This window comes from Atractosteus spatula, chromosome 20 (genome assembly GCF_055471065.1).
Source record: "Atractosteus spatula isolate fAtrSpa1 chromosome 20, fAtrSpa1.hap1, whole genome shotgun sequence".
Classification (NCBI taxonomy): Eukaryota; Metazoa; Chordata; class Actinopteri; order Semionotiformes; family Lepisosteidae; genus Atractosteus; species Atractosteus spatula.
In genome coordinates, this window is record NC_142725.1 from 16,239,272 (window position 1) to 16,473,923 (window position 234,652).

The 234,652-nt window shown below is 43.7% G+C and overlaps 8 protein-coding genes across 15 annotated transcripts; 2 read left to right on the forward strand and 6 right to left on the reverse strand.

Moving 5' to 3' along the window:
* Window positions 1–34,689: 34,689 nt before the first annotated feature.
* On the reverse strand, window positions 34,690–48,394 carry ciroz (ciliated left-right organizer protein containing ZP-N domains). Its single transcript, XM_088938160.1, has 12 exons — window positions 48,333–48,394; window positions 46,373–46,548; window positions 45,817–45,896; window positions 45,370–45,471; window positions 44,570–44,694; window positions 43,639–43,782; window positions 43,237–43,275; window positions 42,919–43,056; window positions 42,443–42,527; window positions 41,537–41,733; window positions 41,148–41,271; window positions 34,690–39,199 (listed from the first exon to the last, which is right to left on the reverse strand). Exons 2-12 carry the CDS (start codon window positions 46,408–46,410, stop codon window positions 37,827–37,829), a joined length of 2,445 nt encoding a protein of 814 aa, XP_088794286.1. The 5' UTR covers window positions 46,411–46,548; window positions 48,333–48,394; the 3' UTR covers window positions 34,690–37,826.
* Window positions 48,381–54,565, forward strand: tardbpa (TAR DNA binding protein a). 4 transcript variants are annotated; one of them, XR_016094595.1, is made up of 7 exons: window positions 48,382–49,112; window positions 49,914–50,077; window positions 50,641–50,781; window positions 51,335–51,505; window positions 51,622–51,706; window positions 52,660–52,803; window positions 53,643–54,565. XR_016094595.1 is itself a non-coding variant. In XM_088938158.1 (6 exons), exons 1-6 carry the CDS (start codon window positions 48,872–48,874, stop codon window positions 52,749–52,751), a joined length of 894 nt encoding a protein of 297 aa, XP_088794284.1. In that variant the 5' UTR covers window positions 48,382–48,871; the 3' UTR covers window positions 52,752–53,565. The 4 variants fall into 4 exon arrangements, 2 of the variants coding, with proteins under 2 accessions (XP_088794283.1, XP_088794284.1); XR_016094594.1 differs by having other exon boundaries at window positions 48,381–49,112; window positions 51,622–52,803; XM_088938158.1 differs by lacking the exon at window positions 53,643–54,565 and having other exon boundaries at window positions 52,660–53,565.
* Window positions 54,566–58,797: 4,232 nt separating this feature from the next.
* On the reverse strand, window positions 58,798–68,423 carry cenps (centromere protein S). Its single transcript, XM_088938147.1, has 5 exons — window positions 68,287–68,423; window positions 68,049–68,172; window positions 64,931–64,964; window positions 64,056–64,122; window positions 58,798–62,444 (listed from the first exon to the last, which is right to left on the reverse strand). The coding sequence occupies exons 1-5, from the start codon at window positions 68,326–68,328 to the stop codon at window positions 62,289–62,291; spliced, it is 423 nt and encodes a 140-aa protein (XP_088794273.1). The 5' UTR covers window positions 68,329–68,423; the 3' UTR covers window positions 58,798–62,288.
* Window positions 58,881–59,791, reverse strand: LOC148817647 (somatostatin-2-like). Its single transcript, XM_088938148.1, has 2 exons — window positions 59,687–59,791; window positions 58,881–59,087 (listed from the first exon to the last, which is right to left on the reverse strand). The coding sequence occupies exons 1-2, from the start codon at window positions 59,789–59,791 to the stop codon at window positions 58,881–58,883; spliced, it is 312 nt and encodes a 103-aa protein (XP_088794274.1).
* An 844-nt stretch (window positions 68,424–69,267) lies between the features above and the next one.
* LOC148817648 (uncharacterized) lies at window positions 69,268–73,675 on the forward strand. The gene is made up of 9 exons (XM_088938146.1): window positions 69,268–69,330; window positions 69,491–69,533; window positions 69,847–69,954; window positions 70,033–70,140; window positions 70,394–70,570; window positions 71,553–71,645; window positions 71,786–71,811; window positions 72,976–73,231; window positions 73,398–73,675. The coding sequence occupies exons 1-9, from the start codon at window positions 69,268–69,270 to the stop codon at window positions 73,673–73,675; spliced, it is 1,152 nt and encodes a 383-aa protein (XP_088794272.1).
* A 1,151-nt stretch (window positions 73,676–74,826) lies between these two features.
* On the reverse strand, window positions 74,827–89,835 carry pgd (phosphogluconate dehydrogenase). 2 transcript variants are annotated; one of them, XM_088937935.1, is made up of 13 exons: window positions 89,439–89,835; window positions 85,878–85,953; window positions 84,799–84,978; window positions 84,238–84,303; window positions 83,498–83,616; window positions 83,089–83,158; window positions 82,526–82,660; window positions 81,839–82,028; window positions 79,330–79,460; window positions 78,776–78,909; window positions 77,861–77,960; window positions 76,973–77,095; window positions 74,827–75,580 (listed from the first exon to the last, which is right to left on the reverse strand). In XM_088937935.1, exons 1-13 carry the CDS (start codon window positions 89,444–89,446, stop codon window positions 75,461–75,463), a joined length of 1,452 nt encoding a protein of 483 aa, XP_088794061.1. In that variant the 5' UTR covers window positions 89,447–89,835; the 3' UTR covers window positions 74,827–75,460. The 2 variants fall into 2 exon arrangements, with proteins under 2 accessions (XP_088794061.1, XP_088794062.1); XM_088937936.1 differs by lacking the exon at window positions 89,439–89,835 and adding an exon at window positions 87,434–87,580.
* A 2,414-nt stretch (window positions 89,836–92,249) lies between these two features.
* Window positions 92,250–185,853, reverse strand: kif1b (kinesin family member 1B). Of its 3 annotated transcripts, XM_088938161.1 has the most exons (49): window positions 185,486–185,853; window positions 182,194–182,360; window positions 159,889–159,965; window positions 158,613–158,792; window positions 157,208–157,273; window positions 156,300–156,478; window positions 153,262–153,373; window positions 152,278–152,355; window positions 151,673–151,738; window positions 151,544–151,561; window positions 151,207–151,282; window positions 149,523–149,601; window positions 148,968–149,110; window positions 148,019–148,060; window positions 145,184–145,395; window positions 140,205–140,284; window positions 139,597–139,672; window positions 137,610–137,689; window positions 136,560–136,666; window positions 136,196–136,279; window positions 135,155–135,335; window positions 134,230–134,302; window positions 123,825–123,924; window positions 123,141–123,289; window positions 121,188–121,366; window positions 120,963–121,100; window positions 118,991–119,242; window positions 117,105–117,223; window positions 116,401–116,486; window positions 114,408–114,537; window positions 113,621–113,780; window positions 113,148–113,238; window positions 112,141–112,259; window positions 111,725–111,780; window positions 108,361–108,469; window positions 107,566–107,632; window positions 106,971–107,055; window positions 105,517–105,622; window positions 102,381–102,495; window positions 101,482–101,615; window positions 101,329–101,390; window positions 100,525–100,670; window positions 99,543–99,782; window positions 99,202–99,273; window positions 98,476–98,597; window positions 97,928–98,080; window positions 97,323–97,515; window positions 96,809–96,927; window positions 92,250–96,471 (listed from the first exon to the last, which is right to left on the reverse strand). In XM_088938161.1, exons 2-49 carry the CDS (start codon window positions 182,297–182,299, stop codon window positions 96,429–96,431), a joined length of 5,460 nt encoding a protein of 1,819 aa, XP_088794287.1. In that variant the 5' UTR covers window positions 182,300–182,360; window positions 185,486–185,853; the 3' UTR covers window positions 92,250–96,428. The 3 variants fall into 3 exon arrangements, with proteins under 3 accessions (XP_088794287.1, XP_088794288.1, XP_088794289.1); XM_088938162.1 differs by lacking the exons at window positions 148,019–148,060; window positions 151,544–151,561 and having other exon boundaries at window positions 145,184–145,317; XM_088938163.1 differs by lacking the exons at window positions 118,991–119,242; window positions 148,019–148,060; window positions 151,544–151,561 and having other exon boundaries at window positions 145,184–145,317.
* Window positions 185,854–189,235: 3,382 nt separating this feature from the next.
* ube4b (ubiquitination factor E4B, UFD2 homolog (S. cerevisiae)) lies at window positions 189,236–230,878 on the reverse strand. Of its 2 annotated transcripts, XM_088938330.1 has the most exons (29): window positions 230,577–230,878; window positions 221,429–221,648; window positions 217,375–217,510; window positions 216,559–216,646; window positions 214,543–214,687; window positions 213,904–214,129; window positions 213,093–213,500; window positions 211,376–211,489; window positions 208,623–208,764; window positions 208,111–208,211; window positions 207,200–207,314; window positions 204,885–204,968; window positions 203,295–203,351; window positions 202,877–202,993; window positions 202,665–202,763; window positions 201,932–202,045; window positions 201,411–201,609; window positions 200,753–200,891; window positions 198,481–198,580; window positions 197,524–197,651; window positions 197,064–197,162; window positions 196,231–196,466; window positions 195,288–195,414; window positions 194,825–194,969; window positions 194,249–194,383; window positions 193,424–193,615; window positions 191,950–192,124; window positions 191,081–191,227; window positions 189,242–190,509 (listed from the first exon to the last, which is right to left on the reverse strand). In XM_088938330.1, the coding sequence occupies exons 1-29, from the start codon at window positions 230,598–230,600 to the stop codon at window positions 190,439–190,441; spliced, it is 4,083 nt and encodes a 1,360-aa protein (XP_088794456.1). In that variant the 5' UTR covers window positions 230,601–230,878; the 3' UTR covers window positions 189,242–190,438. The 2 variants fall into 2 exon arrangements, with proteins under 2 accessions (XP_088794455.1, XP_088794456.1); XM_088938329.1 differs by lacking the exons at window positions 211,376–211,489; window positions 213,093–213,500 and having other exon boundaries at window positions 189,236–190,509.
* Between the last annotated feature and the right edge of the window lie 3,774 nt (window positions 230,879–234,652).

A 234,652-nucleotide genomic window follows, 5' to 3' on the forward strand; every position in this document is an offset into this window, starting at 1 on the left:
AGGGGCTGCGTGGAACTGAGAGGAGGAAAGGAGTATAAAAAAAACGGGCGGAAAAAAAAGACATTCCAGTTAAAATCATTGTTACGAGTGTGGTAATGAGTTTTAAAAATGACGGTCTTAAAAGTAGTCCCCCCCCAACAACAAAAAAAATCGGCTCTCAGAGCCCGTATCTGTCGTGGAGCAAGTAGTAAATGAGAGAAACCGGAAAAGGTCAAAATGGAAAGTTGTGACGCTTACCTGAGGGGTGCTGTTGTTTGTCTGGGGGGGTGGGGGGGACGGAAGCAGGCCGGGTCTCTATAACCTGCACAGGGGGAAGTCCTGTCAGCCCGTCAATTAACTTTGATAATATGTCAGTGCAGACACGAATACACAAACATTTGAGAGGGTTTATAAAAAAAACCGCAAATCACAAAAATACGTTTGGAACACACCAAAGATAAATCCATAGATGCGTTAACCTCACACTGCGGACATAGTCCTGGCGGGGCTCTGGCTAACAGCTATAGTATTCCAGGCTGGGGTACAGGAGACCTGCTCAGTCTCACTAACGTGTCGTGGGGTTGGTCAGCTTCCTTACTCCATGGAGACCTCAGGTGTGGGTGCTTGGAACTGAGATTAAGAGAAATCGCGTTTAGGATTAAAAATAAGGGAGGAATGCATGTTTTCCCCAGGGGAGTCATGGGTGTTTTGGATGGAACAAAGAAGCCCAACCAGGAGTGCTGGAATGTGCGCTCTGGGTGTCCTCATGAAATGGTAGGATGAAATTCTGGGGGCAAATCAGCTGCTTGCAACCAAAGGAACAAGGCAAATCGAGACACCCCCCTCAGCAGTGTAATTATTTCCTATGTTATTCTGGATGGATTGTCAAGAGGGTGTTTAGCCAGGCCTGCAGAGCGTCTCCTGAAGTTCATCTTGTCACGAGGTCCCTGTTAAATTTGAGCATGCTATGAAAAAAACGATATGTCTCACCCCACTCACTGCTGCTAAATCTGCTGTAGTTTGGTTTGTATACATCATTGGCATTGCTGTTAATGAGCGCAAGGTACATAGATTAGCCCCAGTTTAATAACCTTGGCACGTCTTCGCTGAGAGTAACATGCATGTTCCCTTTCTACGGAGTAAGTAATGAGCCTCTATCATGCTGGAGGTTTGGCAACAGTCACATGCACTTTCATTTGTGTTGCAGGACTTGACTGAGTCTGATAAAACCAAAGTGACACTGGATCCCAGTGCAGCCAATGGCATCATATTTGATGCATTGTTAATAGAAAGAGGAGAACTTGCTATTTCATCTCGTCACTCGTGGGGCTGTTGTAAAGAGGCCGCGGTTTTTATTCTCCTGGCGAAACGTGTTTTTTTTTTTCATTTTCATCCCGATTTTGAAATATTCATTTTTAATCTTTTCTTTGTCCCTGTCCGCATGGCTGTGTGCTCGCTCTCTGGGAGAATGAATCCTTCTTTCGTGCTGAAGCATCATGTTACTAGGGTGTAAGGAACCCCTTGCCCTCCATCGCCGAAATTTTTTATTTTACAAGAAAATAACATGGGCAGGGCCTCCAAGAGAGAAGCTGGCATTTAGACTCCAAGCTTCAGGGACCTGGAAACAAAAGGCAGTGTGCACCCCAGCGGACATCTTCATGCACTCTGTGAATCCACAGAAAGCTCAGCAGTTGAGGTTCTTCAGTATTATTGTGACACATCACTTCTGACTGACAAGGGCCTATACAGAGGGAGTCTATGTTGGTGTAACAAGTAGGTGCTTAACAGTCCTCTTGACTGGTTTGACAGCTTTCCTTTTCCTTTTGTTTAAGAGCTTTGCGGGATGACAGCCTGCTTCTGCAGGCAGGATTCTCACTCTGTGATACTGCAGGTGCCTCTTAAATTGAGGAGGCCAGGTTGCACAACACACAGGAGCCATCCACAGTGGCCTGTTCCGATCTTGTACCGCAATGGACCACAGAGGGAAAAAAGAGACACCTGGGCTTTGTCTGCATTACTGATCAGCCCATCAAGCTGTTACCTGATTTGTTAACTCGCCCTCAGTGCCAGTTCAAGCTCCAGTTTTGCTGACATTTCCATACTGGACCCAGTGCTTCCTGGAGTGCTTTTTAAAAATTTCCATTAGCCTTCTGGTGATAAGCACAACCACCCTCAATGCACCCTTCCAACAAGCCTAGCAGCACTGCATACGTTGGCATGATCTCAAAGCACCCCTGTGCTTTACTCCTCTATGAGTCAAATATACCTGAGCATCACTTAGTCTCAATAAAGGATCTTAAGGGTTTCGCTCTATGGTGAGACAAGCTCAAAAGGGTGTCGTTGGGGGATCAGAAAAACACACCACAGTTTGCATGACTGTACAGAAGTAGAAGCACTCAACCCACATCTGCTAATGTGGATAATACAGCAATGCACAGTTTAGCGGAGCTCGCAGAGACTATGTCATGCTATTCTGTGAACCCAAGCATTCAGATCTGAGATTACATATTCCATTTTCTATGTGAAAACAGAAATATGTATCTCAAATCACTTCCGTTCTTGTCCTTGGACAAAATGACCCGATGATGCAGGTCTGTCTCTTCCCGAAGTTGTTCAGATGAAGCCTCAGTTGCTTGTTTAACTTGACACATAATTACGCTGGAAATGTTTGTGTATTTTGTCTGACTGCCATGGCCTGTAATGCGATGACTGCCAAGAGTTTTACAGCCTCTGCTGCCACCTCTTCTAGCGAGGATCTCTGATTAAAACAAGATGGCTTCAATCCCACAGAGGCTCAGCAGAAATGAGCACAGTTGGCCTCTTCCTCAGCAAACATTATTAACAGAGCATCTGAGGGGAAAGTAACAGTATTCTGCACTGAGAAATAGTACAGAGCTCCTTTCGGACCTTTGCAAGTGTTGATTCCATTCTTTATCTTACAGAGCTAATCGAGGCATTGTCTGAGGATTCTGGGACAATTAAATACTCAAAGCAAAGAAAAAGACTTTAAGGAAAGGACTAATGTGGGCAGCACAATTGGACAGTGGTGGTGCAATGGGTTCAATTCCCAGGTGCTGTCTGTGTGGAGTTTGTGTGGGTTTCCTCCAGGTGCTCTGGTTTCCTCCCACAGTGCAAAAATATCCTGGTAGGTTAATCGGCTTCTGGGAAGATTTGCCCCTGTGTCTGTCCAACAATGGACTGGTGTCCCATCTACAGTGTATCCTGTTGCTTGCTGGGATAGGCTCCTAAAGCAGAAAATGGATGGATGGGTCAAATATTATTGATTGATTTTGCTCTGACAGGTCACTGGCTCCCACAATTCAAAAAGGAAGGAGTGTGAGATGAGACAGTCCCTCCAAAAAAGTCAGATTAATCCATTGTCATACAATGTAGGAACAGAGAAAAGAACAGTAATTTAAATTCTAACTCATTGACAAATAATTGTAGCAAGGAGAAAGAGGTGTGAAAGTCTCATGCCTAAACACATTGTGGCACGCTCCTATGGCTCAAGTGACACAGTTCATCAGAACGTTAACAAGGCCATAGAATATAATCATTCCTGGCTTGCCTTCATTCCAATTGTAAGACATCAATCTTGGAGAAAAATCATTGCTCACTTTATTGGATATTGCTATTTTGATTTATTTATTGTAATCCTAGACCTTTACAAATAATCTTCCATTATAAAGTCTTCAGAACGTGTCCTGCTTGTATTTTCTATGTATTAAATTCTGTTTAATTAGCTGAAGAAAGATGCCTTGAAATTGGGAAAATAGGATTTTTGTTATTAGAGTACGACTAAGATCACACTGTCAGTTCCCTTAATTTGAAAACAAGTTCTACATTGGTTATACAATGGTTTGCACTAGTTAAGACAGCTCTAAAGACATCGCATAGAAAGAGTTCATACATTCTTTTTCTTGAAATAATTAACTGCCATCTTTACACATTGTTTAATCTCATAAAATTTGTCTACAATGGTTCTGCTAAGGCAATTTATAGACAATGGTTCAAAATCACCATGCAGAATTATACAGACAATTGTTGCAAAAATGGTTTTGGCAGAATTATATAGAATAGCATCCTCCATTTAGAAGACCTGTTGGACCTTTGACCTTGACCTGTCACCTATATGAGCAGAATGTTACTATTATCATATCTGTTGGGGCCTGTATCCTATTTTTGCAAAGTCAAACCTGTAGATATCTTCAGAATAACACAAATTAAAGAGCACAAATGTAAACTAAATGGCAGTGCATTTGATGAGATACGTCTTTATGCAAAGGGTTGTGGGAGTCTGGAACAAGCTATCCAGCCATGTTGACAAAGCTGATACTCTGTTGGATGGATGAGACCTTGGATCTTATGCTTTTATGGCCCAGATCTGGAGTAATTGGCATGTGGCTCTTTAAGTTCACTTCATTAGAGTACTTTAGTACAGGCGATACCTTCGCTGTTAAATTGATCTTTCTGATAATCAATTAGATGTTTAAAGAGGTTCCCTTCCTTAATTAGTTTGTGGGCTAAATCCATAGCAAATTAATGAAATGGGTAATCTGCCCAGGAATTTAAAAGCTGTATTGTTATTCATCCTATGCTTGCTCTAAAAAAAACAAAATAATATCTCAGTTGCCAGCTTCACTGTTCTTTAAACATCTATGCGTTTCTAGTCTTAAAAATGGAAAAAATGTATAATTAAAAACATTAGTATAATATGAGGTAAACAAAACCCACTTGCCCTAAATCCATGCTAAGCTGAAAACTCTCCTACAAATGAACCTACAAAGCACTGATGAGTCTTGCGATAATTGCTCGTAATTTGTATATGACTAAGCTGGGGGTTGCCTGTGTATAGGCAGCAATTATATATCATTTAGCATCATCATGGGTTTGCCTTGTGGAAAAGGGCGTGCTTACAAGCGGTTAAAACTCTCATCAGGGAGACTCTTGGAACCCAGCTTATGAGGTCTGCAGCTGAAATCCGCGTACGTCAAGAACATTCGTTTTCTCTGAAACCGGAACTTTAGTTTTAATCCATGTTCCATTTGACAAGGGAAGGGTCTTGTCTAGTGTGCAAGTAAGATAATTACAAATTACCACAGCAATTGTTTTTGCAAGTGAAGACCATTAATGGTCTTTAGTGCCAGTCATTTTTTTTTCCACGCAGAGTAATTAGTAATTCAAAAATCATCTCTGAATGAGTTTGAAATCACTGCACGGCATTAAGTTTCCAAAGAGATGCAACTGCAACAGCACATATCCTGTGACTCCAGGATTCACCCTCCCGAGTGTTGTGAACAGCTTTAACCATAAAAAGACAAAAATGAACAAAACAGGAGTAGTATTTCCTTTTTTTTTGGTTGAAATTTTTAATTTAACCTTGATTTAAGTAGTAAATCTAATTGACCTTGAGGTCCTTTCACAAGGAACACTTGAGAGAGGGACTGGGGCTAAGAAGCAGTTGTTAACTCAGAGGGTGACGCTGTTAAGAACATAATACCATCCCCCCAACCAGAGGCCATTCAGACTTTCCAACTCTTTTGGTTTCTAGTAGCTAATTGATCAGAGGATCTCATCCAGCTGCTTCCTGAAAGAAGCCAAGGTGTCGGCTCACAGATCGTGGCTGGGTAATTTACTCCAGACTCCCACAACTCTTTGTGTAAAAAGTCTCACCTTTTCTCAGGTGTCAACACTTCCCAGTAGTTTCTGCTTGTGTCCCCCGATTCCCTTTTCCCCGTCGATTCTGAAGTAGTCCAGAAGGGTCCTGAATATTTGAATCATGTCCTCTCTGTGTTCTTCTCTGTTGAAGACAAAAGAGCTTCAGTGTCTTCCACCTGTCACTGAATTATTCATCTGACCTTCAGAATAAAATGTCACTTTTCACTGGGTTGTATCCAGAGCAGCAATATCTTTTTCTTGTGGTACAGTATTCTTAAATGAAGTCATGCTAGTGCAAATGGTTTTGTTACTGTTTCTGCTAATCATGACGACAGGATTATGACTCCTGGTTTTTCAAAACAACACTGTAGATCCATCGTGCATTGACCCTCACTCAGAAAGTCACAAGGATCTGTCTACAAGGTCTCCAGATCTGGTTAAATCAGAGATCAAGTTGGAATAGCTTTTAAGAATTTTACAGAATCCCTTTTAAAAAAAATATTGTCTTCTTATACATAATCCTATTGCATAACACACTGCCAAACATCCAGTGTACATGTTCTAAAAAAGGTGTATTCACATTTTTCTGATCATGCAAAATGCAGCTGGCTTGCTTTGGGTCAAAAACATTGCCTCTCATGCCTAGGAACAGTTTCTTCAAGATCAACGACCAGTATTTCAACTACATGGTTGCTTTTCTGTAAAACGGTATAATGTCTGAGTAACAAGTGTCATTCAAAGAACTCTAGGAAGTACTGGGAGTAAATAAAATCACCAGATTTGCCTTGTTGCACCTGTTACATGATTTAACAGCCCTGTTAAAGACGTTCTGGGAAACCAATTAATTTTATCTGACCTGATGAAATAGGAAGGGTTTGCACTGGTCAGCATTTACGAACAGCATCCCACACAACTTTTAACATTTCTTTGCACTGTGTCCTACAGGAAACCCTCAGTCAAATAAAACAAGTGGAGTGCATCGATGCTCTGTCTTGTTCTATATGCTGGCTTGAAATAAATGAACTTTTAAATGGAGCCTTGGCAGAGATACTGGATATTGATTGATAGGTGCACGGGCTAAAGTTTAAGGGCACAGCTTCCTGGGTCTGACTGTAACAGTAGTAATGAAATTGATTGGGCCGGGGAGCGTGACAAGCAGGCAGAGTCAAGCCCTTGATGTAAGGAAACAAGAGTGACTTCTAATAGGGGTGTAATACAGGTCTTCAGAGGACATTAACCATGCTGAGGGGAAAGGGACGGACCTGTGGGTGAATCCTACGCCAATCTCGGCAGATAAGCTCTTAAAAGCAGTTTGAAATAAAACATAAGAGAACACATCCGGGAAATGCAAGCTGTTCATTAAGCTCCCACAGGATTTATCTGTGGGTCTGGGAACTACAGGTTTGGAGAAGTAATCCCACACAAAGCACCCTGTTGTCCTGAAGGTACCAATCCTGACCTGGGCTGATGTGTTTAAAATGTGCCTGTAAAAATAAAACCACCGAAGCACAGATTTCCATTTTCCTTCATAGACTAGGGAAGGGAATCTACTTTTACTTAAACATGTTTTACGACCCAAGTGCTTGGGACACACAAAACACAATAGTGCAGCCAGAGCCACAAGGAAGGAGTGATTGTGACGGAGCTCAGGACAGCACAGGAGGAGAATCCCAGGGCGAGCGGCTCTCCCACGCCTCTCCTGCGGTGTTGCCAGTGCAACATGTTGCATTTTACAACTGCAAGTGCTGCGACTAACATGCTGCAACTGGACACAGCCCCTTGAAAACAGAGCATGGTAACTGCTGTGTGAAGCGCAGTGAGATCATGGCAAAATCCAGTAAAGCAGAGAGAAATGTGGTTACAAATTGTGTGCTTGGTTGTCTTTCAAAAGGGTTTTGGGTGGTTTGGCTATTAGTGTTACTGTCTTGGGTCAGGGTGTTGATTCCAGACCGGAAAGCCTCCTGTGTGGAATCTGCATGATCTCCCCTGTGGTCATGTGGGGTTCATGTGGGGTTCATGTGGGTGCTCAGGTTTCCTCCCTTCCTTTCTACCCAAAGACATGCTGAATTAGGTAAGTCTTGTCCCTGTGCGTGTGGGTAGGTGTCTGATCCAAGGCGTGGTCCTTGAGCCATACACTTTCAGGATAGGTTTTGGGTTTCCAGAAATGGGAATCCTTAGAATTCTTGGATTCTCACCTTGGATATGTGGGTTCCAGATAATGGATGGATAAGGAATTGCTTTTCTTAAATACTATATTTAAAACAGCAACAACAAAATAAGTGATCAGACTGAGGAACAGCTCACCAACAGTTCAAGGACAGTACCAAAACAAATTTCCTTACAAACACTGCTGAGGAATTATTTAGTATTTCAAGAGCATGTGTGTTCCTTTATTTGAACAGGTTAAAAGCCACCCAAGCTCTCTCGTCCTAAAGTGTGGAATCAAAGGATTACAAGACAGTGAACAAAAAAAAGCTCTGCAACGTTAACTTTCTGGAATGCAAAAATACCAGCAGGCTTTGTTAAGAACTTAAATTTTTTTTTAAAAAATCAACCAACCTTTCCTTTTATTTGAAATTCAATGCAAATACCTCTTTGTATGGAGACTTAGACTGACAGATCGCTGTGGTGAAAATGAGAAACAGTGAAGAGCCACCTGCTCTATTTTCTGAAGCATTTTACAGTATTATACCAACATGCTATCAAGTGTGACTTTTTCATCTCAGGTACAGTTTTACCACGTGTTTTTTTTTCCAATGTGATTTAATTTTGAACTTATTAAGGTTAATTTGATTAATCTCAAGCTCATACGAACCTAATTAGTGGGAGCTTAATTAAGTGAGATTCAATAACTGCATACCCCAAGTTGGAAACAAGGGCTGGAGAGGTGTGCACGAACACAGGAAGTTCTATCCCAGCACGTGATTTCTCCAGCCACCTGAGGAGAGCAGTCACCACTCCTATATAAATTTAGACAGGAGACTGTCTCCTCTATAAATTTAGACCCAACAGTTGTAAGAATGTGTGGAAATAATTATGCAGTATCTTCTCTATGTACTGTACACTTGTGCACAAGAGACACCATCTCTTCCTGCCGGATGTGTTAGCAACAAGGATGGGAGCAGGATTTCCAGAGGTTCAGACAGGCAAGGACTGAAACACGCAGCTTGAGCTGTGCTCCCAGCAGACCCGAAGCCGCCTGAGCAGGCCCACGATCCCAACAGGTTCATTCACACATTTTTGCAAATGATCGTGACTTTCGAAAGAAAAGGACCGATGTTTGAGTACACGTACGTGTCGACGCCTCCTCTGGTTCGTGTCATCAATCAGTCTGTTCATCCCTTCATCCAGAGAGCAGGATCAGTCTCAGAATAAAAACCTGCACTTGGCAAATCCAGCCACTCGTTAACCAGGCCTTCAAACGAGTCAGCCTGAAGCTGCAGGCAGAGCAGGCACTTAGTGCTGAGCTGTCAGAGATCACCTCTGATTTTCAGTCAGAGGACACAATGGGAGTGGGGGGGATAATTAAAAAGGCATTACAAACCTATATTTCATCTTTCAGGCTTTTGTTGAAACCCTCACTTTTCCAGGGGTTAAAAAGCTCAATATGTGTTTCTAATATATTTAAGCAGGGGGGCTGTGGTACCGCAGAGACACCTCGCTGAGATCCATTGACCTTGCCCTATCAGGCCTTCACTGCCTGTTAGACACTTATCAATCACAGCTGGGTTTGTCCCTGCTGCTTCCTCCTCCACTTTACTTAGCCTGGAAAATAATGGCTGAAATCCATTTATCTGCCATTTCTAACAAGTGTGTGACATTAACGAATCATCTGCTTTCTCTAAGTGTGGACACGGTACCCTCCATAGGTTTCCTTTATTTAACCGGCCAAGGTCTCTTCCTTAAAAGGCCTGTTTAGATGGAAGCATTCGGAGCTTTTTCTTTCAGGTAATTAAAAATGCATGTACTTTCTACACTCGCGGGTTTAATTTGTAAGTGTGGTATGGCTAAAGTTTCGGATTCCAGCTATTTCCCTTGTTTTCTTAGGATTCTTTCATGTCCGTTTTTGCTGATCCAGGTGGCAAATTAATTTAATTATGGCTTTGGAGGATATTGACTTGTTGTGAAAGCTGCTTCTTCCAGTAGAAGCACTGAAAGCACAGGGTTTAGTCTGGACAGACCCCTGCATACATCTGCAAGGAACAGGCACCACACACAGCACAGAGAGTGTAAACGCTTACAAATAAAACAATTCAAGGCAGTACTGTTATTGACACATACTGGGGTGGTTAGTGCATGTGCTTTCTCTATTGTTTTTTGCAAAGATGACTCAAAACACTGCTCCGAGTAAGATGATGCATGTATTTTTCTAAACATTGACTTCCCACCATCTTGGGAACATATATTTCTGATTGTAGGCAACAAATTTAAAAAAAATCTATTAAAAACTAATCCTGATTTCAATAGCAAACCAAGAGAAGAAATGACCATTTTCAAATGTTCCAGGGAGGTATACATAAAGAAGATTGGAAATCACTCCATTTGTCTCATTATCCATGCCCATGTCTACCCACACAATTAAAATATTAAGAAAATGCCACATGAAACCAGAAAACAATTCTGCTACCTTTACCTGATTTCTTACCTAAGCAGTCATTGAAACACAATGGTTGGGCGTGTCCCTTTATTAAGACTGCAAAATCATTTGTTTAGTTTCAGTTGTGTAACCTGCTATCAAACAGTCCAGCTCTTGTGAATGTAGGGTTGAAACAATGCGAACTGTCCAGTATACCTCAGTGGTTCATGACACCTACTTTGTGTCCAGTTAGAGCAGGAGGCTGGGGAGTCCCACTGTGGCGTTAATGGGATAATCTGAGCAAAGGAGCATCCTTGTCATGAACACAGGAAGCTGTGTTTTACCTTGGTCAGCTATGGTGTGTCATCTTGCATTTGCACCGGGTTGGAGTTTTATCTCTGAGCTCCAGACCTGTGCAAAACAAGAGCAGAACAACCCTGTTTTTCTTCTTCTGTATAGCAAAGCCTGCACATTTAGGCATTTTTAACACACGTAATTTTAAATATTCCATTGCATTCCATGTACTTGATTTCTATTTAAAATGTTCATGATTATTTTATTTTGTAACATTAATGGAAGTACATTTTGGGGGGCATGTCGGGCATTTGCAATTCATATTTGTCTACATGATTACATTAGGAGTGTGTTCTGTCATATTTGATTAATGTTGCTTGTTTTCTTTAAAACCAGATTAAAATATGAAAACTGACAGAAATGAGGCTATTACAAAGAATTATCAATTTTTAATACTCTACTCAAGGAAAAAAAAGAACTGGTGTACAAATGAACCGCTCAGAAATTCAGTAATGAGGGTTTTGCAACTACACTAGCAATCAGAGTTTGGCTTCAAGACAGAGCTCTCCCTGCCTGTTACAGACATACAGACACATCTAACACGACAGGCGTCTGTACCGAGTGCATTAAAGTCACAGGCCCAAACAAATAATGTTATTGGCTGCATGAACATTCATATTTGCATTATTGTGTGCTTGTGATGCATGTCTGGGTGAGCTTGTGCTTACACCTTCACAGAAAATAACACAAAAAATAGCCATTTTGGTTGGCTATGGGGCAGTTTTCTGGGGACTTCACTCCAGAAGCTACCCAGTGGTCATGAAGGTCATTCACTCACCATTCACCTTATCTGCAGTTGTAATTGCTTCCTATATCTCCTATATGGAATGATAATGTACAGTGCTATTACTTTATATAGACAACAGATATATAGTGGGATTATAAGCCCTGCACTACATATCCATAATTCATGTTTCAACAAACCGCATTAACGAGCAATTTCCTGTTCAGCTGATCTTAAAAATCATGAGCTGTAATGCTTTCGCATTTGGCTTTAGGACATTTAAGACCTTCCATGAATAATCTGTCTTTATGCAAATCTAGGAAAATAAATACAGGTAGTAGACCTACTAAATGCTGCTGGAGATGTGGTTGGAGTCAAATCATGTTTCATAGGATTCTGGGTTCACTTTCTTTTATTTGCTTGATACGTATTGATGTTATAATATGCTACTGAAAGTCTAGAATCATAGAGAAGCTTTCTGGGGGAATTCACAGAATGAAACTTCAGAATTCCTGACTGGAAGGTACTGTACATTTCAGAAGGACACTCCAGGAGGTGAGTGTGTGTGTCTGGGGATAAGGTATTCTCTAGAAGATGTCAACTAGGGCTGAACTTCAATTCTATAAGCAGAGGCCAAGTGTGACCATTAATGAATACAAATTAAAAGGGGGCCTTTATGTTTGACCCTGGTGCTCAGAGGCTGAAGCCATATGTTATTAAGACAGACATCAATCTGAGCTCTCAGTGCTTGGCCATCTTAATGTTCATCACTGGGGATGCAATCAACACAGGCAGGTTCAGATGCCAAAATCAAATTGAACCGCGTTCATGGAAAAAAAACGTTTTTGGATATCCTGATGAAAACTGTAACATTTCAAACTCCACCTCTAAATTTAGCTCCCATCTACACACTATTAAAACAGTTTTCCTTGCAATGTCTGCAAATTCTCTATTAGTACTGTACTATATAGATCACCTTTTAAAAAACATGTCATGGAATACCTGTGACTCCCAATACGTTTTTAAAGTAGAATTTTAGAGTCACTCCTCTTACATTCTGTTCTGTTTGTTTTCTGAAGGCACAACAGCACATAAAAAAAAGCTTTTGCTTTGCTCAAAAATGTATACTGTGCTTTCCTAAATCACATCCACGTGTTCGAGAAGATGACACTGGGACGCCTATCGCGGTCTCTGAAACGCCAAGTCTTTGCAGTGGAGAGGGAGTTTTTTGAGGTTGGATAACATAACAACAAAGTACTGCTCAGTAATGAGCTCCATCTGCCCCACAATGGCGCTTTTAATGTGCTGGAGGGAAGCGTCCAAAAAGCTCGGCGTATTCTTGGAAAGTGTGAAACCAAACTGAAATGTGGTTTGTCAGTGGCTTTAAATGAATAGCCTGGCAGGCTGCTCTGTTCAGACAGCCGAGCTGGTTACGTTCTTGGTTTGCGCCCAGGGATCTGGTTTCTGAGTCTCACTGCTCTGGCAAGGGGCTTCATCTCACAAGCATTTCCTCCGCACGCGTTTTGATCATGAACGCAAACACCCCATGGAAAAAACATCTCTCGGACAGATGTTCGATTCAAATCCGAGCACTGTTCTATTTCACGCTGGACTTCCTATCTGCTTCCCCCTTTTAAGTCGATACCACAGTCACTCCATTGTCTGTGTCTAAATTATTAATACAGAAATCACGGGGGGTTTCCCTACTTGTCCAAGGTGCCACAGCCCAAGAACAGAAAGACTGATCCAAGAGCTCGGATCAAAATCTTTTGTAACGCTGCCTTTCAGCAATGTCCCTGATTACACTTAACTCTGTCTTGAAAAGAAGCTCTTTAATTTTGCCTTTATTTGAAAAAACAGAGTAAATGGCATCTAATGCTACTGTATCTACTAACAGATGGAGCCACTGTTTTTATCACTCATCAGGTGCCTTTTAATATGAAAACATTTGGCAAAATGAAGTGTTATTACAGGTTAAGGGGTGAATGATGTTGGAAATTAAAATGTCCAACTAAGGTGGAGACCAGGAGTCTTGCTCTCCTTTCTCACAGGGCTACGGTCTCTTCTGCTTTTCAAACCTACTGGAGGTCATGGTGTAGTGCTATAACCAGTGCTCTCCTCTGTCTCCCTTCCAAACATGCTTCATGCGGCTTCAGTAAGATTTTAATAAAGTGCGTGTTGCCGTTGTTTTATGGCTAATGACTTAAAAGGCTGCTGATTTGAGAAACGACATCAACAGAACGTTTTGGAGTCTGATGTATTAAATTCATCCAATTAGCCAGCTAATTCCATCAAACAGCCGAGAGCCGAGAGTGTGAAGGGTGTCTTCAGACAGCGAGCGAGAGCATTCTGCACAGTCTGGGTTTCGAATGGGTGACGTCACTGACCTCTTTCCCACCTGGCAAGAACAAACCTCCCTATGGTCTTCCTGCTGGGTGTCACAACTCTGGTTTCGTGAGTAAGAACAACACCCAGGAATAAAATGAACGGAAGCACGTTTGAGTGTTAATCTGTAGTGAATTCTGTTGAGGCCGCTCCACAGGACACGGAGGCTGGGTCTCCCTGCAGAGCGAGGAGTGCCCAACGGGCAGCTGCACAGGTAGCGAAGGAGTAGAGGAGGGAGCCAAAAAAATCTGAAGCAGAAAAGGCTTATGTAAAGTACTCAAAAACCTAGGAAATGATGTCAGGAACGATTCCAATTTAGGGCAGCTGAGGTGTGTTGACTTGGCAGCTGCTATCCCTCCCACACTTTTGTGATAAACTCCCTGTCGATTTAAAATATTATTGGAAAGATCAGACATTTCACTAACAGATGTCTCTCGACTTAGTCGAGATCTGGCCTGACCTCCTGATCTCAGGCGTCTTGTCTACCGCTTCTGTACCAAATAGAGGAAACAGGAGAGGAGAACTGTGAAATGTAAGTTTGGGATCTGTTCAGACAAAATTTGCGTTTTTTTAACCACCACACTGGGAAAGTTCATTCTATTAAACTAATTTGAAAGATAGAGAAATAAAAATTAAGGTCTCTGTTGTGTTTTTTTTTTTCATTTAACCCCACAGTAAATGTATCACTGGGCAGATCTGGAAAACACTGGGTTTTAATTTACTTCAAAGGAAATGAACTAACCATCATCTGTTGCTGTATTGTAAACAGCTTTTAGCGATTTCTGTATTTCTGTTGGGAAAAAGGAGGAAGGCAAAAAAAATCACATAAAATGATAGTATGTGGATAATTGAGAAGTTTAAAAACAGGAATCTAATTGTGCAGGTCCCACTGGGGGCTGATATTGAACTATCTTTTGAAAGGCCCTGTGTATCCCTCTGATGATTTATTGCTAAATCCCAGTATTTTTCAATACATTATAGTTTTTAAATTGTGTTTAAATTGAGTGTAGAAGAGCAGAGGCCATTAGGAGATGCAGAAATGAAGATTATATTTAAATATTCATGCACCCGGTACCTTATTATTGAATCTGAACACTAACAAAATCAATATTAAGTGCAGTTTGACATAAATTTATTTATGAATTTCGACTTTCTAAGTACTGTATTTTTTCGCTCAAAAATTGTGAGTATAATGTAGTAATGATATCAAAACAAAGTGTCAGAGTGCATTAGCTAGGTAGCTTATGAACCTCCAGATAAAACAACCCCAGCGCCTCCACAGGGAAGACAAAAGCGCTTACTCCACAGAAACGTCTCTTTTTACAAACATCACTCATTTTATGGTCCTGTATGGCAGTCCCCCACATGCTGCGTGTGATAGTTTGAAAACGACTGGGCTGTCTTTGTTGGAGTGCTAACTCTGAGGTCATCCTGAACCTCTCCTGTGTGGTTCAGGGCTCCAGTGAGGTGCTGTGCACCAGTCTGTCAGCAAACCAAACACCTTTCTTCCTCCGTCTCCCGACATCTGTCCCTAATCTTTCTGATTTTCTTCTTCCTAAAGATACAAAACCAATGCTGTCCTCCTAACGATATTAAAAGAGGAGAATGCCCATCTTATTTTAATACATTGGCTATTGATTTATTAAAATCCACATCTGTCTGTTTTACCATAGAAATGTTAACATAATTAAATATATATGCAACAATGGGGTGTAATCCATATTTTATACATTAAATTAATGTGCATGCTTTTTTAAAGGTTATTGTGTTTTATGAAGACTACTAATACAGTTTGTGACATCTGGCGGTAAACATTTAAACAGAAGCACACATACAGTATACAGTACCACATCCGTTTATATAGCTCAGTACTCTGACAAAAATTCAAGAGAACACATAAATAAATAGACCTACGCCAGTGTATCTTATTTTTGTTGCTTCTTACCCTGTTTCTCGTGGGACATTGATTGTGAACAGTATCTTTACTAGCACATAATCATGTCTCAGGCAGAAACCAGTAAGAGTTAAGACAACTTACATTGGAGTGTGCTCATTCTGTTTGGGCCTGAGACATAAAAGGTTTATGGGTCACGAAGATCAAGCATAAGAAAAGAGGATATTTTATTTTCGCATGGGGAGGACGGAGCTGGAGACAAACACTGAGGTTCCACAACTCAAACGGGATTCTGTCCATTTCAAAACCATCCCTGTGGCTGCGGGAGTCCTCCCAGATTTCTTACCGTTCCGCACATTTTTAACTGCGGTTTCATGTGTACCCTCCCTGTGCAGCTGGGTCCTGACTTCAGTCCTCTCTCCACCTGGCACCTTCAAGCTCCTGGCACGTCCAGCCCAGGAAAACAGTGTGCGAAACCCAAGGTGCCAGAAGACTGGCCCCTTCCTGCTGACCACGGGAGTCCTGGAAAGAGATGATGTTCCACTTACACCAGCCCTGCAGAGGAGTAGAAATAAAGGCTAGATTTAGGACGCTCACAGGAAGCAGGCCTTCAGCAAGGCCACCAGTAACAGGAATCTTGGAGTGGCAGATCCACTCATGACTCATCCACTCAACGCAAGAGAGAGCTGTCCCGTCCCTTAAATTGTTTTGCTGTGGTAAGACCACGATAAAAGCAGTGTAGCAAAACAATGGCAAAGCACGCAGAGCGATGTGGGGATATGGTAGAATTCTGCGAAAAAAACAAAAGCACAGTGAAGCCACATGAAAACCTGCCAGCACATTTGCTGACTTCCTTAAGGGACTGCCTCGTGGTGTCACTGGGTGTACACTGTGCATGCCTCACCCAATCATCAGGAAACAGTTCTCCGTTGATTTGTGTTAGGATGGCACAGTGGTGTGATGGTCAGTGCTGCTGTGGGGTTTGTGGGGTGCTGGATCTAGCTCCTGACTGGGGTACCTTCTACGTGGAGTTTACATCTGCTGCCCATGTCTGTGTGGATTTTCTCTGGGCGTTTCTACAGTCCAAAGGCATGCATGCTGTCCAGGCTGCTTGTATGTGCACACCTGTGTGACAGAGCGCAGTCCCCAGTGTTGTGTGCTTCTGAGATACATTCTGGGCTGCTACCCCTTTTACCAAGAATAAGCCATTTTCTGCTAATGGATGAATTTTAGATGCTGCATGTTGGTTTTTTTGTCATTCCTCTATCTATTCTTTCTCACTTGTCTTTCCAATGGTGAACAGATCCCCATTTTGTACGAACAAAAATAAGCACTTAAGTGTTGGATTCAGGATGTTCATTCCTCAAATGATGCAGGCCACCCTAACCTACCTTCAGAGACTTACTGCACACTGCAGTCACACTGGCCAGATGATGTGAGCTCCCTTGTCATATTGGAAAGCATTGAACAAAGTGAGAGAGACAGGCCCAGCACTGTTTATAAAAACAGGAGCATCCAAGAGACAGGACCATAGAACCACCCACACAAACAGTCCTCACCTTTTCACTTCCTCAGGACCCCCACTCCCACTGTTCTTGTGAATAAGCAAAGGCATTCTGAGCGTTTGTGTTCTCACAGTAGTGTGCTTCCTGGATGAGTAACGGTGTTGTAGACTTCTAAAACTAAAGGTTTCAAATGTATCAGTGGGGTGTGCAGAGGTGGCCAGGCCGCATTAGTAACTTTTCTCCAAAATATACTTAAACTCCTGCTTTGTAAAATGAATAATGTTGTATATTTCGACACATTAGAAGTGGAGGCGTGATTCCTCCTGAAGGTCAGCACAAACAAGCTCTCACTGCACTCTGACTTGGGATGTTATCTGAAACAGCACCCAGGTCAGAACTGATGCTTACTGAAAGTGACACGAGCTGAATACTCACAACGGTTCTTATTCCTGTAGGCAGAGCTTTTCTATTCACTTAAAAAAAAACACACCAAGAAAGGATGAAACCTTCTATGCAACATCATGCATTCCAAATCAGTGCTGGACTAAAACCCTCTTTTCTTATTTTTAAAGCCTTTAGCCTGTTTCATACACATACAGTACATAGAAATTCCCTTTACTGGCAGCTATCACCCCTCCCTGATGCTGCAGCTCCTCCCCCTGTTTTTTCTTCAAAAAGACACTTAAAAGAGACAGAAAGAAACCACAATCTGTCAATCTGGTAATCTGAGATAAAAGTCTTTAAAAGCCAAAGGTCTCTATAGACAAAGTCTTTATCAAGATGTAGTCTTTAAGGCTGGTTCCACTGTATTAGCAATAAAAAAGAACCATATATTATTCTCAGAAGAGCTTAGTGAGCAGAAACTGGGCCTCTAAACATAAGTCAATTTATATTAGAATTTCTACACATGCATTTTCCTGTTACTGTCAGTATGCAAAAATGGTGCTTACTAACAAATAATGCATAATGTACTGTAGAGAGAGCATCAATAACCGCATTTGAGCTTTAAAGGAAAATGCAAAAAGGAAGCATAAAGATGGGCCATATAAAATATACAACACATTAAACACAAAAATGTCAAAAATATGAAGCTGGCTCCTCAGCTGATCGCATTCATCTTGGGGTGAGCGAGGCAGCCGAGAAAATAAATAGAACTCCGTTGGCCTCACTATTGCATTTAGAAGAATGAAGTCTACTTTGCGGGAAAAAAATGCAAGCCAGGAAAATTTCAATTAAGGCAGAAAAGGAGCCCCTGAATGGACAGAGTCTCAGACAGGCGAGAGATAAAAGCTGGACTGGTGAGAGGAATCCGTCTGCAGACAGACATGGGAAATACAGCCAATCCATTCTATGGGACTTTTTACACCCGGCAAAGGGTGCAGGGATAAATGAACAAAAAATGCATTTTTATAGCTCAAGGTTCTCCTCTGCACATGTCCTATTGTTTGCTAACGTTCAGAAAATCCTCTGCTAGGATATTCCAGGGAATCAGGGAAGAGAGCAGAGCATCTAATTTCACATGCAGCTGTGTGCTTAATTTTACCTGTGGGTGCATCTAAACACTTTCTGCAAGGTCACAGATAAGGAAAGGTCCATTCTGTGGCCTTTAGTCTTCCAGTCATGCCCACAAAACTAGACAGCCTCAGTAACTGGCTACAAGTACTACGTTCCAGAATTAATGGTATGTGCACGTCCTTGTGGCTCGTGTTTGGAAAGTCTACAATCCCTCCTTGTCTCTGGTCTTTAGATGTCTAAGGTGTCACAGGAGGGGAACCAATATCAACAGCACGCGGGCTCAGTGCAAGTACAGCAACTGAGAAACACATTATTGCTGTAGAGAAATGGCTCCGAATTGCTAATTGCACTCTTCAACAATGTTAAAAACTCCATCAACATTACTTTCCTTAACATGAAACCCCGTTAAAATACATGCATATGTTTATGCACACATTAATCATGAGGAACAGCTGCTGTATTGCATACTGTGGTATGATACAGCACACGTTCGATTTATTGGCATTTATTCACACAAAATCTGACCTTCAAATCTCGTAATTATGCATGAACAGAAAGCAATATTCCCTCCACTCAAGCCCACAAATGATACTTAATTTTATTTGGCGCATGTGCATAATCATATTTTTCTACTAATTATTACTTATTAAAGAAGAGGGGGCTTCTAACGTTATAAATGATCCTCTGATTGCAAATTTCTGAAATCAAAACTTAGTAAACTCAACGTGGCTTGGGATTGGAAAGAGACACCTGCAGTAATGGAATTGTCTATTTGATGCAGGGTGGAAATCTGTCATTTTAGCTAATTTAAAGCGATTTGTATGGATTCCAGCTTGTACTCCATCAAACAGATACTGTGGTGCATTCGACTGTCATTGATCCAGCCGTGTTATACCAGGTGGCTGGATCACAAAACTCCTCATTAGATTAGATCTCCTCATACAGTAGATTCAGCATTGCTAACCAACTAACACTTACAGTATGTAGTTTTGCTGCCTTAGGATAGACTACATACATATCATATATTTACATATATGTTACAGATATAATTGTAAGTCTTGAATTCCAAGTAGGAACCCACAGAAATTCCACCACAGATGATACTAGACTGTAACCAACAAACAGCTGGGCTAAACAACAGCTCTGGGCTGCAAAAGATGTGGTTCCCTATGCACAGCTCTAGGTAATCAACAATGGACTATTAAATCATGGACACATTGATAACAACAAACTAGACTGTTGCAGGTACGTTTCATGGGTCCCAGGAATCCTCATCCCTCAACGGACCGCCTGCTTCCCGGGCAGAGTGAACCAAATCCCGCTCAAGAAAAAATCGAACTACCTGGGACTGCTGTACTTTTCTACTCTCCTGATATGCCTCTGTGATGTTTGGGAATCACAACATACCTTACATAATTTCACCTGGCGTGCGAAAGCAAGAAATAGGAAGACTGGATCTCTGCATATTAGTCATTAATAATTAATAATAATTGCTTACACTTATATAGCACTTTTCTGGACACTCCACTCAAAGCGCTTTACAGGTAATGGGGATCCCCTTCACCACCACCAGTGTGCAGCCCCACCTGGACAGATATTGACAGCAGAGCCACCACCTGGGATGTACTGGATCAAGGAACTCCAAAGTTCTACATGGTGTTGGTAAGTAGACCAGCAGGTGGTGCTCCACACTCTGGACCAGAATTACCAAATGTGTGTTAATTGCATGTTAGAGTGTCAGAAAAGCGCAATGCAAAACTTCACAAATAATAAATTAACTAATTAACTAAATTAACTTAATAATAAATGTACTACAGAGGTTAGTGCTGATGCTTTGGAGTTCTAGGGTCCTGGATTTCAACCCTGCCTTTGGTTCCTGTCTGTGGGGAGTTTGCACATTCCTATGGATTAATTGCCTGGTCCTCTGCTTTAATCCCTCCTCCCAAAGCCACAAAGGTTAGATCTCATTAGCTACTAAATTATACCCCCTGGATTTTTCCCAAATATGCAGGCAGATAGTCTCCCCTCTTCACTACCTCTCTCTCTTCCTTGCACCCCATCCCCTCTGTATCAAACCATGCTGACAGACACATTTAATTATTTTCCTTATCTGTCACTTATTGTTGAGTTATTGTTGGGTTTTTTAAGATGAAGGTGGATTAGGAAAAGTGTCCCTGCCAAAGACGTTTCTTTCTGTATTCTGCTACTTCATCTTGGGCCTGTTAGCCAGGAGACGTGCTTCCTTAAATAAACTTTTCAATTAGCCAAAATCTTTTCTCTTAATTCAAATGATTTTGGCACTTTTCAGGAAGGCACATGTAATATTTAAATTACTTCCACCCTTTTGGTACGTTTTTTCCTTCCTAGTCCTTCCCAGGTGGCTCTCTGCACTCTGAAATGTTCTAATTTACCACACAAGCCATGTCAGATATAATTTTGGTGCAAAGTTAGTAATTATAAGTAGCATCAATCTGATGTGAAAAACACTGAAAAATTTAGTAACAGGAGACAAATGGAAAAATGCGTTCTGGAACAAGGAAAAGTGGCAACTACATTCATTGTTTTTCAATTAATAATGAAGATTTTTTTTTCCTCAGACTCAAGACCCTGTCTGAACATTTTGTGTCATTCTCCATTTTGATATTTTTGGAGATTTGCAAAAAGGGAAGTCCTGTTTCTATTGTAGTTGGAGGGAAACTGTTGTTAATATGGATGTGAAGGAATAAAAAAATAAAATGAAAACTGTATCAGGCTCTCATTGTCATTTGTGCCACAGCCCTATGCTGAGAATTACTGCTGCACTGTAGCTCTCTCAAATTTGTTTGGTTTTCAATACAGGGACAAGGGACTCCTTAAACATCACACGTTTCAGCATCACAGTCCGGTACAGATCCAATATCGTACTGGGTGAGGTCTCAGTTTTAGGTCATTCTTTATTTTGTATTTTATTATACTATGGAACAAGGAAAGGTTTATTCCATGCTGAAAAGAGAAGAAAAGAAACACAACGTTTCAGCTGTGGAACCTTCTTCGGGCGTGAGAGCTCCACAGCCGAAACGTGGAACAAATTCTTAAAAAACAAACATGCCCTGTACTAAAATACACCTTTTAGCCCATTTGGTGGTGCTTTATTTTAAGGCTGCGCTTCGTAGGCTACTTAACAGCTCTTTGGGCCACATAACACAACGCAAAAAACACCTCTTTATAATCACATTTTCGAACGGGACAACATGCGCATGGGTGCCCATGAGTCATGTTTCAGATAAGCCTCAACGGGAAGTTCTGTTCAGGCTGAGGGTGAGAGCAGCTGCTTCGGTGCTCTACTGACCTCCGACCCTCACTAGGAGCCTCACTCCCAATGGCCGAGCTCTCGCCCTGATTTTACAGCATTCCTGAATGTGCTTCCTGCGCTGTAATTACCCTGTAATTCATTATGTGTTGTAAAGAATATTGACCCTGTGTAAACCTATATTTACTGTGGTTTAGTTAATGAATTATTTTTAATTAGCTCCCCCAGTAAGGAACTTCTGAATGATTTTCTTTCCTTTATTTTGGCTAAAAACAACATGTCTGTAGTCTTCAGTCATTTCCATATCTCATTATGTCATCTGGGTTTTACACCATGCTAAGCTTAGAGTGCCACAGTGTTGGAAGTGTTGTCAATAAGAACTTTCTCCTTACCAGTTTTGAGTGGAAAGGTGATACAAAATAACATTCCACATGTATCAGAGAAACTCAAAGTGTAGACGTACCTCTGTACAGTAGGAAGATTGGCAGGAAAAGTGAACCTCTAAATAATAGGCTCCAAACAAAATGAAATAAAAGAGAATAAATTAATGTGGTAACTTAAAATAAGATTAGATGAACGTGAAAGAAGAATCAGCAACAGCAGCTTTTTAAATCGAAATGTGGATGGTGTCTACCGGATTTAAAAAACACAACTCTTGATGAAAATGACACAGAAGGGATTTCAACAGATTTTGGATCTTAACATATTACAATAGCAGAAAATATAAATCAAACTAAACAAAATAAAAAAACAAACAATACGTTCCAATTCCTAGATGTTACCCTGTTAAATCTGTCAGTTTTCCTGTAAGCCTTTGTAAGTATTAGAAGCTCTTGTTTTCTTAAAGCTCAGTTGTTTCAGTTTCATTTACAAATCTTTAATTTTTTTTTTCCTCCACCTTCCTAATTAATTGCAAGTCTCTGTGCCATTTTACAGTTTACAAAATGTAGTACGTTTATATCAGATTGAACCTTCCGAGAGCAGCTCTAGTTTCAGGGCCACAAGTCATTGCAATGCACCGCCGCCAATAACTGGAAACATCCGCAGAGCGAGCAGAACAATCCACCTTTGAAAGGGCGTTATCGCTTGTATGGGTAAATCATTTCTTCCAGATACTTGCACTTGTTAATTTGACCACATCCTGTTATGTTATTTGTGTTATAAGTTGTTTACTTCTTTCACTGCCTCGCGTTCTGGTGTCAGTATCTGCGCATGGCCGTCTTTACCAAGTGAGAATTTGTTCTCAGCTGGTTTTATCTGCTTAAATAAAGGGTGACATAAAAACTCAGGTTTCACAAAGCCCTTACTTTGTCACTGCCGAGCAAAACAAAGCAGTTGTTTTTGCGTAATTGCTTAGTTTTTTCGGCGGATGTGATTACTGCATTAGGCGTATTAGCTTAGCAAAAAATAAATGTGTAATAAAGTTTAAAAAAAGGGTTGTGTGAAAAGCCACTGAACGTGATAGATTAATGGTAGGTTTTGCCTCAGGGGCTGTTCGGAAAAAAGGGGACCCCCAATGAGTTCATTTTTTACGGCTTTGGTTATGCATTCAACATACTAATTGAATTTCAGTGTAAGTTTTACAAAATCTTTATTACACCGGCTCTTGATGTAAATTGCATGTGATTTGCCAAGGGATAGTCACCCATTAAGCCATTTTAATTGTGACATGCACTTCTTACACACCTGTTGATTTCTGTCTTATTATTATACATTTAATTTTCTTTCTCATCTTTCTTTTCTGCAGTTGAGATCAGCTGAGGTTGTGATTATGTTACAGTAGCAAATCGCCCCCCCCATCCTCTCAGTCTTGTGACGACCGTAATATTGTATTTATTTCATGTACACATTTCAAGTACTGTGTACTTTGTGTTGTAAACCACGCAAACGCGTAATTATTTATGAGGAACAACGCAAGATGTAAATGGACAAAGATAAAAAATATCCATCAATTTAAGCTCCAAGCTGTAAAATACAAGAAATGCTGGAGCGTTTTTGAGCATGTTATTATTTAAACCCTGCCGTAGAAGGAGAACAGGCCTCGAGTTGTCAGCGCTAATTAAGAAATGGAGCTCCTACTTGATGGGGACAAACTACAGTAAAGCTTGTGAGCTGAAGAGGAAGGAGTCTGACTGTTCGCGAACGAAGCAGAAGCGGATTTGAATTTTCTTTTTGCTCACAAACCGAGCAGGAGATGGAACTAGCCTCACAAACCGGCTGCCCCGCTGTTCCGCGGGGGGTTTCACAGAATTTAGGGGACACAAGTGAGAGACGTCAAATGAGACTGTTAATACGAGTGACACCAGCACACTGCTCATGACCTCGGACAGAGGGGAGAGCATACTGTAGCAATGCAAATCCTACTCAATACAAACACCTGGACATGCGTGATATTCGCAAAGGTACTGTAAATGATTCCATTAATCCACTAGGTCACCTGTAATACCAGCGATGCTTTTAAATGGAATCTTTGGCTGAATGGATCATCCTGTACACAAAACATCTATTAGAAATCACTTACTGCTTAATCTGTATATCTCCGCGAACTGTTTAATTTGGCTCACTGGACACCAAACAGTTTTTAAAGCTTTTCGTTTCCTTTTTTGGTTGATGGTCTTATGGATGTTGCAAAACTGAGGTGGCTTAGACACTAAGAAAAACACAAAGTAGAAGTTCCCAGAACACCATTTCACATCTGCGAATTTCTGCACTGTTAACCGCTGCCCATCCCGAGATGAATGGTACTGTAAGGCTTCCCTTTGTCTCCACCTAGTGTTCAATTGTTGTTATGACAGCGTTTAAGACCCGGAAACCGAGACGGACCGTCAGTCCGGATCTTTCAATTTTGATGGAATAGACATAACCTGCTACAGCCATTTACAAGATCGTATACATTTTAGCAATAACGGTTTGTTTCCTTCGATTATCTCACATCTCCCTAGCCTCGTATAGGTCTTCATCTAAGCAGTGAATAATTACACAAGAGAAATCATACTGCTATATCCTGCACACCGCTATAGGAGAGGTCTCCAAACATGGCCCTTAGCCCACACACCAGTAGCTTGTAGCTGTAATATGTCAACACTGAACAGAGGAAAAGATGCCATCTATTTAAAATCCTCAAAGGCACTCGCAGAGTCATCCCAGCAGGCTTCTTCTGAATGAGCAGGGAAATGTGACCCATAGGACACATGTGGAAACTGTGAATAAATGCATTTAAAACTGAGAACAGGGGGCACTTCTTTACCCACAGGGTTGTGGGAGTCTGGAACAAGCTACCCAGCCTGGTTTGATTCAAGAACACTGCATGCGATCCTTGGATCAATTAACTACTGATTCCCAAATGGGTTAGAGGGGCCTCCTCTCGTTCGAAACTGTACTGGTGACTCATCTTCTTCGCACTGTAAGACCTGTGGCAGAGAGCATCACTGTGACACTTCCATCTCACACCCAGAATACTGCCCAGTCAGACAAACGGCTTCTCTGACCCCTGTGGGGGGACTGGGGGTGTACCTCACTGGTGTACTTTTCCAGGCTCATCGACTGGTCTTTACGCTGCGCTCTAGCATGCTAGTGGAGGAAACCTAAGAAGAAATTGCACTTGTGTCATGCACTAGGAAAAACTTTGCTTTTGTCGATGTCTTATTTGTTGCCGTCCCACATGACAGAACCTGCAATCGCTTCAGGAAACACACCCCCTTCTAAAAGTCACATGAATTCTGATGACCAAGCACGCACGGGGACCTTACGAGGCTCAGTTACCCCCTTTCCCCTCACTGGCCGATTCCTATCGGCACTGCTGACCTCTCGACAGCCAGCCAGGTGAGTGTGTGGGTGGGCACCAACCACAGAGTCATACATTACCTCCAAAGCCAAGCTGAGCATAACGCTGACTTAGTTTTCAGAAGTCTCAGGCAACAAGCCACAACTCAATGCATTTTTGTTGTCATGCACAATAATTATAATAGTGTGGCAGAGTTGTTAGGGCTCAGTCCTGAATGATCTTTCATTCCAATATACCAACACTTACAATGTGTTAACACTTAGGTCAACAAACATCGATGCATTTTATTTCTGCATTGTCACACAATGTCACAAAGGAAAGGTAGCAAAAGCACACCCTGCCCTACAGAGCTGACACACTCCCCCCGCTGGCAGCCAGTCTTCAGATCAGTTCATTCCCCAGCAAAACTGTTCATTTACTCTAGAATTATTCATTCCAAATAGGGCAGGTCCCACACCCTTCTCTTCCTCAATATGCTTTTCCAGGCAGTGCGGGGAGGACTGTCTTTCACAAGGTCACTGAGCAGGTCGAAATACAGGGACGAGATTTGACTTCATCAGCAAACATCCTCAGCAGCTGCGGCAGCTCTTAACCTGCCTTCTAGCGGCAGTGACAGGATAGCTTTTGGCAACCAAAGGCCGTCCGACACAAATATCATATATCCGCAACGAAGGCCAAATGCTTGTTTTTCCTGCCGGTAGGTTTGGGGGTAAATCCGGGGGTGTGAAGTGTGTTTATCACAGTGTTCTGTACCAAGGCCGTTCTCGAGTCACAGTCACGGGGGTGTGTGTGTGTGTGCGTGCGTGTGATCTGTGGGACACAGGCTGTGTTTGCGTGACACAATACAATACCAGGGTGGTCCTTGCTCGGATCTTCTCCAGGTCTGCGATCCATATGAGAATCTAGGAAAAGCCTGAATCTCAGCAATACCGTGCTTGGGCCTTTCGATCGGATTGTTTCTGAATGCGAACCCCTCTACCTCGCCCCGCTAACCCAGCGCTAATTACACCCAGGACGAAGACACACACGGAAAGCCCTTGAAAATAAAGCTTTGGCACATCAGCTTCTGTTCAGCTGGAGGGGTCTCTGCCTTCCTCAGACAACCTTACCCCCCACCCCCGAGCCCTCCTAAACTCTGTAGCTGAAAGTGAGCACTATTCCTCTCTCTCATTAACCGCAAGAGTCAGATTTTTCAGATGATGAGCAATTAAGACAGAAATTAACACGCACAATCAGGCCAGCTCCTCGTTGCTACTGCCGCTGCTGTTGTTGTTGTTAAGCAGGGCTTTTATTTATTTTTTCCCCGCCACCTTTCTGCTAACTAGTACTTCTGTAATGCGCTCGTATCTCTCCTGCAGCACTCTGCCAGCTCTTAACAAAGCCTAACTGCTCAGTGTAAGGCAACAAATGGAAGATAATAGGGCACGTCGAATGTTAACAATTAGATCTTAATCAAAGCCAGCTCACGAAGACTGCTCTTTTATCCCTGGAATTCAGAGGAACGCAAACAAAGCAGCATAAACTGCCAAGATAAAATACTACTTCTGAATAATCATGTCACTCTGTTTAAAAGCCAAGTAATCTCCGTACTATTAAACCTGCTTGCCGAGATGATGCGCTAAAAGACCCACATGTTCGGTAAGACGCCCGCCATCTTTATAAGAGACATCTCCCTAGGCGTTCTGTGGATAATTCTGCGATACAGATGAATAGTGAGGAACTGGAAAGAGCCTGACTGCTCTCCCATGGGTCCGGTCTCCGGGTGCCAGCCCAGCAGTGAAACCCCCACAGACACTGGCAAGCCCATCAGGTCTGGAGGGGGGAAAGGCGATGACGGGTCAGGAGGACATTAACTGCCTTCTGAGAAGGGAAAATGTGGGCAAAGGCCAGCGTGTTTGAAAAAGAAAAGATCTGTGGTTTTTCAAAGCATGAGAGAAATTGTATTTCTCTGGATGGCACAAGATAAGCTAGTGAGCCACAGCAGGTTTTCCCTGCCTTGCTTTAACATTGTAACATGCAAGCCATTTGGAAAGAACACACAGACAGACCAGTTGTCTTCTTGTCTGGTGGCTTGCTCCCTTTATACACCCATTGACAGGGTTGGATCTACAGCACAGACTAACACAGTCTATGGAACCATAGCAAAGACCATTATTCTCACGCTTGACCAGACCTGAAATGTATGATTACTAGGATCAAACTGCATCAACGACCAACTCAGCTACTTAAAAATCATAATGTAGTCTTCATATTGATTGTTGAGGAATGCTCACCTATTCTTCAATGGCACAACTGTCATATTATACAAATGGGTGCAAAACACCTTAACTTTAAAAGCATCAGTGATGGCTACATTTGAGATCCATCTACTGCCTCAGCCAGATCTCGACTCGACAATTAGATTTAGGACTTGAAGGATTTTGAGCACAACAAGAAAACTCGCAGTTTTCTTTTTAAGGAGGCCAACATTTTCCATCTCCTGTGTAATACATTGTTCTCTGAAGCATACAACATGTTCACAGCAACAGGCTCTTTTCACACTGTGACCAAATACACTGTATATGCTTTACAGATGAAGAGCAGGCTGCCAGGAAAAAATGCACAGGCTGATCGGAACCTATTTTTTTTTTCTTGAGAGAGTAAAGAAAAAAAAGGTAAAACATCCGATTTCCTCTACTCCATGGAAAGAGCTATGTCTGCCCTGTTTTGAAACAAAATTTCCCTCAAAAGCCCTTTCTGAAAACTAAACAAAATTGACAGTCTCTGGATTTATGGACCTCTCCTCCTTTGTTTCAGCCTGCAGTGTTTCAGAGTTTGCCATGGAAACTCGGTGATTATTTACTCTCCTGCTATTCTACAATAACCTTCCCTTTCCTGAACAAACAACGAAGGAAATGGCAGGTCAAGCCTTTTTTTCCCTTTTTATTATCTGGCAAATTCAGATTCCAAATATTTTTAGGATATTTTGCGTCTGTTTCCAGAGGCATGGGGTCGGTATTTTAAAATTGAATTCGAATTTGTTTTTCTACCCTGGAGCTCCCAAACAACTCAATACTGACTTGGAATGAATCATAACAAACAGATGCACACAGGTCGGAGTGCGAGACGTTCATTTCTTTCTTCTTCATAATCAATTATTATTGTGAAGCCTTCACTGCCTTCTCTGCTTAGATGTCAGCTCATTAAGGACACCAAACCATCAAACAAAAAGAATTAGAGAGGCCTTGAACAGAGCAGACTAGTATCTCCAAAGCAATTCGTCACGGAAGCCAGCATTAAACTGGAGGACAGGCCATGCTGCAGCCATCTTTAGATCAGTGGATCTGGTATCAATAGTCAATACTGTATTTGCAACAGAGGGATTACTGTCCAGTGACACAGTGTCTAGCAGACTGACAAATATCCCTTTTCATCAAATTCTAGTCATCTTCGGCTTCATCTCAGCGCTCTCGATGTCAAAATGTCTAAAGTTTTTCGTACGATGTCAAGTTCTCACAGAAAAGCTGGATATGTAGAAGGGTGACAACTCTCATTCAGGACCTTGTGGTTTTCATGTCTGCGGGGTCTGACTGAAGCTATTGAGCTTGAAGAAGAAGAAACAAACCTGGTTCAGCCCTTTATGATGCAGAACTGAGCATTCCCAGTGAGGAAAAAGGTGAAACACACACTTCAGAAAAGTGAAAAGAAGCATTTTGCCATGATCTGAATGAATAAAAGGATGAGGTATAAACAGATAGGTATCTGGTAGCTTGACTCCGTGCTCTAGGCAGGGCCTGGTGCAGACACTTGGGTCAAAGACCAGTATTTATGCAATGGTGATGGGACTGTTGGTGGAAAACTGGCCAATATATTCAGGGGTGCCCATTTTAATATGACATGGCTCAGTAGTTATGATAACGATAGCCGCTGTGGGTATCTGCAGAAACACGCGCAGGACAAATTCATTCCGCTCTAATAAAAATGCCTTAAAAAACAAGGTGCTGTCACACATATGAGAGTCCTTTTCTCAATAGTGATATGCTGTTTGTAGAGTCATGTTGAAACACATCTGGGCAATAATACACAACACAATTTAAACTCTGAAAAAGAAATAGCCTGGCTTCTCTAAATATGTCATGAGCTCTTTGTGGTTTCATACATAATTAAGGAACATTCTGCTAGTTTGTGAACTCACTACACACATTGCCTTAAGGTGTCTGCCCCTTAATATTAACTTAAATATGAAGTAACAGTTTAGAAACTCATGTTTAACTTCTATTATTAGGGTTTTCACTTATTTTAGTGGGGATTTGCAACCTAGCCCCTTGTTGAAAAGTCAGATCCTTGTAATGCAACATCTCAGATCTTCTGCCAGTTCTATAATTCACTAATCCACCCATTCAAGATGTTTGGCTTTTTTAAACTAGCCGTTAAATATTCTGACTTCCATTCAGTGGAACATTTTTGAAGTCTCACAGACATGGGTGTCTAAGAATTTCACAATGAATTTATTTACTAAAAATGTTTTCCACTATGTGTATTTAAGATTAAGTTTTTTTCCTACATAAAGTTTTCAAACACTAAGACATGTTATTAAGTACTGAGAATACTACATGCTCTTTGCAGATAAAATCTTGATTTTATTCATTGATATCACACAAGTGCATGACTTGCATGAAAAATTTGACGGCATTTACAGCAATTCAAACAATAGCAGCCATATCACCCTGCAACTCACAGCTGGCAGCCCACTGAAGCTCAGCAGTGTGAGCCTGGCCAGTACCTCCTGGGAAAAACTAGGGTTGCTGCAGGGGGCGCTCACCCTGCAGTCAGTGTGGGTCCTAATGCCCCAACATAGTGACGGGGACACCATGTCATGATTGTAGTCCCTCCCCCTTAAGGGCGCTCCGTCTCTTTCACATTTGAGTTGATCTTGTGCACCTGCTCCCGGTTCCTGCCTCCCTACCTAAGCCAGACGCTCACTCTGTTCCGGGCTCTGCATTGGTTTCCAGTACCAGCCAAGTCCTGGAGCGCCTGGTCCCGTTCCCCCTTTATCTCCCCGACCCTCCACCGGATCCCGCTCCGGTTTTTAACTTTGTCTCGTCTGTCTACGACCCCTCGCCAGATCCCGCTCCGGTTTTTAACTCTGTTTGTCTTCGTCTTGGATGGACCACCCAGCTCTGGACATTTGCCTTGTCAAGGATTTCCCTATGGACACTCTTTGGACTGTTTGCCTTGGACTCACCCCCCAGAACACCAGCGCACCATGGACACGCCCCCTGCTTTCCTTCCAGCCCCCTTGCATGCTTTTTTTCCTGTGTTTTCCTCACTCTTCCCCGGATTGTGTTGTCTGCATAGGGTCCTGAAAGAACGCTTCATTACACACCATACTGTAACAAGGCGATGTCCTTCGGATGAGATGTAAAACCAAGGTCCTGACTCTCTGTGGTCATTAAAAATCTCAAGGCGTTTCTCAGAAAGAGTAGGAGTGTTACACTGGCATCCTGGCCAAATTTCCCCCTGGCCTTTACCAGTCATGGCCTCCTAATAATCCCCATCTCTGAACTGGCTTCATCACTCTCCCCACTGAGAGCTGCACACTGGTGATGGTGGAGGGGAATAAGTGTAAGGAATTATTATTAATATTCTTTCAAGTACACAACTTGTCATGTATACGTCAAGGCCCAACATGGAGGCAGAGAAAGAACATGAGCCCAATCCTTTTCACTGGGAAGTATTCTCATTAGCTCACCAGGCAACGATGGAGGAAAAGAGGGTGACAGGAGCCAATGACTGTGGAGGAGAAGCAGGTGCTATTAAATCAGAAAAGACCGAGGAGCGCCGTTCAGAAACATGCATCGTTCCCTCCCGATGTATTTTAATACTGCTCCTGCTCCTTTTCTCAGGAACACATGGGAACACTTAAGGCAGAGAGCTGGCAAGTGTCCTTAGCAACCCGCCGCATCTGTTTGCGTTTACCTTAACACTCTGACGCAATGTGCCCCTGTGCATCTGCTACTGTGCGGCGCGCGCGGTTACGCATGGCTGCTCTCTCGCTTCGGATCTGGCCGGGACCGGGAAGCTGAGGGGCGCTCCGACAGCCGACATCCCCTCTGCTGTCAGCCTAGAGACAGCTGATGGGGGGAGGGGCGTCAGGGAGGAGCAGCCGATGCAGGACGTGCGTGGCGTCTCCCTCGCCCCGGGTCCACCGGGACTGCGCCAGGAGGCCACTCAGCTGTTCGGTCAAGACGTCCAGCAGCTGTAGGCCGTGACTACACTGTTGATTATAGAACGGTCACAGTGGCCATTTTTCATTTGATACCCATCCAACCTGGGATCTGATGCCAACTGGAGGAGCAGTGCAGGCTCCTGTGCAGCCGGGCACATGTTGTGCCGCTAATTTCAGTCACACTGGGCTGGTTACTGTGGCTCAGACTCCGAATGCCTGCATCATAGAGCTCAGCCTGCACTCTTAAGAAGCCCTCCTGGGGCACTGACCCCTCTGGGAGGCCTCTGAATTTCCTGATTTTGACTGAATGGTCAAGATCGGTCACTCAGAAATTTAAGAAGCACCCTCTGCACAGTAATACCACACTCTGCAGTGTAAAAGTGACATGAGCAGAGCAGTCCATGACTGAAGAGGCCGCCCTGCATTACAAGACTAGCAAACACTGTTGCTGAAAATGGAAAAAAAAACTTTTATACATATGAGTAATGCTTTAGGTTTTAATTTGCATTTTCTTTATTACAGGCTGAAGGATTCTTTATCTGCTTACTTGTTGCCTTTTGCCTCAGGTGATGTGTATTGCAAATAGCCTAATCAGTAACAACTATGATGCAGAGCCCTGGCAATCAGTGCGCAGTGCTTCTCCAGATTCAGTGCCAAAAACTGGAGGCGGATACAATCCTCAATCACTTCTGCGAATCTCAGGGCAGACAGGGCAGCTTTGGCTCATTTTGCACATAGTAAAATATTCTGAAGATTACGTTTTGCTGTAGAACAATATAAGAAGTTAAAGTCCTGAACAAGGGAAACACTTCTGGGACCCAAATCGTAGGTACCAGCCTCACAATACACAGCAGCAAAGATGACCCCCATCTTTTCCCGACAATAATGAACGAGACACAGCAGGTCTTCTAGCCATGGGTGACTTTCCGCAGCCACACTGCCCTCTTTACACTCAAGCCGCTGGATAAATGTCAACACACCTGAATATGTACTGAAGACAGAGCCAACGACAATCCACCACTTCATCGGTACTCCAGACTCAGGGCTCTTCTGGTTTCGAAGTGCTGGAGAAGATCCTGAACGAGTCGGGTTGACTGGGCTCCATAATAGATGTTAGCTGGTGGGGGTGTGATTGGCAGCATCTCACCCTGATGAATGGAGGCAAAGGCAATCTTAGTGAACTGTCTACAAGTCAATCTAGAAATCTAGACATCTGAACAGTGTCTGCAGGTGCACTTTAACCCATGTCTGTGGAACTTCATGTGCAACCATCTCAAACATAATCACTCAAACTAATTTAAATGTAGAAAGAAGGATATCAGAGGCTGTGATGTGTTTGTGTGTGATGTCAGAGGAGTCGTGCGTGTGTGAGTTGTCAGGGGAGCAGTGCAGTGTGTGTGTGTGTGTGTGTGTGTGTGTGTGTGTGTTTGAGTTGTGAGAGGAGCAGTGTAGTGTGTGTGAGTTGTGAGAGGAGCAGTGCAGTGTGTGTGTGAGTGTGTGTGTTTGAGTTGTGAGAGGAGCCGTGCAGTGTGTGTGTGTGTGTGTGTGTGTGTGTGTGTGTGTGTGTGTGTGTGTGAGTTGTGAGCGGAGCCGTGCTGTACATGGACTGCTCCTACATGTGGAACATCTACCAGATGTGCAACCCACATGCTTTGACCAAAATTAAAAAACAAACACATGAAAGGGATTTTTTCCCTTTGTAAAAAAAAAACTGACAGTTGTCAGATAATATAATGGATGAGAAGAACCACATGAAACAAAGGAGGAGGATGTTGGTGCACTTTTGTGGTTCTATTGTGTTTCCTGTTCAGGAGTTCAGGGCCCATATGTCACCGAGGGGCTCAGAGAGGTTTTGTTCATGCAGATTTCTCACCCCCCGATCTTCTCCTGCACAATGTCATCAGTGTGTGTGCTCTTAAATTTAATGGCCATATTTAAAGACATCAAACCACAAAAAACTAGCTTTAAATGTTAATTTCCTTTTAATCTGTTTGCCATTCCTAGTGTTTTTAAAGGATGTATATACATATTTAAATAATAAAGCAACCTTCAGTACAATCTATGCTCCACATTATTGAGTTGGTCACGATGTTTTATTGACCATACAGTAGAATACCAAAAGCTATATGGAACATGCTGCTTCATTACCCTTGGAAACTGCTTTAGATGTACTAGTATGACTAATACTGTACCGTTTTAGCTAGTAATAATTTTTAAAAAGGGAATTTTAATAGGTGTTGTCAATGGGATTCGATTCATTCAAAGCAGTTTACAGCTGCTCTGTGGTAAGGATCACGCAAAGATTTCAACCACTAGTAAAGGTTACTTTGAACCAACCTGGCCTCTAATTATACCAACTCAAACACCAGCAAACAACCGATTTAAAAAAAGACCCTTTAAACACAAAGTTTCTATGACTTGGATTGTAGGAAAACGGCAGCCACTATCTGATTACATTTAGTCAAGCACAGGAAAACGCACATCAAGTGGAAAATCACCAGTACCTACCTTTCAACATGGAAATAAAAAATTCATGATTTTTTAATAAGCTGCTGTTTTTGAAATGTGAATGAATTGCAAATGCCAGCATGTAAACCACATTCTGTATATGAAGTAGCAGGCTACCAGTTACACCAACACTTCTGGGACTAAAGACAGTAAAAACGAAATGTTAGCTTTTTTTAGAGAGCACTGTGACTTTACTGGGATGGGAAAGAATAGCAGTTTTTACAAAAAATAGTACAAAGCAATTATATTTCAGCAGCAGGTATATTGGGCTTTTTCCTAATTATGATGTGTAAAGCATGTTACAGGAACTCAGTTACCAATTAAGGTCATTTTACACTTCTGAGAAGACAGCTTTTTTTAATCACTCTTTCCTGGAAAGCATAAGGATGTCATTTTGACAGCAATATCACACCAGCATCCCACCTAAACTTAGGTGTCAAACACCACTCTTGCACTTGAATTGACTCAGAGCTCTTTGCCTTTCGATGAGGCCAGCCTGGGCCGGGATTAAACAGCTGCACCCTCCAGTGGTCCATCAGCTTTCCAGCAGACAGTTCATGTTATGAGACTGGTTAGCACCCTCAGTTCCCCCATCGGATTAAAGCAGGAGGCTATAGCCCCAGTCCAGGTTTACATCACATCACTTCCAGTACCACTTATCCAGTACATAGTCCTTGAAATCCAGGATCAAGTCTATCCCGAGAAGCATTGGGCAGAAGGCAGGCTACACTCTGGATGGGACGCCAGTCCATCACTGAGCAGACAGACACAGACACTCACAACAGGGCCAATTTTCCCAGAAGCCACTTAACCTTCCAGCACATCTTTGGACTGTGGAAGGAAACCAGAGCACCTGGGGGAAACCCATGTAAACATCGAGAGAACATACAAACTCCACACAGATCCCTTTAAGAGTTGAGCCCATGGTTCCTGTGCTGTGAGGCAGTGTTGCTAACAGCTGCCCAAAGCACCAACTGCAATCCGTAAAACAACTAACCTTCCCCAACACCGCTTATAGGATACCTGTAACTAGCTAACCTGCAGGATCTAGGCTCTCCAAGACCAGGATTTGAGATTCAACTATAACCAACTATAGGGTTATGCTCAGTGCTCAATGACCAGCTTCTAGTATTTAAAACTAAAGCTTCTGTGAAGCCTGCAGCTTCTACTTCCTCTCTGGCAGGAAACTCTAACAGTGTTCTATCAGTTTGATAAAAATGTAATGTTTTTTTTCTTCTTGTATCTCATTTTCAAAACAACCAACCCACACAGTTCTCACAGTCAGCGATTCTTTATAACACAATACTAGGTATTCCAAACCACTCCAATTGTAAAACAAAGGGCCTGAAAGTGTAAAAGGAAAACAGCAAATCAGGTCAGGAATTTGCTTCATTTTTAAATTTAGATCCTTTAGAACAATCGTTTAAGAAAAAGAGATGCACAGAGTGACAAAAACACCTACTTCAGAACATCTGAATTACATTTATCAGAAGCAAAAATGACAAACACTGGTTTCCTGTCAGAGATCGCGCCGATAGCGGAGAGCTTCACTCTCGCATCTCACCCAACACCCGCAATGCGCAGCGCCCTCTGCTGTCTAAAAAAAAAAGATCGCAATCCAATGCTACCAAAATAGCTATTTCTTGTTCGATTTTAAGTTTGTTTTTTTTAATGTAGGTTAAAAAGGTAATCAAACTCATTTTCATTTTGTATGTTTTCTGTTTTACAAGTCGTCGTAGTATATTTTTTACTATTGTTCTTGTATACCAGGTGAGAAAAACTCCAGGTGTGTTTAATCAAACCGTGTTGATCACAAACATGAAATCAGAGGACAAGGCTGAGCACTGTCACGAGCACATACCTTCAAGGTTATCACCCTTTTCTGTTATCAATTTTACCGGATAACGACCAGATAAGAATAACGACTGAGAATTTTAACAGATGAAACAAAGCAGCACTGTAAAAAATCACCCTGCTCCTAAAACTAAAATAAAAAAGGGTACAGAACACTATGTAATTAAAAAAAATCACAAAAATATTTTAACCTGTATAAAATTATTCTTGCTTGCACATGCAAATTCAAAGAAGCTCTGACTCAGTAAGTATTTGTCGGTAGTGGTGGTGTTAGTTCAATCTGAAAATGTTGTACATGGCTGGGATACATTTCCTAAAGTATTCTTAATAAGAATGAGAAAAAAAGGTTAAAAAATGAAATATTTCCCCTGTCACAGCAATTCTTTAATGACCGTTTTTTAGATCTTCACCTCGTTGTACAAAGGATAATGAGCAGAAATACAAACCCAGGTGTTTTTAATTGTCTTTGCTCTTTTACAGGGTACGAGCACCTGAACAGCTGCTGCTAGAGAACAGTCCCTGGAGCCCCACCTGTCCCCCAGCTGTCCCCCAGCTGCTGAGACCCTGCCGGTGGGTCTGTTAGGCGAGGGCCTTGCCGAGAGACGGGAGGATCAGTCTGCCCGGCGCGGGGGGCTCTGCTGGCACTGATACACACCACGCTGGCAGAGAAGACTGCAGATTACCCCCTCCGCTGGGATGAGCGTCTGAGGTTTTTGATCGGCCTCCCGCCTCGCTCCTGGGACAGCAGCTTCCCCAGCTGCAGTTTCCAAAAGAGTTTCACCTAGCGTGTGCTTTTTGTCTCCAGCTTTTAAAAAATAAAAATCTAGCTTTCATCTAAGAGAAAGAAAACAGAAAAGGCTGTTTCTATTTTCTAGTAAAAATACTGTCAGTGACATTGTCCCATTTCATAGAAAGCATGCTTCACACAAGCTTGAATAATGAGAAGAAAGCAGGTAATTAATGGCTTAGCAGATTAAGACCCAGTCTTTTGTAATATTCACAGCCTGGTGAATATAATTTTGCTGGGCATCCTTTAAAACTTCTACCACGGTTAAGTTCAATATTTTTTAATCATATTTTCTATCATAGAATGCAGTAATATATATGATATATTATATCACAGTGCACATTGAGGCTGAGGAGGTAGACATTTCTGGATGAAACAGAGAAGCAGCCTGGCTCACTGTCGTCACTGAGCTCACATTTGCTTTCTGTGCTTTATTAAGCTGTACAGTGTGACTTCTGTCAGGACAGGAGCTGTCAGCTGGTCTCAGGAACAACAAGGCCACTATCTTGTTGACATTACAAGGCTCTGCTGCACCTGTCATTGCTGATGGGTGGGAAAGAGACTGGAACTTTCCTGGAAAAACACCATCATATGACGCATTGGTTCATGGAGATATATATATATCAATATCTAATCCTACATTTTTTCATTATCCCCCATGTCCCATCTCTGGTTTCTGCAGTTGTGCAAGTAGAAATGGCATAAGAAATGACATTAGAACAAAATGATCCCTGTAGCAGATGGGATCAACTTCCGCTGTTACCGTTCGAGACGCTCTGGTATCTATCAGCTCAGACCCCGGAGACTCAGTCCCATGATTCCAAGCTAGCATTGGAAGCCAGGCCGAGCCGGCCTTCTTGACTGACACCAGCTGTCACATTCTGGGGCAGCGGCGAGCCATCCAGCGCACTGCGGGTGTTATTCTCCGGCAGGGCCGCAGGGCTGTCCGGAAATAACCTCACCTCATCGAGCGTTATCGAGCGTGAAGCTGTCCGGTGTGCAGACATATTTTCTGCAGACGTCGGGGCCGGCAGGTTAGAAGAGATCTGCCCCCAGGGGGCTCCTGGCAGTGGGACGCTTGCCTGCGTCTGCTTGCTGTCAGCACTGCCGTCTGCTGCTGTGCGGTCGGACGGTTGCCCTGAAGGTGTTCTGCCCACTTGTGCCTTTTCAGCAGCGGGCTGGCGCAGCAGGGAGGGCCCAACCGCCCTTGTCGGAGCATCAGGAGCCCCTTGCAGGGCATCGCTGTAGGCGGCAGAGGAGGCTAGCGCTACGTGTGCTGTGACCCGGCTGCTGTCCTCTCCGGTTTCTTCCTCAGCTCCCAGGAAAGACGCAGAGGACGCTAGCTCCGGGTGGTCAATCAGAGCCACGCCACGTGCTTCCGGGACTTTGCCGACGTGAACTCCTTCACGTTCCTCCGCTGCCGTGCCTGGAATTCCTCTGGGTGGTGGAGGCCCTTTGGAGAGCGCCTCATCATTCTCAAGCCCACCTGTAGGAGGCGCTGCCCGCCAGCCACTTCCCCTGGTGTCTTCCTGTGGGCTCCCCGAGACCTGTGCTGAGGCTGTAGGGGTGAAAGCTTTACCCAGCATGCCTTGCAGCCCCGTCTCTTGCCCGAACGTTGAGGTGGCGCTCGCCGAGGGGAGAGGGCCTGCACTGCTCCCGCCTCCAGCCACCTGAGCAGAAGCCGAGGTCGGGAGCGATGGACTGACGAACGGCGCTGGGGACGACTCGGGAGAGGGGGATTCAGGCTGGGGCGCTGGGTAAAGACGGGAAAGGCTGCCCTCAGCACCTGCGGGCGTCACTTTGTCTCCCACTGTGGTCATCTGTGACAGGGCTGTGGCCAGTGGTCTAGCACCGTCCCGGACAGATGTGGAACTGGAAGCTTCGAACGGAACTGGAACTGAAAGGCTCGTCCAAGTGGGGGCGGCTGTGGGGTTTGTCCCTGTTCCCTCCGGGTCAACACCCATGCCAGTCTGCATGCGGGGCGCCAAGGAGTCTGTGCCAGGGACCGGCTGCCTGGCGCCAGCGTTTCCCGTCGGCTGCTCAGAGTCAGTCAGCGCTTGATCCGAAGTGGGATAGGGCCAGGAAGCGAAGGACTCGGTGGGAAAGGCGTCGGGGGGAATTGTTGTAGAGCTCCCCAGCGCTATGCTGCCTGCCGGAGACGGGTCTACAGATGGAAATTCTGTTATAAAAATGAATACATTGTGTTAATTATGAAAAAGAAAGCCCCCGCGAGACATGCAAATAGAAAAACAACAGGCCGACAGCTGCATTCACGCTCTCGCTGTGGATCTGACGAGAACTAATTGAATCTGTTAGATATATAAAAAGAGAAAAGCAGGGCTTGTGCCCTTGAATTACAGCATTTCCACCTCCCCCCCCCCTTCTTTTCTCTGTCAGCTCTATCAGAAAACGTCCCTAATCCCACTAATTTAGCATGGGAGGCTTCACACTGGGAATTCACAGCTTGGCTCCGTGCTCAGGTGCCGTCAGCAGAAACCCCAAACCTCGCAGCCACCTCTGTTCCTCCAGCAGGCAGGATAAAACCAGGATTCCATTACAGATGAGCAGGCAGCAGGCCATCCCGGCTGCCTCCCTGGCCCGTTCCTGCAGACGGCAGCATCCCGTAAACACTTCAGGGCACAAGACTCGCCAACAGACTGGAACACGGGTGAGAGAACATACTGTCCGTGTGCACTGTAAACACACACATTGCAGTGCGTCCCGCTCATGTCGCCCAGACAGACAGAGACCTTTACTGCGGTATGTCATAGTAAAAAAGGTGGAGGGTAGTAAAAGCACAACAGTGGAATCATGGTTCTCCTTGGGAGGTAAAAGCAGGATAAGGACTTGAGGAACAAGTGGAAAAGGGGGATCAGCATCCAGTTTGGGATAGAAATGTAGCCTATGAATACCAGATTTGATTCTGAGCTTTACGCTTTCCCCTGCAGCCAAAAGCATGTAATAAAATATCTGGCATTAACTCTTTTATTGAAGAGCCCATTAATGTATCCTTTTATGTATAATATTGATTTGATTGTGCACAAATATTGACTTCTTCCGAGGGGAACCGGAGGTTATGTTTAAACTCTTGAAATTGCATTACATGGAGCTCCCAAGGGCGATCCAATAATTCCGAGTAGGAAAAATAAATGAATTCCATGGGAAAGCAAATATTTGTGTCATTATATTGCTTAATCACATCCAAGTTCAATTAATTCTTTCAGGCAATCCAAAGGAGCAAGAGGGAATCAATTAGAGCCGCGTTCTCGAGGATGAGGTGAGGACCAGCAGGCCGGAGCACCATGTCCAGCAGGCTGGAGCGCCGAGGACCAGCAGGCCGGAGCGCCGAGGACCAGGAGGCTGGGCATCACCTCAGCCTGGCGAAGAAGGATTCTTTGCACCACACAAACAAAGGTACAGGTACCCAGCTGAGCTGTTGAAATCGATACCCTGGTTTCTCTGAAGAAAAGACTGGGTGAGATCCTGGGATTAAATTCAATTACCTACTTCCAAAAGGCCCAAATATCATCTCATTCCCTTGGGTGTTAAAATCTAGGTCTTGGAGGACACTTTGGAATTAGAAACGCAGAAATAATAACAGAACTCTCAATTTACACTACATGACGTACATGACATCATCCTGCAAACACTGGGCGATATGGAAAGCATGAGGCTAAAAGTTGAGATGCTGAGCCTTTTGTCATCCAAGTTGCTCTGTGCACAGAGTACTAGATCACATTGTTTAAGTATCCATCAGCAGAGATAAAAACACCTTCTCTTTTGTATAATCAACTTAACTTGACTAGGTTTTCCAATTATTTTTTTCTGAGATTGATAAAATGTGTATTGTTCATCTGAGAATTCCAGCATTTAATGCAACATTCTGGATGGTTTGAAGGGTTTTTCAAGTAATGAATGAACTGTAATTTCAGGATTGAAAAATCATAAACTCTTTGAAGAGTGAGAAATCCTTTTCAGATAGCCTTTTTTATAGATGTGAAACTAACAGAAGGTACAGGCTTAAACTATGGTCTATTTATTCTTCACTGTATTTAATAAGCTTAATTGCAACTAAATTGTATTAATTTAGTTGCTACTGTATGTGACAATACAAAAAGAATACTTACCACTACATGGAAAAACATTTTCCATACTCCAGTACACTCTGTATGGCATTTCTCTGAAAGTCAGAATGACATCCACTCTAAAGAATAGCTGCAGAAGTGATTCACTTGCAGAACTCGTGCAACTCTGTAAGAGTTATAGGAATGAATAAATACTTGTCTTCTTTATCACCAAGCAGAGGACAATACGTTATTCCTGGCATTTATGTTCAAGAAAAAGAAATGGGGTTTATTATTAATGGAACACAATAATAAATAAAGATAAGACTGTCACACAAAAAAAGCTGTGTGTAGCAAAACTGATGGTTATCTGTTCCCACACACTAAATGTAAGGGCAAAAAGTATCCTGAGTTCTGCACATGGTGTTAGTTGGCTAAGCAGACAAACTCACCTTCCTCTGGAGAATGTGACCTGTGGGGACTGTAAGCTGGAGAAAGTCGTGGTTTTCAGACACTGAATAAACGTCTGTTTGTTTTACGATTACAGAGAGTAGGTTCAGGCTCTCCCTGTCGTAGCCAGCCCTCTTGATTAAGCCCATCCTGCGCTTGGAGATGTGCAATACAGTCTCATCTGCTGGGGAGCTGGACACTGCAGGATGAGAAACAGTCACAGGGCTGTCCATGCACGGAGTGACTCCTAGTGCCCGGGGGACTGCTGCCATGCAGTAAGCCCCAGTGCTTGTTTGTGATACAGGCCCAGAGGATCTGGAGCCACACCTCCAAGGCTTCAGAGGAAGAGGAGGCACGATCCCCGTCTCTTCTGTTGCCACGACAGCTGAGAGGCAAGACCGAGCTGATGAAGAGATTCCACACTGGGATGGGATGAAGGATTGGGAACGCTCGGAGAGAAGAGTAGCGCTCCAGGCTGGGGCTCGGCCCCAGTCGAACTGAGACCTGAACTGCACAGAGTCCAGAGGAAGTGTGGCGCTACTGCTTCTTTACTGACTTTAACCCCCCCCAGCAGATGGGATAGGATGGGATGGAGGGGAGATTCATGCCCTGAAGTTACTGCACTCATCCTCCCACACACTTCCAGCCCTATGGTTTTCCTTGCTAAACATCCAGTGGGGAAACAGCCACTGCTACAGTATTCTCCTGCTGGACTTCATGAACTAATCTGGGTGGCGTGTTAATTACTGTAAAACACATCAGATATTTGTAAGGAAGCTGCTGCAATTGCACTGTATGTGTGGAAACATGTTATAGCATATAGGCCATGTTCAGCTGTGCATTTAATATTTAGCAGTATTATACTAGATTGATTAAAGCTTTGTGTACTATGATTAGGTGATACGTACCATTAGGGCAGTTAGCTTCCATGCTGTAGGCATAGTACCCACTGACTAACCAGAGAGGCAAGACGTCAATTGCTCTTCCCATCACCTGTAAAATATGGTATCAATTCATTTTCTATGCTACTAATAGGGTTAGAAAGTTATAAAGGCCCACAGATCGCCCGGTTCTGTTTGGTTCTGCTCTCCAGCTACGCTAGATTAGGAAATGTAACTCTCATGCTGCCCAGCCTGCAAAATGTCAAAGGGTGCGGCAGCAATACTGAACAAGTTAAGAGACGTGAGCTGGAATAGACTCTCCGCCGGCCAAGATTTCCGCTGCAGTTCTTCAAGGCCACACGAGATGGCAGTGTGATCCTACCCGAAACACCCTACTTCGACTGCACGCAGTAGCGAATTAGTCCCGTCTCCACACTGAGCGTCGGTTTAGAAAAAGTACATTCAATGTTATTGGTAAAGAATATAAAAAGGAGGTTCCTTACCTCCACTGAGTCCATTATTTCCTTTCTCTGGCCCTGCACAGTAATGTTGGAGCCTCTGGTTTCAGCGCTCAACTGGATCAGGCTGGAGTCTTCTAGCGCCGCTACCAGCTCTCCTCTCAAAGACAGGGACCAGCGCAGCTACAGCACACACAGGTAGATTATCCTTGTACACTTCTTGTCATAGTTTCCATTTTTATAATGTTATTTGAAAGAGAGGGGGAGTAACACGGCGACTTTTTTAATTAAAAAAGGGAATATTAATATAGAAAACCCTCAATGTAAAAACTCATGAATCTGGTTCTGTGCAAAATACTCTACCTCATTGTTCCAGCTGTCCCGGTGAAGCGGTCTGGTTACCTGTGGAAATTATATAACAAAAACTAATTCACTTCATTCTACTCATCAAGAATTTTAAGCATTTCCCTTCATAAACCAAAAAGCCATTTGCACAGGCTGAAAACGCAAGGTCCTTAATGAAATACAGTTTGTCTCATTCAACTACTTTGTTTTTTAAACTGCTCATTTGAAAGCTGCAATTGTCCCACTATGTGCCTTATTATTAGGAGCTCAAGATGCATTGAACCACCGTAAGACCAAACGATTCCATCTGTTCTGACGCGGCTATGACTTCTGCCTTATGCAAACAGCTGCAGACGTCATGCTTCGGTAATCAGCATTGCTCAAGTCCCAGAAGAAATAAAAACCAGCATCTTGGCTCACTTGAACATAGTCAGGATCGCAGTGAATGTGAACTCCACCAGGTGGCGCTGTCACCAGCGGACATTTCATGACAAGTCTGTTACTTCTCCCACCGAACCTTCCAGGTCTTTTCATCAGGTTCAGTACCAGGATGTAGTTGCCGTGCTGGAAAAAAAAAATAAACCCAATCATATTGGTAGGTTAATTGGCTTCTGGGAAAACTGGCCCTGGTGTGAGTGTGTGTGTCTGTTTTTGTGTGTGTGCCCCACAATGGACTGGTGTCCCAACCAGGGTGTATCCTGCCTCAAACTTGCTGCTTACTGCTTGCTGGGTTCGACTACTGCTCTCCTGCAACCCTGTATTGGCTATTGGTCTCCATCAATTGGTAAGAAAATTGATGGAGACCAATAGCAAGTCACGTCCCTGCAATAACTTCATACTGAGGTCCCATCTGAAGTCATAAACTTTGCAGAAGCCTGGAAGGCCACTCAGCCTGTCTGACTCGTATGTTAACTGATCCGAGGACTTCATCCAGCTGTTGCTTGAAAGCAGCGGGTGGATTTGATACAAAGGTTCAAATTCCTGCAGTAAAACAAGTTTCAAGCAGTGAAACTGAAACAGGAGCACATAATGCTCGTGTAACTTATCGGGAAGTGTTTCAGGACATAGAACTGGCAGCACTTTTTAACAGGGGTGTCTGAAAAAAAGCTAGCACACCCTGCTACTGAAGCCTGGTCACTGGGACTCCCCGGGAAATGCCTGGCTGAGGTCCTTGGATCAATAAGAGATGAACCTCTTGATTGGCGCATCCCTGTGTCCTTATTTTCCACATGTATCGCTAGCTCGATTTTGAGCTGGAAATGCGTTTTTTTTTTAACTGCCGACTGGCATCTGGGTGCCGAAGGTCCCGAACTGACTCGATCCAGGCGCCGCTACATTCGAGGAAACATACTTCCAGCTGAACGGAGCAGCCGCTGTACATCACTCTGAAACTGTAGTGCCGGTCTGCGTCTCTGTGGAGCGAGTACCCGCAGGCAGACAGCCGCCAGTTCAGGTCCTCCGGCGACGTCAGGCTGACTGAGTTTCACAGGAAAGACAAAAGGTGACCAAGGTCGCGTCGGCTTGACAAGACGAGAAACACTGCCAAACCTTATTTTTTTATGCCTATGAGGCCCAAGGTAATTTGAGTCAAAAGATGTAAAATCCAAAAGGGTCACATTATTTAAATAACTGCCAAATATTGGAAATCTTACAATGCGCATAGCATTTTTTTCCATCTTAGTTCACATTAGGCAATGCATTATTGCAATGCATTTCATATTACAGTGAAAACAAAGACCCTGAGAAGGACACCCAACGAAAGAAACCATGATTGTTTTTTTTCCTGGAGCTTGCTGACGACCTTTTTATACAACCATGCGTCCCGGGCGCGACTCGCGAACTGCAAAATGAAGCTGTTTTGCAAGCGCCGTGGGTGGCTTCTGTAATGTTTGGTGTTCGATGTCCTCGCTTACACGAGAGTTCATACAATACTGGAGCGTTAAGAATGTTTTACAGTCAATGCACAGTATTAGCCCCGTATTTCATCCGAGTTTGCTGCGATTTGGCGCTGCTAACTTCTCACTGGAGAAGGACACCGGTCAGTGTAGCGTTGTCTGCTGGGGCTCACACCGCCGCTATTGCTCTAACGGTTTCTGGAGATACCGACAAAAAAAAAATCCGGAATCCCTCTGGAACGGAAGATTTATGTACCTGGAACTCTAAGCGCTCCGGACAGCCAGAGTCTCAAACCTTCAGCCCTGCTCCTGTGCACCCACAGATCCATGTACTCTGTGAAGCACTCCACATCGCCCTCTGAAAACACAGCACACTTCAGACAGCAGCTCCGGGGAGACCAGGAGATCTCGGCTCAAAGCAGACAAAAAACACAGCCCCACAAGCTATTAGAGACAGACAGCCTCGTTTTTTTACAGTATGTCCAACTTGTAAGAGGCAATTAAAAACGCATCCAACGGCTGGTCCAGATGTTATAATCGAATTCCCAGGCTGATTAAAGGTGCGTTTTACACTGTGAAGTACGCGTCCTTGAGCACTTACCAAACCAGTTCATTATTATTATTTTTACATTTAACTAAACCAGAGCAGATTTTCCGGGATGGGATGCACGCTTCTCCAACCCAGAACAGTAAGGCTCCATACCTGCGCTTTGAGCTGCATCGCCAAACCCGTCTCTCGGTAGAACCTGAAACGGGCGCCCTCTAGTGGACATTGGCCAGAATCTGGAGAAAGTTCACAAGATAACGTACTACATTATTCTCTTTCAAGAAATCTAATGACACTTAATATAGTTTCACCAATTTTATTTAAATGAAATACAATATAGTAAATTATATCATTTATGCAGTAGTACTGAACATCTCTACGACATCACACAAGTCTTCACAAAATCATTTCAGACTAGATGTATGAGGAACATACAACTACCCGTATCTTCTGTGCACTTAAATAGACAGAGATGTGTGTGCATTTGTTTTTATGCATCACATGCATGTAACGTCAGTATCAAATCGTAAGACTCGTGTGCTTTATTTTCATCAGGGCCAGATCCTTGAATCTCACAGCAAAACGGGGGAGCCACGCTCTTTAGTTCACAGTAACGTCCAGGCAATGGGAAAACAGTTTCCTCCGATAAAGCCCCTGCAACTAACAGCACGGGAACGAAGCGTCTCCCCCAGCTCACGGCACGGATACTTACAAGCTCACGATAACGATACACGCCGCTGTCCGGTCCATGGCGAAGCCCGAGAGGCGATGTGTGAGGCCCCCTTTACAGTGCCTGGGTATTTATCAGCACCGCAGGTGAGTCGCGGTTGTGTACACACACCCCACGCCCAGGACTGAGGAAGGGAAGGCAGGACACCGAAGAGTGACCTGTGAAAACCAACAGGAAGATGAGGAGGGATCAGAAGAGAGGCCGCTTCAGCCGCAATTAAGATGTAAATTGCGTGGTCAGTCTCGAAGTTAAAACATTACAAGTCACTTTGCCAAGGAGAATAAATCTGGAGCACTCTTCCCCTTTAACCAGATTTTCGCATTATTAGATCAAATTCCAGTCTTCTTACAGAGGTTTTTAGAAATATGCGCGAAGCTTAAGAACTGTTTGCAATAAGGATTGTTTTTATTTTTCAGTTTGTCACAGCACAGTTACGAAAAAACATTGTGCAAATTCACCAGAGGACTAAAGCATTCCTCGATTGAAGCAAATGAAGAAACCTGTGTTAAAAACAAAAATGCTTTTTTAGCTGCAAGCGGCAGTTGTTTCACGAAACACAATTTGTGTTAAACAAGTCAGTGTAAACAATTTGCAAAAACGCTCATGTGCTCTGAACGAATTGCGTGGTGTGCGTTTTAAAATCCGCAACAATGTCAGGTCCACTTTCTTTAATATAATACAGCAGAAAGTGAGAAGTCTTGCTCGTGAAGAAAGAGAAGTGAAATACACCATAACTAATTATATCAGATCCTTCCCACATCCTCAACTCTGAATATCAACTTCTTCCTTCCGGCAAACGTTTTAGGGTGCCCAAATGTAAGTCATCCGTTAAAGCTGTCAACGCAAATGTCAAGGATAAACACAATTTTGACTCTTACAACCCACTTGAGTGCAGTATGTTTTGTGATGTGTTGTTATGTGTTATACTGCACATGTGCAATAGAATGATGTGCAATGTTTTTCTTATTTTTTGTAATAGTATAATGTGCAATGTATAATGTGGGTTTTTTTGCATTCTATTTAAATGTACAGGAGTGCTGGGTGTCCATAAAAAAATTCCCTCAGGGTACAATAAAAATCTTATCTAATAATAATAATTACTTGCACTTATATAGCACTTTTCTGGACACTCCACTCAAAGCGCTTTACAGGTAATGGGGATCCCCTCCTCCACCACCAGTGTGCAGCCCCACCTGGATGATGCGACGGCAGCCATAGTGCGCCAGAACGCTCCCCACACACCAGCTCTCAGTGGGGAGGAGAGCAGAGTAATGAAGCCAGTTCAGAGATGGGGATTATTAGGAGGCCATGATTGGTAAGGGCCAGTGGGGAAATTTGGCCAGGACACCGGGGTTACACCCCTACTCTTTTTGAGAAACACCCTGGGATTTTTAATGACCACAAAGAGTCAGGACCTCGGTTTTACATCTCATCCAAATGATGGCGCCTGTTTACAGTCCAGTGTCCTGGGGCATTAGGACCCACATGGACCGCAGGGTGAGCGCCCCCTGCTGGCCCCACTAACACCTCTTCCAATTAAGATAAGATAGACTTGACAGTAACCAGGCAATATTTATCATTGACACTGGAGGACAGCCCATGACGTGTAAGTACATGAAGGAAGAATTCCGCTAAATACAGGAGCAACGAAATCTGACCGACATCAATGTACCATCACACAGCCTTGCGTTTGATGCCGTACCAAGCTAAGACGCGATACTGTGACGTCATGCCGTTTTAAGTGGAACGTACCAAGTACGAAAACGGGTTAGGGGTGAAAAAGAGCGAAACTGCGGTTAAAAAACGTTAAACCTTCTAATTTCGAGTGCGGCTGTAAAATATACTAGTAAATTAGACCCATAATCGATAACGAAAGTTGTTAACTGTGGTCGCGCTTTTCGACCCTGTAATTCTCCTTCATTTGTAGAAATAATGAGCCCACCCAAAACGATGATGCAATTCCCTCCATGAGAGAAAGGCGGCCATTTTGTTTTGAAGTTTGGGAAGAAAGGAGCGAGAAAGCGAGACTGTTGTGCGTGTTTTTCCATTCGGGAGGAAAATAAGGAAGACGTAGACCTTCAGGCAGAACATTCGTCGCGATACCGCATTGTACAAGGGCACCCCTTTGCATCGGATCGGCGTGGGCTGTATTTGCTATACGTTGCGTACCGAAGAGCGCGAAAAATAAGTTGCCATTCATTTTGCAAGGAGTGTTGGTTTGGGCCTAATACGGCCGTCGGCTCCAGGTGCTGTGTTTTTTTTTTGTTAAAGCAGTGTTAGAATCGCTAAACTCTTTATAGCGGTGATCTCGCTCCTTTTCATCTAGGTCAGTATTTTTTGTTGTTTGTTTTTTTTTAAAAAAAATCCACGACTCCCTGCAGTAAGGAGGGATCTTTTAGCAAGGAAGCGCCGGAGGGGTCCGAGTATTTTGGCGTCCCGTGTAGAGAGAGAAGGGTTCCAGAGCGCACGAAGCGTGAAGACATGGCCGAGCTGTATATCCGGGTGGCTGAGGATGAAAACGAGGAGCCCATGGAGATCCCCTCGGAGGACGATGGCACGGTGCTGCTCTCCACCGTGGCGGCGCAGTTTCCGGGAGCCTGCGGCCTGCGCTACCGGAGCCCCGTGTCGCAGTGCATGCGTGGGGTCCGCCTGGTGGAGGGCATCCTGCACTCCCCCGAGACCGGCTGGGGCAACCTGGTCTACGTGGTCAACTACCCTAAAGGTATCGATAGGTGTCGATGCTCTTCATTGCGCGGCGCTCAGGCTGGCAGCGGTCGGGTGGGTCGCTGCCCGTGGCGGCGGTGCGGATGGGCCCTCGTGGCCTCCTGAAGGGGAGCTGGGACAAAGCGTCTCGCCCCCCGCCCACGCAGCGAGAAGTCCCGGGGCATGAGAGTTGCAGAGATCGGAGCCACGTTTGCAAACGGTGCAGCAACAACCACAAAAACGGGGACTAAAACACCTTCAAATGCGCTGTTTAAACATGCATTTTGTTTTTTAAAAAAGTTGGGAGAAAACCTGCCGTCTTAAACATGCTCGCTCGCTCTTCGGCGCTCTGATAATGTGAACCGCTAAGCGGGTGTAATTAGTTGACTTGATCAGCCCTTAATTGCAGCCCACTTGTAGTTAAAGCCAGAGACCAACAGATGCTGTTGATAACTCTGAAAAGCTAATAACGTGCCCCTGGCTCTTAAAAATCATTCCTGGGACTGCTTACCCGTTTTACTGATATTCTTCAGTAAAAGAGGTTAAATGTGATCTGTGGTAAAAAAACATGGCAGATTAATTATCCTCTTTAATGCATTATATGGAAGAGTTTTGTCAGAGGTAATATATACTGCTTTTATTGTTTGGAATAAGTAATTTGGAGACCATTGCAGTTTGTCACACTTAAAAGTGAGTCTACTTGGCACAGGTGTTGCATTCAGAATAGATCTCAGGGTCTAGCAGGGGCTGTGCTTTGGGTCTTTGCGTTGGCTGGGCCATTCCTACCCTCCTTATCTTGAATCTGCTTCCCCCCCCCCAGATAACAAGAGGAAGATGGACGAGATTGATGCCTCCTCCGCGGTGAAGATCAAGAGGGGAGTGCAGAAGACGTCGGACCTGATTGTCCTGGGTCTGCCTTGGAAGACGTCGGAGCAGGACCTCAAAGACTACTTCAGCACGTTCGGGGAAGTGTTGATGGTGCAGGTAAATCGCCACTGAGGCTTGCTCTGTTGTTCTGCAGCCTCCCCTAACACTCCCACTACATGCATGATAGGGCTCTTGGTGCAGAACCCCGTTTGCTTGATGTAACGTTTTGGAGGATCAAGGTCAGGCACCTGAAGAAAGCCCCACAGTGGAAATGTGTTTTCTTCTCATTTTTGCAGGGAATAAACCTTTACTTGCTCCTTGGCTGCTGGCGCAGCTCCCTACTTGAATTTCATAACATTTTAAAGTTGGTTTTAAGGTACCAGTGAAAAGTACAATCAAGGAACAGATAAAAGTTTATTCCCTGCTGAAAAGAAATGCACCGTTTTGGCTGTGGAGCCTTCTTCGGGTGTCAGTACGGTCAGCTTAATTTGTAACAGTTTTAAAAATATAAACTGGATCTCTGAGTCGTATTTACTGTCCAATCAGTCATCCTAGTGGGGGGAAGCAAAGCTTGGCCAGCTTGGGATGAGAGGTGCTGGATTGTCCCATAAATACTGTCCTGCAGCCACAGTGTGTCTTGGGCCTGGTATGCTTACACAGCACTTGATGTTTCCCTTTAGGTTAAACGAGATGTGAAAACGGGAAATTCCAAGGGGTTTGGATTTGTAAGGTTTACGGATTACGAGACGCAGGTGAAGGTGATGTCTCAGAGGCACATGATCGATGGGAGGTGGTGCGACTGCAAGCTGCCCAACTCGAAGGTAACGCCTGGTCTTTAAAATGGGTTGTGAAATATCAGTTCCCTTCAGTGCTGCATGCTTGTAGCATTCAGCAGTATTTTTATCTGAAACCATCGCATAATTAACACATTTTAAATATGATACCCTGCTCTTTAATTAGGACTTGTTATTTTTTTGAGTTTGCTGCTAAAATGTTAGCGATCGGCTCAATTGGTTCCTAGCCTAAACTTGCTTCATTGTTATCCTAGGGATAAGGATCAATCATCATAGCCGTAAGTGAGACCTCTGATCATTCACTGGCTTTACACATTACTAAAGTTATTTAAAGAGGTTTTTAATGTTAAAAAGGTTGGGGGTTGTTGGTAACGAAGCCTCACCTATGTTAAGATCTCCTGCAAGTACAGGAACAGGTAGCAACCCTGTGCTATTGAAAATGACCGTCTTTGTGCTGTACTAGTTTGTCCTACTGGTTATTGCTTTTAGTTGGGTTTGGAGGCCCCCAGGTGTGCTTATGGTTTTACTGCGAGCGTTCTTTTTAAAACGCCTTTCCTTCTCGCCCGATCCCGGAAAACAGCAAAGCCCGGACGAGCCCCTGCGCAGCAGGAAGGTGTTTGTGGGCCGCTGCACCGAGGACATGACTGCGGAAGAGCTGCGGCAGTTCTTCATGCAGTACGGAGAGGTCACGGATGTTTTCATCCCCAAACCTTTCCGGGCTTTTGCATTCGTCACTTTTGCGGACGACCAGGTGAGTTGTTTCTTGCGAGAGAGCTCTTCTGTTGGCCTGCCTCTGCACATGGGGGGGTTCTGGCTCCTCGGCTGCGCTCACTCACTTTTCCTGACCTCCTGTTTTTCCTCCCGCAGGTTGCTCAGTCGCTTTGCGGAGAGGACCTGATTATTAAGGGAGTCAGCGTGCACATCTCGAACGCCGAGCCTAAGCACAATAATAGTAGGCAAATGATGGAGAGGGGGGGTAGATTTGGGAACGGAGGGTTCGGGGGCCAAGGGTTTGGCAATAGTCGGGGCGGGCTGGGCAACAGCCCCAACAATAACATGGGCAGTGGCATGAATTTTGGAGCCTTTAGTATTAACCCAGCCATGATGGCTGCTGCTCAGGCTGCTTTGCAGAGTAGCTGGGGGATGATGGGCATGTTAGCAAGCCAGCAGGGGCAGTCGGGGGCCTCAGGTACGACTCCCACAGGGCAGACCAACGTCTCCCGGGAGCAGAACCAGAGCTTCAGCTCTGGAAACAACAACTATGGCTCCAGTTCAGCAAGTTTAGGGTGGGGCACTGGCTCAAATTCTGGCCCGGGCACTGGGTTCAATTCAGGGTTTGGCTCCAGTATGGAGTCAAAATCGTCAGGGTGGGGAATGTAGGAAACTGATTTGAAGCATTTCGCATTTCTAGAGTAAAATGGTAAGTATTTTGAAAGCTATAATTTTTCCAGCTCCATTTCTTAATATGTCCTGGGTATTTAAATGACATACTATTTTTGCCTTTCTTTTTGTAAAAGAAGAAACCTGAATGTTTTTGTACATTTGGCTAAATCTGCAAAAGATTGATGTACAGAGCAGGTGAAAGTGAATCCCAGTTTGCCAGTATGGTGAACTACAACACTACTTGTAGTGTAGTTTTTTTTCCCTTCCCCCCCTGGTAAAATTCAGTTTGTGGCAAACCAGATTCTCTATGCATGAATTGTAAATATTGGTATTTTGAGAACAAATGCATGACATTCTTCATTCTTTTTAATTGCATACCTTGTGAAAATCCCCCACCCCCAACAAACACACATTATGGTTTTTCCATTTATCTTGTATTGGGAGGATCTGGTTTTAAGTTTTGTTTTGCAGTTTTCTTTTTTAAAGTTTTACGGAAAAGCCTTCATTGAAATCTCTCTGCAGTTCATCTCTTTTCCAATTTCCCTGGAAGAAGCCCTTCATTGGCAGCAATGTTCGAGCGATCTCAGTATCAGTACCCTTCTTCCCATGTGTAAATGCTTTGTCATCAAAGAGCGCAGCTTCACTCTGCATATACTGTGTTCGACGGTGGGTGTTGCATTTTTAACAACTATTTAACGGAGTCTGTTTTTTTCCTCTCTGCGCTGTAACGCAAGTTTGTGATGTGGAAACGGGCGAGCTTTTTATGGAGCGCTTTAAGAACACTTGAGTGGGATGGATTGTTGGTGCCACGAGTGAAAGGCTGAGTATGAGCGAGCAGAGAGAGGGGAGGAAAAAAAAAGCACGTGTGGAAAGGACTGGTTGTGCTTTGGAACGAGAGCCCTTACTGACTTTGCGAGAGATGGCACGATCCTGTGGCTTTGGTGAGCGAGTGTGAACGGAGCAGCAGTTGCAAGAAAAGTACGAGTGTTTCTTTTCTACCACCACGAGGACACCCATTAACCTGTCATGAGATCCTAGGGATGTTTTTTTTCCTTTAATGAACAAGCGTTAAAAGTAGTTCTAAATGTAGTGGAATGTTTAGTGATCTGAAATGAATCTTTGTATCTTTTCTGGCTGTATTATCTGACGTGAATGCCGTATGGTGTGTGCTTTTTTTTGTTTGTTTCTCCTTGTTATTGACCTGTAAGTGTGAATATGTGACCTGATGCTGGTGGAGCCTGTGATGAGGACACTGAGTGAGCTTGTGTTGAGTGGCCGTGATAAGCAAGTGAGCTCAGTGTGTCTCAAGGGAGGGTGGTGAACGTCTGTAAGAATTCCTTTAGAAAGTTTGCTTTTGTTAAGTGTTCGGATGCATTTTATATGACTTGTCATTGAAGGGAATTCTCAAATAAAATTAATTTGAATAGGTATTGGTCTTTTAATATGGCTTTTTTTAAACTTATTGTGATTGAGCCAAATGCAAAAACCTTATTTCACGTATTTAGGGACCATGGATAAGGAGTTACCCCATTCTTCACCGCTGATGCAGGTCTGCTCTTGGATAAGGAAGAGGTCTTTTTTTTTTTCAGAAGGCTGAAGACCCAGGCTCATTGGAGTTTTGTATGGTCCCAAAACTTGATAATAGTGGGACAGCAGCCATTGCTTCAAACCTGAAAAACAGGGGCTGTCTTCACTTTACAAGAAAATGGGAACCCATCTTTCTTGACTAATTTCAAGGACAATTTTTAAAAGAGATGCGATTATGCATAGCCGTGAACATTTTTTTTAAAATGTAGGTAAGTACTGCTGCAAGGCCTTAATGTGGGTAAGAAAAAGACAAAAGTCCCTTCACATTGGCGTGCAAGAGTTAAGATCCTCCTGCATCTCCTCCCCACCTTTACGTGGAAAGCAACTGGTTTCTGAAAAAGGGTTTTGTCCTATTTTATTTAAATTTTCAACAGTTTGAACACCTCAGAATGTGAAAAATAACTATCTGCTTTACGGGGGATGCATTTTGTGTTAAGTACTGTGATCCTCAATGATTAATGTAACAGTTTTGTTTCATTGTAATTAAACGCTAACCTTTTTTTTTTTAAAGTCTGACTTTTTTTGAAGTGGTATGATAGAGTTCTAAGCGTGTCCAGATTAACCTTTTCCAGTGCTGGCCAAAATGGTACTAAAATTTGAATCTGACAATTTCCATTATTCATACATATCGACAGGTATTAAATTGTACGTGAAACGAAGAGGGGTATTTGTTCTGGGTGTAGTTTAAAGTAAGGCTTCAGAGGGTACTGCCCTCTATGAAGTGGTTGGTACACAAACCTGTGCATTCTACATAGAATGTAAAGCCCTAATGTATTTGAAACACTGTCTAGTATTTTTCTGATCCTAACAAATGTGAAATAAATTGTTACATTTTCTACCATTTTTTTTGTTTCCTTCAGTACATTTGGTGGGGTAACTATAAGCTTTGTATTAACTACTAAATATATATTGAAATTATATAAATGCACTCAAAGGAAAGACATCACTTTAGTTTTGCATTTTAGACAAGTCCAGATTTTGTAAGTTATGCACAAAGTCGTAGGTTTTACAATTTCTGCAATGGTTCAATGAACAACATTAAAATGGCAAAAATGCACAACTTGTAAAGAATTTGTTTTAAAAAAGTTAGATGCTTGAACTGTGATTTTAAATCTTGATATTTAATGAGTCAAACCTTTTTTCTTAAATTAGGGGAATTACAGTTCTAAAAGATGTGGCCTTCTTCCAAGATAAAAAATGGTCAACATGATTGCAAGCATGATATTGTTTTAAAGTGGGTTAGTGAGAAGTGGTTTGCTTAATTCTCTTGATTTTCTAGCATTAAGGTTTTTAATAAGGGATCATTTAAATATTTGTCAAGCTAGTATGATTAGCAACCATTCAGTCTAGAGCTAGTGTAATTCACAGTTCTTGATTCTACAACTAGTATGATGACAATGAATGTTAATAGAACCCTTCTATTAACATACAGTTGTGTGCAAACGTTAAGGCACACCTGGTTAAGTTGTTTGGACAAATCTCTTAAGTGAACAAATGTGGTACAGAGTTAAACCCAACATTGTTCTTGAGATTATAATGCAAAATTACTATTCAGTTGCTGATTATAAGATTGGAAAAATGTGGCATGTGCAAAAGTGAGCAACTTTACACTTGATTTCTTGCTACTTTTTTAATTTGTTTTTTAAAGGCCCCAAAATTTGAACGTTTTACAGGGATGTGATTGTTCTTTTGCCTACTTTCAACAACCCTTGCCTCCTCTAAACAACTGTCTGAGGACTTGACAAAGATAATTCACTTACAGAGCAGGAGAAAACTGAAAAGATTCTTGCGATTTTAACTGTCACAAACATTAAAAAGGGGAACTTGAAGTAAAGGCAAGGTCTAAAAGACCTAGAAAAATCAGATCTGCAAAAACAACTCTCAGCTCACTGGAAAGGACCGACACTGGAGTACTTGTCCACAGTGCAGTTTCTGACACAAAAGTTAGCTGCATTGGAGAGTTGTCAGAAGGAAACCTTTCCTACGACCTCATCTCTAAACTTGGTGTCAAAACAAAGCCTTCATAAGCAGGAAACTTTTTGGAACATGGTGCTGTGAACTGATGAAAGGAAAATGTAACTTTTTGCCCAAACCACATAAGATATATTTGGAGAAAAATAGGTTTGAAGAAAATAATACCTTGTCAACCATTAAGCTTGTTGCGTTGGGGTTGTGTAGTAGCTAGTGGTACAGGAAATATTTTGTGGGTGGAAGGAAGAATGGATTTGCCTATGAACAAATCCTTGGAGCTAATGTCCCAGAGTGAGTGAAGAAATTGAAGCTGAAAAGAGGTTGGATGGTTCAGCAAGACAAATCACACCTCAACTAGAGCCACGGCTTTGTAATCTTACAAGAACAAAAGATTAAGAAATTGGAATGAACCTTCACAGTCCCCAAAATTATAAATCTCTGGATATTTTCAGATTTGATCTCTGCCAATACTGACTGACAGAGTGCTCAAGCCTTTGCACATGCCACATTCAGAGTTGTATTAATTTGAGTATCTACAAAACTAATTTTGTATGAAGGTTTGCAGAAAGATGCCATGTTTGAAGCATACAGACATTATGCCAGCTTCTTTTCACTTAGAAATTCACTGCAACATGCAGTTTGACCAAGGGCACCTACACTGTTGCACACAGCTGTACTTTCTGAATACATATAATTGTTTACCAGTAAAGTGTTGTCCTCTAGCTATTGTTAAAACTCATTAACAATACATATCATTCCATGATGTGATGAAGGCTAAAAAAAAGTGACCCTGAAGAAGGAATTCATGTATAATAACCAAAAGCTTCATTATTCGTTCTCAGTTACATCATTTGTGGTAGGGAAACCACAGCTTTGAAGATCTTTTAAGATAACTGACATGCTGTATTATAATTTTAATGCTTTATGACTCAATATGTTCTTATTCAAAAACACCCATTATGAAAAGAAACCAAAATTAAAATAATTCCAACAGCAGTTAAACCAAGACTGTTTTTTTGCTCCATAAAGCCTACTGTATAAAAGTAGTAGTAAGAGCATGTAATGGAAAAATGAGAATGTCAAGTATCCACTTAATCTGAAAAAATGTGCACCTTTTAAAATATGCATCAGGGTATTGCACAATTATTTCAGGGACCTCATTTAATTAGACTCTTTGAAGAGAAATAACTTGGGTCCAAATAAACTTGTAGGCCAAAGTACAGTTATCCGCTGTAACTGGAAACCGAGATATGAGTAATTTATTATACTAAAATGCCTCCTCAAAAATAGCAGTGTGGGTTTAGTGCACATTGGGCCTTATGAAGTTTGCCCCACTGGCAGTAAATGGAATTTCCCTGGCACATTGGGTGGAGCCATGTGATTTAGTGACTAGTCAGTTCTCTGACAGATTGAGGCTCAACAAGAAACAAGAATGTGCTTCTCCACACCTCACACATCCTCACAAGGATTGTAAGCATTGTGGCTGCAGTCAGTGTATCTGCCAGAGGAAGTGTCTTTCCATTTCCAGTATGACTCCACTGCATAAGCAAGAAGTTGTACGTTCATTTTCTAGCAAATACAGAGCATGTTCTCCTGTATGAATATCCCTATATAACCACGTTTTTAAATCAAAACACATGAGAAATTAGCAGCAAAAGATTATCTCATGTGCGAGGCTTGGTGAAATAAATGCTGCAGAAAACATTTAACACTTAAGAGGGCTCTTTTCCATTTGGCACACGAGTTACTGTAAAGCCCGAAATAAAAGGATGAGCACACGAGAGCTGTTATGTGCATGGGTTCATCCTTTGTCTTCAACCTGTGTAAAAGTATCAACACTTCTGCAGCGATCCACGTTAAGCAAGGGACAGGTTTCAAATGGCTGTCAAATCATTACTGGACTATGAAAGTATATAATTAGCAGGGTAAAAAAGAAAAAAACAACAGGATGCTGTAGCTAATGGAAAGAACAAGCATTTAAGCAAATTACAGCTTTATTTAATATCTGTAATTATCGGCATTAGTCATTTCCCCTGGATAATTTTCCAATACTAAACCTTCCATTTTTCCTAATAAGGACCTTGTTTCATTGGGTATTTCAAATGTGCAATTCAGATTAATTTCTACAGATTTTGATCAATATTTTTATGGATATAAATATTTTTTCTCGTGTCAACTATGTACCTTACTGGTGAGAAGAAACATAAAACTAAATCAAAAGTGACTCTAGTCAGATACAGCTCCTTTAGCAATTTTTAAAATACCAGTATACCCGTTTCTCCAAGTCTAACACACTTCAATGTAAAATCTGCATTATTTTACATTTACTGAAATGAAGCTGGTACAAGTCTCATCAATTCTCTGATTACACTCACAGATATTTCATAAAAGATCTTACAGACTTATTTTAAGTTATAGAAATTCGTATTAAAAAAAGAATTAAGAAAAGGTAATGTACGTAAAGTAAACTGAGGTAGTTCTAGTAGGGAGCTGCGTCAGCATGCATAGGCTGCAAAGGAACAATGTTTCCATTGGAGAAAAAACAGGAATATGGTCATCTGAAAATGCTTGTGTTTCGAGTTTTATGACACATCCTTGGTTTACTTTAAAGGAACAAGTAAAGGTTTATTTCATGCTGAAAAGAAACAACGTTTTGGCCGCTTCACTTTCAACATGGAATAAACCTTTACTTGTTCCTTTAAAGTAAACCAAGGATGTGTCATAAAACTCGAAACACAAGCATTTTCAGATGACCATATTCCTGTTTTTTCTCCAATGGAAACACTACAAAGACCAACTGACGTTCAGCTCACTTTCACTTTTTATAATGCAAAAGATTTTGTTTTACTTAGCTTTTTAAACACCCACTCTGTAAAAACATCTTGTTTCAAGTGGTATTGGGAAAGATATCCTAGTTGGGACACATAAAAGAAAATCTGTTCTATATAATCTTTTAAAAACAGTAAGAATGTTCAAGCTCAAGCCCACTGTATGTTGAGCAATGATTTGTTTTATTAAGCAGATATTTGGTAAACCTCCGCTTGCTTTGAATTGGCATGAAACTGGCACAAATAGACAACAAACACAACCACAGGTCCCATCTTTGCATTTTATTGGTAAGTCTTGCATGCCACAGAACGCCAACTCGAAAAGCGTTTCTACGTCAGACAGCTTCAGCACTCCCCCTAGCACGAGGAGAAAGTCTTCCAGAAGAAGTTTTTACAGGGGGTTCGCTCTCGGGGCACGGACGGGCCAAAGATAGATCTCTCTCCCATCAGCGAGGACTTCAGCTGCTCCGAATCCACAGCGGACTGCTCCTTCCTCAGCAGGTTAGAATCCAACAGCCCCGACAAAACTTTCAGAAGCAAGTCTTTCCCTTCTTTAGCAAAACCCTGAAACAGGAAGATACCGTGCAATTTCCCCTCCAGCTTGTGAATGTATTTCATTTCATGCTGAGCCAAAATGAATAGAGTGGTTACTTTAGCTGGAAGAGCTAAAGCACAGCTCTGGTGATGAACAGATCTCACAGCAGCAGTTAAAGTCAGTGCAATAAAATCTGCTTATCTGAAGCCTGGAATGTATGCTTCAGCTCCAAAGTCACTCTATCACAGCAAGAATTCACTGTTCAGCCTCAGAGGAAGCAGAATTCTAACACTGTCCTTAGCTGTGGTGAAAATATTTCCCATAGTGTTACAGAGCATTTCTATGAGACACTATTATCATAAAAAAAGTGCAAATATAAGTCAAGCAGGAGTTAATATGAACATGGTCTTGAGGGAGAGGGTTACACAAGATCTAGCAAATGTAAATATTAGTATTCCAGCACTACAACACACAACTCGAAAAGCGTTTCTACGTCAGACAGCTTCAGCGCTCCCCCAAACACAGTGGTTTTAATTTTAAGTCCAGATTTGTTTTTCCGTATGAAATTTGCTTGCACGTGCATACTCAGAAACTGCTTTACGGGAGGACTGTGTTCATTTTCACTCACCCCATTGCTCTGCAGCGCTCGTCTCTCTTCGCTAGGCGCTGCCACAGCACACTTGAGGCTCCACACGAGGAGAGCCAGAGGCACCAGGCTCGACAGCAGGTGCATGATGGCTCAGGATGCGGCCGCAGCTTACAACGCCTTTGAGCTCCAGCACAGTTTTACCACTTTTATACCTCGCCATGCATGAGGCTCTGACGCACTCCGGAGAAGACTTAATTAACCAAATTAAGCATTTTACTGTTAACCACTTAATGCTAGAGCTGGATATTTTTAAACATGCAATTTAAATATGATGCACTGCATTTCTAACGCGCTACACTGCAAAAACATCACCTGCCTCATCTGCACGTTAAGAGTTGCTTTTTAGCCTGTCATTGAGGTAGCAGAATTTAAACATCTACAACATGAAAGGATGTACTAGTCTAAGACAAATTAGACTGAGGTCTTTTTTGACTGCACTGGTTGCATTTAATTAACATTAATGAACACTGAACTCATTAACTCTGGCAAAAAGCAACAACAGGAACTCAAATCTGAAGAGGAATGCAGAAAAAGTATTTTTTTTTTCTACTGAAATAACTGATAAACTAGAAGAGAATGGGACTGTATATGTAATGCCCAGGGAAAGCACCCAAAGAGACACTTTTCTGCTAGGCAAAGCATGAACATGACATATTTCTTCACTGGCAAAACCCCCATTTAAAATAAATTAGCCTCAGAGCAGGCAGTCCACACACAGGGAAACTAAAGACAGAGTATCGATCATTAACTAGAAGTTTACTCATGAAGGAACATTCTGACACTGCAGGTCTGCAGAATGAAGGACCTAAGGATCTACACGCATTACCAGAGGGTTGTAGGTTCAAATCCAGAGGGACACTGCTGCCAGGTCTCTGGGTAAGAGGCTTTACCCAGGCTGCCCCAGCAAACCTAACTCTATAAGCAGGTATAGGCAGACACACGTTGCAGAAAAAAACCTCTGAATTTCACAACCTAAAGCAAATTGTGCTCGATCAGTGGAAACACACGGTGAAACACCAGCTGACAACACAAAGAAGTCTGGAAGGCTAAACATGGACGCAAGCAGAACAAATGACAAATTCCTTCAGAAAACCGATCATGCATATAGTGATCCACTAAAAGGTATTACAAAGGTACTTCAGGTGGAGAGCTGCGTCAGCATGCGTAGGCAGCAAAGGAACAAGTAACAGGTTTATTCCACGCTGAAAAAAAGAAGAAAGAAAACACAACGTTTCGGCCGTGGAGCCTTCTTAAGCTGGTAAGGCTCCTGAAGAAGGCCCCACGGCCGAAACGTTGTGTTTTCTTTCTTCTTTTTTTTCCAGCAGGGAATAAACCTATTACTTGTTCCTTTACAAAGGTATTGCTTGATTGAAAACCTAAACTAAACTGGGCTACACAGTAGGAAACAGAAGTTCTTACTGACTGAGACTTCTTTGCACACTGTAACTTTGGAGGTCAGTGCCATTTCCTACACTGCCCATCTGCCAAATCACCATGAAACACCGGAGTAACTATATGACCCTGTTTCAGGTTCTTCAGAGAAATGAATACACCATAATACATTTAATGCGACTTCAGGATACTAATAATTGTGATAAATAGAATGCATTTTCCTGCCTGAAATAGCTTTTAATTGCATGCATGTGTTTTTTTTTCTTTTAGTCATTAAACTGTTTGCATGAAAAGAACTCCAGAGCAAAAGTAACATTTATTTACAAAAAGAAAAAGCATTAACAACAACAAAAAACTACCACCATCATGCTAATTGCATTCAGTAGATTTTCGTCCCCACAGCCGATCACTTTGAGCTGGTAATATAACTACCAGTTTGTTATTAAGGAGCTAGCTTTTTTTTTAAAATGGCATAATTGCTGTATTTTCATACTTGAGTGCAATTAGTTCTTCTATGTCACTGTTAGGACTTTTCAGGTCAGACCTGGGGAAAAGTATGCAATCTTAAAAATCCCCCAAAACAAAAAGGCCCTTTGAAATGAAAGGACAGAAATATGAAGCAACTGTTGATCTTTACTGTGGGAAATATACCGTAAGTTAGTAATATAACACTAAGCACAGGCTTTGTGGCTTGTGTATCTACACAAATTTAAATCATACATACGATACACCAGGGCTTTGTTCTCCTAGTGTTTGTGACCTCAGTCTCCTGCTGCTTTTCACTTTACTTGAGTCACTCCTTAATTAATCCACAAGTTGAACTATGCTTAATTAATGAATGTTTGCCAGAATGTTACTAAAATACAGCACATTTTTTTACCGACAGAATTTAATAGTTTAATCTAGAAATCTGTCAAGATCTGAAAACAATACACCAGCTAATTCATCAAATGATTAGTTCAATAAATACTAGAATTATTTAGTAGTGGAGTGAAAAGCAGTAGACACCCAGGTCACCAGGACCAGGGCAGGAAGCCCTGCTGTACGTATTTATTTTATTCATAGTATTCATGAGGAACAGCGCAAAGGCAGGAGAGACCACCTCAGCTTGAGAATCGGAAACTTCAGAACGGTTGAGCATGTTGGCTAAACACTGGCTTGTACAGCACCCGCGGGGCTGGAGACCTTCCTATCCCATGTTTGAGTCCTCGCTTCCAGCCACCACGTCCTCCGCTGGAGGCGCGCTGCCCTTCTTGCCCTTTCCAGCGCTCTTCTTCCTCTTGTCCTTCTGCTGCTGCTGGTTGCTGGACATCAGCTCCTCGCTCCTCCTCGTGATGTACTTGTGCTGCAAAGGCAAGGCGGCGCTCATTGCCCGGGACGTGGAAAACCCCCCGAGAACGGGCGGGGAGCTTCGGATCGGTGGCGAGCCGTCGAAACCCATATGCCCCCCCACCCCCCCCGCCCCCCGGCCCCCCGACCCCAGAGCGACAAGACGTCAAAGGCTTCCGCTGGCTCTCGATTGATGGCCTAATCACAGTGGCGCGCGAGAAAGCAGGCACTTAGCCGAAGACAGGGCGTGATAATGAGGGCTCCTAATTGAGGTTCATTCTCTCTCCCTGCTCGGTGTTGCAGGCAGCTGCATAGCCTTTACGTACGGAGAATGAGCCTTTGTGCTCATCACTGCACCCGTATAAGGAATCTCCCACGTGCTGGTGTGCGCTCTGACGTCTTCTAATCACCATATAACACCAAAGAAAATCAGTGCTTTCGGACTGGGACAAGTATTTCAGAAGACCATGTGAAAGTCCTGAAAGAGGAAATGCAAGTGGGGCACACCTACATTCATTCCCTTTGAAGCCAGCCTACAGTAACCAAGAAAGATAAAAATTACTCAAAATCCTAAAAAATATGGCCTTGAGAAAATTCTGAGTCTGGCGTGAAGAAATGCAGGCCACTTTTACTCAAAGAGTTTCCAATGATCAGGCATTTTCCTTGGGGAGGATAAGAGTGTGTGGTGTGATGACGCATTCAATGCGTTTCAACGCTGGGCACCATTTTGTGTTTGATATGATCTCGCCTGATGTTTTAAGACTCAGCCTTAACAACTATGGCTCATCACAGCACAGTGGGATGGAGGGCCTGCAGATATGCCTCTCTTGAACACAGCAACATATATTAGATTTAAAAGCTGCTCACTTATGTCATTCTCCCATTATGTCTCCAGTGATTCAATGTTTCAACTAAAGCAGGCTAATGCCCTCCCACCCATGCCAGCACTCTCACAATCGTGTGCCTCTGCTTCCTAATCACAGGTGGGCGAGTGAACCACAGGCCTCGGCCTCTGCTCTAAGCGAGAGCTGTTGCTGGTTGGTATGCTCAAAGTTTAATACAATTATCAGTCACAAAGAAAATGCTACGCACACAGAACTGCCGCACGTGGCTGTGGATTCGGGAGCAGAACGCAATGATTGCAAGGCAATGGGGGATGGGTGATTGACCCTCCTGTGCCACAGCCTGCAGAGCAAGACAGCGAGCACGCAGCTCTGCCAAGCACAATTCAACAGCTTCAGCAGCTTCAGCAGCTTCAGCAGCTTCAGCCCATTAAGATCAGCCAGAGAGAAAAAGGATCTTATTAAAAAACCGACTCATCGGCTTCAGCCCTCCGCTGTTATTTATCTACAGCGGGCAGCACAGTGAACTGACACCAGGCATGGGGGTTTCAAAACAAGAAGGAAAAAGTGGCACAAAAACCACAAACAATTAAAAAAATAAGAAAAAACAGCATCTCTATGTTATGGTGAAACTTCTGCCAAGTGTAGTTTTCTCTTTTTTCCCCCCCAACAAAAAATGTTTTCATTCAGCAAAACTTTGCTCTTTCGACCAGCAGCAGTGAAGCGAGAAAAGGAAAAACTAACCTTGGTTTACTGAAGATAAGATTTAAAGAAGATAATCTCACCAGGGCTGTGCTTCGTCGTGCTAGAAGTTTGACATCTTCTGCATTCACCGTGGTTCTCTTCGCATGCCTGAGATGAAACACAAACATTCAGAAAGCATTTGATAAATTGCATGCATTCATGGCAATAAAGACAATACTATGTGGAAAAAAGGGACAGCAGCAAGTGGAATAATGACAACAGTGAAGGAGAACAGACTTTTTTTCTAAACAACATTAAAATATTAAAATATACAATGATGATAACTGTGATCATCAGTCCACACTAGGGAAGTGTGGACAAATGGATGATGATAATGATGATGATGAAGATGATAGCGTTTATACAGTACTTTTATGTATAGGAGGAAACCCATTTAGTTCACCACTGAAGTGTAGCACCTATTTGGGTAACACACAGCACCTGTGCTGAACCAGCTGCCCCATGATGCAGCACATCAAGATGGAGACAACGAGAAGAAAACTACCTTGGCGTTCACAAACACCACTCACAGAAGGAACCTGGGTTTCCCTGTACTGCTCCCACCCTAGTACTGACCAAGCCCAAACTCACTTAGCTCCCGAGATCTCATGAGATCAGGTTGGTGGCAAAGCCTAGGTTCAAATCCCAGCTGCTGCAACCTTGAATAAGATACTCCTCCAGCAAGCTCTGCTAAATACATGGCTTCCAAAAACATATGGAAAACAAACTAACTGCTGTATGTCACTTTGGATCAACGTGACAACCACATTATTAAAGTAGAAGTAGCAGGAATCCCCTGCAGTGCACTTCAGAAGGGGTCACTGTGTTCCTAACAAATGTTCTTTTTGCACAATGGGGATTCCTGAACCCATATTACAAGACAAGAGAGAGACTCAGCAAAAAAAGTAAACTTTACCTTGCAAATGCCTCAAGATCCTTTGCAAAAGTATCTGAAATTAAAATGAAATGAAGATTTTAGTCAATCTTACACTTATATACCCTGCCTTTTTGACACCCAACCCTTCCCCACAAAAAACTAGACTGTACATAATGTAGTGTACTGCACTACATGTACTGCACACTGTCCAATAATGTCAAACACAGCACAGCAGTCAAGTACTGAATTCAATGCAGATATCACGATTAAGTGAAACCAATTGAAAACCTCTCAAAAATACACTTAACCCAGCACACGCACTCTGATTCTAACACAATGAATGAACCAGCGATGTGCAATATCACCAGAATAAAACTGTCCACAATGCATTTAAAAGTAAGAACAGGAGGCACTTCTTTATGTAAAGGTTTGTGCGAGTTTGGAACAAGCTGGTTGTTGAAGCCCAGAAACAGCTGGATGAAATCCTAGATACTAACTACCAATACTGCTACTTACTACTATCTGGGGCAAATCTCTCTCAGTTGAAACCTGTTAGGTTGCAAAGTTTGTGTAGATGCCAGATGTATTAACTACTGAATATTTGTGGTTTATTCAGATTTTAGATACCTTACATTTAACTTTGTATCTAAAGTACAATTCCCTACGACTATCCATAGTGCTTGCATTACTATTTTTGCATTTCACACAGTTTTGAAGACAAAAGAGTATTTTTACTTTTACAACTCTTTGCCCTCTTTTGTAACAAGACCACAATTTTGTCTCCGTTAAATGATAATATAAGTTGTGCATGCCCCAAAACCATAGTGGAACTCAAAACAGCAGACGATAACATTCTTAAAATATGATTGTTTTGCATTCCACAAACCTGATGTAATTACTGCAAAGACAAAAGAACAACAGTGAGATCTTAAGATATTGTAGCTTCATGACTTCTTTATATGCTTATCTTCAAAGAGAAAAAAAATACTACATCCTGCCTTAGGAAAAAATGGGCGAAACCAACACCAGCAACACTGTTTTCTAGTTAAAGTACATGACAAGTAACACCTTTTATCACCCTCTTCTCTGTAATTTTCTCATAACTGAGGACGGAAAAAGGATATGCTCACTATCTGTATGTTTTTAAAGTGTAATTGTATTGGGCTTAATGTGTCAAATGAGACCCTGTTATCTTTTAAAAGAATTTACTTTTGAACCTTTGGGAGTTTAACAGTTAAATATCATGGTGTGCGACTTCCTATTTGCTTGATAAGGTTACCTATTTTCCATTTTATTTTGCAAACAGAAAAGAAAGATGAAAAACAATACCTTTTTATAGCTCTTGTAGTTAAATAAAAAAACATCTGCCACAACAAAGGCATTTTCAGACTAAGTGACAACTCTGTCATGGCTTAGTTTGATAAAGATTATGAAAAACAACTGCTATTCCAGATATGAAGGAAGCCAGAGAATAATTTAAAAATCTACAGACTTGGTTTGTTTTAAACAATAACACTTAGATTTTTTTTCTTTCATCTAACAGGTAAGCTTTTCATTCTGTTCTAGCTCTTGTACTATAACACTCATGTGTGATTAGAATGACTTAATCTCATTCTATTAAAATAGGATGTCACTCATTCTCCAATCAACTCCGCTGGTCGTCAAAGAGGTGCTACCAGAAGAATATATTGGCATTCGCATTACAGACATAAGCAAAAAACAAGTCATATACTTTGAAAATGTGAAGAGCTAAATGCTTAGTGAAGAGCTAAATGCCAGTAAATACTGGGGTGGAGGCTGGATAACAGGAAGAGCAGCAGAGAGCTCCAGTTAATGCGACATAATCTGAAGATGAGGTGTCAGAAAAGACTATTTCTGCTAGACCGGGAAGAAAAGAGACACAGCGGTGAAACTAGCAGACACTAGTGGACACAGCCCATGTGGGTTTGATCTTTTTGGAAGCAGGGAAAAAAGAAAGCAATCAAAACCAAGCTGCTGGTCTCTCATGGGGGGTCTCTCAAGATCATGCCGTACGGCTGGGGTCTCAAACCCAGCTCCTAGACAAGGACACTGTCTTTTCTGGATTTAGTACCAGCCTGAATAGTCAATTAGATAATTAACTGTATTCTTAGATATGTTTCTTAGAAAAGAAAGGATTTTTCTTAAATGTGTTTTACAGTTGACTACTCAGAACACGCAGTTCTTTAAAGGCATCTCAGAGCTGGACTAGAAGTGTTACAATTTCAAAGTTAATGAAGTAATAAACATCAGCAGAATTCTTAGTATTCTGTGATAGGTATCATATTACCCAACTCTCAGTGAATCTGAAAGTTTCTGTTAATGAGCTCAGCTAAATGGAGGAAAGAGGAGCTTGAGAAAAAGAAATCAAACCTTAATCCAGCTCCACTGCTCTTCCAACAACCAAAGAGTTCTGCATTAGCAGCAATGAGTTCCTAGAAGCAGCTAAATGTAAAACGACCCATACCAAACCAACCGAAAGTGTCAGTGATCTCTTTCTCTTCATCCTACAATCCCACAGTCAAACCAATTACTCGATCAATAAATGAGTTCACAATAAAAGAGTAATGGTTCATGTGCAAGAGTGAACGGGTGGTGTGTAATCATATGGGCTGAGTGTAATTGTGGGGGGTAAGTTTCCAGGGTTCTGGCGTGGATTCCTGTAGGAATGTTGTGAGGACATGTCTGTTACGTAATGGTATATACTTGTAGTGCAATGTTTACTTGTTTGTATGTTTTGGAAGTCTTTGCGTGCATAAAACATGGCTGCCTTGATGCATACAAACTTCTGAGAATTCGGGCTTAACGACGGTAAAGACGGTAAAGATAATACCGTTATCTCGCAGGCGATAATGACAGTACTTGTCTAAAGCAGTGCTGTCCTGAGGAGATAAGATAAGATCACTTTATTAGCCCTATACAATTTATCGCATTAGGAATTTGTCTTTTCGCGTACCCCAGTTTGCCCTCCATGAGACACACAGACAGGGAGAGAAGCAGGGGGTCAAAGCACTGGGACAGCCCCTGGAGCAGCTGGGGTTAAGGGCCTTGCTCAGGGGCCCGACTGAATAGGAAGGGGAAGGGGATGCATATCGCTTGTGAAAGGAAGCGACGCCTGATAGCATGACCCGACACTCACCACTCTGCCTGAATGTGGTCTCCGCAAGGGCAGCAATGCTCTGCCTGCTGAACTGCACGTCGCTCTGCTCTCCCACCTCTCTGCAGAGCAGCCCGACGGTGTAGTGGACGGCAGCTCTCAGCCTCTGCAAACAGCAAGGCAGGAAAATCAGGCAAAAGTGCAAGCGCACAGGATCGGAGACACCACGGCCTTTCAGTCCAAACATCGTTTTGGCCGTGAACTCTTCCAATTTACTCACCTGGGTTTGCATGAAACGGCTTTGTTCGGCCTCATCGTTCATCGCACCTACTGTTTACTTTAGTGTAAGAGAATGAATAAATGTTTAAAACATGCCAATCTTTTCACAAATGCCTGTTGAATTTTCCCGCAATGTACGGAACCCGGAGAAGGCCAAAAAGGTCGGCGTTTTCGCGAACCAGTCGCGAAAAGCGTATCATTTCAGGGCTTGGGGCTCCTCCTATATTTCACACAGGTTAGAATAAGAAACCGATTTCAAGCAACGTGTTTTGTATTAATATTAAATTTACGAAGACAAAGCATTAATGGGCATCTGATATGTAACGATTCCAAGTTTTGAAGTTTTAAGAAATCAGTAGGGTTTTTAATCAGGAGATGATGTTTGCATTGTAACACACGTTGGGTGTATGAAGTGTCCTATTAATGTGCACGACTTCTGTCAGATGTAGTTTATGGGATCATGTAAAGATATACGACGCATAGAACATATTCTAATACTGTATACGGTTCAAACTAAATGTTACTAGTAGTGTATAGGCTACAGTAGGTATATAAATCATTTTACAAAACAGTACTTGAGTTTTTAATAGTTTGTTTTAAAAAATCCCGAAGGTTCAGATATTATCTTATGATGCACATTTTCACATTTTGTTTCTGTGTTACTAGACGCGGCTACCTACCCACACCTGCAGACAAACAGGAGTTTGATGTTCCGCAAGTTACAGATAAGTGTTATCTACAGCGTAAACATTGCGGACCGGTAATGAGCCGACAGCGAGGCGAAGAAAAAAAAAAGTCACTTTTAAAATGTCAGTCTATGGTAATGTGTGGTTCGGGTTCTGACATCAATTTCAGATCTGTTCTCTCTATATCGGGAGCAATGCGCTTGCTCTTACACAACGCGTATTCCTTCTGTCATATGCTTCACTTGCACAGTGATTAGAATCCTGACGTCATATAGCTTCCAAAAATTCAGTTTGAAATGTTAGGAAAAACTAAGACGTTTTTGTTACTAGGCTTAATCATCTTTTTGGTCCTAATTTGGGTAAGTAGGCTGTGTACCTAATTACAAAACCGTAATTGCTCGGGTTTGAAAGAATCTCGAAAAGTGATGTAGGATTGGTAGAATTTTACTCATGTACCTAGACTAAGGATACTAATCAAGCAAGCAAGGGAAAATGGAACACCTTTATTTTGTTTTAAAGGGGTCATTTGGACAGAAGAGATGTTCAAATACTTGTCCTGCTGGTAAGAAACTTGGTTTCTAATTTTATTCATTTATTCCTTATTCACAAAAATTATTTTAACACTAGTAGTAAAGTGCATCTATGTAGTAAAATATTAGTGTCACTACCTTTTAAGTGAAATATTTTCAGTTTATTAGGCTGAATGTTTCTTGTTTTTTTTCACACTTCCATGTAATTTATTGTCATTTTATTTTGTTCACTAAATTGTGTGTTTGCAAACTGTGATTCTAAGCGAAATTATTTTGAAATATACTGCTGGTGTCCGCCTCTTCGTCTTTCGGTTGACTCTGTTTTTAATGTGTTTTCTTGCCAAGGAGAATTTCAGTATAGAAACTGCACCTGCGGTAAATGCCCAGGAGGTACTTTCTCCAGCTCTGAAAACCACCTGAAGGAATGCCAGAGGTGCCACTCTCAATGTGAAGGTCCGTATGGAGTAACGGTGCAGGGGATTACCTTGTGCTTATCGATTAGCGCACTGAGATTTATTTATCGGATTGCAGGGGATAAGGAAGAAGCTGAGCCGTGCGCTGCCCGTTCCAACCGAAAATGCAGATGCAAGACGGGATTCTATTGCTCCATTTTTGAAAAGGATGGAAGTTGTTCCGACTGTGAGTAAAATGAGCCCGTCACTTTTAATTCGAACACTTCACATTCTGCGGCTGCAGCTGCAGTAGCTGAACCAGGTACAGTATGGATGCGTACCTCATGGGACTGTGCTGAAAAAGACCCCTACCTTTGTTTTGCCCGTCAGGAGCTCAGGCTTAACCCTGCACATTAATGGTCTCCTGATTTCAGTACATCTTTAGGAACAGCTAAATCTTGCAGCTGCTTAATGAATTGATTGATTGATTGGATATGCAGGCAGCGTGGCGGGACACACACCATGCTCTGACTCTTCCAATGGGAAGTATCGATGCAAACCAGGGTTTTCCACTGAGAAGGTCACGGTGGATGGGATGCATATCACCAAAGTGAAAAATGGACCTATCCCTACTAATTCCACCTCTACAGCACCTTCTGCTGTTGGACCAGAACCAGGTACAGTATGAATTGATGACCTGCATGTCCTGCAAGCCTGTATATTTATTATATATGCGATAGTCTGTAGAGTGACTTTGATAGATGCATGGATAAAATCACAGTGCACTATTGAGAAATTACTCATGTACCTGTTAATAAAAAAGTTTTTTATTCAGTGCAATAAACTAATGTTGCCCACATATTGCTCATTTCAGTTACAGTAAAGATCAGTCATGAAATGATTCTAAAACGGGGACTTCCTTAAAGGTTCTCCCCTCTACAATCTGCTGAGAAAAGGTGAAGGAAGTAGGGACCTGATGCTCCCGAAGGAAGCAGAGCAGCACCAGTGCTGGGTTTGTGTGGCCATTCACCAGTGCCTGTCTTTCAGCACAAGATAGTCCCCTGGTTAAAAACTAAAAAAGCATCATCTTATCTGAAATGTTATGGTATTTATCACAAACCTCACAGTCCCCGTGCTCAAATAATTTGGAGTTTGCATTCACCTATCAATACTGAATCTTTTAAAAGTTGCCCTTTCTTTCATCTTGTAAGAATGAAGATGAAGAATTAGAGCTTTGAAGAGGGTGCAATGTGTAATCAGAGATTATTAGGTTTTGAATCGTCTCTCTGATTTTAATTTCAGAGTGAATTATATTATTAGTTAAGTAAATATAGTAGTCTTAATAGCAGAAATTAGTTAATTATAATCTTGCAGTCTATTATTGACTTGATTTTTCAAGTTTTTTGAGGATGTTAATCAAAAAGTTACTGGAACAAGTTTTACATGACTTTATCCATATTAGTCAGCAGTAAAACCAAAACAAAACTTAAAATATATAGTGGAAAAATTCTACTCCATGAAAACTGGTATGAAAAGCATTCCATTTGTAGACTATTCAAAATCTAAAGAAATCTGTGGTATTGTATTTTAAGTAATTGTAACATACCTTTCCTATCTGTTCTTAAAAAAAAAGTCTTGTTTTTTTGTTTGCTTTTACAGCTCCATGTAAAAATCAAAGGGTAATATTTGCATTAGGGGTCAGCCTCATTGTATTGATCACACTTCACTGCCTGTGGTCCCTTTGCAATAAAGGTAAGTAACTTCCTGGCTGCCACCCTCTCTCTATCCTAATTAAGACCTCTACTGTTTCCTAGGCTTTGTCTTTTATTTACATACCAAAATAGAAGCAAATACAAAGAGAGGTCATAATTGTGTTTGTTTTTTTCTTTCAGGAACAAACCTTTCATCTTATACACAGGTATTCACTCCTTATTCATTGATTCAAATGAGATAAACTTAGTCTGAAGACATTCAGTACAGATTAGGATCAAAGATAAAATGAGACACGCAGCAGATGCAAATGACTCGTAATCTTGATTTGAGAAGTTCCGTGCACGTTATTTTTCCTTACCCTCGGAAATGAACATTTCAAATGACTATGGTCTGCGTCTGAATGCCTCTGTACTTTGTCAAGGTGCGTTTCCTTTGACCTCCATTGCACGATAAATGTAAACTATTCATTATAACAGGGAAAATGCGAGTAAGAGTAAGGAAAGTGAGGAATTCTATATGCACATTCCGGAGTGGCTGACAGGGAAGTGTACGAACTCAGCGGGCACGTGTTTGTAATTGCAATGATGAACTAATGGCGCTGGACTGGCACAGGGACTTGGGTTCAGACTGAGTAGACTCTTCATTCCCACACATTTCTCAGCTGGTACCAGGAACATCCAATTTGCTCACAGCCATTTCAGTAGGGGATGAACACTGGCGTTTCTTCTTACGCGATTATGTCATTTTTAAATACCAAGGCGTTTCACAGGGTTTTTTTTTTAAGTTTTGGAGGAGGAGGGGTAGGAGAGTATCCTCACACGCAAAAATCGAAACTTTTGCGATGCCCTAGGTAAAGTCCCCCAGAAATGGAGCCAAAAGACATTCTCATCAGATGATAATCTTAACACAGAACTAATTCACCTACAGGAGGGAGACATGAAACTACCTTCCTTCTTTGAAGCGCAGGATCTAAATTAGAGAACAACCTTGTTTTTTTTTTGGTTCCCCCGAAGTTTTGGGTAACGCAGCACAAAATCACGATGCAGCATGATTTTGATACATTTTATATTCTCGTTTAAAATGAAGGCGCATATTTGATCCAGCAGTTCCACATCCCCACCAATGGAGTTGTAATCCTCTCCCCTGGTTCGGTAAATGCTAGGCTAGGGTTCTCATTTATATTTTTGTATGGCTTTAGGAAAAAAAATCTCCCCAGTTCATCTGGAAGGTGTTTGTTGATTGTTGAACCCATGTGTTTCGTATTCACAAAAGGCTGTACAAGGATTTCTTTCGTTGTAGGATTCGTTTGGGGGACAAATGTCCCCAAATGGGACAATAAAGCTTGAATTGAATTGAATTCTTTATGAAGGGCCTGTGCTATAAGCCGGAGAAAGACTGTGGCCCACCTGGAGACGGTTCGGGGATGGAGAGGGGAACAGACTCTGGGACAGGAGAGGAGAAACTGTCCGACGTGTCTGACGCATCGGAGACCACGACAGCACCGCCCAGTCACAGCCAAGGAAGCAGTGTGTGTCCAGGCCACGCCATCACCTTGGGGTACACCAGCGAGGGCACAGCCCCGCGGGGGAAAGGGCTACCCGAGATGGAGATGCTGCTCCTTACCGGTAAGAGCTGTTAACAACAGGAAGTCCGACACAGCCGATCAGTACGACGCTAGGTTTCAGCTGAACGCGCTGTCGAGGTTGATTGTGGTTCACCCAGGAATGTCACCGCCTGTTTTCTAACGTGCAAACGATCTGTCTTGACCTCTCTCTCTGTCCGATTGCCCAGGTGAGCACTTCCCCCTCCCTGTGCAGGAGAACTGCGCCAGCTACTGCTTCGGTCACCCAGTAGAAGAGGTCACCCCTGCTGCCCCGGTTGACATACTTCACACCCCGGAGTCAGAATATTTCTGTGAGAGCAAAATAGGCCCGCTGGTTTCAGACACCCAGTTTCTATGTGCGTTTTCAGGGACGAGCAATTCCGAAAGTGGCATGGTGAGAGCAGGGGAGAAACCTACAAACACAAGCATTACGATAGAAATGGCCCACACTGCCTTTCCATATTGAGATAATGAAAATAAAAAAGACACGCCCTGCATCTGGTTGCTAGCACTTTTCCTTTAAAAGATGAAGAAGGTAATATGACAACATCATTAATGTAACCCTTTTTAAAACCAAAACTATTGGGATGGATGTAAATCCATTAATTTTCCGTCCACTTTATCCCATTCAGGGTTGTGGGAAGTCAGTGCTTATCCTGACAGAAACTGGCGCAAGGTGGGGCACACCCTAGATGGGACCCGAGTCCATCACAGGGCACCACAGACACACACTCGCACACACTCGCACCAGGGCCAATTTCCCAGAAGCCATTGAACCTAGAAGCATGTCTTTGGACTGTGGGAGGAAACCAGAGTGCTCAGGGGAAACCCATACAAACTCCACACAGACACCACCCCACGTTTGGAGTTGAACACAGGTCCCCTGTGCTGCAAGGCAGCAAAGCTAACCACTGTGCCTCCCACGCTGAGCCACTTCATTTAAGAGTTAGTAAATATGTAAATAGTGTGGAGAGACCAATTGCTGTACAGGTTCCCTGAAATGTATTTATGTATACTGTATATGCATCAATTGTAACTTAATTCATTAGGTTTATATATTCGTTTTATTTTTCTGATACAGTATGTCGTCAGCTAAATCTACAATGCATCTGATGTTTATGACTCACTCTGTTAAACTGTAAATGTCCCTATTAAATAAACAGACACAAATGAACATTAATTTGGCATTTACTGGGCATTTTAGACACGTGTTAGCATTGTTTTTTTTATTGTAAGCTGTCTTCCTTGATGTTCTCTCAACTAAAATAGAAAAATACCTGTTCATTTCAAAGTGATAGCACCTGTTTGATAAAATAGACATTAAACCTCTCGTGTCTGAGAGAAAAGAATGACAAGCCCTGGCCTGATACTTGAGAACAAGAAACATTGCTTTGGTGCATGTATTGCAATGTCTAATGTTTCTCATTTTTAAATAAATACAGTAACATATCAAGTGTAAACATATAATTATGCTTTACAAGATGGACAGCAAATTTGAGAAACTGCTGGCCAAGACCCTTGAGTCAATAAATTATGATCAGCCAAATGAATAAAATTAGTTACCTTTCATAATTCAGTAATGAAGACAAAATCAGAAAAGCCAACACCAAAAACAAGTGGAGAAAAAAAGATTTAATGAACAACTAGCAATGAATACAAACCTTTCTTTCCTTTTAGAGATCTGCTGTTGGACCTTGAATTCTAACAAGATTTCAGTCTTTATTTAGCCTAATCCAATGCAAATTTACTAGTTACCTAAATGTACTCCATTATTTATACTGTGAAAGATGCTAAAACATGATTCAAAAAAGCAAAGCAACCTCCTCCCCTATGTAACCGTCGTTACCAGACCTACCTAAACGATCAACCATGTGAGGAGAAATACATTTTACAAGTACTATGATTTTCCTTTCTCCTGGATAAATAATACAGTATATGCTCTTACCATGCCTTTACGAAACTTCTAATCTTACCATCTTAGACAAACATTTCTTTATAAATTATTTTTTTTACAAAAGGAATGTGTTGGTCTGTTTCCGTCCAATCCTCTCAGTGCTCTCAGCTGCCTATTTTGTAGGTGTTTGGTGAGTCTGTGTCTATGGGTCTCTGTATGTCCGTCTCCGTTTGTGTAAATGTGTCTCTGTGTCTCTGTTGTGTCTCACTGTGCCTCTTTGTGTCTCTGTGTTCGTCAACCTGTCTCTGCACGTGTCTCTCAGTGTCGCTGTGGGCATCAGTGCGCCTGTGGGCATCCTTAGGCGTTGTAGGAAGAAGAGGAAACGTTGCCCCCGTGTCCAGTCCAGTTTGTGTGGATGAACTCCCCAGGCTTGGACAGGAGCTCATAGGTGTGAGCACCGAAGTAGTCTCTCTGAGCCTGGGAAAAACAAAAACAACCAACACATATTACACTGGAGTTCTAACTGAGGGTCTGCAGGACTACGGAACTATCACTCTCCATGTCCTCCGTTTGAGGAAGTTCAAACAGGTGTAACAAACACCCTTAACTCAGGCTTCACGACTTCACCTTCCTATCAGCTTCTTGACTCACTGCACCAAATGGGGGAGGGTCTTTGATGTCCTTGTACTTCGGGACAAGCCACCTTCTCGTACCCCAGAGCCAAGGGGGTAAAAGCCAAGTCTGCATCTCGAACTGCACACCCAGTACCACTCCGTACTACTGGTCTGCTACAGTGTATCTATTCTATTGTGAAACTAAGAAAGGTAACGGTGTCCCTGTGAAATAAACACCAAAACACAGAGCTGTGCAAGTGTCAAATTTCAAACTGTGAAGAAGTCTGCAAGCTGTAGCCCAGGTAGCACAAAACCCTTTCAACTCAACTCGTAGAAAACAATGTGAAAAAAGGGCACTACCCTTGAGTGCAAATTTAAAATGCATTAACACTGCAGTAAAGTGCAACCCCATTAATAACATAGTCCCACAGAAATTAACACCATCTCAATTGGAATGTACGCGTTTCAAAAATGAAATGTAGCATGCCTTTGATAAGACTAATGATAACAGCAACATTTCCTTAAGTGCAAAGCAGCTCGAACAAGTGCCTACTGCAATGGTGAAACTGCAAGCACTAGTAAAAGGCTAGAACACTGTGTTGTGACCAAAGTAAGAAACAGAAGAGATGTTATCAATACCATCAGCTTAGCACACTGCTACCTTCAACTGATGCTGTAACAGGTTCCAGAGGGGATGATACAGCCAGTGTGCCAGGAGATATGCCCTGCCTAATTCATCAGTTGCGAGGAGAAAACAGAGCATGTCTCTTGTGTGTAATATGTGAAAAAAACAAGAACCATCATGTGACAGCACCATTTACCACCTTATGGTCTGACCTCTTCATACTGCCTTGTCTAAGCAAGACTGGGTCAGCTCAGGAATGAGGTGGGAGATTGTCAGAGTAAATCCGGTTGCTGTTGCAAGTATTGCTCATGGAGCAGTAGGTGGCACTGTTTACACAAGAACCGAACACCCAAACCAACATTATAAACAGGGCCACTGTGCTGTATGTAGAAGGTGCCATCCTCTGGGGGGTGTATGAAGTGGGTCTGCTCCAATGTGTAAAGAGCTCTAGGACCTTAGAAAAGAACTACTTAAATGCCATTAATTACTGAAGGTCTTCTAAGGAATGCACTGGGAGCAAAATATATTACATGCAAAAATGCTGACGCATACTTTCCTTCAAGTCGACCTTGTCCTGAAAGAGGGAAGGGCACAGCCACAGGCCCGGGAGGCTGGCGCAGTGAGACTCACCTGGAGCAGGTTGGCAGGAAGCATATTGTGCCGGTAGCCATCGTAGAACGACAGTGCCGTGCTGAAGCAGGGCATCGGGATGCCCAGCTGGACCCCAGTGCTGACCACACGCCGCCAGGACACCTGGGAGAAACAGGCGACAGGATTGTCACAAAACTCTCAGAACTGTGCCGTGCAGATGTGGCCAAGGGCATGGCACTGCACCAGAACAGCTCTCTGGAAAATCAGTTTAGTTTTTGTTGTCTGTGCTGGATTTCATTTAAATATTTAAGTAACAATGTATACTAATTTATTTTAACAAATTTTAAGTGTAATATTTTTTAAAATTATTTTTTGCTGTATTCCTTTTCTTCTCAGAAAACGATGCCTCATAAATATTGTTCTAAATATTATCACTACTAACAATAACTACATCAATACTAAACGAGGTGTATCCAAGAAATGCTAAAAAAAATTAAGAATAAATTTATCATCTGTATGACTAAATGTTGTAAAATGTAAATCAAAAGATGTCTTTTCAGAAGACTTAAATAAACTTTCTTAATGTTTAACAAGCATATCTAAACGCTCCGAACTCTTAGAAGCTCTCAAATACCACAGGCGAGTGGGAACAGTCCCTCCAAACATTTCATTATTCACTTACATGGTGCAAAAGCCATGTGGCAGCCTTTCAGTTGATTGATCGCAATGCAAACCGAAAGGCACATTTTATTAAAACACATGAAAATGAATATTTCTGCTTTAGCTCCACAGTGAAATTTAGCTCCCTTTTCAACAATGAGAGATGATCTTTAATGTTTTAACAACTTTTTGAAAGAAAAGAGTAGTGAATATATATATACTGGTCTGCTATTAAGCTTCTCCTCTCAGGCTTGGCTGTTATCATACCTGACTGTCCTGCATAGCGCTGCTGAAGAAGCTGTCCAGCAGCAGGCTTTGTAGGTTTGAGTCCCGGTCAAATGCTTCCTTAATCTTCCCCAAGAAAACACTGCCAAGGGGTGAGAAAGAGCACAATTCTGAGTTAAAAAAGAACTGGAAGACAACAAGGGCCCTTGCTTATTTTTAATAACTCCTAGTGTATCTCCCATTCGATGCATAAAGCATTCTGCCATAGAGGCACGAAGCTAAGCAGTGTGTTAACATTCACGCAGCTGTCTTTTCCAAAGGCAAGACCAGCTCCTTATTTAGCAACATCTGCTCAAAGAAGGCACTAGTCATTCATTCACTTTGCCTGGCGAGCTAATGTAATCCTCCTCTCAGTTTCACAACTGAGATTTCTCTACTTACAGTATGAATTGCAAAATCTTGCAAAGGTCATACTCAAGTCATCTCCATTTAAAACAAAGCTACCAAAATGAAGAGCAGAAAATTTTTTGTAAAACTATCAAAGACAGACGTATTAAACAGGAGACCTTTTCCTGCTTTTGCACATTAACAGTGCAAACATGCAATGACAGGTATTCTCCACAAGAGGAGGCTTTAACAGCTCAGACAGGACCGATCATTAGTCTGCGCCTTCACCCCAGAAGCTTCTAGTTTTTAACAATGTTAACTTAATCTGCAATAATGCTTCTTATAATTGCACAACAGATGCCAACAGCACTCGATTACAATAACTGTGCTGCACATGCTATAACGGCTGCAAGAAAAACAGATCTTCCCGATCTGCAGCTGTCACAGGAAAGGAGGGAAAGAACCTTAACAATAAATCTAGGCTTTTCCTAGCGCTAACGGAGACCTAGAGCACACGTATAATGCCTAAAAGGCAAACGCACGAGGATGGGCGCACAAAGAGTCTCGTACCTGCGGATTATACAGCCGCCCCTCCACATCAGGGCAATGGCGCCGTAGTTCAGAGTCCAGCCAAACTCCTTGGCTGCCTGCCGCAGAAGCATGAAGCCCTGGGCATAGGAGATGATCTTGGAGGCGTAAAGAGCCTAGTTCAGACACAGAAATAAAAACAGACAGACTTCCAGTGACTGTGGAGACATGAACCAAGGAGGCTCCTCGATCTGCCTGGGAGACCCCCTTTTCAAGAAATCCTGATCAGTAAGGTCATTGGAATAATACCGTACATAACGCTGCAATTAATCGCACAATATGAAAACCCCAGTTGCAGGCCAAGGGATCTACTTTAAGTGCTGTTGGAACACATGCAGTTTGTTCAATTATTGACTCTATACTGTGGTACAGGACTTGGGGTGAATCCCTCTGCTTCCAGGGACCCCCAAACAGTCTTCAGAGATCACCTGAAATCCTGTCTGAAAATCCACAACACAAAACACGCAAACGCGTTCTCCTCGTTTCTCTGTGGTGGACCTCAGCCTTCACCGGAAAGATCAAAGGCAAAGACCCACCTTCCTGATATCTTCGAGGAATTCAGTCTTGTTCCCCTCAAATTTGGCCCCCTGGGGTCCCGTGAGAGTTTTGCTGGCCTGCACCCGTTCATCTTTCAGGGAGGAGAGACATCTGGCGAAGACAGCCTCACCTGTCAGACAGCAAGATGGCCAGGAGACACATGAGCAGCCAGCGAGAGCATGGGGGAGCTGTCTGTCTCCTACTGCTCTGGTGTGCAGACAAACTCCGCTTACAGACACTGAACTATATTTGTCATCATTTATACACAGCTTTGTGCCCAGCAGATCCTGAGAACAGAGTTTTCCCATCTCATGTGCTCTATCGGTCTTTTGAACTTTTGCCTTCAGGAAGACGTTTTCACTGCCCAAGGGGAAAGCCAAATGAAAGGAAATTTAGCTTCATTCCAGAAGCCAACAGGCTTGCAAACAATGACTATGTATCGATACGATGTCTATTGGACAGAGCACCCTCTACAAACCTGCATGTACTTTAATACCTTTTCAAACACGACACACTATTACTTTGAATCACTTCTATGGCCGTTTTTATTAATGTATATACCTTTTTTACTTAGCAAGGTTGTTTTTTATTGTTATGTGTTGTCTATTGCACTGCTTGCTCCTTAAATTGGCCCCCAGGTGACTAATAAAGTATTTTGAATTGAACAGAAATCAAACATCAGGGAGGCTAGCAAGATTCTAGGATCACTACAACACATCAAGTGTGGCTTACATATCTGTTTGAATCAGGAGCTGCATCAATGTGAAGACTGCACTGTGGAAATAACCTCCTTGCTTATCAAGCCCAAATAACTTTAAAAACAGTTGCAATGTATCCATTCACAGCACTTCATTTGTCTTCAAGATAAAAAATGCTGATCTGTGCGCGTTGCATATCTTGGCTTGATTCCCAAGAGCGGTGTCTACTTTTGCAAACCAAAACTAACAGCACAAATCCTACTTTAGATCAGTGCCGATCTAAAAAAGGGCTTGCCCACGGTTATACAGTAAGTCAGTCTGGTGTTTCTTTTCAACCTGGCCTTGCTCAAACAAAGGCTTGGTTAATTCACTCCAGAGGAGCAGAGAGGGAAGTAACTGGAGGAAAACGGAAAGAAACACTAAGTAAGCATGACATGGCAGATGTGGCTCCGCAAAGCGATGCAACAATCGCCAGTCAGAATGAGTAAGAAACTAACACCACCCCCACCGCCACACAGAACAATACTGTTTCACTCTGACTCTTCCTTAAAGGCAAGTCCAGGGGAAAAATATTTCCTGCTAACGACAGTATCTTTCAACTTACAGGAACAAAGGTTTCTTTTGTGTTTTTATTATTGCAAAATCTCCCACATTCCTGGTTAAAGGAGGATAAAATCTGAATATAGGCCATACAGAAAATCAAGAACTGGGGGAATCTTCCACATTAAATCATATCATCCACACTAGTCACACACATGGCAACATTTAGCACATCAATTATTTTCCTCCTTAAGAGTATACTCATTCCAAATGATCCTACAGGAAATAGCTACAAAGGAAAGCAAACCTTTTTTGTAGCTATTGCTCAATTAACTACTACATCAAGAAATTCATTTTTTAATTCTATCTACGTATAGAAAATAGTATTACTCCCACAATTTAAAGCAATCCGACACAAAGAGAAGTTTCCAAAACCACAGTGACTGTAATCAGTGATGTGATCAAATAAAGCTCATGTTGTTAATGTATAGTCTAGTTAATCATGTGCTGAACTGTGAAACAGGGCCGTGACAAAAGTTTACAACAATCTGGCAGCTCTTCTATCTGTGTGTGGGGGCTTAGCATTCCTCTTCCTTGACGAATGCAGAGTGTTTCAGTTTTCTGTACATTCTGGTCTCACAGTAAGCAAAGGAAAATATCAAAACAGAGTAAAACTGGTAAACCGTCATGTATTACCAGCCCTCACGAATGCAGCGTGAGACATACACAGCTACTTTAACAGCCCTTCCTCACAGAAAAGTGCTGCAAACAGCAGTGTAAACAGGCAAAAGAGGACTCGTTGCAAAGGATTTGGCCTGAAGCCTATGTGTGCTCACTTTGTGATCCGTGGTCTGCTGGCATCCCAGAGACAGCCGTGTCCTGGACTGACCAATGTCCGCTGGCTCTGAACAGCAAGGCCACAGGGAAGGCCAAAGAACAGGGAAGGATTATGCCTGGTAATGTAATCTCAGGGCATGGTGTGACTGAGGCAAAATCTTTATTAATGCTTGCATGTGATGAGGGTCATTTGTACCTTCTTTCCTAACTGCTCTACCAACCAAAGCTAGAAACAATCCATTCAAAAAGGAGCAAAATATTTCTGTTCAAAAAAACATTTTCATTGCTGTCCCCCAAGGCATTTGCTCCCAGAAATGATTAAGAGTGTTTAGATTAGGCCTTAGTTTCAGACTGCTGAATTAAATCCTTTCCCGTGATTAAGTGTCCCCTTTCATAACAAACAGGGGGCCAGGGATCTGTGATGGATGCATACCTATTAGAGTGACCGGCGTGCCGTACTCCAGGGCGGAGATAGCGGTCCACTTCCCAGTGCCTTTCTGACCGGCTGTGTCCCTTATTTTGGGTAGCAAGTGCTTCCCGTCGGAGTCCCTGAACTTCAGGATGTTAGCTGTGATTTCAATCAGGAACGAGTCCAGTTCCGTCTTGTTCCACTCTTCAAACACCTTGACAAAGGAGAAAAGCAAGAAATCACTCTGTCCCCAAACTGGATGCCCCCACACACTGATAAACCCCAGAAATGTGCATGTCGCCTGTAAATAAATCTTTATCTTTAAAAATCTTCCAGACGCTTAAAATAAAGTTAAGCTCCAATGTTCATCTAGCAGGGGAGGGGCACAACAGCTGTACTCTTCACCACGTTGCTGCACTCAAATTCCTCTGCACATGCCCGGCTGCACAAATCTGTGCTGTCCAGGCCACTGCTGCAGAATGGATTCTCAATTGACCTGTCCAGTTAACGAAAGCAATAAAAGAATAAATACATTACAACTACAGCAACTGCACGTTTATCTGTCTCACCCACAAGTTTAAGAGAGCCTGGCTCTCTTACTAATCAAGTACTCTTCCCGGAACAATATGCTAGCGAATTCGGACACGAGCGCTGCGTTGTCTCAAGTGTTACCAGCGCACTGAGCGGGCAAGAGGGCTGTGCGAGGCTAACCTTGGCCATGTCATCATGGTCCATCTTCAGGACATCCTTCATCAGGTGGTAGGCCTCGCAGATGAGCTGCATGTCTCCATACTCAATCCCATTGTGCACCATCTTCACAAAGTGACCTGCACCCTCATCGCCCACCTGCAGGACAGCAGCCACCACAGAGACCCTCAGGCACAGCAGTGCAGTGCAGAGGACGACACCCACCTCACCAGCCACACTGCCATTTCCTTCAGTGTGATCAATAACTAGCCAATTGGTACACTTTAACTTGTACTATATATTATAGAATGAGAATAACCGTGCAAAGACAAAACAGAACAGGAAAGAGAAGACTATCGCATAAGAAGTTAAAAATCAAATGCACCACAGCACAGTACATGATACAGTTATGTATTGCTATAGCACTCCAGGATATACAAAATATGTGAGCTAAATACAAATGTCATTCAATTAATTATTGTAATGCTCTATGTGGACAGCATTCCAGTGGTTACTGCACACTTTAAAAAATCCCACACTCTTTGTTCATATTTTCTTATTTCATATTGCATATTTTTTCAGCTTACCCAGTCACAACAAGGTTCTCCTGTCCCAACCTTAGCAGCTATGCTCTGGAAAATGTCCTTTATATGTGGCCTGAGGAAGTAAATATCTGTAAGAAACTGCAATCTGCAATCTCTACGTTTTTTTATTTTAAGATTACAGATTATAAAAGTTTGTGAGAAACTGGACTGAATTTGCTTTAGAGCCATCCATCAATTCAACATGGACGTCAGAATAATTAACTCACATTCGAAACAAAAAACTGTCAAGCATCTATTAAAAAAAACGTGTTGTGGTTAATTTTGCAAGTCCAAGCAAGACCCAATGGCGAAATTCTGAAGGCCATTTGCAGGATTGAAGAATCATTTATTTCTGCATCCGTGCTTGCCAAGCGCCAACGGAGCTCGCTGCAGACGCATCACCCAGACTCACCAGGCCTCCTTGTGGCCCCCGGGCATCAGCGAGGGCCCGTAGCGCGCCCCATCCTCCCCCCCGCTCACGCCGCTGCCCACGAAGAGCAGCTTCTTCTCCTTCAGGCTCCTGCAGCGACGCTGCAAGACAAAGCACATGGGGCCGTAGTCTCCGGCATTCCCCGGGCTACCAGCTGCAAGGCCAGCTCAGAAAATCAACCTGCGTTTCTCTTCACACAGGCATCTCAAAGTACACTGAAGCTTAGGGGACCCTACAGGTGGTTCCAGTTCAAGCGGACGTGGAGAAAAAAAATCACTTCCATTATTACAGCTTCTTATTTCTCTTACAACCACACAGTCAGTTAAGTTCATGCAAGTTTCCCTGCTTTTCAAAGCGTGGCGTTGAATCATCTACTGTACACCAGTGTCTGCTGGTTTATGTTTCAACTGATCTCTAAAGCACTCTAAATCACTGCTGATGCCCTTACTGGGTCTCCTTGGTTGTTTAGGCTTTTGGGTAACTTTCCTGCACTCAGTCCCAAGACGCATATACACCCCACTTCAACTGTGGGGTTTTCAACACCTCTCAGGACCCTGGGGATGCAAGACAATGATGCTAGTTTCCACGTCACTGTGCCACCAACATAATGAGGGATGATGATATGTCTTGTATATCACAGAGTCAAGGAAAAAACATGCAGTAAACCCTTTGAGCTACCAATTTCACTAAAAAAAATCTTGCCTCCAGGATCAGGTACTTACTGTTGTGTCTCTGTACTCTGAGTTTCCTCCGTCGATGATGATGTCCCCTGGTTCAAGCAGTGGAACCTGGTTAATGCAAAAAAAAAAAGAAGTGACATACTTAAAAAAAAGCAACCATTGGGAAAATGTTTTTGAACTAATTCCAATCACATCCCCGTTTCCCCATCACACAAAGACACTCAAAGTAAACAAATATATGCCACTGTAGCAGCGTGAAATGGAACTACAATATTTTAAGATTTGGGATCAATGCTGCCTACTGTCAAGGACAGTTAAAGCCATTTTACAGACCCAGATACCGAATAGCTGGCACAGAGCATGCAAAGGGCTTCCTCTCCTGTGGCAAACAACTGCTCCATGGAACACCACACACATGAGTCAGCATTGCTTTCCACTGTGCACACTCACAGCTCCCTGGTGTACGAAGAGAAACAATAAGCAAGAAGGCGCTGTGATACTGGTGAATGCACCGCAGTCACACGGCCACCCCGAGCGCCGGGACAAGCCCCAGGGTCACCCTGAGCGCCGAACGTGCACCGGGACGTCCAGCAGCTCACTCACCAGCTTGTCGATGAAGTCGTCCACGGCCTGGCCAGCCTTCACCAGCAGGATGATGCGCCGCGGCTTCTTCAGCTTGGAAACCATGTCCTCCAGGGACTGCGCGCCAACCACCTTCGTCCCTTTGGCTTCGTTCTGCAAGAAGTCCTGGACCTTGGACACTGTTCTGTTGAAGGCGCACACCTGCAGAGTGCAAGACATCAGCGCATCAACATACAGAAAACCTGGAAGTCCAAACCACATAACTACGTGAAGGAACAAATAAAAAAATCTCGACTGCAGATGTTCGGGACTTTGTATCAGTACGACGTGAAGCACTGACTCTGTGTGCACTTCAGAAGCGGACGGTATTTTCTATTATGACCTATGAGTCTGAGAGTTAGGATTTCACTCCTTTGCAAAGAACTGGACGGAGTCTAAACACACCCAGCTCATGCAGGGTCATTTAATCAAAGGAGAACTTGCTATCAATTAAAAGGAGATGACAAAGCAGTGCCCATGTGTGCAGTTTAAAAGCTCTCTTTCCAGTCAGTGAAAAAAATTAACAACTTAAAGGAAACAGTCATCAACATCTAGATCAGGATCCTCCCGATTCACCAGTGGAATAAAAATAAAATATTGTAGGGGTGGCAGCTTCCTCTCCGGATGTTCGGCTGGGAGACACACCGGGGACAGGGCTATTTCTTTCAGGGGGACGCGGGGAGAAGTGTGAGCTCCCCAGGACAGTGAAGTGAGACTGAAGGTAACACTGTGAAGTGTATGCGTTCGCGCCAGAACTGACTGGCAGCTCAAGAGACTGCCCTGCACTCTTGCCTTTATTTTTAAGTTATCAGGTCTGGGCATAGCCCTCTCTGTACCTACAAGGGGCATTAAAAGGTCTTTCTCTATATACTGTATATCCCAGTGTCGACTATTATCACCCTATCATATTTTAAAAAAAAAACAAGATCTGAGGTGGAAGATATCTCCACCATACCTCTCACAGGTATTTCAAAGAAACTAGTCCATTTGAACACATTTTAACAGAGGGGCAGGTGGATTCTACACCAGGACGGCACCGTTCTGTTTCCCTCTAGACTTACCACAAAACCATGGTCGTTCATGTTCAAGATCAGGTTCTGGCCCATCACAGCCAAACCAATCAGGGCAATGTCCGCTCTGCGGGAACACAGCAAGATACTGCACGTGGGCACTGGTTGCAAAGCAATTACAAAATACACAGGAAGGGCTTAAGCCCATACGATAAGCAAGTCACACATTGGCATGTATAAGCATACTGTATATAACAAGCCTTGCAATGCTAATTCTGCACTCGATACCAGGTTAGTACTGGAGGTCTGGGCTACTTTCTGTGCCCATCAGTTATGTTGATTTAAGAGTTTTGCAACATCTAAAACGTTTACAGGAAGCTCTGCAATAGTTGTAAAGGAGGCTCTTTTTTTACTTTCCCTTCCTATAAGAGCGCATTCCAAGAAAGTATACAGCTACCATATATAGACTATAATTGCATTTTCTTCCTAGTGAGAGAGCATGTAACAAAACAAAAACAACTTCAGCTAAACTGTAGCTAAGAACTGGGTACCCAGCTTTTTTACAGCTGTACTCTAGTACTTGGACTTGATGAAAGAAACCACTTACAATAAACCCACACATATATGTAAGAAAAGCATGAAAACACACACACAACATTTCTCTCTTTTTAATCAGCTCTATGCGAAAAGAAAAAGTTCACTTCGCATACCGAAATAGAATGAGGGACATTGATTATTCTTTTGAGAGTTGTGTAACTGTGATTTGTAAAGAAAAGTGGTAAACTGATGTACACATACTTACAAAACTTTGTAAAAAGGGGAATCAATGTCTATCAGTCTACTGGGAATAAGGAACTGCGAGGCAGAGAGCGTTGTAAAACATTTTGTGATGAAATACACGCTTGGCGTGATAAGTCTCCGGCTCCCCCACCTGTAGAGACCCTTAACTCTATGAAGCGCTTAGAAAATGTTTCGATGGATAAAATGTCGTTTAGGAGTAAACAACTATTTAGAAAGAAACATATTAATAGACCAAAAAATATCTAAATCTTTAATCACGACTGTGGAGTGGAAACAACCATCATAGTCTTGTCTTACTGCTTTAACTAATAAACGCACTATAACTGTGGCACGCTGAATTAATTTTGTGGGTATTCTAGAGCTTGTCTCTCCAAAAGAGAGAGTTTCGACAGAGCAGTTGGGCCCACTCACAGGGAACAGCCAATGAAAGACTGAATTAGCACTTTCTGCAGATCACAGAAAAACGCTACCGAAAAAATAACAATGCCTTTCATTATTAGCTGCGAAGCGAAATACAGCCGTTAAAAAATATTTTAAAAAAAACTCTTTAAGACGCTTATAGACGTAATACTATTACTCGGATTACTAGGACTCTCCATTCGAAACGCAATGCTACACTTTTCTAAAAGCTTTTCCAATTAACTTCTAGCTCTCCAATCAGCCCTTAATCCTCGTAAGTACTCTGCAGGAGGCAGCGCTAGCGCAGGGTACCGTGTGCCCAGTATTTCCAAGCTCATTAAAAATAAACGAGACTAACTTTGCACGTTCATAGCAATGGTAAACATCATGGGACAAGAGGTACTCACTGTGCCATGGCCGTGTGCTTTTTATTCTCCCTCTACACTAGACTGTCAGATTGCAAAGACACACTTATTTCCTCGTTAGGCAGGTTTATAAGTGCAGTACCGATCCCCACTGGGGTTTCCACCTGATTCACCGTGACAGAGCTGTCTGCTAGCTGGGTGACGTCACCAGCACCCAACCCTGCCCCCTGCCGAGTTTCATTGGTCCGCAAAATCTGAGCAGAGCCAGTTCGGATTTCGATTGGTTCATCGGACGCGTCACTCTACAATCTGGTGTTGCCCACCCACTCCCAAAGAAGGAAACTAAATCGAGCCGAAACATCGATGAAGCACTAACTAAGCGATTGAGCGAGCCTTAATTGCAAACCTTTATTTTTTAAAACAAGTTTTTATTTAAACACCAGAAATACAAAAAAGGAGACAGAATAATGAAATAGATACAGAAATAGACATTGTCTTTCAACTTGGAACACATTACAGTACAATTTACATAACAAAACAGCACAACGTGGAGGTCAGCAATAAAACCAATTTTGTCTTACGGCTAAATTGATCTGTGTTTTTAAGAGGGGAAAAAACATTTACAATTATTTGTTCATTGTTGCGATATGCTCCATCACAATTATATCGGCGTTCATTTAATCGTACAGCAGATCACCAGATAATCGAGGGTCCAGCTCGGGTCAGAAGTTTTCACATTAAATAAACTCGGCACTGACGTGGAGGAAGGTTTGGTTACGAGTTTCGGGTGGTTTCCTGCAGTGATACGCTGTTAAAACTGACCAGCCGTTTCATCGCAAGTGGACGCAGATGTCTGTAACATCTCCGAAAATCTGGTCTGTGCACTCATGGCTCAAACTAGCAAATACTCACCATGCATCTGTGCATTGTCCTTGACCTTTAAGAAGCGTGGAAATAAACACACAAACTAAAGTCTAAGGTTTCTGTTTTGTGCGAATTTTAGTTATCTCCTTATCCACCTTAGGTTAACGCAATGATTAGGTTTTGTCCGGTTGTTGTTCCTTAAAACTTTACGTTCTGCCTGGAGAAAGGTGTAGCTGTCATGAAAAACAGTCATAAGAAAATAGTGTTAGGATGGCAACATTAAGTTGGAGAAGTGTAACGAATGTCAAACAGTGTGATTTATGAATGAATGAGGAATACAGTGTGTCATTTTGGGTCTTAAGCAGAAATACACTATTTCTGTATTAATGTGTTGTGTTCTGATGTGTTCAGCTTAATAGGAATTGTTAGAAGGGAGTGAGCTTTAGCTAACATCGGAAGTCGATCTGAATCTTTGATAATTACTCTAAACTTCTTAAAAATATTTTGGAATGGTTGCTTGAAATCAGGCCTTCTACTCCAGACGTGGTAAAACCAAGGCAGTACGTGTCAAATTGTGAGAACGGCTATACACGGCAATAGTATTAAAGGCTGGTCTTATTGTATCATAAAGTCATGCTGTCATCCCATGTTGAAACCCTTTCACTCACACGCAGAGCTGGATTATTAAATTTTAAAATAACTGGTTTATATTTTTAGAACTATACTGTGTACTATGCAAACATAACTGTAAACACCCTCCGTCTCCAACAATGCTGTTCAGTAGTGTGGTAGGTGATGTAAATTATCTACACAGATGTGATGTATTTCAAAGAAACTAGTAATAGGTTTATTCCATGCTGAAAAGAGAAGAAAGAAAACACAACGTTCCGTCTGTGGGAGATAGGGTGACATTTTGGAGAGTACATTTAAAATGTCTTGCTGCTCAAGCAAGAAGATAGTTAAACAATTTGCACACTTTTTCTCATAATAATTCATTTGCAAAGTAGTGATACATCAAAACAAAGGGAACTTGCACCAGAGTGGCTTCTAATTGCAAGTAACGTGTTGGTAAGAGCTTGTCGTCCGTGTTGTCTCTCTCCATAGGACGCAGCATGAGATTAAATAAGTAAAAGAACAAATGCAAAAAGGGACTTGCCTATATTATTAGAATATGCAAACTTACTGTGCCATTATTAAAGATGCTTTTCTCTTTCCTCTGTGTGGTCAAGTCGGATATAAACTGTACTTCGTCCTCCTCGCCCGTGACTTGTGTCCAGACAGTGTGTGACGTACTGTACTGTGCATCACTTCCAAGATGAGCCCCAAGCTTCACGGCGTCCGTGTTGGCTCAAAAAGCTTCCGGGATTTTACATCACTTTGAGAAATCAGTGCTCGTTTCGTTTAGCTTCACTGTGCAGAAGTGAAACTGGACCGGTATAGTCCGAGACCTTCATTTCAGACAGCAAGATAGCCCCGCGAACAAAATGCATTAGTCATAAAAAGGTGCGTGTTAAATTAAGAATGCGGAGGTTTGTTTAAATGCGAATGTTAATCTAAAAGCCCGTTAAGACAGCCTATCGACAGGGAACAGAAGTGTACTTTTATTTTGTGAATGATACGGCTGCGTCCGGAAATCACTCCTTCCCACAACTCCCTCCGCCAGCAAGGACGGAAGAAGAGCAGCAACAGCTGGTCTGCTTGTTGTTCTGCTATAGAAAGCTTTTGCCAGTGGGGGCACCTGAATGTTTGAGGCAAAACATGCCCCGTACCCCTGGTGCTTTCGACATATCGCCATTCACACGCGGCAGGGTAGTTGGGCAGTCAGACTGCGGCCACAGCGAGAGGCAGATAGCGAGAAGTCTGGGACTTGCAAACGGCACAGTGCACAACATCATTGTCAAGTACCGCCAGTCCAACGAAAGAGCGGTTAACCATCGGCCGGGCCGCCCGTCAATGCTTACAGAAGGAACCAAAAAGGCTCTGGTCCGGGTGGTGAGTGCCAATCCGCGCACCAAGCTCGTAGACATCGCCAGCACTGTGAATCTGTCACAGCGCACGGCTCAGCGCTACTTGCACAAGCTGGGCTACAACGGGAGTTTGTCTCGCCCGAAGCCCCTGCTCACCAAGGCCAACGTGAAGCGCCGGCTGGCGTGGTCGCAGGAAATGAAGGACAAGCCCGCAGCCTTCTGGAGATCCGTGGTCTTCACGGACCAGTCGCAGTTCCAGCAGTTCGCCTCCAGCGGACGCACATGGGCGTGGAGGAAAGCCGGCCAGGCGTTTCAGGAGGACTGCGTGCAGCCCACGGCTCAGGACGACGGCTTCAGCGTCATGGTGTGGGCAGCGGTCTGGGACACCGGAAAGACTGAGCTGGTGTTCACAGAGGGACCCCTGGATTCGTCTGGTTACGTATCAGTGCTGGAGAATCACCTCCTGCCCCTTTTCCGACAAGGGGCTCTACAGTTCAGCACGCATCTGCTGCAGGAGGATTGCGCACCCTGTCACACCTCCAAGACCACCACCCACTGGAAGAGCGAGAGGGGCCTGCAGGTCGTGCCCTGGCCCCCCCGCAGCCCCGACATGAACCCGATCACACACATCTGGGAGCACCTGGACCGGCAGCTGCAGCAGACGAAGCCACGGCCGCCGTCCGTGGCCGCGCTGCGGGAGAGGCTGAGCGAGCTGTGGCGCGGCCTGGATCAGGCTGTCGTGCAGATGCTCATCGCTGGCCTGCAGCAGCGCGTGCTGGCCCTCCACGAGGCACGAGGAAGGGCCACCAGGTTCTAACCCACAGGGGGTGTGCAGAGGGTCAACAACAACAACAACAACAAAACATCTTCTGTTTTCCTTGTCTCCCATTCAACCTCTTTAAGTCTTGAGGCACGTCTTTGTGGAACTGCAGTGCAGCCGAATCACGAGATGAAGAGGAAGCTGGAGTAAAAGTGTCTTCTGCATTCATTTGAGAGAGAAAATGCAGCATCTGCTCCTTGTTTAATGTTTTTCTTGCTTTGTGAAGCAAAATACACTTTGAAAAAGGAATACGCATTAATATACTTGAAAATGTCCAATATGTACCCCCATAAACAACTGTTGTGGTTTGTATTATATAAAGCCTTTGTTAAGTGCAAAAGCTGATGTTTTACGGTGAATTTTAAACTTTGCTATCCTACTAAACTCTAACTTGTGCACTGTTAATTTTTACAGTGATTGTTTCTAGTGGAAGTTACTTTGAATTAGATACATTACACTACCAAAATGCATTTAATCTTTCATAGTGTAACAACCCTTTTTATGTTGGAATATGATATGCTTCACACAAATACAGCACTGCTGGTTAAATGCAAAATGAAGCTAACTGCACGTGAATAAACGGAACATTAAACACCACATGCGTAGTTCCCAAGGAAAGGCTAATGACAAAGTTCCATTTTTAATTTAGGAAATTTTAGGACTGCACAATTGTAGCATTTCTGCCTCAGAGCTGCACCCCAGGGTTCTATTTTGGACTGGGGCGCTATCCTTGTGGGGTTATAAGAGGGATGTATCCTTTTATCATTCTTACCAATTGTAGCTGTGTCCCTCGCAGTAGCACACCTGCATTGCAGAAGGCAGATTTACTGGGGGGTATCAATATACTGGAGTTACCCAGTAGGTTCATTGTGTTGATGGAACTGTTGTGCATTTGTGTGAAATGCAGAAATGTAAACCTTTTGTCAAAATGTGTTTTAACAGCTGCATTATTAATAGGACTTCTCCGATTGTAACTTCTCGCAGCAAGACCCCTGGAGTTATACTGTAATTTCTGAAAATAAACTTTCCTTGAATGACGCCCTGCTTTGGTCTTTGAGGAAAAATACTACACAAAACACAAGGGATTATTGGGATAAATTTTACAATGCTTGCAGTCTAACCAACCCCCTGTTGTCCCCATCACTGTTACTACTAACCATAAAGAGATGATTATACAAACTGCAGTCAAGAAACAGGACACACAATTATGCTAATGCACTGGTTGTACCTTTATTTGTTACCTTGTTCACTAAACAGTTCAATGGTGCAAGGTTACCATACACAGAATTAGATATATCTGCATTACACGTCTATGCTATACAGCAAATGGGTTATAATTAGTACAAATACATGAAATATATTTACATTTTAGTTCAAGCTCCATACAACATATATATTTACAAAATAAGTATGAAAATGAAGCAAATCTGACAATTAATATACAGTGTTAATGGTTTCTTAAAAGTGTTAGAGGGAATGTCAACCTTCAGTTTCAAAGAAAAGTCTTCTTCTAGGGGAAATTGTTTAATATACTGTGTTTTTTGGGTTGTTTAAGAACAACGTTGTTTACTTTCTTTAATGGATGAAAAGCTTTAAGATGAGTGTTAATGTATAAATGCCCTGAAAATGTGAAAATGAACTGTTTCTTGTAGGCCTGAGCCATGTGCAGTTTGAAATATTTTAAGTTACTACCTGCTATTAAAAAACCTAATATAGGCCCACTTTCAACATCATAATCCTATAGTATAGAACTAGGCTATCGCAAAACACATCATATAAGTTCTTCTAATAAATGACCTCTTAAAAGAAATCAAGTTGTTTGAAACTAGTTGACCTTTTCCTTGTAAATGGAAGCACAACAATAAACCAGCTCCAGATGGAAAAGTAATCCTGGACTACAATAATGCTGTCCTTTTTAAACAATGGAAAAACAATGCATATGGGCAACATGTTACTTATTGACAGTACATTCAACATTCTCTCACAGCAGCATATACTGTAGTGCCTGTCCCAAAACACGTAAGCCTATTCCCTTTATCAATTCCACTGACCCATCCTGTATGTATCAAGACTGCTTCATTTTGTTCAAGTATCATTGACAAGCAGAGTTTGTGGAATGACCATTATTGATAAAATGCCAAAACTTGACCACACGTCTGGTATCGTTTTATGTTGTGCAAAAAGCTGCAGACTAATATATACACGTTGCAATTGAAAATAAATACAGTTAAAGTCCATTTGCTCCTCTATAGGTTAGGAACCCAGCAACTCAAAAATGAAGGTTTGAAAATCTTTGCTCTTTTAAACCAGCTCGAGTCTCGTTCAGAAACCTGGGTATTGTGGGAAGAGAAATTAGAATATTCCCAACATTATTAAGAGTGCATAGAATGCAAACCCACTGTAAAATACAAGTGATGATTATTTATTTTGGTCAAATGCACTTCTATTTTTAAAATTATTTCCAGCATGAAGTCTTTGCACTAGAACAGCCAGCAAGGCATGAGTGTTATGCTTCAAGACACGCTATGCTTCACTTTTCCAGAGGCTTCCTGGCCCCAGAATCACAGCAGCTTTTTCATCGCTTTCACACACCTTCTGTGAGTGAAAACAGAAAACATGGTCTTCAGTGCTTCGATCCCAAGTCTGAACGAGTTAGAAACACACCTTCAAGGATCAGTCGCTTGTTGTAGCTGGAACTAGTGCAAAAAGAAAGTGCACAAATGCACTGGGCTTTACTGCTCCTGCTCTTCCTATCTGTCTGTAGCCACTGGGCGATACGCACTCTTAACAGCAGGTACTGCTAGTTGGCTGGCCAGAGCCCTGCTAAGTTCGCACTCTCAGTGACACAAACCCCCAGCACCATAATGTTAAAGAACAGGAGCACCAGGCTCAATACAATGGCCCTTGCATGCCATGTTCTGTTAAAGGACAGTTAATCAGTAATGAAAGTCAAGGAGCTAAGACAACTATTACATAAACACCATATTAAATAAATATCATACTTCAGAATGAGTTTTGGCCCCAGGGATCTGTTGACTTTACATCTGTCATTTAAAGAGAGCAAAGCCTTTCATGCTGGTGTCCATCAATAATAAGAAAAGAATAAGAAGAATACAAAAATAACAATTTGAATCAGAGCAGTTTAGATTTTTCCCTTCATTTTCTGTGATGGATCTTGTATGCTCCGAAGAATCCAGCAGTACACAATCTGAACATCACGCTTCTTCCTTATCATTCTACCTCGGTACCGACCAAATGATCCTAACATCAGTGCTTGTACTGTAAGTACTAAGCAGATTCTTCATCAACTGACTGTGCTGGACTTTCTCTGAACGCTCCAGCAGCAGGCCCTGATCACCCCCTTTCTGTCCTACACGTCGTACTGGCATTGTAAAATGTGCAATAAATCTTAAAACACGAAAGAGAGGGGAAATCATCTCTTCATTGTGGGACACAAAAAAAACAAGTGGATGCTTTGTAATTAGCACAGCTGCAGAACCCCCCCCAAAAAATGCACTCTTGTGTTCCTTCATTGTGAATTTCCTAACTCTAACCCTGTTTGCTTCTTAAGAGGGCCATCAAAAACAAAGAGGCCAAATAAAAAGAACAGGCTGAAAATAATGTAAGCCAGGTTAAATCGCAAAGGACATACTTTAAAGGGTGCAAAATCTTATCATCACTATTACTGGTTACTGGATTTCAATGTCTGATTGCATATTACTAGAAATGCAAAAGAAAAGCAAGCCTGAGACTCAGGGTACTGATATCCTGGGCATTTCATAAGCCTGAAGGGACATGATAAAATTAACAATACTAAAATCCAGTTTCTTAAAAAAGGCGCCCCAGTCATACGGATGTGGTTGTAGGGTCCAAGATATTAGCCGATCAGACTTCATTGCTCCAGGTATCGAGAGCCTCCTAGTGTGTCTGCAGTTTCAGAGGCAGGAAAAGACTCTGAATGTAAGCGTCCCTTTGGCCACCTCAAACAAGAGCAGAACCATAAACCAAACCTCTCGGGAATATCGAAAAAGAAAAATAACTTGCAATCAAAGCAGGAAATTCTCGCAAACAGGTGCTGTAGAATTACTATATAAACACTGGTACAAACATTAAATCTGAAGCTTACATATACAAAGGACATTCTTGCATTGTATACACAGCCTGTATGGCTACTACCCTCCCAAATCCCCCTGCTACCACTTGCAGGAAGTGTGGAGTTACTGCCCAGTAACTGGAAGGTCCAAGAACTTAGTCATGGGCACAGCAGTGAGTAACACAGAGACTCTGGGTACTTCAGGGTATGTGGAATAATGCAGCATGGAGATTCTGTGGCCTGTGGAGGATGCAGCAGCCCCTCTCTCCAGTACCCCAGCAAGAAAAGCGGAGAGCTATTTTCTGTCAGCCATTTTGTTTTCACGTTGAATTCGTACCTGCCACCCTCGAGGGGGCCTAAGAAAATCTAGTCCCTCGTCTCTTTCTGCTGTTTTAATTCCAGCACCAGGTTAACACACAAGCTGTCAAATTACTTCTATGTTTGAATGCGTTTGCTGTAGCTGTTCACTTGCTGATCTGCAACTGGTCTGACCGTTACAGTGTCCCACTGGCCCGCGACCGGACACAGCTGGGTCCTGTACCAGCGGAGAGCAGCTCCTGCAGTCTGGCCTCAACTTGTGCTGTCCTGTCTACCGACAATACTGTTCCTCCAGCGTGGAAACAAATCAGAGCTGACAACAAGAATCGGCTTAGTCCTCGTCATGATTCCTTGTATCTTTATCCGCTTTGGATAGTTTTTAACCAGAGAGGCATTTTCCTTCCTTGAAGGCTTTAGCAGGAGAATTGAAGCCACCCCTATGGTTATCTGTTAAAAATACACTTGATGTATAGAATACAGAGGTACATTAGATCCCTGCACTGCTGGCATAAGGAAAGTACACAATAAACGGTCTCTTTCTTTAGTTTCTTTCCATGATCAGTTCTGATGGTGCTTTCTAATTTGCTATGGAAAAGGACCTGCTCCTACCCTGAGGACAGCCATGGTTACCATGCAGGCACGAATCAAGAATGTTTGAGACGGACAGATAACACTGAAAAGGACAACCTTACAGACACTAAAACTCAAGAATAGGAGAAAACTGCTGAAGAATCGTGCACACACAACTAGACTGTATTACAACATGCTACTAGTAGAAGGTTTAGGGATGACAGAAAGAAAACGGAAGATAAGGAAGGCCAAGGATAGACAGGGGAGGAAAGGTTTCGGTAACTAAAACATTGCTTCAAAGGAGGGTTAAGCCACATGTTCCACATACAAGAGAAAACCGTCAAGAATCACAAAGATTAATAAGTGTTAACACTTGGTATCTTCACTGGCCAGATCAAAGGCCCTTCAATTCTTCAGCTGGCCTGAACGCCGTCTCGCAAGCTTTGACCTGGAATGAAGAAACACAAGAGGGTTTTTTTCCACCCAACGTTTTTTGTCAGCATCTTTTTTTTTTAGATTGATCCTTATGAACCCCTTTAATTTTTTTGCCAAAAAGAAAAAAGAGGAGACTCAGAAATGCAGCCTCCGCTGCACAATTTCTGTTTCTGTATGTCTCCCTAATTATGATTGAAATTCCATTATCCATTCTGTCTCGGGCTTTCATTAATACAGCTACCATGCTTTACTGAGAATCACAACAAGACAATGAGAAATTACAGAACATGGTGAACACATCCATGTATAACATTGATCTACAATGACTTATTCATTAGAGGGAAGTGTACCTTATCGTTCCTGCTAGCAGTGGGTTAAAGGCATATAACCAGTCATTCATATCTTTGTCATTGATGGCCTGTAGGAGTATCCCACGATGTTTTGTGCACACTGCAAATGTATTGGGTGTCTGCAAAAAGAAAGTGAGATCAGAGGTAATGACTGGAGCCGGTGTTCACTCTAAAAATAAACATCTGATTGAAAGAGCACAGGTCTTTTTATGGTATAAAAGATATTGTAATTAATAATAAAGGTTAATAAAAATGCAGTAAATAAACAATGTTGCTGAAGATTCAAGCCTAAAAAATTTGTAAGTCAGCCTTAAAATTATTTTAGACTGCAATAAAGTTTTATTCAGAGTAACATGATCATGAAGCCAGCACAGGATCAACCTTTAAATAATAGCATTCACAATTAAAGCCCTCAGAGTAATGACTCAAATCAGAAAATAGTACCCTTTCTGTTTGCTCAGTCTTACAGTGCACTTTTATGGTGTGTCATTTGACTCTTGAAAGGGCTGTTCACCTTTAACATGGCCTGCTGGTCCTCGCTGTACTCGACCTGGGCGGTGGACAGGTTAAGGACGCCTCTCTCCACAGGGTCCTTGTCGCTGTTGTAGATGAAGACGTATGGCCGGCGCACCACCACGAAGTGCTTCACCCACGAGTTGGAGCGAGGCTCCATGAAGTTCAGGTACCCCTTCTTGGATACCACAGAGCTGTGTGGAAGGGCCATAGTCTCAAGAAAATGTAACACGTTTCAGGTATTGTAAAACTGAGAGGAACTCGGTATTCTACAACAACTAGTCTATAATAACCTTATCAAAAGCTTGTCATCTTTAAAAAATCTCTACAAAACAAACTACCCCCTAAATTTTATTCTGTACTTCTGTAAAGTGTCTTCCAACTTGTGGAGGCAATTTCTTGGTCCCAAACAAGTTTTCCCACAAAGACTCAAGTAGCTTTCCTCCCAGCTTGTGGCTACAGCACAGGGCCTCCTGACTGGCTCTCCCTGTAAAGACACTTGTCCCAGCCCAGGCTTGGCTCTGTGACCCAGGGGTCACGGGTTTGAGCCTGGGTCATGTCATGGACCATATTCAACAGATTTCAACATATTTCACAGAGACTCACCCAGGCCTCATCTCCTCGATGTCAGGCACCAGGTTGAGGAACTCGTTCTTGCCAGCTCGCGCTAGGTAGGGGGTCTCCAGGGTGGGCACCATGGGGAAGTTCTCGTAGTCTGGACAGGAGGGGCTGGAGGCCCGGGAGTTAGCTTCTGGGGTTCTGGAGAGACAGACAAGACTCGGCTGTGACACCTGAACTACTTTGCGCTACCAATCAGACCTGAATGCTAGAAGTACAGCTGTATCTGGGCTATAACATCGAGGGTCACACTCAGCTTTCAATCAAGAGCATAACCTGAATGTTAAGAGAGCACAGTATGCAGGCCAGTGGTTTGAATGTTATAATGGATTAACCGGTTCTAAAATCTCAATCTAGTAAGGAGTCACAGCAGGGCTGAGTAATGTTCTCTGATAAAAACAGCGATAGTGAATTCTGTGTGGCCCCAAGTCAAGACATGCTCTCCGAGTTTTGTTCCACCAGCAGGCCAGGCTCTGTCCCGTGATTTAAAGGGGGAGTGCTTAAAAACAAACTGGACCCAGTGGCGAGGCCCTTACTTCTGGTCCATAGAGCTGCAGCGGGAGTCGGCGAGGGAGGGGCAGGTGGAGGAGGGGGTGAGGGTGGCGCTGCTGAGGCTGGAGACCGAGGGGTCCCGAGCGATGGGAGAGATGTCGGACAGCTGAAACACAGAGCAGACAACAGCTTCACCCCCTCAGCCTAGGATCTGTCCACTGGAGATTCCAAACTGATATATGAACCATACCATACCACTGCTCCAAACCAAGCACCCATTTCAGCTTTATAAGGTTTGATGAAACCCAAACTGCTTTATTAGATACAGTGTCTGTCTTAATGACATATTTTCTTAACTCAGCCATTACAGTGCTTCCAATACCAATACTTGAAATCCATGTGCAGTTCATCTACCCATCGTGTGAATTTTGGTCCTATATACCCCAACATATGCTCCAGGTGTTGCATGTTACCAAAGAAACACATGCTTCTGTTTTCAGTCATGGACTAACAAGCCCGCAGAACTTGAAAATCACAACTTGGGAAAGGTCCAGGAAATGATTTATTTGATAGAACAAAACAACTCATGCAGACTACTTGAGGAAGACATTAAGTTAAACTAAGAAAAACATTATTGTTCAGGACAGACCACTTTTTAAATGGCGGATTACATTTTTTCTAGATCTGCTACCCGGTGTAGCAGAGAGCCGATCAAGCAGTGAACGAGACTCAGAGTATCTGGCTAAAGGGAACCCAGGCGACTCGCTCACCTTGCAGTCGCTGATGCTGTTGCATACCTGGTTGTACTCTCGGTTGAAGGTGTGGGTCAGAAGGCGCAGGCACTGAAACAGGGTGCAGAGGTCATCAGACGTTACACGTTACAGCACAAGGCAGATTTCTACAGTGTGCGTCCAAGAACTACACAACCCAACGCGGCAAATGAGTCATCTACACAGAAACACGAGTGGAATCCCTTTTATAACAGGCGGCACGACACCCTTCTGTAGTCGCTGAAGCTGCTCCAATGAGGCAGATGTTTGGGGGTTCTGGGGCGCCTGGGGGTGCACCAGGAGTGAGAACAGAAGAGGAGGGTGAACTGCGAGGCGCTTACCTTGGTGGCGAGCTCCTTCTCGCGGTCCGCCAGGCTCTCGATGTCGGCCGAGTCGTAGCCGCTGCTCTCGCTGGGCGTGATGGCGCTCTCGAAGGTGGCGGTGGAGATCTGGGAGGAGATGCTGGTGGAGGTGCTGAGGGAGCCGCTGCTCGCGCTGGGCGAGACGGGCTCGCTCAGGGACTTGGGCGCCGTCTCGCTCAGCTTCTCGCGCAGCAGGAGCAGGTGCCGGGTCTTCTCCACCTGCCGGGAGAGCCTGCGGTGAGGCCAGGCACTGGAACAGGCACGAGGCACTGGGGGGCACTGGCTACCGGGATCCAGACAGACAACATCGCAATCCACCTACCGAAACCACATGGGCCACGAACACCGCTTCCTGCCACTGAGCACTCAGAACTAGACAGGCACTAAAATACACAGCTTTACATTCCACACACAGGAACTGTGAAAAAGCACGGCAAGATATGGCGAAGAGTGTGCATAGTTCCCATGCTGTATTCTCATAAGGCCCAGGTGCTGGTCAATTCAATGAACTGAAGCTGGACTATGTAGAATTTACTGCTTGACCTGCCTGTCATTGCTTACCTTCACCCTTCCCTAATTTATTCACTTTGTTAAGCATTGACTGCATTCTCTAATCTCAGGTCACAAACACCCCATACAGTAAACCTATTATTGTTACTCTGCCCCCATATCTGTGGAACTAACGACTATTCTGGTCCCTTACAACTCTTTGATGGGTGGAATGCGGAGAATAAATTCCAGTCTCGGTGTGTAACTCTGGGTGGAAGAGCTCTCTGTGCCCAGCCCTCAACTAAAGTTCCTCCCATACTCCCTCAATTCCAGGAAACCTAACCTGGAGAGAGTTTAATATGACAGACAGGACAATCAAGATAAGATTTAAAAGGCTGATATTCAGTCTTGCATATTAAGCCTCGACTCCACTCCTGTGTGAGAAGTGGCCTGGGCCCGGCCAGCTGCCCACCTCGTGCAGCAGGTCCAGTTTCTCCAGCTCCCACTGATGCTCCAGAATGAGGCTGTCGCCCCGCGGTCTCCAGCCCGCCAGGTTCTCCTCTCCCCTGACGTAGGCCACAGACGTGTCCAGGACCTTCCTCCTCCTCCGCTGCATCCCTGCGACAGCACAGATCCCGTCACTGCCCGCCACCACAGAGCCCCAGCCACGGTCTCGCCACGCCCAGCCACACCCTCACCACGTCCTCACCACACCCAGCCACACCCTCACCACGTCCTCACCACACCCCAGCCATGCTCTCGCCACGCCCAGCCACACCCTCACCACGTCCTCACCACACCCAGCCACACCCTCACCACGTCCTCACCACGCCCAGCCACACCCTCGTCACGCCCTCACCTCGCAGAGCGGGCCTTTCCTTGCACATGTGATTCACAGCACTGTCAGCTCAATCAGCTCGATCACTCTTTAGAAACCTCCCTGTCGCTTGCTGCCATCTGCTCAAGCCAGTCACAACAAGTGCAGATAATGCCTTGGTAGAAACTTGATTCCCCACCCATCTTTGAAATGACCAATCAGCTGAGTAATATTTACTGTAACAAGCAGTCAGTTATGTAGACTACAGAGCCCGGGACAAGAAGAAACACTTATTTAGAGCTGTTTCATTGCGAGCCTATGGTTACCTTCCAAACACATCAAAATGCATTCCCTGTTTTAACAATAACACAATCAAAAACACTGGGGGTGCCCGAGCACACACTGTGCCCGCAGAGCTGGGGCTCATGGGAAGGGGCAGGGGAATTTCCCAGTACTCACCTGGGCTACCCGTGTCCGCCATTTTGCACAAGCTCAGCTCGTAGATCCCTGTGACTCTGTTACTGTGAGCACAAATGGAGAGCCACGTTTTAGGGAAGGGTGACGGGCGGCAGCATCAAGATGCAGAGTCCCGGCGGGGTCACGGATCCTTACCAGTCGGGCGTCTTCGAGTAGCCACTCCCAAACAGGCTCCTCAGCGAGCGCGGCGGGGAGATTTTGGCGTCCCGGGAGTAGAAGACCATGCACACGTCCTTGGTGATGACCGCGGGCTGGATGCAGTGGTCAAGCTGAAGTGCAAAGAAACAAAGCACCCCGAGTGTTGGCACATTTACACCTAAAACCCGAGTGTGTGCTGAGAGGAGGCACACAGCCCATTCGGCACTCCCAGTACACTCCCCCGCTGAGCTTAGTCTCAAAGCAGCTGCCTTGAAATACAATGGATTCAGTCATCCTGACCTGATTCTGTGCTAATAATCCTGCAACAAACCCAGTACCTATACAGTATTCATAGTCACTGTAAGTTAAACCCATACACACATAACTTTTCCTAACTAGCACAAGCACCCATCATAATTTAAACATAACAAACGCAGCTGCAGGAATGCGAGATGGCGTGCTGTAGTTTTTATTATTTAATTCACTGGAAAATCTTCAGGATGAATGGTATGCATATTGATATACACAACAGACTTTTTAAGAGGCATTACAATATCTTTAGGTGTTTGTAAACAATACACAATACATAGCGAAGATAGAGATGAGTCGTCTTTGACGAATGGCTTGATTGCCGCACGCTATACTGGTTACACATCACATGCCAGACCTCAGTGCAGGCTGCCTGCAGTGATTAATCACTCGAAGGCACAGCACCGTGCAGAGGAGAGGAGAGTAGGAGCCCATCTCAATGTGCGCTCGCACTGGCCTTGGGCTCCTGCGTGGGATGATTGAGTGTGGCCTGCTATTCGTACAGAAACCCCAGCCGGGTCTGCGAAAGCTGGCACGCGTTCTGTGCAGAAGCCTGCAACAGAGTGGGGATTTGGCCAAGAGCTCACCTCCAGGTATGCAGACAGGGTCATGTAAATCTTCTCCCCGTACGGAGTCACTCGGTTGAGGAGGAGAGAGTTGTGCAGGGAGCTGTCCCACACTGCTTCAAAGCGGTAGAACGTTCTGAGAGCAGGAAGAAGAAAGCATGACTGAGTGGGTAAGGGGGGGGGGCGACCACTAGTTCTGTGACAGGACTAGCTCTTGCTTCGCAAAGCAAACGATATTACTTGTTGCAGAAAGGACTGTAAATTTTACTCATCTTGTCTGCTTTAGTTATTATTCCAATTTATTGTTTTTTAAGACGCTCGTCAAAAAATAGAAATGAGAAATGAAAAAAATCCTGTTTTAGACTGTAGTACTTGATATGCACAACATAATTTCAGAAAAAGTATGCTTCAGAAGTATTATTTATTTTAACAGCAATAACCTTGGGATTCCAGGAGGTTTGGTTATTAAAAAGCAAAGTAAATTTGGGTCAGAAATGTGTGCTTTCCCAGCAAAGCTGATGTCCCTACAATTCAATTTAGGAAACGGAGGAAGCAGAAGAGAGCTGGAATGTAATTGTTTACTGGAGCCTGAAATACTGCACTCAGCAACACCACTCCATTAGAAAATGGAAATCGGTACCAAAGGGAGAGGAATGGATCCATAAAACTGACAAAGATATTTATAATCATAATGCTACAAAAAGAGACAAAACAATTTATTTCTCAATTAAGGCCTGTTGTATTCGTATGGGGGAATAAATAACTCAGACTCTAGTGGCCTTGTGGCCCTATTCCTTTTGATATTTCCCAATCATCCACAATTACACTTTTTTTGTAGCCCTGTTAAAAAAAAACCCTCGACTGCTTCATGTTCTGCCGTTCACGTCATATCAATTTGTCACTCTCGGCTCAGGGCCGACGTGCTGCACCCTCTCTGAAACTCAGCAGGCCATCCGCGTGAGTCACAGCGCCGGCCTGCTCCGACAGCACACTGACGATCTCATAAAAGACAGAGACGACGCTGAGCCACGAAGTGTCGCTCAAAATTCTATTCATTAAAACTCAGGGATGATAAACGAGAGCTCTTCTTTATGTCTGTAAGCTTTTGACTTCTGACGTCAGCGTGATTTAAATTATCGAGTCACAGGTGCTGACATGAAATACAGCCGGGGTTTCTCATGCTCAGGGGACACAGATGCAGTCGGGCACATCAGCTTGCATTTTCCTTGTTTGTCTTTAATTTATTTGAATCCTTCAACTCGGTAACTGCCTAACTGAGGCTCAGTGAAGCCCCTGGCAGTCTGAGACTGAGAAGCCCTGGCTGTGACAGAGAGAGGTCAGACTGAGGCCAGCACAGCCACACTGTATCCTGTCCGTCCCCACAGGCTGCGTCAGCCAGACATCCGCCATCTCCTCACCTGCCTTCCTTCCACTCTGCCACCAGATCCACAATCCTTCTATCAAACACCGAACTACCAGCACAGCACTGCAGTACGTTATCAACCCAACAGTAGATCATTTTATTTAGTGTGTTGTTTAATGTAATACAATATGAATCCTAAAAACAAATGGTGATATCTCCTGCAGGCCAACTACACATATCATAAAAGTTAATTAATATTCTTCTACAATTTTATCCTCAAGATCTGTGGATGCCCTTCCTTGGACTGGTTGCAATCTTTTTTATGCCTCTAATTACAGAATGTCTTCATCTCATGCACAGAGACCAAGGTGGCTGTAGTCAACTGGGTGCTCATTTGAAAAACTAGTATTCCAGAGAGCTGAAATAATTACTAAACTGAGTTGCAGAACTACTGCAATTTGACAAAAATCCAAAGCCTTATCTACAAAGTTGATAGCAATAAAGTAAACAAGAAAACGAGCCTATGAGAAAGAAATGGAAAACTTAAAGCAAAACACAGATGCAGAACACAAAATAACACAAAGTGAGCCACATCAGCATCTATCAAAGCACAGTTTAACAGTCTTCATAAAGCACTTCTTATAAAAAAGTGCTTTATGTCGCCAGTTATAGCCAGAGGTTATACCTAGGAACATCCTTATCAAGACAAAGCCTGTGCAAAAAATCAAGAAGTGTCCATTAGCAGCATGAGGAGAAGAAAAGAGAAAAAAATAAGGCAGACAAATTTAAAGAAAGTAAAAATTAGCACATAACGATCAGCAGCACAGCAAAGCATAAAAAAGCACAAAACAAAATAAGGAGAATTGAAAATGCAACACTAAATCAGCTTGGCATGAGAAGGCAAGACAAGCAGTACCATCAAAATCCAAGTGCAAATGAAGTGTTGTTTTGTGATAGACTTCTTCCGATATGTACATCACTTTTTAGTTTTTTTTTGCACAATGCTTAATATTGCTCTTAATTTGATTGTTTAATTCCCCATCATACACATTATCAATATTTTCCATGATCGTGTCCTTCAACAATTCGCACTTCTTTCACCGCTGAAGGAAGGCTGTTCTCATTCTCATATCACGGACATGGCAGATACGGGCACTGCTCACGCATCCTGCTGTATTCTAGCTTTACACCAGCAAGTGTCGCTCCTGCTCCTCAGTTTCCAGTACACGTCAGTGGGAAAAACAAGCTACACGAGCGCTTAATCAACGGGAGAATACGTCTTAAGCGGGCAAATACTAAAGTTTACTTAGCATCAACGTTTAACATTTAACGTAGAAATCTGGCTACCCCATTTGTGACAGAGGCATCTGCAAAGACTGAAGGAAGCTACAGAATGATTTAAGAATGATTTTTTTCTTCAAAAGTCTGTTTACCGACTTTTATCATCTTGGGTGGGGAAGCCCAGAGAGCGCTTCCAGACTCCTGCATTGTGTGGGCAGCTGCTCTGCCACAGAATTCCTCGGATGCCATGTTCCAGCAATTACCAAACTCCCCTGCTCTCCCCCCAGAGCTCACACTTGGAATAAAGCAGTGTGTTGGAAATATAGCCGATATGCTAGCAGCGCTGTTACTCTGTGACCATTCAGTGGACTACAGCCCCCCGCTTCTCCTCACTCTAATAGGGGTCACTACAAAACGCCCGTTCCCCACTCTACTGGGACTGATCACTTCATCAGGATCCACGCTGAGGAAGAGCCCCTGCCCTCCTGCAGGCTGAGATCCCTGTTCACGTACCTGTTGGAGCTGTGAGAAGACTTGACGTTCTTGGCTGAAATGATGTTTAGAGACAGCACAGCATCAACCGCAGTGTCATCGACTTCTGGTTTGTTCCTGATGCGACCTGGATCACAAGGAAACAAGCTCTTGATGAAAAATAACTTCTTTTTTTAATGATCTAAAGAAAAACAAACGTGAAACATTTTTCCTTCGTTCAAAATTGATAAATAATTCAGACAGCAGAATCATCTTCTAATTCTTCAGAAAAGCACCGCAGAAACAGATGAAGACAATTTCTTGATTCAGCTCAAATGCAAATGTCACATAGTAATAGTAATGATACATTTTATTTTATATGGTGCCTTTAAAAGCAATCATCTCTAAGTAACTTTGGGTTTTTGCCCGGGGCTATTCTTTTATTATTAGACAGAAAGGGAAGCCTTCTCTGTATTTTCCAGATTCCCACACAGAAGTGACAGGAGTGCTCTGACCCTGGGTTCTAACACTGGGTTGCCCTGATACTGGGCAACATTCACATGCAGATAATGCAGAAATAATTGTGTTTTTTGACATCTGACTCACAATGATATGCAGTAGGCCATTTAAAGGACATGTGCCTACTGCTTTGGTTTTTACATTTACAATTCTGCTGGTCAGAATAATGCAGATTTCTCCTACTCAGCACTTAAGAGAGCATCCAATACAAACTACTACCTGCAAATAATACCGTAGCTGCGTGACCACAGGGCTATTCCAACATGTGACCTTTAGAAAACTGAGGATTTCACGTGGACAGCATTCACTGTCTAAGCTCTAAAGCCTGTTTAGTATTCAGAGTTCAGAAAATCGTCTGGTTTTATGTTCTGCCCTTCAGGGTAACACTGCCACTTCAGAACAGCTTCCCGTCAAGGTCACCACCAGCACAGGGCCCTGCCGGTCGAGATGGAGCTGCAAGGTGGAGTCTGTGTTATTGTGTCTTGCACACTGGCTAGCCTGTGTGCAATCTGGCACTCGTCCCAGACCTTGCAGAAAGAAACCGCTATGAGACACTGGCCTCAGCTGACATCATTACTCCACAATGGCCACTGGAACAGATCCACACACCCATCTCTCAAAACAGTTTTCTTTCTGCTTTGCATGGGCTGCTCATTCCTGATGTACAAGCATTTGCTCTCCCAGTCTAACCCGCATCATTGCCAAATTAATCCCAATTTATGGAACTGACTGGATCTCAAGCATTTTCCTGTTATATTAGCCCTCATTTGAACAACACTGTATGCAATAAAGTAGCGTAACAGCAAATTAGCCACCTCATTTACAAGTGCATTACAGAACATGGAAATCCGGAAGTGTCAATGCACTTTTGTAAAGCTGTGTAAAGTTTGGTGATCTGACGTTTGCATTAGTCAGAGAATGAGAGCAGGCGTGTGCAGCTGGGAAGGCATCTTCTTCCCCATGAAGCCCACACTCACCAACCACCAGCTCCCGGACGTCCTTCCAGTGCAGCTCGCTGCCCTTCTCGTGGATGATGGTGACCGTGATCCGTCTCTGAATGCCCTGTGGAAGGAGCAGGGGCAGAGACCACACAGTCAGTCCCCCTTTCCCGGCGAGTTCTGCAAGCAGTGCACATTCCCCCACTGCAGAGTCTTCCTAAAAAGACTCTTTTGGCATTCTGTACGGCTGCACTCGTTCCTAAAATCAGCGCCCTGCAGAGGCACCGCCATTGTGCTCGTTCACAGTGGGGGAGGTCACTCAGGAATACTCAGCTCTGCTCAAGAGGCATTTTCTTAAAGCATGACATTGTATTCTTTTTTACTTTGTTACTGTTTTCTGCAAATTTAGTGTTTGCCTTGCTTTCTTCTAAATGCTACAAATGATCAAATACGCATTCAAATTAATGAATTCAAATTAATCATTAACAACTATAGATACCCAAACTATAACAAACTAAACACATTGTAACTTCACGCTGTCTGCGTTTCCTTTCGGCTACATTCCTTTAGGAAACCAGGTTGGTGCAGGGCTCAGATTCTCAGCAGTGTGTGTTGGGGACTCGTGTGGAGGTACCTGGTGCAGCAGGTATGTGCCGTGACAGGGCAGGCCTCCTGTGTGATCCACTACAGCTGGGATATACCTGAGAGAGAGACAGGACAGGCTGTCAGACACCTGCATTACAGCTTCCTCTCCAGGTGATGAAGGTGGTAGAGACAGCCATGGATGAGAAAACTCTGACCTACAATTCCCTGATCTTTGAATATAATCATCTACAACCACTCCTCGAGGACCACAATCCTGCAAGTTGTCTTCACATCACTAACAGTTATAAGGCCAGCGGAGAAGGCAATAATCCTTTTATGGGCCAGTTGTCTTTTCTCAGGCGTAAAGGGGTTTACAATCCCCAGTCTACAGGATTCTTAACTTTGTTCTGCATGACAAAGACCCAACACAGGAGTGTTTGAGGAAAGTAATATCCTCGTAAGCCTACATGTACGTTCCGATTCAGGCAACGATGAAAAAAGGCCGGGGAGTGTGAAGATGAAACAGCTGTCTTGGGTGAACCCGGCAGGCTCCTCAATGGGGCTGTGATTCACCCCAGTCTGCCTGTCTTTGCTGTGCACATCAGGTCCTCTCACTCATCTTTTATTCCTGGAACAATCCTATTAATCTGCATGCTCGAACAAGAGGCAGGACTGGTTTTTATCTTTTTCTTAATTCTACACCAAACTTCTCTAGACATGTTGTGAAAACAGAAGTCAATCATGTGGAAATAAGGATCAAAAACTCAATTCAGTCCTGCGTTTCCACTACGGCGATTGCCACTTAGTTCAGTGTGTTCACAAGAAACAGCAGGCTGGGACTTACTCCCCAGTGGGCTCCAGTTCGCTGATCTCGAACCACACCAGCAGGTCATACTTGCTCACACACTGGCCGAGGTTGGGCTTGCTGATGGTGTTCAGCTTGGTGGCCGGTACTGCAAGGCAAAACACAGAGCCCTAAATCACTGCGGCACCATCACGCGGGCACTACCCAGAGCAAATCACCGAACCAATAAGTGCGTCTTATTAAAAAAAAAAACATGCAAGTTTTGGCTTGATCACGTAGTGTTCCTAACTGCTTGCATCATAGTTTGTGGCGGGCGTGCAAGTTACAGAACTTTTACGCCTGGTAGATACAGTAAAATCAGAGTAGAATAGCCGTAATTCTCAGACCTGTTTTTTGCAGTAGGAAAAATGGTACAAAGATCAATGGAATTAAAATTCCATTTGACCTTGGGAAATGTTACATTTAAATGTGCTTGATGCACTATTAATATATTTAAGCACAACTAAGAGGGAGGCAACAGGACAGGAGCAGTGACATCCTATTTTCTTCCTACAGTTTCATCTGCACAAGGTTATCAATAATGTTTCTACACATCTAATGAGGTTCTGCATGGATAATGTTTTAACAAAGAAGGCTTCACATCCGAAACGTTTTCTCTCTTCTCTTTTCAGCATGGAATAAACCTATTACTTATTACTTTGCAGACTACGCATGCTGACGGAGCTACCCATCTGAACTAATGTTTTAACATGTGTGTTACAGCATATCCACCTCCCGAAAATGCTGTTTTGCAGTTGAGAATGTACAAAAACGCTGAATGACACATGCTGCACCTTCTACAAATGTATCCAAGAAACAGCAACAGCTTGTGGCCTAAATCACACGTCACACTGCTACAGAGCTCAATAGGAGCAATCAGGATCATAACTTTAATTGTGCTGCAGATGTTTAAAAATTAATTCTGTCGTTTTCTGTCACTATAAATTATGCACAGCATTCATAAAAGGTTGAGATAATTAATTTAGGACCCATGCAGCAATGGTTCAGATATGATCCATCCCTTTGCAAAAAGCTGTTTATTCTTGGTAATGGCTGCGGCAACCCAGAGCCTATCCTGAAAGGACAGAGTGCTGGGAAGGACACAGCCTGGAGGGGATGCCAGTCTATCACAGGGCACACACACACAGGGACAGGGTAGACAGACTAGTTAACAGAGTCAGCATGTCTTCGGAGGTTGGGAGAAAACCAGCAACCTGTTAAAAAAAACCCCAGAGGCATTGAAGGTGCCCCTGTCCACTCAAACCCAGGACCAAAGAGCTGTTCTGCTCTATAAGTGTAACTAAGGCGCAGAAGCAGACATCTCCTGATAAGCCATCAAATCTGGTTTTCAAAGTATTAGACACACACCTTAAAACAAACACCTGTGACATGAAGAAGAAAGATACACAAAGACATATGAAAGATTACAAAAGAGAGACCACTCCACCCATCTTGCCCACTTGGTTGCTAGCAGCTATTTTCTCTGAGGATCTAATTCAGCTATTTCTCAAAAGAAGCCAGGGTATCAACAACATGGCTGGGGAAATTGTTACTCCCACAGCCCTTTCAGTAAAAAAGTGCCTCCAGGTCTCAGTTTTAAATGCACTTCAAGACAGTTTCCACTTGTGTCTTCCAGTTTCTATTTCACTGCTCAGACTGAAGAAAAAAAAAGAACATTCAATATCTCATTTAACCCATTTAAGGTGTTCGAGCTCCAGAGACATACACGCCCATGAATTTGGTAACATGTTAAAGGGACAAAAAGAAGCAAATCCGGGAAAATCTTCTCTCAGGTTGCTGAGAGACGTTTGACACCTGAGAGATATACGTCTTGCAAAAGAAAATACGAAACCTTAGGGCATGAAAAAAACTGTTTGTGATGCATTTGGGAAGGCCTATTTAAAAGACCTGAGGAAAACGGTAAAATTCATGGCTACTAAACAGGAAACATTAACTGAACTCGTTCTTCCTGTTCTAAAACCTGTGGCAAGAAGCGATGGTGAAAGCAGGGCCCCGGCTGTTTGTTTCCAGGGCAGCTAACGCTACTGGTAGGATGGAGGCAGCACTACTCGCGCCTACGACACCTGGGGGCACACACAGAGCACAGCACGGCACCGGGCAGGCGACGCGCTTGCCCGGGCTCGGACTGCGGTACAAACCGTTGTGCTGGGGCACGGTCAGCACCGGGCCGCTGGGAACCGGCAGGAAGGGAAACCTGGCCAGCTGATCTGCACTGTCCTCGAAACCAGCCACCGCTGACGACGCCAGGGCGTTGGCGTGCTCTGACAGGGTGTCCAGCACGTGCGTGTTAACGTAACCGCTCATGAGGTACTTGACCAGCTCAATCTTTCGGGCATGGTCTGAAATGAAATTGGACACGGCGGAGCAAGGGGGCACGATGAGGGGAGACGGGGGGGGGGGGGGGGGGGAGGGGCAGTTGCGTGGAAGAGCAGACCGGGAGTTGGGCAAAAAGAGGGGGGAAATGAGAAAAAAGAAAAGGGGAGACCGCATGCATAACAACACGAGCTGTGCAAACGAAATGAGGCAACGCACACGGGTGTCCCCTGGCAGGATTCTAGGGATCCACTCGGAACTCCAGAAATCATGGAAAACTAATACAAAATAGCAAAAAAGTGGTATGCAATCAGGGCCAACTCGCAGGCAGGAAGCTTAGAGATGACCTCGTACGCCAGAGCCAGAGCAGGCTGTGTGCATATATCTGTGACGGACCCACAGCCAGGAAGCCCGATTCTGGCCTGCATGGCGCACTCAAGATCGAGGCACTCCTTATCGAGCGCTCTGCTCCCGGCACTCCTGTGTTTCACACAAGCAGCTTTTCCATGTGCTCTCAATACTGGGATTGACAGGCTCTATGGAACAGTCCTCTGTGTGCTTTCCTCTTTTTATCACCTTGGGAATGTCCGAAACTGACTATGAAGCTGGGATAGAGTGACTGTGATTTCAGCAGCATGTTTCTTCAAGGTATACAGAAAAAAATAAAGCCCACACCAGAGCACACAGGCCTATGAATCACACTTCTACTGTTCTGACACCCTGCAGTTGCAGATCAATAAACCGTGACCTTTGCAGAATAAGTGAAACAGCCTGTGTTTGGTGTGTGTGTGTGTGTGTGTGGTGTGTGTGTGTGTGTGTGTGCATGCATATGTTTTTTGCATGAAACAAATTTCACTTTAAAGAAATTAACCAGACCAGTTTACTCCATTCTCTAATTTCCAGAGATTAGATACAGTTTTGACAATGCAGATTGTTAAACTTTGCATAATTAGTGCACCGAGTTACAGAACCTCAAGAATCTCCTATTGTAACATAAAATAGATCTCTTAAAATATATAAATGCTCATACCTGGCTTGGACAATGGCATGGGAGGAGGAAAGTATTTCCGTGAGGGCTGTGGAGGACTGTAAAAAGACAGAATAATTATACACCCTCACAATAAATCACACATTTAAAAAAGGTCCCCAACAGCGAATGTTTTAACATAATCAAAAATATAATGCAGACAGTTCCATAAACACTATGTTGAATTGACATTTAGGCATCAACACCCTTGTAGTAACATCTTCTACCGCTTAGCTGCATTATTTACAAGTTAACCGTAATTTAATCAGTACATTATTCTCACAAATAAATGCTTTACTAGTTGAAACGTGACTGCTGATAGCTTGTTTGTTATGCATGTATATAGCGTCAGTCAGTAACAGTTAGGTAGACATTAGGGGGTGACTCCTCCGTGGGACTGACGTGACTCGGGGCCTCACCTGTTCAGATCCTGGCCTTGAAGATGCAGTGGGTGTTGCTGGTAGTGGCCAAAGACTTCAAACACTATGGGCTTGGTCTTGATGTACTCTATGAATGACTCGGTCACCTCCACGGCAATCTGCATGGGGAGACAACGCACAATCAAAGCCTTGTGGGTCCTTAAGGACTGAACTGACACTTTAAAGCTTCGTATTTAGCTGCCACCCAGCCTGCACCCCAAACTGAAAGACCCTCTATCGATTAGAACATCAGGGAGGAAGCACATGAGAGGAGGCCTTTCAGCTCATCGTGCTCATTTGATTCCTCATGTCCCCACAGACCCCCAGCCAGTAATGGTAGCAGAAGGAACAAACCCCCCAGGGATGAAGTCTCCATGGAAAGGGACAATTTAGAGCTGCCAATCAAGCATTACCTGCATGTCTTTGGGAGTGGGAGGGAACCGGAGAACCTGGAAAAACCCATGCAAACACGTGAAGAACATGCAGACTCCATACAGACAGGTGGCACAAGCTGGGCACAAACCCAGGACCCCGGCACTGCGAGGCAGTAGTGCCATTGCACTGTCCTGATTATAGACGATTTAATCCAGCTCCACTGCCCTTGCAGCCTTCTGTACTGACTGCATATGTCACACACGGAAGGCACTTTGCTGTATATCTGTATCTAAACATCAGTTTTCTTACAGCACTTTTGGTGAAACCTAACATTTTCTGCAAGACATTCTACATGGAACAGCAATGCATATCAAGTGGAATTCCATGGAATGTAATTCCAAAGAGATTCTTTCAAAGGTGCACTTGAAACACACGGTTCCTGGACACCTCCCTGAAAGATCCACCCAGCAGCTGAAGAAAGGGATGCAGAGACCTTCTGACTTTTTACAAAATGCGTTACTGATGCATGACTTGTCCACAAGGGATCAGAGCAGCAGGTGGTAACATTCAAGCGCTGTTTTCTCTCTTTTCTAAAAAAAAATCTCCTGGCCTCCCCTCTCCTCGCGACTCACGTTCTGCACGTGGTAGAAGCCCAGGGGGGACCCCCGGCCTGTGTTCTTCAGGGGCTCCGTGGAGAACGCCTCGTCGTGGCGGTGCAGAAAACTGCCAGAAAGAAGACAGCATCACCGACGTGCACTGCACTGTCGCAGAACAGAGCTTTCAAGAGCTTAAAGAAAATGAGCTGCCAATCACACAGAGGAAGACAGAGTCAAGGATAGAGACGACGATACAATATCGATGGACAGTCAGGGATAAAGAGAGAGGAGAGAAATAGTGCAATTTTGAGTTTAAATTAAATGTTTCCTCTTATTGCTTTGAATGGTTTAGGGATCTACAGGACTACAGGGAGCTACAGGACTTTTCTATTGCTAAATCCAGGTTATTTTCTGTCATTTCTAAGCTCTCTTCTCGACGGCTCTGAGCCCTGCTCCCCTGTTGAGAGACCTGCCAGGTGAAAACGGTAAGAGGAGGCCGGCTGACTCACTTGAACTGGCAGAAGATGTCTGCGTACTCGGGCAGGATGCCGCTGGCCTGGAGGACCGTCACGCGGAAGGTGAAGATGCTGCCGACCTCCAGGTGACCCCCCAGCTTCTCCGACAGGCCCTCCAGCGTCAGTTTGGTGTCCGTGTTGCCCAGCTTGAGATCTAGGAACCCGACACCGACAGGCCTCAGAACCGGCCCCGCTTACAGGCTGCCACTCGGGCTTCCCAATTACAAAACGCCCTGGCAAGGCCTTGGCCCAACGGGATCGAATGAGTGTTTAAATTCAAGACGAGTTTGTGAAGTCTGTGAGGGCAACACACGACATTACCGTACTGCTCAGATATTAAAAGGCAAGTACTGGTTCTTTATTATAGAAAAAACGCTCGCTTATGCCAGTTTATCGGCTATAAATGTCTATCGTACATTAGTTAACTTACTCACATCAAGCAGTCAGTGCAACAACAAACCCTTTATATATCCGTTCTTTGCTTAAGTGCTTCTGTGCTACCCATGAAGGACTTGTGTAATATAATAACCGAAATCCACCCTGGTTCCAGCATTCTCCAAGCCTGAGGCACGAGTTGCAATTCTACGTTCATCACAGGTGTTATAAACAAACGCTTTACAGATCGGAGATGAGATCAGATGAAGCCGTTCTTCTTCAGTTCTGCTTATGCTGACATGACCAGGACACAACACTAAAATAAACTGCCTAGACTGCCATTACTCTGTTATTCTTCAGTACAATAAATCAAAGACACACAAAAAAAACCATGTACCACCCCTACCAATGTCATTTATTCTGTTGATTTCTTCTGAAGGTGTGATGACCTCTGAACTTTGACCTTGACCTTCCACAATGCGCAGTTCCTCCAGGGAGAGCCCTGAGCGAGTCATGGCCACTGTGGAAAAATCAGTCTGGAACAGGAGGGAGGGAGGAAAAAAAACATGACATCAGTTACAAAAACGAGAGGAGGCCAATCTGGCCTGTTTGGTATTTAGTAACTAATTGATCCGAGAAAGTCATCCAACCATTTCCTCCAGGAAACCAGGGGTATTGGCTTCAACAGCAAAGCTGGGAAGCTTGTACCACACTCCATCAACACTTGAAAGCAATCTCCTTGAGGCTGTGAGCCAAGGCAATCAATAAAACTAATTCCAGTAAAACTCTCCAGCTACTGACAATGAAAAAGACCTCATATTTTCTCTATTTATTGGTCTGACCATTTGCATGAACATCAAAATAAGTATATCACACATAAAGAGGAAAATATTTAGGGGATGTAGGTGATATTATCACTGTCAGCAGCAACGCAATGCACATGTTAAAAAGGCAAACACAATGCTGGGCTACACTGGAACTGGCAAAGCACTGCTTAGATCCATCTGGAGCACTGCATGCAGTTCCTGCCTCTGCTTTACAAAAGGAATCATGAAAGAAAAATAGAGAAAAGTAAAAAAAAACTCTGAAGCACTCAGAAGAAGATGACTGAGGTCAGGAATCAACAGCGGTTGATCTGATTAGTTATTTCAAGTTAGGTCCGTTGAGCAGAATATGAGGACATGAACTGGCAACTTGCTAAAAGCCAATTTCATAAGAAATCTAGAGAGCCCTTTTTTTACACTGAGAGCTGGACTGGATTACCAGGGCACACTGTGCAAGCCCAGACACCGGGAACTCTCAAGTCTCAGTCAGACTAGAATCACAAGGGCTGTAAAAAAAAGCAGAGCACTGAATGGCCTGTTCTCGTCATCAGCTTTTCTTCCCTTCTCATGGAAAGAAACACAATAGGCTGCTCAAGAGATTACTCCGCACGGCCTAGAAATCCACTTACTCCATTTCTAAATCCACAGCACAACATTTTAATTAAAAACTCAGTGGAGGATTTTGACTCCGATACAGCTGTTTGCAAATCTGTATGTTTTAATACATTCTCACTTTCTCGTAATACTAAAATCCAGCTTATTCAATACAAAGTATTACACAGAGATCATTTCACAACAAAAAGATTGTTCTCTGAGGGCCTAATGAAATCCAGCACTTTTCAATACAGAGCAAACAGCTCTTGAAAGACTCATTGCAGGATAGAACAGATTCATTTAAAAGGATTGGTGACCTTTTATTATCTTTTCTACAACTGGAAGACAATAATTCAGGAATCACTGCAACACCGCTGCTCGCTCATACATGTTCATTTCTCTTCAAATTCAATATCATCTCATACAATTGCTAAGTGTGGTTGAAAAGTAGTTATTGCCTTTCGCGATTCATTTATTATTGTTTGTGCCTCATGCCCCACACATATTGATCCTTCTGTATTAAAAATAAATAGAATCGACCTTGCGGAAAAAAAAACAAAAAACAATCAGGGCATATTTCTGAAGAGGCTCAAGAGGAAGGATTGTCGAAAAGGTGAAACTCAATAATACCTTATGGAATTAGTTTCTAGATACTGAGAACAAGTACATGGAGCTAGCATTGTGTTCTTTTATACAAATGATCCAATTCACATAAAAACTTAAAACGCCAAACCCGAAACCATTTCTGAACACTGAGTTGCACCTCGACTGGATGTGTGTGAAGTACAGTACCTACAGTAAAGGACCCAGTCTGGCTGACTCTAATTCTGTCCACGTTAAGTGTTCGGCAGGTGCTAAAATATCAGGAATGCTTCTCTTTCCCACTGAGCACGACTAGTGTGAACCGCAGCCGAAGACGAGGGGATCTATCACAGCCGGGACACTGCGGTGGGGTCTGACGGGCCCCTTGCAGCTGCTCACCGTTTTGAAGTACTCGTCGTCAAAGGAGATCTTCGCCGTGCCCGACTGCCGCACCCCAGAACCATAATCCGGCGCCTCCTCGTCGGCTTAAAAAAAAAAAGGCCGGACAGTTGTTGAGTCCCATGGGCTCCCCAAGACCAGGCCCATTCGCACCTCAAACAACGGAAGCACCTGCTGGGGTTCTTGTGTCTCCTCCACAGCTCCCTGCAACCTCTAGCTGAACAGCAACATTCCTGAACGACAGAGCAGCTAAATCCTCATGAGCAGCAGCTTGCATTTAATGAAGGCAATAACTGCCAGTTGCACTGATTAGCTTTGGTTTCCTTAATAGTCTGTAACTCTTTCCCCTTTACTTTCTGTCCATACCTGCTCCTGGAGTACTACTACTTATTGGAATGGTGATGCTTAACTATTTAAAAGACACTGCTTCAAAGGGCACCTCATTCAAGAGCTCACACCACCTGTCCTTTTCATGTTATCGATAGCACATTATTACCATGATTAATATTATAGCGATATTACTGGGTGCCAGTTTGCTGTTGATTTCCGTTTCAAAATCTTTTGGATTTTCAGAATCGCCCCCCATTAAAATCTCAATTGCTTGTTGCAATTACAGTTTCGAATGACATTCACTTATTTAAATACGCCACCCCTCAGAAGAGCCCACGGTGAAGTTCCTATAGGTTGACACCAGCGGTACTGACCTGCGATAGCTTGGACTCCAACCCGCAGGAACCCACGCACCTCTCCCTTCTCGGTCACGATGGCCACTCTGTGGACCAGCGGAACAGGGTACAGCAGGTTGCTCAGGTACACGAAGGCTCTGCGGCAGAGAGGAGTCACAGACGCGTCAAGGGGAGAGTGAGAGGCACAGCCCGTCAATAAGTCGCCTCCCCCTTGTTACACATCCTGTACGTTAAGAACCAGGACTCCCCCCCCCTTCCTCACTCTCAACCAGGCCAAAGGAGATCTGTGGAGGCCAAGGAAAGTCCCCTCGGCCTTGTGCAACAGGACTGTGCAAGGTGACCCTGGGACTGTGCAAGGTCACAGGTCAAGCTGTCTGCGCAGCGCTGCAATCTGGGGGAACAGTGTTCTGCAGTTCTTCGCTCACCAGCCCCAACAAAAGACTCTTGTCAGATTTGGTGTTTCAGATGTGTCAGACAGACTTATTGTACAATTACTGAAAACAGATGAACGCCTGGACCCTCTGCTATGAAATTAAAAAAGTGTAAATAATGGACACTCCCCAGCTTGAACAATTAGTCTTTGCCACGTTTTTCTGATGCTGCCACACCAAAGCAAGTCCTTTATCAACTAAGCGCTACACAGAAAATTTCCAGTGTTTTTTCTCTCCACTAAACAGTGCAGTCATTTTGCAACCTTGTTAAAACATTTCTTAAAAATAAACTCTCACACTTCACTTAAATGCACTTCCAGGTCGCTATGACTCTCTCCTAGCAAAATGTTTCAGTTTATCTCACCCCTCACATAGGAGTACAAAATTAATGCAATGTATTGCCAAAAATGTAAAAACACCAAACAGAATGTATAGAAACAAAAAACACACCAAAAACATACAAACGTTAACTAGAGAAAAAAAAAATGTAAATTGCAAATTAAAACAAAACATATGCAACTAAAATAAAAGCCTTTTCAGTATGTTTCGTATACACAGAGAGTAATGCTTCATTTAAATAAAATAGTTGTAAATATACAGAATCAGTACAGCATGTATTTTTAGCCTGCATCAACCAGTATGGATTTTATTCTGCAATTCACAACTTATCATCTTCATGCTGTCTCAGTGTTCTTAACCGAATTTCACTCCTTTCATTAAAGCAGCCAGTACCTTATCAGGGGGTGAGCAAATTTATGCAGCAAAGAGAACAGACTGAAAAGGCTCTGAACACTGCCATCATCACGACTGATAAAATGACATGGTCAAAGAAAAAAAAATGGAACAGATTACATCTTTAATAAAAACTTTAAACAAAAACACACAAAACAAAAAAAGGCAAAAAATAATGATTTGTCTTTGTTAAAACACACAAAACACTGATGGGTGTTAAGTCACATTTTTATGCGTTCAGTTTGAAGCCGCTCGGCACCGTCCCTTCGGGCGCTGAGGTCAGGAGAATCTAGCTCTTTCGATGCAGGTCGTCTGCTGTGAAGTATCATAACGAATGACCACCACGAGCAGGGGCTCCCAGGCCAGAACTGCCGCTGTGACCGTGAATAACCACACACCGAGGGCAAGGCGCTCCTGAAAGCGCCCGTCTTGAGTATCTGCCTCAGACCCGGGTGCGAGCACGGACTTACTGCCTTGTTCAGCACAGGCATAAGTGTTTCTTACTGATCTTTAAAGGGCACTGTTTCTGTAAAGCGGGCCAGTAGGCCCTCGCTGTGCCAGTCACTCTGGGGAGTGGCTAAAAAGCTGCAAACGCTCAGGTGATCGAATCGAGGCGGCCTGGCCTGCTCTCCGTGGTGTTAGACTTGGGTAAGGAGTGCAGGAGGCCGGGCGGTCGGTCGGCGAAAGAGCTGGCAGCCCCTGGCATCAGTGCCCGACGCCCCAGGGGTGGACCTCACCAACCTGCCCACTAAAATAAACCAGGGGGAGCGGTCGTAGAAGGGGTCCTGGCCGTCGCCGCAGATGTCGGAGCCCTCCTCCGTGCCGGCGTCGGAGCCCGTGTCGTCCACGAAGGCCTCGTCGTCGTCGAAGTCCTCCATCTCGTCCTGCCGCTCGTCCGCCAGCTCGGTGATGTCCGAGTCGGCCGTGGAGAAGGTGGGGGAGGGGGTGCGCTCCGCCAGGCGCTCGTTCACGCAGCCGTGGAAGATCGGGGAGCTGCCGCGCCGCGGGGGGGGGGCGGGGGTGGAGGGGGAGCAAGAATCGAGAAGAATTAACATGGAGAGGAGCGCGCCCTAACCCCTCCCCCCCAGCACACCCATCCCTGCTGGGGGGGGCACACGCTGGCTCCGGGGAAGACGAGCGGCGAGATGAGGACCCCAATTACAACAACAGCAGCCCACCTGAAGGATCTTTATCACTGCAGCCAAGAGCCCTGCAGCAAAGCCCCTGACGGCAAAATGCAAACCAATCCCACCTCCATTTCATTTTTCAATACATGCATCTCTTCAAGATCAGATAACCTATCTTGCGAACGGCTTATGGAGGTCTCTGCAGGAGCTGCTACTATTCTTGTTTTTGTTCATGTTATTCTCACACATGCTGGTACCTGCATGTAGGAAATCTGGAACCCGGGACATGTGAGCCCATTCTAATTTACATTCCGATTTCCTTCCATTCTACAGTGCCATATTCCACAAACTCAGCTAAGGATATTGTCAAATGCACAACAATCTGACTTACTAATTACTAGCTGCTATCGGACCAACCTATCAGCACACCTTTGTATTAAAGCTCCATCAGGAGCCTTCTGTGTTGTTCGGGAAGCTGCTGAAGTCCCGTGTCTAGTCACCTTGGAAGGGCTTTTTTTCCCCATTTATAAAAAAGTGAAGGTTAAACCGAGTCACAGCAGCACATCTATAATGCTCGAGCAGTGAGCTAAATGCACTGGCAAGGGCACAACCATATGTTTAAAACATAAAAGCCCCCCAGGGGATCCATAGTATAGATGGGAAACATGACACAACACATAATAAATGGTATACAAAGAAACAGGCAAATAAAACAGTACTACAACAGTAAAAGGATCGTAAAAGCTGGAGTAGTTTATGAGATAACGGAGGATTAATAACAGAGGGTGACTAAGAAATAATCTACATGGTAAATGAAGATTCATATTCATTTAAACTGCACGTGCTTTCTAAAAATGGCTGGAGAAAACCCAGAGATTAAACCAGATACAGGACAAGTAGAGAAGCAGGACAGTCCATATGGTCTTTCTTGTGTTCTTTAGATCTGGGCTCAGTGGCTAATTAACCAATTAATTTGACTATTTTATAAGAAAAGAGGCAGCTAACAGAAAAGGGGAAGCTACAAGTACAATACTGCAGAGATGAGACACTTCTCGAAATTACATGAAAACTACAGAACTCATTACTTATACATTCAAATGATGTTCTAACAGAAACTACAGCAGTACAGAAATGCAAAAAAAAAATACTCAATATGATACAAGCCAAGAAAAAAAATAACAGCAAAAATGAAGCAACATGAAGAGACAACAATGTACTAAAATGCATTTGTGTGAATTATGGAAATAGGATTAATTAGTATTCACTGGTGAACCCCTTTTCATTACTGGTGTCATTTGCTTCCAACAAAATGATACAAACAGAATTCAACCGTGAAGATGTAGTATCACACGATCCTACGAGTCACTAGTTTTCAATGTCTTCTTTGTTGATTTTGAGAATATTTTTCAATGATCCGGAAATAAATACAACTGAATTCTTTTAAGGAAATGTCAGCGCGTGGCCCTGTTTAATCCGCCATTCCTGTTTTGCAACAGCTTCTGAAACAGCTCTTTCCCAAACCAGCACAGCACAGAACTCCCAGTCCGAAACGGGGAGCATCTGAGCCCCCATCCCCCCCCGCTCACCTCCCTACGAGTTTGAACCAGTGGAAGCGGTCGTAGAAAGGGTCGCTGCCCGTGAGGGCGCCCTCGGGGTCCTCCTGGCCGGACGAGGCCATCTCGCCCGCGCGGTCGTACATCTCGCGCATCTGCTCCAGCCGCTGCCTGCGGAGTAGAGCGGCACGGGTCAGCGCTGGGGGCGCGGGGGCTTCGGGGCGCCGTGCGGCCCTCCCAGCAGGGGCCCCCACTCACTTGAGCTTCTCCAGAGACCAGTAGTGAGTGGCCCCGTTCTTCAGGTCCTGCACCTCCACGGCCACCACCGTGCGCGGGAAGGGCCAGGGGTCCCGCTGCTTCTCCAGCTCGGGGGGCAGCAGCTCGGGGGGCAGCGGGGAGTACAGCGTGTCCGTGAGCAGCACGAACTGGAACTGCACCTGGAGGGAAACAAAGGGAGAGCCCGCCTTGGGCTTCATCCTCGGTGCCCATTAGCAGAAACCTGCTGAGCGCCAGGAAGGGTCGCAGCGACCCAGGAGCCTGTCCCGGAAGCACAACCCCCTGGGCGCCGCCCCGCCATGCAGCAAGCCAAGAGGAAACTGGAACGCCTGGCTGCAGTCACAGTCATGCCTACAGCTCCCTGCTGTCATGACTGAGAGAAGCAGAAATGGACCTTAACTGTAGCTGAACCAGTACCCTGAAAGCCTTTCAGGCTGATGGCCAAGAAGTGCGTGCGTGGAGAACCACACCAGCACTGAGCACATCCGCCAGCGGAGCACCATGCCAGAGATTCTCCGTATGAGACAGGTCGGCCTGTTCAACTGCCCTTTGCAATGCATCGTGGGAATGTCCCTACCGAAGTGATGCATCGCGGGATCTTCCAATCGACAAAACAATCTACAAGTCTGCCACTTGTCCAGTCTTTTTCGAGCATGATTTACACTACACAGATGAACAGAAAATCAGCAGCACAAATATTCAGATCCCATGATGCAGCACTGTGGCAGGGACGCAAGATTAAATTTAGAGAATATCATTGAATGTTCAGTGTGATAACTTCATCGTTATAATGCTTTACTATATTCATTAGCGCCAACACTATAATGTTTTTTTTGCTCCCTGGAAATTCTATGAAATAGGTATTATAGGTACTAATTCTACTAATTGGTATTAGTAAATACTAATTCTAATGTTTATTTCTTAGTTTTACCATTGTTAAAGAACTTCTAAATAATAACAAAAATCAGTGACCAATATTCTGTCTTAAGAGAGACAAAGAACAAAACAATACACTGTTAAAAAAATGGATAAAAATAACCCCTGCAAAGTTTCAGAAGCAGTGTTATCATCCTAGGGCCACTTTCACTCCAACTGTCACTTCGCACCAAATTAATCAGACAAGTAATGGATCTGTGATCAAAGTCAGGACGAAAAAAAATTGCTCTGCTCCAGAAAAAAACATACAAAATTAGACCTCAAACACCCTCCGGTCTCTCAGTGGGTACAGATGTCACCGTGATTCCTTTTGGCCTCTAGAAAGTGTCGTACAACAGGGAAAAGTCAGTGTTTAATTAGTGCTCAGAGGACAGAGGATCTCAGTGCTGTTTTAATCATGAGAGAAATACTGTATTCTTGCCCTTTTGACCAACTTAAATGAACAGACCAGTATTCCTCTCCCATTACAGTGCTGTACAGATTCAAAGTAATCCAAGCCTGAGAAAACGTTGCATTTAGCAAAAATAGGTTTATTTTTAATTTATAAGGCACAAAGAAGGATTAGTTCCTTCATGATAATGCCATTTTCTGGGAAAGCCTAGTTCAAAGTAACTTCCAACCCTGCAGCCTGTATACAAACCACAAATAAATTCCACTGGGCATCCACTGACACCACTGCATGTCCAGAACCTTCATGTCATGAGAAAATCTGCGGATGCTCCCAGCTACCTGAGCCAACTGTGTTTCCCAAACGGAGGGCATCTTGCCAAGGCAACAAACAGACAGCTTCTGAAACTGTGTGGTCAAAGCAAAATGAGTCAATCTTGATTTTTATCATTTTTCTCCCCCAGGAGATAAAACCTTTGCCATGACCCCTTCAAGAAAAAACTACACTTTGTAGTCAGAGCAGTTCTCATGCATTGGACTAGATGTGAAGCTACTATAAAAAAAAAAGACACATTTCCCCGCACAGCACATTCGCAGACCTTCCCAGCGTACCTTCTTCTTCAGCTCGACGCTGATAGCGTTGGCCTCCTTCAGATAGACTGCGTTGCCCCACAGCTGGTCCCTGAGAGACGTGAACTGGTGATATTTCCACTTCCTGAAGGCCCACTGTGCGAGCTCGATCTCACGCTGGGTCCAGGTCGCTGGGGAAAGACAGACGACATCAGAAAGCTCTTCCAGTGTGCCCACCCCCACAGGAAGCACCCTGGCCCAGCTGGCACATCATCAATATTTACAGGCGTCAATTAGAGCATGACACACTTGCCCTATACATATATACTAATCTGTCCAAGATACCACAAGGTTTTTTAACAAATGAAAGTCCAAACTACAGGGAAGCGCTTTGCAATACAAGAGTAGGAGGTGCATCGTTATGCAAAGGGTGCTGGGAGTCAAGAACAACCTACTCAGCTATGTGATTGAAGTCAAGAGCCTGGCCTTTTTCAAGAACTGTCAATCAGGACAGGAGGCACTGCTTTACACAAAGGGTGGTGGGAGCGTGGAGAAAGCCGCCCAGCCATGCTGGTGAAGTTGATAGCCTGGCTTTCTTTCAAGAAATGCCTGGATGAAATCCTTCAATCATTTACTAGCACCAAAATAGCCTCCTCTAGCTTGAGACCTTTGTTTTGTTCCTCCTCACATGTTGGCCTCCTGCTCGTTACAGGCGCTGGCAATTACCTTCCTCCTCCTCCTCCTCCTCTTCTTCCTCGGGCGTCTCGGCGGCCAGGGAGCGGGTCTCCACCTGTTTCTGCAGTGCCTGCAGTTTGCTCTCGTACACCTGCCGATGACACAGAACACACGTGTAGAGAGAACAGAGGACAGCGCAGAAGGTGGACGGCCCAGTTCCAGGGAAACAACATAAAAGATCAATCGCAGTTGCATTATTTTGTAGTCCTTTAGATCAGGAAGATTCGATAAAAACAAAACAAACAAAAAAAACAAACAAACTAGCAAATCTGTCACGAAGCATCTGAATGTTGTGCTACAAAAGCAGAACAGGATGCTTGCTGAGCAGTTCGTTTCAGTCACTGGAGGAACTTCCCTCCTCCGCAGTAGATGCTCTCCTGCTGAAATATGTTATTTTGACTCAACCCCCCCCCTCCACCCCATTTCCGTCTTCTCCAGGAGACCATACAACCAACACCATCCACACGTCTTTCAACACCAATTTCATCCCCAGGAGAGGGAGAGAAAAAATACCACACCAGGGGCTGGAACTGGTTGTTAATATCACAGTGCTTTGATTAGCAAATGACAGGACACCTTTAGAATTACACCCCACTTGGAAAATGTTTGTGGCCAGATAGTGGCATCTCCACTTGTGGCTGTCTCTTTGGCGGAGCAGGCTCTACCCTTTCGTACTGGAAAGAAAGGTTCTTGTAGGAGAGCACCTACTGTACTCAGTGGGGTCACCATTTAAATCTCTTGAGTCTCCAGTGCCTCTGCACTCCGACCATGATGTCTTGTAAAATGCTGAGCATGCTCTATTGCAGCACATAAAGGAAGGAAAAAGTATTGATTATTTTTAACAAAAGCACTCCAAAACTCTGTATTCTGTATCTTAACCATAAAATGGAGTTCTCCAGGATGTATTAGAGAAAGTGAAGATTCTTCCTGCCGTGTTAGAAAATCTGGCCATAGATATCTCATCGTTTCCCCGTGTCCTCCTGGGCTCCACAGAGGTGGCTACCTAAATTAACAGAGGAGCAGCCCATTATTGCTCCAGAAAGGGGGATAAAACGGAGATCACAGTAAAGTCTGAACAGTTAAAACACATGACAAGCTCCAAGATCCTCCCCTGTAGAGAACCTGCACTGCAGAAGGCATGTCCTCACGGGGGATGGGTCCTTTCTGACAGAACTCCTTGTTCACAGACAGCATTAACTATCTTATGTTAGGATGCAGCATTCTTCATACAGCAGACTATAATGAACATAGGGGCTATGGTGCTTGTTGCAATCTGAAAACACTGCTGTGTTTAAAGCATGTGGAATTTAAGGACCACCAGGGATGGCAAATTTTTTTTATTAGCAACAGCGAAAAATCAGAGATGGGTGGAATTCTATATAACTCATTTTCACATTCAATAACATTCCAAACGAAAGCCACTATTTTTAGATGAGTGTTGTATTCGGGAAAAAATATTTTTTACTTTAAATGTTTTATTTTTTCGATTAAACAGACCTTTCTAGAGACAGGTCTACAGATTCAACGTTTTGAACTTAAAACACTCCTTACATCACCTGCAGTATGTACTGTATATTTAGTGGCAAATGAGCTCTGTCCTGTATTTACATGCAGACAGTTTACAGAGGTAAGTGTTGAGAGCTCATGGCTTTGCTCATGGATTCACTTCACAGATTTTTCCCCATGAATAAAATGTTCTGTTCTTTTTCAGTCTTCAGTGGAGACGCTGCATCCAAAACACGGAGATGCAACACAGATCACAGATAGCATACATGACATGTAGCCAAGACTCAGATTTCACTATATTCACTTAATATTTTTTGTTCTGCTATTTGCTGTAAACAGATTTTGTTTCCCCATCTGCTCTGCAGCAATCAAGCCGCATTGTATAACATCTGACTGGAGCTCACAAACAAAACACCTCAACTTGCTAAATAAGGCATTTGTTTTTTCAATGGAAGAGCTTCAGTGCATTCATTGTGCAACAACCTTCAAAAAAATCTGAGCACTTATGATCCTGAAGCATCATCTTACATTCAACTGAAATGTAATTTTGTATTATTGCATCATTGCCGTGCGATTTATTTTGGACCACAGATGTTTCACTTATGGACAGGAATTCCTAACAAGCTTAATCTACTTCCTTTGGCAGCATACAGTAACAAAAAACTACAAAAACTGCAGATATGTTTCTAGAAGGAGTGGTGTTAATGTAATTCTAACTCTTATCTGAAATATTTTGTAATATTCTAGCATATGTATCATGATTTTGTTTAACCATGGATAAAGTTCTGAATTATATCCTGACCCTAGGTCCTGGAAACGTTTCCCCCCCCAAAAGCATGTGATGCCATACTGTTGCTCGAGTGTCTGTAGCTTTGCTTGGATCGGTGGGTTTTGTCTGTGAACGGGACTCAGGAAGGGCACTGAGTCAGGGTTGTAGCAGCACCTCTCTGTAAGGCAGAAACAAACCAAGCAGCCGCCTGAAGCAAGCTGCAGAGTACAGTGTGTTTGAACAATCCTCCTCTTCCGAAAAAAAGAATTCTAATTCCGACAGACACGAAAGGCTTGTTCTTTGAACAACGGCAATTCTGGGAAGAAAGTGTGATTAGTGCATAAGCAAGCATGAGGCAAAATGTGATAAAATACTTGCCAGTTTTATTTCACTTGGTACTCAGTTAAGAACAGAAACAAACAGATGAGACTCATAAAATAGCAGAGCCCTAGTTAACAACCATGTTGTCTTCTGCCACAGAATACTTGATTGACTCCCAAACGGCCAGGACAGCACGATGGAAGAGTTTTTGGAAGCACTTGATCGTTCCACAAAATTTTCTTTTTGTAGATAACAAATGTACAACATTGAACAAAGATGTACAATGAAGACCTGTTTCTTCACATACATATAAAAAAAAACATTAACATTGCCTATATCTGATTTTATACAGATGGTTTCAAACTGCGCTTGGTTAAGCTGTTAGCACCATAACATATAGTATATGGGAAAATAACAGTGTGCTTGAGTAGTAGAGGTATATTAAAGGCATAGTAGATAGTAGGAAACAAATTGAAAATGCATGCAGATAGGTGCTAGAATAAGCATTTTGCATGATAAAGAACCAATAAGATAAATTATCTGAAAGGTACAGGTGGGTATGAACTTCAAATGGGTTATTGCTATTTGGTTTGCAAATGGCACTGAACACTGGTGCAAATATTAAAATTGAATCTCTTTGCCTTGAATTCACATCGTGTAGATCAATAAAAATACGACACTGACATGAAATCCTTTGCTTTTAGCTCCAATAATACTTCTAAGCAATATAAAAATATAAGCGCCAAAAATGCATTAAGGACCACTCCAATACAAAATTCTAAACGGAACTCTTTAGCTTAAAAAAGACTTAAAACATTCTGGATCAAGACTGAAGGCACATAGGAGACCTGGCAACACCTAATGTTCAAATCTTCTCTCAAATCAAACAGACGTGCAATTTGGCAGGATAAAGAAATGAGTTGTTATAGTTCTGAGAGTTCTGAGAAAAATTAGTAAAACAGGCTTAGTTGTAATGAAAGGCTTAGATGTAATGAATTAGAGAAGCTTTAAAACTAATAAAAACTTTTAAGAAGTACGTACAATCTTCCTTTTTTTGTAGTGTTTAGAATGGCTGCCTAGTAACTATGGCAACCTCATTCTCAGTGTCCTTTCTTGGAAAGTTTCACTTTATCAGCTAGCTGGGACAACCGATTCCTAGACAGCCGAACTGGAGTCATATCTGAGCTGAGGTTCAGAGAGCCCCGGCAGTGTTATCACACTGTATGGGACCACAGCTACCGTCGCCCTGGCAACTGCAGGCCTTCTCGATCTGGAGAGCTGAGCTCTTCCAGGTTTCTCAAAGGCTTTGGCAAAGTGATGCAGGAGGAAAGACAACAAAGGTGTCAAATTAGGCCTGAGGGCCAGTTTTTGAATCCTTCAATGACAAAGGCCTCAACTGAGTGCCCAGACAGGCAATCAGTCACAAGCAGAAGAAGCCTTACACAGGTACTCCAAACACACTTCACAGAGATCCAAGGCTCCATTATCACCATGTATCATTTTCTCACCTGCGGAAGACGCACAGACTAATTACGGCCCCCTAAACAGCTTTCTGTGCAACCTCCTATTCTTGATCTCAGTGTTCATCTCCACCAAGCCAACAGCTGTTTGGCTCAGGATCTTGCGTTTCCAAAATCCACAACCAACAAAAAACTAAAAAGGCAAGACCAAGGGTCACAGAACAGACCACTTCTCACAGACTCGCGCACACCGGGGAAGAACCATTTCGAAAAGAATTTACATTTTCACACGATGTGTCCGCGTTTGTGGCCTGCAACACAGCAAAGGCCCGCTATAAATTCTTATTAATACGATGTTCAGTTATTCCAGAATTTCTCCACAGTAATAAGCTGAATTTTTTTTCGAGTTTTTGTCCTATCGCCGGTCATCAGGTTGTTTTTAGTCAGCATCTTATTTATCATTCGGCTGCCCCTTACGTTCCTTGGCGACTCGTGCTACATCGCTCATCTCTCCTGGACTGCAGCCCAGAGGCGAATACAGACTTCTGTATTTTCTCCTATTGATTACTACATCTCCTTACTCGTTGGCAGCTAAAAACTGACCCTAATAAGCTGCAACATCTTTAAAAGTCAGTGGCCAGAATTTCTAACTTAAACAAAATCTTGTGATTATTCTCATTTCACACTTAGCATCCCCACCCAAGAGGCAGGTTTAAAATTCTGCTTCTCAACACCAGACTACATCCACAATCATCTTTTCCTATATACTCCTCCATGTTGTGGACTCTGGACTCCAGCAGGGTCCTAAACTAAGAGGTGATCTTTCGGTATCCAGAGAGTGGAAAGATCTCACAAAAAGGCAACAGAGACAGCAACACAGTCAGCCCCTTTAAAACTCAACAGCAGGGCTTTTGGTAGAGGCTTTTTTTTTTTGGAGTTTTTTTATCAAGCTGTTGCAGAGCACTATGGGATTGTTTTGACATGAATTGCACTATATGTAAAATGATGGAGTTCTCAACATTCCTGAGGCAACTGAAACTGACAGGACGTGCACCAGACAGGGAGCATTCCTGCTGTTAGATGCCTTATATTTTAATATTCCAGCTGAACATAATTGCAAAATACCACACTGAAAAGTATAAAGAAAGAAAAAGAAAAGAAATTGACTCGAGCCTCTTTTCAAGTGCCTTTATCCAGCTGAAGAAGTGGGACGTTTTTTTCTCTTCTTCGTTTCTACTTTGCGGTGTGGACCTAACCTCTGCTCATTCCTCATACAGCTCCCCAGTCCAACCTCATGAATGCAGAATTATGTTAAAGTCCGATTAGCACCTGAAAACTGCTCGTTCTGCACTGACCCAGGCTCCCCAACAGGATCTCCCAGCCCTCTCTGGCGCTTGGGCACTTTCCCTCCGACCTTTTGACAACATACAGAAGGCAATCCGAGTATTTGTGCGAGGTTTCGTATGCTTTCATTTCTATTTTAAACCCTAATCCAGACAGCCACATTTGGAAAAACAAAATGTCCGTTTACTTCAAGACAAAATACCAGATTGTGACGAATGTCTGAGGCACTGACCGTCTTTCAAATTGAAAACATCCTCCTGCCTGTTAGAACTGGGGTTGCCAAACCCGGTTCTGGGGATCCCCACCCACTGGCCTTTACTCAGCTCAGCTCTTTTATTAAATCCTTAATTCAAGCAACAAGCTCCTCGAGAGGAACGTTTCCTCTAATCAAAGGTTGGAGAACTTACGAAACAAAAACCTGTAGTGAAAACGTCACCTCCACTTCATTTAGGAGTGGAGACCAATTAAAGAGTGCAGATTCATTTGCTATTATTACGTCAATTAAGCACTCAATTACACAAGAGCTCAGCTGATAACCAGCAGGTGGGGTGCCCATTAAATGAACACTTGTATACCACAGCTGTTCTTTTCCAGTCCCCTAAACTTCACGTCTCATTAAAAAAAAGGAAATGTGGAACCTTAAACATACATCTCGGTACTGACAAATCAATTTGAGAAATAAATGAATTGAACAAAACTTGTCACGATGAAAGCAAATCGAGTGAAAGCCTTTCCGTTTGATCAGTTCAGCATGTACAGAAACTTACACTTGGAGTGGGCCTGCATGGGACAAGTGTGCTTCCTCAACGCATGTGTACAAAAATATTTTCACCATCAGGTCTAAAAGCTATGAGTGCCATAGATCTGGAAGATGCTGTTTTCAGAAAGAACCCAATTTAAAAAGCTGACATTCCACATGATCTCTGAAGTTACGAACACCGTCAGCGTTAGCAGAACCGATGGGAAGATGAGGTTTAGGCTGCGCTAGCAAGCAAATTGTGCTTCTTAAATGCCAAGTTCAAATCTGGATCGACCATCGACAGTCACGCTCCGCTCAAGTGCAAGGCAGAAGTCGCGGCAGTGGCGTTTGAGAGGGAAGCGGCCCTGCCTGGCGAGGCCCGCCCTCCCCGCGCGGTCACACGGTCGTTTCCCGGCCTGCCTTGAGGTTGGGCGCGGACAGCTGCCGGCGCATCCGGGGGGGCGCGGCGAAGCTGTTGTAAGGGCCGGGCCCGTCAGTTTGAGAGTAGTGCTGCGGCCCCGCGTCCCCGTAAGGGCCGGCGTAATAGCAGGGCAGAGGCCGCGGCGGCGGCGGCGGCTGACAGTAGCGTGGCTGCGGGAACGCCGGGAGAGGCGGCGTCTGGAGCCCCTCGGACTGCAGGGACTCCGCGGAGCCGGACGCTTGGCGGCGCAGGCCGCGCGGCTGGCTGCCGTTCAGGGAATTGCTACGCCACCGGCCCGGCGGCTGCGGGCTCTTGTAGCCGTGCCTGTGCCCCAGGTGTGGGGCGCCGTTCGGGGCGGCGCCGGGCGCCTGCTCCTTCGCCTCCTCCTCCGGCGCGGGCTCCTTGGGCACCTTCAGCTCGATGACCTCCTCGTCGGTGATGATGATGTGCGTGCCGGGGCTCCAGGAGCTGCGGTGCTTGGGGTTGCTCTTGAAGGGGAAGCGGAGCTTGCGGTCCTCCGGCGGGATGAAGCGGTGCGGCCCGCTCTGCCGGCGCAGCTGCTTGGAGATCTCCTGCTGCTGCAGGTTCTTGAGGCGCACCTGCTCCTGCCTCATCCAGCGCATCCGCCCGCGGCGGAAGGAGGGGTCGTCCCCCATGAGCTGGGACACGCGCTCCTCCTCCTCCTCCTCCTCCTCCTCGCCCCGGCCGCTGCGCTCGTGGTTCTGCCCGTTCAGGCGCGCTGTGCTGGCGCCGGCGCTGGCGCTGGCGGCGGAGGGGGGCGGCCGCTCCTGCGGCTGCTCCTGGGCGCCGATCATGGGCAGGACCCGCTCCATTTTCAGCATCTTGTTCCTCAGGGCCCGGATTTCTTCATCCTTCATGTTGTTCTGCTTCTTCACCTCCTGCAGGATGTCCTCCAGCTTGTCGATGTGGACCCTGAGGTCGTCGACGTCGGTCACCCCCCCCCGGCCGTTGGCCATGACGTCCTCGATCCGCTCGTCCCCCACGCCCACGGTATCCCACACGTCGCGGGCCACGGCGCGCCAGGAGTCACGCTCGTTGGGGTCTTTCTTTCCATACATGCTGCAGAGCTCCTTCATCTTCACGATGGCCAGGGCTTCGATCTCCTGCCTGCAGTGGCGGAAGTCATTGAGGGCCACCTCGTAGCAGATCTCCTTCACGGCCTGGATCTTGAGATCCGAGATGGTGACCCACTTGGAGTCCTTGGTGATGCGCCTGCGCTGGGGGATCTGGTACATTTTAATGGGCTCGCGCTTTTTGCCGCTGCTGGGGAGTCCACACTTTTTGACAATGGTTTGCAGCTTGCTGGGAGGCAGCTTCTCCCTCAGGGAGGTTATTAGTCTCCAGCTCTCTTCGCAAGACCTCTTGTCTGAATCATCCCCACTATCAGAATCTCCGTCCTTAAAAAAACAACAGAAAGGAAAACCCCCCAAAAAAATGCCCCAACAAAAAAAGAAAAATTACAATGGGAAACCAAAAACGTCAAAAATGGCTTGAAAAATCAAATCAAGAACATATGCAAGACAGGAACCACCAATGCATTACGGATAAAATGAACAATTTTGACATAGGGCACCATGTCCAGGGCTCAGACTTTTTTTGGGTGGCAATATATTCATCATTTCAGTAAAACAGAATTAAAATTGTAAAATTAAAAGTGTCTGACATTTTCATTTCCTGAATCAATCACATTATTTGACTAATTTTTTAAATTTTCCTCAGGAAACATAGCAGACCAGAAAAACAAATTATCTTCAGTTGTTCCTTCTAGTTATGAATATGAATATTCTTTCAAGGACAAAGGGCAGGGTACACTTTTGTGAAAAATAAGTGGAATATCTATTAACGTAATTAATATTAATTAACATTCATAACTGAAACATTGTGGTCCCTTGTTTTGCATATTTTGGGCAAAAAGTAAAAGCGAAGCATGACCTTGACGATTTGAAATAATAAAAATTTCAGGTGAAAAATGAAACAGGAAAAAAATCCTTTGATTTTTTTTTTTAAGGTTTATCCTCCTCTTAATGTTTTTGTTTTTTTTTAAAGCTGCACCCCCAAAACATGCTACAAAAACATGCAGAAAGGTGGACGCCTTCCCCATTTGAAGTCCATGGCAGGAAGAAGACACGAGTCGTTTAGACTCAGCTAGTGTTAGGAGCAGGTTAGTAGCACAAGAGCACTCTACACAGGGTTAACAACAGCCAGAAGACAGTCTGAAAAGTGGTTAGGAAGCTGGTTAAGACTGTTGCTAAGGTGAACATTACTTCAGAGATAATGCAGTTTCTCATTCTTATCAAAAATACACACAGCACATAGAATATAAAATTTAGGAAAAACAACAATGAAAAAACGGGTGACCAGATAGTTACGGAAAGGTCATGAGTGTAACTTAACTCAGTACACAAAATGTTTAGAAACTTCACAGCCCACTTCTTCATAACCATTTCAACAGCATAGCCCTCTTCCTCTGATATTGCACTCATGTTACGTGTTACACAAAAATGAAAAACTAAGTCAAGAGACTAAAACAATGAGAAACCACATTGTCACTAGGCTTGAAACAAAGGTGATCTATTTTAAGCCTCTCGGCATTGCAATGCATTGCTTTCATGGCCAACTGCATTGTGGAGCTAAAACATCCCGAGAAAGTAAAACAGAATGAAAAAGTAAAACACAAAATACCGAAGCCAAGTACTTCCTAAATGCTGACCAGCTCAACAACATTTAGTCTGTATGTATTCTAAAGAATCTCTACTTATTAATGAAACTGTTAAACAAACACACAACGATAGTACAATGATTGGTATTAGATATAAAAAAACCAAGCAAAAATAGCAAACTGGAGATAAAAAGATATACAGTCGTAAGGATGAACAGAACTGAATATTATGCAGCTTAACTGAAATGTTAACTAAAGCCAAACAGTGGTGTTTAAAAGAAAACAGAATCTCAATGAGTATCTGTAAGTCAAACAAGGAGCCAGTCTAATTAAATCAAGTAGCTGAGCACATAGTTAATTTCCTTATTGGATTTATCATTTTGTAATGAAACTTGCAATGTTAAATACACAATATATATACTGTATAGTAACCCTGTTTTCACTGTACAAATAAAAATCAATACTTTCTCAGCCTCTCATTTGCAAAGTTCAATATAAATCTGAGGAGAAAGATCAGGAAAAATGGACTAAAAATGGATCAGGATTTCAGATTCTTTCTAAAACACAACAAACTATAAACTGAAGCCAAACCAACACTGACAGAGGCAGAGAAAACACAGCTGCCTGTCTTCTGTGCGTTTCAGTCCTTTCAGTACAGATTCCCATGCAAGAAGACAGGAATTGAAACATGCACTTGATCACAAAAGGAGTGTCAGGAGTTTACAGACCAGTCCATGACAAGAGCCAGAGTGCAGAATTAGTGATCAAATGTTTATCAGAGCAAGCATCACAAAACAACAACTCCCAACTGGTTGACAACTTTAAAAAAAAAAGACATCTTCCTCCAAAATGAGGAAAACAATTTGCATGGTAGAATAAATTATCACGGACTTAATTCTTAGAGAAGAATAAAGCAGATGACTCTAAAAGAAGATTGAAGTCAATGGCTAATTGAGGTTATACTTGATCCTTAAATCTGTGTTCATTTTTTAATGCCCTGCACTGAAGCAGAGACACACAAGTTGATTAGCTATCACAGATTGCACAAGATATGAGCTATAAAGTTACAATTTCAAACCTTTAGGACCATTTTAAAAAAACAAGCACACCACTTCCATTCGTCTAAAATGAATATAAATAGCAGGTGTACACTTACCAATCTCTGCTGTTCAAGCAGCTGATCTGCTTCTTCTTTCTCTTTTTTGTACAGGATCTCCATTTCCGTAAGTCTGAGAGAAAACAAAAGCATTTATGATGTCTGTGCATTTTTTGCTTTAAAATTCATGCAGCTTTCTACATAGTAGAACTGCGATTGACAAAAAAAAAGAAAAATTAGCACTTAGCATTCAGATGCTGTGAGAAATAACTTCTTAAAAGAGACAGGATAATTCAGAGGATTTTATAAGTGAATGATTATACACAAAGATCAACAGTAATTTACAAAAAATAGACTTTTTGGTAGGGTTAAATACTTTCAGTTTTGTTCAGCTTCATTTCCAAAGATCTTGAAAGGTGTACCTGGTACTACAAAGTACCCATGAAAAGTAACTCCATTTCTTTAGTCATGAATACAGAAGACCATAAAAGGATTTGACACAGGTGCTTAACATTCTGAATAACACTCAGACTGGACTGCTTCAGGAGTGAAAAGCAAGCAAGGACAAGAGATCACAAATGAAAAGTAAGAGGGTGTGCATTTTGGACTATAAAACAGGAGGCACTTCTGTGCATCGGGGGGTCTGGAACATGTTGCCCAGCCACAGACACATCTGGAAGGAGTCCTCGGCTTAATAAACTACTAGCAACCAACTGAGCAAGACTGAACAAGGCGAGATCTAATGGCCTTCTCCTCAAATGTACCTGTTATACTTTTACTATTTCTGCAGACATTTTACTCTGGAAACAATTTTATTGTAACAGCACGTGACCCTAAAATGGCTCGTATTTCATCAAATGCTACTGATGTTTCTTTGAAAGCTTGTAGCTTGGATAATTGGCCATATTTAATAAAGCTAGACAAAACGGGGGGATGGATGGACCCATTGAGTCCCTTCTGGAAATCCTGCCACAGGCTCCTGTACCTTTTCTCCATCTCCTGCTTCATGTCGATGCCCTGCTTCTCCAGCAGCTCTCTCTGGGCGAAGGTCCAGTCCACGGGCTCCGAGGGCGTCTCGGCGGACGGAGTCTTCTCCCTCTCGGCACGCGCCTGCTCCGGGTGGTTGAACCGGAACACGTGGTTCTTTCCCATGATGATCCGGTTACCTAACAGGATAAACACGTAGATGGGGTTGGCGCTTTATACGATACTCTCCACTGGGGGGAAGGAGACACCCTTCAGTGCTGAAAAACCCAACAAGAACAGTCTGTCCTGATCTCAAGGATGCTACGTTGGTAACGGACACAAAGGCTTGGACACTCAAGTCTCAATCTGCAGCGCTGTCTGCCCCAGTAGAATGGAAAGGGTCTGTAACTTGCGATTAACAGGTGGTTTAAAGCAAAGCAATTAGATGTCACACCTGTGGGGTTGATCCTGGGATATGGAAACGGGACAATGTTATCCTGTCGCAACACAGAACCTGGAATTCTCTATTACACAACGGCTGGTTTCAGTAAAAAAGAACAGAACATACGGTAACAGTTTTCTTATACTGTGTGCTTGTTGGAAAATAAGATTCTACTGAATAGAAAATTTAACTCCCCACACATAATACAGGTGCAGCCACCCTCGGGGGCTTAGGAGGCGTTGTGTCTGAATAGGCTGGTCATTCAGACTTGAGGGAAGCCCTTCCGATGTCGTGATAAGCCAAGATATTACCAGACCAGCCTCAGAACAATCAGACACCCACATGATTTAATTTAGATTTAACATTCTGATTTGCCACCCAAATCAAAATCTGCCTGCAGCCAACCAGCTCAGTTGTTTGAGCTTTCTCCGCGCGTTCTGAACGCCATCAGAGATCAGGAATAGTCAGTAACCTTCACAATTCTCCTTTCTAAACCAACACGAGCCTGCAGCTTGTCGCTGGGAACGGCTGCACTCCACCACTAGCAAAATTGCCCCACTTTAGAACGGAGGAGCCTCTCCAGCACCTGCTGAAGCAACGGGACTCTTAACAACGTACCTGAGCGCAACTGCACTGCCGAACTGACTCGCTTCCCGTTGACATAGGTCTCCGACCCCTCGCACGGCTCCAGCAGCACGATCACTGGAGCAGAAAAAGACCGCAGAGGGTATGCGTAAGCAGATAACCAGGTACAATTAGGCCACTGGAGTGTGGGTTGTCCACTGGAGTCAAAGCCAGAGATCCCTTGGGCTTGAACCTGAGCTCTTGCTGCAGGTGAACAGAATGTCTGACGGGCTCAGGGCTCCAGCTCTGCCCATCAGGCTGCGAGTTCAGCAGCTCTGAGCGGCTTTAATGAGATGCACCAAAAGGCCACTGTCACGGGCTCCGTCACGAAGTGGGGAAGGCAGAAGTGTGGCCTCACCATCCCCATTCGAATTCCGCTCGCTCCGGAAGATGCAGTGCTCCTCTTTGATGTGGGCGCCGCTCAGGACAATGTCCTGACGTCTCTCTGCATCTGCCTGGCCGACCCTGAAAGAGCAAGAGAGATTTTTTTAAAACTTTTTTTTTTTACAAAGAGGGTAGTACTATTGTTCCTCCTGCTGCCTTATTATTTTTCATTAAAGACCAACCAAGCTTTTTTAAGGTTTATTTCTCTGGCAGTGTTTAAGAAACTCAGAGTGCTTCCAGGATTAGACACCAGGCTTTAGATGGTAGTTACCCATTACCTCGTTAAAACACGACATCAACACTGCTCCTAGAAATTATCACCAGTGTAAAAATGTGTGCTTTTCTCCCCACAGAAAAAGCAGAAAGGTTTTTCTTCAGAGCATTGTGTGCAAGGAATATGCCAGTACATGAGAGTGGCCTGTCATTAGCTCGAACTGCTGACTCGTTGGTGTCTGGTTAATCGTTTTAAACACCCTCTGAGAATCAGAAAGGCTAACGAGAGCTCCAGCAGCAACAGGCAGAGTTTAAACATCTCTATGTCCAGCAACATTAAATATCTGGCACAGAAAGAAATTATTTTCTTTGAACTGTATGAATGTAAGCGAGGCTGTTTTCAGGGTAATGAGAGAAAACTGCAAAAGCTAATTATGCCATCTTCATTAAGAAAAAACTCTCAATTATAAGGGGCTAATGTTTTTTTATAAAGCAATGGGATATTGCACTTGGTTAATACCATGTAGTTTTAATATGAAAACAAACATGGTGTATCAGCGGCTGACAAGTATGTTTCCTAACCGGCCAGCAAAAGCACTACTGGGTGACCCCTCCAGCTCTGAAAAACAGACTGCAGATGATGCAAAACACCCACAAGTGTTGCCACTACTCCGAACTGCACATTCCTGTTTTGCTACCAATGCAATTACCAGCAAGTGAATGAAATGAAAATCGTTCAAGCCTCAGAAGGGATCACTGAATTAGGTCAGAGATTCAGCATCGTTGTTTAACCCGTCCTGAATCTTTTTACCTTGTAATCCCATCTTTGATATAATAAAGCAGGCATTCGGACATCAGAGGGTCTTCATTCAAGTTAACCAGATGCGGTGTCTGTAAAAACCAAGGAGACAAACCCCACAGACACACTCAGCACAGTTTTCTCAAGACGCAAAGAAAAAAAAAAAAAAGAAACCTCTACACGATATGCTCCTCTATGCACAAGGATAAACATACACTCAGAAGAGCTATTCTTTACTCGCAGAGCATTCCAAAGTCCTGTGAGAACAGACTGGAACACACCAGGTTTTCATTCGATCCTGAATCAGAAGACCGACAGTGACGTCTGCATTCTAGCTTGAGAGGTTTAAGAAGCCAAGTGGCTCCAATACATGACTACAATATGCTGCGCACTGCTTGTACTGAACTATTAGGTTTTCAGGTCCAAAACTCAGCGACCAATCTCAAATGCTACATCTTCTGATTCCAGGTCTCCTGATCCCAGGTTTAATCTTGGCGGATATTTGTACTAGATCACCAGATCTACCTCTACACGGCTCCTTTCTTTTTTTGATGGTATTTTGCACCAACCTTTTTAGGGGAAAATACCCCATTAGAGTCCGCGAACAGATCACACGGCCTCTCTGAGAAAATCTGATCGACAGACAAGTGGCCAGCACAGCGAGAGGAGAAAGAACGGACAGGTGAAACGGCGCAGTTGACAAACACAAAGGGGAAGAAATGAGTTGAATGGAAAAAAAAGGAGGAGAAATGTTAGCAATAAAAGTCATTAAATTCATGAGCTGGATAAATTAAGCACTTGTTTCCATGTGCTCGCACATCTGTTTCCGAGCTCGGCTTGCCATGTGTCAACAGAAAACACAGCTGCAACCACTACAGCTCTGACAAACAGCACCATTTACACTAATAAATGAAGCCTGGACACTATATCTAACTACAGCATTTCACTACCTTTTACTGGGGTCATACAGAAAGTAAACCACAGTGCAGCTGAGGAGTCTGGGCTAGCCAACGTGGAAATGAAATTGGTGCTGTGAGTTTAGCACCTTCAATCACTGCAATCGCTAATCTGTTCTGGAGTCTCTCGGGCTTGGTTCAACAGAAGAGGGAGAGATCGCAGATGTAGGGTGCACTAATCCACCCTTTCCTGCTCAGACCTTTTTCTCGATAAGCTGCTTTCTACACACTTAATCAGCTTGGCCGCGAGGAGGCCAGGGCTAACAGACTCTGGTACAACTCGTATATAATACCGTCCTACTGTAACAGGCGGACTTCACTGCAGTACTAAGATTGCACACACTGCCTGCCAGGAACAGAAACAGCACTAGGTGGCACTGTACGCTATTGAAGTTGTAACTGCACTTACACCTGAATGTACAATGAGAGTAACCCAATGTTACCAAAATCTACAAGATAAAATCATCACCATCACCGTTATAAACAATAAGCATTTTGCACATACTATAAGATATACTAACAACCTCAGTTTAGGGTGGCCTATGTGAAGGAGCAAATTGAGATATCGCTGCAGGCTCCTATATACACTCATACAGAACAATAAGTCTGTTGCTGCCGCTAATGCAAAACTCATGAATTCAATGTTTCCACGAACCTTGTTAGTTGGAAAAGAATCAAAATCCTCACCAAACAAGGAAGATGGCCGTTGTGGGCAAATCTGAACTCAAGGTTATAAGAAAATAAGAGAAAGAGCACAGAAAACAATAAGGGGCAAAACAGAGAGAAAAATGACGAAAGTGAAGAGGTAGAAGGCCGAGAAAAAAAGCAAAAATCTAACATTTAAATTCAGGCCTGGCCTTTTCACGTTTAAAGTCACAAAGTACACACAAAGCTTTTACATTCGGATTTCGTGTCGATGGTTTCAGACCGGTGGAAAAGGCTGGAGCTGCTTGGAAAGGCAGGAAATTGGAATTCTGCAGCCTGGCGGTGCTGTCTGAACCCACCCGCCTTTCCTAAGAGTCTGAAGGACCTCTCGGCTTTACCTTTTTGGGCGAGAAGACCCCCAGTGTCCCTCCATCCTCGCGTATGGCCACGCCCATCTCCGCCAGGAGTGCCTCCCTGGATCGGAACAGCGCAGACAAGGTAAGCAAGAGAAAACATAACCAGCACACAGACCCCTCAGGTTCTCTCCCCTCTGGCTCTGGAAATAACGTCAAAAACACTGCTGTACTGTACGCTCTATTCTGAGGGGCACTTCAAGCCGAATGCTTTAAAACGCAAATGAAGAGAAAACTGCAATTCACCCTCAAAAATCTTTGATGAGCCATGTAGTCCTCAGACATTTTCAGACAATAAAAAAAGCAATAAAAACACAATTTCTAAAATATATTTTAAGGGGCGGGACAGGGAACCCCATCTCTTGCAAAGGGAGCACGTTCCTGCCAGACTTTATTATTATTCTTGGCTGAGGTAAAGAGAAGCAGCTTGTGATTGGTGACTTTCACTGGCGATAGATGACAGTGCGACACCGAGCTCTCGCTCCACGTGCGCAGTGCACACTTCCAGCAGGAGAGAGCATCTCACAGCGCCCGCGACAGACACCCCTGCCTGAGCTCCTCGTGACTCCCGGCTGCAGCCGAGGCCAGCTGACCTTTCCATCCGGATGGCTTCCGTCTTCCTCAGTTTCTCCTCCCAGGTCTCATTGAGCTCTGCAATGATCTTCTCCGATTCCTGGTGGGGGAGGGGGAAACATGAGACATGGTGCAGACTCTTTTCCCAGACACTGCCACAGGGACTGCCAGGAGAGACCGCCAGGACAGAGCTATTTCCGCCATGGGCAGAAAATTAAAAAAACAATGATGTCATCTTATTTGCAATTTCAAAAGGAAAACATTGAAGGTGCACAAAAATTATAATTATTAATCATTTATCATTTTTACTACTACTAACGAAGGAAGCACAGCGCAGCATGGTGGGCAAGTCTCTGATCTCGGAACTGCTGGCTTGTGGGTTTGAGTCCCCGCTGTTGTAGTTGAGTGAGGTACTGTACCCCAGTTACCCCAGTCCCCCCCAGCTGTGTAAGTGTGATGAGTTGCTGTGGCTCAGATACGGAAATTACCAAAAACAAAATAAATGAAGGTTTATAATAGCTAAAACTATTTTTTTTTAAAGTATGTTTTGTGCAAATATCTTCGGAGATCGCCCAATAGGACACTATAAACCTTGTGTTAAGAAAAAAGGTAATCAGGGCAATTCAGGTAATCAGGGATTGAGTAACCATAACTGTAGTTAAAAACGAGTAGTGCAGAGCAATTTGAAAAGATGTGGAAAACGCGAGGGGGTTAGGTCTCCAAAGTGCGTCTTCACTAACAAAAGGCGGTTGTTAGCTCTTTGCTGAGGGGAGAATCTCTGCTGGTTACAACCAGCTGCTTGTTTGCGCCGCACAAATCACACTGGCTGAAATCTCTTATTAAATCCGATCACGCTGGAAAGCCGCCCCTGCTGAAATGATTAATATCGTTCAGAAAATACTCGATGACATAAGGTTAAATCCGAAATCTGAAAGCTGCCACCGTTGCGCATGGGACACATTTGTCATGCCGGCTTTATCGGGGGAATATTTTCAATCTCGGAGCCTCCCAAAACTGATGTCTATACTCAATTTAAAAAAAAGGATAAAAGGAATTCTCACTACATTCATAGAAAATTAATCTACTAAGAAGGTGTGCTCTACTCCGTCTCAGCGTCAGCCAGCGCCTCTGTACTACAGCCTACGGCGAACCCCAGCGAGGCTCCAGTCTCCTGAATCCCAAATCGGTACGCAATTCCGTCAAGACTTCCCGATTATTCCCCCCCCCCCCACCCCGACCTGTGAGAGTTCCCGAGAGATGAGGACACCTGTCTCCGGGGTGGAGCAGCTCCACACCGAAGCCCTCCCAGGTGGTCATTTCTGAAGTGCCAGTCACACCTCTCCGGCTGCAGAGAGAGCACGGCGGCTCATCAGCAAAGAGTCAAAGGGAGGCTGGAGTGCTATCTTCATGTTTCGGGGTTAGAAAGGATCAGCACCGATGAGCGCATTTCAAACCACAACGGAAGTAAAATGCACCACTGTAACTTGCGTTTCCATCCCATTTCCATCACAAAGACCGACATTTCCAGGTATGCGCAGCATTTCAGAACGAGGCAACAAAACATCCCGCGACATGACATTGCAAACGAGCAGGCTTGTGAATACATCTCTTTTAATCCAACAGAAACGTTGCTCTCGATTCCCAGACTGTTTTTAACGATAAAAGGGACTTCTCAACTCTGCTTGCAGATCACGTTGGAAGTTCTTCTGCAGTGAATTGTCTGCTGCACAACCTGTACTTACATTAGCCACTGCAGGGACTAGCGAGCAGGAACGGCCTTATCACGTCACAGACCGTGAGAACTCTCGCTCTCACCTGTGGCAAGACCAGGGGTTTGTAACAACCTGTTCACGATTTTGTGCTTAATTCAGAATTTGTCATATTCTTCTATGCTGTCAATGAATTTGTTACCGAGATTTAATAACCAGCCTAAGAAATTGGGACTGCAGTATTCCCTTTAACACCAGCCATCCTGTTGTAGAAGGAGACACTGTGGGCTCGCTACTTCTCACTCAGAGCCCTGATCTGAGCAGCAATCAGAAAAGCAACACACCCATGTTCCTTATGTTCCAGTGCCATTATTCCTCTTAAAGTTTCCATTTCATTTTCTTTTTTCTATACATATTTGATTAAAGATGCCACATACTGTAGCTTGCGGCAGTAGTCTCTTTTAAACGTAAGTGACTTCTCAAAACATAATCTAGGCCATGAGACCGATTTGAAGAGCTCTTTAAAAGATGCATTAATAAGGATGTGTGCCCGCTTACATGAACATTCTGAAAAGTTTGCATATTCCTGCTGCATTACACAGAGGTCAGTTGTGTCTGATATTTTGCCTGGCAAATGAAAGGAAATGATAAATAGTTGGTTGATATTTTTAAACTAAAATGGGCATGTTTCTTGATAAGGCTGCTGATGTAAACCACTGCTCCAGCTTTCAGGTTTAAGAGATTTAAAAGAGAAAAGAAGTTCACAGCAGTTTTTCCCAGATGGGTTCATTTTTTAAGGACAATTCTTGTATGCTAGGGAAAAATGACGCAGTGTTTTTTTCTTCTTCTGATGAACGCAAAGGATTTGTTGAACCTTTGATGGCCTGTTAGAAACAGCATTTGAAATTCAAGGGCACCCTGTAATCCAGCAAGCGCAGAGAAGAACAGAGGTCTTCAATCACTTCTTGCACCTTCTAGGTCAAGACCATGAAAAGGTCTGAAAAAGCTGAATGCATAAAGCAAGGCTCTGTCGGCATAAGAAACAATCTGAAGTCCAAATAAAAAATTCAATGCGCGTTGCGTTTTCTGGCGTCATGGACACAAAGACCTGTTCTATTTTGGTCTCAATTCTACCTTAGACTGGCTTTTGCGTTGTCTTGTAGGGCAATGATGTCACTGTATGACAGATTGTGTGTCGGCGATCGCAGAGACGGCACCAGCGTCTCCATGGCAACCGTGGCTCTTAATGGCCAGAAGACGCCGTGTGCTCTGCACTGAGCGCTTTCTCACTGCTCACAAGCTACAGTGTGAGCGAGAGGGCGAGAGAGAGAGATAGAGAGGGGGAGAGGGTGGTACAGTCTTCTGTTTCCAGCCAACACCCAGCAGTCCTCCACAATAGGCAGACCGCTTTCACAGCACATGTCCGTTTTACAGCTGACTCTCCAGACAGAAAGGATCGCCATGCTTATTCTGGATAATCGCCCTTTTGTGTGCATCCTGACCCGGGGTCGTTGATAAACCAGGTGAAAACCCAGGCGGACAGGACAGATTTGACTTCTCACTGTTCTTTTTAAAATGTGTCTTTAATGAAGTGCACTCTGTTTGATCATGTATACCGAAATACATTTCCATATGGGAAATTTAAAAAAAGTTTACTCTATATGCCTCGTATATATTTTTTCTTTGGTACGTTAAGAATAATGAAATTCCTTTATTGTACTGCTCACTGCACCATTTACTTGTCCACATAGTCAAAAAACAATATTTATATGTGTTATAATAGCTTAATGTTTTCTAAAGAACTGAAATTCTTACTCCTATCAGCTTCATGCATCATTGGGTAACTTGATTTTCCCATTTTTGAGCTAAGAAGAAGTTTGTTTCTATGGCCCATTTTTACCCTCCTGACCGCTGAAATGAGGAACGATTTTGAACAGTCAAGATGGGTGGTTAAAAAAAAAATAATGCATGCCAAAATGATCAGTTGTCTTGTAGTAAACAAAGCCAATTCAGTTCGGCACTGTGAGCCTGCACTGAGCCCTGGATCACCATGATGACGGCGCACTCTAGTCATCAGCTGTCAAAGCTGTAGAGGAAACGCATCGGAATACACAGTACCAACAAGTTTACTTCATTTACAGTGCATGAGTACAGATATGACATATGAATGCATTTCTAACAAAAAAAAAGGTGGTTGTCTCGACATCAGCTCGTACTGAGGGAGAAACGGCACATATTTCTCTTCCCAGAGGTTACCATGGTGATTAACTGCACTGCGCCCCCTAATTGCAGTATGGCTGTTTTCCGGTTTGATACGTGTGAAACTCACAGCACTTTACCTGTGACTGAAACTCCTGTCGAGGTTGTCATAGTAACAAGATCGCGCTTAGATTGCGGGCGCCACAGGACATGCGGCGCGTTACTGGAGTAAACGGATTCTGTTCCGCAGGGCTCAATCAGAACTTCACCAAGCACAAACACGGTTCAGTTCTTCCTGTAGAAACCATGCATCCGGGACCTGGGTCTTGATTGATTTTGGTCCCTACTGGGGGGCCTTGAGACATTAAACATTCTGACCAATTAGGGGTGCTTTCAATAGTCTGTTCACAGGCCGATTTTCCAGGACCATTAATCAAGACAAGCTCCTGGCCAAAGTTTCCCCTCATTACATGATTTCTAATGACAAAATTAGAGCAGTTTTAATTACCGACTAAAGCACTCTATTCAGTGTAACTACAAAATTATTGGCTGGAAGGGAGGCAATGCATCTCAGTGTGATTCTGTGCTTCACTCCATCACCTTCGCCAATAGGAATAAAGAGAAGCTGACAGGTGTCCAAGTATAATCACTGGATCAGCCTTTCACTTGGGCTGTACTACAGCGAGTGCCTTCTCTTCATGCAGAATTTCAAACACAAACTATTTTCAGTTGCACACTTTGTTAAAACCTCTTTTTTGGCCTCCAATTTTCATCCATCCAGCCACTCACCGCTGCATCCAATACAGCGCGGTGGGGGAGCCGCGGCCTATCCCAGCAAGCAACGGGAGCAAGGCAGGGTACACCCTGGGCGGGACGCCAGTCCGTCACAGGGCACACAAAAATCCCAACACAGGCGAACAAACTCCACAAGAAAGCACGACAGGAATTGAATCCAAGGCCCCAGTGCCACGAGGCAGCAATGATAACAACCATGCCACCCCGTTACCTTTTATGAATTAACAAAAAAAAATCGATGGGAAAACTCCAACACTAAAAGCAGCTGCCACGTCAACAGAGAGGCTGTCCGTTACCTTGAGCCTCTCGATGGCCTCCTCTCCTCCTGGCGTGGACATGATGCGCTCCTGAATGCTGGAGACAGACTGCAGGCCTGTCTGGCTGCTGAGAGAGCTGGAGGATGGGGAGGCTGTCAGGGAACCGATGGGTGCTGTGGAGAAATGGCCAGGTCGTTGATTCTCAGAGGCTAGTAAGTACCTATGCTTATTGTTGTGTATATCTTTCAGGTCTGAGCGACAGAGGAAGTGGTGTTGGGGGAAAAAAAAGAGAAAAAAAGGCAGAGACAGAGAGAAAGGAGAGAAAGAGAAGGAGGAAAGACTGGTATAAGACACACAAGACGCGAATTTAAAGGATACAAGAGACAAACCAGCAAAAACGGTTAGTCACAGAGGAGGCAGTTTTCAGGCCAAAACGTCAGCAAAAACTACAGCATCTGATATTCTGTTGGTTCTTTTTTTATATATTTCTTTGATATTAAATGTCCTCAATAATCAATACTACGAGGACAATGTGTGGCCAACCTGCGTTAAATGTCTAAAGACTAAGTTGAGAGTATTAGTGATGAATCGCTACATGTGCATATACAGTAGGTACACTCCATATTTCTCCTTTCATACTCTCCCTGTTTGGACTTACCAACAGTAAATCTACTCCTCCTCAGCATGACAGTCTTAGTGCCAGTGGAGGGAGGAGTGCAGGTTGGGCATCTGCTCACCTGGGCCACTGGGCCAGAGTGCCCATACAGAAAGGTTGGCACCTCTTAGAAGAGACTGGGAGCTCACAGCTTCTCAGCTAAATCACAGGGTAGATCTGGCACAGCTGGGGTTACCCAGGCAGACTCGATTCTTGGGGTGACTTGGCAAACCGTGGCCACTATCAGAGGGATCCCTGCCACCATCGAGGGGTGACAGAGCCCCCCTGTTTGAACACCCGGGCTACAGAAATCAACAAGCCGCAGAAATATATAGGCATAAGAAATTCCGCTCACTACTTTGTCTTTTGTCTTGGTAAGACAAATAAACCCTCCCACATAATCACTGTTTTGGTTCTGAAAGGCGACTTGCAGCCCGGAGCTCAAAGTAATCAGTCTGCTGAGAGTCTACAGTGGAGGGCCATGTGACTGCTGTTATGCTACTATGAAAATCAGCAAAGCATTGACTAAATTAACAACACAATACACAATACCTATAGCTATGTAGTGGTTGTGCAGCCTGACAAACAAATAACTGTATTCTTTATAAAGCCTACATACATCTCCTGCAGTCTCGGTATTTGCACATGCTGTACATTAGCATTTAGAATGGTTAGCTTTCACATTAAACACAAATCAGATTCTTAGAAACGATGCACTGGGACTTCTACACCAATTAGAATATCTGGAAAGGGCTTGAAAACTGCCAACACTATACAGAAAATCTTGAACTGGGCAAAGGAGGGGCAAACAGTCCAGGGATCAGAGGGCCAGGCAGAGAAGGGTTGAGCATGCTGCAAGGTTAGATTTTTTTTTTTGCTTTTACTAATTAAGCAAGGTCTATTCAAATGACACGTCACCATGAATCCTAATATCTCCCTCATTTAGATCCTTAAGCACGGCCTTGTCACTGGGAAGCCGAGGAAAATGAGCAGTACTCAGGGGCGAATCCATGTGGCTCTGGAGGATGCTTGTGGAGCCACTCAGTGGATCGTGAAGCACCAAGGAAAGCCTGTCAAGAAGGGCTCCTCCACGCAGCCAAACACAAGCTAATCAGACCCACATTACAGAATAGACCTTCCATGTTCAGAGCATGGATCTGCTGCAAGGGCAAGGGTCCAGCTGTGGCTGAGCTCTGGCAAACAGCTGCTTTGCTTTTGTTTTCATGCAAGCGATTTATGCAATGTTAGGCTGTAGGCACTGAAAATAATGATGCACACAATAAATAAAATTAGTTTGTTTTTTTAAAGGGGTTCTTCACTTTGAAGCACTCCAGAAATTAGCGCTTATGAGTGGATATCAAGAATTCCCAGACAGATGTTAAATGGCATGTTAGATCTGGTTTGTTATGTTTAGATTTTATGCAGCTTTAGTGCAATAGGCAGGGATTATTATAGAACATGGGAGAAGGCAGAGAGAAAAGCAGGAAATACACACAATTGTGAGGCTGCACTGATATTTTTAGAACTCACACTAATTAGAATGGGAGCAAAAAAAAACTAGAACACAGCACTATTCTGGCACAGTAAAGCACATCTAAAATTCACAGCTAAAACCACTTCACTCTTTTAAGAGCTAGAAAAAAATGCATCTTTCAGCTTGCAGCTGGCTGTTTCAATGTGAGAATGTAAGTTTGTAACATCACAAATAATTGCAATATTAATGTAACGCTCCAATAGCTCAGCGTCGAGGAAAGCAACATGGAGGCTGTTGATAACCGCAGTTGGAGAGGGAGAAGAAACCACACATTTGATCCTGCAGTGATTTTGAGAAGTCTACTATTGCTATAGATACATTAATAATGGATCCACATTTTTTCATGGACATTTTATATTTGGGGAAGGAGGGGGTGTCTGAATACATTTTTTGTCTCATCGCACAGATTTTTTTCTTTGGTATTTATCAAATAAAAGCTCTATATCATATTCTAACCAGCACAGATGTTCTGATGTATGCGATATACATGTGAAACATTTTTCTTCTTAATATTTCATTTGTCTGGGACTCCTTGCCGAGGCTTTGAAAGCTTTTAGATTCGCCTGAGACATGCAGGGCCAAGCAAGGGGCTTTCGCAGGGGGCAAGAGTGCTCAGTGAGCCACTAGGAGAGAGGGAAACAGTGGGAAAGAGAGAGAGAGGAAGTACCACCACACTTATACACACATTTGCTCCCACTTCCTGGATAATCATCGCCCATCGGATCAACTGAAGGGAAGCAGGAGAACACGAAAAGGGTCAAAGGTCAGAGGTCAGGCCAACAAACTGACAGGGTGTTGGAGGTCATTGATTACATAGAGAAAAGGCTGAATGGACCAAGAGAACACATGGATGGAGTGAAGTTTTTCTTCCCCTACAAAAAAAGACCTGGTTGCAAAATACTGAATGTGCAGAACTTCAGTCACTGATTATTGCATGCTATTAAAATATAAAATTTATGAAGGTCCAAAGAAAATTATATCATGTGCTTGCTCAAAACCAAGATCATGTTCCGTAAGTTCTTTCTGCATTTAACATTGTACTTCATACCTGGTGAACGGAATGATTTTTTCCACTTTTCAAAAAGGTTTTAAAAACATCAATCTACTATATTTATTATACAATATTGAAAAGGACAGCCGACTTCCGTGAGAGCTATAAAATGCTTAAATGCCACGCTGCTTCCTGGATTTAATGGAACACCTGTGCCAAAACACATTTATTTTTGTTTTCATCACGATACCAGACTGCACACACATTCAATATCCAGCCTCTGAGAGGTGATAGTGACTCATGGAGTACTGTACAGTGCAGTGCATAGAAACTCTGAAAGCAAGATGGAGAGGTAAACGGACCACCTGAATGGAACTCGCGCATAATAAAATGTAAGCTGTAAATCAGAACCATTCGGTCCTAGCCCCAGAGGGCTGGTGTGTCTGCAGGTGTTCATTGCAACTTCGTTCTTAATGAATCGTGGGCGAAACTGGACAAATTCAACTAGCTTCTACCTGCTCTCAGTGCCCCCCTGCTATAAAGAGGCCTAGATCTCTTGCAGACAGCCTGGCCCTCCTGCTCCAAGAGGAAACGCTATGTCCTGAGCACGTTCTTGCTCTCCGTGGCGTGCACCCCGACTTACTGTCCAGAATGTCCCCCAGCCCCTGAGCGCGCAGGAGGTCCTTCAGCCGCGTGACTTCCTCCTTCAGCTCGCGCACCAGCTTGGCGTTGGGATCCTCGTTGATGACGGCGTTGCACTTGATCTGTTTGGCCCGATCTGCATATCTGCAAGGATCAGTAACAGGGAGCAGCATATTATAGTTTTTATGTACAGTAAGTGATACACTATTGGTTTATAAGCTACTACAATATATTTGATTTGATTCAACAGAAATATTAGTCATTGTATTCATCTAGTCATGAATAAAATCAGTCAATCATGTACCTTAATTGAAATTGTCACATTAGTTAATAATGCACCGTATTGCAGTTGCAACTGAAGTTACAATTCAGTGGCGACACAAGACTATAAGACGTTTCCTGGCCTGCAATGTGCTGAATTAAGAATGCAGTGGCAGTACCGGCCTATAATGCAGTTTTAATTGTCCAAGGTTAAAGATAAACCTTGATGCACTCAGCACACTGAAAGCAGCAGGGTGCATCTTTTATATTAATATATTTCTCCATAAAGCCTTGCCTAAGCGTGCTGAGTGTCTCATCGTAGTTAATGTCCGCTGGACTGAGAGCAGCAACCATAGCAGTCCTGGAATTACCGCCTGCAACAGAACATGTTAAGCAATTAGGCAAACATTTTTGCAAGGGGTAACATCAACCTCCTGTCAAGCTGTAGAACATACAGAAAGGCCCTTTCCTACCTCGGAAAAAAATAGGTATTACTTTTTGCCTTTTACAGGTTTGTGAAGCGGACCAGTGGTTGGTGACATGACAGACTGAAAAGTATTAAAACGTCTCAAACGCTATCAAAGAAGAAAATGAATACCACCCTAACACATCAGACCGCTGGTTACAAAGATTATTGGTTCTCTGAAGCCACGTCCACCTCAGACACTTTCATAAGACTGCCTGTTCAGCTGCCTCGGGCAATCCATATCTTATTTGCAATATCCTCTCACCACTGTCAATAGCTGGTTGACGTATCTTTAAATCATATTGTAGCTGATGTGAGACTTTAATGAGAAAAAGATAACAGAAGGCTTCCTGCTGATTGATAAAGACATCATGACAACTATATATTTTTTTTTAATATGAGCTAAAATAAAATCTTCTAGAACTGAGTACTTCACAGACACTCTTCTGTTTTTCCAGGCTTTTGTGTCTAGGAGACCTAGTATGATACTAATCCCCTAACTGTGCCACAACCCTTCATATACATCAAACCAAATCCATCATAAACATCCAAATCTAAACATTTTGATGACTCATGCATAAAAAACTCAAACAATACTGCATTGAAGTACTGTAGATAACCAATCTACAGGTATTTCAATTAATGGCTAAATGGGGAAAGTACTTATACAGTCTTTCACAAATTTAAGATGATTTATCTTGGCAAGATGTTTTCTAGTTTTTCCAAAAAATCCTTGGACAACACTTTGGCAACATATGGTCTATAGTGTACTATAGCAGCAGGAACCCTGTAGTGTACTACAAACTGTTTTCAATAGGAATATACGGTCAATCTATTTGTGTAGTTCTAATTCAATAGTAATATTAGACATTACTACACTACAACAGCAATACAGTCAATGTCTTTGTCAATACAGTCATACAGTCAATGTCTTTGCAGTTGTAATTTTGTCTATAATGCAGTGATTAGTTGCAATGCAGTGGTGACACTAGACTAGCCAAGAATACACTTGTGTATCTCGGTCTATAATGTACTACAGTAAGAATCCAGTGGTAATAATGGTCTATGAATTACTGTGTTTTAGTTGTCATTCAAAGATGATGTTGGTCAGAATTGTATTGCAGTAGTAATTCAGTAGAGATATTGGCCTATAATACTGTATTATGGCCAGTATTTAGCAGCAATCTTAGTCTACAAGGTACTATTGTGGGATGCAATGTAGTAGTATTGTTCAAAGTCATTCAACAAGTGTTGTGCCAAAATGTAACTAGAATATATATTTCTTAGCAAACATCTAAACCTGCTGGGAAACATTACTATGATGTGACACCATGGGTACTGCAACCATAATCATGTCTCCTGACAGTCAAATTGTTATCTCATCTCAAATGTCAATTGTCTCTTAGTAGTCGTTGGAAGCATAATTTTAATTGTGGCTGAATATTTAAGCCTAATTTATCCAAGCAAAGTGTTTTACTATCCTTTTTGTTTGATAAGAAGTGTTCTATCTCACCTAAATTCTCCCTGAGCAGCCAAGTCAATACAGAGTCTCTGTAGGGTATGAAATCGGTTTTCTTCTTCTTTTTGCTCTGGAAAGAAAATCATGATGTACAATATTACAACACCACAGTTTTGACACAACAGTTAAGGATACTTACCAAGAGATGACAGTTTGAGAGAACTATAATATAAGAGACCAGTATTTGAAAATGGAGAGATGAATTAGAAAGCAAAGATGGGACTAACAGCCTCAACTTAAACATAAGAAAGAATGAGAAAAATGCTTAGCAATGGCATGGTTTTCAATGATCCATCGATTCTAGTTATTTGACATAGACAAGAAGGTTTACCTTGCTGGTACAGTTATCCTGTAAATGATAGCATTGACAGGAAAGAGAAAAAACAGTTCAACATGTTACAATGGTCCTGGCCAGAAATGTGGAATTAGAATTCTTCAAATGAAATGAAAAGTTACTCACAACTTCAGCCAGGGCAGAGATGACTTTTCCTAATGTTGTCAGAGACTTGTTGATATTTGCACCCTCCTGAAATGCAGTTATAAAAAGGCAGTTGTTAAAAAGCAAAGGGCTACAACAGATAAGAACAGGGTCCTAAAGAGGGTACGTAATATTACCAGCGTCTTCAGATTTACACATGGTGTGTTTTTGATGGCAAGGAACTTGGGGCACATAGAATGAACTGGGGACTGTCATTTTCTACAACTTTCAAAATAGCAGATGCATCTACAATTCAAGTGAAAAGGCTTCTACACAATACCTTCTCCAATTTCAGAACTTCTGGCATGACTCCGATCTTAAGAGTTTGGTTTGGATTAGTCCTTATTTTTATATACAGCAGTCATTTTTTATTTTCTGTTCCGATTCCCATTTCAGAGAAAGGCAAGGAACAGACCCAGCCTCAGGTCACATTCTCTCTTCCCCATGAGCCCTGCCACCAGTCAAGGGAATGAAGCCCAGGCTGTCCGCCCCGCACCGTGATGCTAGACCCCCTCCCTGCCCCATGTGCTGAAGACTGCAGCCCCTTCCAGGAATGAAACGCTAGAGTGCTGTATAATTAGGCATACCTTTAACCTCGTCCCTTTAGCCCCTGTGGAGTCAGCTCTTTCGCTGCCTGCCAGATCCACCAGGCTGATTTTGCTGACCTACAACAAGAGACCAGTGAGAACCCAGAGCATGTCCAACACAAAATCAATCAGGGAAATAAAACAGGGAAGAAGAAAAGGAAAATCTATAGACGCTGATGTACATACAGTAGTGCATGTACATCTAGATTGGCTCTTAACCCAAGGAATAAAAATCTATAAATGTTTTTTAGAACTGTTCCACATTTAGTTTTCTTTTAACATACAAGTAAAAATTTTGTAAGCTACTGTATGTCTGGAAAACAAATATGCTGGATTTAAAACAGATCGAAGTCAAGTCGTTTGTTTTACATTGGTTAACTGCACCAAATAACAGATAAAACATGACACATTCATACATGAATAATTGTACAGAGCTTAGAGCACCAGCCCCCTCTGCAATAACTAACCTTTCTTTTGCACTTTAAATTGAAATTCAATGCTATAGCTTTTTTACAGAAATGCATTAACCATGACTCATTAATAGCCATTTTTAAATGAAAGCGTGGCCACATCACCCTGAGAGTGTGGCGCAATTCGTCAGTGAAAATTACCTTGACAGGATGGCGAAATTCAGTGCTTCTCCTTTGACAGAATTTGATGCATTTTATGTTTTTAATTTAATTAATCAACTATATATAATTCTGCTCAGGGATTTATTTTACTGCTGCACTTTGTAGTTCAAATGCCTCGGTCATTATTCGAGTTATATCCTGACTAGCTAAAAGAACAGGCCATTGTAAAAAGTTAATATAAGAACAAAGTTCACAAATTAGAACAGGCCATTTAGCCCTCTTGGTTTTTATAGCCAATTGGTCTCATCCTGCCATTTCATAAAGGGAGCCAGGGAATCAGCTTCAACAAGATGGCTGGGCAGCTTGTTCCACACTCCCACCAGCCTTTGTGTAAGAAAGTGCCCCTTCTCACCTTTTCTGTGGAGAGGTTGGTTTCGCTGTCAAGCTTCCTCTGAGTGAAGACAATCGTGAAGACAGCGTGAGACCTGCTGCTCGTCTCGTTCATGTTGGTCGCAGCCACGGTCCTGCGACACAGAGATTCAGCCAGGGGGTGAGAAGACGACCCCAGGTTTGTTAAAAAAACAGGAATGAAAAAACAATAACCCATGAATATGATCCCTAACCAAGTCCACACAAATCCCATATCACTCACCATAGAGAAGATCAAGGATTTTCAACTTCATATTTGGGAATAATACAAAGTATAAGCTTTGTAGTGCATTTTCTAACAAAAAAAAAAAAAGAGGTCTATGGACAGGCAATTTAGTTAATTTTTATTTTTTATTCTGTTTTTCAGTTGCTTTTATGTATATCAAAGCTTCAAGGGTTCCTGCTGCTATAAAGGAAGGAATAGCTACTGCACACTTTCTCTAAAATTCTGCTTGCTTGGTCTCTAAATAGCAGACTCTTTATTACTGTGACATTTTCTGCTCACCAGCAAGCCCATGGTCCTCATCACATTTTTCCTATTGGCCACAATGCCACCAACACTTGCCAGTTGTTGCATTAAAAACATCATTATATTATTAAATTGCAATGAATTACCTTTGTAATCTGAGTGATGGCTGTAAATGTATATCTACTGGTGAACTGCCTGGTGAACTGCAGGACTGAAATGCAAGTTTACACGGGCTCTGGGATTAGTGATCAGAGTCACATGCACATTCTGTCTGAGGAGCTGATAAAACTAACAGTGCCTGCGATGCTAAATGAGAAGCAGGTTGCCTTGTTTCATATTTAAAACAGTTTTAGTGTTTTTACTAAACAAACGGAGAAACGGAATCGGCATCAGGCAAAAATAAAATGATGCTGCATCTCACAAAAAGACACTGGAAATTCACAAAGCTAATTGCTAGAAATTAACCAATAGCATTAAGAATCACTTCTATTACTACTGCTATTGATCTATGAAAAGTAAGCTTCCTGTCATGTCTATTCACGTCAAAATCATACCACACGTCAAATCAAGCATATCAGCTTTCCAGTCACTTCTATAAAGAAAAATAAATGTATCCAATTTTGTTGAACAACATAACATTGTTTATTTTTCGTGCATTAATTAATAACATAATGAAAAGGTCCTGATTACTATGTTCCAAAATCTGCTTTCGAGATCCCAAAAAATGTTAGGTACAGTTCCAGTGAGACCAACTATAGACGCTCAAGTGTTGTGCTTTTTATATCTGTGACATCCTCAAAGAGGAGCACTGTTATTGGATAGACTTAGATAACCACAAGGACCGCATGTTTGCAAGACTGACACAGTACCGTCACTGCAGACAGCTACTGTACATCACGCCTGAGCTATTGCAGGCTCAGACCAGGAGTGAATTAAATCAGGGGCCGCTAGCTCGGACTGCAACTGGGTTTGGTGGGTGGGGCCCAGGCTCTGGGCTGCATGATTGACAAGCCTGTGTAAAATCTCTTAAGGCTGAGCTACCTGAGCACACACTGCTGAGACTGTTGTGGCGACAAAAATTAGCTGTGCTGGCATTGGAGAAATGGGGGTCTAGCCTCTTCTCTTGTGTATTTTAATATCGCTAAGATGTTTTTTTTTACTACTTGTAAATTTGTAAGCTTGACATCAATGTCTGAAATTGAATGACATTTAACGACAAAATAATAAATATGTATGGTGTGCTTTCAGCATGTTTTTTAACACCTTAATGATAAAATTCCTTTATTACACCCTAGCTACTACTTGTCTGAAAGGGCCTTGAAATGATTTTCGTAGAGACGTGCAATAAAAATAAAAACGAATCCAATGGCTGCAACCCAAATTTGTGACTGAAAAGGAAGCAGATGATTCTGAAAATGCCACGCCATTGTCGGAGGGAGCTGATCAGTATTCCGAAGGGTCAACATGGCAAATGCACAGCGGACACTCTGTGAGTCATGCCATTTGATGTACCATCTCAGAATCAAGTTTTTTTTAGAAAAAAAGCCAAATTAACAGACAACATCTTTTAGAAAATCACAGCCTACGCCAAAAGAAAATTTTGTACAGCTGAAGCAGTGCATGTCTAGCGTCACTGTGACTACGCAGACACTGTTCCGATCATTAATTGATCTGGGGGCCTTTGGGGAGGGGGGTGTGTACCAGGCTGGAGCACAGCTTACACAACAGCCTCCAGGAATAGCAATTCTGAATCATCACCATCAACTAGCGCTGTTCAGCTCCAGGCCTGGGGGAACAAAGTCAGCTTTCAGTTAAAGCCAAAAACCAATCACTTAAAAGCAAATGAACAAATCGCTATATAATCATCTGAAAGCTGTCTGTATCACAGCTGCTTTTTTCTGTTTATAGCTCCCACAAACAATACCAAACCTCTTCTCCTTTCTGGGAAACTATCTGGCTACTCTAAAAACTCTCAAAAGGCAAGGTTCCGATACTTATAGTTGATTAATATTTCAGATATTTAACAGGCTCTTACTGAAATTCGCCGTATTAATACGTTTGGGTTGTAATGCATGTCAAAAGAATTTTGACCCAGGACACCTTAGGATCTCCTGATGATTAATAACTGCACTAACAGGTCATAATGTCACTGAGGAACCATTACAAAGCACCTGTTGCACCTGCCAGTTAACAGCACATACTGAGTGAAAATATGCAGCCTGCCTGAATTCTTTGTGTGTCGGATTGATCACTCTGAATCCCGGACCTGTTTTCTTGAAAAAGCGGGTCGCAGGCCGTCTGGTGGCACACTAGACCTCCCAAGGGGTGGTGCTCAAGCGACCGGTCACTGTGCGGGCTGAAAGGGCTCGGAGCCCGACTGCAACCGCAGGGACGAGCTCCGACAGCTCGCGGTGGGAAGTGTGCACGTGCTGTCCCACACTGAGGCCTGCCGCTGGGGGCAGTACGTGTTTGGCCATTGCAAATTGCTAAGGCGTAGGAGACAAAAAAAAAAGGAAGCCCGGACAGGAAGGGCCGGCCCCTGTGAGCCACACCTGGCTTTGTTCCCAGCGTCCATGAGATCGGCGATGTCGGTGTAGGAGGTGACGGCCAGCTTGGACAGGTCTTCCACGTAGGGCCCGAGAAGGGGGTGCTCCCGAACCCGCAGGTTGCCTTTGTTCTTGGGGTTGAGCAAATCCCGCACCCTCTCGCAGTAGATCTCCATGTAGCTGACCTGCAGGAGAAAGCGGACTTCGCTGTATCGGTCCAGGTCAGGTCACCGCTGGGTGATTCGAGCCCGTTTCTTGCGGTGGCTTTTCCACTCCTGGAGCAGGTAAGACGGGTGGGGAACGTGGGCTCCTTGGTCTTTGTGTTTTTGGAGGTGTTTGAACCTTTTTTTTTTACCCCTACTGTAACCAATCTGGAAGGTAAGGGTTTGGAAGCACGAGGGAAGCTAAGGGGTTATAATATAACAGAAGTGCTGTACAGTAGCACAATGGCTTTTCATTAACTGGCATTATTTTGTAAAGGAAATGATAAATAAAACTAACTTGCTTTGTGAACACCTACATTTTAACAACTATACTTAAGTGCTTCCTAAAAAGGGGCACAATACTCACAATGAAAGTGTACTGTATATACAGACATAAAAACATGCATTTTATGTCAGTTTTACTCAACATCTAATTGCATTTTCTTTCGCTCAATTTCAGGACATATGTAGCTAATAAGAGGTTGCTAGGGAAACGTCAGTGGATAATAAACCTCACGAAGCACGAATCCTACAGCCCATTAAAATCTTCACACAATCTTGGAGTCAATGACAGCAGACCTGCGTACCAGTAGGAAACAGATCATTCGTGACGAAAATGTCACTAGGGGCTGAGAAACGGAGCTCAGGTGCCCCCCCCCCCCTCCGCAGCCAATCAAGGAGCTCGTCAGGATTCGAGACGCCGGCACTCACCTCTACAGAATAGGATATCTCCTCGTTGTTGTTGTCATTGATTTTCTCAAAGAGCTCCTCGCAGAGCTGAAGAGACAAGCATAGTGCATTATAGTCAAAGGCAGCACAGAAAAAGCACAGGTCATTACAGAGCCAGGTTTCTCAAACAACAGTTAAATAGGAACTCAGGGTGGCTGGAATCAGGGATCATTTCACTATTTACAAAGCCATTTCTCAGCACAAAACTGAGAAACACAACCTAACACTTAACATCATGAGAGTTTCTGCATTTACAAAGGTCATGGGGGCATTTTAAACTGCCTGAGGTTGTTACAGCACAAACAGGTTCAATATTGTTCACCATCCACATAGACTTCTATTCTATTGATTATTGCAGGCCAAAAAAGCCACAGATTTTCTTTCCAGCGCTTTGTTTCTAGAACACAAAAATACAGAGATAGACAATGAGAATGGAAGTTATTTAAAGGTCTTCTGTACAAATCTGTTGTGAGTGTTGACAGGCGAATAGGCTGGAGTGATTCATTTCACAGTGGGGGACTGGGATGCGGAACAGACCTGGACAGCTGGAGTTTCTGCTGAAAGCAAGCCAGGTGTGCGCGAGTTGAGTGTCACTGACGTCACTGCCTAATCCCTCACCCTGAAACCCCGGGCTCCCGCAGGTCAGGTCCCAGTGATGAGGTTTCTCATCTCACAGAAAAGCTTTCAGGAAAAGCTTTTAAGAAGCTACAGCCAGCACTCCTGAAAATTAGCTAGATGGATACGGCCATTACAAAGCTGGAAGCTTTGTTCACTGGGGAACATGGATGAAAAAAAGGCTGGCCTCGTGGATATTTAGAAGTGGAAACTCTTGTCCTTGTCCTGAGCTATTTCTCTGACAAGACACCGACAGAACGTGCTTTCTAGTGTACAGTACATACAGAAGGCAGCTCTGATTTCATACAGTGCCCTTCTCCCAAAACACACTTCACACAGGCAGGTTCTACTTGCACATGGTATACAGTGCACCAGCGAAGAACAGTAACTGGTGATCAAGCCTTAGGCTCAAAGCGATATGTTAACGTGATATTTAAAAAGAAACAAATGTCTTTGGTCTTGGGGACTCGAGCATTCAAACTCCCCAAAGGCAAATATAAAGCTACAGGACGCAAGCAAACTCGGAACAGGAGCGCACTAATTATTTAAAACAGAAGACACTTCTTTACACGAAGGATACGGGGCGTCTGGGCCAACCCACTGAGGCAAGCTGTTGAAGCCGATACCTAGCGCTCCTTTAAAAACAGCAGCTGGTTGAGATCCCCAGATTTATCCCTTAGCAGCTCCCACACACGCCGGGGTGGACGGAGAGCCCTCCTCGGGGCTGAAAGCTTGTGTACGCTCCTTGTATAAAAGCCGGATGCAATGGTACCTGTGGGATGATCCCTTCCTGGCCTTCCTCCTGCTTCCCCATCATGGTGTAGGACTTCCCGGCCCCGGTCTGCCCGTAGGCAAAGATGCAGACATTGTAGCCCTCGAAGGCGTGCTGCAGCATCTCCTTCCCGATGTCATTGTACACCCGGCACTGCGAGGCGAAGCAGGGGTCTTCTATCTGCCAGGGAGGAGAGGAGCAGGGACGCCCCGAAGGTGAGCGGAGAGCTCTTGCTTACAGTTCAACATCAAGCCTTCCCATGGGAACACCCTGACAAAACGAGGAATGTCTGGGACGCTATGGTATTCTCCGCAGTCCACTATTACTCCTTATACGCTCAGCTTTATTGGGGATCCTTATCTGAATCCTAAACTACAGTCACCTGGTAACCTAAAGAGACTACAGCGACATGACTTGTTCCGAGGCCTAGGCTGAATGAAAGCATCCTCAGCCTTTGCCGCAGCTGGGATAGCAGGCAATAAAGAGCGAGTCCATAGGAAGCCATGGAAACTCTTTGGGAAAAGCGGAAAAATCCTGCACTAAATGTACTTCTGTAAAGCGTCAGAAGGTTGAAACTAAATATTTTCTTAAAAAAAGAATCGATAAGTTAATGCTAAGCCTTCTGTGTGGGATTGTTAACATACTCTGAAGCGTAGAAAAGAAACTGCCTTTAATTGCCCCACACATTTTATGCATTTTAATTACCTCTGGATAGTAATACTAAGTGTTGTTTCGACACATTGATAAATGATTGTAATTATGCAATTAAATGGTGACATAATAAAGGCTTGATATTAACAAGGATGTTGCAGAACAATGGGCTTGATAACTAGCTGCTTTTAAGCACTGTTTGTTTGTAAAAGGGGAAACATTCTAAAATGAAGATGATAAATAACGAGAAACCATATTTTTTAAAAAACGCTTTGTATACTTAATGAGATTTAATACACTCAAGTTTAAAGCAGAGCACATTATTAGAACAAACGAGAAAAAGGACGCATAAAAACGACAGGTACAGGGGTCTAAGACTTAGCTACTTTCCACTTTCTTCTAAAAATCTAGCACTGAAAATGAGGTCCCCCGTTTCCTGTCCATTTTTATATCACTGCAGTGCAAATGTTTCCCTAATAACAGTACGGGGGTGCGCTGTCCGCCCTGCAGCATGTGAAGAGCGCACACCAAAGACACCGCCACATGAAACCGGGCTGGCATTCGGGACATTCAGAGGAGCCCGAGCTCCCTACCCACACAGCCTCACGTCACCCAGCTGCCTTACCGAGGTATGCGACCAGTAGGAGTAGTCAAAGCTGAAGGATTTGGGGGATTCCTTTGGATTCTTGGGGTTCACAATCGCTTTAGGAAAGAAGAAAAAGACAGAAAAAAACACATTAGTTCAGTGAAAGCACATAACATCTAACACTTTACTTTAGAGTCATTCCTGGGGACATACAGTATTAACAGACACCAAATGTCCTCTGCTGCTGAAGAGCCAAGCAAATACTGTATGCAGGGTATAGCTCTGACAGCTGTCCATTTCTGCCGCGCAGATAGCGCAGAACTAGGGCACCAGCCTGCTGTTAAACTGGGCAAACCTGAGCAACTCTGTTTCTTAATGAGCTCCCACATCACAGGGGATAGCAGCGGCACTGTGAGGGAGGCATGACAGCCAGAATGTGACACCTCTCACCTCACACTGCGATGAAGCCATGCCTCTGCATTTTAAGGTTTACTAAAAACATGCTAACAGTGTCCTTTAATATCCAAACGCAATGCGACCCGACTTAAGTAGATCTGGCTCAAGTATCAAGTATCCAAAAACTTCAAGGGCCCTGATGAATTCGAGGACTATCGCAGAATCAACGGTGAAACCCAAGGAGGTATATTTAAAACTGGCAATAGTATGCCTTTACACAAAGGATTGTGGGATTCTGGGACGCAACCATTTCATTGAAGCCAATGAGGAAGGCCTGAATGAGATCATCAGATCAATTAGCTGCGATCAATCTACAGAACCGATTGGCCTCCTCTCTTCTAGAACCCTTCACGTGTTCTTTAAAAAAACTGCAGGTCAACAAACTGACATTCACAGAGCAGTAATGAGCAGCACGACCTCACGGGGCCCAATGCTCACCCCAGACAGTCCGAGACACCGACGGAGAGCAATCGGCACTCAGACCCAGAGGAAGAGTGTCTGCAGCAGAGTGGAAAGGACTCAGCTCTGCCACGGACACATCGGGCAGTGGGCACAGAATGGCCTGCCGGGAACAACTGCAGGTGCCATCCTAGCAGGAGGGTGTCCCTGTGATACAATTACTGGGGGACCCCTCACCCCCCGACTTCTCCCTCTCGGAGAAAAAAGACCCCAATTCAACAAGCATGGCATGACTTGCCGAGCAGAACTGCCGTCTTCATCTGAAATTTGCTCCAGGTGCAAGGCTGAGTGGACGTTACTTTTTCGAGTCTCTAACAGAGACTGTAACTCTTTTACAAAATACCAAACTGTGCCAACATGAGAATGAAACCCCAGTGCCATCAAATAGGCAAGAAAACAAAGAGAGCGATCAGAACTGAGACAGCCGACCCCTTTCCACAGGGATCCCAAACTCAGGCAGGTGAGGAGCACTCCAGTAGTGTTGCGTTGATGCAAATGGAATATAAACACACTCAGTGGAGCTTCTTTTCCTGTTTTCCAAGGCAAACAAAAAATTGATAAGAGGATATCTACATGCGACATGTGTGGGTGAAAGTGTCACTGTTGAACCTTGTTATCGAACACACCTCGCAGGATGTTTGAGCAAAGGTGTGCAAACCTAACTGCTGTAAAAACCCACTGGCACCCCTGTTCCTGTACCCTGACATGCAGGCTAGCCAGAGCATCGGGATCGCCACCCGTCTCGCACCGCGACAGCCTGTCCGTCTCCATATTGAACGGACGTGCTTGGCCCCAGGGAGCTGAAGGGCAACACCTTTGGACAAAGTGACGACCCAGAGGGCAAGGGTTTCACGGGTTCGAGACCTGGAGCAAGGAACCAAACTGGCAGAGGATGCAACAAGAAATAAAAAGCTCTCCTAAACCGAACCACCTGTTGTTAATCTGGCACGTTTCCACACTTCCAGGGTTCAGGGTCCGCAGACCCCCCCCCCCCCCCACCCTTACACTAACAGGTATTTCTTTTCATTTAATAAGAAATTCAAAATGCTGCCTGACATGCCGCCAGGCCGCAAGCGCAGGTGCTGGGCTCTTAGCACAAGCTGGAAGCGCAAAGCCCTGCAGATGGAGGGGATCAGAGGCGGCGGAGAGTTATTAATAGACACAGCTGTCGCTGGCGCGCGGCGAAGGATCGTCCCCCGGTCAGGCGTGGAAGGTCAACGAGTGCCTCCCGAGCGATTCGGCCCTGCCGCCTCACACAAGTCAGGGCCGGTGCCAAGGCAGCCGAGCGGAGAGGGGCTGACTAGCCCAAGTGAGGAGTTGGCTTAGCAACAACACAAACAAACCAGCAACAGCGCAGGCAGGCTGTACCCAGCCTTCAGTGACACCGCCACACGCCGCTTCACGGCACGCTGTAAGAGCGGCACAAGAAGTCCGAACCACTGCAGGAACGAGCATGCTTGCAATCGGTGCGCGCGTCGGAAATTTCATTTTTACTTAAGTTTCCTCTGTGCTCATTCCATCTTAGGTGAATCAGGATCAGAAAAGGCACAATGGTCAACTACATACCCCATAAAACCACAACAGCTGAGTCGAAACGTTCCAGCCATAGCTGATAAAACATGTCATTTATTTTGTACAAGTGTCCTTCAAATAAAGAGATGTATTATACATTCTCCCCTTTTTCTTTCAGAAACAATATTTAACTTCTTCCCCCCCCCGGGTGGAAAAATAATCTGAACCCTGTTTGGAAAACCCTCCCATTCGGAATATCTTCCATCAGTGCCTCTGAAGGGATTAGGAAAGTATTCAGGCTGGTATGATCAGCAGTCTCCCTGCTAATTTACTGGTCATTCCACTTATTAAGCACTCCCAATGACACTGCTCTGCCCCCCCTCCACAGACACCTTTATTTAAAGACCTGGGCAGCATGCACGGAAATAAAAAAAAAAAAACAGAAGGCTCTAGGCTGAAAAAACTGCACTGCAGTGGACTTGTTGGACATTCGCTGTGAAGGGCTATCAGCCCAAAAGATGGCTCGGAAAGAGCACCCCTGCTGTGAGCTCTCCTGATAAAAATCAATAATGCAGCAGATTTGGAAAAGGCGATGCGCGGGAGGGAGGGGAGGCTATTTTTAGAAGAGCTCCATCGCGGACAGAGATTTCCGCAGCTGGCCGTGGCGAGACCGCAGCTCGGCCAGAGAGCACGGTCAGCTAGCCTCTCGGGTCACCGGGCGGCACCGGGTGGCGAAGGGATCAGCTTGTTGTGTGGCAATCCACGGTTTCACTGAAGTAGGAAACAGTAAAAAAAAAAAAAAAAAAAACAGAACGTGATCGTTCCAGAGTGCAGATGCAGGTAAACTCCCCTCCTCCAGCCCAGCTGTTTCGGTCTGGATCTGACATCGAGTCCCGGAAGGGATGCTCAGTGTTTAATAGCAGAATCGCTTTGAAGAGGGGGCGAAACTGAGATCGGTGTGTCAATTTGTGGCCCAAGTCAAACTTGGACACCAGAGCCCAAGGAGAAAGGCTGCAGAATTACGTTAGCATTTCCACTTAACCTTCTTGGAAACCCTTCAGCGTCTATTATTAACCCCCAACTCCTACATCTCATACAATGGAAGTGGAAGGGGGGGCGATGACTCTCTTTAGAAGGTTATTCATATATGGGATCTGACCAGAACAGTGACCAACACGAAGTGTCAGACAGGTAACAGGGTGAGTAAGACATTAGGAATAGAGGATCAGTCTCCAACCTATAATTTGATGTGGGGAAGCCTCTTTATATCTCGTATTTCTGCCATCTGCTCTCAGGGGCATGGGGGTACCCTTATAATAATCTGAACCCCAAGTCATGAATGCCCGAACATGGACCTGACAGCCCAAGCTGAAAAGCATCCTTCGTCAGGCCAGAGAAATGAAAAGCTGTAGGCGATCCAGCAGGATCTCCAGACCATGGCAGGAGATCCAGAAACCTACAGGGCAGCTGGGGGTGACCAAGCTCCTCAGCTTTCCCACCGTCACGGGACATGAGGATCCTTTTCCTCTCGAAGCTGATGCCACAATATAAAAAGTCTCTTCCGCATGTGAAGCATATTGGGCAGGAAATGAGAAGATTTGCTTCTCCTTTTAGGGTTACCATTGCGTTCTTATTATTTATTAAAAGCTCTGAGCTCAGCACAGAGTTGTCCCCGTGTAGTCACGCTGAAGCAGCTGCTCCTCCATAATTTGTAATCCACCGCCCCGATCTCCCCGCGTCAGCGCTGTTAATTTAGGCAAAGTCAAACAGCCCCCTCCGACTTCAGCCGGAGAGATTGCTCATCAGGAGGCTGGTTTCCGAGAGCAGAGCTTTCATCTGCTCGGGGTGATTCATGCTTCATAGATGCAGTTGCTCCCACACATACTCACTATTAACTCTCCTTTGCTCAGGCCGGAATAATTTTTCAGGACAGCAAACAACCCTTCGTGACGTGCTGGCTGCCACTCTCTCTATCTCAGGTACCAAAGAGAAAACATTCTATTTCAGAGCATCACAGGCTTCAATGGAATGACCGACGTACACATGATCTTATCACCATTTCATTTAGCTGCATCTCCACTGTAGCGTTCGGCTTTGACGAATAGCACATTTTTATCTTGGCTGCTCCATCTTGTGACTTTATTCCACAGCTATGAATTGCACTGGAGACGTATGAAAGTCTTGCTGCTGAAAGTTGGTGAATCAAGTCTAAATTTCTGTTCTGTACAAGTCCGCAATCCAAACTGCTGTTGTTTTATTAAAAGAGTATTAAAGCGAGTGCTCTAGTTGCTAAACAACCTGAAACAATACATCCATCTATTCCTTCTCAGCAGGTCACTCACTCCTCTGTAGAGCTGTGGTGACCTGGAGCTTGTCCTACCTTGGGCTGGACACCAGTACATCACAGGGCACGTGCACAGACATGTATTAACCTAGCCAGAATGTTTCTTGGAAGATTGGAGGAAAGCAGAGAACTGATGAAAACATCAGGCAGCAGCTCTGACCATCATACCACCAAACATGGATCTTCTTATCATTCATTTTTCATTTGAATTTGAATCCTGTCTAAGCGGTCTCTCAGAAGCTTAAGACATGAATTACTAATAGGTAATTAGGAAGGCAAATGCAGCAGAATGTTAATTATAATCTCGCTGATGAGTGGCGACACTTACTGTACACTTGAGTCATAGAGTACAAGCAAGATGAAAGAATTCTTTAATGGGAAAATGGGCATTAACCATATCTTTTCAAAAACATAGCTTTTCTATGCTAACAGTGCCAAAAATAACTTTTGTTTTTCACTTCCTCTTGTCAACTGGATTGTAATTTAATCTTTTGAATATGGTTCCCCTAGGAAGAATTAATTATTTATTTGACTGCATGAGCCCAGGTGCACTCAGTGTCTACAGCACAGCTTTCCAAAGAAGCAGAAGACTATTCGTAGTTTCAAAACATTACTAGTCAGATGCCTATGAAGTACAACCAACTGATCCCTCACAATATAACATCTGTATATTTTTAGGAATTAAACCTCATGCAATCAAAAGAAAACCAAGAGTGAAAACATGCATGCACTGGATACAGTATGTGATTAGTACTGGTAGGGAAAAAAATGCCAAACCACAGCAAAACAAGAAATTACACAATGAAAATGCAATTAAGTGATTCATACACCATTCATGTAAGGCTTTTAAGGTAACAGACGCTAGGAAATTTAGCTTCCAGCTGGAGAAGTACTCATCTAATCCAAAGTACAGAAGAATTGATTAGGATTCCCCCAAATGTCTAGTGAGGACAGTGAACTGAAAAACCCCACCTTCAATGACACCATAGATATCTTGTTTGAACAAAGCACTGTTTTGTCCCTGTATATCCTAGCAATGCATTGTACTAGCAGTACAATGTTGTGAAATTAGCCAAGACACACAAGGTTATTCCTAAACATGATTTAAAACATTTTGCCTTTTAACTATGGAAAAGTTAAGGTCTCTAAGGTCTGAGAGGAAAAATGACTTGATAATATTCCAGGAAGGAAAGAGCACAGCTGGAATGACCTCCCCCAGGACTGGGAACCCCAGAACCAGGACGGGGAACCCCAGAGCTGTAGTCTTCCACAGCAACAGGCAATACCCAAATATAGCACACGTGTTGCTATGAGAACCTAAAAAAATGCATTGCAAAACAATACCGAAACAAGGTCTTTTATTCTGCTGCCATCTTCTCCTTTCAAGCAGCACAGCCGCTTCATGCCTGCACAAAAGCCCCCACCAATCCTCCAGCCCAGCACCCATCTAAAACCGTAGGGAGGTGCCTGCTTCCAAACCTGCGGTGTGCATTCAGGTACAAACAAGCCATCTGGAGAAATGAACCAGCCTGGGCCAGTGATGATGTCTGTGAAATGCATGCTACAACTGGAAAAAAAAACAAAACACCGTACTTACAAAATAAAAAAAAATTGGGGGGGAGCTTCTGAATAACAATGCACTAACGTTTTGATTTCAGACACTGCTGCTAAACAGCAGCACCGGCAGCCGTAGAGTGAGAACGTTCAATATCAAGAGAAATATCCTTTGACACTGCCAGTGGCAGAAAAAAAAACATTGGCATCTCGGAATCCTTACAAATAACACAAACCGCCTGCCTTGACACAAGGGGTCACCTGCTAAAAGGTGTCCCAGTTTTGTGGCGTGGAGTGCAATGAATTGTTTTTGTGCTGTCACATTCCCAACCAGACTGGCACCCCCCTCCCAACGCCAATCCTGCGCTTAGGGTGACTGTATTTCACACTTGAGTAGTCTTGCAAGACGGCCTGCTGTACTGTAAGGGAAGATAAAGAATTTACTAGCATGTCGTAAAGAGTCAATAAATTGATTCCTGTGCTCATTATGGGAAGACGGGGGCACATAAGCTGAACCCGATGATCTCTCACGCGCTGTGAGCACGAGGCCTGAATCAATGAGAGGAAGAAAAGTCGTAATGGCCAAAGCCAGCCTTGTTTTTCACTTATGGAATTGGGAAAATGTGTCAGAGCCTGCTTATAGAGGGAAGCAGACTCTCTGGAAACATTAACGTGCGTTCTAGAGGTCTGAAGTAAAAGCACATGATAACATTTTGCCTGGAACAGCTGCATTTCATAAAGCACAGATCTCTGCTGCTTCATTGTATAACCTTCCTTCCGCCTAAAAAAAAAATCAGTTCTAAGACGAGGACCTGAAAGGATGGATGACGGCACAAACTATAAAGCATTTAAACTAGAAACAAGGCTGCAAAGCTGCATTATTTTCCAGAATACGCGTCATAGATGATTTTGTGTGGATTATCACAAATGTGAAATCGATTTCCTGTCCAATCACGTTGAAACTCCTGCTGCACAAGCTGCCTGCTGAATGGCGACTTACTAAAGGATTATAACTTGAAACGGAACATGTGGCTTGGGTGATCGTGACGAATGATTACCCCCCCCCACTTCCTTCATCAACCACTTCACCGCCGAGCACAGCGGCCAGACCCTCCAACCCCCGCCGGCTGAACACTTTGTTATTCCGAGCTGTGGAAGAAGTCCCACAATCGCTCAGAACCATGCCGGTCCACAGGCCCTGTGAGGATAATCGTGGTACGGCGCCAAACAGGGCACCGCAGAGCTCAAACTCCAGGGCTTCCTCCGCGCGTGCGGGAGCACAGCACTTCAAAGAAGCGCACTAGCTGTGCGGGGGCTGTCAAGAGCTGGCTTCAGAGCAGTCTCAGCCATTAACGATACCTAGATACTCTAACGAGCTTCCTAATGTCTTTTAACTCTCCACTTCTGCATGCTAATTACCACTCGCCAACTGCATTGCGCTCGACAGTTTATTTATTTTTCTCATTTTCTGAACAGCCATTTCCTCCTTTTTGCTTTGACTGTATACTGCTACCATTAATTGCACTACTGTATGAAATAATCACAGGTTAGGCAAAATAATTAGGGATGATCAGGGCATCAGGGTACAATGGTCTTCCTTTTCCTGTGCTGGTGTTCTTGTCACAGCTGTACGAGGAGTTTTAGGGATTTTTCAGAAAATGAACTGAGGTTTATTTAAGACTGTACATCATGATCAGACAGGTCAGTGTCAAATGGTGGAGTGTGCATAAATAAGCTACAGCAGTTTAATCATAAATGCAAAACAGGGGAAGTGTGGTTCACGTGCTCTGCGAGGTTGTAAATTATTTGCCCCTGGCAGTCGAAGGGCATGAGGCACATGGTCAAGCTGTGACACTTCCTTCTCTTCTGCTAATTTAGTGTTTATTGAGCAATGGACACACACATGTGCACACACACCCAAGGCTGTGGGAAGAGGGCTCATTAAGGATCAGCAGAAAATCACAGCAGGATTGGCGTTAATGAAGGCACTTCACCTCAGACATCCCAAAACATCTCCAGCTCATATACGAACAAGAGATTAAGAAAATGTCAAATTAAAATGGGGTTACATTTAAATTGCTCACATTTCGACTTCTGGCAATACAATCATGAGAAGGGTGCTCAATATATGCGTTCGCTTTGGCGATTCCGCTCAAGAGAAACGGCGGGGTTTTTTCACAGTTTAAACAGGAACAAGTTCCCCGCTGGGCTCAGAAACTGTTCATCCTCAAGAAGGGAAGAACAGCGAAGGACCTGGGAAGAGCTAGTGCATTAACCTGCAGCTGATTCCCATATCTTTTGATACTGTAGGAATGCTGGGAGCCAGATTCCGTCCTAGAGGAGAAATGTGGTTTTGCCAGGGTGCTCGATTCTGGGAATGAAGGCTGTGCAGATTCCCTGTCCGGGTGATGGGTTGAGCTGACCTGGGAACAACAGGCACTGCGCTGACAAAATCGACAGTCCGGCTCCCGTTTTCGCCCGGCGGTCCCAGCAGAGGAAGCGCTTCGCAGACGCTGCCCGGGGCGATCGATACACAAGAGAGACCCACAAAGCATTGGAACCTTCAGCTCATCATGCAATTTACCACATCAGTCACAAAACCAACACTTAAGAAACGGAAAGTTTCTCAGGCCATCTGCATTCAAATACTTGGATTTGTGTTGATTTAAAATGTAATTATGTGAATTTTATATTGCAAGGAACATTTGATAGTTACCCTTGAGCTACACACTGTGTAACATAATCACCACTGACTATATGAACAAGTAATTGGCTCACACAACAGTAAGGGACAGAATCCCTCATGAAAGCATTCTTCCCGTCTGCTTTTCTGTCTGGCTAATGGAGACAAATACCACACTGTCAGTGGTGCTTAACCATTGTACATGTGAAGCCCTGAAGAATGATCTGCCCTGCTCCACATTCATTAAACATACCAGAGAAAACCCAGCAGGGTGCTCTCTTATTTCCTGGTTAGTTCACTTTTGGTTGAGAAAATACTGGGTTCACTAAATACTGCATCCTGTAGGTTGGGGAGTGAAACAGAGCAATTCATCCAGGTGGTGTAGAAATAAAAAGTCCTTGTCAGGGTTACAGCAACTCGAAGCCCATTCTTGAAGCAAAGGGCAAATGTGGGACTAAACCCCTGGACGGGAAACCAGTCGATCACTGGGTGCATGTGCTCAGAGGGACCAATCAGAGACACCGATTAACCTAGACAGCACACATGAGAGGTGGGAGGAAAGGGGGAGACCTGAAGAAAAAGTTATGGAGAACATGCAGACTCCACACAGAGGATAGCCCAGACTGGAATGAAACCCGAGACCCATGGGCTGTGAGGCTTCAGTGCTGGTTTCCAATAGGCAAAGATGAAAGCCTCCAGCACATCACGGAAATATACTTCTCATGCCCAAGGGGATGAGATTAAGAATGGAAAGTGCACATTCATCTGTTAGAGATCCATTTCACTGTGGTCAAGTCTTCACGTTCTGGCACAGCAACGCCGAACCAAGAAACAACTGATCTCGGCAACAAATGCAAGACGCACACAGCTGACTCAGCCTCAACAACGATTCCAGGGCACGCTTAAATTCACTGTAAAATTTACAACTCGGAGCTGAAAATGTTAGAAACTGACTCCACTTAGGAAAAAGTAACAAAAAAAAACAGTTTTGAAGTCAATGCATCCAGTTTTTAATTTGGCAAATAAAAAGTAGTCAAATATGGTTTTCTGTTTTTTGCAAACTCCTAGGAAACTCTACTGTAAAACCCAGCCTTCACTGCTTCAGTGTGACAGTGGGATGTTGAATACCAGGAGTATTCAAACCAAATGCCATGCTTGCAGAACTGAAATACCAGTGAATCACTTACTGAATGTGCAGTTCCTCACTGTTAAAGCCCCCTGAGGCCAGTTACATTGCACAGTGCCCTTTCGTTGAGTTTTTAGATAAAAATGGCAGAGCTTCCGAATTCAGTTCAGTAAAACAAAGAATGACCTTTAGTCGATACAAACGGCTCTTTCTTGAATTCTCACCGAGCACATTCAGTTGAACGGGACTTCAGTGTGAATCTACGTGTTTTTTGGCAACACACAATATGTAGCAAGCAGTTCATTGACTAAAGGAAGCTCAGACAAAGCACATACATCTATTTTTAACATTCTGAGATGCCAAACGCCAGCTCTATCCGTGCATGAGGGACAGTGTGTGAATATTGCATTCTCTGGTCTTGAGCTCTGGGTGTGACGGCTCCACTCGGTGCTCTCAGCTATGGTTTTGCATGGAGGAGAAAGGGTCTGCATTCTATCCCAGTGCCAGTACAGTATAAGAGCTGTGCCTGGCAAAGCTGCAGCTGATGTTAAGGGGTAGCAGGAGGAGCCTGAGCAAGTGAAACTGAAATGCAGTAATGCAGTCAATGTATGAGCTAATTTTCCTCTAACAACATATAACTTATGAGTGTCAGGCTCTGGTGAGTCACTGCATTAATGCAATTAGATGTTCTCTTGGACAGCTATTGGAGTACACACAGATTGATTAATACTTTTTCCTCAGATGACAAAATTAGGAAACTCAGTGCTTCACATTTATTAGGCCTAATAAAAAAAACATGATAAATGCATAAGATAAAGACGCTGAGGTGAACATTGGACCATTTGTTATGTTAAAATGTTGTTTCAAAGTCCCTCTGAATTAATTCTCCTACTTAAATAGCAGTTTCATTTTCACATGGATCAAGACTGTTAGCCCGGTAGTTCGAGCAAAATCTCTCTTGGAAAGGGATTGTCATGCAAAGAAATGTCTATTGTTTCCCTGAATACGATACCCTGGACGCTGGCATGGCAAAAAAAGGAAGAGAAAGGATTTTAAATTACGAATACAGTAAGAATTGCATTAGTTTTCAAACTAATTCACATAGAAAACTTTGAATTTCTTTCTATTTCTTTGAAAAAAACAAAAAGTATTAACACCAAAGTTCCAGAATCCTTCAAGGCTGCTGTTTGGTGTTATTAATTATCATCATTTAAAAGAAACATGGCTCATTAAACAAAAACCTTTAGATATAACTCTTGCATACCTGGTCTGACATTCACCTTATCGTCATACGTTGGTTTTCAGACTTAACTGCCTTTTATATTTAAGAACAATTCGGAAGAGAATTGTAAAAAGCTCTCCAGCAGTTACAATGAACAAGCATCCAAGATTCACACAGTGCCCCCAGCACCTACGGGTGGCCAGTGACGGGAAGGAAGCCGAGGGCTCCTCGTCCGCAGGCCAGCGGGCCAGGAGCGGCACACTGGCCCGCTCCCAGAGGTCCACACGCGGGACTGTCCAGAACCGCCCGGGGAACCCGTCCACAGCGCCGGGGCAGCGGGCGGATCTGTGGAAGCTACAGCACTTGCGGCCACACTGGAGCCAGAACTTGTCTTTGATTGCTCCTACCTCATACAGCTGCGCTGCTCCGAACCAATCAGCTCCTCCTCCTGCCGGGAGCTGAAGGCCCATTAAAACCTTCTGGACACTGACCGTCAGATCAGGAAGTAGTTTGCCGTTTAGCTCGCAGGCCGGTGTAGAAGAACTAAAGCCCTTCTCGGAGATACAACTGTCAATTGTATTTTGGATGGGTTTTTTCCTGATGCTTTAAAATACTTTAGGATCCTTTAACATGCTTCTAATTCAGTAACATGCACTATGAACTCACTTTCCTGCGTCTGTCTTTTGAAACGACAAACATCGAGCTGTGCAAAGACCAGAAGACACCGATGCCCATCTTCCTTTACTTATTTGACCCAAAGAAAATAAATGACATTTTTTGCAGGTGAGATTTTTAAAAAGGTGAAATGGTAGCATTGCCGATATGGAAGAAGATAAGAATTCTTTCACTGCAGTCAAAAGCAGAAGATTTATTGGAATAGAAGGGAAATCGAATGGGGCTGGTTGGTGTTGTGCAGCAAATGGACAGGCCAGGTGCATCCCACTGCTCCCAGTTTAACATGTCCAAGTAACACAACAGGTTTAAGACCTCCTAAAGCTATGAGGGCACGCAAACACGGAAGGATCTCCGAAGACATGCCCTCCATTGAGAAGATCTGTGGTCAAACTTGAGTGGTTTACTTTGTCCCACTGTCAGGGTCCTTGTTTTCACACAGTCACATTCCTTCCTGGAAGAAAGCATCTACCATCCGGTCAAATCTAGCTGAACGCTCAGGTGTGACAAACAGAACCTGGGAAATGAACACTTTCTGTCCGTTTCTTTGGGCAAAGGCGACTCAAAACAAACAAGTTATAAAACGGACTGGTAATGAAATCCAAGCAAAATGTATGCCCTCAACTTAATAACGTAGTAGGATACTTTAAAAGCCCAGCTGGCTATGCAGAAGGAATGAAGTTGCCATGTGTGCGCAGCAAGATACAGTACACAGCACTCACTGCACATACCGGCTTAAAATTAGCCAGCAGACATTCCACACCGTACAGTACGAAACCCGACCCCTGAAAGCATTCTGGAAACCAGAGCACAGAGAAAGCTACCATTGGTAAAACTCTGAATTTGCTATGGAATTTCAGACTCATTAATTCTGTTTTTTTAATTCACAGACTTCTAAAATGGTAAAGGGAAATGCAAATCGTACAGCCACACAGTCACAATGATGCACACAAAACTGCCCCTCGGTGAAGCTCAGAGCCGCTGCACATAATTATACATTCATCCAGCAAGAACATGCATGGGGAAAAGTCCAGCCACTCCAGCTGCTCTGAAGTGGACTCAATATGGCAAAACGTGTTCGGGATATCTCTTTCCTAAGAGATGGCAATCAGATAATAAAAGCAACATCAAGTGACATTTTAAATAACATTTACAGTAAATCAGATAAAAGCCAGCATTTTGCTCCCTTTAGCCAAGAGGAGTCAAGGCCAAATTAGAGCAGGCTGTGACCAGAGCAGACAAAAATCCCTGGAAACACTAACACCCAGCTGACTATCAGGAAGCAGGCACTTCCTTTCTCCAGCAACCTTTGCTTCCACCGGGTGCAGACCTCGAGATTGCAGGGAAAGCTGGGAGTCTGGCCACACCCCACCACATGATACACCACCCTAAGCGTGATTCTCTCAGGCCACAGCTGGCAGACACGAACCAGAAAATATTCAAAGCATTCAAAATCCTCGGAGGCATCCAGAGCATCAACCCCAAGGAAGGCTTTGGTGAGACAGTGGAATATGAGAGTGTGTAAGTAGAAACTACGCGCATTTGAAAACTGAGAACAGGAGGGACTTCCTTACCCAAAGAGTTGTGGGAGTGTGGAACAAGATCCCCGGCCGCCTTGTGGAGGCTGACACCTGGGCTCCTGTCAAGACATGCCTTCTGAACTGCTTCCAGCCTCACCAGCCTCTCGAACCTTGGATCAGCTCGCTACAAGCTACAGAACAGGACTAGAGGGGCCAAACTGCCTGCTCTGCTGTGATGCGTGATAAGAATCTCCTGTATTTAGCTTCCAATTGCTTTCGCTTCACTGTACAATAAGGACTCGGCCCAAACCGCCCTCACAGCTACGGACCCCCACGTCAACTCTGTGCCACAAGCTACACTTCAACGCGATCCCAGCTGTTTTGAGATTTCACTCTATCGCACTCAAGCTCTAAACCAGCATCTGGGGGCCCAGCTCCTTGAAAACCCCACGTTTCCTGTGACGGGCATTACTGGGGCAGAAAGGCGAAATTGAAATTCTGAAGCTTGGGCCGCTGTGAGCTCGAGCACCGCAGCCTCTGTATTTACATAATCAAAACGCCATCTACATAATAAATGCATCACGACGGCTGATCTGCTGCACGGTGAGCGTTCTGAGCCGAGGCATGACTGTGCATTTTAAGGAGCTACCTGAATGCTAAGCTCTCCACCACAGCAATCCTCGTTGTACTGATGACAAGGGGATATAATATTAGTGACAAAGCCCATGTTTTAAACTTTCAATCTCTTTAAATCCGAGATCCGTATGAATACCGTTATATCAGACATGGCTGGGGGAGGGGGAGTCTCCCAGTAAGGATTCTTAAGAACTGCAGTGTTTATGAATGAGATGCCACAGTCAATGTCACCCTTTAACACTGTAAATAGCAGGGCTCTCTGCTCGGCCTCACAGGGGCAGGTAAATTTAGATCAATCCCTGACAGTTTTCTGAAGAAAGAGGTAATTCCTAATAAGGGCTACAGCTGCAAGATTAATTACTTCTTCGGCAGCGTGTGTTGTGACAAGGAAAGTATTTTGTTAGAGAAGGTGTTAAATGCACAACAGCTGCAGGAGTTAGAAATGCAGCATACAGAGTGCTGGAGATACCAGAAAAAGACAGAAAAATCTCTGTCTTTGAACGAGGATCTCGGCTTTTATACAAAATGGCCCTAAATAATACAAAGTGTTTAGTGAATCACTAGCTTTATTAAGCTAAATCAATATTGCAATTTACATCTCATGAATATTAAAAATGACTGCTGTAAAAGCTACTGGCCATGACTTGAATACAAAGCTTCCCTGATCTTTTTAAATTTAAATCCTAAATCAGAGAGGAATAAAAAGTCTCCAATGACAATCTTGCAAGACTCTGAAACACAGGGACTTGCAGCACAAAATGGCCTCACGCGAGTGCCCTTGTCCACTCAGGAATGCACTGTCCCCTCCTCCAGCCCACACACACCTTGAAGATACAGTACCAATAAATCACGCCGCAGGAAGTCACCTGCAGGATATTCAGTAGTTTTCTTTATGAACAGGATGCAGAAGAACAATTTGTTAAACCGTGACTCCACTTGCGAAGTGAGAGTAAAAAACTATGTCCAGAAGAAGCACAGATGACCGGTCTAATCCAACAGTACGGACTGAGACGTGTGGAAACTGTAGGTCTTGGCATCCTGGCCCATCACAGTCTCCCTGGGGCACAGCTTAGAGGAGAAAAAAAAACAGTTTTTCTCCTTCTCAACAGATTAGAACGAACACAACAGAAACATTCTTATTAAAGTTGCTTACTGGCGTCTGTGGGACTATCTGCCAGAGCAGATTTTGGTTTTTGTCTTTAATGTGAATGGCCCTGGCCGCTCTTAACCCCTTCCGGTTGTAGCACTAAACAAGCCTCCCGAAACCGACTTCTAGGGACATTAAAACCTGCTGCAGCTCCAGAGAGAAAAGCTTTTACAGCAGATGTAAAAGGAGAGGGGTCAGAGCACAACAACATATTTAATCAATACGCCATCCCAGCCACCTGCACAAAGGCCTTAATGTATTAATGGCCCCATTGAATAAAACGAACAGAGCTCTTCTCATCAGCGATTCCCGCTGAAAAGTGCCCCTACTGCCAATTACAACTTAAATCATGCCGGGGCCTAACAGCTCAGACGCTGGAGGCCTTGCTAGCAGTCGTGAGCCATTTAAAGCCGCAGTTCCCTGCACAGCACAGGCAGGCTGGATTTGCATGAATTTCGCCGGCATCTGCAGGAAGCAGGGAGGCGCAGAGGAGACTGCAGAGTCCACCTGGCAGGCCGATGCACGCCCCCGTCTGACACAGCGAGCAGAGGGGGAGACTATAAGGATATTGGCAGGGTGTGATCCTTACGGGTTGCATGAATATGTAAATAGTATAGTATATAGAGAGCAGGCAGCTGGTTAGGCAGCTACTGAGCTAGTGTTGTAAGAGTTAAAGAGCAATGTGTTAATAAAGTGCACGTTCATCATTAAAAAGCTGTGTGGTTAATAACCGCCGAGAAGAACAGAAATAGAGAACATAATGGAGACTTGCAGCATTCTGCACGTCCATAAAATCCAACACACACACACACACACACACACACGGGTCTGCACAGCGCACAGCAAAATTAGGACTCGAGAGGTAATCAAGAGCAAACGCCAGGCGCTGAACGGCGAGACTGGGTGTGACAGCAGAGACGTCAGAGGCGTTCAACCGCCCCGTATGAATGAAGAGCTTTTCAAAGCCTGGCCGTTTTGTTCGGTCATCCAGATCCGTCTCATCACCCCACCGCGCCGTGAGGAAGCCGCACGCCCCCGTCAAGCACAGCTGTCCCTGACGTCACGCTCACTGGCAGATGGCAGGTTTGTGTTCTGTCCGCGACTTCGGAGAATATCCCTTCTGCTCCAGTTGCATCACACGCTTAATGGACTCCTACGTCCAAACTAACCCTAAGGCCTCGCAAGCATTCTTTCAATCCAAACCCCAAAACAAAGCACCTTAAAAGAAAAAGGGGACAAGAATGCTATCAAAGTGAAAGTAAAAGCACGTAAAAAGACACGGAAGGATGAACCGAGCCGCGTGACTCCTAGCCTGAAGTATTTCCCCCTCTTTTAACAGTAAATGCAAACTGAAAGCCTCCGATTTCCAAGAACAATCCGCAGGCTGAAGGCACGTCCTGTGTCCGGCTGGTCTCCGACACTGTCTCACGTGAACTCTCCCCTGCAGGACAGCATCACCCCACCTGCCACAACATGGAGGTCACAGGTCAGCGCCAAGCCTCTAGGAAACACTGCCTTAATAAAAAAAATGCATTATCTGATTAAAGACAGCGATAACCTAAGGCCTAGAAAAAGGCAGCCGTGATGAAAATAACAGGAAGCACGTGTGCACCTCCTCAGAATGCAGGGTCGTCACAGTCCCATGACTGAAACCAAGTCTCCTGATGTGCTAGGAACAAAGAACAGGCCACTATCCAGACCTGCTGTACAGGAGGCAGCATTTAAATACTTGTGAAGAGCACTTCAGCACTGAAAGGGTTCTGAGGAATTATGCTAACTTGCTGTACAACAGACTTTCTTTGGCGAGTTTTTCGTCTTTTCCCAGTTAGGGATTTAGAAGTGTGTCCCTATTTACTGCTCTTTTATATCTGTGAGTCTCTATAAGGCAAGCTTGTGAAAAGAGGGATCCTTTGGTTATGACACTCACTGACAGTCACAGCGGTGCTGGAATAAGGGGAGTCTTAAAGCAGAGCAGTGGGCTGTATTTTATTTTCCTGCTGGTTCTCTCAAGATATACGCCTCCCTCTTATCGGGAGACAAATGAAAATCGGTCGATTGCACATTAAACTAGACCAGCAGAAAGCACAAAATTTACACTGCTGATTAGGGAGTCCATCTTGGCCAGCAGGATCAGTGCATCTGCAGCTGTGGCACAGTCCCACTGAGAGGAAACTACAGTACCACTCACAGAAAGGGCCACCTTTCACAACTGGGCTACTGCACAGCCATCGTGCAACACAGAGGCCTGAGACGGCAGGGCCCACCACAGAAGCAGTCAAAAGCAAAAGCGAAACCTCTGTGCTGAATATTTTTCAGTATAACGATTCCCAAGGTTTTTTTCTGGTCTTTTTTTTAAAAAGTCACCAAGAACAATCTCCTTCTGCATTAGAAGAGATGGAAATGTAATCTCAGAGTTCCTTCTGTCAAACAGTTTACTAGGGACCACCAGCTACACTCTAGTGCTGAGGTGTTTTTCAAGAGGGGGGGTGTCTGCCTGTTTCTCTCTCAGTCAACAATGGCAGGATGAAGAACAAGAGAGGTCTTGTAATGGTCTCCAGCAGCCATCAAAAGCGCGTTATTGATCTAGAGAGAAAAGCAAAGCACTGTTGCAGAGATGATGCAATCCCACTGTCAGGAAAGTCAGCTGGGATTTCCTGATGCTTGGCACTACAGCACTGGCTCGAGGAAAAACACATCCTGAGCAAGGTTTTTTATAGGCTTTATTTTTTCATAACACAGATTTTTAGTGTGTGTTTGTAGGCAATTTTAATACCCCTTTTAGAGACACACCCTTATGAAGGAGACAAAATATTTAGCTTCTTTAAGAACAACAACTATTTTCAAACACCCGCAGAAATCCACTTACTCAATTAAAATTCCCGGAACAACAGATTAATAAGCTTATCTTGCACTGCAATCTCAAGATGTCTTAACATCTGTTTAATTAGTATAATGGTCCATTTGATTGATAATGCTATACTTCGTTAACAGCAGTCGCCATCCCAACAAACGTCCACTAAAAAAGTGAAGCTGATGAGACTCCAGGGCAGTGGGTGGCACAGCTGTGAGCATCGCAGCCTCACAGCACTGGGTTCAATTCCTGGGGTGCTGTCTGCGTGCGTTTGCATGGGTGTCCCCTGGGAGCTCGGCTTTCCTCCCACAGTCCAAAGAGATGCTGGTAGGTTTACTGGCCCTGGTGTGAGTGTGACTGTGTCTGTGTCTGCCCTATGGCGGACTGGGGTCCCACATCCTGGGTGGGCCCTGACTTGCACCCACTGCTTGCTGGGATAGGCTCTGCCCCCCCCCCCTTTGACCCTGTATTGGATGAAGTGGTTAGAAAACGGCTGGATGGAAACTCCACACCTTAACGGCTACAGATAAAGAAATAAACACGTGCTCTAGACCTGGATGGAAATGAATGGAATGTCCTTTGAGGCAACACAGTTTGAGTCCAAGTCCTTTGAGCGAAAGACTTGTGGCGAATCTGGAGGAACAGTACGGTGCAACAGGATTAAAGAACCGGGCCAGCTGACCTGCGTCCTACTGGAGCTTAGGGATTACCATCTTAATCTGGTCAGAGTTTGTGTCACATTTAAGACCCATAATTAAGACGACCTTCCTCACTTACCATCTCTCCCTCATTGCCCACGTGCAAATGGCCACAGTAAAACTTTAGGGAATGGCCTACTCTTTTTCGTTTAATCATCCCTTAGTGCCATCAAGGGCATTTGCAATTACAGTACACATGCATTTGGGACCAGAGGTGCCACACAGAATGAGGAGGTAAAAAAAAAAAATCTCTCTGGGCACACGTGCCAATGAGCCATCATAAAGAATCCAAGCAATTCCGATTTCAATTCAGGCATCCCAAAGAAAGGCACTTTACTCGCCTGCCTTTAAACAACCGCGCATTCCAAAACAATCCGGAACGCAGACTATCTGGAAGAAATGTTTGTAATTCCTTCACGTTAGGTGCCTGCGGGTATTTTTAGAGTAAAGCGCATAAAGATATGTTCATTTCGCCTGTTTGATTTCTATCCTTTACCTCATCATCGGAAATCAGTCAGAAACTGAAAACTTAGTAAAAATAAAAAAGCTTTCTTTTCACTGACATTTAACCCCATTATAAAATAAATTAAATAATACATATTTACAACTGAATTCTATTGATTACTGGATGAAATTTCTTCCCCTAAATGAATGCACTGGTAAACTACTAACTAGTCTTCCTGTCAAGAAAGGTTACTTTACTGCAGGTAGGAATTGTTTTTAAATAAAGCCCTAAGGGACTACAAGCAGACCAACAGCATATGCAGGATAAACGATACTACTACTACTGTATTGCTAAACACCAAAACAGCTCAAGTCCAGAGATAGAGCCCACTGCACAGACAGAGCCACCAGTTGCTGCAAAACCATGCTTATATTTAATCAGTCCTTTGTGCACAAGCCTACTAACACGACACCATGAAATGAGAGAGCTGCCCATTACGATCACACAAACCACAGCCGTCGCAGCTCAGACTCAGACAGCTTCAACTTGCCTACAGCAAAATCTAGATTTTGCACAAAAAAAGAGGAAAGAACAGAAAAATAAAAAAGCCTAAAATTCATGCCCTAAATAATTCATTTTCAAAGCCTTTTCTCTGCCAGTCGAAGCACTCCAACCCCCGAGCGCGCTAAGCGTGCACGCGTGAGGAGAATGTTTGTGTGGCGATGGACTCCCTTCATCACTTGTCCTCCCACTGCACCCATGTGCACAGAGCTGAGAGCCCCCGACGCCTCCGTCACGCAGCGGGGATCACGGTTTCACTCCTCCCTGCAGCACCAGTGGGACCAGTGAGATGACACATTCCTGCAATCTGCCACAGCCATTCAGTCAACACTGCAGAAATCTGTTACATCACTGCGAACCCATTGTAGTCTCCAGGCAGTGCTAACAAGGCAACATTCTGTGTTAGCAGGGATCAGAGCTGCGCAAAGCTTTAGAGCAAAGTGCTGTCATGCAGCACTGGAAAATTCTGCAGCAGTCCAGCAGGCTCACCTGCCAGACTTGCATGTTAACTGGGCTGTCGACAGCAACAAAGCTCAATGTGACACTTTCCTTAGTTAAGGCACTGCCGTGTTTCTGGAGCACACAATCCCCCAGCCTCGCTGTTCTCCTGGATGCTGCATATCTGAGCATAAGGCTGCGACCTCATCGCGTGGTTGATGACTTTGCTCCAGTATCTGCGCAGGCCTCCAGGCCAACGGCCACCATCTCGCTTAGCCGCGCAACACGATGGCAGCATGCTCAGCATACCATCTGCAATCAAGTTCTGATCAAGGAGAGCGGGCCAGCTGCCAAGCCAACAGTCTGCTATGCAGTCTGCACATGTGACAACAAAGGTAGACTGCAGATTTCTGTTCTCTCCACCACTCCAGTTAACCTCTGCAATTTCATCTGCTACTCTATTGCAGGTTTTCAAATGCCAATAACAGACTCAACCCTCCTACCTCGTTCAGCTGCAGATCAATAAATAAGCCTAGATAAGGCAGTTTAAAATACCCATATACTTAATGTGAGCAGGGAAAACAGAAATATGCAAATATCATTATTTCAGCTCGAATGACCAGCAGGCTTTCTTCATATTCCTGAGGCAATATTGAATGGTATTAGTTATTTTTTACAGGACCATTTAAAAATCACTGAGCTCCTAGATTTGCTATATACAGTTTACAGCATCAGCCTGGAGGGTGGGGAAATAGCCCCATGCAAAATGAAAGTTGCTTCGTGTGGAACAGAGTGGAAGCCTGTTTCCAGCTCACGAGGCTCCAAGATCTCACTTTTAGTTTCTGGCTGGTATCCCCATCCCAAGGCAGAACCCCCCCCCCCATTCCACTCCTCATCTTAAACTTAATTATGGTGACAACCCTAATGAGCACAAGTGCCTTGCAGGCACACTGTGATTGGCTACTCCTGCAATTCCTGCTAATGGATCCGCTATCTTTATCGGCCAGTGGGTTTGGTGAATCAGGCCAAATAACCGTTTAGTTCATGCAATATCAGGCTCAGCATAGAGATGGGGGGGTCTTATACAGATCTTCACTGAAGGCACCCAGGTTTCTGATGGCAGCCAGCACATTTCTAATAAAACAGGACTGGATGGAAACTATGGTTCTAAACAGAGCTTCACCGCAGTAATTAAACGTGCTTCTGCTGCATCATAACCGAATGTTTTCTTTTTTTTGTCATTTTATGTTTTTAGTTTTAATATTGGACTGCCCTGATGCAATACCATTAGAACCGAATGTGAAAGACAATAAGTCTCAAAAGCTGCTTTTGAACAGGCTGGACATAATTAATTCTGTGCAGCTGCAGTAGAAATCATACATATCACATTACCCTCTTCTGCTGGTGCCTGGCCCAAGACACCTTTACCCCATCACCTACTGTCATTCTGAAGCAATGCAGGTCACACAAGTTAAAAAATCAGCGTTTTAATGACACACGCACTCTGGGCTGAAGCCGAGGCCACGCCCTGCAGCAGGACATGCCCATGTGATGCCGTGAATGCACAGTCCTCTGACAGCCAGCTGTGAATAATAGCCATGCCTCGGGATTTTTACCATTGCACAAAAGATGAGCCAACTCAAATAACCCATTTTCCAATACTTCAGAGCAAACTGCCCATCTCACACAATGCAGCTCTGAATAGGGCGAGAGCACAAAAGAGCAGAAAGAGGCTGAACTGCTGGCGGCCCGAGGGACTACCATTCAACAGCCACTCGGCCTCTTCCCCCTGTGCAGAAGTCGGCCTTGACTGTACAGGGGGTTGCTCGACCATGAACCTTTGCAGCAAGGGGAATTAAAAAAGGCCTTGTAGATTTTCCTTTCTGCTCAGATCATCGCTGATTTGGACTGACTTGGACAGGCTGCATGTCAGCAGAATCGGGAAGGACATTCTCCTCCACACTGCCAGCTCAATGCAAGTATAAAGAGGCCCCAGGATAGAGGCCCTGGGTGTACTTACTGGTGGAGTTGCCCTGCATCTGAATAATGCATTTTGAATCCTTGCTGGTTTCTCTGGAGTTGAAGGGTCGTACTCTCACAGCTACTTTCACCGAAGCCCCCGACATCTTCGCAGTCTTAGTTTGTTCTTCTCAGTTCTTGCAGTCAGGGAGGACGTGTTCCTTGTTCCTGCAGGACGCAGTGAAAGAGATTCAATTAGAGAAAGTGCCCTCGGCAAAGTTCAGAACAGCACTTTCGTTATGACCACACAATGTAGGTCTTCTTTCCCTGAACACTTTTCTCTTACAGAAGAGGCTTTTCTTACAAACTGGAATAAATCAAACACATAAAAAGCTCAATCTGTTACAGATATATCACAAACTTCCCCCCCCCCCCCCAACAGTGACTCAGTATGGCTGCCTTTTTATCAAAACAGACAAACACTTTTGGCACTGACTGAACTGAGTTAGATACTGCAGAATTCAAAGATATTGAATGAAAAATGAAAATGAGCATCAAAAAAACAGTCTCAGTCTTATATGAAAGACTGCTTAGATATTTCTAACAATGGGTTATTTCACACCTGCAACATATAAATCTAGTTCATAGAAAAACAGGCATGCATACATACGGAAATATTTGCATTATTGTATTTCTACTTGTACTACAGAAGCAATGCTTCTAGTGTAGTTATAAACCACTGGGGTTACAAAGTCAACCAGTTCTTAAACATCCTTTATATAATTAATGGAAACTTTTTTTTTAATTGCCACTAACTACATATATGCACAGCCCATTTAGCACAATTGCACTTCAATCAAATCAGTGATTACAGAACTATCTTTGCTCCTTCGCTCTATGACAGAACAAGACTGTAGTCCTATTGGGCTGAACCAGTCGCACGTGAAACCTGAACCGCTAGTTTAGCCGCAATAACTTCAAAAGCAGAATGAGCTCAGGATTTACACTGATCCTTAAAAGCAGGCATTCTCAATAAAGGGGGAACAACCGGCGCACAAGGTCATCCTCTACATTCAAAACCTGGCACTGGCCTTGCAATAACAACGGCCTGGACTGTCTCGCCTCCCCCAGCTGACAATATCAGACCAAACAGATTTCACACCTGAAAACTTTAGAAAGCAGTGATGCATCACATGTGGACAAGGGACGGTAAAATCAATAGTTCACGACCACTTGAATCACGTTCCTGCGGTAGGACAGGAGCCGGGGCTTCAGCACAAAGCAGAAACCATAGCTGCTCCATCAGAGCAAGCCACAGAGCAAGCCACAGGCATGACATGGCTTCTCTGGCACCCGGCCACACAGAACCCATTAAACTGGATACTGTACTGTAAAGACGCCTACAAGACACAAACCTCTACACAACACAAACAGGTGGATGTCTGGGCCAAGGAGAGAAACGGCAAATCGATTTCGAGATCAGTGGTCGAGCAGGAATTCTTTTTTTCAGGAAGCGGTGCTTTAAGGCGAAGATTCCCGTTTTCCTGCGATATTTAGCCCTCTCCCCTTCACCCCCTCCAACACCACTCACAATGTCTTTATTCCTTCCAGGAATCAGCAGGAGGTACAACAGCTGAAGCCCACCACCCAGCCCCCTGAAATGAGTACAACACCCCACCTACCTGTGTCCAGCTCTCCATATTTCCTCCCAAGAGGAGGAAAGAAGACCCTTCAAGGCGTAATATGTGTTGAATTATGTGTCAGCACAGGCCTAGTATGAAAGACGGGGCCATTGTAGCTAGACGATTAATAATTAGTAGTGGTTTAATAACTAATTAAATTATTAAAATTGCCATTACTACCATTGGAGCCTGTACTTCATCCATTTATTTTTTAATGTACTTGATTTTTTTGTGCTACCAAGAACCCCTCTTCAATTAGGGAGCGTGCATCAGTCACAATCCTGTACATACTATTAAGAGACGTAAGAGTAAACCAGCAGAGGGGTAGAGAGGGGCTGTCGGAAAAACATCTGGTCTTCTATAGGTGTTCCGATGTATGTGGCAGGCAGTTCTCATCGTTTCCACAACATGGCCGCCGCCACCAACCTACTGCAGAGCTAAGGCTGAACTTGGCAGGTCTAGAACCGGACCCGGGGTCCAGAAGTGCCTGCTCTCCTGCGATTTACTCGCAGGCAGACGGACCGCTGTCGGAACACCTTCCTAATGGTGTCTGAAGTCCGCGTTTGACATTTCTACATCGTCTTCGTGTGCTGAGGGCACTTAAACAAAACAACAGCAAAAAAATTCTACGGTCTTGCTTCTGGAGAAGAAACCCCTTAAACAGTTTGTCACGGCTTGCTACGACACCTCCTCATTAGTCAGGAAAATTATTATTTTTTTCTACCAAAAAAAAAGACCGTGTACACAAATGAGTTTACAAAATGAGTCGATAGGGTCGGGGGCGGATTGCTCATCAGTTGCTCCAAAAAAAAAAAATACAGCAGATGCTTGAGTTTTGGTAAATCGGCGATTTCATACTTTTGGAAATCGGACTTTAAACATTTGTTACAGATGGTGGCATACGCCCATGGAGAAAACTGCGGAGATCGGCCCGACAGGGCTGGGAAAGAATTATGAAACAGGGGGGTCGGGGAATAGGGAGAAACAAAAACTACTTTCGCCTTTTTTGAAAGTAAATCACGTTACTATTGTGGGGAAAAAAACCAGACTGAAGTACATTTGCACCGTACTTGTTCCGCTTTATGGTCCATGATCTAGTGTGACAGAAATCTAGGAATGACGCTACTATCAGACGTGGAAACTCCGTTCCGCCGGCGTTAAGCGACTCAATAATAATGCCATCTCTTGGCGTATTCAAAAAACTTTCTTTTTTGCTTGTGATTTTCTAGCCGGCTGCCCTGTCTCCTGGGATCAGGTGCGAGTCCGGGGTCTCTCTCTTCCACACGCAGCATTGATGAGTTGCCGATCAGTCGCCTTTCGCTACATTGTAGCGTTTGCAAGGTTGTGTTAACAGTCCAAACCACTTGCAAGGGGGGAAAAAAAAACAGCCATTCGCACACATATTATTAAACTACTGAAGGTGTCATTAGTGTGAAAAATCTCGGTACAGCACCATCCATACCCTGCACAGGCGCTGAATCCTTCCTGCACCGAACAGTGTGTTAAGTATTAATAACAACCTTATTAGACCACCAGTACCGACATAAACACAGACGCATCCCATCGCTTAACGAGGTAGGTCAAGGCTTGAATACGGACACTAACACACAAGTACATGGATGATTAGGACGCACGATATTTTGAAGGGGGGAAAAAAAAGGTTTTGCTTACCTATCGAGGTCCTCGGGAGAACACGGAGGCGGACTGAGGTGCAATGCCACTGCTCAGTATAAGCTGCTAGAAAGATGTGGAACAAATCTCCTATTGTCAAATACACCCATTATAACACAACTTCGTCCTCCGCCACAAAAGGGTTTCCGCTGCGCCCGGCGCTCGCTCGGACCTGCTCGCTACCCCCCCGGTAGCAGCGGAGACAAGTACCGAGACGGGGGGTAAAAAAAAAAGACTTGAGGGAGGGGGGGGAAGCGAAAAATGCTACCGGAAAATTTAGACACTGTTTCTACTCTGGGGTAGCTGAAGAACCTGGAATGCCGGAGAGGGGGGGGGGGAGGCAGAGGGGAGCAGCAGCAGAAAAGATTACGTCAACTCGCTCATCACTGCATTGATAGGCAGCTGGATGGGCCAATGGGATGTGAATGTCGCTGTAGTAGGGCGCCGGAGAGCCAATAGAAACGCGCGAAGAGGAGGGGAGTTCAGTGTTTGGCAGTGACGCAATACTGCAGGATTTCTTAGGTTTTTTTTTCGGGTCCTGCCTTTCTGTGTGAAAGAGCGGTGTGGCGCTACCTACCGGACATCAGATGGTGCTTTTTTGTTCGTTCTTGACAGCGACATGCGCTGTAAAATCTCGCAAGGTCTCTAACGTGGTAGTGTACGAGCTCGTCATCCGCTGATCGGACGGGAACTCGCATCCGACAGATCGGTGCCGGTTCGCTTAAGACGGGATCATGAATCTTTAAATTTGTGCTCTGCAGTCGGCCTCGACAACTTTCTAATTAGGAACAAGTAATAGGTTTATTCCATGCTGGGAAAAAAAGAAGAAAACACAACGTTTCGGCCGTGGAGCCTTCTTCAGGTGTGAGCCTGAAGAGAATGGCTGAGAATAAACCTATTACTTGTTCCTTTGCAGCCTACGCATGCTGACGCAGCTCCCCACCTGAACTTTCTAATTAGACGGAGTAGTAGAGCGCTTGTCTGGTCAGTAAGAATACCCGTAACAAACGAGAGGAGGTCATTCGGCCAGTCTAGCCGGGTTCGTAGTGACAGCTAATTTGCTCTCAGGATCTGCTCTGGCTGTTTCTGGAAGGACGTCAGTGCACCAGCTTCAACACCATCGCTGGGTAGAGTGTTCCACACCCCCGCAACCCTTTGCGTAAAGAAATGCCTCCTATTCTTAGTTATAAATGTAGTTCCCTGTAGTTTTCAATTGGGTTTTCTGGTTCGCGTTTCACCGTTTACTCTGAAGAAGTCTGCTGGGTTGAATTTGTCAATACCTTTGAGGGTGTTGAATATTTGTATCGGGTCTCCTTGTAATCTCCTTAAAGTCACTTATTAAATTGCTTTCCAAAGTGGCCTTATAAATCTGCGATACAGTAAGGATGAGTTTGTAAGGATGGGACCATTAACAGAAGGCAGTGGATATGAAATAATAAATACATTTTTTATTATTATAAGAAATAAATTTTCTAAGGTTCAGACAGTTTTTAAGCAGTCTACAGAGAAAATAGATTAATTCTGACACTTTGCTGTTTCTACTGCAAATAAGATATATCACTGATGACACCTTATAACCCTTTTAAGTGAAACTGGCTCCATGAAGTAGCTCAGTTGGGTGATCACACAAGATCTGCCAATGACACAAACATTAATAAAATTGTTTAAAAGTAATAGCAAAGGCAAAACAGTTACCATTACTTTAAATCAAAGGCCTTCTGCTGTGTGAGTGCAGAGCCGATTGCTGAGTCAGGTGCATTTGTGCACAGTCAATGAGATCTGGTCTAATCTTTCAGCCTTATCCAAGGGTCCCAGTTGAAGAACCCTTAGCTTGTTGATTTAACAGTAAAGTGCAACACAGCTACACAGCTGATTTTAAAAACAACAACAGGTTGTTTTTTTAATTAAATCCCTGTGCTTTTTTTACAATAGCAGTAAAACTGTACCCTGGTACCAAGTACCTGTGAATACAGGTTTCTCTTTGTGTGTTTAGAGTTCTGTTCCCACATTCACTTTAATAGTCACCCTTCTGTTGATTCCATCTGTTAAAAAAAAACCTGCATATATGTCGATCCTCGACCTTTGGAGAATTAGTTTTACCAGGTCTCTTTGAATCACCTGCACTTGAAGCTTCAAACTGACCCAAGCTGTCAAACTGACTCAATTAAGCCAGTATCCAGCAGCTGTTAGCTCATTAAGAGCAGATATGGAACACAATCCCAGATACACACTGGCCCTCCAGGACCAGGACTGGACATCCCTGCTGTTGCCTAACAAGCTTGCTCTCTGCTGTACTTGAAGGTCTGTGGCAGATTCTGGCGAACTTATCACTATAACAGGCATGATTGAAAACATCTGGATGAATATGTTAAATAAGAGAGAAATTCCCCTGCAGTGTCCTCCTGTCTGCAGGCTGTTTCCTGGACACAGTCTTCCCAGCAGCAGTGCTGTTCTGAGGAGCAGAATGGGTCCTGCCTTTCTGCAGATTTATTTACCCCTGCAATCTGCAGTCTGATATCGGAGGCGTCCAGATGGCACACGAACCATCTTCATGACAGCTCAGCAACAATTCTGCCATGCCTGAAATTACAGAGGTCATTCTGCAGACAGGAGGTCAAGCCCACTCCCACAGCTTAGGGAGAGATCGTTTGTTGCCTACTGCAAGCACAGACATGTTGCTGGATTCACAGCTGTCTAGGCAGCATGGATCTGTGACAAGTGTAGATGGTGTATGAGTTTGTGCACCCACAACCTGCCATGGAGATAAAAAGGAAACCTCTGGCTTTTACCAATCAGCTCTTAAAATTAGGTCTTACAGTCTTCTTTGTCCTCCAGCACATGGGTTTAGATGTTTTCATTCACAATTTTGCCTTCTTTTCTCCTTTAATCAGCCAGCAGATGGCACAGCACTGTCTATATCCTGCCTATTGAGGAAGGTCCCCTTCTTTGGGAAGGCCACAGTACCATCCATTTTTCTAAGTCATTCCCACACACTTTTTAAGTCTTGAGGAAAAGAACCAACCCTGTATGAAATTCTTATTTTAAACCAAGAAAAAAAAAAGGCGTTCCCCCTCTTCAAGTACAGTTCACCTGCTTTCTTATCTGAGCAGTCTTATCTTCTGCATGTGCACAAATGTTTCTGAATAAGCAGAGCCAGGAGTGAGCATGTTGACCCTGAGTGTAGGCCCGTGAACTTGTGTTCCCCTAGTTCACTCTTTACAAGAGGCCCTTCTTACCATGCTGCTGACCTCTCACCTCATACGTCACGCCTCTTTGTCCCACAGTCCTTCAGCGATAAGTCCATTCAAGAGAACAAAACAAATTAGTACAACTGACCAAAGGAACTGTTTTGTGCAGAACTATCCTATAACCTTCATTTCAGTGCTGGAACAGTGAAAGTCCTCCTGCTGTACTGTAGATGTAATGTCATGTTGTTGACCTATGCATGAACAATTTTTTTGCTCTGAAATGAGAGTACTTTCTGTCATGTGGCAAGCTTAAAATTAGCGCTTGATGAATAAAACCCACATCTGTCTTAAAGCTCAGGATAAGAAAAATACTAGAAGACTGTGGCTTTTTGGCTTTTAAGTTGGGTACAATAAATAGCTTCCTAAAATAGTAGAGACTCATATGCTGACTATACAGACATATACTGTGTTATACTGCAGGAACACGTTTCAGTTGCTACTGCAGTACAAACTCACCCCTGTTCCTCCTTGGTAACAGAAACCACTGAAAAAAAACACTAGCTTTGTCCAAGTGTGCATTACCATTTATTAGAATCTGAAGTCTGGAAATCCCAAAACAAAGCCTGTGGCAAATGACAATTTTCTGTACAGCTGTATCTTTAAAATATGATTACAAATCATTTGTACTTCAGAAGAATGTTCGAAGCTCAGGGTCAAAGAGCAGCATTTAAAAAAAAACTAACAAAAACCTTCAGAAGCCTTGAAGTAAATCATCAAGTGCAACCACTCCGTTTCTGCAGCTTTCATATGGTGACAGGCGCAAGTGGATGACTAACAACAGCCTGCACAAGGAATCCAGCTGCCTTCAACATCACATCTCTAACTTAATTGTGCATGACAGGCAACTGAGACACATTGGTTTAGGTGTCACACATTTGACGATGGTATTCCCCCAGAAAGAAGCATTACCTAAACTCTTGCCACTTTTCCCAAAATCAAGGTATGCTCATTGTTACGATTTTAAAACACTGCCTAGGCAACCCAATCTTTACTCACAATTTTCTAAAACATAGAATAGCACGGTTAGTTCCAGTCCTAAATACACACGTTAAAAATCTGAGACAGTAGGACTGTATGACTTGCACTCAGCCTGAGGTCCAGCAATCCCAGTGCAGGAGCTTGAGAGAGAAAGCTGTGTGGTGCCCACCAACACTGAAGAGCACCCCTGTCTCTTGGCTTTTAAAAAGATGGACCTTTCTTGTTCACTTTGGTTTAAGTAACACTACATAGTGCAGAAAATAAAGGACTACCTGACTAGCGTAAAATATTTCAGGCAAAAACACCTCTTCTGAAATTAATAAAAAACAAAATTTAAAAATATCAAAGCGGACATACTGTAAAAATACAGTAAAATGATCATAAAGCTTTTTTGCTGCCGCCAACATCTGGTTTACCTTGCTAAACAGGCCTTTAAACCTTCAAAACATCATTCTTGCCATCTGATCCTGCACCTTTTGTATATCTCTTTAAATTTAAATACATATATACATAAAGCCATGAACAAAACCATTTTAAAAGTCTATACTTTATTCTTTCATTACCTGCAAGAGAAATGTAAGTCTTAAAGACCTCCGTCCTGAAAACAAAAAAACAACTTAAAAAAAGAAAGAAATGTCAAATCAATCAGGTCTCTCTTCATCTTCACATCATTGGGTTTCGGGACCTGGAGTGGTAATCATGCCCATCGATGGTGACCAGGAGCCACTCACAGCGACTGCTGCCCGCTCTGCTGCTTCTCTCTCATCCACATCTGGATTCGCTCCTTCAGCTCGGGCACTGTAGTAAAGACCCAAGATCACACCTCAACAACCACCACCTAGGGTTACTTCTCACGCTCCACACCAAAATGACAAATCAAGCAGGTAACAAGAAGCACGGAAACATTGATGATGAAAAATAAAAAATGTCTTCTAAGATGGTTTCCAAAAGATAAAAACCCAGACTCTTTAATTGTTACTCAGTACAAGTGCAGAGAGCACTATTACCCATAGTGTGGCTCCTTCAGTAAAATATGAGAGATGAGTATGGTTATGCACGTCACAAACAGTTATATTAACTGTAATATTAACAGTTATATACTGTTATGTCATATTAACAAAGCAAACTGTACATTCAGTTATGGGTGTTCACTGCTGTATTTCTGCAGGGCTTTCCAATAAGCCTATGCCCACGAGCCTCCTACTTCTCCTGTCGTTTCCACTGCAACTCTCTTTACCTTACGATGATTTCAAAGCTTCAATATCATTGACTCTGCTCTTACTGTAACATGCCAGTGGAAAGTGTTACAGGCACTAAGTGCCTTACTGCGGTCTGAGATGCCCCTAAAAGAGGTGTGTGTTTGCCCTACCCGACTCCAGCATGTTCTCGGTCAGGGGCTGCCTGTTGAAGGGGTCAGTGGGAGAGTTGAGTAAATGCCGCAGGATGATCGTCCGGTCCATGATGTTGCCAGAGGGCAATCGCACTGGGTCAGTCATCAGTGTGTCCATTAGGGGATCTGTCCAGCACGAGAGCAAGGACGAAAACATTTATTGTTTTGTTTCTCTGTTCAGAAAACGCAACAAAAACAGACACAGTCGAAAGCTCCAGTGTGCTGGGTGATGGCCCCATTACAAACACTCCACTCCACTCTCGTGGTCAGTACTCAAGCCTGAATGCCCTGTTTGTAAAACGTTTCCAAACCATCTCATGAACAGCAGCCACAGTGCTTGAACACATGCAGAGACCAGCTTGCGAACAAAGCAGTTTCTAAACGTTAAATAAAATGAGGGTGCCACTTTGAGTGGGCTTTCAATTTCAGTGCTAATCACTGGCATGGGAGACATCCCTGGAGAACTGGGATGTAAACCATCTTACACCAGTAGGTGGCACTCTTCCATCTCTACCTGAATTTCCAAAGCAATGCTCTAGTATGGGGACAGGGGACACTGCTGCAGGTGGTGCTATCCTTCAGATGAGATGTTAAATGCAGGTCCTGACTGCAGTCATTAAAGATCACTTGGCATGCAAGATGTAGTAAACAATGTGTCCTAGCTAAATACCACTCTGGCCTTAATTAAATGGCCAGAGTTTAATTTCTCATTCTTCACCCCATCTGCTGTGCAGTGGAGACAAGCTCAGTGGCTGACCAAGCAGGTACCCCTCTAAATATAAAAGCACTTTAAAATCCTTTGGGGCGCTGTACAAATGCAGTTAATTATTATTAATGAAAACACTTGCCTTTAAATTCATCAGGCGCATCGCTGTAGTCAATTTCTGATTGCGAATTCCTGGCAACTATCTCTTCAACCTTTTCGGAGAGCAGCTTAAATTTCTCTATAGCGATGGTGGACTTGATGCCAGCTTTTTTCATCTTGGAAATAACTTCTTCAAAGAGTTCTCTGCTGTAGGACCGCTTCAAACCATGAAGAAGAGAAAAGGATTTCATCTTCATATTCATATTAACAGCATATGACAAAACCGGGACAGAACCTTAGTGTCCCTTGTTACAACTTCAGAGAAAGTTCCTGTCAATACAAGCAACTCAGGAAAAAGTCGTTTTTTTGTTAGCAGGGAAACTCACTTTCCAAGAAGCAAAGTGTCTTTATTTTCTGCCATGAATAAAAGCTAGCTAGAAAAACAACCAGCTGATGACAACACATAAAAACTACCACTACAACAAGTGCATGACATAAGTATGACTAACCAGACCAACAAAGGAATAATGAACGAATGTTCCACTGCTACACATGTAAGGGATGCTCAGAGGGGAATTAGCATCACTAGGCAACAGTCTGTCTGCAGCTTCTGTGGTTCATTAAAGACTGGCAATCAGTCAAATTTCCATCTGTCTGCATAGCCTCTCACTTCCACTCCAGAACCAGTACAGAAAGCACAGAATCCACGCAGGCCTTAGGCTCTGTGCCACTGTTAATCATCTCTTGGCAAATAAGGGACAAATCAGTTTGCACTGAGTGCACTGTTCAGACTTTAGCTGGAGCCGTTCAAAAACTGCCATGTCAGCACAGCAATGTCACTGAAGGGTGTGAGAATCAGCTTACACTGCTGCCCTGTCCCAGTGTTGTTCTGGAAGCGCGATCATATGATAACGAACGCCAACTAGAAAACCAGACGTGCTCCTTTGTAACAGGGGTTTCCACAGTTGCAGACAGACTCCTGCCTAGTGACTTGCAAGCTATACAGAAAGCGCTGGTCCCTGGCCAACAGCAAATGTGCACTTCAATTTATACACTTTATTTCAAATGACAAATTTTGAAATTCAGCATATTTGTGTATTATTAGGATTTCAATGTTCATTTGAATCTGGAAACCATCTGTACTGTCGGGAAACCCTGTGTATTTCTGAACAACAAAAGCGCCCCCTTGTTGCTATGCTGTTGTTTTTATAGCTGTCGTACAGCTAAGCAATAAACAACTGAATGTGTTCTGAATTAATGGGGTGAACAAGGTTTAGAAATATGAATATCAAACAAGAACATTGGTTGTTTTGCCCTCTGTTTGCTAACAAGCCCTGGCTGTCCAGATGTCTCAGCAATTCATTCTACAACAGAAACCACCCCAAGATCAAAACCCAGACCAGCATGTGCAAAAAGTTAACATTGCCTCTTTACTGCGGAATGTTCCACAGCTGTGTTGTGATTTGTTTTTTCTCTGCAGACTTAATGGCACTAAATTCCTACGCACTGTCACCCACCTGATCATCGGCTATAGCCTTGGCAAAGCGCGCGCAGTCCAGCTGCAGATATATGTCGGTCAGCTGATCCAGCAGCTTCTTGGGCTCAAAACCATATTTCTCCGGATTCTCCACTTTAAGGTCACGACACTTAGGGCCACACAGCTGCTGAAGGTTGAAGTTCAGCATGGCAGCTAAGCGTGGTCCAAGTTCCTGCAGAAACAAAAGAGTATGCCGTTTACTACTAATTACTAATTCTGCGGAGCCATGGGAAGCAGTTTTGGACTCAAAACTAGAAGGCTGTGGGGGTTCAAGTCCCAGATGAGACACTGCTGTTATACCCTCGAGCAAGAGGTCTCATCTGAATTGCTGCAGTAAAACATCCAGCTGTATAAATTGGTACAAATGTCTCTTTCAATAAAAGCGTCAGCCAAACAGTTAATTAGTCGGAGGCAATTGAACACTTCATCAGTGCATGACCCCGTGATACACCCAGGTCAACATATGCAGAGTGTCTTGGTGTCTACCAATTGTCCTGCCTATAAAAGTGAACAGATGGCTTCTGTGATGTCTCTGAAAAGAAGAGAAGAGGTCTGGGCTGACCAGGGAGGAACACAGATATTAACAGCCTATCTCTCACTTCTGGCTGTGTGGAGCTCCAGTGGTCCTGAAACCAAACTGTGCTGGTTTCTCAAAATCCCAGTTCTGGACATGCATATAAAAAAAATATATATATCTAAAAATGACTGCAAGTGCAATATTTTTGGCAGGTAGCTGTATCCTCTTTGCCATCCCCATGGGTCTGCTGTGGTGAGCTTTGAAAAGGTCGAGGGGGTCTGTACTTACAGGCCGCAGGAACGGCTTCTGGACCTGCTTGGTGAGGATGTGGAACATGTCCACCGTTTCCGTGGCCAGAGCAAGGTAGGAGCGGGACATTCGCTCATCCTGCGTCAGCTGGGACTGCCGGCTCTGCTGCTGCTCCTGCTCAACAGCAAGAAAGAGCACATCCCACATCAGTGTATACCACTGCTACATTGAAAGAATTAGATTTTCTTTTTAAAAAAGCCCAATGTTTTTAAATTTTGAATAGCAAATTATTTAACTGCGGCTTCGTCAGCCACTGAGCGTGTCTCCACTGCACAGAAGATCACAGCCTCCTGGGCGACTGTCAACCTAGGTATTGTCTGGAGTGGCTGCCTACACAACCCAGTCTCGAACCCGCGACCATGTAGATCAACCCACGCTCCAAGCAAGAGCCTTTACTGGTTGAGCCACTCTGGAGTCCACCAGGCATGTTTTAGGCAAATGTGAGCTTCCAAAGACATTCTGCTACAGGCTCCCCTCTGACTGGCCGGATCTAAAGACTGGGAAAGCAGGGAAATCAGGAAGGGGCCCAGTCATGTGAGAGTCGACCCAACTGACCCGCGGCAGCTGGTCCCACTGCTCCTTGTTCTTCATCTCCTCCTGGACCTCATGGATGCGTTTCAGAGACTCCAGACTCTCATCCAGCAGGAAGGTGGTGTCGTTGATCAGCATGTTGATGTAGCGAACAAACTGCTTCCCCGAGCTGTGGGGAGAACGCAGGGTGACACCATCTCACCTCCACAGCTCCCACTAACACAAGTCCCACGACAGTGTCCGTGGTGGCGCTATTTACTGTGGTGGCGCTATTTATTGAGATCCAACACCAAACAAAAAACAAACTAGGAATACTCAACAAAAAAATGAAAGCTAGACATTGTTAAAACCAGCTCGTCTTGCAATACCATTTGGTGGAAACTCTGGTCTGCATGCTTCCTTTGGTCAAACCATTAACTCTATAATAATTTAACTCGCTGAACAAACTGGGGCCCACTGTTCACTGAAGCTGATGTCAAAGACTCACTTGAACTCCTCCAGGAAAGTGCCATGGTGAGCAATGTTCTGCCACAGGCTCTTGAAGATGGTGCTGATGTGGTAGCGGATGGTGAACTTGTCATAGAACTCGCTGGTGGCTCCTGTGTGTTCCACATCTACGGAAGACAACTCATGGTCAGCTTTCCCGCCAGCAGATTTCAGGACATTGAAGGACACAGCAAAGTTCCTTATACCTTCCCAGCTGCCACCTTTCTAATCTAATATAATGCTAACTTCTCAAAGCCTTCTCTTTTTATACAGTTGTCAAAGCATGTCTGAGGCCAGTTAAGGCTAAACCCATACTGAGCTTTTGAACTTTTGTTAATTCTGTAAACTCATTTGTAGTCAAGTAGGTGCTTTAGATCTACTAGAGTAGTAACTATTCACATTAGCATTCCAATTTCAGCAGTGGATGTGCTGCGTCACAGCACCACTAAATTAGTACGAAAGTTATAAAGTTAATCTCGTCAGCATGACAACAAAAGGCAGGAAATTAGGAATTAAAGAATGACGCATGTCACCAGAACAAAATGACCATTACAAATGTTATTACTGCAATCACGAGTATCTAGAGTGCACTTTAGGATTTGAATATGTTTACTGGCAGAGGGGGAAAAAATAATTTCCTGGAAAGTCATTCGTGACACATAGAACATTGTTTTGCTTTTAGAATCCAATATTTATGTGTGTATATTGAACAGCTTGGAAGAATTAATTAAAAAGAGTAGAAGATTACAAGAATGGAGGAGAGATGAACGGTGGTAGGCAAGGCTGCGCCAGACCCTACAGGGTTGCTATGAATGAAGGGTAGTTTGAGATCTGCAAGTCTATGCAGTCCATACTGGAGGACCGGGAGCACAGATCAGCCCTTCCCCCCACCTGGAGGACTCGCATTGCTCATGTCATGTCATGTCTCGGTCAAGTCATGTCACCTGTATAAAACTTCATGAGCGCAGGGACGAGCTGCTTGATCGAGAGGGGGTGGTTCTCCATCATTTCAGAGAAGCGCTGTGTGCGTGGCTGGATGGCGGGATTGGTCACAAACAGGACCTCCACCAGCTTGGCGATCAGGTAGGGGTTGCGGATGTAATTCTGGCTGCAGATGAACACGATGAGGAAGGTCACGATGTCCTGAGTGCAGGGCTCGTACAGAACCTGGGGGCAATACCTGCAAGGGAAGGGGATCTTCAGCCAGGAGCAGAGAAGCCAACACTCTCGTATTTCAGGACTGCAAGAGCTTAGGGCAGAAGCTGGCTAAAGGTGAAGATAAAAGTATGAATTGGGCATCTTTCCCTGATACTGTGCAGAAGCGAGCTTTCTCTTTCCAATTCACACAATAAAACATCCTCTCTGTCCTACTGGTGCAAGAAGAGCGAGGAGCAAAAAATTTTCATTCTCAGGTTTCAGGTTTCATTCTCCACTGGAAAACCATTGGATCAAAAATGTCGGTAACATAAAAAAATAATTAAGCTGCACCGATTCCAATATCTGACATACTGAAATCATACTGAAGTCTGAAAAAAAATACTGAGATCTAAAAATAATTTTTAGTGCTTCCAAGAAATGGTTGCAATGACTCACTGATTAAACAAGCAAATGGTGATACCTGCCAGTGATACAAACTCAAAAATTAAAAATGGCTAAAATACAGCTAAACTCCTGATACCAATAAGAGTAAAAAAAACACCCAGGCATGATGATCACTAAAAGCACCTAAAGCATCAATCCAAAGACAATTCCATCACTTTGTAACAAGTGCACTTACTGCACAACAAAGAGCAGAAACTCCGCCACGTCTTCGATGTAGAACTCAGGCAGCGCGGCAAACACTTTGGGGATCTCCGGGTTCAGTGGTAGGGTTACGCTAGAGAAACAGGAAACCAAACCCTTCAGCCCCATCAGACCCTTTCCAATCAGCACAGTTCCAAACTACTCCCCGTCTCATTTCCCCTCAAAGCAGCTCGGGAAGACCACGACGTTCCAGCAGAAACAACAAAGGAAATGTTTGAAATACTATTTTTTTCCCTCCTCCGTTCTACTTAGCATAGGCTCTCACCGGGCTCAGGCCTAACTTTAACACTCAATTCATTTGAAACCACACGATAGTGCAAGAACACGTACGTTATCTTGTATCATGCAAAATGAAAGGCAACCATCGCTTAAGGCAGAAAAGTCTCTCTCTGTAACTGCTTGAGTCATCTGCCCCCCGTCGGGTTTCAACTCACCTGGGGTAGGCGGGGTCGACGATGCGCAGCAGCAGCTGGATGACCATGCCGTAGAACTGCAGGCACCTCCGCAGCAGGTTCTCGTCCAGCAGCCCCGCGTCGGCACAAGCCTTACAGCGCACCAGTTTCTGCAGACAGCGGGACAGGACACACTCTGAGCCGCCGCCGCCACCGCCACCGCCACCGCCACACACGGACAACACGAGACAGACTCGGGAAGGATCTGGGATATCACGCCTGCTCACACCTCAGCAAGCGTTTTAGATACCATGTGTGTTTTCTAAAATATAAAAGCGCACGCGGCTCTACACGCTGGTTAAAGGAGACACCTGCAGGGCCCAGCTGGAACAGCAAGCCACAGCACTTCAGCAGGTATCTTTCTCCAAGCCTAATATCAGAGCTCTCTAGTGTCCTACAGCAAAGATTTATTATTCAGTTCAGGGTATTCAGGGCGCTAGTTTTCTTTTTGAAGTGCAATTCTTTCCCAGCAATAAAGCCCAGCTGGTAAACAGACAGCTCTAATTTAAACTGCACTACAATCTTAGCCATCATTTTATGTTCACATCCAAAGACCCGTCTAAACGAAAAGGAACGTGAAACACAGTAGTACGACTATGGCAGTGATTCACAGAAGTCTGCATAGAGTCATTGCTGCTTTTATTCTTGCAGCCTGCACCATCTGCTCAGATTGAGCCGTTTGTTATAACCCACAATGGGTCAAATAAGCCCAGGATCTTAGCCACGCCCGCCACTCTGCGACACCGGGACAATACCCAGAGTCCTCTCTGTGACCTCTACTTTCCAGCAGGGGCTGGGGCTGAGACGGCCTCAAAGGGATCAAGATGGTCCCATCTGATATACAATCCTGAAGGCGACACTTTCAGACAAGTCCTCCTAGTCTTATTTGCACAAGGTGTTGTGATATCATCAAACAATCGTGCAAACCTCTGAGCTCACCTTTAGCTGGGTTTTGCACCTCTTTAGCATCTCCCGGTGTCTGGTGGCTAGCGGGGAATCCTTCCATTGGCTCTCGCTGTTCTTCAGCTCCTCCACCGTCCTGAGACCCAAGAAAAAACACTCCAATGGTCAAAGCCTCCAAAACCCCTCAAATCCCATCATTTCAGCAGATTTCCCATGTAGGGACGGAACCTTTTTATGGATTATAAAGTTACGTTTTATACAGTTGTACATCACATTTCCCAGTTATTTCCCTCTCATTGAGCCTTGGCAGCTGAGAGGAGGAGGACTGGGCAGGGCTGGGCCCATAACTGGAAGGCTGTGGGTTCAAAACCCAGGAGACATGAATCTCACTTCACTTGCTCCACTAAAATTCCCTGCTGTACAATTGGATACAAATGCAAATTGTTTTGGCTAAAAGTGACAGTCGGTATTTACACTGTGACTGGGATTATCGGTGTGATTATGATTGTAATTGGGACTGTAATCACTGAAACATGGTTTGCTAACAGTGATGGTGGATGTGCAGCGCATCATGGCGAATGGAAAGAATAAGAAGGTGGAGGAGCAGCAGTAAATGTCACAACAAGCACTGAGGTGTGGGAACCTAACCTGCAATGGTCTCAGGATCTTAATGGGTCAGTCTAAAAAAAATCAAAGGGCATGGTGTGGGAAGTACTGTGGGACAAGATGGATATAGGATCAGTAAATTATAAAAGTAAATGGCAACAGCTTAAAGATGTTCTGCTTAGAGCACAGAACAGCTTCATCCCAAGAGTAAGAAGGCCAGAAAGCATCTCGTTCAACAATCAATTAAGAAAATTATACAAAGAAAACACTTTATAACATACTGCAAAGCACAGTTAAGAAAGCATCTTAGAATGACTAAGAGAGTTTGTTTACTTGGACAAAATATGCAGCCATTTGGGTCAATTAGGCAAAATAGATCAATTCAGTATTATATTGGAGAGCGAGACTGGTTCAGGGTAGTTGCTATGGAACTACAGGACTGGTCCAGGATTGCATCAATCACAGTAATGGTACCCAAGAACCACGAGAGAATGGGCAGGGGGATACAAAACAGGCAGGAACAGAAGTACGCGGGTGAGAAACATTTTCTCTGACAGGTGGTGCTCCATGCTGCACCAGGCCTCTGTGCTGTTACTTCTGGCCTGGAACATGAAGACTGCTATTCACCTTATGTACAGCAGAGGGAGTGTCAGACATGGAAGACAGTAAAACTCCCACCATCTGAGCTGTAGGAGGAGAAAGGAAGACAGAGGAAACAGCCTCCCGTCCTTTAACTCAAATCAGTGTCATTTCAGGAGAACTGTAAGTGAGTCACTGATGCAGAAAACTGAGACAGCATTCAAGATGGTTACAGACCTTAATGTGCATTGTTCCCTCATATTCACCTTCCTGTCCTCTGATTGTTCTTTGTGTAAACAAAGAAAATCTATAGAAATAACCTCCTTTAATCTTTTTTTCCCAATATTTTTGAGACACCCAAAGCACATAGCTTCTAAATATCCACACATCATTACTCACAGGCTCTTACTCGATTTTCTACAAACTACGGTGTTATCTAATCACAAACAAGCCATCTTCAGCAATATATCAGGTTGTACCTGCCATCTTTAAAATGTGAACTATTTTTCACTGAGGTGTAGAAAATACCGAGCAAGAAAGCTCTGCAATAACCTAAACAGGAAAGAGTTTCCTTCACTACAGAGAAAAATGAGACTAAAGAGTACCCAATTATTTATCCCTTTGGATGAATATGTTGTATTGTGAATAAACAGGACCAGAGTTTCCCTAAGGACAACACAGGTTCATTCCCTGTTGAAAAGTAAAGCAAAGAAACATAAGGTTTCAGGTGTGGAGCTTCCTCAGGTGTGAGGGAGAGAGGGGAAATAGCAAGTAATTAAGCTGAGGAAAACAAAAGACAGTAGGATAAGAAGAGACGGGTGAGCAAGTGAGAAAGAGGGGTATATTTTTATATCTTGTCTATCTATGCATGTAAAGGTATGCATCCATGTATCTTTCACCAGCATCCGTTGAACCTGTTCCTTTGGAGCCTACATACTCTGAGACAGCAATCTGCTCAAAGTTTAGGACTAGGATGAAAAACAGAATAAGGCTTGGGCTGGAGATAAGACTTGCTTAGGGTTAAAGTAAGGATGACAAAGAAATGGGCTGTACAACTAAATAGCAAGTGTAATTTCTAACTTGGATACAGCTGACCAGCAAGTGCTGCTGAACTCTTCCATACCTGTTCAGCTCTCTGATGGCCCGCAGTCTTCGGATGTAGCGCCGGCAACCAGGCAGAATGGACAAGTGATGGGCATGCAGCGTCAGGAAAAAGCACTCTGTGGGGAACTTTGGCTCGGAAAACTTAGACGGATCCTTGTCTGATTAAAAAGAGAGAAAAAAAGCTGCATCAAGACACAGACAGCCACAGTTGTTGCTTAAGAGCATGAGAGGATCTCTGTGTGGAATGTCACTTGAAAAACGTGTACTTGCTTGTATGGAAGATTCTTGGAGACACAATGAATCAATAAATAAATGATCATTCATCAAGATGATAGAGTTATGCCTTTCTGAGACTAAAAGGAATTAAATGAACTGGAACTGATATTGCTTGGATGTCCAACAATATACAAAACCGTGCTGGTATCCAAGGACGGATGCTGCTAGGTAGACATTTTCAACAAAAAGGCTAAAAAAGGGCACTAAGAGTGATAAGATACAAATAAAGCAAATCACCCCAGCACTTTGTCCCCAAAACAAAACCCTAGTTGCTCACTTGAAAACTTGTGTCAGGGTGTTAAAATGCAGTCAGTAAATAAAGGCTGATGGACAGGGACAGGTTTGGGAGGTCAGCCCTGTGCCCAGTGGCGGGAGAGGGCATGCTATGGTGTCCCACTCACACAGCTCCTCCAGCCAGCTCTTCAGGTCCTCCATGGTGGCCTTGAGCCGCGTCTCGTCGGGGGTGACAGTCAGGCGACACCTGGGGTGAAAGATATAAAAGGGGTCGACCGTCGCCAGCTTGATCTTCATGCTCAGCTGCTGAAGCACCCACAGGAAGTTCAACATGAAGCCGTCCGTGGACACCAGCCTGTCATCCGTCTTCGAGTCGAATGCGGGATAAATGGAAAAATAAGAAGAAACAGGAGGCGTGGTGTTATTTGTAACCTGCTATCTCAACGCCAAGCCCTTTCAATTTCACTCTCGAGCCCAGTAAATCTGATCTTGATCTTAAAAGGGCCACGTTGACTACATTCAGTCGCAAATGTTGGCTGTGAATCTTTTAAAGCTCTGTTGCAAAACCTGTCCCGAAGGTAAAAAAATCTACAAGCAAGGAAGTCACATTCCAGGACCATTGACAGAATTTGCATTAATGTGGAGGGTGTACGATACAATCAAGTTCAAGTCTTGTCCTCGTGCAGACCTGCATCTGAGCCTTCTTAACATTGCGGTTGACCACAGCTGCCATATAGTTCAGCGCTGCTTCCCTGGTCTCGCCGTTGAGCAAAATATTGTGCAGGATTTTGAACAGGTCGCCCTGTCAAAACAAAACCAAAAAAGTATAGATCAACAACATTTTAAATCTATAAACATTTAATGTTTTAGAAAATCTTCCTAGTGGAGTCCTTCAATACTGATATCACCTACTGCTTGAACTGATAATAGACCATGTGAGACATTACCCTAAGACATAACATTTAACAGAGCTTCCAGCAAGAAATCTCTCAAACAACACGTGAAATCCAGTACGTAATGGGTCTTCTTTCATGAAAATGAGTAGAATACAAGCATACACTAGCAGAACATAACCACTCCCATGTCCTTCCTTTTATGCAGTAGTTAAGGGCTTCTATTTACTTGCTCAGCATGAGAACATACAGTAAGAATGGTTACAGACAGGAGGAGGCTGCTGGGCTGACCATCTGGAGGTTAGTAGCTTATTGTTGCGAGAATCTCATCTGTTTGCTGCCTGGAAAAATGTGTTTTGAACATTTCTGGGTAGTTTGTTCCACACTCACACAACTCTTTGTGTAAAGTCTCAGTTTTAAACAAACTTCAACATAAGGGCTCCACGTTTCCTTTCCTAGCCATCCTCCTGACAGGAGAAATTCAAAGCAAACAGTTTTCTTATGGGATTTGATGAGGTAAGCACCTACCCGTGCCGATTCCAGGTAATGTTGCAAAGACTGACTGACAACTCTGGTATTTTCAAGGGTGATGGCAGGTCCTGAGAAATACTTGTCTCCTATTTTAGGCTGGGAAGCGAACAACAAACGGGAGTAAGTACTGCGGTGCACCCAAAGTGATACATTTTACAACCGAGCAATAACAACCAATTCCATGTCACAAAGACGAGTGTTAAACTCACATCGTCTTCCGAAAAGACAGACAGGCTGAAGAAGGCTCCGATGTAGGACAGCCTCTGGATCTCTCTGCCTGTGCCCTGGCTCAGGGGGTCTGGACACCACAAGGGCAGGGAGGTGATCTGTGCAACAGGACCAAAAGGGCACAATCATAGCCTGCCAAAACGCCGCAGGTAGCCGCAAGCAAGGGAAACACATTTCCATCTATAGTTAAAGGTCCTTACCCTTACTTTCTCTTCCCAAAGTCCCTTAACAAAAGGCTATGTTAGAAAAAGATACTGTATACCCCAAGAACACATGACCTGCTGCAAAGGGATCACCAATACACACTGGCTCAGATTCTGTCAGCTCAGGGATCATAAAACAGAGAAAGTCAAATCTCAAGCTCCTTCATTAACAATTAATGCCCTCGTAAACACTTACCAAGTTGCACACTGGGTGAGTCTTCCCAAACTTAATTTCACACAGCTCAGCTAAAGCCTGTAATATAAGAGTTGGAGAAAACTTAAATACGATGAATTAAATGTAAGAGCACAGGAAAGGTTAAAATAGAGAGGAGGTTGAAATAGATGGTGTCTCTTCAAACTGCTGTGAGTTAATTGATTTTAGGATCTAGCCCAGCCATGTCCCGAAAGAATCCAGAGTATCTGCTTCAACAATATGGTTGATTAGCTTGTTCCAGACTACCACAACCCTTTGTGAAAAGGAGCACCACATTTCTCCTGTTCCCAGTTTTAAATTAAGTTCATTGTAGATTCCTTGTCCTTTGGGTAGTTGTCACTGCGCCGAAGAAATCCACTGGCTTGACTGTCAATGCCTTTGAGGATTCTGATTATTTGAATCGAGTGCTCTCACTGTCTTCTCTGCTCATGAGTTATTTTCACCATGTCAGGGTAGGAAATTTCTTTAAACCCTTGCATGCTGGTCTTCGCTGTTTCCAGAGCAGTACAGGAGTTTGCCCACAGGGCAAAGCCATAAAACAACAGGCAAACTATAAAATTTGTGGGGCATATATTGAAAACAAACACTGGCGATTCTAAATGTAAAACAAAACATCAATCCACATTAAGCATCAATTGTCCTGAAGACTGTGTTATGTGCAGTCCATTGGCTGGAGTACTTGCAATGGTAATGGGAAAATTAAGAATATGAGGGAGTTTGAGATTGGGAACAAATGTCAGTGTTTATAAAGACACTTCCTGATATTCTATTCCTCAGCTCAGGGCAAAAGAGGGGGAAGCCTAAAAAAACAATTGTCTAATAATCAAAGGGGTAAAAAAACTGATACCATCCAGTTAGCCTAGAAAATAAAATGTGGTTTTCACCACTAAAATAACTACATGCCAGAAAGGCTTTCGCTGTAGAAGGGAGTCATATGTACAGCAGGAGATGTTCTGTACTGAAGTGGCAAGGGAAAGAAAGAAGCTTTTGTGTACTCTGGGTTCCTTTAATATCTGGTCATGTTAATCTGTCGATTCTGGAACCCTTCAATGAGAAGGCATTCAAGTAAGACCAAGGAGAACAATAAAAAGATTGTGATTTTATTCTATGACTGCAGTAAATACGATAATGGGACACAGCCAGTTTCCACAGCTTTCCAAGGCCAGAGGAGAAGGAGAACCAGGTCAAGCAAGAACAGGGATTATGGCTCACATATGCAATATTTAGAACTACTTGTGCAGTGTAATCGTTCTGAGTGAGATGATATTTCACTTCAAAGAGGGTGACAGATAAATGTTAATTAGCATTACTGTTTAAACAAGAATGTGTGTACTACTTTGACAAGGAAGCCCATGTTTCAAGTACAAATTTAAGCATTGCTATTTTTCTAATCAATGGTTTTGTAGCAATGGGAAGCGACAAGGCACAGTGCTTGCCTCACCTTCAATATCCATGTTCTCCAACAATGGCAGACCAGCCATTAACCACAAAGAGGAGAGGTACCCAGCAATAACCACCAATAGTAGAACTGGCAACAACACTTGCTTACCGTAAAAGTAAGACTTCTCTTACCATAAGGGGATACTTAAAATTGTCGCTGTCAAAGGAGCACTCCTTCGCTGCCAGAGCCAAGCCTTGGAGTATAGGTACGAAGATCTAGAGGAATGACCCAGAGGAGGTCTGGTTAGACAGGAAACCAATGCTGATCACACCGCAACACACCGAAATTGCGCATCACACTGCGCAACACCTGAACCAGCAGCAAGCAGAGGAAGGCGGATAATCCAGAGCCAAGAAGAGGGAAACCAGTGCAATCAGAAAGTCTCGGAAGCCAAATGCACGACCACAATGCAGAGTAAGTATACTAGGGTTTAACTACTAATTTCTACACTTCCAGGCCCAAATAATGGCAATATTGTCCTTACAAAAAAGCAGCTGGGTGCTTGTTATTTAGATATATCTAAATTCTAACAATGTGAAATTTCGTTTTTGAAAAATCCAGGTTTTACTTTTGCTGGTTGCTGTATGCCATGTTTCTGTGCTTTTAGGCTCTCCTTTTGCGCAGTCTGACACTGCAATAGCGTCATAGCATTAGGCAAAGCTGAGGTCCTGGGACAAAGACGGATCCTCAGCACTCGTCGGAGATCTCCTCCGCCGGAGTCACGGCCCCTCTTTGGCAGCGGGACGCGGCGTGACCCCGGGGTCAGATTCCGCACGGAGATCTCACTCGTGCGCAGCTGCTGCTTCTCACTTGATTTTTTTCCCCCCCCATTCCATCCAGTCAGACGATTCTGAAATATGTTCCCAATGGCAAAGGCAGCGATTCAGGGCGTGATGACCAGACACATGGCACATAAGCTTTATAAAGTGTAAACTACCTTTTTGTATATAAAAATGCATCTGCCAGACAAAATTACATGACACTGCAACTTCTTTTTTCTATGAAAACAAAAGTAGTCTTTGGAAAGGTACATTTTATTAAATTGTAAATTTGTACCAGAGGAGATCAAGTTTGGTTCCTTGCGAGTCCTTTCTAAAAATTTAAAATACATCTATTTTGGCATTGTATTACAAGCATCCAAACACATCTGCATAACTTTAACTTGTTTTAAAGGGATATTGAGCTTTGATTTTTTTTCACATGAAACCAATAATGATTTTTCTGATTTTTCATATCAGAGGGAGAGGACTTCCATCCCGAGGGCTTTAACCACAGGCCAAGAAAGTTAGCAGGATTTTCCAAACACATGAGGGCTATAAAAGCACCTGTTTTAGAAGGCTGCTACACCAACAGGTGCTAAAGAAAAGGCTGATTAACATTAGGAAGGACTGTCATAGATTGAATTGATGCCTCTGACTACTTGACTTTTCAGTCTAAAACTGTGTTTGTTATACTTTATCCTTGATTTAAAACATAGACAATAGCATTTTAAAACCTTTTCAGTCACGCTTTTTCATTCTCTGGCCCTGAGCTGTGGCCACAGCTGTCCTACTCCTGATAGACGATACATAAGCCAGGCCATTCACAAGCCCCATGCATGCCTTCCCAAGGAAGCTTCTTCACAGTGAAGATAAACAAGGGAAAAGTCTTCTGATTCAACTGCATCACTACTAGAGCAGATGGCATGTCTGCTGTGGGTTTCACATTCTAAATTTATTGCCCAAAATTAACAAGGCAAAATATGCATTTCTACGGATTTGTTTCTCGTTATCTGGGCTGTCAGTAGCATGTGTGGTGACGGCTTTGCTCTCTTACAGATGCCCACTCTAATAGCTTTACAGCCAGGATATCAGAAGCATCCAATTTCAGGAAATACTTTACACAACAAAAGCAAACTAGTGTCACAAGCATCTAAACCCACACCAATTCCTGCATGTTTATTACGATTAGTTGGTCAGCAAAATGGAAAGATTTTACAAGGACGTCTGCATTCAGCTGAAACTCACAGAGCAACTGAGACAACACTTAACTCAAGATGAAGGCAAGACTGAAATTATCATTAATCATGAACAAAACATTGTCTGCTAAACATATGCAGTTCATAAGCCACAGCATTGCAGGTTTCAACACAGCTGTGGAAGGAAATAATACAATACACTGTAAGAGGCAGTAAATTTCTCTGAAGTTCCAGATTAAGTTTTGAGGTTTTGTCCTCCAACTGTAACCTGAGAAATGGAAATCACCTCTTTTAATAACATCTTCCAAGTGCTTACCACAGAACAGGCACTTAGCATTCAGTCTAACCACAGAATTAGTCATGACCTGCAAGAAACACCAACCCTTCAGCACAGCGCTGACACTTGTTTAAGCGCTGATGAACGAAGAAAGGCCTGCATGTACTGTTCTGCAGATATTTACATTCTGTTATCATTTCATCCATCCTCACCTGTCTGAAAACATCATCTTCCTGGTGAGTCATTCTGACGAGCTCTTGTATGAAGCCATAAGGTAGGTTTCGGCACAGCATGTAGGGTACTAACAAAGACTGCTGCAGCAAAGACCTTTTTAAAAAGGAAAATAAGCAGGAACGTTTGTTTTCCACTGGTAACAGAGCAAGTTGGCTTTACACATCAAACGCTCAAAACCCTTCCCACATTCCTGTGCCTGCGGTGACATCACATACCTGTGAATACTGAAAGGGCTTTAAGTTCAGAAAATAATTCATTTCCGCTGCCAAAACCAGAGCTACGAGGTATCAATTATTTTTACATTTGCACTCCATTCATAAAACCACAGAAAAACATAAATCCCGTTGTGCGAATGGAAAAAAAAAAAATTACATAGCAACTCTAATCTGAAAATAGTTGCCCTCTTGCAAAGTGGGTGGCTATTTCATTGACCATTTCTAATCTAACCTCATAAAACACATTAGCACTCCCATGGGGCCTAAAACATTTTTTTAAGTGGTGCAGAACGCTGTTTCCAGAATTAGACATCTTTGTACCCGACCTCTTCTTTGGAAAGGTTACCATACTCATATGATTGTTTTCTAAATCGGAACTAAAACACGAGACCTTTCTGTCTCGGTCACCCAACGTGTACGGAAAGAATATATTTAGCAATATAAGATATGGGAATGCTTCATATTCAGCAGGTTTTGGCTCAAGAATTGCTAAACCTTCTTCCTAGACAGCAACTATCCTGCCAGTGTTAAAAGTGGCTGGCCAATTAAACAAAACTGAGTCAGCTCACTCAGGTTAACACAACAGATTACCAAGCGCCTGTCCAGAGTCAAGGGGACCAGATCTCTTTCAGCTGCTTCAATTGTCTGTTGGCAGGTGCTGCAGGATTACTCACCTTGGCTGTGTGAGACTGCCTTGTAACACCAAAGCAGCATGGGAAATACACTGGGATCTAATGTTGCTTAGCAGCTGGCTAACAGATGGCTGACTGCACATCTGAAAGGATAAGGGAAACAAAGACACAAGGCCATAAACATAACACAGTAGTTTCAAATGGTCTGGTTATTCAACTCTAATATGAAACCGAAGTAACTCCAGTGTTTTCTTTTTAAATTTCATCACAAGATGCATCTATTTCACCTTCCGCGTGTTTGCAATCCAATTCTGTTTTCTATGAAGATGCAAAAGACTTTAAAAAATCCTCCTGCGGCACATTTGGAACAGCCGATGCATCTGGATGAATGAGGTTAATACATTTACGGCATGAAAGACTTTCAGAATAAGCTGAAAGTTTTAGCCTAGAAAGAAAGGGCATTTTCATTATATCTGAAGCATGATCATATTGTCAGACATGTGACTGCTGACAAAGTGCCTGCAAAGTCCTCAGGCTGGCATGAACTCCGGTACCTTCGGAGCCTTCCTCTCCTCCATGCCCACGCTGTCGAAGCGCTCCATGAGGTAATTCAGCATCTCTGTCTCTTTGCACGGCTCAATGGTGAAACGATCACTGGCAGAATCCGAAGCTCCGCCCCCACCAGACGCGCCAAGGCTAGTGAAAGAATCGCGTTCATTAGCAGCAGGTAGAGGACATAAATTCAGCCTGTACTGAACCTGGAACAGAACAGCCATGCAAATGTACTTCAATTCCTAGGAAACACAATTTGATGGTGCAAACTTGAAATGTTCATCCTAAGCACCTCAGGGGACAGTTTCTGGATTTTTTGTTTGACCAGGACCAATTGTTCATCTTCATTTTTCAAACGCAATTGGCCTGATCAACATCACGGCAACAGCCAGCTTTTAAGGGAGAGAAAAAAAATGAGAACACCTATCTCTGAAAAGCCAAGCGCCTTTATGTCTAATTTATTTTGATTTCTAAAAAAAAACATCTTTGGAGCCTCCTGATTGGCTCCACTGGCAAATGATCGCTCCCCCGAGGTCTGAGGCTGGGGTGGGATGGGTCAGCCAGGGCTCTCCTTGCGGCCTCCTGTCACTGAGGGCCACGCCCCTCCTCCAATTGCACAGATGCCCTGGTACGGGCTGCAGTTCCTGCGATGTCTTAAAAGACAACCGGCCAGAAGTGGGCGGGTCCGAGGTGTCTACCCACACTTCCTCATTGCCCTGCGTGCGGCAGTTGGGACAGGAAGCACACACAACTGGCTATTACAAATCCGGATAATACCTCAACGCTGCTTTGAGGTGTGCCATGATCTACAGTCCAGGCAAGGTTAGGAACTACACGGATACAAATTACTGCGCCTACAGTAACTTATAACTGGTCACAAAACTAAAGGCTTGGACTAAACAAACACAAAATAGTGACAACATTCCTGATAACCCATGCCCTCTTGTGCCTTATTGCTTTAATAATTGAGTTTTCTGCTCAAACTATTTTAGCAGAGGTACAATATTTCAATGCAAGCCGTGAAGACCACATGAGGGCTTTCCCTGTGTTAGCAGATCGTCGATCATAAAGCCGTCCTGACGCCTCCATTAGGATAGTCTGGTCCTTTATGTCCCGTTTCAGGACATTAGTGTTTCTGTTTAATAATAAATATGCATCTTATGGTTAATATCTGGTAGATGGCTCCCAAGTCGCTACCTCAGCTCTGCTTTTCTAAAATTGTTCTTATTTATTCCCCACTTAAACAGCCCAGCGAAAAAGCGGGCCTTACTACAAACATCTTAAAAATATAAAGGTTATCCCAGGACAAAGAGCGTACAAAATTTTAAAAAAGAAATAAAGCACCTATGCTATTGTGTCTAAATAATTTGCCTTTTGTACCTTTTGACTTTGTTAAAAAAAAACTGAACTGAATGTACTGTAGATGCATGACACGATTCCAGAGGGCTGTTGAATACAGTTACCAGTTAATTTCACTGTGTTTGGAACCAGTACCTTAACTGTTTTATTGACCATACTAATTACCCATTAGAAGAACTAAGAGGCTGGATGTAGCAAAATTCAGCTGCATAAGCGTGGAGAGGGCACAAGTGAATAGCCCTTCTGTACAATATATAACCCATCACAGAAGTACTAATAATCCTTACAAAAATGACACAACAAACATGAGCAGTGACTCAGGAAATTTAAAATGTAAAAAAACAAATCGTTCATAGTTCCTCCTCCAAATCTGTGGTCTGAATGCTGTGCATATACTGACATTGCAAACTCTGTTTTTCACTTGAAAGAAAAATAGGTTAGTCTAAAGCAACCCGCATGCAGACAGGCAATTTGACAAGTCAGTACACTCACCACTGCACATCGAGTAACATCAGTCACCATCACACTTTCTCTAGAAAAACAGCACTAAATGAGCTTTTCAGATGTCACAGGTGAGCTTCCCCATCAAAAAGGGCTTTAATATGTTTTTGCAGGATTTGGTGCACTGTTAATAAGTAATTCCTGAGGTTAATTACACAAATCCTAGAGGCTTCGGGCTTAGCCGGAACTAATTAAGCCAGCAGCAATGCCAGAGGTGGTTTTTATTCAACTGATCCAGGGCTGTACTGTAGAAGACAAACATTTTGCAAGGATTGCACTGACCTAAGACTGAAATGCATCCCTTTGTATCACAGAGAAATAAATGAGGAACAGAGGAACGAAAGGCAGTCCCTAACAAAACACCTTGGTTTTCTGACTGGTTCGGTGCATACTGCTCTGCTGCACTGTCACTCACATGGCAGCAGGCCTGACTGTTGATTGACAGGCACCCTCGGAACACGCCGGGTAGGAAGTCTTGCTCTATCAGCAGATATTGTCAGGTTATTAAACCCAGATGGGTTCAGTTCACAGTGTGCACCTATTCACCAGGGTGCTGCGGTATTGCAAAATGAACTAGTCTCCCAGGGGATTTACCCTGACTGGCTGAAATACATGGGCAGCCTTTCTGGCCTGTTCTGCAAAACTGCAAACCTCACCAAGAAGGGGGATGTGTTCTAGCAACCCTTGCACATGACTAACCTTAACATTGACGCGATTCATCCTCAACTTTGCCCGCAGGGGAAAAGTAACTCTAACAGAGCTCCAAAATGTTTATGGTCTCGCTTTTCCGAGCCACTGCATGGGAACGCCACCTCATACACAGCAGCACATGGTGTTAGTGGCCACGGTGCACGCCCAAGCATGCCCACTACCACACACCGCCTGGCACAGATACCTGGACCCAAACTGCACCCTAGAAAAATCCTCCTCCTCCGTCTCTTCGTCGCTGCTGTCCTCAGAGACGTCGGAGAGGGCGAAGAAGAGGAGGGGGAAGGGGCTGTCGTAGAAACTGGGGAGGAGGCGGGGGAGGCAGGAAAACGGGGAAGAACGGAGGTGAATCGAAAAGGGTAAAGAAGGTGCAAATAAAAGCAAAAAAAAATCAAAAGAGAAACCAATATTTACTGTAAATAAATAATGAATGGAAGAGAAGGGGAAATATCTAATGTAAGTCATAAGGCCAGCATTCACTACACAAGCTCTGGTAATCGCAAGTGTGCATGTAACAAAAAACTTACTGCCTTAAACTGCCCGGGATTAAGTTATTTCCAGGTCAACCATGGCTAACAAAACAGATCATTCTCTGCACTACCTGCTCCCACCAGAGACTTCACTTGGCAATGTCTCAATGATGTCAAGTAGATGCACTCTCCCTTTTCTCATTGCAATTGACGAAGAAGAAAAGTATATATCTTTCATTCTGTATTCTGAACACCCATTCAGAAGGGAAATATCCATCTACGTTTACTAAAGAGACTCTGGACATACAACATGTTGACAGGCAGAATTCCTCCTAACAGGAAAAAAATACTGGAGAAAAGGAATGCATGCATGCAAACTGCAAGACCCCAAAACAGCTAGCATGTGGGAGAGGACTGGTTTGCCATGGTGACAGCACACACTTGTGTTAGTGTCAAAACTCCGCCGATACATGTTTCTACAAAAACACATGCACATGTCACAGCAATGCGAGGAGATTTACTGTCAGTTATTAATGCAGATACCTGCAGCTCTAAATCTGAGGATTTGCATGAGAAAAAAATGCCTATCATAACTTATGGAAGTTGGCCAATTTAGCACCCATACGGTCTACGTTTCAAATGATCCCTAGCGCATGACTGCAGTAGTTAATTAAGCTGCATTTTAAAACACATAATTGAAAATAAGCCCTGCAATAGAAGTGCCTTCATATTTTTAATTGGATTTCTAGCTGCATCTCATTCAGAATACCATTTAAAATTTTACTGCCCTCAGTCAATTAACATTTTAGAATAAATATCACCAAAACCGAAGGCCTATTCCCCTAGTCGGGGGTAAGAGGAAATCAGACAATTAGTATATTAGTCTTATAATCCTGTATGCTATCTGCTCATTTCGGTTTCATATATTATAAAATGGTGAAGCTGAAAATCTATGTGGAAAGAATAATAAAATAATAAAAAACATCAGGCATTATATCAGTGTCTTTTTCCAAAGAGTTATAGATTCTAAAATCACTCCATGAAAACATGAAAAGTATTTACTTTCTCTGTGTTTAGGGTTAGGAATCACAGTAATCTCTTTCAGGTGCAGAAATTTATAATAAAATGCATCCAAAATTACAGATTAATTAGATTTTACAAACACAACAAAAGCTAAAGAAGTGGAGCTGTTATTTTAGGGAAAAAAAAGGGATGATTTGAATCCTGATGTGTAGAAAAGAGCGTTGGGAGTAGCAGATGCTTTGTCTGTATAGCTCATGCATAGTTAGTGCAGTGTTTTTCTTTTAACTGGCTCACGCGGTACCTTGCCGTTAGTTTGTCAGTTCAACAGACGACAGCACTGGCTTTGAATCAATCGGTTAATTCATTAATGCTGTTATTTCACATCCGTTCACGCAGGTCAGCAGGAAATACCTAGAGGGAATCCTGGGAACGCGGGTGGCACGTCCGGGCACGGCGCCGGGAGAGCTGGGCACCAGGGGAAGAGGCATGGAGGAGGGGCGGAGAGGCCGAGGGGAGGACGCTGGGGCGGGCTGGGGGCTGGGGGGGGCAGGGAGCCCCACAGCGCTGGACCTGGGGCTGGGCGAGGTGGAGGAGGAGGAGGAGGTGGGGGGGGGAGCCCAGGGGGCAGAGAGGGAGTAGGGGCGCCACCTTGGAGAAATGGGTAGGGGTGCTGATGGGGTCCCAGGGGAGAAGCGGGAGGGAGAGGGGCTGGGGGGCGCCAGTGGGGGGGCTGGAGAGGGGGGCAGGGAGGCCAGCGGAGGTGGAGCCGTCATCCTAGCAGGGCTCAAGGCCTGCGGGCTCGGACTAGAGCCATACAGACTGGAGACAACAGGGCAAAAAGGGTTGGATTTCAAAACTAAAGGAAAGAAACAACATACGTCCTTCTAGAAGTAACTTCAACGATTTATCTTTACTTCTTGATAAATACTGTGAATGGTTCATTCTACTTCTGTTCCCTAATGTCTTCAGGATGGACAAATGGACCTTAACAAGCAGTATTTCTAGCTGTCTACGCTAGGATTCTGTCAGGAAGTGTATGGCAATTAAGCTGTTCACATTTATTTATTTCATAGATATGTGTTCATGAACATGGGTTATCTGCGCAGGCAAGTGGCTGTCTGCAAGTGTGGAAGTGCCTCTCTGGGTGTGTGATTCTATCACGGCAGGAGTGCCTGTGAATAACCGTGTGCATACCAGGAAATGCTGAACGGTCGGGACTTGCCTAGATAACGAGCTGGCGCCGAACGAGCCTGCGGAGGCGAACATAGGGCTGCTGCCCTGACTGGAGGAAGGGTTCAGCACCAGATAGCGGTCTGGGGATTTGGCAGTTGCGATTGGCTGGGACGTGGCAGTCAGGCTGGCGAAGGGGTTGTCGTCCCTCCCCTGGGTCGATATCATGAGTACCTCCATCAGGATCTGGCTGATCAAGTCCTTGAAGCCTGAGCAGACTGGAAAACAGCACCCTGACTTTAGCTTTGCAGGGCATGGACAAATCCTAGATCCTACTTTCCTGCCTAGAGTGCAAAATGCAGAATCAACAAGAGATATTTTCATAACGGGTTGCTCCTAGATCATGAGCTAATTTTGACTCAGCAGGCGGTTCAAGGAGTCTGGGTGAACAGCAAGGTTCAAGGGCACAACTGTAAGCAAGTAGACATCTGATGTCTCTCTGTTCCAGTCAGGTTCCGTGAAGGACAGCTTCAAACTACACAATTAGAGACATAAAATAACAAAAACACTGTCGGGCAAACGCATGGTTTGTTAATAAAACATTTTCTATTCGACTATTTTACATTTCTTTAAATTTGTTACTGCGTTGTGACAATCATTTCAGAGACAGAGACGCTCAAGCCCGGAGTACCGTCTTTCGGGTTTTGTCTGAACTCGGCAGCAAGCGAAGGGAGGAAAACGACGTCCCGATCTCGCTCTTTCCAGGACACCCGGAAAATCTTGCAGATCAGCTGAAGCGCCTGTTCCTCCGACACCTCCGACCCCGAGGAAGACTCCTGAAGAGCAAACACAGGGCCGCGATCAGGGGGGCGGAGCTGCTGCCCACTGGGTGGAAAATGACTCCTCAAGGGTCATATACCTCATGGATGCAGTATTATCCAGATTATTTACTATTATACAAAACCAGCACAATTTTCTAAACGGTGCGCCTAAGCAACAGTTTTTATGAGAGATTCTCCTTGACATCCATACGACTTCCATTCTTTTTTCCCCAAAATGCACTGGTATTACAGAAAGCCTGTACCGTAATGCCTCTGCTTTCACTGACCAGTCCTGCAGACCCATTTTTAAACTCAGTATTTCAATGAATCATGCAGCCCATCAAGGTTCTTTTATTATAGCACGGTCGTCATGGAGATGTAAGAATCAATGTTTTTTATTTAGTTGTCACTCCAAGGTTTACTATCTGGAAGCTTTCAGCCTTTCTGAAACAAGCACTGTTCCCAACGCGTTGAACTCCCATTGCGACCTCATGGTCTTGTACATTTCTTTTTATTTTAACTGTGTGCGCAAAGGTTTAGTCCTTTAAAGTGTTTATTTTCCAAGCTTCAATGCGATCCTGGCTTCCGTTAATTGGAAAGAGAGAAAGAGATGGGCAAGTTTTCTAATTAAAAGGACAGGCAGAAAGCACTGCGCAGCTTTATACAAATCTGTATGCAGTGTAGTATACACAGATCACACGAGAGAGTGGAAGTGTAAATCCCCAAGTCACTGTCCCAAGTAACGTTTAAATAATTAAAGTTTTAAAAAATGCTCAAATCAGACAACGCTGATGGAAGTTTTGTTTACTATAAATTTAATCACTTCATATAACTCAGAAAACCTCACTTTAACCACACTACAGTGAGATGAAACTAAACATGTCAATTCTAGTCCCATTCTGACATCCATGTCAACCTATCATGAAAACTAAGGAGACAGGCAGAGCCAGGGCACTTACTGTACATGAGTAACAATACATTTAGTAATCACTACAAAAAACTGTGTTTTTCCCTTTTGTTCTCTTTAGAATATAATGAAGAACTAACACTCTTTGAAATTTAGCACATTTATATTACTTTGCATCATTTAATACACTAACTATAAACATTTGTAACCTCTTGTTCTGAAGCCCTAAATCTATGCTTTACCCTTCAAAGAGCATATAATAAAACATATAATAAAACAATTGATGCCAACAATAACTATTCCACTTCCCCAATGTTATTAATACTCCGTATTTTTGTGTTGGTTTGCTCGACCACATTTTCTGGAGATGAGGTTTTAATGTTTAAGGAATACAAAAAAAAGTCTAAAGCCTGGAAAGACAGCATCCCACTTACAAGTAGGACTGAGGAAATATGGGACTGGCTGTCCTGCCATGGATAAAATTCTCAGATCAATTAAACACTAACGATCCAAAACATCAGATGGGTTAAGTCGTCTCCACTGATTTGTACGTTTTATTCGTTCTTTCCAATTCACCCCTTACCAAGGCATAAGTGACGTCCCTCTCAGGACACTGTGTATAGCGTTTAACTCCCAGACCCAAAACCTTCCCTCCCTCTTCGCTGTGAGAGAGGTGGCGTTTCTACAAGAGGGCACTAAAACCCCGTGCACCACATGGGGAGAGTCTCGCCGTTCAGGAAATCATCACTCTCGATTCGGACAGCTCGACAGGCCCCACGCAACTTGACATTTCTTCATCACTAAAAACTCCACTGAGCCCCAGGACACAGTAAATCAAAAGAGACACGAGAGCACTGCTAACAAGTCAAAGAGAGCTTCTTGGTGTTCATATTTCATGAAGTGTTGCACTGTCGTTTTTTGGATAGCCCTTAAGCGAGGCCTGAGAGTGCGTTTCCTCGTTTTCATCAGCACTCCTTACCTTGTCACCCAGGCTTCTCTTCTCTCTGCGATCACTCTCCTCCACCTCCATGTTTTCAATTCCTGAGTCGACATCCACCTGGGACATGCTGGGCACGACAAAGAGGAATACTAAATCAGCCAAATACTGGACCTGTTAGCAAGGGAACGGGCTGGCCCTGCAAAATAATTCTTCAAAGCATACAGCTTAGCAAATCAGGTCCTCTGGAGTCTTTGTGCAATGAGCTTTATGCTTTCCAATTGCAGTATAAGAAGCTACAAAATGCTGTAATAGCTGTAGAATGAATGCAGGTTTAAAAGATGCTCTCTGGACAGTTAGTTCTATAGAAACAAGTGAAGTTTCTGTAAAATAATACGTTCTTCATTACTTAAATCATTTCCAAAGTTAATTTGATTTTCTGAACTGTTCTTATGGCAGCTGCAAGGCTGCAGGGGCTGGGGGGGGGGGCACTTGGCTATAAAATATTTATAACAATGCATAAGCAGAGGATTAGAAATTACAAAAAGTACGATCAAGTATATTAGAGCATGAAATGCCAGGCACACATTTGATATTCAAAATTTTAAAATAACACAAAATAAACTTAAAACTTAAAACGCTATACTCTATTGTCTATTCACGAGCTAATACATGATTTTGCCAAGCTAGCAAGTCTCTCCCTAAGACCAATTCAGTACTGAAGGTATTCAGTTTTTGCATTATAAGGAGTTGATAAACAGCTCTGCATGTAGTACAGTATGTGCTTATTCAGAGGGATTCTTCAAAACTGGCTGCAAAGAACGGCAGACCGTGAAAGGCCAGAGCACAGCGCCTCACCTCTTCTCACAGGAGACGCTGTCGATGTCCATGCTCTGCGACCGGGAGAGGCTCTGGGACTGAGTTTCAAGGCTGTTAGATGGGGAGCTGCTGAGAGAGCTCACCCCTTCACTGCTCTGGCTCCGATAAGGCACCCCTGGGCAACAGAAAGCAAAGAACAGGACTGGAGTCCAGTGAAGACGTTTATTGAATAGTTTACTGATAAACGTTTAATGAATCTTACATTTGTTTTTCAACTACCACTTGCCTGGGTGCTCAATAAACTTAGAAAAAGTCACACATGGAAAAGTAGTTTAACAAAGCACGTTGCATGTACATGTGCCTGGTGCCAATATTTATTTTTTCACCTTTGCACTGTATATACTGACAATGTTGCATAAAACCTTCACATAGGCTAGCCCTGAATAGAGCAGTTTACAAAGAAAGAAATTATATAGTCCAATATACTACATGGCACCAGATCAAAAAAATAACACGTGTAAGGGGAAACAAAGTCAGTAGCATTGCACCAGGATTTTGAACATGGCTAAGATTTGATCACTTATTTTATTTAGACAATTATTTTAAACAATGGTTTTCTTTCTTCCCAGAATTTGCTGAGTTCTAGACTCTGCTCGTGATGGAAAGGAGACAATGGTATAGCTCCACCTGAAAAAGAACTGTGTGCATTTCTTTCAGAAAAGCAAACCAATTCAAAATCGGTCATAAAATGTTATGTACTTGTCTATATTTTTCCACAGTCAAGAAACGGGGGTCTACATGAGTCCTGATTGTTGATGTTTAACAAAAACACTAAAACTATTTAGACATCCTCTGCAAGATGGGTTTTCACAGAGAGCTACAACATATTGAGCCACTTCACATGGAATTCAAAACCATATGCAGGCTCTTGTCTGGCTTAGTCAGTGGAAATGAGAGCTCCAGTAGTTCACAATCACACATAATTCAAATTTAAATGTTAAAACATAAATATAACATGTTAATATTAATTATTTAAATTCTGTCCCTTGAAACAAACAGCCCTTGTCCTTATCAATCTTAATGAGAAAAAATCCTCTACTAGATAAAAGATTAAATATCTTATGGTAGTAATAGTGGATTGATAAAGTACTTTCAATGCAATCGCCTGTAAGTCAAGTTACTGTGTAAACTTACTGAGTTTACAATAAATTACCAATAAAATGTAGGGGGGAAAGCAGAACAGTGTAATGTGCTTCACTGATCATGTGATCTTTCTTAAATAAAAAACAATTTCCTTGCACAAAAACCAACACCGTGCTAAACACTGCAGTGTTCTGATTGCGATCCACATGGAAACAGCACTATTTTCTGAACAATCTGAACACTATATAAAAAGCCATCTGCAGTAGATATCCTGTCTTTCCTGTCAACCACCAGGTCTGCTGCCCTGTTTGAGACGTGATGGCACACGTCGGGCAAGCACAACAGCTCAGTGTCTCACATGGCTTGATCAAGGACAACGGCAGAGCAGAATCGATGTCACACGCAGCTAGGGTGTGCAATGACTTCATCCCTGGTGTCCTGCGGAGCACATCTATGAATCATGAGTCTACGACCCCTGTACCCACACAGGGCGAATGAGGAGGTGCAGACAGGCTCCTCCCACCTGCTTGCCCACTGACTGATTCATCTTTTGACACACTAACAGCCCCAGCATTCCCAGCTGTGCAGAAATCAATTCTATTCCACAAATTTCTTCCATTCTGTTTTACCCCACAGCGCTCACGGCCACCTCAGTGGCTCAGATTGCTACACCAGCCTGCGCACTCTGGCTCAGTCTGCATTCAATTCCTGGCCTTCCGAGCAGTCAGGCTCATCCCCCTCATCAAATATTCCTGACGGAGGCTTGTACAGGAAGAGCTCCCTTCCCCATTTCTCTCTTTGATGGACGGAAACTCCCATTTCGCAGCCCTACGGGTTTAGAGCTATTAGGCCTTAGAGACCAATCTGCACCCACCGATCCACTGTTAGTCCAAACACATCTTGGATTTCTAGGAAGCAAGGATTAATGGATAGAGTGATGAGCTGATGGACAGACTGTGTGGCTGGCTCCATTAACAGTTGGCTAATGCTTTTATTCAGTTTGTCAGTCATGTTGGGGACTTGAAGCTACAAAGGAGTCAGATCTTGAACTCATGAAGGAGGCAAGGCTTTCCATTAGAACACATGAGCTAGTGTGAGTGCTGGGTATCAGAGCTTCTCATCCATCAGGCATTTGCAATTTTAACATTGTTGAATATTAACTATAAAGCTAAGAAACAAATACACCACTCTTATTTTTTTTAAGAGGAGGATAAGCAATGGTTGTTTTCTGAGACACAGTAATTAAGAGGTACAGTAAAAACCTGAGAATTGCTTTTGAACCCTGATGGATTTTCCTAGGTTACATCTGTGCAGCTATATTCTTCAGTCCAGGCAAAGAACCTGATTGCCATCTAGTGCACCTACAGTTCTGGACTGAATCCCAGTTAGAGATGAGGACGGTACACAGCTGAAATCCCTTTTAGTGCAGAGGTTTGTGCTATGGAACCATGAAGCCTTGTTTAATCCAATTCATGAGACGAACACTACATTCTTACATAATGCCCGATTGATGCGTTTTTCAAGTTCTATACATGTCTCTCCTAATGCCTTTCAATGCTGTGTAGAAAACGGAAAGCTATAACTGTCCCCTGCTGGTATAGCTCTGTCTATAACGGAATAATGCGCACCTGCTTTAGAAAATCAAACCTGTTATTTGCAGATCTATGGGTTTCCACACTCAGGAAATGGAGAGCCTAACAGGAGTAGTGATAACTGATTTCCAGCAGGGGTACAAAAAGAGAACAGCAAATAAAAACAATTATTGAAAAACAATTTATATACCCTCTGCAGGAATGGAATCTTAAGAGAAATGAAATTCTATTATAGCAATACCTTAACAATGCAAAAAATCTGATTCTGGATGGTGATAAGAACAGTTGTGTGCAGATACCATTAACAAAAAAAAAACAGTTGATCAGCAGATACGGTAACATGCTGTGTGTATAAGCTAGATTTCATTTTTATTTTCTAGGGAGCTTTCCAGAGTGTCAATTTCTCAAAGAATGCTTCTGAATCATGCTGTAAGCCTCCAGCCTCTGCCACCTGTGTTATTTAAAGAGACTTGTGCATACTCATAATCTTTGTTGTGTTTCTGTTCAAGGTAACACTAACACTAGCCAATTGTGTCTAACTGATAGATGTCACACTGCACTTGACTGAAAGTCTGAAAAGCTAGGAATTCTCCTTTGCCAGCCCTAGTGAAGCTTACAAAGAGTCATAAGATCTGACATGCCTTTCAGCCTTTTTATACTTAAATATGAAGATGTGAAACGTTAACCTATTATCAAATACCTTTCATATTTAATAATTATAAAATTCAAGTGATCAATTTGCCTTTTAAAAAACCCACTGAAATACTACAGCTATATTTCATGTTATTGCTCATTTCTCACTCACAGAGATGTGTGGTGGTAGAATTATTGCTGTAACAAAAAAAGAACTTAAATTCTTTTATCTAGGTTCTGTTTCATGGGGCAAAACATACAAGCAGTATGCAATACTTCTAGCCAGGCTCTGGCATGATTTATGGGTAATTGTACCTTTAATGAAGTGTGTGTCTTACAAAACTTATAGAAAACCCCATATGTATATATATATATGATTTAGAAAATAATTAGGTTAATTATTTAATGACACAAGGTCTCGAGACCCCTGCTCTAGTGGAAGAAACGGATCTCGACAGGACGGATCTACAGATTTGGTATGGAAAGTCACGCTACGAACTTAGGGCTCCTTCCTTCAAGAAATGTACTAGTTTTACTAGTAAGCTTCTTTTGACTAGTTACTCGGTGAGGCATTTTGCTTGTGCATGTATGGGGATGCTGGATGCTTTTATGTTTTGTTTGGCTTTTGAAAATGTTGAAAGCTCTAAAACCTGGGTCGCAAGGTTCGTCGTGGCTCGTGGCGAAAGGAGAAGGGAACGCGGGCGACCGACGGGGTGTCCCAGTACCTGCAGTGCCAACGGGCGACGTGGCCGGGGTGACGCTGTGGACGGCCAGCCCCAGGCTGTTCGACGGCGCAGGCGGTGGGGGCTGCAGCACGGCCCCCGAGGGGCCCGGGGGGGGCCCCGGCGGGGTCTCTCTCTGAGGGGAGGTCAGGGGGGTGCTGAGGGGGGTACTGGGCTGCGAGGTCTGCCCTCCTGCCAGCCGGGCGAGTCGTCTTCTCCGGATCTGCACCAAAACCGAGGAAACAAAAAGGGGCGTTTTGTCAAGAGAGCAAGGCTTACGGCAAACATGCTTTTCAGTTTCCACAAGGTTTTTTAGGCTGTGCAAACAGCTCAAACCTTACCACATCAGTTCTTACTGAATCATCCCATTTTTAGTCACCTTGGACGGAAGAAACTGCTAAAAGGATTGATTTGTTGAATTGTGGCCGGGGGGGGGATTCCATCCCAAAGACAACCATCTACTTTATGATAAAATAAATGAATTCTGCTGTTGAGAAAAAAGGCTGTTGCAATAAAAATATAACTGGGACATTATATTCCATCGATTTATCACCCAAAGAAACTCTTGAGTTAAACAGGGAGGAGGAAAAAATTCTCCCAGGCAATTTTTAGACTATCGGACAGCATGTCACAATGCTAAAACAAATCAATTCATCCCAGCCACCTGGGCACCACACTGCAATTTTCTTTTCCCCTGCGCCGCTCACACACTAGACTCCAGCCACTGAACTGCTGCAGAATCCCAAAACAAATGACAAGAGACATCAAGTCAGCCATTCTGCCCCTGGAGTCTAACGACAGCAGGACTGAAATGAAAAAATCCCTTCAAAAAAACAGAAGCAGCTGTGAAAAGGTAGAAAACTCAGCCTTTTTTACTCAAACACCGACTACGATTTCGATTAAAAGAAATCACGGAAAATGAAACACTCACCCATCAACCACCACAGCCCGCCTATTCTGGGAAGAGCTGTGTCATAAAACATCACCCAAGGAAACCATAAAAACTGAGCGCATTTTTATCTCAGGTTAACTGAGGACATTGCTTGGAGCTACAAAAGCACTAATCTAAAAATTTCTGTATCTTTCCTTGAGTAGCTGTTAATTTTGAGATATTTTCATACTCTCGCCGCTTATATCCTAAAAAGATGAGCCACCCTAGCAATAATTCAGCCATTTCTGTAGCATGCCCAGATGTAAAATACAGCCTCTTGGCTCAGCAGTGCTGGGGGTCTTGTCTACCAAAGTACTGTTTAAAGCCTGTAGTATTCAGTATGTGGCATGATCTGAATGACATCCCTCTTTAATTCGTGATTCATTTAATGACATTGTTTTAGATTTCTCTACCTAGAGATAATGGACCCCATCTCCCACTGATAACGCAAGTCACAGTCCAGCCCCAAAACCTCCAAATTCAATGCCATGCCTGTACAGTACAGCACTGCACCCGGACAGCACAATCAGCAGCAGCAGCTCCAGAAAAGGAAAAAGGAGATCCAGTTTAACGCAATTTTACGCAGCAGAGTAAACCGACACAAAGACATTCAATCAGTTTCATTGTGCCAACAAAACAAAGCACAGGCAGAGCTAACAGCCACTGATCCATCTTATTGTATCAACAGATTAGATGACAAATTCCCTTTCTGGAGGGACTTTGAACCTCTCGTACCGCAGAAGACAGCCAGGGGGTTGAGAGAAGCCAGCCGGAATAGTCAACTGTAAGAGAAAAGGGGGCGGAGACTGGCTTTGTTCTACAACGTCTTGGTCATTTTTTCATGAGAACAGCAGAGAATACCTGGCCTAGTGTTCACAGCACACTCAGAGAAGGAACAGGGGCTGCAAGTCATGAATGGAAGAAAGACAAAGGCAGAAAATCTAGAATCAGGACACTGAAAAGAGCAGGTTGGCGATAAGGGAAAAACAAGAGACCATATAAAGCAGATATAAAAACATGTATATTTGCAAAGTCCTTCCTAATCCTCATAGGGACAAAACTGCAATTTACTAATAGCCTTATGAATAAGAAGCAGGCCTATATTTAATTAATCCCGCACTAGATACAGGAGAATAACAGAACAAAGAAGTGCAGTCTTGAGGGAAGACATCCCCAGCTTCTATAGTCCTTGATGGCCCTGGTGCCCTCAGCATGCTCTGGAGCCTAGAATTTGCTCAAATCTTTGCAAGACTTTGCCTGTTTAAGGAAAAGCAAGGCTTTGAAGAGAGAGATTAAATCAGGAAATGAAGAATTACATATTTATCAGATGCATATTCAATTCCTTACTGTTGTAAAATCTCAATACATTACTAGGCCCAAGCTAAATACATTCACCATTTGCAACCCTATGGGATACAAATGCACACTGAGCCCCTCATAGCTGGGTCTCAGGGGGATGCTAAGCTTTTGTTTCAGGAAAGAACTGATCCGAAAAGTGGCCAAGATGGTTTGGCTTTGCCAAGATTCCTTGCAAAACACCAGAACATGCCCCTTGCCTGCAATAAACAATCTTATAGACTTGTAAAATTAGAGTGTTATGGAGTTTGAGGGACACAGAGTACAATAAAAAAAACGAGCTTTACAGCAAAACACTGCCTGACTCTGCCAACTGAAGGCATTACAGAAGAGCACAGTGTGGAAAGTGATGACATCAGCGCAGCGTCCCCTTATTCACTGCAGAAGCTCAAGGCACTTTCGGCAGAAAAGCCCAAATCCCTCAAGTCTTCACACCCTTCACTTTACCATTTGTCATTTTTCTCTCCAAAGAAATACAATTACATGTGCAGGCCAGCATATAACTTTCAACTAGCATAACAGAATTCTAATGATGAACTACTGTTCAGGCTTCACTGCAAACAAGGGTCTGTTTGCTTTCCAGGGGACTTTTGCTGAAACACCTCTTCTTAAAATGGGGCCTTTGGTGAAAACAAAGCCCCCCAGTGAAGCCCAAGATCAAGATGCAAGACACTTGAGGACACTTGTCAACAACTGAGCTATATTGTCACCGTGCAGAAGACTGTTAAGGACCGAACAGTGGTGCCCTCGATGATCCATGGGCTGCAAAACTTCAGGTTTTCCAATGATTTCCAGCCAGAAAGAATATCGGTCACGAAAATGTTTTTCCTTTGTCGTTCCCCAAAGTTTGTGAAACCGAAACCAAGCATGTTTTACTCGTTACAGCTTATTAACTGTCCTATTAAAGCTACTTCAAAAACAAAAACAAAGCCACACAGTGCACGTGGACTGTGCTGCCACTTCCTTGTCTTGTGCAATATGTCTGACTGCAAAAAGACAAGAGAGGAACAGAGGCCCTTATTGTAAATTCACCCGGATCAGTGGAATTCACCAGTTTCAGTTTCTGTCAATGCTGATGATTGCAAGAGGGCTAAATTAAGGAAACAGCTGGAATTGTTTCTAGACCTGAGAACCACAATGGCACGCAAATAAGACCATCACCTTCCCACCAATGTGTTTGCATTCCGACGGTTAACCACACTGCCAACCTCCAAGAGAAAACAAGAGCTGCTTCAGAATTTTGAATACTTCCACGGTGTGAGAGAGTCACAATGATATTGGCAACCTTTTTAGAGGACCAGCCAATCAAAAAATGAATGTTCTTGACTTGTCTAAACATTTAAGGATCAAGCACTTCTGTTCAAGCACTTTTTTTCCCCACTTATGACACAAACACAACCATCTACTAGTGCAGGTTCAAGTCACCAGGACTAGTATTATTACTTCTAGTCAACTGTGATGGATTTGTACCTATAACATAATAAAGCCTGGCAAAAATAATACATTTCTCATGACATATATATTTGAGGTCTTATGCATTTGAAACAAAACATGAAAATTCCTTTTGGACCATTGTAAAGAATTTCAAGAAGGCAAAGTGTCGGTAGTTATTTCTGCTTTGCAGAGTCTAAATGTTTCTGTAAAGCAAAAGGCCTATTAAGGGAACTCGGATACAACAGCATCTAAGTCAAATCAATTACCTCAGGTTCATTATCAATGATGCGAGTTGATGGGGGATTAATGAGACGACAGAATCACTTTTAACGTTAATCTAGTCTAAACACAAAATAAACTGTAACACAAAAGTTGCTTCAAAACTGAACCTTGGAAAGGAACGCAGCCTAGCCAGACAGCAGCAAAAACTACACAAGGTTATTTCTTTTTAGAAAAATGGAATTTTGTGCATGTGTGAGTGAGATTAATTGGTGCAGTTTCTTGACACCGCAATTCCCCAGCCGGGTGCTGTTTGAAAGCCAGTTTACGATTTGAAACAGGTCTGTTTTTAGAAAAAATGCTCGAGGAGAACCGAGCTCTCAACAGCAGTTTTTTCTGTCATTGTTCCCCCCCCGTCTGTCTCTCCACCCCACAGCACAGCACAGCATGCAGCCCAGGTTGCAGAACAAAATCAGAAAAAGAACAAGAATCAAATCTTGATACTGAAAACTGACTGCCAGGAATTCAGTGTCTGAGAGCTAACACCAAGATCATCCCAGAGAACGTACGCTACCCAGGAAGGAGGCTGGCTTTTCGCTTATTAAAAATAAAAATAACAAGTCTGATCCTGTGGATTTGTCTGACAATTATGGGGGAAAAAAAACTGAAGGAACTGCAAATGTGACCAAGAGCTAAAAACGCCGATGCCTTCTATTCTCTCCAAGGCAAATGTACCGTCTTAAGCCTACTTATTAAAAACAAATGACAGACCGATAACATTTTAACAAAAACCACCTCGTTGGATTAATATAGAGGTGCAATCCTAACAAAGGCAGCTGAAAATGGTCAAGAAAGGAGATCTGCTCCATCTTGCACAATAGGCTGTAGTGCTCAGGCCTGATGCGGGGCTCGCCACCCCAGCTGGCCTTCTCATGCCAAAGGGATATTAGCAGACTGAGGCCAGGAAAGCTTTGCTGAGCCTCCTGATAGAAACGTGCTCAGATGTACTCTAACTACGGCTGGATCCACAGCTTCCCCTCTGACTAGACACGGCAGTAACAACAATAATGATTTGACAAAGCGCCTTTCACATATACAGTCATATTAAAGGACAGTACAGTGTGAACATAAAGTCAAGAACAAAAGAAAAAAACATAAGACACAAAGCAGGAAATACCAAAGCCCAATGAACACAAATACGTTTTTCGGCTAGGTTTAAAAACACCAATGGAGAAGATTCCTTGAGTTGCTTGGTGGAGTGTTCCACAGCCTTGAAGCACAAAGCAAGACAGAATGCTCCTCGGCGAGGGACAGGTATGGAGCAGTGGTCTGCAGTCCTGGAGGGCTCTGCATCTGCTGGTTTTGTCCCAGCTCAGCTCTTGCTAACCAGTGCTAAGTCGTGCCTGGAACGGATCTGCGTGCTGGTTTATTCTGTTTATTCTACTCTTTTGAAGTAAGCAGGCAGTAAACCTTTGAAAGCTTTAATTGTGAGGAACACCACTCCGAATTCAATAGGGAGCCCCTACAGAGCTGCTGTAAAGGGTGTAATCTTGCTCAAATGGCTACGTTCAAGTAAAGGCTCGAGCAACTCAGTTCCACACATACGGCAGCTACTGATGACAATCTGATGGGTTCTAGCAAGTGGGCCAGTCCAGGGGGGGGCCCCGCCTTCCCACGCCAAGCACTGCACTCAAACAGAAAAACTCCAGACCCGTGCGGATCTGCTCAGATGAAATCAGATCAAAACTCAACTGCAAACAACCTGCCAATCGCAAATTCCAAACAGCTCACTTCGCAGAGCTGCTTTCAGCTTGTCAGGGCTCATGGATTTTTGATGTGATCAAAGAGCTGGTGTGCTGGGGGAAATGGCGATTTAATTCTGGGCCATTCTGACTGTGCAGGCGGAACAGTTCGGAAATCACCTGCTTGCCGGAGGCGAGGGCTTGCAACACACGGGTGAAAGAGTCACAGGTCTTTTGTGCGGCGTGTGGGGAAGAGGCCACATTCTGAAGCTAATCAGGCTCTTCTCAGGACTCTCCTACCGTGTCACCAGCAGCGATCACTGTGATGCAATCCTCTATGAGACTATTGTACAGCCAACCAGGCAGGAGAAATTGCCCATCTGGGTTAGGTGCCACTGTGTCATTATGAAAAGGCTTACTCAGCTATATCAGAGAAAATGAATGGATTATATTTGCCTAGAATATATTAGGCAAATCTATAAATAAAACAGATTTTTATAGTGATCACTCTGCAACCAGACTTGGCAGAGCCTAATTGCAAAGATTTTCACACATTTGAAGGAGACAGGTTATTCATTTTAGTTCAAACTTTCCGAAAGGTGCTGTAGTTTTCTAATACTTTTATTGTGCTCAAATGTTCTTCCTTTAACACAGGAAAGACAACATGTTGACAACAATGATTACACGAAGGATTAACTACTATATATAGTAAAACCCTGAGCTTGCAAAATAAAAACATCAGCTGAGATTTGGTCTACTATATGTGGATGTATACTTTAAGGAAAACAGACCTCAGCAATAAATAAATAAAATGACACCAGTGAGATGCTGATTAAAGGAAAGGAACTCTGACTCCAAGCCTGCTGCAAACGTTTTATTAATCTGAGCAGTAGGATGGAGCAGTTGCTGGACAACTAAACTGAACATTCCCAGACATGTTTGCTGGGCTGAAATATTAGGTCAAATACAGTAACAAACAATAGCTATTTTCACAGCAGTCGAGCCCGCTATAATGATCTTCCTGACATATAGAAAAAACAGGGAAGAAACTAGTTAGAAGCAGACATGGCGTCTTTACAGCTCAGTGTTTCCCATAAATAGTCCCATCATTGTGTCTCCTAAGTTTCTGGTCCAAGTGAAATGTGAATCTTATCTTATCTTATATCTTTTATATGCATAACTTCCCAGAAATGTAATGAATTTGTCTCTGCTTCTGCTTGGTTAAAATTGCTGCTCTTCTATTTTTCTGATCAGGGCCTAATTATCACTTAATTTTTGTACAAAAGCAAACAGGAACAGCAGTGCGTTATATAGTCCAAGGAATGTGTGTATACACCACTTTGGTTCATTTCCACCTGGTTATCAACCACCATTATAATGCTAATGAGAGAAGTTCTGAAACCCAGCATCTGGTACAGGGTTCATGCTAATTTCTATTCCTGTCCTACACCTCAAGAGCTGAAACTATCAAACCGAATGGGTTCAATTCAACGTCTGGGATACTGAATTAGGAAAGAGTTAATCTGGAATGAAAACCAGGTGTCAGGGTACGTCAGGACCAGAACTACAAAAAATATTGTGTAAAATGTGTAAAAGATACCTGGAACTGAACTCAAACTGCAACTGTAAGAAATTATAAGATCACTTTATTGGCCATATATAATTTCTTGTATCAGGAATTTGTCTTTTCACATACCCCAACTTGCTCTCCATGAGACACACAGACAGGAAGAGAAGCTCAGGGTCAGAGTGCAGGGTCAGCCATTTATACAGCGCCCCTGGAGCAGCTGGGGTTAAGGGCCTTGCTCAGGGGCCCAACGGAGTAGGATTCCTCTGCCGGCCGCGGGATACGAACTGGCAGCCTTCCAGCCACAGGCACAGATCCTTAAGCACAGAGCCACCCCAGCACCCCTACTTGAGAGGGGTCTCACATTATTCTCACTTGGCAGTGCTTAAGGGGGCAGCACAGGCCCCTCCCAAATCAGAGAGGGGCTCCAATTCGTTTTTAATTCCCTTGGGATGAATCAATCTGAAGATCTAAAAACAAGGGGGTCCATCTGTGATTCTAATCTGAAATGTGAGACAGGGAAACCATTTAGGCAGATGGCTCCACAAGCAAGCGATACAGAAATTCAGGGAGCAGAGCCTGGTGTGATTGCAAATTGGCTGTCAAGATTCTCAGAGCAGTTCTGCAATACCTGGAGGTGAATCGGAGGCCGTCAAGACCCGTGAGTCACCAATTGACTCCTGTCTTTTAAAAAAAACAGTCGAGATCTTTCCGTGTGTTCAAGCATACATTTCCAGGCGCGAACACGTGTGAATATCTGCGCCTTACAATTTCTTACACACAGCAGACTACAGATAGAAATCATGTATTTCAAATTACAGGGACTTCACTCTGTCCAAACACACAGCAGCGACTTCCAGTGTTGTTTCGTTAAAAGGTATTTTCCCTTATCTTCACGTTCCTTTAAGTGCTAACAAGGGGGACATTCTGGTGACTAACAACACGCACTAATCAACCCCGTGTCCTCTTTCACTTTACAAAAAAAAAACAGTTAAAAAGTTAGTTTTATAATTCATATTAACCACATCCTCTGAGATATTTCTTACTGGCATCAGTCTCCCATCAGTTCGGCGCGACAGCCCTGGGACTGTCCCTACACCAGTAAAAGAGCAGCTTTATTACAGCATCGAAGAAATCTCCGGCACGGAGATCTTTTCCCTGTCGTTTCAAATTAAACAAGGCCGCCTTTTAGTGTCTTTATACCTGGAGTGCCGGGATTTAAGACACAAAATAACTGCACGGCCTGTCTGAGCAAAAGCTGAGCTGCAACCAGACTCGTCAACGAAATACATGAAGATTAAGCGGTATTTTTAATATATGTCACGCATACTGTTTGTTCAGCTTGTCAGGGAAATGCAGGTACTAGTTAAGGTTTATTTTAAAAGACCTGGAATCTGCGCTGTTATCTAGCTGTACGGATAATAACGTAATGCTGTCCATTGTGTATCTTCTCCACGCTTTGTGTCACTAAAACGGACCAGTGATCTACATGATGCAAACACTATCTTCACATGTATTTCACGCATAACGGATCTGAAACTGTAGATGAAATCAAAGAGGACCGAAGTGAAAAGATACAAAATCGGGAATACGAATATGAACGGGACCCTTCGCGTGTCCTTTGATGACAGACACGAACTCGGCAGACATATAAAATCAAAATGAGCGTGGTCTTAATTTCGGATTGGTGGGAACTTTTCTGTCGAGCACGACAATCCATCAACGAACTGGGGATTCGGAGAAGAGAGACGAAAGTAGGTAACTTAAATTTTAACATAAAACCCCAAACACAAGGAAAGCCAAGCTGAACTCTTTGCTCCAGTCATACATTAAATATCTAACTACTGTGCCATCTGTATATCCACAGTATTAATACAGATATAATAAATTACCCGTACTCACCTCATCGGCACTGAGTTCTTCCATCGCCTTTCTTTTAATTTTTAATTTCACTATCTGCCTCTCTTGCAATTTAAAATGATCAAAAGTGCATAGTCTTTAGACCGGCCGTAATGGGAAAAACAGCTCCAACGTCTTTCTCGTGGTGGGATATATCTGTGTATATATATATTAAAAAAAATAAATGAGTATGATTCGTTGTTTTTTTTTTAAAAAATGCTTTTCAGGTCGATTTCTGTAAAGAATGAAACAAACACAAAGTATTATTCATCAAAACAACAACGCGGCCATTTTGGATCTGGAGTCACGTGATCGGGGTCTGGGACCTTGAGAGCTGGCAGGGTGGGGGGAGCCAATCAGAGGCCGACATCAGCGCGAGGTGCCACAGCAACAGAACGGGGCGCAAATTCGTCGTAGTGCCACCCTTTGGTTAAAGGCGGGACTTCAGCAGCCCTCTGTTAGCAGCGTTTGTGCGCGGCATGCAACGTAGGTGCAGGCATTAGGCTTCAGCAGGGGTTTCTAGTTTGGAGGAACACCGACTGCTTGTGTTCTGGAACCGTGCACGGCTCTTTCAAATATGTGTAGGATCAGTACTCCTCGAAGCCCACCCGTGCAACTGGTTAGCTCCCTGTACCTATCCACCCTTCACACCTTTTGTTTAATTCCAAATGACTCCCCTCAGAACGCAGTTACAGGTTTCCCAGTTTTAAAAACAAACTGATTGAAGTTTTCATTTATACCCGTGCCCATGACCCTGCTCAGCTGTTGTTTCTCTTGTTCGTCTGTGTGAATTGTTTGTGTGCGTGTTTTCTTTACGTCTGCTGCCGTAAAACACGTTGCCCCTTGGGGACAGTGAAGACTGTCTCTCTCATTACACCCTGTTAGCACACTTGAGTCTGCCCTTTCCTCATGAGACCCTGCGTCTTGTTCTGTTTCTCCAAGGCCGTGGTCTTCAAGGTAACACTTTCAAATCCCGTCCAAAAACCCACTTGTATGCTTTGGTATTTCATTCAGTTTAATTTCATTTACCTGTCTGCAGTTTCTGCCTTTCTCCTGTTTCATTGGGAATCACCTCAAGATTGCCATGTGTCCTGAAAGTTGCTATACAAAGTAAAGGAATGGGATGGTTTTGTACTCAACGGGGCCCATGTCTGGTGATTAGGCCCTGGCAGAATTGTGACATCATATCGCATCTGTCCGTCTTTTCTTTGCAAGCCTGCAGATTTAATAATTATACTGTCTTTCCCCCCAAGAATTACATTTGCACCACAGCACCTGATAATTGACATAATTGTTGTATACAGACTATGGACACGTAAAGCCACACGCTCTGGGTCATTAGGAAATATTGACAAGACCCGCACAACATACGAATAACATATACAGCATGTGTGAAGCGCATAATCACGGTATATATGAATATTACCTAAGTAGCTCTGACCTTTTCACAATGTTAGAAGGCTGGACTGTCGGAAGAGACCTCTAATTCTGCGTTAAGGTGTATTAAAGCCAAATATATATGAACATGAAACTTCCTAATTGTGTGTGGGGTGGTTTCTCACCAGACACACCTGCTGTGCAGAAGTATTGTGTTTGGCCACCAGCACCATGGTCCTTCTTATTGATCCACCTGTCTCTATGGCGACAAGAGCAGCAAACCAGCAGACAACTGTGATGGAATTATTGCTCCCGAAGCGAAGCCGAGGCCCAGGAACAGTGAGTGGAAAGGAAAACGCTTGTATTCAGGTTTGCATCGTTTGAGCCTCACCGTAGACTGCTACTTGAAATAACATTTGCAGTGGTGGGGGTGGATAACAAACACACAAAAATAAAAAACAAAAATCACAAAGCAACAACTCCATTTTCTCAAACGGTGGGTTTGCACCCATCCATCCGTTTTATAACTGCTTTATAGAGCCTGTCCTGGGAGAAACCTCAAGACGGGACGCCAGTCCATCCCAGGGCACGCATGGACTCGCACACACTCACTCCAGGGCCAATGAACCCACCCACCACAGTCTTTGGACTGTGGGAGGAAACCCATGTGAATACTGGGAGGACATACGAACTCCACACAGACAGCACCCCAGGAAATAAACCCAGGGCCCCAGCACGGCAAGGCAGCAAAGCTAACTGCTGTGCTGCCCCTCCATACACTATATATGTATGAAAATATTTATTTATGGATATAAGTCAGTTGAGGTTTTGACCCCGAGTTCAGACCTGCTGCAGCAGTGTGGATAAAGGCAACACCTATCTGTTGGTGGTGGCAAAGACAAGACACAGTGTACAAGTGAATTGAACCTCCCGAAATAAACAGGAGCACTCTGCAGAGAAAACCGGGGTTTGATCTTTGTGCCGAACGCTTAGTTCCTGAACAGATATCCCCTGTCCGTACCCAGAGCTCCAGGCCCTGGGAGCGCACTGTGTCACACAGGTGTCGATGGGAGAGAAGCTTCCAGCACTGAGCTCTTCAGCCCAGCCTGCCCCTCCCAGAGTGTCACTCCGTCTGCCTGACGAGGCTGGGTCTCCGTGACCGGACTGGCAGGGGTTAGGGGCAGCAGCTCCGGGAAACAGCTTGACGCCTCTTTCAGCACAGGTGTCAGTCGGAGGAAGATGATCCTAATAGTTTTTTCATGGCATATTGCACCGTGGTATATCGTGGCAGGTCATGGTATATCAAGATGTGTCATGGCGTGTTGCGATATATCACATCATTACTGTGGGTCATGATATCACAAAATGTAGAAGTATGTCACAACATATCACAATGTTGCTATGTATCCCGATGTGTCTTCTGTTCACTTACACCAATCTCTCAGATCAGCTCAGTTTCATAAAGCATCAGCTGAAGTGTGTCCTTAACCTTTAACAAGCCCACGATATTACTGGGCACAAACGACTTAAGTTGTAGTGGATCTAGCACAGACAAATTAATAATCACAATAGTATTAGGCCAAAGAAGAAGACAATGTATAAAAACTACAGCCTTGAAAAGGGCCCTGCTTTGAAACAGATACAAAAATGAGCACTGTTAGCGTGGAGTAGTAAGATCACAAATTGGCAAGTAGAATTGGGCACATCTGTAACAGGACGTCCTGGCCTGGTCATCCAGAACACTCATATTTCTATCACAGGCATTGAGGTTCTGCAGGGAAAACTGGGCGACGCCATTATTTTAGGGGTTCTCATTTTCAGTTGGCAAGGATCCACAAATGCTTACGTGTCCAACGAGGATATTTAAACATTAAAATTGGTTATTAAACTAAGCTAAAAGTATTACCTTGTTTTGTTTTTTTTGCTCCAGGTTTTTTCAACACTGATGTATGAATAGTACCTTTTAGGCTCCTAAAAATACCCTCTACGATTCCTCCGAGACAGCGTGTCTGCAGTCAGGCAGAGGGGAGGGTGCCAGGGGCAGCCAAAGCGAATGCAGCATTTTCCATAAGTCTGCACAGGAGCCGCTTCGAGGAGAGAGAAAAAGTACCAGAGCAGTAAAGTAACACACTGCAGGGGCAATAAGCAGTAACTCAAGAGGAGTGAAGGAGCCTCAGTCTTATGAAGGAAAAGGCGATAGTGATATCATTTTGCAAGACCTACTGCAAAGTTAAGAGTGAATAAGAATTATGAAACAGAATTCTGGCTGGTTCAGAGGACTTGTTTTAATCTTGACTGCCCCTTTGACACATGCCAGTGCTCCAACTCTCTAAAACAGCAGCATCGCTGCCTTTCACAAGGCAATAACAGCCAGCCTAAGAGCCAAACCATAAGGTGAAACTAATGTGAGTGTACTGTAGGCAGTTAAGATAACAGCTTTCTGCTGGTCAGCTTTCTGGGGGGCAACAAAAAATCCCCCCCCCCAAGACAAAGGCTCCATCTCCTCCGTCCTTTAAATCAAAGCTCCAGCACCTGGCTTGTTTGAACTGTACTGTATACCAGACTGTGCAGTCTTGAAACACACTGCTGCACAGACAGCGACCAGAGGTGTCATTCAAGGGGCCTGATACATCATGCTATCAATCCATTCCCAAGCCCTTAAACAAGCAGTCTGCAGCTCCAGTCCTGCAGAGCCACGGTGT

Bases quoted from the DNA above. Each gene is read 5' to 3' on its own strand.
- ciroz (XM_088938160.1), bottom strand. From the start codon at position 46,410: ATGGACCGGACAGCGGCGTGTATCGTTATCGTGAGCTT. The intron at 43,057-43,236 runs GTAGAGTATTTT...TGTGTGCTGTAG, and splicing joins GGGACAGCTGGAACAATGAG to CTGCGCTGGTCCCTGTCTTT. The intron at 41,734-42,442 runs GTACGTATCACC...CTCATCCTGCAG, and splicing joins GGAAGCTAACTGCCCTAATG to TGTCCAGCTCCCCAGCAGAT.
- tardbpa (XM_088938157.1), top strand. From the start codon at position 48,872: ATGGCCGAGCTGTATATCCGGGTGGCTGAGGATGAAAACGAGGAGCCC. The intron at 50,078-50,640 runs GTAAATCGCCAC...GTTTCCCTTTAG, and splicing joins GGGAAGTGTTGATGGTGCAG to GTTAAACGAGATGTGAAAAC. The intron at 50,782-51,334 runs GTAACGCCTGGT...CCCGGAAAACAG, and splicing joins GCAAGCTGCCCAACTCGAAG to CAAAGCCCGGACGAGCCCCT.
- LOC148817647 (XM_088938148.1), bottom strand. From the start codon at position 59,791: ATGCACCTGCTGTCGAGCCTGGTGCCTCTGGCTCTCCTCGTGTGGAGC. The intron at 59,088-59,686 runs GTGAGTGAAAAT...TTCCTGTTTCAG, and splicing joins GAGCGCTGCAGAGCAATGGG to GGTTTTGCTAAAGAAGGGAA.
- cenps (XM_088938147.1), bottom strand. From the start codon at position 68,328: ATGAACGATGAGGCCGAACAAAGCCGTTTCATGCAAACCCAG. The intron at 68,173-68,286 runs GTGAGTAAATTG...TGCTGTTTGCAG, and splicing joins GCCGTTTCATGCAAACCCAG to AGGCTGAGAGCTGCCGTCCA. The intron at 62,445-64,055 runs GTGAGATTATCT...TTGCCTTTGCAG, and splicing joins CACGACGAAGCACAGCCCTG to CACAAGTACATCACGAGGAG.
- LOC148817648 (XM_088938146.1), top strand. From the start codon at position 69,268: ATGTTAGGAAAAACTAAGACGTTTTTGTTACTAGGCTTAATCATCTTT. The intron at 69,955-70,032 runs GTCCGTATGGAG...ATCGGATTGCAG, and splicing joins GTGCCACTCTCAATGTGAAG to GGGATAAGGAAGAAGCTGAG. The intron at 71,646-71,785 runs GTAAGTAACTTC...TTTTTCTTTCAG, and splicing joins GTGGTCCCTTTGCAATAAAG to GAACAAACCTTTCATCTTAT.
- pgd (XM_088937935.1), bottom strand. The intron at 84,979-85,877 runs GTAAGTCTAGAG...TGCACTCTGCAG, and splicing joins TGAACGACCATGGTTTTGTG to GTGTGCGCCTTCAACAGAAC. The intron at 77,961-78,775 runs GTACGAGACTCT...ACCCCTTGGCAG, and splicing joins GGCGGCTGTATAATCCGCAG to TGTTTTCTTGGGGAAGATTA.
- kif1b (XM_088938161.1), bottom strand. From the start codon at position 182,299: ATGTCGGGGGCTTCGGTGAAAGTAGCTGTGAGAGTACGACCCTTCAAC. The intron at 151,739-152,277 runs GTATGCCTAATT...ACTGCATTTCAG, and splicing joins CTAAAGGGACGAGGTTAAAG to GAGGGTGCAAATATCAACAA. The intron at 139,673-140,204 runs GTCAGCTGGCCT...GTTCCGATCCAG, and splicing joins GAAGCCATCCGGATGGAAAG to GGAGGCACTCCTGGCGGAGA.
- ube4b (XM_088938330.1), bottom strand. From the start codon at position 230,600: ATGGAAGAACTCAGTGCCGATGAG. The intron at 204,969-207,199 runs GTGAGGATGGAT...TCATTCCTCTAG, and splicing joins AAGATGATGTTTTCAGACAG to ATCTTCGTACCTATACTCCA. The intron at 202,994-203,294 runs GTAAGTGTTTAC...CCTGTTGCACAG, and splicing joins CTCACCCAGTGTGCAACTTG to ATCACCTCCCTGCCCTTGTG.